The following is a 240123-nucleotide window of genomic DNA, read 5'->3' as shown; positions in this document are numbered from 1 at the left end:
TTTCTGTAACGCCATTATAATATCGTTTTCCTGTGTCTCGGCGGATATAGAATACAGTGGTTCTGTGGGTGAAATCAAACTAGAACACCGAACGAGTGCTTTTGATTCGATGGCTGTTTTCAGGTAAAAATACTGGATAAGGAAATCAAGTGAAGATAAGTTCGCCTCGTTGTTTAGTGGTGGGCATGTTCGCCTACCATTCTTAAGGTCATGGGTTCGATTCCTGGAAAGGTGGACGTGAAACATTGATTTTAAAGGTTTTCTCAAACCGCAATATTTCATTGTTCCAGGACTGGCACCTAAAGCGTAGGACTGATCACATTGCCTTCATGTAGCATCATCATGTAACATGGAGTATATAGTGTCCACGAAGATCCTCCAGGCATCTCTGTCGGCTGCCAGCTCCTGAGCATACTCCAAAGTCAGGTTCGCGTCTCGTAGTTCTATCATCAACTCTAGGTCACAGAGTTTTTGGGAGGAGGAGATGAATATTCCTCGATCTAGTGGAAACGATTTCCTTAGGATGAAGTCCATGAGGAGGAGAACGGGATCATGTAACAGATGGTCAAAATACAACACTGATGATGGATATATTAGTTGTGTTAATATCTAGTGTGTAAAAAATCATCGCTCTAGAGCCATAATCCAGGGAGAAAATCCGGGAATACGTTTGTATGGAGAAAGGTCAGACTAGGCATCCTCTTGAACATTCGAATGGACTATACATTAGTTGCTTTTAAGGGCTCGACTCGCTTGAATTGAACCGCGACCATCTAAACAGTTCGTGTAGATATCTTCGTTGCATTCTTGACGATATCGTTCCTAAACGCTCCCCTTTATGACGGGGGGGTCCGGAGGCTGCGACCCGCACAAAATGGCGGTGGTGGTGAACACCGTGGCGACCAGGAAGGCGGCGAGCAGCGCGCGGTCCAGCACGAGAGCCACTTGCCGCCACTCGAGGGCGGCGCGCTGCCGCCGCTCCGCCGTCACGCGCCGTCGCTCCGCGCGCTCCGCCGCCTCGGCCAGCCGCTGCACACCGTGAGCGCACCACTGGCGGTCGCTGCAATCTGAAATCATCGCTTTAATAAAATAACTCTAATATGCATTAGTTAATTCTGTGTTGAGATAGGGGCTAATAGGTTGAGGAAGCTGAACTAAAACCACCCTGGCTCGAGCAGCAACAGCACAATAAACATTGATACAAGTATTTTCTAAAAAACCTTGTTGATATTCTAATGATTTACTTTTTGAGTAATTAATGGTGTTGGATATTCGTCAACAATATAATATAACAAGAGCAGTGGAAAAAGCCTTTTAATGTCAATGGTACCAATATCCAATACAGGAAATCTATAAAAAATCTAGTAGTACTAATGGATGAACATCAATGCTGGCGAGCTCTTACTAATGAATTAAGCCGAAACATATTTTTTAGTCCACACTCTCTTAGAAGGTTGCAAAATTCCAACCCATTAATACTAAATACTCACTCGTACAAGCATTACTACTGCCCATTCAAGATTAGGCTGATATTTCCATGACTGATTTAAGCTGTGAGCAACTCGATAAACTTGAACGACTTCAGAATACATGCATAAGGTATATTTTTGGTCTTAAGAAATATGACCACATTTCTGATTATCGTAGGCAACTGAAATGGCTCAAAGTTAGACAGCGGAGAAATTATCACTCCATGTCACTTCTGTTTACTATACTTCATAGTTCTAACGCTCCTATATACCTCCATGAAATATTTCAACGCTTATCAGTTCATGGTTTACCACTTCGTTCTAATCCTCAAAGCACCCTCTTAATAGCCATCCACAATTTCTCTTTCTTCTCTAACTCATATAGTGCCCATACTCGACGATGGCTCGACTGTGCAATAATCTCCCATCCACCATCAAAGATGTTACTACAGTATCTCTGTTTAAATCACATCTTTATCTTCTTAATCTCTCCTCCATTCCTCTTTATTCCTTTTTTCCATTGAGTAATAGCATTGATTTAAGGTCATTTATATATAAATGCAGTCAAATCTGTTTTTGCATATGCTTAGCTTTCTTTTATTTTCTGTTGAATATGTAACTTTAATTATAAAAATAAAACTTTTATTTTATTGGTTGGTTGGAAAAAAATTGCAATTTGGCAATAAGCCCGCCAATGTACAATTAACAAAACACAAAAAAAAAATAGCAGTGGCGGCTTGTACTTTCGTGTTAACGAAATTTAAAAAATAAACCAAAAAAATACTTGCCGGTCTTCGTAAGTGATGGGGTATTGACCTAAGTTAGGCTGGCAATGACATAATAATAGTAAGATTTAAAAATATAGACACAATGAGGAAGTTCAGCGGTTTTTTTCAAATTTTTTATTCGTTAATAGACTGTTAAACTAAGTCAAAATTTTTTTTTTTAAATTTTTACACATCGTATTATCGGCCCTACGATTTTTTAAAGTTTTGTATTTCTGAAATAACTCCGCGTGTGACGTCAGAGGTTCATTTCCGCTTATTCCCATTCAGTTCTTCCTATTGGTCCAGAAGCGAGAAGCAGACCGGAAATCTTCCATAGCTCTCAGATCATAGGTTGATTCACATGAACCAGTGACGTCATTTAAAGTAGTGCGTTTTTATCAAAATATTTTTTATTATTTTTTCTGTACATTTTCAAGAAACTTTGCCCTGCAATTTAATGCTCTAATTTTTACCCCGCGTAAAAAAACATTTTTTTGTATCCAATTTCCCGTAGGGCTGAAGTTCCTCATTTATGTACGTACTCTTTCCTTTTTAATTATTAGTATCTGTTTTATTGAATAATTTGCACCACAACAGGCCAGGAGGCCCAATAACAGCAGTGAATTGAATTGGAGTTTACTGTTTACCATATTGATGTGCCATATACATGTTTAAAAAAAATATATATATATACTTTTTACTTTTCTGATCCTACATTTGTGGTGATATATTCATGTGCCTGTGTCAACTAATTGCTCGTCCCATCTCAACACAGGACTTTTAGTCCCATAGAGTTGAGACTTATGTTTTAAATAATATGCAATAAACTTATGCATGCAAATAAATAAATTATATCACAGAATACCCAGGATTGAAAAAAAATATATTTAATATTTATGTTCTCACCGGGAATCGAACCCGGAACCTTCCGTGTGTGAGCTAAGCGTCTTAACCACCACACCACGGAGGCCGTCTATGTTTTTAAAACTATTTTGTAATCAAATAAATAAATACCCCAAATACGAAATCAGAAAATAGGCACCATTTATAAAATATGAGAATAACTTTAAAATTTCACAACAATCATTCCAAAATCGGTTACCTGTAACTTTATTCATCATACAAGGCTTCTTAGTCTTAGTATTTTTAAGGCATTATCGTGAAAAATCGCATTTCGGTAAAATTGGCATAAAGCGAATTTTTATAATGACCGATTAACTTATGTATTCAAAATATTGTATTTAATTAGATACGAATAAAAAAAAAACTGATTTGTAAAAACGATATTTTTAAAGTTTATCACCTGTGAAAAATAATAATATCAATTGTCGCAATTGCCTCAACTGAATTTAATTTGATTTCTCGGGGATAACGGCTACAATCAATTCATCATCATCATTGTTCTACTTTCCACACCCAATGATGCATAGGGCACTTCATTTTCAAAACAAATGCAGCGGTTTCGATCACCTGTTAGTTGAAGCAAGGTAATCAGTCCTACACTTTAGATGTCAGTCCAGAAACAGTGAAATATCGCAGTGTAAAAACATAATAGTATTTTTCAGGTAGGCCTACCATCGTTGTTGACTGAGCCCTGTCTCAGTAGAAACTTAGGAGAAATATCCACCGATGTTGGTATTTCTTCTCCTCTCGTTCCATCACTCTCCAACCGACTACCAGTTCTAGGGTTAACCTAAAATCAGTAAAATCAAATATCTCAATTAAAACCTTTTGCATAAAATATGTCCGTTTTTATCACATAAAATCTTTTTAAAAACGAAAACGGAATGTTGTTTATTTATTTAATTTATTTGATGTAAAATCATATATAAACTCTTGCGAATTAACTTTGCACAATATTTGTCGATTATTTTTAATACGTCGTGCACTAATTTCTTTTACTTGTTAGATGCTATTTTGCTTTGAGCGCAAGAGTTGACTTCTTTAATTATTGCAGTCTATAAAAAAATATCTTCACCAGAAAACTCCTTTAGTAAAATCCACTTTAGTATGAATCCAAGCATCGAATCGATTTTTAAATATTTAACATTAAAAATGAACAAAAAATACATTTCATAATTATGTTTTGAGTTGCATAAAATTTCTATTGTAAAAGAGCTGACCAAACTGATTCGTTTAATGGCCAAGACGTTTGTCTTATGAACGGAGGGTTCCTGGTTCGATTCCTGAGAGCATTACGAAATTGATTGTGATTTTTTTCTGTGTTCTGTGCAAAAATACTTTTGATTTATTTGTAAGTAAGATCAATCAGTGAACGTGCACCAAAATTCGAATAGAACTACTCTAAGAGGAAAAGTGGTCTCGCTTTTCTTCATTCAAACGTATTCGCATATTTTCTCTTTGGATTATGGCACTAGAGCAATGATTTTTTTGCGAACTATGGATATTTACCATTAACGTGTATCAATTGTTTTGTTTTTTTGATAAATAGTTCATTATGTAAACTAGAACCACCCAAAAACCCTTAAAAGCGCCCAGTTTTATCTGCCGCCTTCGGGCGTACGGTATACAAATATGATAACTATTTATGAAAAACGCAGAAAATACCGACACAGAGTTAATGATTATGATAAAATTATAAATAAACTTATCAATTAAACTTCTTGGTTTAGTTTTACTTTTTATAAAAAGTAAAACTAAACCAAGCAGTTTCATTGATAAGTTTATTTATAATTGTACCTTCTACATCCAAAAACCTCTAGTGTGTTTTGTAAAATTAAAGGGATGTCCGACAAAGTATTAATTTGTTTGTTGTTTCACGGATATTTTGTGTTAAAATTGGTGATTGGCCGTTAGATAGTGCTACATATCTGTACGAATATCAGTGTGAGGTGAAATTTTGTATTGGGGAGTGTTTCGTATGTTTTTTGTATTTTTTCGTGAAGAGTTTAGGAGATAAAATCAAAATTCAGAATGAAAATATATGAATAATAACTTCATAGATATTCAACACAAAAATCTGAATGTGCGCTTGCACGGATATCACTGTGAGTCACTGTATACGGCACAACAACCCAGAAAAACATCACAAACATGTTCATGAAATTAGGGCACAAGTATTCCTAAACCAGCATTCATTAAGAAATAAATGCATAGAAACACAATAAAGGGTCACAAATAAGGACATCATAAATAAGAACATATCAAAGATTATTAATATTCGAATAACGTATCCAAAATAAATTAACAACTAGCGTATTTTCCTTTTCAATAATAAATAAACTTAATATGTGTAAGTAGAACAAATGGAAAAAGTATGGATTGTATTAAATAAATATTGAATCAGGCGCCATTTTTAGGATACATTTATACAATATTATCATATCAGCTGAATGGAATTCAATTGGACAATATCTCAAGACAAACAAATAACCAAAGGGTTTAGAACATACGCCATATTTTTTGTGATAAAAGGTTACAATCAAGCTGTTCGATTTTTGTTAATTGCTGCTATTTTATTTTTTAAATTGAATTCATAACTATGTTTGCAAATTATTAGAAAAAAATGTTATACACATATAAAGACTTGATTTCGTAACCAGGACCGGGTAAAAAATCCAATTTTGCTACCTTAGAACAGGGTCATCAACTCGTTAGAACGTTAGCAGTTAGCAATCATAGTTACCTATTCGACATGAGATACTAATAATAATTATTAGTATTACTATTTACAATTTGTTTTCATGTATATTAACACGGAGACGCACGTGCGTACATATGTTTAGATAATACAATAAACATATAAATATCGTAAATACCTGAGTTCTGTTCTTCTCTGGCGACATTCCTTCCACTTTGATGAACATGATTTTGGCCAGTTTTCTGAGCACCAGATCTCTCACGCTTGCTGGGACGGCTGTCCCGCTTACTCCTCTGTGGAGAGACAAGGGTAGAGATAGTGAAAATTCCAATAATATCGCATAACAGGCAGGTCCAGATCGAGGTAAAAAAGACCAAGAGCCTTTTACCGGTAAAGGTCTTGATTCGTTTAAATAAAGCTACTGCCTATGGGAACTTCAAGTAACGGAAACGTTGTTAAATCATGTACAAAATTTCCCTTCAATTCAGCTTATCTCGGGGATGAACATCTTTCTTTAAGATTAACAAATTACAACAGAGATGGACAACATTTTAGAGAAGGGAATATGAAATTCTAAGCGTTAACATAGCTTATGTCCTGTCATTGGCTGGTTTAAATGGCCAAAGTAAAACGAGTTAAAACACATTTAAAAATTGAATTAGACTCACACCTAGTAAGAGTTGGTAAATACGAAAATATTATTAATAATTTTAGACAAAAAACAAATAAAATAAATAAATATTGCTTGTATTAAATTGAATAAACGCGACATGTTTCTAATTTTGTGCTTTGAGTAAAATACGAAAGATTTTTTATAAAAAAAGCCAAAATAAATTGATAAAAACAAAAAAACGAAATGAAAATTATTAAAATTGCTTTATTTTATTCTAGACCTATATACACGGCACATAAATTTCCCAAAAATATTGATACTACTTATAAGAGTGAAAAATAATTAATAACTAACTATTTTGTTAAATTGGCGATCCCTTATTTTAAACAACATTTCAATATATTTTAAGAAAATATGTAAACACTATTCGTACTAAATAAATCGTTTTTACAGATAATAAATTTGAAACACAATATTTAAGAAATAAAATTCATGCAATAATTTCCTCAGATGTATTTTAATAAAAGAAAAACTAAATTTTCATTAAAATCATAAAACAATTTGATATTTTTATTATAATTTAATATTTTCTGAATTGCCTGAACTTCCGAGGCAAAATCCGTCCCAGATTATTCAGCCTTTCATTCGATACCCTTCGGTCACATACGTACGCAGGTACACTTACACCCTACGCATCTTCCCAAGCTTATATTAGCTTTACTTTGATCAAATTCACGCACGATTTCCCGACAGGATACAAGTTAGATTGTTATTGAATAATCGCAGAGGTAAAAATAAATAATTTCGTATTTTGTTTTTTCAAATTTAAATACCTAAAGATTGCTACGTATGTATTCCTAAAGATATTATATAACAAGTAGAAAGTCTTTCGCAGTAGAGAAAAAATAGTGAACAAGCTTCAACTGTGGGATTGAAACAACTAACCAACAAATATTTTGAAAATAATTTAGAATTCCTTTGAAAAGTAAACTTCGATTTGTTTAATTGGCAGGTTTAAGTAATTACTTGACCTTGTTTCATATTTTATGAATTTTGCCCACGTTTTTAATTCTCTTCAAATAAATATTAGCCTTCCAATAATTTACGGAAATATTAAAATTTTGGAGGCCATTTTCAACGAGTTGTTAATAACTCCATATTAGAAAATAGAAATCGAGTTACGGTAGAGCGGGGTTTGAGCCTCTGACCAATGATCCGTAAGACCGCGACACTAGCAAAGGAACCACAACCCGGTTTATTCATTCGCTCAATTGGTTTTTAAAGGGCATATTTGAAAAAAAAAAAAACGTTTTTTTTCAAGATATCATTGATAAATATGCTTTATCAAAGAGTTTAGGTGATAGATTTTTAACACACATTTTCGTCTTATATTTAGTATTTTCCATAATAAAGTCTTATTTTATATCTAATTCCTAATATTTTATATATTTTTGACACTTGTGCAATAATACTTACACACATGTCCACCCTCATTCCACTATAACACCCACTCACCCACCCTCTTACACACTTACACTCACACAAACACACTAACATGTATTATACAAGTATTTCATGTATTTCTGTAGATATCTGTCTTTCGTTTTATTCTCTGAATATTAGATTTGTTATATTTGTTTACATGTATTACTGTTGATATCCCCAATAAACAAAATAAAATATGAAATTAAATAAATTTCTTTCAGGATCAAGCAGGCCTCGATCAAAGGAAAAAAGACCTAGATCTCTGAATTAGAAAGGGTCTTGGTCCTAAGGCCATGATAATATAAATTTTATTGTAGCGTAGAACCACCTTTTAAAAAATGTTTCACGTCCATCCTGCCAGGAATCGAACTTAGAATTTCTACTTGCATGGTAGGCGAATTCGCCAAACACTACACTACGAGGCAGATTTATATCAAGTCTAATTCCTTTTTCAGGATTTTTACCAGAGCGTAGCCTTCGTCGAAAACACTTGTCTAGCATTCTGGTTCTATTTCACGTACAGAACTGTATTTTTCATCCGCCCAGACACAACATATTACAGAGTAATTTATTATTTGCCCAAAAGATGGATTCATCAATAAATATGGCATCAACAAATACGTGAAGATGGACTCTTAAAATGTTGGAATAATCGGCGTGCATGCATAATTGATTGATTATTATATTTTGTTATTGTATAATTACTTAACATATTACAACAGAGATGAAGAACATTTCAGAAAAGGTAATATAGAAGTCTAGGCATCTACAGGGCTTATGACCTGCCATTCACATAAATTCACCTGGTCCGTGAAGAAGTATAAAAATTTAAAAAATAAAATTTTCAGGCGTTTTTTAGTATGTGGATGAAATAATTCAATTAGATGAATCTCAGCCGCATAAATAAAGGTTTCAGCTCATTAACTTCACAAACATCAACAAATGAAAGAATTGAAATAATATAGATGTTCAAAAATGGGCAGAATGATGAATGTTACACATTGTGTGAAGTGGCCACTTAAACCAGCTAATGACAGGTCATAAGCCCTGTAAATGCCTAGACTTCTATATTACCTTTTCAGAAATGTTCTTCATCTCTGTTGTAATATGTTAATGTTATCAGCTTCCCAGGGAGTTGAATCCAGTCATTGTCTACAAAAATTTGGACAAACTCAAAATATTGTTGATTATTATATTTTGTTATTGTATAATTACTTTAAAATATGTATGTATTTCAAATAATTTAAGATATCTATAGTACGAGTATATTAATATATCAAAGTTGATATTTTATATTTTTATTTTTAAGCACTCTTTAAACCACATGTATGTAAATGGCAGAAATGCCGTATATAAAAAAATAATATGAGACGGCGCACAAATATATAAGATATGCCAGTATACATTTAAATATAGTGTGGCATTATATCTTCTCTTTCTACCCCTATCAAAGTTGTTGTATTTGTGATAATATTTAACGTTTTATCCTAACAAATAATCAGAAAGGTTTACTTTCGATATTCGAACCAAAATAATTGCAGAAAATTATATAAACGTAATATTATGTAATGTGGATAACATGATTTGTGACGTTAAGAAATCCGTTTTAGAATATGAATGGAAAATAAACGAAAACAGGTAAAACCTTTTCTACCTTAAGAATTTTGACTTAAACGACATTATCTCATTATTCTGTACCCCTAATCCATAAAGACATAAAGTCCTTTGATCACATATTTATATTTCAAAATATCCATCGGTCTTTTATAAATAAAAACGTTCATTCTTATAAGAACAATGTATTTTAATGTTCTCTTTATTTATATAAAAAAAAATATTATTAACATCATTATCGATTGTTTTAATCAAACACTATTTGTAAAAAAAAGTATTTCTGTATTTTTTGTTGATATATTTTTGTAGGTTTTAGTGTAGATATACATCCTATTATATTTAAAGATTTCAATACAAAAAGCTTTTTAATTTTTACATTTAAACACATGGTACCGTGTAGTTAAATATATGTAGGTTATATAATTTTATATTGAAACACGATTATTCATATAGGAGTTATCGATTGTTTTAACACAACGTTCTCAACAAAGAGATTGATGATATTACATTTAAAATTGGTAAACGGTTTATCGCAAATTTAATAGTCAGTGCAAATTTTACAGTAAGATGAAGAAAGATCCAAAGAGGAGGAGAAACATTACAAATGGTCTGTCAGATCAGGCCGATTTTTTTAGCAGGTACCTAACAGTTTGCCTCCACCGTATATTTATAACAGAGTCCCAAAATGCCACTGTCCATGATTTCTGATTTTGGGAAGACTAATAAAACGCGTAGCGAAAAGACTATTTATTTATAAGTTCAATATGCACATTGATAAGTATGTTCGAGTTCCTTATATTTATATTGAGAATTGGCCATACAGTGTTGGCATCACATCTAAAAAGATGTCAAGTAGTGACCTCTGCTTTATGTGAATGTAAAGAGGAAGATGATAATACAGATCACGTTTTATTTAACTGCAGATTATTAACTTATGACGAATTTTTGATAAAATAATATATACCACGCACTCGTTGCATGAAAATAGTATTTTCGCTGCTGGTTTTGTTGGTCTTCTCAAAAACAATGATCTTGGACAGTAGCGTTTTTGCTTTGCAAGCCCCCTCAACTGTTATACAAAGGTATGTAAGTTACCAAGTTTCATTCTATTATTACGTTTGCAGGCGTTTAACTGTTAAACTAGCGTCGCGCGTCGTAGCTCAAATTCTCGTCAACGCGACATTTTGTAAGCAGATTTGGGAGGGTCGATTTACGGTTTTCTTTCAAGTAAAAGCCCTTTCATAGTTTCCAAAACGATCGTTAATTTTGATCATCTCAATCCTATTTTCTTTCAGCCCACGGGTAAGTACTGTGTCGTCTCTAAGTTCAATTTGAAACGAAACGCGAGGCTTTTTGCAAATTCTGTCAACCCTTGAAGACAGTCATCAATCACCACTTGTATGTTCTCATAAGAGTTCACATTCGTCTATTGTAGAATAAGCAATCCAAGATATTATGTTTACATTTGCATAAAGTTCCTTAAATGAAGCGTAATATAAACTTTCCGTTTATCGTTTGTTTTTAATGTGTAAAATTTGACTTATCTTTTTTGCTTAGCATATATTACATCTCGGATTCGATTCCAGGTAAGGACATCATGAAATATTAACTCGAAATATGTTTTTACAATAATTTCTAGTCCCTGGACTGGCACCGAAAACATCTCTTGTAACAAATAATCAGGACAAATAATCACTGAAGGTGATTACGTTGGTATGAGTAATTCTCTCGCTCTTATTGACTGGGTATCTATACTTAGTAACAAAACTGTCGATTCAGCAGTAAATATCTTCAACGACCACTTAGTCAAAGCTTTAAATCATTATATTATAAATATAGGCGGCCTCCGTGGTGTAGTGGTCAAGACGCTTGACTTACGCACGGAAGGTTCCGGGTTCGATTCCCGGTGAGAACACAAAAATTAAAAAATGTGATTTTTCTCAAGCCTGGTTGTTCTGTAATGTAATTCACCACTGTAATTGGGCCTCCTGGCCTGTTGTGGTGCAAAAAAAAAAAAAAATATTTAAATTTTTTTGGAAGTTTTCAATCGGTTAAAAAAATTATTTACGAGGGTAATTCGTAAAGTAAGGTTCCTTATGGTTTCAATAAAGATAGCGGCGCGTTGAGATAAATCTGGCTGACTTATCAACTCCCCGACTCTCTATCACTGCCGCTCCCGCCACGCTACACCGCTCAGTGCCGGCCAGGCAGCTATCGAAGATGGAGCTTCCTATTGCTGTTTCCACCAGATGTGAAATTTGCGCTGTGATTCGTTCTTTACACGCAAAAGGAACTCTGTCTATTGACATTCATCGTCAGTTAATTGAAGTTTATGGGGAAAGGAGCATATTTGTCCAACATGTTCGCAAATGGTGTAGAGAATTTAGTGAAGGTCGCACGGAAATTAACGATGAAGACTGGAGCGGAAAACCTTCAGTTTCAGACGGAATCGTCGAAAAAGTTGCGAGCATAATGCTCAAGGATCGGAGGATACCATTAACAAAAAAATGAAATGAAATCAAATGAAACAAACTTGCTTTCGTATATATTATACGTATTATATCAGTTATATCTACATTGTCATATTAAAAAGAAATACGTTTTTCTTTTAAATGGTAGAATTGGCTCTGTACTAATAAATTATAATTATTATTATTACCTGTGATAAACGTTGAGTGTGACAACTGACAGAGCTGATGCAAAGGATACCAAGCAGATGCTCACTCCATAATAGACACCTGAAAAAAATCATAAACGCATTATAATAATTGCAGTGATAGATCCCGAGGGGTTAACGGTAATGCGATCAACAAATTACAAGGATTGACTCGCATTTGTAATTATTAGATTCCACTGAAAATAATCCGAAAACTTAAATTAATATTTTCGAAGTAATTAGTAAAAAGTAATTTTATTATTTATTTCAATAAAAACATCATCATAATCAACTGAGTAATTAATACAAAACTGTTAAATGCGCTTGAAAAAAAACATTGCCAAATCAAATGCTTAAAGTGGATAATGTTAATGTTGCATTGAAGCCAAAGTAAATTTTGCTTTTTAAAGTGCATGTTTAATATTGAAGCGAGCGCACTCACAAAAAAATGCAATTAACCAGAAATTTCATTACTTATATTGCCCAGGGTCTTTATTACACTAGGAAGATAAAATGTTTACCGATGTTTGTTGATATAATCAGTTTGAGTTTTCGATACCTACTTTTAAATATTTGTTAAAAATTTCAGCCTTCATTATTGATCGGTTACGTAGTAACAAAATTTATGGCTAACAAAATTTAATTAAAATATCCAATTTGGGAATGTAAAACATCGGTAAATTGGTAAAATCTACAAACAAAGAAAAGTGGATAACACAAAGTATTATTGGTAACTATAGCAAGTAACACGAACTTTGTGATTTTATTTTTTAATATTTTTTGTTTTATTTTAATTGAATTAATTTTACAATAGGTTTACATACCGACCGTGTTCAGGTCAAAGGCATGAAACCACAATTCTGCGGAGATTGGTTTCATTATTTAAAATGTGTTTTAATTGAAATGTATATTGACTGAAATCCATTTTCCAGAATGTGTACCTATAAGACCTATGCAATTGGTTTAAAACAAATTTGTAATAATGAAATCGCCTTTTCCAGAATTGTGGTTTTATTTTCATACGGGTTATTCGTGGAATTTATCAATTATTTATGTTATTTATTTGTTTAACAAAAGTGCCCAAATCTTTGTAGACGAATTCTGAATTTTTCCTTAAGATATTTAAACTGAAATGATGTTTTATGCAAAACCAATGTACGATACCAAACATAGGTAGGTTATTATTTACAAAAATCTTTCGAAAAACGCAATAAGTGAATGTTTACTTTGTTTTCATATGAGTTATACAATATCAGATCAATACTTCGCTCCCGCTTAAATAGAAACCCTTTGGCTCTATTGCAAAGAGCAAAAGCGATTCAAATTTTCAGTTTTTATAGTTTGCGCTTGCAATTCTCAATCTGAGTACCTATGGCCCGTTGTATTGATGCAAACTGTAGCTCACTTCGTAGTTGATGATCATAGAATGGTTTTTGTCCGTATGAGCGACTTTGTTAGCCGGTGGCGTATTATTACTCTAAGGTACCAATCAGGGGCGTGTTGAAAAATATGACTTTTCAACAAAAAAGAAATGGTCATTTTTTTAACTTGAAAAATCAATATTTATGTAGTACTTAGATATTTTTTTTTTCTTATACCAAATAAACATTATATTCTAGATTTTATTTTGTATTCCTACTCCATCACAAAATAATAATTATAATGTTATGTTCAGTACGAAAATACCAAAATCGCATTTGTGCTGTATGACAGCGCTGATGAATGGATGCGTTTAGGGGTTACGTTGCTTTTTAACATTTTTTTATTGGGCGACAGTAAAATTCCTCCGCAATTTATCGCGATTATTAATAAAATTAAATGCAAAACCCACTTTTGGTTTTTTAGGGGTTTTGCATGTTGGTTTAATTGGTCTACTGACGAAGAGACGGGTATGTCTCGAAACCAGTAGACATAAAAAAGTCGGTAAGTGGTTAAATACAAATATTTAATAACATTTAGCAAAATGTTTGACCACAAAGTTAATGCTTTAAATATTAATAATATTTATTAGAATTAAAAAAAAATGTATTCTTCATTTACTTTTTTGTGAAGTTGCACGTTTTTGACAGAACGACGTTTAAAAGTGACAAAAGTGTATGATATCTCTACTTTTTATCAAACTAGAGCTTTTACAGGCCTGCGTAATATACGAGTATAAGTGTGAAAGCACTACAAAATATAACCGTATAACCTAATAAATATTGCATAATCCAGTATCGACCATAAGCATGTATATAGTTAAATAATTCATGTCGGGTAAATGTAAACGGAAAACGGCATATCTAGCTATGTAGCTAGTTTTTAATGAAATCTGTATTTTTCAACGTCTTGGTGTGTTGCATGCTTGTCTCTGCATGTATTTGAATAAAACAGAAAATTGAATAACATGTTTATAAATTAGATTCTCCCCACTTTTCTCTATCTCTTAACTTGAGTCGGAACATGACTACTGCGGGAAGTTTTAAGAGCTAATCTGAGTACAACTTTACAAACTTTTATTCTTCAGTACGTCCTGTCGTTTATTTATTTATTATTTATTTTGGAAAAATTACAACTTATTTTACCTAAAATACAAACAAATATAAAAATAATAGTAACGAACATTGTAAAAAGAGTCTATATATAATAAAGAAAGAAGAAGAAAAAATCTTGGAAAACGAAATAATTATGCATAATAAAAAAATAGTGTATAAATCATTTAAAAACAACGTATATATTATAATAAGTCACAAAATAACAAAAAAAAATTACATATAATGTAATAATGAGCATATAACAAAGTAATAAAATATGAATATAAAATGAATATAGAAACGAGAAAAAGCTTAAATTAAAGAATGAGAAAAAAAAAGTGTTATATACGATTGTATGTTTTAAAAAAAATAGCCACAAAAGCAAAGGTTCGTACAAATAATATTCATAATCACAAACATACACATACACACACTCATCTGTGTCCGAAAAAATGAAGAATACAGTTCTTTTGTGAAATGGAATTAGAATCCCGGACAATGGTTTTTGACTCTTGGTTACTTAAAGAAAAAAATCTTAAAATGGGAAATCAAGTTGAGATTAGTACGCCCCGTAGTTAAACAGAGTTTTTGCCTGCCTTACCTGAAATACCGGGTTTGATTCTCAACAGATGAAGTATGTATGAACAAAAGTAATGTTGTGATTTTCACTGTTGTGTCCCTGGACTGTATCTGAAGCATAGGCCTTCATATATCAAATAATCAATCGGAGTATTCATGGATTGACTTACGCACCACTACAGCGGATAGTTCAATGATGATGACAATAATTTTTCGTTTTCACTCTCATATATACACTAAGACATGTGTTCCGGACGCGTAATAGAGAATAATAAAAATGCAAATTTATAATCAAATAACTAGGTAGAATCCCCGGTATATGTACAAAACTGAGTGCTAGGCTCTCAACAAAGATAAAGTATTCACTTTCGAGCCTGGCCTCAGTATTACCGGGGCAAAATAAAGCTAGAAACATATAAAATGTAATGTAAAATAAAAATTATTTTCATCATGTTGTGCGCGTCGCGGCTGCCGACGAAATAGCTCGTACGGGCGCTAAACGCCAGTATTTACGCCACCTGCGGCCGGCGGCATGTAGCGAGTGGCGGGGGAGAGCTACCCCCACCACTCCCAGGCAGCCGGAGCGGGTGGGACGGCTGACTCACGGGGCCCAACGCGCACCGCTTTATAAGGCGTGTAACCGACCTAATAAATTTAGTTGAGTTCCTAACTCTGGACAGTTCAGACGTGTTTTATTCCGTTCTCCTCCCTGTTCGCCCTCCTGCACTTCGCTCCGCTCTCTGTCTGGGAGGGCGGCTTCCCACTTACGCCGGGAAGCTTGACTGCGGCAGACGCGGGTGACGAACCAACGCACGTGCGCAAATACGTGGTACCGCGTACGTTACTATATATTGTTAATATTATCACTGTCCCCATCAAACCCCTATCCGCATGTGATGGTACCCTATGTACCATTATTCAACCCAATGCAGAGAATCTCGAAAATGTGTTAGGAAAGTGGGTTGATCAGTCTTATGCTCCAGAGACAGAGTAGTATTTTAGTGAAAAATCACATTTAAAAACAAATATTCAACGTCGAATTTCAGTAGCTATGGCGTCGAGAAAGTTGAAACTTGGCGATTTCTGCTCCGTTTTCCAGGCGGAACTGTTTGCGTTCAGAGAAGCCCCTTTGATTGATTGCAAATCTGGCGTCCATGCAATAACTGACCGAAATTCAGTCAACCCTATTGTAATGGACATCAGATCAGATATACAGAAGCTACGATGCAGACACTAGGACGTGTACATCGGCTGGATACAAGGGGACACGGCGGAATCCTTGGCAACGAAAAGGCTCGGGAGGCTACCAAAGGTCTGTGGTTCGAATCCCACGTGAGTGAGTTTTTTACAACTCGTTGAAAATGACCCTCAAAAATGAAATATTTGGGTAAATCATAAGAACGCAAATATTTCTTTTTCTTATAAAGAAAAAAAAAATTTAAAATTTAAAAAAAAAATTCAATAGAAAATGCTGACTTGCTTTTTGGAGTCATGACTGACATGACTTTGTATTTCAGGTGAAATTATTTAGCACGTGTAGGTGTGTCATCAATCATAGATTTTATAGTCATAGGGTTTATACCCCACTGGTATAAACATATGATAACTCAAAAGAAAAAAAAATATGTGCCGACATTGAAAAATTATTTTTGATACTTAAAAAAAAACAAAATCGGTTCAGTTTTTGAGGTGCGGAAAATAGGACAACGAGATCTCAATTTTGTCGATTTGAGTTAGGCATAATCAGTCCGACGCGCAGTTCGCACAATATTCGGGTAGACATCTGTGAGAGAGTGACAGAAAATTTATATTGAAATATCTGTTCTAAAAGTAAATTTTAAATCCGAAATTCCTTGTAATTTTATCTAATGCATAGTGATATTTTAGCGCTTATATACGAACTTACAAAGGTCGTTTGAATTAGAATCACTTCGGTACAAACATAACTTATGTGTACTTGGGGTCGGAGTTAGGGACATAGTCGAACTTAGTTCTTACCTGCTCATAAAGTGAATCCCGCAGAGTAAACATACTTACACTCTGATGGTGCCCTAATCTAGAATCAAGGACACCGAACGGAAATAAAGCAGATGGAAAGTTTAGGGAAGTATAATATACGATGACACAGCATAAGCAGGGGCATCATCAAATAGTAATAATAAATTAAATAATTTGTTTTATGTTTGTCATACATAGATACATATGCGAGAATTTCAATACAAATTGAGAACCCCTCTAAGGACAGAATATGGAAGTGCCTTATTTTATTTGAGTTATCTTTGTGCTGAAAGAAGGTAATCCAGAAGTACATAATCTGTACTTCATTGAATTGAGAAAAGAGGCAAGTGAATTTTTCACCGACTGGGATTAAACTGATTGGACATGATCAATTCGCTGAGATGATTTTATTAAATTTTATTTTTGAAAATGGGAGTTACTTTTTTTTTTACTAAAACTGTAATTACCTCATCGATCCGCGTAGATTAACACATCAAAACGTTACGTCACTAGTAACACATTTTTTTTCCACAACCACGTGGTATGTCAAAAAATGGAATATCTGGAAAACGATGAAAGTTAGCTAGTACTTACCGTGAACTTTTTTGAACGTCTTATAAAAACACAAAACACTGTTATAATATATATATATATTTATATATATTCTGCCCTCAGGGTGGCGTTCTAAAAAATATATATTTTTTTACACAGGAAATAACTTTTTTACTAATAACTTAAAAACTATTGATAACACAAAACAACCACCATTAGAAACGCATAAAAATAACAAAACGAACGATATACGACACATAAAACAAAGCAAATGAAAAAACAGTTTTATCGCTGTTTTAAAAAAAATGACTTGCAGAGCACACAAAACGTGACCTTCCCAAGCAACGATTAAACTGCAACTCCCGCTGAGATGGTTAAAAACTTTTTGAAAGCCTTGAAATTCTTTTTGGAAGCCACCAGACCTGAGTATTCGACAGGACCTATAACAGGGGGGCTACGGATAGTAGCGAGAAGCTCATTTCAGTAATCATAGAGAGGGGGAAAGTGACAAGACCACAGGATGTGTTCAGAAAACGGATTAGGATATCCGCAGCAGCACAAAAGGGAATCAACAATATTAAAAACAAATAATTTGTCATTAAATTGACCATGACCTCAGTGCCCCGATTACAATGGGAAGTATATTTATGACGTCAAATCGAAATTTCTGTACGACAATGTATATCATCATTCCCTTTCCGCACCTAATGGTGCATAGGGCACTGCATTGATACACCAATCTTAGTGTATCTTAATAATTTTTGTTACACGACAGTAAGATGATCAGTCTTACGCTTAAATGTGTTTCATTTCTATAAAAAAATGAAGTATCTTCATTAACAACCTATAATGAGGAAGTTCAGCCCTACAGAAAATTGGATATAAAATTTGTATTCTTACGCACAGTAAGAAATAAAGCATTAAATTGTATGGTGAAGTTTTTAGAAAACGCATGAAAAAAATAATATGTTTAATAAAAACGAAATACTTTGCATGACGTCACTATTTCGTCCGAATCAAGTTGTGATGGATTTCCGGTTTACGGTAAGTCAACTGACTAATCACCAGAACTCATCGTTGAGAAGGGGAGGAGAACATGAGACGTCACACGTGAGGTAATAATAAAAAACAATACTTTAAAAAATCAGAGAGCTGATAATATGACACAAAAAAAAATATTTTTTTTTTGACCAACGTTAATAGTATAAATAAATAAACTAGTAAACTTCCTCATTATTGAAGATACGTCTGTAAACATCCCATTGTAATCGGAGGCGGGGACCGGGCATCAAATACGTGTTATTTACTGGAAGAAAGATAAAAAAGTAGACACAAAATTATAAATTATCAATACATAAGTACAAAAATAAAACATTAACAAAAAGTATTATATAAAAATTACCTAGGTTGTAAAACTTTTGTCTTGAAATCGCCTAACGAGTGTCCGAAAATATCCAACGTTTATAGATTATTCCATCAGCAGGCTTATTCCGTCACAATTTCGTTTCGTAAGTTCGTTCGTTAGTCATTTACGAGTCGTATATCCATCTCATTGAAACGCAATCAAAACTATATTTCATTCTCGTTCCCTCTGATACGATACGAATGAATTTATGAAACAAAGTAGTTACAGCATAAGGCCACAGTTAACGCAAAAAGCCACAATCGCCAGAAAAAATGGACACCATTGTGACATGGATTAGTTTTTTTATGCATAGAGCAGATTTTGAAAGCAGGGACAATGTCTTCAAAAAGTACCGAAATTAACATAGAATTAAGAATAGTCAGGAAACCGAATACGTACATCAAACGGAAGGCGACTAAACTACTCATACACGAGTAGGTCTACGTTTTGACCCATTAGTTTCTTTGTAGACGTCGCTCAGTACGCAACTCCTGATTCGAATTTTAGCATGCCGTGTTGTGTCCTTCTAAAGTGTAGAAATACTACTAGGATCTAAAAGAAACAGGATGCAATCACATTTCATGTGTAATTTGCAAATAAACGTGTAAGTAGCATTACTTAAAAATTAAATTTTTTTTCCATCTGTCAGATTGTCGAAGAAATCAAAATGGACATTTCGTTAGTGTTGCCAGGGTAGTATTTTTTTTTATTCTACTTTGCTCATCTAATGAGAGAACTAATGAAAATTGGACCTCGGATTAAACAACTCTGTGGTGGATATTTGACCGACATTATCTTTAAAACATCAAATATTATTGAACATGATATAAAAATATTCGTTTTATGTCAAATTAAATGTGTTTTATATTCTAAGTTCAAAGTTCATTAATTAAATTACTCTTATTTAATGACCCTTTACTTGTCTACTCTGTTGTGTCGATCAATATTTCGGCGTGCACAATAAAATTTTAGAGAAATTAACAGATTGCTTTTTTTTTTAAACCTTAAATTAGTGTTATGATTATATTTTTCCTATCGTGCAACATTACGCGGCGACATCACGAATGCGCGTGGCGAAAGTGGGGCATAGTGGGGGAATTTTCGGACACTGTCCGATGTATTCAAATATGATTCTACGCTCCTTCTGACCTATTATTAATTCTATGGAAATTAATTATTTAATAATAATGAAATTCAAATAACTTACTGATAAGTGGGGTCTTTTCAGTAGGAGGGAGGGTTTCTCGGATGGTCATTAGGAAAACTGTCATTGAGAGAAGAGCGCTAATTCCGAGAGTCACCTTTTCACCAGATTCCGACGGGACGTAGAAAACTAGCAGAGCTAAAACACAAAAATATTCATCAATATTTCAATGGGATCATTTTATCATACTTTTTTTTAAAGTACACAAATTTACATATATGTACATTATGATAAACTTTTATTTTAGATAGTAAATGTATACATTATTCTGTCTTCTTTTTATATGTGGAGAGAATAATACATTATAATATTTATACGAGTATATATGACGCAATGAGGAAGTTCAGAGGTTTTTAAAACAAACATTTGTTGATAGACTATCAAATTAAGCCAAAAAATTAATTATTCTCTTTTTGCATGTCGTATTTTCATCGTACATTGGGGTTCAAACTGTCAGTAGGGTCGCAATGAGTCACATATTGCTGGAGGGTGTGATTCATAAAACGCTGGGAACGCCCAGTTGCATTCCACCGGCAGCTTTACTGACTAGACAAATTCGCATTCAGTAGCGAACTCTTGGCATTAAATGGAATCATACTATCGATAACGAGAGGATGAAAGGCGAGTTTCTGGGGACTCAAAACCAAATCCACTAGAGAAGGCAACGGGAAACCACTCTGGTCATCTTTTCCTAGGAATCTCTGTGGTGAGTATATATAATAAGCAGTTGTCCTGGCTGCGGAATATGAGAGAAGCGCAGGACCGAGATGCTTTCGCTGTAGTCATCGTCAACGTCGGGGGGACCTGACAAGGCACCGCAAGAAAACGATTATCATGGAAATGATTTGTTAACGTTATGTAATTTTGAAATTGTCGGCCTCGTGGTGTAATGGTCAGCGCGTTTCCCTACCATGCAAGAGGTCTCATTTTAGCCTCGTGGTGAAAATATTTATTCAAAAGGGTAATTTCACACTATAATATTTCATGGATAGTCCTGAGGCGTAAGACTGATCATCTTACTTTCATGTAACAAAATGATCAAGATATTCTGCGATTGGTGTACTAATGCAGTGCCCTATGCACCAGTAGGTGCGAAAAGGAATGAAGATGATGATGAATTTTGAAATAACTCCGCCGTGACCTCACTAGTTAAGTTGTCGTCGGTGATTTGTCATGACATTTAAAAGTGAACCCTGTAATTATGAAAACACGTTAAAAATGGCTTCCTGGAAACCGGAAATATATCAAAACACATAATTGATCGGCTATTCTAAACAGCTGTTCACTAGAGTTTGTGATGTTTTAAAGTAAGCAGTTCATTTTTATATTTTTTTTTACACATTTTCGAGAAACTTCGCTGTACAATTAATTAAACGTAGTTATGCAGAAAGCAGCCAGCCATAGAAAAGTGAAACTTATTGTTAAATCTACACAAAAGTTGGAATGTTTTTGACTTTGACAAATGATTAACAATGAACACATTCTTTTTTTTGGTATTACAAACATGAATCTTATTTTGTGTTTGAACAGTGTAAATGAATTTTAAAGTACCGTAAGATTTTTTTAGTCCCTCGGGTGTTTTCTGCGAATTGAGAAATTCCGTTTTTGTGATCGACACTATTTTCAGAAGGTGATTTTTACAGTTTTTTGTATGAAAGCGGTCCCCTTGTTTTTAGCGGAACATAGAATTGACCTTACTGCACCCGATAACACCAATATATCATTTTTTTTAAATTGTGGACTGGCTGCTTTCTGCATAACTACGTTCAATTGTTTTAATATTTACCGCGTGTAATTCCACATTTTACATATATTTCCGATTTCCAGTAGCACTGAACTCCCTCATTATATCATTGACGGAAATTTAAAATGCTGGAAGGGTAACAATAATTTACAATTTGTCTCTTAAGCTAGGGTTTCCTAGGACAGCGGTGCCCGTATTTTAACGGCCGTAGTGAACAGTGATGCGGTGGATAACCGTCGTAACGGTGACTAGAGTGTGGTTTCCTAGGAAAACGGTGTTATCAACACCATTTAACACCGTTTCCCTAGGAAACCACTCTCTAGTCGACGTTACGACGGCTGTCTACCGCATCACCGTTCACTACGGCCGTTAAAATACGGGCACCGCTGTCCTAGGAAACCCTAGCTTTACTGCATTCAAAATGTCTGCCAACGATATAAACTCGTACGATAAAATATTCTAAAGTTTCGCTAATCTTATTTTTTATGTAAAATTTTTGATGAGTAGTATAAAATTGTATTTTCATATAATTTTTATTGAATATGCATACGTTTTGCAAAATTTCACGAGGTGAAATTCAAAGCTGGCGGTTAAATTTTACATTTATTTTGTTTAAAACAGTACATTATTTTCTTATATTTATACATTCTCAAGTATGCCAGTGAAATGCCCCAGTCGATTCGGCAGGTGAAGATGTGAAGCGTGAGTTCTGGGAAAATGTGAGGGAAGTATGTGCGAGGAAAAAACCGAATGAAAGAATAATTCTAGCCGGTGATCTGAATGGATGGGTGGGTACTCGTTGAGATGGTCTAGAAACAGCCCTTGGAATGTATGGCGATTCTAGGATAAATGGAAATGGAAAAAATTTACTTGAAGTGTGTCTTGAGTGGAACCTTTTTGTTTCGAATACCCTTTTCAATCATAAAGGTATTCACCAATACACATGGGAAAGAGGGAATGAAAGAACGATAATTGATTAGGTGGTTGTTGACTCTAGATTAAGAACAAACACAACCGACACCCGCGTGTTTCGGGGCGCTGAAATGGAATCAGATCATTTTCTTGTTGTAACACGAGTGATTCTATTTCGTGGATGGCGCTCACCAACGAAAACTGTGACATCTTCGTCTAGAGTCAAGGTTGAAAAGTCGAGAATGTAAGAATGAAGTATGAACGGGATTTAAACGAAAGTTTAGGAAAGAATGAAATAGAAGTCAATATCGACCAAACGTGGGAACGATTTAAATCGTGCTTGTGTGAATCGGCAAAGAGTGTATGCAGAATGGCGTCCCGAAGAGGAAAAAAAGGAGATGCATGGTGGGATGATAGTATTAAAGACATTGTAAAGGAAAAAAAGGATGCTTGGATGAAGCTTATAGCAATTAGTGACATCAGTAGCAGCGAGTACGAAAAAGCGAAAAGTAGTTATAAAGTATGCAAGAGATTGGTTAAGAATGGAGTGAAAGAACGCAAAAAACGACTAAACGAAGTGGAAGGTATAAAATTGTCCACTCATTTTCATGAAAATATAAAACTGTTTTGCAAAGAGGTGAAAAAGACAAAGAACTCCTCCGAAAGTGGAAACATAAAAGCGATAAAATCAAAAGATAGCCGAATGCTAACGAATGACGAAGAAGTGAAAGAGAGATGGATGGAATACTTTATGGAAGTATACGAAAGTACTAAAAGTGTCGCTGAGCAACAGCTTGGTTGTGCAGAGGAAGATACGAGTGATAATAGGTCATGTGAGATAAGCATGGTAGAAATAAAGAGTGCGCTGAAAAGTATGAAAAACGGAAAATCCGTTGGGTATGATAAGGTCGCTGTGGAATATCTAAAGAGTGGTGGCCAGATCGTGAGTACATGGCTGCACAGACTTTTCAATCTCTGCCTAAAGGAAGGACATACGCCTTTGGATTGGAGGAGGGCAGTTTTCATGCCTTTATATAAGGGAAAGGGATCTCGTGCGGAATGTGGAAACTATAGGGCCATAAGTATTCTAAGTTCTGTCGGTAAACTGTATGGGAAAATTATAATCGAGAAAGTAAGAAAGGTGACGAAAGACAAAGTGTGAGACGTGCAAGGAGCCTTTATGAGTGGACGTGGATGCACGGATCAAATTTTTGCGCTGCGATGCTAACGGAGAAGTTTTTGGCAAAAAGTCAAAAACTATTCTGCGCATTTGTCGATTTGCAAACAGCGATTGATAAAGTAGATAGAATGAAATTGTGGGGCGTGTTGGAAAAGGATGGAGTAAACAATAAACTTATACGTTTAGTATCGTCTCTCTATGAGGAGAGTTCAGCGTGTATAAGAGTAAATGGGGGATTTACATCTTGGTTTGCGATCTCAAAAGGCGTGAAACAGAGATGTGTAATGTCACCATGGTTGTTTAATCTATACATGGACAACTGTATGAAAGAGATAGAATGTATGGGTATTGGAGCAAAAATGGATAATTTTTCAGTAAGCTGCTTGTTGTATGCTCATGATGGAGTTCTGTTAGCAAGCAGCAAGGCTGATTTGCAGCAAATAGTCTCTAGAATGTATGATGTATGCCTGGAGAGCGAATTGGCGATGAACGAAAGTAAGTCAAAAGTGATGGTATTTGAAAGGGATAGTGAGGTTACTGACTGCATAATAAATGTAAACAACGAATGTTCCGAGCAAGTAGAAGAATTTGTGTATCTGGGAAGCGTGTTTTCAAGAGATGGAAGAGTAGAAAAAGATGTTGAAAGAAGAGTGAGTGCGGGCAACAAAATGAACGGAGCACTAAGCACAGTAATTTCTAATAAAAATATGTCAATCGAAGCTAAACTGGCAGTGCACAACGGAGTTTTAGTCCCAACACTTATGTATGGAAGTGAAACATGGAACTGGCAGAGGAAGGATGAAAGCCGAGTGAACGCGGTTGAAATGCGATCTCTTAATTAACGAATGTGTGGGAAATCAATGTATGACAGGGTTACGAATGATGAAATCAGGCGAGAGTGTAAATCTGAGACAAGTATAATTGATAAGATTAAGAAAGGGTCTCTGAGATGGTTTAGTCACGTAGAACGAATGGACGACGAAAGAATGGTAAAACAAGTATATATGGCGAAAATGAACGGCAACGTTAGACGAGGACGACCAAGGAAGACGTGGCATGATCAGATAAACTTAAATCTTAAGTCTGGTCATGTCAAAAGCAGACAGAACCGAAGGGCATGTATGACAAGATGTATGAATGTGGAAGAGGCTAGGATTGTATGCCAGGATAGACGTGTGTGGCGGTCCATTCTCTCTGCCTACCCCCACGGGGAAATGGCGTGATGGTAGTAGTAGTAGTAGTAGCCAGTGAAATATTAAAACAGTTTCCTAAATAATCTACGGGTATCCTTATGAAGTATTTTATAAAAAATGATTTTTCAGAGCCCATCGACATTCTAACGTAATAACTTTTTTCACCCAGTCACTCCCTCTAGAGCATTTTTGTAGAATTAAGTTTGGCCGGAAGTTAGTTCTTTGAGAAATAAGAGGGTGTTTGTGAAATAAGAACAAAAACTTTTCCATACGAGATATTTTTAAACCCTTTATTAAGTATTTCCTCTCCTGACACTTACTGTTAATTCAATAAAATTGGACAAAGTTTCGAAGTAAGTGAAAACGAAGTACGGGTAATAATTTTGTTTTAAGTGGGTCACATTATAAGCATGAATGTTGGCTTGAATTGAAGAATTTACCATATGAATAAACCTTGATATTGTTAGTAAGACTACATTAATATTTATAATAGTTATTTATTTATTTAATAGATATGCATTCAATTAAAGCGCATAGCGACAGTTGTTATCAACAATTCCTAAAATACTGTTGATCATCCTCAAAATAATAAGATCTCACGATGAACTTCTTGGTATAACTTAAACAGCGGTAGCAATTATGCAAAACATTTATTAGGTGTTAAATATTCTTTAATGAACCAAATAAAGGCGATTATAAGTTTTCCACATATGACTAAATATAATGCAAATAAAATTTAAATCTTTATATATATAATTCCTCTGTACGTGTGAAGTCACCGAACTCCTCCTAAACGGCTTAACCGATTTACGTGCGGTTTTCAGAGAAATATAGATCTTCGCGCTGTGCGTGTTCGTAGATATTAAAATCTTCAATCCAATATGTAAAAATAAAGGAGGAGCATAAAAGTTTTATTCATCGATATACCAGGGTTGCATTCGAGGAGAAAGCATTTACAAAAAAATGGAATAAAGTTTTTTTTATGTATAAAAAGTTTGTTTTTGAATGTTTACAATCAGCATTTGTTTTTTGTGGATCTCAATCAGATTCTTTTCTTAAACTTCTTATGATTTCTACCCATTTTTTTATTTTTACTGGATTTTTGGCAATACTAAAATATTATTAAATTCAATATATTTTAAAAAATCGTATTCCAACATAAGTACGCCCCTCTGTTGGTGAGAAAACCGGAAAAAACAATTTTTGAAAAAACATTCATTTTATGTTTTGGAATTCAACCATAAACAAGTACCTAGGTACTTACTTAAATTCATTTAGGAATTTAATCACAAACAAGTATCTAGGTACCTACTTATCAATGAAAAGTATTTTTCCAAGGTAATAAATAGCAGGCAAGCCAACGTTCGTTTTTTAAAAAATAGAGCATTTAATTGTACGGCAAATTTTTTCGAAAATGTACGAAAAAAATAATAAAAGTACGTTTTAAAAAAATAACTACTATTTACTTTAAAACGCCACAAATTCTAGTTAACAGCCAATAAATTATGTCCTTTGATATATTTTCGGTTTTCGGGAAGCCATGTATAGCGTGTTTTCATACGTACGGGGTTACCTGTTAAATGTCAGGACAACTAAATGACGTCAACTGGTGACGTCACGGGTGGATAAATTTCTAAATTACGAAACTTAAAAAAACATAGCATAAAAAACATTTAAAAAAAATACATTTTTTTGCTTTTGTTCAAAAAAAAGTATTTTCAATAATACACTGAACTTTCTCATTGTATGATGAGTGATGAGACGTCTGAAAGTATGAAGAATGAAAGAAATATTGTTTTTTACTTTACTTATTGTTTTTCCTTTATAATAATTTATATTTTTTTCATATTTTTATTTTTGAAAGTTGTGTACGAAAACATTTTTTCACAATATCCATATTGATTTTGAAAATACGAATACATGTCTAAATCTATTTTACATATTTTTGTCCGTATTTGTAGGATGAAATGTTTGCTATTATGTCATAATTTTTAGTGCTTTCTCACTTATACACAATACAGATAGCGAGACAGGGTTAACCAAGTTGCTCAGTTGTTTGGTCATAGTTGTTCAGTAGTTCTCACCTATTCCGTTGATGAGTATACAGGGGAGGATCAAGTTGAAGACATAGAACAGGGGCCGCCTGCGGAGCTTGATGACGTAGGTGATGTCAGGGTAGGGCTCAGGGCAGCACGAGTAGTACACAACATTCTTCTTGGCGTCGAAACTGACAAGATCAAACTCTCCATTGGCTTGGTAGTTACTCATGTCACCCTCGTCAGACTGCTGAATCAAATCGAGCTGAAATAATCAAAAACATTTTTTATAATTATAAGATACCTATGTTTATGGTGATGTCCGTGTTCGAGATTATGTCCATCTTCATATTCAAGTTTAAGTTCAAGTTGAAGCTCACGTTCACGTTTGGGCCGATGTTTCGTGTTCATATGTACTCGTACATGTCCATGCTCGTAATCATCGTATTAATTAAATTCACGATCACGTTCGCGCTAATTTTTATGTTTATGTTAAGTTCATGTCTGTGTTCACACCCATGTTTACAAATTCGGGTTCGTATTCATATTAATTTTCATGTACATGCTTATGATTATCATTAAAAACAAGTTCACGTTCACGTTCGTGATTTTGTGTATATCGATTGTTGCATGGCATTAATCTTAAGAAAATTGACGTATTTACAAGTGCTGTACATTAGTACAGTATGTACGTACCGTACTGTGAATGAAAGTCGTTGCTTGCTGAAACCGTTTTAGATAATCAGCGATTCGGATAGTCGGAATTCAGATAATTGGAGTTCTACTGTAGTTTTATCAGCATAAAAGAACCGGTTCGAAATACTCTGCAGAAAACGTTATTTTTTCAATCTCCCGGCAGTCATAATAATTTATTCGATTCACCAATACCTAGACTAGGAGTATCCAATGCTTTACTCCGTTCGACCATGGTTTAGTTTTTCAGGTTTTTGTATTAAGAGAGAGGATAGAACATTGTGTTGTTGCCTTGCACTTATCGAGAATAGGTGTCTTCGGCAACGTGCCTGTGTGAAAATGACGATGAGACTAGATCATCTGTTCTTTGACTGTCCCCTCTACGACAGAAGCCTCAATAAACTGTTTTTAATTGTTAAAAATGCTACCATATCTCCTTTATTCGATGTCTGCATCGAAACCCGTTGTGTCAAAATATTTTATTAATAATGTAGCCATTGAACAAGTCCATTCTATTAAAGACCTACAGGTGTTACTTTTGATACTAAGTTAAATTTCTCACATTCCGGGTTTGTAAACAGAAAAACGGTGCAACGTCGCATAAACTAACGGATAGTCATATTTTTTGGTTTGGTAGTTGGAGAACCGGCAATCGATACATGCTACTTTCTGTCACGAAAAAATATGTCATTCCATTAGAAAAAATATTTTACTAACTAATTTATCTCTAATTCCACGTGAGCGTAGCCGAGGGTAAACGCTAGTTGCTAATAAGTGTAAAAGCCCATAGGGAGTATAAATAAATAAATAAATCAAATATTATTTTGTAGAGCGGAAACAATTTGATTCGTAAAATTCGACAAAATAAATCTCTGTATTTTATCTACGTCAATGAAAGAAACGCAACAATGCTTACTAAAAACATACAACTCCATTTGAAACAATCTTCCTTTTCTTTTTGGTATATTCTGCAGTTTGTACAAGTACCTAAGGCGGAATGAATTCTGTCGATGCAATGTTAGACAGTTGCACCTGCTTCCTATTTCTACCCCCCTAGACGGCTCTACTGACGAAATACCTTTTCCGATTTTCAAAAGGATATTATATCGTACACAATAATAAGCAAAAATGCGGAATGAAGACGCTCATGCAATAATAGAACATTGTGTAACTCAGAGAATATATGAGAGACGTCCCCAGGTAATGCATATTCTAACGTTTTCTTTGCTACAAATAAAGTGTTTTGGTAAAAAAAATCTTTGAATAAATCACGGGAGTTGCATTGAACGAAACGTTCTGAAAACAAAATTTTATGATTGTGCGATTTCCAAAATATCAAAATTTTTGAACCCAATGAAACAATTTCATCTTATAAAGAATGTGAAATAATGTTTTTTTGGATAATAGAAGTTTTTATTTTTATACACTTTTTTATTTATTTATTTTTTTTTAAAAATGACGATATCTAGATTCACATATTACAACAGACACAAAGAACATTTAATAGAAGATAATATAGAAGTCTAGGCATCTACAGGGCTTATGACATATCATTGACTTAAACAAATACAAACAAATACCACTTTCAAACAAAGGGATTTTAAGTATTATGCAATTAAAATCTAAAATCTATTTCCACTGTCTATTAAAACAATTAGAAATGAGAAAATGTTCGATAAGACTATAAAAAATAGGATAGTGGAGCTGGGAGAAGTAAAATGTATTGTCTCATTCGCCCAAACCAATATTTTATGTTTTTGTTATTTTATTGTGCGTTTTAAAATATAAATAATATAGGGGTACATAAGTTAAATATAAACTTAAATACGTAGTGTTTAAAACTGTCTGAACATTATCTTTGTATATTAAGTCTTCTTTGTTTATTTTCACATGTAAAAAAAAGAGAATATTGTTAAGTGTCCTTGGCACGGGTTACCCCAGTGAGGTCATATTATTCTTATTATTTATCTTTGTTTATAATGAAAAACAATGAATAAATAAATAAATATTAATTACATCAACCTATTGAGGTTGATTTAAGTGACCACTTTACACACTGTGTAACATTCACCTATATGCCTATATTTGAACTACTATATTCCTTCGATTTTTCCATCTGTTGACGTTTGTGAAGAGCTGAAACCTTTATTGTTGCGAGGAGATTAGATGAGGCCTAGACTTCTACATTCAATTCTGTAAAATATTATTTATGTCTGTTGTAATATGTTAATATTAACAGCTCCCTAGGGGGTTGAATCCAGTCCTTGTATACAAAAATTTGAAAAAACTCAAACTGTTGATAAAAGTACTTATTAAAATAGCGTATACGAGAAAATCACTCTATTTTGCATTAAAACAAACTAGACTATAATTTTTATTCTAATTTAGAAAAAAAACATTTTTACGACGAAAGTAGGCTTCGGTGTTTTACAGATATTATTATTTGAAAGTTTAGCTGATTCCAGCTGATTCACCCACAAATGCTTTTATTATGTTTTTACTTTTATTTCGTTTGAACAAACATTGGTTGGTAAAACTTACTTAAACATGTCCAGCTAATTTTATTACGCGATTAAATTCAAATTACAAACTTTTCCTTTATTTTTTATTTCCTGTTAGCGATCTGGATAGTTTGCAATCCAGATGCCTGGAGTTCGGATAAACGGGGATCTTCTGTATTGGAATATTTTGTATGGTGGATTTACTTTTCGGAAATAGGCTGATTGAATAGCGTTGATAAGGAGTTTCGTTGATGAGGAGTAGTGTTGATAAAGAGTTTTTTGGTCTCTATGTGTTGTTAATGAAGTGCAATAGTGTGTTTGGTGCAATGAAAAATACACTGTGAGGCGGGCCTCACATGTATTTGTACCGGTGTACGCTAAGTCAACAGATTAATTAGACGAACTCACCGAGAAGAAGGAGAATAGAACTTGAGACGTCACACGCGAAGTCATTGTGTTTAGATTGTTTTTTTAATTTTTTTTATTTATATCTTATGAAATTATAAATTATAATATATTTTTAAATTTATTTTTTGTTAATTATTATTGCTTAAAACGGCTACAGCCTAAAAAGCCACTATATGTTGGTGAAAATGTATGCGAATTTAATTTGAAATGAATAAATAAATAACGCAAAACCTTAAAAAATCTGAGTGCTAATAATACGATACGCAAAAAAAACACTATTAGTTTGATAATCTATTAAGAAATAAAAAATTACCACCGAAATTCCGCATTTATATTATTTACAAAAAGTAAAATACAAAAAAATAACAAAAAGTACATACTATATTTAAGAATATACACATTGTGTATGTATTTATTGGTTTTTCTAAAAGTTATACCTAGTTGTAAATACATGAATCTAATTTTGGTTACATTATGAATTAGCAATTATCAATAAAAATCTCCACCAGCAAGCCATAAAAGTTTTTTTAAATGATATCCAATTTACATTCTAATTGTTTAGAGAATTTGCATTTTAAAGTTTATTAAAAATAACATATAAGGCCATGTTTGAATATACGTACTTTATGTTTTTTTGCTCCTTATTAGACCAGTCGATTTGATTAAAGGTTCTATTTGAGGCAATGACATGCGTTCACATTTAAGGGAAGTTATCTGGATCAGCGGTTCCTAAAATATGTTTCGTGGAGCCCTGGAGTTCCGCGGATGCGTCACGGCTGTTATGAGAGTTGAGGCGTATTTTAAATAAAACTAAAAAAAAACAATCCTCGCATTAAATTAAACGAAAATATTTTAAATTAAAAATCTGGTCTTTATTTCTAAGTCGAACGCTAATAATAAAGTGGCATGGGTCTTAAAAATATCATTTTTGCCAATTTGTTTTTTTATTGTCGAGATGAGGTTCCGCCAAAAAAATAAACATAAATAAGGGTTTATAAGCCCAAAGAGAACAAAATACAATCTTTTCTGGACAATATTCAAATCGCTTCATGAAATGGCTCCAAGATACCTATCGGACCTTGGTATTAGGGAAAATACATGTCAAAAAAAATCTACTCGTAAGTCAGCATTTGATTCGGGAAAAGAAAAGCTTGTCGAAATCCGGCGCTCCTCAAACACTAAATTCGTAGATCGTGCTTTTGCCGTTGCCGGCCCCTCTGCCTGGAACCAATTGCCTTCAAACTTACGAATCACCGACAGTTCCAGTCAGTTCAGATCCCGACTAAAATCTCACTTCTTTAGGTTATCATACCCTAGATTTTAAATCAGGAAATATAATATGTCACTTAAGCTTAGTTAGAATGTAAGTTTCAGTATACGATTGTAAAGCGCCCTTGAGGTGATTTTTCACAAAAATTGGGAACTGCTGATCTAGATTAACAGAGATATACAAAACAGAGATAAAATAATTCAGACAGATGAATGTACCCACAATAACAAAAGATTAAGCACTTTAAGTTTATGTTCCTTTAAATATGTTTATTTTATTATGATATCAGAATTTTGAATTGGTCAACTATTATGAAAATCCCTCTCCTCCACTCCTCCGCTCTATTTCCTCATCCCTTAACCTTTTTACGAGCTCTTTTTTATCTCATGTTTTACTGTGTAACATGTTCTCTCATTATATTTATGAAAAACTTTAACTGGATGAATGTACTATTTTTTATATTTTGTATTCTTCTATAACAACTGTTGTTTTTCCTTAATAAATAAAAATAAAATAAAACAAGAGCCAAAAGATGTAAGAAATAAAGTAGAATGGTGCATGTTACACTAATTTAATTGTGATAATTTAAACACGCCAATATTATTTTCCATATATCCAGAATCCAGGAATCCAGCGTTTTTTACACGCATTTGGACGTACTTAAAATATTATTGACTTTAAAAATCGTTCAAGTAATAAAATTTCCTGCTACATTTATTGGATTTTCCCAATTCTCCTAGATACCCTTGACATCTTAAGTCACTCGAAATTTTCATAAATCCACCGAAAATCTCGTCTGACATGCGTTTGAATGATAAGCTCAGCTTTTAAAAGAAAAATTCTGAGTTTGAGTTTATCAAAGGAGAGCTTTGCGAAAAAATTACTTCTCGCGAGATGCGAACGTGAAAGAAATTTATTCAAAATCAAAAGTACTTCCTTTCAACATCCTTCAAATGTGAACTTCCGAAAACTCTGTATTCGTCACTCAATTCAATCACAACTTTGACAAATGTCTTACGTCCGCGTCCGTACAGAAATAAACTCTATACGGGGATTCCAGTCAATGTTACTTTACAAGATGAATTTTTTACCCCATTGCCCTATATTTTTAATCAAAAAATGTATTTTATTCGTTTTTTCATTCGTGTCTGGAAAAGTTAGACTAATATCAACGGATTTATGTTTTGCAGACAGTATTTTATACACTAACCACGTATGATATTTTACAACATTTTTTACATTCATGTCAAAGTTTAGTTAAGCGGCACAAAGCGGCATATTTTTTATTTTTTTATTTTTGCATATATATTCATTAAATTATATTATATTATAATATGTACACATAAACTTTTTATGCTTTTTTTTTCTCGTTTATCTACATACTTTATATTATTATTTATAGTGATTATTTCTACACAATATGTATTTTTTGTAAAGTAAAAGGCACTAAGTGCCGTGTATATTGTTAAATAAATAATAAGACAAAATTAAGTTAAATACATAATAAATAAAACACTTTGTTTTTAGACAACTCGAGTTTACCAACAATATTTTGAGTTTGTCCAAATTTTCGTAGACAAGGACTGGATGTAACTCCCTGTGGAGCTGTTAATATTAACATATTACAACAGAGATGAAGAACATTTTCGAGAAGGTAATATGGAAGTCTAGGCATCTACAGGGCTTATGACATGTAATTGGCTGGATTAAGTGGCCACTTTACACACTGTGTAACATTCACTATTCTGCCCATATTTGAACATCTATATATTCCGCAAGTGCTCCATTATTTAAAAAAAACTTTGTTACCATTCGTGACTGAAATAAAAACTGTTTTTATCCCTGAACAAATATAAGTTTGGGATTACTAGTTTTACAAGTTTAGCCGACGTTATATTGTATTAATTTTTAATTACATTTGTTATTATATGGGCACGTCCATTAAGCACCGCAAACCTGAAACACAGCAATAGTTCTCTTACCACAAGCAATGAAATATTTGTAAGTCCTAACTTACCCGTAATTGAATACATTTAAGAGTACAGAGCAAATAACTAAACTAGGTAATCGGATTATCACGAAAAACGACCTGGATTTTCAGGTTTTAGTGGTTCGTGCAAGTAACACACGTATTTGGATTCTGTATCAAATTTGTCATAAAATTTCGGCACTAAATTATTACAAGTATATTAAGTACGCTTAAATTATGTTGCCTGATCGTTAAAATTTACCCTTTCTCCCCGGACGTTCATTCAAACATTTACAAAACTTGAGAGTAAAACTAGCAGTTCACTTTAGAGTTCTAGTGCCAACTCTAATGTATGGGAGCGAAGTATGGAATTGGAAAAATAATTATGAAAGTAGGTTAAATGCTGTCAAAGTGCGATCCCTCAGGCAAATGTGTAGTAAAAAGATGTATGAGACGTTCACGAATGTCGAGATCCGTGAACTATGTAAGGCTAAGACTTGCATTATGGACCGAATCAATAAAGGGGTGCTGCGTCGGTTTGGACATGCAGAGTGAATGGACAGCGAAAGAACGGCTAAAAGGATCTACGATGCGAATGTTGATGAATGCAGAAATACAGGAAGACCGAGAAAGACATGGCACGACCATATCCAATAAATTATCGGAATAGTCGGCGCGCGTGCATGAGAAGATGTATGAATATAGAGGAAGCAAGGTCTGTTTGCAAAGACAGAGTGATATGGCGTTCTATCCTCTCTGCCTACCCTTACGGAGAAACGGCGTGATGGTTTGTTTGTTTGTTTGTGCATTACACCACGAGGCCGACGTTGTGTTGGTAGTTGGTATTATACAGAAAAGTTAGTTTTTAATTTTTACCCCTGTTCAGTCAGTTTCTGGCTGATTTGTTTTTTTTAAACAAATTTCTGTTGTTCTTTCTAATTGTGTTTGAGGAAAAGTTTAAAGATATTTTACTAAATCAAACTAATTCAACTGAATAAACATACATATATTATATTGTATTGTAAAATAAAAAATAATACATATCTCATAAATTCTGTCGATTAATAATCAATTTTAGACCCATACCCGTATGCAGAGACAAACCTCAAGGTGAGGAAGGTACATTCTATTGTCTTCACCTTCGGGTTATTCTCTGCATTTGAAATTAGTGTTAGTGTTAATTAGTGTGCATTAAAAATAAACGTCAAATAATTTCTTATAGAAGATTTTTTTAAATACCACAAATTGTAATCATTCCGCTTTTCTAAAGTACAAAAGATTTTTTTTAATACCAAAAATTTAATCATTACCTTTTCGACACCCAGTGGTGCAAAGGGCACTGCATTGTTGAACTAAATGGAGCGTATTTAGAGTATCTGTTTCATGAAGTTAAGGTGAACTGTATTTTTCATCTGCCTGGATACGGAATTTTCAAATGATTCAAATATTTTTTTTATTTTTCACAGAAATTAATTTGGGTCTAAAAAGGTTAACAAATTAGTAGTTAATTTAGTAATGTAGCGATTTTAAAACACCCCGATTAGCTTTAAATATACCTAATATTTCACACCGTTTTGTCAGAAATTAAAACACTCTGTTAATAGAACTCGCAATATAGCTAATTACCTAAAAAGAAAATTAAGCGACTATGAGCCATATTTGTGAGCACATAAAAATGGGATTTAAAAGGTGTTGTTGTCACAAAAATGCCTTATATCTTCTATCTCTGTTGCAATTCAGTAATTATATTTGTGTCACTCCCTAAGAGTGAGTTATTTACAACTCGTTAAAAATGACTCCTAAAATAGAAATTTTTGGGTAAATCATATTAATTGCAAATGTTTCTTTTTTAAGAAATAAAAATGTTTTCATGTACTTTCGCGTAACTTCGCCGTATAATTGAATGGTCTCATTTTTACCACGTGTAAGGAAACATTTGTATGACTTATTTCCCGTAGCACTGAACTTTTTCATTGTATTGGTTGGATCTGGGCGTTGTATTGCTGGTTACCTGGTATCCATCGTAAGTCCAGGACGCCCACTTGAGGGAGCACTTCTGAATGTCGAAAGGGAAGAACTCCACGTTGATATCGCATGAAGACCTGTAGATGCCGTGGGTTAACCACACCACTTGCCCGTTGCTGGATACTATAACGTTGGTGTTGATGGTTGAAGATGGGTACTGAGGATCGGCACTGAAACAAAACGAAATAATTTCAAATCTTAGTACCATTCGAGTCCAAGCGAAATGAAGTACCCTTAAAATGTTGAATTAAGTGGTATGAATAGAGTCGCTATTCGTCCCGATATATTGAGGCTGTTATGGCCTATTATGTCCCGATTTAAACTTGCACAATGCAGCAACTATTATTGTTTATTTATTAATTACATTATACATACATTTGTTAAGGACAGAGACACAGTTTATAGCGACACAATCAGGAACGACCTATGGTCTATGAACTTGCTCCGACTCGCTAGAAAATCCATACATTCGCACACACACACACATATACATATATATTCGCACATACATATTTATATTATATTTCATACATACATTTACAAATATATTAAGTTTATACACATCATTGATACTTTATACATTATTACATTTATAAATACATATTAATCATTTACCAGTTAGTCCACATTTGATCGCAGAAATCCATTCCCGTTCGAGCAAACCAGTTACTCAAACCAGATTTGAATTTCGAAAATGACTCAGATTCCTTTGTTACCTGATCTAGTAAATTAAAAATTCTTGGACCTACCACAGAGAAATGTCTCTTAGCCAAAGTTGTTTTACTTTTTGGTACGTAGTAATTTACTTTTGAGGAATATCTTGTTATTATTTCCTGTTGTGTTCTTTGTTTACTACTTGTGGTCCAAAAGTTGATCAGACATGACTTATAATAGATTTGTCTAATTTAAAAGACTTTGGCCTATTTAAACAATAAATACGATGAAAAGGTAGGAGGATATTGAAATATTATTTTTATTGTGGTTTTTTGGGTTATCATGAGCGGTCTGTAGATTGTCTGAACACAACCACCCCATCCTATTATGCCATATGTTGCCACTGATTGAAATAGTGCAAAATACACCGAACAAAGAGTCCTGAGGTATAACACATGTTAATTAAAAAAAATCTTCTACGGCCTTACTGACTGTGAGCGAGTAGATTGCGTGGTAAAATGCATTCAGCAATTTATGTATATAAAAAAACTACGTACAGGTTGAATTTGCCTCGATAGTAGTCGAGTAGATGTCGATAGATTCTGTGGAAGAAAATTGGATTAGGTTAATTTGGTTAATTGGATGATATCGAATTTATTTTCGATTCCTGTCCATAACTCCATAGTGAAAATAGTAATATCAAGATGTCGGCCCAGTGGACCGATGAAAAAAATCGTATGCCAGCAGAGACTGTAGTATCGATATTGAAGTATTGGGTTAATTTTAAGATGATTTGAACGGAATTTTACAGATGTGTGCAAAAACAACTTATCAGAAAAGTATGGTATGAAAGTACCTCTTCGTCAAGAAACATCACATAAAATGAAAGAATACTATTATTAATTTATTTTTAAAATTCAAAACTCAAATCAAATATGGCAACCCTAGATATTAAGAACTATACCAAATTATTCAAAAGTAAATTGAAATAGGCAGCAATTTTTTTTTGTAAAAAAATGGCTTCTTGCTTTGGGTTTCGAGAACTGCCTTTATATGATCACCCCACCAAAGCAGTAGTCTATTGAATATCAAATTATTGTTGCATGTCGTCCATGGTATTTTCAAATACATAATTATAGTATACATATATTTTTTATACTAGAATTGATTAATTGCGTCTGCACACATGAATTTGAGCCTTATTATCGTGGAATCAACGCTAAATAAGGGTCATTTTCGTCTGTCAAAATTTGCTGAATTGCTACACCAGTAATTTAATCCTTTTGAGAGTTTTTTATATTTTTTTATTTATTAAAAAAAACTTGAAATAAGTATACAATTACAAAACGGCTGTTACATACATAATTAATAGTAACGATTCTACCTCTCTAATAGAGTATAAAAACTCATGTTTAGAGAGGGAGTTCGTTTTTTATTTATTTTTATACATTTGTATATTTAGTATCTATACATGTATATTTGATATTTTATTTTAACTATCTAAAACAGATTCCTTAAAATAAGATATTTTAATTTCTAAAATATACACAATTTTTCACTGTATGGAGTTTAGGCTAGGGTGGGTCTCATGTGTTTCTTTAGATTTATGTGTTTTAATATTTGGTATTGATTTTAAGATTTCTGGAAGTTTATCTAAGTTTTTTTTTCCAACATATAAATAATGATTTAAAGATGCAGTTGTGTAAAATTAAATTATTTAAAAATCTAGAGTTTCGAAAATTTTGTAAATTAGGGGGTTTTTTTCTTTGAAAGTTTGTATAATAGATGTATTTTTAAAGATATCATCAATTGATGGTATATCTAATCATTTAAAAATTTAATTTGAAGGGTAAGTTCTAGGCTTTTTTTAATGATACACGATAGTTTTTCTAACATTGATTTTAAACCCATACACCCGTAGTATATATATATATTAAGCCTATTAACAATTATGTCAACGGTCATGAGCGCCCCTGGAATTTTGCGCCCCCCAAGACTTATTTTCTGGAAACAGAAAGAAAAAAGACTGTGGGTCTGTACAGAGCGTTTCCCCGAGGGTTGCGCCCTGGCAGCCGCCCGAATGACCAGTTCCTAGCCAAGACGCTGAAGATTACACAATTTTGTTTCAATAAAAGAAAGCAACGGCTAAAAAGATTTACGATGCGAATGTTGATGGATGCAGAAATACAGGAATACCGAGAAAGACATGGCATCAGCAGAGCATCGGCAGACCAAATCCAACAAGCGCTTGAAGATGATTTTCACAAAAATGGCGCTATGTAAATTATCCAAACATTATTATTATTATGTCAAAAGTCAGAATAATCGGCGCGCGTGCATGAGAAGTCGTATGAACGCAGAGAAAGCGAGATATGTTTGCATAGACAGAGTTATTTTGCGTTCTATCCTCTCTGCCTACCCTTAGGAGGAAACGGCGTGACAGTTTGTTTTGTTTTTTTTCAACAAAATAAACTTAAATATTTTTAATATCTACTTATTTCAGGAAGTGACTTGTACTTTCTTTCTAGTTTATTTTGACGCCTTGACAAAGGATCAGTCGCGTTCCGAAACCATAAATGAAAAACTAATTTATGTTTTTTTTCAACATTAAAGCACACAAAATACTACAACTTTTAAAATATGAGCATTTTTTTAGAACCGTGAAGTAAATTTTATTTAACGATTTATTTATTCGATGTCTTTACTCGACCTTTTCTCTTCGGATATCGACTGCTTCCACGTCTCTGATAGAATATTCAGAGAGGATATATTTTTATGTTTCTTTTTTTTCTCGTCTTATGTATACCTTGAAATTTATATTTTGGAATCATCATACCAAATAAATAAATAAAAATTGAATTTATCCAGAAGAAAAATGTCGATAACTACATTATTATCGTCCATTACTTTGAATAATAATTAATTAAGATTTTTGATGACGATCTTTTCGCCGTCTACTGAATCGAAACTGAACAGGAATCTACGGAGTTTTAAATGGCAATTAATTACATTCCACCCGAGAAAATAAAATATTTCGATTAGTAGATTGGTTAATGAAAATGCTGAATTATTTTACCTACTAAGCAACGCCTGAAAATATTTTTTAATGTTTACAGTGATTTTAGAAAAAAGTCGGGAAGGCGCGCGTGGTAAAGGGTTGGGAACATTGACATAATTTATTCTTAGGGGAGAAATCCAGCCTAATCTACAAACATTTGAACAAAGTCGAAATATTTCTTCTCTTTTGGGCTATAACTGTTTTTCTATTTCTTCAATATTAATTTTATTTATAGGAAACATATTCGAAAACCATATTTGCCGCAACAAATCGGTTTCTTAGAACAGGCATTTGCCCATATAGGATTCGATTGCAATATTAGGCATACTAATATTTCTGGCTTACCGACCCTTCATATACTGAACCTACTCCTAGTACAAGCAGAATTTGCCAGAATGTTTTTTGTGCCATTTTTGTAACAATGTATGTAGAAATTAAAAAATAAATCAACCGTTTCCAATAAATAATAAATTATTTATTTTAAATCTAGGGAAAACGTGTAGAAAATGATCCCTCGAGGTAAAACGATCCTTTGACATTTTAGCGAAACTACTAATGTCATCTATTGTTTTATTCTATAAATATATACATAACAACGTTTTGAACATTTGACAGTTAGTAATGGCGGAAAGACGCGTGCGGTGAGAACGAGTGCGCGTAAAAAAACATAATTTTAACTTGTCTGATCGAATGTAAGTCATTTTTAAACATCACATAAATTTGTAATACAGTTTATTCTTTATACTGCACATACAATATAATAAAATAATATATATCGCCTTCATTATTCATATATTAGTTTATTAATATTTTAGGTGTTTTATTAGTAACAATAACTCCTGAATGATCCTGTGACATGAACCTCAAGGAATCATTTGTACACGCGGTAGGGCAAAATGATCCATTGGTAGGGTTTTGCTAAAATCGGTATAGAAATAATTTGTTGAATAATAACACAATTCGTTGAATTGTGGTAGATAGAAAAATGATTACACTTTTCAAAATTATTAAGAAAATGAAATTTTTTATATATTAAATATCAATTCTCCCTTTGTGGGATTATTTTGGACACGTTTCCCCTACATGTTTAAAATTGAACATTGTACATGTAAACAGTCCTCTTCAGAACAGGCTATTTCAGTAAAGAGAACTCTTAAATTAATTTACCAACGGCGGATGAAGGTCCACCTATCCTACCCATCTTGTGATCTCCCAACTTGCAGTGTTTGTTATTCTCCTCGTCTCTTTGGCCATGGGTAGTTCCGGTCGCTATGGGAACAATTTTCCATACCCATAGCAACCAGCATCAACAATTACACACATTTTGCTCTTCTTGATAATTTCTGCCAACTTCCGCATGTTAGAAAATTATCTGCCCGCATCTGCTCGTCCTATAATCATCTGCCCGCATCTGAACACCTTTACATCATCTGACCGCCGCTCCGCCGCAGTCATCATTATATTTTGCAAATAACTTTAGTGAAAGTGCCGGTTTCATCAAAAAGGAAAATACTACCCAGAAGCCAGGACTTGGAGATAACATCCGGATTCCTGTCTCTGATTCCCTTTCCTGTCTTCTTAAAGGTAGGATTTTTGTCTACTGTTGTTTGTTTGTCCGCATACTGTTCATTTCCGCATTTTCCATCTCCGCGCAACGCATCTCTTATTTCCCCGCAAATTTTTTTTTATTTATTTTTTTATTTAAATCTTAAAGTAGGGCACAAATATCAAACATATTGTTATGTGTGTTCTAATAATAACATTACAAATATATTTAATTTATAAATTGTTTATCACATATGTCTTGACCATTATTTTAAATTTTGATATGTTTTTTTCTTCATAAATATTTTTTTCCATTTCGTAATACTTTTTAATTGCTTTAAATAAAATTGAATTTTGTGACTTTGCCTTTTTCCTAAATGGAAGTCTAATTTTGTTCTTTTCTCTAGTATTGTGATCGTGTTCATGCTGGTTCCGATCAATTTTTTTCAAAAATTCTGTTTTTTTATTAGAGTTTATAATTTTATGAACAAATATCATTGTATTGTAAAATATTCTTTGTTTATATGTTAATAATTTCATTTCATTTACCATCGACTTTAAGCTCGTATATCTGTTTTTTTTTCAAAATGATTCTAAAGGCTTTATTTTGTAATACAGTTAGTTTATCTATGTTTTTTTTGTTTGATAAAAATAAAATGCTACTACAGTAGTTAACGTGTGGTTCAATAATTGCTTTGTAAATAGTTTTGCAGGAGTCCTTATCAATAAATCTTCTGATCCTTCCCAAAATTGTTTTTTTTTTTTGCAATCTTATTTATTACCATTTTAACACAGATCAACGGATTCGGTCAAATAATATCCACACAAAATTATAATCGCCACCCCAATGATAATGATTGCATAATATTTAATACATATTTAATACATATTTATTTGTTTATATATTTATTCATTCAAAATTACCCTAGTTTAAATATTTATGAACTTATTAAGACTTTTTAGGCTATGCCCGTGTCAAGCCACAATAAATAACAATAAAAATACATAGTACAATTAATTAGACCAAATTATAATGACAGAATAACAATCTAGAAAAAAAAGGTAAATGTAATAAATAATCGAATTACAAAGCAAAAAGGATATTCAGAAATAATTTTTAAAATATAAATTATACAAATTAATAATTACACATAATCAAATATACAAAATAGTGGTATCATTAAAATCAACAAAATAATAGTAAAATATAGTAGTATTAAAAAAAACTAAATAAGAGTATCATTTAAATCCGCAGAAAAAGAATATACATATAAAAGCATAATTGAAATGATAATTGAGATATTTGAACTTTTAAAAAAAATATATATTTATAAATATTAATAATTCAATAACACAAAGAATAACAATGTTTTTTTTTAAAATTTAATGCCAATAATCAAATGTATCTTTTGTTTCAGCGAATATTTGAAAATTGAATAAATTAAAAAATTAGCAACTGCAGTGAGCACTCGTTTAAAGCCCTCGAAAACAATATAATATTTATGACATTAATCGGAACCGTTGCGTTGCAAAGGGAAGTGCAAAGTAATTTGAAGCATTTGGTGGTTTATGGGGACATACAAACCAGATGCGGAAAGTGCTATTAAAATGCTAATTTCTATGCAAAAATGCGGTTTCACTTAGTTTACCAAAAGGTCGTTCAAACATTTACCTATTTAAAGTATTGGGTTTGTCTTTCAAATATAAATAAATGCCAAAAGCTTAATATACTGAATTTCTCTTTCGAATATTCAATAAAATTAAGAGAAAAATTGACAAAAATCTTTAAAAGAATCCTTTATACTATAGGCGACTAGGCGAGTGTCTTGTTTTAAAATGAACGCGTATTTATATGCAATAAAATATTCGTAAATATTATTTTTCGCAAACAAATAAATACCTACATAGTTTAAACTTTTGATTAATGGTGTGATAATAATAAACGTACATAATATTCTGGAGATATTCTGAATCACGTAGACGAATTTGTGAAAGGCCGAGAAAGATATTGGAAGGAGGGTGAGTGCCGGGAACAGGGTGAACGGTGCACTAAAATCTACTTTGGCAAACAAATGTTTATCGCAGGAGGCTAAACTAGCAGTTCACAACGGAGTTCTAGTTCCAACTCTAATGTATGGGAGCGAAGTATGGAATTGGAAAAATGATGCTGAAAGTAAGTTGAATGCTGTCGAAATGCGATCCCTCAGGCGAATGTGTGGTAAAACGATGTATGATAGGTGCACAAATTTCGAGATCCGTGAAGTGTGTAAGGCTGAGACATGCATTATTGACAGCATTAAGAAAGGGGTGCTGGGTTGGTTTGGACATGTAGAGCGAATGGACAGCGAAAGAGCGGCTAAAAGGATCTACGATGCAAATGTTGATGGATGCAGAAAACGAGGAAGACCGAGAAAGACATGGCACGATCAAGTCCATCAAATACTTGAAGATGGACATGTCAAAAGCAAAAGCAAACATGCACGCATGAGAAGATGTATGAATGTAGAGGAAGCGAGGTCTGTATGCCAAGATAGAGTGTTATGGCGTTCTATCCTCTCTGCCTACCCCTACGGGAAAACGGCGTGATGGTTTATTTGTACATAATATCATGTACCGTGCATGTTTTATATAATATTGTGTCCATAAAAGACTATGTACACTGCCAATCACGGAAAGGTGAGACAAGGATGTGAAAAGAAAAAGTAAGCGGGGAGAGGGGGATCCGTTAAAACATGACTCGTTCTAGTCAATAAGTTTTCAAATAACTTTCTTCAGAAGTTTGATAGTTCATTGTTAAAGATGTCAAGATGGGTACAATATTCATTGTATTTTGAAAAACCGCTATTTATTGTTCAAATAGTGAGGCGTCCATAAATAAAATAGATCAATATAACGTAGATATTGTAAATAGTAAAATATATTCAATAAATAAATCATCAGGCCATAATAAACTACACATACATTGCTAATAAACTATGGCTAGTATGCACCAATGTCCCGATTGTGTCGCATTGTAAACTCGAGACAAGAGATGGACATTTTTGGTGTAAGTCTTTCTAGATTTAAACAATTACTCAGAAATACCAGATCTTGTCTTGAGGTAGTAATTTATTATTATTTTGGTCCTGGCTTTAATTTTCTTTAGTTGTATTTTATTTTAATTGTACCTGTAAATATTATATCGAAATATATTTACCATTGCTTAAAGGACTTAATACGTCCGTAAATAAATAAATAAGTAAATTATAATATACCAAGTTATATATTTGTGCAACAACTATGGTAAAGGTGTAAAGTGGGTTTCGCTAGTTAGTTTCATTTGTGTCCCGACGAAGAGACATATACCTCTCGAAACCAGTGGACGTAAAAAAGTCGGTAAGCGGTTATACACAAATATATAATAATATTTAGTTACTTATGAAAAATTAGGATACAAACACATGGGTAGCAAATATGTACATAACTCTCAGAGTAATGATTCTCTACGGAAGCCCTTAAGGTTTATTGCAAAGAAGCGTTCTAAATGTTCGGTTTGGTTTTAGTTTGGTTTTTAGTTTAACAACAAACGTGTAATGGACGGTTACGGTTTGCTCTTGCGATTCTCAACTCATGTACCTACGGCCCATAGTATTGCTGTAGTATGTAGCTTACTTCGTGGTCAGTAATCATAGAATGGTTTTTCTCCTTATTGGCGATTCTATTAGGTTATTACTCTTAAGACATAACTAAAATGTTTGGTGATAAATATCTACTTTCAACGATTTAAAGGGAAGTTTTAAAGCTTCCTGGTGAGAATATCTAAATGATAAAAATGTAACAATGTTTGAGTATGTTCAAATACTTGCAGAATGGCTGGATTTTCTCCCTAGGGAGTTGTTCATATTTAAATTTATTTCAACAGAGAGGGAAAACGTTTATGAGAAGGAAATATGATATTGATAATGATATTGTCGAAACATTAAAATATTCAAAAATAAGACTCTTTGCAGACGATGCCTTAATATATATATCGGGAGAAAATTATAAAACAATTATGGACAGACTAAATCATGATCTTAATAGTGTATCACTGTGGCCAAAAATTAATAAATTAATATTAAATGTTAACAAAACTAAATATATGAATATAGGAAACAAAAGAATAGAAATTACACCATCAATTGTAATAGAAAATGAAAAACTTAATGAAGTCACTGAAATTAAATATTTAGGTGTAATGTTGGATTCAAAACTTACATTTCACCAAAACGCTAAGATGGTAATAAATAAGATTGCAAAAAAAATATCAATTTTGGGAAGGATCAGAAGATTTATTGATAAGGACTCCTGCAAAACTATTTACAAAGCAATTATTGAACCACACGTTAACTACTGTAGTAGCATTTTATTTTTATCAAACAAAGAAAACATAGATAAACTAACTGTATTACAAAATAAAGCCTTTAGAATCATTTTGAAAAAAAACAGATATACGAGGGTAAAGTCGATGGTAAATGAAATGAAATTATTAACATATAAACAAAGAATATTTTACAATACAATGATATTTGTTCATAAAATTATAAAATCTAATAAAAAAACGGAATTTTGGAAAAAAATTGATCGGAACCAGCATGAACACGATCACAATACTAGAGAAAAGAACAAAATTAGACTTCCATTTAGGAAAAAGGCAAAGTCACAAAATTCAATATTATTTAAAGCAATTAAAAAGTATTACGAAATGGAAAAAAATATTTATGAAGAAAAAAACATATCAAAATTTAAAATAATGGTCCAGACATATGTGATAAACAATTTATAAATTAAATATATTTGCAATGTTATTATTAGAACACACATAACAATATGTATGATATGTGTGCCCTACTTTAAGATTTAAATTTAAAAAATATGGAAGTCTAGGCATTTACAGGGCTTCTGACCTGTCATTGGCTGGTTTAAGTGGCCACTTTACACACTGTGTAACATTCACCATTCTGCCCATGTTTGAACATCTACATTTCCTCAACTCTTCCATCTGTTGACTTTTGTGAAGTAAAAGAGCTGAAACCTTTATCACGTGGGTGAGATTCATCCGGCTGAACCAAATCACCTACTAGGCAACGCCTGAAAACAATTTTTCAATTGTTATACGTCTTGTAATGGATGTTCAAACATGGGCAGAATGGTGAATGTTACACAGTGTGTAAAATGGACACTTAAACCTGCCAATGACAGGTCATAAGCCCTGTAAATGTCTGGACTTTCATATTCCCTTCTCAAAAACGTTTTCCCTCTCTGTTCAAATAAATTTAAATAAAAATGTATGTTGAACTTGATAAGTTACTATTAAAAAAGTGTTTTTAGCAAAAGGTAGACAGTAATAAAAAATTCGCCTGTTTTGTTGATTTTTAACTTTTTTTTCTTTTTAAAAATGTAATATAAGAGATAAAATATGAGTTTGTCAACCGAAACAACGGGATGGTAAGGGCGCTTCTGATTTAAGAATAGGGTCTATCGATTAATCATTCGATTTGATTTTTCTATCGGAAATTCGGGCCGATTACGGTATTTACTGAAAATCAATGTTTATTGAAAAAAGTGAAGATTAATACTTTGAATTATTAAGATTAATACGTAAATGAAAAACCGTCAAAGTAGCACCACAAATTAATTCCAAGATAAAAAATTGATTTTTCTTTCGCGTGCATACCTAAGTAAAATACTCATTTCTAACAATGGAGACTAATTGATAAAAAGACACTGGGGATGAAATATAATGGTTTCTTTCTGTATAAGAAAATTTCTTCTGTCTAGTGTATTGTGGGAAACTGGCGCCAAGAAAAACTGTTTTACAAACACTAACTTGACATGGACAATGTAATTAGTACTGTCATTGCATCGTAATGTCACTGCAATTATTTTATTATTTTACGGAAGTAAACTGCAATTCGATATTCTATAAAAATTACATCATTTCCGCTTCCGCACCCAGTGGTGCATAGAGCCCTGCGTTAATACTCCAAACGCAGCGTATTTTGATCACCTGTTACATCGGGGTAAGGTAAGGTTAGCAGTCTTACGCTTCAGGTGCCGGTCTAGGAACAATAAAATATAGCAACTTAAACAGCCGTTAAAATCAATATTTCAAGTCCACTCCACTGGGAAGCGAATCCAGGAATTCAAGAATGGTAGGCAAATGCGCCAACTAACTCTATTTCATAACTCAGGATTTTTACCTGCGAGCAACCATCAAGTCCAAAAATAATATAATTTATAAGACGAAAGAGAAGAGCAAGAAGGGACGAGGAAATAGAGTGGAGGAGAGTAAGAGAGGGATTTTCATAACTGAACCTAGTTATGCATAAAGCAGCCAGCCATAGAAAAGTGAAACTGAGATAATAGTATTTTTGTAAAAAGAGTGAATAATCAAATCTACACAACTGTAGGGATGTTTTTGATTTTAACAAATGATAAACTATGCATACATTAGTTTTTTCAATACTACAAACAAGAATCTAATTATGCATTTTACCAGTTTTAGTTGTGTTTAAAGTACCGTGAGATTTTTCTAGCGCTGTGGGTGTTTTCTGCAAATTAAGAAATGGCGTTTTTGTGATCGACACCATTTTCAGAAGGTGATTAATACAGTATTTTTGTATGAAAGCGGTCTGGCTATTTTTAGCAGAACATAGAATTGTCCTTACGTCACCCGATAACATCAATATCTCATTTTTTCAAAATCGTGGACTGGCTGCTTTCTGCAAAACTACGTTCAATTTACCTGAACGATTCAAAATTTTTGTATGATAATAACATGAACATAAACTATTTACACACTGACCCATGTTTCATTTTACAATGTTTCAAAAAAATTTTTTTTTTTAAGTCACAAAATTTTGTATTAAATATATCTGAATGGGGACAAAATTAGTTAAATTTTGAGCAGCTAAGATAAATAAACGAAATTTGAACATAGTTTTTACTGGGCAATGGATTACAAAAAATATTAACTTGTGTTGACTTTACGGTTTATTAAAATACGCTCTAATTTTCGAAATACGCGCTATATCAATCAATATACGTAATTGAGTTAAAGAGTGACGTTTAGGTCAACAATATTTTGAGTTTGTCCAAATTTTTGTAGACAAGGACTGGATTCAACTCCCTGAAAGAATTGAAGGAATATAGATGTTCAAATATGGCAAAATGGTGAATGTTACACAGTGTGTAAAGTGGCCACTTAAACCAGCCAATGACAGGTCATAAGCCCTGTAGATACCTAGACTTCTATATTGCCTTCTCTTAAATGTTCTTCATCTCTGTTGCAATATGTTAATCATGTTTAAGTGTTTTATGGTGGTTTCTTTATAAATTTGTCAATAGTTAGTTAAATACCACTCTTTTTTCTCTTTTTAAGATAAAGAGTTTTTCTCAATTGCCCTACGTTCTTGAGACATATGTTGTCCATTGAAAACACATTATTCCATGATAGTAAAAAATTAATCATCAATCCATGATGATAAAGATCTTCCCATTTCATCCACCTCTTTACCGTATCTTTTGGGAAAAATCTTTGAACATATGTTTCCAGAATTTTGAACGTATTTCTTAATTTTATTCTTGTTTTTCAAAATTGAACATAGCGTAGACTTGTTTATGTCATATGAATAGTCAGTCATTCGAAGCAAATAATTCGCTGCTATCAGAAAGTCTTACCATTTTCACCTTTGTCATAATTTTTGCACAAATCTGTAAACAACATAATTTTTTTAAATGTGCGAAATAGCGAGTTGGGCGAAATTCGAGGGTCACCTGTACTTTTTGTTCATTTTCAGTTACCTACATAAATCCACATTTCAAAATTTTTTATTTGCTCGCTGATACAATGTCAATTCGTTTATGAAAGGTTTCTCCTGATTATTTCCAAAAATTTCCAATATTCAATCAGTGAAAATTATAATCGTAGAAATATCCTCATCAAGCGATTTTCTTTAGTCAAGAGTAAACTGTCACGAGAGTTGATGAATCGACGAAAAGAAATTGCCTCTACATTTCCACCACGTAGTCAATGGAGTTTTAAAATAAAATTGTCCCTAAGCCAATATTAAACAACGACTCTTTGCTCAAAATATAATGAAACATTGTACACAGAGGCGCACAATCTAATAGAGGGAGCGCGCCTCCATTTTTATTCTTGATAAATACGTTTTGTAAGAAACACGTAGAAAACATCATTTTAGTTTACGGGATATAAACTGTCAGTTTTAAGTTGAAACTATATTATTACATATTTATCACTAGTGCACAAAATATTTTTTACCATATCATCATCATAACCAATGATGCATAGGGCATTGCATTGGTTCATCAAATGCAGCGTATCTATAGTATTTATAACATAAACGTAACGTTTTCAGTCTTACGTCTTACGGTTCAAGTGCCAATCCAGGGACTGTGATATATTGCAGTGTAAAGCCACATCCATAGAATTAAGAATAGTCCAGAAGGAGCGTAGAATCATATTTGAATACATCAGACTATGTCCAATAATTCCCCCACCTAGACACACTTTCGCCGCGCGCATACTTTAAGTCTGCGCGTAATATTGCCAGAATTTAACCACAACACAAATGTAAGGTAAAAAAAACTATTTGTTAATTTTTCTAAAAAAAATATTGTCCACTCGGAAACATTGACTGACACAACAGAGTAGATAAGTGAAGGGTCATTTAATAAGAGTAATTGAATTAATGAACTTTGCACTTAAAATATAAAACAAATTTTATTTGACATAAAATGGATATTATTATATCATGTTAAATAATATTTGTTGTTTTAAAGATAATGTCGTTCAAATGTCCCCCACGGCGTTGTTTAATCTGAGGTCTAATTTTCATTAATTATTTTATTAGATTACATTACATTACATTTTTTTGCACCACAACAGGCCAGGAGGCTTAATCACAGTGGTGAATTACATCACAGAGCACCCAGGCTTGAGAAAAATCACATTTTATTTTTTGTGTTCTCACCGGGAATCGAACCCGGAACCTTCCGTGCGTGAGTCAAGCGTCTTGACCACTACACCACGGAAGCCGCTAGATGAGCAAAGTAGGGTAAAAAAAAATTCTACCCTGGCAACACTAACGAAATGTCCATTTTGTTTCTTCGACAATCTGACAGATGGAAAAATAATTAAATTTTTAAGTAATGCATTTGTTATATTCACATTCGTTTGCAAATTACAGATGAAATGTGATTGCATCCTGTTTCTTTAAGATCCTAGCAGTATTTCTAGACTTTAAAAGGACACAACACGGCATAGTTGAATTCAAATCAAGAGTTGTGTACTGAGCGACGTCTACAAAGAAACTAATGGGTCAAAACGTAAACCTACTAATTTATGAGTGGTTGAGTCGTCTTCTGTTTGATGTGCGTATGCGGTTTCTGGACTATTCTTAATTCTATGGCCACATGATTAACAAAATTTTTAAAGCATGGTAGGCAAACGTGCTTGCCACCGAACAACGAGGCAAGCTTATTTTATTTTTCAGGATTTTCACCTAAAGCAGCCATTGCTCGAAATATTTGCAGGTTTTGGTTTAGAAGGAATGCGGTAATGTTTTGTGACGCTTTACGGTTGAGTTTCGATAAAAATTATCTGGTAAATATTTACGAATATACTATATTGCTGAATATCGATGCGCCAATTTTCATCAAAACTCAACCGGGCAGTCTCAAAACACATGCGCATTCCATCAGTACGCCTTGAACGTAGACCGCGTTCGTACATACAGTCTTCATTCGCCCGAACACGGAATAATGTAGAATTATAAATTATAACAAACTTTGAAAGGTATTTCGTAAAAAGAAAAATTCACTGTATTAACCGTAGTAAGTTTTTGAGCATTTTAAATTTATATATCTGTGTCTTGTATCTAAAAAGGGCCAATGTCGTAAACTTAACTTTTGGACGAGAGTTATTTTTTAGTCATTTAAAGCGTAATAATGAACTGTTTGACATATTAATTAAAAACATTAGCACATAATGCTGTAATTCACCACTGTAATTGGATCGCAAGATCTGTTGTGGTGCAAAAGAAAATTATGCAAGTGTACATGAAATAATAAAACAAACATATATTTTTTTTAATATACATTGACCCACTACGAAATGTTGGCAAGAAAAAAATTACATCTGACATTTGCTCTTTTAGACTCAAGACACAGAATATTTCGGCACTGTAAATTTTTATTCGATTTCTTATTTACGGTAAAAAAATTTTTGAGTTCCATTGTTAAGAGATAAATCTGACATAAGTTATAAATCAAAATACATCGTATACATCCACTTACTTGTTTCAATTAGCACTTTCACATACTAACGGACATTAGACATGTCTAATGATGCGAGATATTTGAAAATGTAAATTAGTATCTGATTATAATAATAAAAATACGTATATAGTTTTATTCCACTTCTGTTGATTCATTTTTAACAGTGACCGGGTTTTGTCGTGATCGACATCGCCAGACTGGTGGGAGACTAAACAAATGTCTATGTTATATACAAGTGTAAGTAGGGGATGTAAATCATGATTTTATATTATTATGGAAATAAAAGAGTTTAAATTAAAACAATTTAAGTATTAAGTAATAATTCAAATAAGAGTTCCTAGTTACCTCGATTTTAGATTTTGAAACAATTCACATTGTGTTCATATTCATGAGTTGTAATATAACTTATATTAAATTACTGTCATCAATTATTAATTTCATCTATATCTATTTATACTAATATTATAAATGTGAAAGTGAGTTTGGTGTCCTTCACGTCTCAACGGAGACGGACTTGATTTTTTGCACAGAGATAGCCGGAGAGATGGAAAGTAAAATATGCTAGACATTTTTTATCCCGAAAATTAAGATAGTTGATGGAAAAATAATGAAATATAGTAAGAATAAGCAATATTATTTGAAAATGAGTCGGCAGTATGGTGGGATGTCAAAAATAATCAATTTGAAATAAATTGTTTAAATTTCTATTATTTACTTGCTTTGTCTATGGTTAATTCGGTTTGTTTTTCGTTTTGGTTTCGTAGTAGGATTTTGGATTTGTGAACCGAATAAACATGCTTAGTCACCATTGACTGACGGATCATTGTATTTCTTTCATAGCGATAGTTGGAAGACCAAGCTACTTTCAATCCCATTACATCCGGGAAATTCTTATTGACGAACGACACAACTAATTAATTGCCTACATAATTTTCGTGAGCGAAACCGCCGGTTAAAGTCAATATTTACATAAGCGCTTTCTTACTGAGGAAAATCAATTTTACAGGATACCTATTTTAATGATGATATATTTATTGTTTACAGAAATAAGGCAATTTATATTACTCTTGTGCTTTCTATGTACATGGAAGAAATGTTTGAATAAACACGTATCATATTTTATCTTTCCTTCTTGTAGCTTGTAAGCGCTTCATAACCCGCAACAAGATAATTCGTTTTAAGCACGTTTTCCTCATGTATGTATAATCTTCAGTATTTATTACATTATTCAAATCCACTATCGCTTGGATACAGTTATGAGGTATTTGAGAGACAATCACCGAGTTTATTATTTTTATAATAATTATATCGGAAAAGAAAGCCCGTGGCTTATACGATTATTTAAATTAAAATATATTACAATTGCATGTGACATAGTTTTCTATGGGTACTTTATTTGTCAAGTTAGGTACGTATGAGACTATTTGATGGACTAATAAAACAAATTGTCGAGATAATGCTACGGTTGGTGTACATAAAAGTATCACTTAGTCATTTGAGTACATGTATACTTATTAAAAAATATAAGAATAAAGTGACATTTAAATTTTGATTTAATTTATACACTAGGATATATATTGTACATATCTAGAGTTCAATTGCTTCTCAAAGATCAGATTTTTCAAGTAGGTGGTTGGTAATTTTACATTATATGTACGGTACTTTCAACTTTAATGTAAAGTATAAACGCATTCAAAAAACACTATCACTTTTTCATAAATAAAAAAAAATAAAAACTTAGTCAATTTTACCTGTAAAATTTGTCATGAAATTTTGCAGATAATCATTTTTATTTCGTTCATTGAGGGAGATAGTATAATATTTTATAACTGTAAATTATGTTTTTGGGATTCTTTATTTCAATAATACATTTTTTTATATTTATGAAGGTCAAAGAAACAAAGAAAAACTAAATTAATGAAAAATAACAAACAATTAAGAAATTATACGTATAAATCTAAAGAATAAACATTTAACAAAAAATCGTATCTGTCAGATACAAAACGTATACTAACTTACTAACTTTTAACTACTTACTCTAACTCTTTACTGGCGACATCACCTACAAGTAAAATTGACTAACTGTTACTTGGTCAATTCTTTGGATCTTAAATTTACATATAAAAATGACTATGTGTGTTGGTCAGTTTTACTTGTCAAAAATCTGTGAACTTCTATCAAATGGTCACATATTTTACAAATTAAATTTTTTTGGAGTGTAAGATCGACTTGGCATTTTTACCAGCCAAGGCATTATGATAAAACGATGTCAAAAAGTAAATAATCTCAATTTCGTCATTTTTGCAAATGGTCTGTTTTATTTGTATAACCACGATATGTATATGTACATTATGGTGTCAGATTTGAAAAATTAATTATAAATTACAGAATTTACCAATACTAGACTGTTTATGCTAGAAAAGTTGGTCTTTATGACCTCGTTTAACTCGGTTAATTGGAATATCGGACTCCTGGATATTTTGGCCCCTCGGGGCTCACAATGTATTTTTTATTGCACCAAACACATCATTGCACTTTATTCTTAACTTATAGAGACCAGGAAACTCTTTATCAACACAACTCATCATTAAGAGCCCCCGCTGATTGTGAGAAAAAGTCACGGTGACTTTTTCTCACAGTGTCAAGTACCATGTAGATATATGAGGAGTGCGCTCACTGTGGCGACATGATAATACGATGACAAAAAGTTCCAGTTCCAGCGTGACTGTCACCCGGCCTGTACATTGCTATAGGAGTGCGCTCACTAGGAACTTTTTGTCACTCTGCCGGTAGACGCCTACCGAACGGACGTGTGTTGTGAATTTTTCAGTTATATTTAAGATTAACATATTATGAAAACAGTGGTGAAGAACATTTTAGACAAGATAATATAGAAGTCTAGGCATTCACAGGGCTTATGAGCTGTCATTGACTGGTTTAAGTGGCCACTTTACACACTGTAAAACATTCACCATTCTACCCATATTTGAACATCTATATTCCTTTAATCTGTTGATGTTTGTGAAGTTAAAGAGCTGAAACCTTTATTTATGCGGGCGAGATTTAAGATGGCTGCTTCTCTGCAAGAATATGATATTGATAACGAATTTTTTATAGAAGACAGAGAAAAGGCCAGCATTGTATGCAAAAAAAATAAAGGAATTCTCTGATATTCATTTGAAAAGGAAATTGTGGGACGAGATTTGAATTCAGTTATTTCAAAACTGTTTATTGACATTCGAAAATAAATTTAAAAACTTGAGAAGATATTGACGTAATTCAGAATACAGGGAGTAAAAGTTTCCTTTTAATAATCGGGAAGACGGGAGTGTTGTCAAGTTACGGAAGGTGTTGACCTCGCTCTTTCATGACATTGGTCGTAGGGAGTCAGAAAAGTTGATGCATGCCACGGATTGGAGAACCTTACTGGATGTCAAAAATAAAATATAAAAAATAAGGAATATATAAGGAATATAATAATTTTAAAAATATATATTTATAGATGACAACCATGAAGTTTCGCATAAATAAATTGTCTATGTTTTTATGAATGTATGTATGTGTATGCGCATGGGTGTATGTACGTGTGTGTGTATGTACATGTGTATATATGTGTATATTTATATATACATGTGTGTATATATGTGTATGTCTGTATGTATATGAATCAAAATGTGTATCCGAATAAGTTTATATTTTGTTTGTCTGTGCTCTATATTAATTTGTTAAGTATTATAATATATTAAAATGTAATTGCCTAGCTTGGAACGGGGTATGTACCCTTGTTAGCTGGGCAAAGTGAATATGGAATTGTATTTTGATAAAGAGTGTGAATAAATAAATAAATAAATAATCGTTCATTGTATATGGGATGTACCCAGTACTGTTTCTTTAGTTTAATTTTCGTTCTGCGTTAGTCAAGAGCGTAAATCACTGCCACCTCTTCGAAATCCATCGCTAAATGAACATTTTGTCACCAGTAGTGAGTAGTGAGCGCACCCACAGTGACAACGCGACAGTTACAAAAAGTCACAGTCAGCGGGTGATGTAGTACAACTGCCTACTCATCAACGCAACTCCTCTCTCCGTTACCCCTTGTCCGAAAAGTAAATCCAAAAAACAAAATATTCAAATACAGTAGAACTACGTTTGTCTGAACTCCAGTCATCTGGATTGCCAAATATCCAGATCGTTATCACGCAATAAATAATAGAGAAGTTTAATTTCAATTTGATTGCGCAATCAACTTTGCTAGACATGTTTAAGTAAATTTTTAATGTGATTCCAATTCGTTGTATTATTTCAAAAACAATAAAATCAGGCACTCATTTATCTGGATAATTCTAGTTTTTTTGTACATTAAATATCCATACAACGCAACTCCTCATTAGCACAACTGTTTATCACCACAATCTCTCACTACCGCATTTCCACACCCTTTTTAGTGTGCGATTGTAATATAATATATTTAACTATACAAAGAATGGCCTTTTAAATACGTGTCACCGTTTGTTATATACAACACAGCCTGCGTAAAATACTTTAATTTATAATACCGATACCTTTAGTACTTAATTATTTTAAAAGTGTATTACAAACAAATTAAGCTACTAAATCAAGTATTTAAAATATTATTAGTCTCAAAGAGTTGCTGAGAAACTTTACACATCGAGACTTGGAAAAAAGTATGTGAGCTTAAAACTTTCAGCTAAAATACGAAGCCGTTTAATCGAACCGGTAGCGGACTGAAATTTTATTTAGGTATACCCGAAACTCTATATTATCAAACTAATACAACTTCAAACTGTATTTGTTAGAAACTTACACACTGAAATATACTGTACGTGTTTGTGAAGTAAAATACATACAAGGTTGGGAAATTTAAGGGCCTTGAAAGCAGAAGATAAAGAATCTAAGAGAAAATAAAGATTTGGAACTTTGTTTGATTGAAAAGGGTTCATAAGTAGCATTCTACTTCACTACCTGAGAAAGTTTAAAGGGGAAAAGTAAGCGATGATTCACAACGAACCCTAAGGTTTTTTTGCGAATAAATAACACTGCCTTAGCAGCTGTATTTCTTAAGGATTAACTGGTGATTTGTGCATTTGGCTATCGAGCTCGATTCAACCCAAGTACGATAACCGTAAAGGCAACGCGAAACATTAATTTTATATGTTTTTTAATTGTAAGATTTAAGGGTGGGAAACTTGAAGAAAAATATTGATAATCTTACTTTAATGTTATACGCTGTTCTGTAGTGTGTGTTGTGTACGGATGTATTTGAACTTGTTCTGGAGTTTGTCAGGGATGTATTTTCGTCTTGTCAACCTTACTATTTACTATTTATAAAGAATATGTAATGAGAATAGCATTGGAGAACTCGGACAAGGGCATCTATATTAATGGAAGACGAATATAAAATTTGAGATACGCTGATGACACTACTCTCCTTGCCAATAATGAAAATGCCATAAGTGAACTTTCTTTTTACAAGAAAATACTAATTATAATTTTCTTTTTTAAATCAAAGAAGAAAATTTTGGAGTTTTTGATGTGGGTGTTCGTGTGTTGCTAGATGTCAAATATCTTATAAAAATATTTGAGACGTAATTCTCCATTCTAATACGGAGAATACTCTTGAAATTAAATTCAGTATGCAAATGCGGAGAAGTTCCTATAACGGTCCACAGCCGAAATTCCCTCCCTTTCCTAAATTTTTCTTAGGAAACAAATCCACTTGTGAAATATAAACCTTGTGCATTATAAGCAGGGTCAATAATACTGTATCTCCAATTTTTTTTAAAAAGCAGGGAAAATACAAAAATGCTCCTATAAACTCAAATTGGAAATTGTGAGGTTGTTAATGGATATATTAATCTGGGTTCTATGATAGTAAAAAGAGGAGGGTGTGTTGTTGAAATCGAGAGACGAAATGTCATGGCTCGCTCTGCACTGGAGAAATTGAAAAAAGTTTGGCAATAGCGTAGTATCATCAAGTCTACCAAAATAAAAATGGTCAAAAACCCAAAATGTTCCTTTTTTACGCCGCAGAAACGTGGAAAGATATACGCTTTTGAAATGTGGTGCTGGCGTAGAATACTGCGGATACCATGGACAGCCCACAGGACTAATGCCTCTATAATCTGAGAACTGCTTATTAAACAACGTCTTTCTTCCACTGTACAAATCCGTGATTTTAGGTACTCCGGCCATCTTACGAGACGAACAGACAATATGGAAAGATTAATGGTACAAGGACGAGTAGAGGGAACTCGATCTCGTGAAAGAAGTCCTACCAGATGGGCAGACTTGGCGACAAAAGCGACTGGCATCCCTCTTCAGGAGGCCTCTAGAAGCGCTGTAGATAGAAGCGGATGGAGGCGGATCGTAACGACGTGCTTCCCTCCTGCCAACGTGACAACAACTGCTCTGTCATGAATAACGACTAAGAAGAAGTAGTTGGTGTTCCTACTAATGTTTATTTCAGTAGGGCATTCAGTGTTATAAGCAATTGGTGCAATGTTTAGCTAGTTAATATAATTTCATGGTAAATGAATACACGTTTTAAACTTATTTATTAATAAACAATATTTTTATAAAACTAGTCTATATGAGTGGAGTTTATATTCGTGAAATGAGACAGAAAGGGGCAGGCGATATTTTTCTTTTTATCATTCATCTATTTTTAACTTTTAGGTATAATCTAAAAATTTAATTAAATTTTGTTCAGTTATTCGGTTACAATTGCTGAAATAACTAACCAAATATACAGATTGTATGTTTTAAAAATCTCTATTTTTGTGTTTCATACAGTTTGTAATCAAATTCTTAACAAAGCGAGTATGAGGTTTTAACTAAAAAGGCGTTCGTGTGTGTTTAAAAAAAATGTTTTTTTGCACTACAATGAACTAGGAGGCCCAATTACTGCTTGCCAACCACATACCGCTCATCGCATCTGACGACATAAGTCTACATACTTAGTGGTGCTCACATACACGGAAAAATTGCTCGTTGTCGAACGAGAAAAACCGCCCTAAATAGTTCTCCGTAATCTGGTAGCCTTGGCATCTTTTCGCTGAAAGAAGGTAATCCAGAAGTACATTATATGAACTTCATTGGATTGTGGAAAAGATGTAAGTTAATGCTACACTGACTGGGATTAAATTGATTGGACATTATCAATCACAGCGCAGAACACCTAGGCTTCAAAAAAATATTTTTTTGTGCTCAGCCCGTAACCTTCCGTGTGTGTGTCACGGCGACAATATTGTCCTGGTAAAACAATAGAGAAATATAACTTTTTTAAAACATTTTTAAAGTAAAAAGGGTCTGTGAAATACTGTCCAGTAAAAAAAAGTAGCTACTTATTACCAGCACAAACAATATTTGTAAATTTTGAATTCCCGCAAAAACGGCCATTGCATTGGCCACGCCCCTAATACGTCACGATTCATGTTCATTTTTAACTTTGCTCCAAACTATTCAAAAATTTCATAGAACATGGTCACAAATTTTAACGTCACAACTATCAATGCCAAACATGTCGCGTTTTCTAGTGACATACTTTATTTTATTTTCTTTTATAAAGTGATATATAAAAACGATTCTCCACAATATCCATAGCGATTTTGAAAATAAAATTAACTATTCTTAATCCGTTTCTTGTATTTTTATCGGTATTTGTAGAACGTTTATACTTCACCATTGTGTTAAATTGGTCTCGATTTTTAAGGAACCTTCCTACCAAGAGTAACTGGAAGACGAAGAACGACCGTAAATGTGAAGTGATGCATAACATATGAAAAGTGGAAGATTCATTTAATTGCGTTTTGTTTTTGCTATCGCATTTGAACTAATAGAATTCAATTAAATTATCTATTTAAACCATAAAAAGTGGTTTAAGATTAAATAAATCATCTTTCTCTTTCGGCCTCATTCCTTAAAAAAAAACACCCAACAAAAAGAAACAATGAGAATGAGAAAAAAAAATATCTTACGTAATAAACTAAAACGTAATCTAAGCCACGAAATTAAAATAAAGAAATCAGAAGTTTTATTTAATTACTCTAAACATCATATCAATGTAGGTAAACGGCGAACCGATGTGCATCAAGTTTGATCTGCGTGAAAAATATTTGTACATTGGTTTTTCATATAATATTTTTTTCCTATACGATTTTTTAGTCAGGAAAAAACGGAAATGAGTACAAAAATCCCGGAAATGAAAAACAAAATTAACGTTTCCTCTTACTTGTTATAAAGAATGATGTCTGGTCTCCAGACCCTGAGGTACGGCATTCTGATGACAGTGATTCCTGAGAACTCGGAGGCATTCCACTTGAGATGATGATCGATCCAAGTCTGAGTGATCCAACAGTTGGTCGTGAGGATTTGGTTCTTTTCATCCTGTTGGCAAAATATTATGTAGACATTAATATCTTCGCCCCACAACAGCATGCTAAAATACCCATTTCGCAGTATTAATTACAGCACAAGATAAATACCGCAGAGAAAAAAGCATTTAATAATTATGGATTGAGCCCGTTAGTAAAAATAGCAAGTTGTTACAATGGAATATCAATAAAGTTTTGAGCATTTATTTTGAGTGCAAACTATGCGGATTTCACTATTGATATTAAAAATAAAATTTGTTTTTCAAAAAGTGACTATAATACCAGTTCGTAAATATTTTTTTTAATTTTCTTTTTAAAAAAAATATTTTTTGTTTTTATTTACAATAAACATAAGAGGTAAAACAGAGTATTCAAAAAATAAAGGATAATTACATAGCAATGAAATACATATTACAAGTAAAAATAGTAAACGAAAAATCCCACAAGGCCTGTTCGTGGATATACAAGAAAATGTTAATGAATTTTGGCTTCTATAATAAAAAGACAGCTATAATATTTTTGTGTTACATGAGAAAGAGTAAATAAAATATTCTGTAAAAGATTATATGGTATATTTTTATAGTAATTGAAAAAGGAAATCAATAATAAAAAAAAAACATAAAAATATTTCTTATTATTAAAGGGCAACAAAATATATTATGGAAAAAAAGAGATCATATCTTTAGTTTGAATCCAGGATAGTGCGTGTTTTTTAAACGAAGGAAAATTTTAAAGTTTGGAATCAATGAAATGTTATCAGTAAAAAAAGAAAAAAAATTGGGCCTATAAAATATGCATGTCCCTGTGCGAGCTTCGTTTTACAATCTGGTATTTCTAACACAAGATTCCTTATTTGACTTGATCTATTTGAATTACTTGTAAATAAATTAATTGATTAATTAAGGGCCGTCATTAAGAACTAGAAGAGCTGATCCCAACCTACCAAGGGAATGATTTGGGAAAGTTCCAGGAAGAAAAATAGATCTTTGAGTTATTTCTTTGTACTGTACGTATGTTTCCGAAATAAATAAAAATATTAACCCAGTTCTGGGTAATGTTTCAATTCTAGCTTTATTTCAACTAACTTTTGGAAGCCGTTTTTATGTATTTTAAAGTACATACGCTGAAAATGGTCAAAGTTACCCGTAGGACTGCAAAGGCTCGCAAATTGGTTTCCGCCTGGAGAAATTAGAAAAAAAGGCATTAATTTAAAACGTACGGAGCGGGTCTGCTTCCTGTATAGTTTAATCTGAGTCTCTCTATTGTAACCACAGGCAGAGGTAGGGCAGGTAGGAGTGTTCATTTTGTATGTGGAATGATAATCTGAGTTCATATGATGCACGCTATACGCGGGATAGTACGCGATATGTGCGATACGTGTGCGATAGTGAAATGCATAACCAAAAATTCCAATATTTTGGTTATTTGCAACATTCTCAGATTTGATCATTTCTTCTCGAATACAAATAATATATATAATATTAAAACTGAACTCTTTCAACTAGAATCATTAAAATTTATCCATAAATTAGCCACTAATGTAATTGTAGACGAAGAACTAAAACTTGTAAAAAATGTAGTCAACATGGATTTAATACGATAATATCAGACAAATACCATATACTTCTTTCTAAAACAAGACAAGGACAATCAATACTAATGAACCAGGGACTGAAATTATACAATAAACTACCAGACAAAACTAAACAAAAGACTCAGATAAACTTTTCAAAAAATGTAAAAAATATTATTTTGAACAACATAGTATGAATGAAAAATGTTTATATAATTTTTGTAAAATGAATGTAATAATCCGTAAGGGTTTATAAATAAATTTTCAATTAAAAGAAAAATAATTTAAAAAAAAATAAACAAGATATTACGCGTAATCCTCTTCCACGCAAACGTAGAAAGTAAAATACTTTGAAGTTCATGACGTACAATAATTAGACACGTTAAGTTTAAGTTATTACTTTACACACTGTGTAACGTTCAACATTCTGACTGAAAATACACCTTTCTTCAATACTTCATAAGGAATCCAACATTGTAAACAAACACTTTGACATACTCAAAATATTGTTAAACTGGCGTTATGAACTTGGGTATCAAACGCCCGGCACATTTTTAAGCGCTCACTACTTATAAAATCGACAACATAGCATCCCCTTCCATTCAGTAACAGTAGATCAATCACAAATAACTATCGACGTTCTAATAAGCGTGATAACAATTTCTTACCAGTGTTGTTTATCGTATTCGCGATCACAATAGAACATCCGTAAACACCTAATATTAAATGTCAAAATATTTACGTTTCGCGACGTATAATCCTGCTGCGCAATCACATATTTGAATTTTACCAATGCAAATATGGAAAATATTCCTAAACTGCTATTTTTATTTCTTTATTTATTATTAATCATGCTATTTATTGCATTTAGCCGGCGATTAGCAAGCCAAATGTCAAGAAAACCAGTCGCCGTAGTAATTGTAATTTAATTTTCACTTTTTTTATTTTAGATACTCCTTACTTTTTTGCAAATGCAATATATTGTATTATTTTTTATAGTAAACGCCGATTTTTGCCAGTGAACTGTGTTTATTTATGAGGAAAACAAAAAGCAAACCGACACGAGCATTAATTTAGAGATTATACACGCGTTGACTTATGACTGCGATAGCTTAAGCATGTTCATTATTGTTCATCGTGATCGCTCGAATGCTTAGCATGTTTTTAAGCTCGTCGATAGTTATTTGTGATTGAGCTACAGGAGTAAACAGACTAACGTATCGATAACTTGCTTTGTTTTAGTAGTGCCTTGCGCGTGGGCTGAGGTAAGTGGGTTCAAAGTGCATTCGGGTGACTCACACCCAGGATCATAGTTTATGCAACATTTTTGGGCACATAACATACAAAAAGATAAAATGATTTTTTCTACGCTACGCCCAATTTTTTGTTTATTTTTCAACTGTATCTACGTACCTACATAGTAAATTCTTTCTGAAATACTAGGGTTTTTTTTTAATCTCAGTTTAAATCGATTTTTTTAAAGAGAGTTTTTATTGTTTCTTTTTCATATAGCTTCACGGTTTTTTTAATAAATCTAGAATTAAAACGAAAAACAGTTTGTTTTAAATATTCTAATAAAAAAATATATACTACAGTTTATCCACGCAAGAAATAAAAAATACCGAAATATAAAAGGATAAATAATATATTTATGTAGATAAAGAGTTCATTCACGGCGTAGTGTAAAATAGGTTCAATGATGCTGGGTTACAGAAATAAGTAATAATCAAAAGACATGTTAATGAGAATGAATATGATAGTAGACATATGAATAATTTAGTTGATTATAAGACCGAAGAAAAATTATTTAGTTAAAATATGTGTATTTGTTTTTTTTTGTTGATGTTTCTGTTTTTGTTATTATTGAATGACTATAGTTAAGCTAGCAGTATTGAATAAAATCAGTAGTTATTATATTTTTTTCTCTCTGTCTATAGTTAAACGAGTAAACTTAAATGTCATCAATATTATGTAATTACATACATGTATATACAGTAGTAGCAGTAGTTTATTGTGCGAGCATGTATACCTACATTGAGAAAAAGAAAAAAAAGAGTTCTTACGATTTACCCAAATATTTCGATTTCAGAGCCATTTTCAATGAGTTTTAAATAAATCACTACAAGAATATGGGAATCGAGTTGTGGCAAAAAGGGGTTTAAGCCTCGAGCCTCTGATCCGTGAGTCCGCAACACTAGCTGAACTAGCAAGATGACGGATTAGCCAAATAAATTGGTTAAGCGAATTATTGTAAATGATAATATTTTTGTGTTTTTGTTTATACTGTATTAATTATGATAATTTAAAATTATTAATGAATAAATAAATATTTATTCAAATTATTTATAAACGGTCACCTTTTGAAAATAAAAAACATGAACGAACAGTTAAAACATTTCTTGTTTTAGGAATTGAAAAGGGAAGCCCGGCAGCCATAACAGCTATCAAAACAAACATTTGTAAAGTTTATGGAAATGTGACACCCATACCGTCGCAACTTCATTGCTATGAATAGACAAACAGCATACTTTTAGAAATGTTTTGACAACTTTCAGAGTGGAAATTTTAGCTCCAAATTAGAGCCACAACAACTAAAACTTTGAAAAGAATAACATATAAAATAAAAACAGCACGTTAAAAGTTCCTGACAAAATATTTTATTAAAATGATATATACTATATATGATAGGATAACCACTCATGTATAACCGCACATTAAAAAAAGTTTACGTACAAATTAATGGTACTTTATCTCTTATTAGTGCTAAATTATATACTTAAAATGGAAGCGTATTTCAAATCTAGAATATGTTATATGCAACAACTATGGGGAACAGGAAATCAAAATGACATAAACAGACTACAACGACAGCAAAATAAAATATAGAGGCTAGTATATGACCTCCCTTATCTAACACCATATAAAAACTCTTTAAAATAACTAATCAATTAAATTTTAATGTGCTTTTTCAACTTGAATCTTTAAAATTTATTCATGAGTTGGAAATAGATATGAACATGTAAAGAAATATTTTTTTTTTTAAAGGCTTTATGCCTATTAATTATGTACACAATTCTGTTTTAATTTTGATATACCGGTTTTGTATTTATTTTTTATCTTATAATTGCGATATCGTGTACTTATTTTTTGCTTTTTTTACATTTTTCTGACTATTATTTGAAAACGTATTATATTTATACTTTTTTTCGCTCCTTATATTTAAGTTAGTAGTAATTATTATTTTACAATCATGTAGTGTGATTATTTGTTTTCATGTCAAGGATCTTTACCGACAATCCATATTAATTGGCTTAGGGAGTCTTTAATAAAAAATAAAAAAACTTATTTTAAAAATGTGTTTAACACAAAAAAGAAAATTTAAAATTATACGTAATAAATAAAATAAATAAATATATAAGTTCTTAAGTTAATTGTAGAAAAAGAACTTAATATTGTAAAAAAATGTAAAAAACATGGACATAATACAAGAATATCAGAACAATATCACATACAACATTCTAAAACGAGACAAGGACAATCGAGAATAATAAATCAGGGACTGAAATTATATATACAATAAACTACCAGACAAAACTAAACAAAAGACTCAGACAAACTTTTCAAAAGGTGTTTAAAATATTGTTATCAACAATAGAGTATGAAAAAAGGATATATTACATTTGTAGAGTGAATATCCGTAAGGGTTAATGAATAAAAGTTATAGTTAAATATATACATATATATACATAATTAGTACTATTTTTGCAAACTCGAAATACATGACAAAATACGAGTACATCTCCATGTTGATAAATTTTTCTAGATTTTTTTAAAAATCTGTCTTAAGAAACAGCAAAATTGACACTTAAACCAGCCAATGACAGGTCATAAGCCTTGTAAATGTCAAGCCTTCCATTTTTCCTTCTTTCTCCAAAAACGTTTTCCCTCACGGTTGCAATAAATGAATTAGTATGTTTGTGTTTGTATGTATACTCATATTATATGCACAAGTACGTAGATACTTAATTACATATTTACGTAATTTGATATAATAATTTATCGATTATGTTAGAGCGTTTGGGTGACCGGGTAAAGTACATAAGCTTGGAGCGAAAGGATTATTTAAAATAAGTAAACGTTATGTTAGAATCTACATTTTGTTCCGAATTACCGACGTCAAAAAAATACGCTTAAAACGATACTAAAAAGAAATTATGAATTTTATGATACTAACTCAAAGAGAAACAAGGTTTCGAATCTTTAGATTTTTAAAATCAGTAATAAAGATAATATGATGAATAACTAAATTGGTACTCCGTTTTCGCGGAAATATTGTTTAGTATATATACAAACCATAAAATATTATAATGAACTTCAATTATTTTTGCGTCTAGATCGCGCGTATTTGAATTCAGTTTCTAAAGAAATCGATGAAAACCTCTACTTTACAAGCAACAAAACAAAAGATCCCTACCCTTTCAACTCGCGTACAAAAGAGTTGAGATGTAACAATTTGAAATTCATTTAGATTTATCGTATTTTTCCGTTCTTGTGGTATTTTCCTGAATCCAATTTGTAAGCCTTGGCTCGAGTTACCTTGTTTCTGTTCAGTAATTTGTGTTATAGGTTACATGCACTAAGTAAGAGATCCATTGTTAACCCTTTGTAGAGAGATGGAAGTCAACCGTAACTCTGTCCGCAGGGATTATTTTCAATTCCATTGACGGTTCGAAGTACCAATTCCACAAGTATTTAAAAAATATTACTATGGATATTTACCCATTTTTTATTTCAAATGAATACAATTTAAGATGACGATATAATTAACGCCAATTATTATTTATGAAATTGAAGAACTAGCCAAAAAAATACTAAGTAACGTGGAAAATAAGCGAGCGGATAAATGAGGCAGTTCGGTGGTTATTACTTATATTTTTATTTGTTAATAGATTATCGAACTAAGTTAAAAAAAAAGTTTTTACTTTATGTATCATATTATCATCACGGTTTGACTTTATGCGGAATGAAGTAATAAGAGAACGGACGTAGCAAACTCCGGTGACAATTGAGGACCGTTTTCAAAAAGTAAAATTTCTAAAAAAAAAAATTTAATGCGTTTTTTTATTGGAATTCTTCTGAAGGTTCTTCCATGTGAGTTCTATCGATTGGTGAAATAAAATTTTAGCTAAACGATATATGTGCGAAGTTGTAGCGGTTCAAGTATCGTGAATTTTAACAATAATATATCGTGAATAATATCTACACTTCATAGAGTTTTCACAAAGCGAAATATCTAAATATTTTTTGCGGTGTTAAGTTTTTTAAAATCGAAAAAATTCACAAACAAAACTTAATTTCGGCCAAGAAAAAAGGAGATGTGAAGAAACTTCTGGCCTACTGTATAATAGGCCAGAAGTTTCTTTAGCAAATTTAACTGTTTTTATTAAAATCTTTGAAAAATATTAACATAAACGATTAATAGGTCGTATGAAAAATCTTAACATAACATGCTTATACCAACATGGTTTTCTAGAAAAAAAAGGAACCGGAACCGCCCTAGTAAATTTAATAAATTACATACAAACAAACATGGATGCTGAAATTCTAGATTCTTAGATAGTAATTTTAGATTTTAAAAAAGCCTTTGATACGGTACATGTTGAGACCATGATGATAAAATTAAATGATATTGGAGTAAAATTTCAAGAATATAAACTACTGAAATCAAACTGAACAAATGAAAAAAAAAGACAAATTCAAACACTAATTTTGGAGTACCACAGGGATCTATTTAGGGTCCACTATTACATATTTTATAAGAACATATTAATGACTTATCACTGAAAAATTTTAAAGGAAAAATTATTGTGTATGCCGATGACATTTGACTATCCGATAAAAATCAAACTGACGCATTAACAAACAATTACCTAAATGAAGACCTAACTATTTTGACTAAATGGATAAACACAAACTTAATTCGAAACTCATAAACCAGAGACTGAAATAATACAATAAACTACCACACAAAACTAAACAAAAGACTCAATAATATTATTATTAATAGTAGAATATGAATTTAAAAAGTAAAAATATTATTACTAAGACATTACTAAGTGGGGTCTAAGGGGTACTGTTCAATTGTATGCCGATGATACTGTTATTTTCTACCATAATCGTAACCTCGTAACCCGAAAGAACTCGAAACATAATGGAGACAGATTTCAATAGTCTAGCTGACTGGATGAGATTAAATAAATTAAGTTTGAATGTTAAAAAAACATGTTACATAATTTTTGGGAACAAACATGACTTAAATATCAATATTTCTCTCGGAACTGGCTATATTGAAAAGACCAACGTAACTAAATACTTGGGACTGTTTATTGACTCCAAACTTTCATGGAGCTACCAATTTGAGCATGTAAAATCAAAAATAGTACCCGTAACTGGCGTATTGAATAGACTTCGAGGCTTGCTTCCTCATTCCGTTTTGTTTGCCGTCTACTACGCTTTGATTCATTCCCACCTATCTTATTTATCATGCATATGGGGTTTTGCCCGCAAAAATCAGATCTCGGAAATACAAGTTCTTCAGAACAGAGCTCTAAGAAATATTCTTGAACTTCAACGGGATTCCCATGTCAAGGATATCTACCGACAAACAAAGATACTTCCTTTCAAGGTAATGCCACTGCATGACATAACCAATACTATTTTAAATATCATCAACTTTTCTGCTCATTCAAATTTAAAACACACATTTGGTCATAATATTCATAATTACAATACGCGTTATTCAAGGAATCTTCATGTGTCTAAGTTTCGCTCAACAAAGTTTGACAGTAGGTCCTTGGAAAATATTGGCCATTCCGAATATAATAAACTGCCTGATGAGCTAAGACACGAAAAACTCAATAACAAATCCAGAAGTGTCGCAATCAAAAAATATTTCTTAAATCTTTTTGATATTGATAATTATTAATGTAGTTTACATAAGATGGTGTTTTATGTTTTTTATACAATAATGTTTTCTTTTCGTTTTGGATGTATTAATTTGTATGATGCTATGTATTGTCAAAAAAAATGTTTTTTCTTATTTACGGTCCCAAATGAGTTTCAAATAACTCCTGGGAGTATAATATGTAAATTTTGCATTATATGTTTTATTAATAATAATAATAATAAAAAAATAATAAAAAAATTATGTTAAATGTACGCAACTCGGAAGGGTTTATAAATAAATAAATAAAAAAAAAACATAAGAAATCTTACGTATATATTAAGTGCAAGTAATAGTATCTATCAATCTCTTTTGAACCTTTTCCAAAGGTTTATTGATGTGATGTATTTACACAAAACATTATTCGGGATATTTTATTTATCGTATTCGACTTATTTCATATAAATTACGTGCGTTTAAGAAAAACCTTGGATTATGTATGTGGTGGAAAAATTCAAACATATAAGTACGTGCTCCCATTGAAACAGCTCTAACGTTGAGCTTTATGATATTTTTTCTCAAATTATAGCAATAAAAACACATAATTTTCTCACACAAATAGTTTTAAATTGTATCCATAAGTTGAAATAATACCAAGCGAAGGATAATATTTTATTCCTTTGGAACATTAGTATAAAATAAATAAATAAAATTCCCCTTCGACTAATTTGTAGTCCAGCGGTGTTTTTTCTCTGTTTTCTTTTTTCTACCTCCGTGAGGTAGATTTTTCCTACTTGCTACATCACAACAATGGGATTACATCAGTTTTATAATTCGAGAATGTTCATGAAAAAATGAAATACGTAGGTACATGGCCTGAATACTAACTAAAGTTTTACCTAGTCATGAATTTTATGCATTAGCAAAATATAAAATCAGAAATCTTAAGCAAATAAAAAACAATTTTTGAGTAAGATTGATTAAAGGGATTATAGTTTTCTTATCCTCCATAAATGCTATGCTGCTCCAATGATAATGATTTATTTATTTACGAGAAACGTTCGAATATGAATGCTTGTGTGCTTTTAATTAAGATAATCGAATTAATACATCATACGAGTGTAATTTAAATATATAGATATTTAAATAAAATTAATATTTTATGATATAAATAATAAGCCAAGACTGAGGGGTTCTGGATTCGATTCCCGATGAGATCACAATGACTAAAATTTGATTATTTAAGTCTGTTGTGGTTCAACAATAAATATAGATAGCCGAAAGTAAAAGATGTTTCATTTAAAAAAGAACTCGATTTAATTAGAATAATACAGGCGCTGAATAAAAAAATATAATAAATGAATATTGACTTCAAAAGTCTGATAAAAATAGGATTACTGTTTATTATACGCAGTGTCATATTTTTAAAAGATTTATTAAAACTTATTTATGAAATACATCCGTAAATTATTGTAGCCTATCATTATAAAATATATTATTAATTTTTAAATTAGAATCATACAGATTAAAAATAATAAAAATATGATTTACCCAAAAAAAATAATAGAAGACCATTTAGTCGTAAAAAACGTGTTAGAAAATGGAAATCAAATTGTGATAGACATGGGAGTGAAATATGATTTGCAGTTAAATAAAAAAATATTTAAATAAAAACGGACCACTTTGAACGACGTCACTAGTTCCTATGAATCAACTAATGATAAGAGAGTTGTGGAAGATTTCCGATGTACTTACTGTCAATGGGTCAATCAGAACTAATCGAGAAGAAGCGTAATAGAATTTGAGACGTCACACGCGGATTAATTTCAGAAATACAAAACTTTAAAAAATCATGGTGCTGATAAATTCTTTTTTTAAATTTTTTTCTTAGGTTTATATTGTATTTACACAATATTATTATTATTATTATTATTTTTTTTTGTTTTTTTTTTTTTTGGTATGTATATATATTTACATATTTATACACACACAATTCTGGTTTTTTTTATCCCAAGTGGGAGTAGGTATATTATTATTTATATCACTACAGAGATGGGTAGAATTTTTGTTTCAAGATTATGGATATTCGAGCGTTTACAGGGCTTATGACCTGTCATAGGTTGGGTTCAAGTGGCCACTTTTATGTAGAATTCTACAACATTCCCCATTCCGCTTATTAGCGAATATCCATATGGGTGACATTTTTGGTTTTTAGTATATATGTCATGAAACAGGGAAAGCTTTCGCTAGCGCGTTTGGAGAGTCTTAGCTACATAAATAAAGTAATTTGCTTTAATACTTAAACCTCAATATCAAATACATAGATGGCGCTCCAAACGCGCTAGCGAAAGCTTTCCCTGTTTCATGACATATATACTAAAAACCAAAAATGTCACCGATATGGATATTCGCTGATAAGCGGAATGGGGAATGTTGTAGAATTCTACATAAACGTGGCCACTTGAACCCAACCTATGACAGGTCATAAGCCCTGTAAACGCTCGAATATCCATAAACTTGAAACAAAAATTCTACCCATCTCTGTAGTGATATAAATAATTATATTGTATTGACAAATAATATTTTCAAAAAAACACTGAACTTCCTCATTCTACCATCTTCTCTAACTTATTTAGTGTGCATGCGACTCGAACATACGAACTCGAACTCCCACCCACTAACAAAAATGTTTCACAATAGCTCTGTTTAGATCATGCCTGAAAAAACATCTCCTTTCTCTTCCTTAATCTCTCTTTTTCTGTTTCTTTATTTCCCTTTGTCCATTGAAGTATTGATATTGATTAATGTATTAACACTTATTGCTATTTCTATTTCTTTCTGGTATACATGTTGAATTTAAAATTATATAAAAATAACAGCCTTTATTTTATTGGTTGGATTAAAGAAACTACCATTGGGCAATAAGAGAAACAATGTACAAAGATGCACGTAAAAAAATAATATTAAAACACCGCCACAGGACCACGATATAAATTAGTATTGATAATGATGTAACTATTTTTAATTCTGTGTCAAAATAATTCTTAGAGAGTTTGAGATTTATATATGAATATAAAAGAGATTTGTAATACTTTCTAAGCCGAAATAAGCCTATGGTGAGCTGAAGTTATATTTCTTAGATCGGCTTACTTTTAATGGAGTCGTGGGGCTTCACACTTCAATGGGTACTAGAAGCCTATTTATATTTGGAAATGGAGAATACTCTTCATAATGGAACAGCGACGAGACAGAGAACAAAAATCTTTTCAACAGACTAACAATATACACAAAGATACCATTTATGGGAGTTAAATAATTGCAAAAATCCTTTAAATACATGGATCCTAATTCCAATTTACTAACACTAAAAACACGTACGTCAGAGAAATGTCTCTTTTGTGGCCCTAAGAGTATTCACTGCCCTGGATGAACATATTAAGTTCTTTAAAACGAAGGCTATTTTTAAGAGAAATGTACACATTTGGATTTTGTCTAAGGGAAGAGACCATTGCAGGATACTGCTGTGAGATATTGCATAGATGTATACACTACTAAGCGAGCTGTCCAGATGTTTATTGAAATATGTATGTGTTTAAGTAATCATTTTCAATATTATTATTTCCTTTTGTTTAATAATGTACATGCTTCCACTTTCCATTATGTTGTATCTCAACTCAATACAGGGCTCTTGGCCTCACAGAGTAAGGGATACGTTATTATTTTATTTTTTTGGAAATATGTATGTACTTGTATGAATAAAATAATAAAAGAAATACATGAAAAATCGTTATCACAAGCACTGAATAAAAAATTCAACCCTTTTACGTCACAAATATTAGTAGATTAAAGAAGGTACGAAATTCTAATATCTACACATAGGCAAAATGATCAATACAAGATTTGGAGTTTGTTTGTCAATAAGTATTGTAATAAAAAAAACTAGGCCAAGAAGTTTAAAAATTAGAAGACTGTTTTCAGGCGTTGCCTAGTATGTGAAATTATTCGATCAGATAAATCTCTTCACAATAAAGGTTTCAGGTCTTAACCTCACTAAAATCAACAGATGGAAGAATCTAAGAAATAAAGATGTTTAAATTTTTAAATAAAATGAAATATTTGCGTTCTTATGATTTACCCAAATATTTCATTTTGAGGGACATTTTCAACGAGTTGTAAATAACTCAAGTTGGGTAGAGTGGGATTCGAACCACGGACCTTTGAGCCGTGAGTCTGAGATGCTAGCCACGGGACCACAACCCAATAGAATGTTACAAAGTGTGTAAAGTGGCCACTTAAACCAGCCAATAACAGGCCATAAGCCCTGTAAATGCCTAGACTTCCATATTCCCTTATCTAAAATGTTCTCCATCCCTGTTGTAATTTGTCAATCTTAATGACTCCCTAGGACTCTCTTCAAACATTTGGACAATCTCAAAATATTGTTATTTATTTACAGATGAAAAATAGGTATCGCGCAATATTGCGAATGGACTTTGCAACATTCAATGTCGTTTAATATATATATTTTTTTAAACACATTGTACAAGTGAAATTTTATCAATCAATTTGATAAATGAAATTCAAATTCTTGAGTAATTAATTCCCTTTCATATCTTTATTATCTGAACGACTTTCGTCGTGATTAGATGTGACGCTACGAAGAATAATGCCGCCGCGTATGACGAGAAACTATTCAATTACGCATTCGTAAATACTTCTTCTTCTCTTAGTGCCCTGTCAGGTATTCCCAACGTTGGCAATCACTCTGGCGAAGGTCTTTCTGTCGTGTGCAGCCCGGAAAATCTGCTCCACAGTCCCAGTCTCGTATATTACGCAGCCAAGGCAGCCTTTAGGTGACCCTCAAACCTACTCTTTGAAATTAAACGGTGCAAGTGGTATTTTTCCCCACGCTTTAAATGCCCCAGATACGAAATTGTACGAACTTTAATTATGGTTAGAGTGTTCTATTCGTTCTAACTCTGCGATGTAACCACATATCAAAAGCTTCCAGCCTGTTCATAGTGACTTCAGAGTCCAAGTTTCACAGCCATATAACAATACAGACCACATATAATACTTTAACAATCTTGGTTTATTTTCAAGTTCAGATTATCATTGCAGAAGAGGGATTTCATTTTGTTAAAAGCAGCTCTTGCTGCCTCAATTCTGCATTTAATTTATATATCTGCGTCGAGGGTCTCTGTTAGAATGCTCCATTAGAATTCTGTTAGAATTCGTAAATACAATTCAATTTATGTGATAAGCAGATGGTTAATTACATTTTAAAGAACTTTTTGAATTTTTTTTACAGCTGCCAGCTGTGTCGTATCTGTAATAACGGGTTGCGCAGAAATAAATATGAACAAAGGAAATATGTTTATACCTTTTATGCATGAACTGTTGAGTGCAACCAAATACTTGATATATTGTTTATGTATCTAGTATAGGAATAACGTTATTAAACGTCCCAGGCAAACATTAGATACATTAAAAAAAATTACCTGAAATGGTTTTTTTTTATATTCATATGAAATGTACATGTGTGGCCATAAACTACCAGCGACCATATTTTTTTTTTTTAAAAAGGCAATATGTAGGCACGTAAACAATATATTTAATGTATCCTTTATCCGCCACAAACTACATAATCTTCTTTGCACGGCGTGGAAGATTATTAAGTTTACCCTCTATTTGGATATCGGAGGCTTTGGATCAAATTTATACCCTTGGGGCAAGTGGCTCTTTTGGAGAATCCCTCCGATCTTATCTTGGTAATCAGAAGCGTTATATTATGACCAGGTTAATGAAACAATGTTTACCCTATTAAAACGCATTATTTATGTTATAAAGGACTTAAATTTCAGCAGATAATAAAAATGTATTCGCTGTACTTAATATTTTTACTTGAACCATACGTTTTAACGTCTACTTTTTAAGAGAAAATATTTTTTATTAATTTGGTAATTGGATATGCTCAATCTCTCGATAAAAAAATATTAGCTTAAAAAAAATTGCTTTGCTTATAAAAAACATGTTTGCACAAAATGTTTAGTAAATACATCGTCATTTCCCTACCTGTATATAATGGTGCATAAACGGTGCATTGGTAGACCAACAGTGTCTCAATCTATTTTTTGTTACAAATAGGTAAGATGATTAGTTTTACGTTTCAGGTGCCAGTTCACAGAGACAATATAATATCTAAGTGAACAAGAACGTTTTAAAATAAATATTTTATGTCAACGTGTATTATCTGTTCAGTGATGTCAACCATGTCGATAATTGAACCTGAAACCATTGCGCTGAAAATTAATAATTCAGCTGTCTGAAAAATCTGTTATTTAATTTGGCAAGCATACTTGATACATAAAAAAAAAAACTATAAAAAATGGCATGTAAATGACTTGTGAATAATTCAAACTAGACTTTTCTCTTCTTTTAAACTATTGAATCACGCTATCAAGTTTGCGCCTTTATTTGATTTAATTGATAATTTTGGTGCATATAAATATGATGTGACACATTAAAAATACCCCATATATATTCAAAATAAATTGTAAATCTATTTAATTAAGACAGTTTAAATTCGTTTACAAAATTAATAATAATCTATTAACATAAATAATCATTTTTTTTATTAAATACTAACTCACTAGTTCGTCGGTACTAAATTAAATTCTCACACTTTTTTGAAAAAAAGCATCCAATTTAATTTGCTTTGATTGTTGCTTCCTTTCTTGCAAAATCATATCATAAACTTCAAATATTTTAATATTCTTTTAATTTTAATAATAATAAAATAAAAAATATAATCATACTTTTTTATTTTTCTTAAAAACAAAATGAAAACGAACTCAGAAACAATTTCACACACTCAATAGGCTGCTCACGTACATAGTAATATAATAAAGCAACGTGTAAAAGTGTGTCTACTATTAGAATCGCGGCGCCTACAGTCGTCTGTTGTCGGCTGAACCGGAGAATCTCACGCCGCCGCTGGCACCAACCGGCGTAATTGTAAATCGGCGTAAATCGAACCGGCGCAAAATGACATTTAACTGTAATTAGCATTAACACTATTATGTAATAATAAACGTTATCCTTATAATGTAATTGAGACACGTTTTATATATGCATTTCTACCGACATATTGAAACCATTGTATACATTCTATAATGTGATTTGTTTTTATGAGAAAAATAAAATAAAACAAAAAATAAAATATTCTGGTGACTAGATTTACCATGTCAATGGCATACAATATACTATGGTAAAACATCGAGAAAGTAATCAATTTGTTAACAAACCGCATTTCATGGATATTGATAGAGATATAAAAAAATAATATAAAAGATTCTAGCTTTATATTAGATAAAGAACAATGTACCAACACACCTTAAGACTATAGTGTAATAATTATAAAAGCCTCAAGTACAGAAGCTCTCATATTTTATAGACGAGCGCAAATCTGCATACAAAGGCAAGGCAAAGCTTTGTTATGTAGACGAGGAGAAGAGGATCACCCTGATTTTAACATTTACCGCGTACTTTCATGTTATTCCTCATTTATCACGTTCAAATAAATATTCAAATATGATATCTCAAAATTTTGATGCACGCACAACCTGTCTTATAAAAACTGTACTAATAGTACACATTTAAATGTATTTTGTTGTTTTATTAGTTCATGTTTATTTTTTTATTGTAGATACTTTGCTAAATAAAATAAAAAAGAAATATTGATTTAGGAGTTTTCATTGTAGATTTTTTAAAATTCTCTTTATAGATTTGTGAAATTGATTTTTTCAAATATGTTTTGTCAATTGATGTTATATGATATTATGACTACATTATATGTATTTTTTATGATGTTTTGTTGTACCTAATAGTACTCTATTTGTCCCAATTAAACACAATTCTGTATTCCTATGGAGTTGGGATTACTCGTAATACAAATTACTTAAGAATTTGGAAATACATTAGGTGAAAATGAAAAATTTTAAGATATGCTACTTAGAAAAGTTTTCTAGAAACAATCTTGTAATAAGCGCGAGCTTTTGCAGTCGATTAATTTTATTGTAGGTACGGCGACGTAATTTAAATAAGTGTTCCGAGGAGATAAAGAATGAACTATGTACATAGTCAAAACTAGTTTCATCTTATGTTTAGTTTTAGAGAGTAGCAAATCTCAAAACTCTTTTTTATTTTTGAAATAGTTACCAGCTGTAATAAGAAATGTTTTACCGCTTTTCTTATTGTATCCGATAAATTAATATCATCATCACTTCCCTAGTGTTGCATAAAACACTGCATCGAGTATCTGGATATTTTTTTCTTACATTTCCGTTGGCAAGATTATTGATTCTACGCTTCGGGTACCAGTCTAAGAACTATAAAATACCTCTTGTGCTCAGAGTCGCACATTGCAAAAACGTGAAAGGATACTTCATTTAAAAAAAAAACTTGTTTCTAAAATACAATCAGTTTCGCCGTCACCATCAATTTAATATTCTGATAGGGTATGTTAGTTCACTATTCTTGTTTGTGGACTAGGAGAAACAAATAATACTGCAGTGTAAAATAATATTTTATGTCAACCATGTCGGGAATCGAATCCGAGAACGTTTGCATTATAGGAAAGAACGCTTGCTATTAAATTATTTAAACGGACAAAGGCTAAATTAAAAAACATATTTGGCATATGGCCATAGAATGTGATTTGAGTATGTGAGTTTTCTAGTCACATAATATACAAATTTTGCAAAGAAAAATAAATATTCAATCACTGGTAAAATGGTATAATATTGAATTCGTATAAAATGATAATTAAAATTAGGTTTATATAAGGAGTTCCTAGACATATTATGCCCAAAAAACTTTTTCCTTATTCGTTGAGATATTTCTACGTAGGATTTTTTTTTGTAGATAGCGACTGGATTGAACCTCCTAGAAATTTATTGAAATTAACATATTACAACACAGAGGTAGAGAACATTTAAGCGAAGGGCATATAAAAGTCTAGGCATTTACAGGGTTAATAACCATTCAAAGAAGAAGACGCATAAAATTTTTAAAATATTTTCAAGCGTTGCCTTCTTAGTGGGAGAAAAAATTCAGTCAGATAAATCTCACCAGTATCAATTAAGGTTTCAGCTCTTCAACTACACGAAAATCAACAAATATGGATGTTCAAACGTAGGCATAATGGTAAATGTTACACAGTGTGTAAAGTTATCGTTTCAACGAGACAATCAATACTTCCGTATTCCCTTCTCTGAAATGTTAAAAAATATAAAACAAAGAAAAAACTCCGATTAAGAATAGCATAAAGTATTTCTGGTATTATTATTTTAAATTATAGTAATTCTAATATTACATTTGTGAAGAAAAAAAAAACAAAATTTATTCATTCATACAAAGATACATATGGTGACCTTATGTTGGATCCCTTCGCATATCGGAATTTCTGGAAATGAAAGAGTTGATCACCTAGCAAAGGAGGCATGCCTTCATGGAAGCATCTCTCACTCCTTCAGTCGTCCTACTGATGATTGTGTACCAACTATAATTAATAAAATCAGATCTGAGTGGACAAGTTTCTGGCTGAATTCCTCGACTGGGTTGTTTTATAAGAGTATTCAATGCTCCATCCCCATTACACCATGGTTTGAAATCGAAAAGCAATCAAAATTGAACATCTCTTTAATATCAAGAATGAGAATAGGACATTGTCTCGTTGCCTCGCATTTATCGAGAATAGGCGTCCTTACTTCGGCAATGTGACTCTGTGAAAAGGACGATGAGACATTAGATCATCTGTTTTTTTACTGTCCCCTCTACGAAAGAAGCGAATTCCTTCAAAATATTTGTGAAGAATATAATACGTTCCCTCTTAACGTAAAATTTTTACTCGCCCAGAATGATTTGGATACTTATTTACTTCTGACTAAATTCTTAAGGACAAATAATAAAAATATTTAAATTTGTTAAATATTATTTGCCAAATTTAAATAATAAGTCTAATTGAATGTCTCTCTTTACTTTTGGCCCAAAATTTCATGTTATGTTTACGTTTAATTAAGACGGTAATAATGTTTTATTGTCACATTTTTCATACTGATTTTAACTACCTCACATTATATTATATTTTTTCGTGGGTATGGGTTTTTTGTCGTTCACTGAAGCGTATATTCTTTAAATTTCTTATTCTTGTTTCTAAGAGCCAAAATCACTCGCAAATGAGTGGAGGCGTAAAAAAAAAAAAGGAATACCTAACTCTATGAGGCCAAAAGCCCTGTATTGCAAATTCAAACTTATGGTTAAGTCAGCAGATTATATTATATAACTATTCAGTGGTTAAGACATAAGCTAGTGTTTAACAATTTATAAATAAAACAAATATACAATTATATTATCGGAGGACACAGTATTTAAGATTCAAAATAAATAAAAAGAAAATAAACATTGGTACTTTTTGTTTCAGTTAGTTTTACTCACGAGTTTAGTGTACTTTGATCCAATTGTTTCTTACTTATATTTTTATTGTAAAAAAGAAAAAAGCGTGTTTTTTATATAAACACAAAAAATACATTCAAAATAAAAGAGCTTATGAAGAGATAGAGGTTTTGTTTTTTATTGTTATTTTGACGTTGAAATACAGGATAAGAAATGGACGTAAACTATGCGAGAAAACTTTTCGTTTTGAATTTTTTTTGATGTGGGTATGACAATGTTATTTGATACATTGAAGTAATTAATCTTTTTTATATTCCAGAAGCAAGCGGAAATAAACTTTTTAACCCTTTTCGCGTTGTAGAAACACTATTGAATGAGCTTCATGCTATCATTTTTGTTAACCGATATACTCGCAGATATGCAGGACTTGGGGATCGGGGTAACAAACTCAAATTTAGAATATAAAATTCTGTACAGGCTTCTCGAAAGAATAAACCTATTTTTACCGGTCAAAACGTGAGCTTTCGGATCCCACGTATTTCCATGATGGATTCTGGGTCGCGGTCAAGATTGAGTTTTCGTAAAAAACACAAGGCAGGGAAAATGTTATCCTAAAATAGGTTTGGATGAATAATTGTCAATTCCGACAACTTTCCGTCGCTCGGTCAATGACCACTGACAATCTTTGCACCCTTCACGTAACTAGGGGTCGTTTAACTATCAAATACTTCAAATGAAAAGATGCCGTTAAAAATGGGCTTTAATTGCATTTACTAAAATATGTATGTGGAAGCAAGTTTCATGCTACTACTTATTCGTTCATATATATTTTTGTTTTAAAATTATTTTTTCATGTGCTTTTTTTTGTTAACATTTGTATTATTTCACAGATGTTTATTTTTTCTTTTGAAAGACGTGTAGATTTTTACTGTGTAAAAATAATATTTATTTAAAAAAATACTGGCCTACACACAGACAGTTAGTCTTCGTCGGTATTTTTCCGTATTTTGATGGTAATTAAATCAGATTTGTGTTATAAAAAAAATGCACATTTAGAAAATGTATCAAGTGTATTATCCTTTTTTTATTTTCAGTTTTATTAAAAAATTAGCAAAAAGTATTAGAAAAATACAATGTTAAATTGCACGTCGCTACGACTTACCGCTAAAAAATACCGCAATAAGAAAAAAATCTGAAAAAACTTGTCTCTAAAACAGCGCGGTTGATACGGAAATGGCATTTTACACATTGATTCTAAATTTCTTGTCTCTACGACTGACCGTTACAAGTTCGATTCAGTACGGAAGAAAGCTGAGAAAATTTTTGCTTGCAAGTAGCATCGTTGACTTGAAAATCGCATCTAGATGACGCATCCAACTTTCACGGACAAACTTACAAACAATCACACACATGTGTGTTTTCTCAGTTTTCAAAAATAGGTAATATAAAAAAAATATAAAACAAAACAATTTTCACTTTGAAAAGGGTGCTTTGTTTAATAAATACAATACAAAATGGCGTAAAAATTAAATTCATGTTTCCCTGCTTTAAGAAAATTTCATGATTCCGCTCTTTTGTAATGATTGTAATTTTAAATTAATACTGAACTTCCCAAAAAAACACCAGAGTACATTTTATTATTAAATGAAAGAGGTTTATTCCGAATAAATAGCAGTAAAACTGGTTATATTAACGGCTATTCTAATAAATGTGTCACCGAATAGGTAATATTTATTGAAAATTCTTCTTTACTGCGGGAATAAACTGTCAGGAAGTATTTTATTGAACCTTTTTACCCAGAACCGGGTAAATAATGATATATTGTAATACTTTAAAAATCGTTAACTTTATCGGATGTGTAAGTTCTAGAAATTAGTTATATGTAAGTAATCTTTAAAAATGATGCATCCCAAAATAAATATTTGTAATATGTCCTTCATCTGTTTTATTTTTTTATTTTTTTTGGTTTTTATTATTCAAATAACTGTTTATAAATAAACTCGTTTTTTTTTGTTATTTTTCATTTTCAAATTGACTTGCTCAAATTCACAAACTTATTATGGATTCTTAGTTTGTGCCTGTGATAAGCAGGAATAAATAAATTAATAACACAAGGAAAAAAAATAGTTAACTTAAATAAATATATACATATTATATAAAAACTAAATTGAGAATTATTTTTTTATGTATAAAGCGGAATGTAAGACTTTATAAATAAATATTTAATATTTTAGACTCCCCAAAACAGGAATCCAGGCAACTCAGAACAATCAGTATCATAAAGGTCTTAAAAGGAAATAAAGCAAAATGAGGAACTACAGCTTTTCTGGTTATACTACAATAATACTAACTGACATTCAATACATTTTTGAAAATCGCATTCCTGAATAGATTGCACCCCTGTTGATGAGAAGAGCGGAGTTTGACATTTGTAAAAATAATTCAATATTTGAATATGAATTATTTTTAGATTTGGAATTCAATCATAAACAAGTACCACGGTTCCTACTTATCAATGAAAAATTGACTATTTTGCATAGCATCGGGGATGCATCTTCAAGACTGTAACAGGAAAACAATGTACAAATATTGTACCTATTTATCAAAATTATCTGTCACCACATATCCTCATTATTTATGTTAACCGAAATAAAAAAATCGTGTTTATGTACGTATCTTATTTTGGCTAAATATAATAATTGATATCAAACTTTCGATTGTGTTTATTTAATTAAATGAAACTAGTATGTACTCAAATCTATGAAACGAGTATGTACTCAAATCTATGAAACGAGTATGTACTCAAATCTAGCAATAGCAAAGCATTGCCGGGTTCAGCTCGTAATAAATAAAATAAAACTTGTTTTTCAAACGAACTAATCTTTTTTTAGTAATTCAATGACGATGAAGTTCAAAAAAATATATGATGAAGGTGTAAACACCCTATTGTGTGATTTGCTTGTTAGTGTGTATTAAAAGTATGTAAATGTTAAGGCTGTAATATGGTAAAACGCAGGCAAAATGAGGAAATCATACGAATCTGCCATTTTAAAACGAATGTTTTTGTTAATTGTGTAATAATAAAAACATAAATTTGATAAAAACAATATTTTTTTAAAGGTATTTCTGTTAAAAATATAATCAAAAGTTTTATGTAACTAAAATATAATTACTTTTAGACGGGCAGATTACGCTATTTCAAATTTAGACTAAACTTAGGTATCTGGGATCTCAATAAAGGCTAATACCCATATGCAGAGACAAAACTTAAGGTGAGGAAAGTACATTCTAATTTCAAATTCAGAGAATAACCCGAAGGTGAAGACAATAGAATGTACTCTCCTTACCATAAGGTTTGTCTCTGCAACTTATGTTTTTTGTTTTTTTATTATTGCGCGATTTAAAAAAAAAAAATCGTCTGATTTCCTCATTTTGCCTGCGTTTTACCAGACTACAGCCATAATAGATAAGTGTTTTCTTTTAACCACAAGAAACTTTCTATGTTAAGTGAGGTTTTATTATGTTTATTGTTTTAAAATTATTATTATTATTTTACTTTTACCATGTTATTTTATCATAAATAAGCTACTTCAATAGAAATATCAATAAATGGTTTATCGCGCTTTTAAAAACGTTTTTTTTAAAGGAGTTCAAATCTGTTAAATATATTGACATTCAAATGGAAAATTTTTACTTCATTCATATGGTATTTATACTAAATCTGTTAGAAAATTTTCAGATTATCGCAAAGTTTTCGGGAAAAGCGGGAATAATAAACCCTTTGAACTTTTTGAATTTGTAATCTTTAACGTGAAATGTTTTCTTACTATTCAAATCGACTTTTTCAGGGCAAATTGGTAGACTAGAAACAACCTCAATAACCAAATATTTCAAAGATTATTTTACTTCATCATTCTGATATATTTTGGGAAATACTAAATTATTTTGAAAAAAACTTTAACAGTCAGTAAAAAACGTGTTTTTTCCAAACTTAATTTTTTGTTAAAAATAAATAAAATTATTAAGACTACAACTGCTACTACCATCGCGCCATTTTCCCGTGCCCTTACCCCTGTAAGCAGAGATAATGGAACGCCACACACATCTATCATGACATACATTTATAGCTTCTTCCGCGTGCATACATCTTGTCATACATGCTCTTCTTTCGTGTCTGCTTTTTAAACTTAAGATTTTGGTTGATCTGATAATGTTTCGTTTTTCTTAGTCATCCTCATCCTACGTTTACCATTTATTCTCGCCATATATACATCTGTTTAACCATTCTTTCTTCATCCGTGATGATTTTTATGTTTTTAATACTGAATACTGTAACTCTGTTATTTATAGCAGGAAGTCGTAAATAATTTTGCTGACTAAATTTTTATTTACGGATGTTATATTTTGCATATTCAAAGTATAATACGAAGTTCACAGTTCACATATTTGACAAAATTAGACTAAAACCAAAGCGGCAGGATTAAGACATTATTAATTAAGAATTTCAACAAACGTAATTACACGGATAGCCAGAATTCTAAAATGTAAGCATTTATAATCCTCAATTACTTTTGTCTAAAATTTGCCAAAAGTTTTTTGAAAAGATAATAATTTGCTGGCATCCCATTTCGTGCTAACTTTTTGTACACGTAAATCATACAATATCACATCGTATAGGCCTATACTCTTAAAATCGTAATAATTTTTACTAATTTAAAATTTTAATAAAGAAACATTTGCGTTCTTTTTATTTACCCCGATATTTTGATTTTTGAGGCCATTTTCAACAAGTTGTAAATAACTCACTATTAAAAAATGGAAATCTAGTTGGGGTAGAGTGGGATTCGAACTTCGAACCTCAGACCTCTTATCCGTGAGTCCGTCCCACTAGCCACGGGACCAAAACTCGATTAAATTATAATATTAAACGGTTTTTGTGAAATTAACTCAATGATTTTTTTCTTTATTAAATTGATAGATAACCGACATCCAGTATCATTGTCAACACTCTTTATGGTATAAAACACCAGATTTAGCGCTGTTTAATTAGGACACTGAAATAATCATTTGGGCTTAGCCAAAGCCAAGTCTAAATTGTAATACCACCTCGACAGAATGGGATTACGGAAGCTTTTCATCTGACTCATTTAGTTAATCCAGCTTACGTTTAAACTAAGAGCAGTATGCACATAAATATAGATATTCAATGAACCTTCGTAGTAACATAAAGTAAATGGTATTTTGATTATTATTTAACAACTTGAAATAAGATCAGTACTAATAATGGAAAATAATAATTATCAGATAAAATAAATAAACGGACGCGATACGGATGGCTGGGCCATATACTGTGGATGGCTCTAAAGAGCCTTAACCACGCTCGCCTACTTTACAAGGTATCAGGTTTTTTAACATGGACACCGTGTGTTCTAACTAGGCGGTGAATAAAGACTGATGATGATACATTTATATATAACGTTGGTAAATTTTTTTTCTATTTTTTTGCCGGAATTCCGTAAAAATGATAAAGTTATCACCATTAGCTCTCAGCACCGGGTGGACCTTGGCTGAATCCAGGAGTCTCTTCCGCTCTTGCCGATTTGACGCCCTTCCTCGCCAATTTCTCATTTCCAACATTGTCGTATCTGCACTGATGCAGTTCACCCATCGCATTTTAGGCCTTCCTGTTCTTCGTCGTCCTTGTAGCATGTAGAGGCTTAGGCGTTCTATCATGGGGTTTTCATCGTCCATTCTAATTATATGGCCAGCTCACCTCAAGCACCCCACTTTGATGGAGTTGATGACATCGGGCGCTATTGTGGCGACGACGCCAACGACGACGCCAATGGCTGTTTTCTCTCACACAGCCATAGACAACTCTGAGGATTCTTCTTTCGAAAGCTGCAATGGTTCCCTTAATATTATTTGTCATGACTCAGGTTTCGGAGGCATATGTCGGAATTGGTTTGATGATAGTTTTGTAGGGCTGAAGAAAGTGCTGACCTCGCTCTTTCATGGCATTGGTCGTGAGGAGTCGGAGAGGTTGAAGCATACAGTGGATCGGAAAAACTTACGCCTGGTGAAATTAAAACTAAAAAACATAAAGATAAAAAATGTTACAAATGCATAGTTAATTTTTCTTACTGATTGATTACTTTGTAAAGAACACTTAAATGTTATAATTAATCATCATCATCATCATTCCCGTTTCACACCTAATGGTGCATAGGGTGCACTGCATTAGTACACCAATCGACGTGTATCTTTTGATAATTTCTGTTACACTGTTCTGTTATAATAACAATAATAAATCATTGAAACAAAATTTTACTAATCACCGTTAAGAGTTTTTAATTGCGATTTGAAATGAATTATTAATTAATTAGAAAGTCGAAATTTTAAGAAAAATTTGCTTGTTGTAATCGCTAATTCGCTTTAATTTTTATTTTATGGAATATGAAAATACATTAAAAGTTTATATCTCTTGAAAAAGTGTCATTATTGTGAATAGGATAATGGAGTTTCAAACGTAATTTTCATGGATATAAGACGAGAATATTAACTTAATTACGCGTGGAAAATGCCTGTTATATAAGAAACTAGACATTGTGTAAATATCACAGGGATTATCGTTTTATTATACGCGTAAACTACGCTAAGAAAAAGTCTAAAAACTGAAGATTTTCCATTTGTGCGGTCTTAAACTGCGTACTTGCTTCAAGCTTAAATTGAATTCTAGACGGGAGAAATTTCCCTTGAAATATTCAAGAGGGCGCAGCGCTGGGCGCGGGCACGGCATCGCAATCAGGGGCGATTTTTGCATAGATGTTCTTTAGTGCAGTGCCAAGTAGAAATATAGTAAAATATTGGCCACATTTTAACTCTGATAAACATACATCCTATTTGTAAATAGTTTAACACATGCGTCTTAACTCTAATTCTGAATTTTGATATGATTAAATGAACCTTTGCCTACTTATTTTTTTTCGAATGCATAATGGTTTATCTAGTTTTTTTATTAAGCATTTGTTATTTTACATTATGTTTTGATTTTATTTCCTTTTAAATGAAAACTAACAAAAAGGACAAAAAACAATTGAAGTGGATAATATTTATGATAAAAATAACAGATTCTTAAAAAATACATTTACTGTCTTAAAACGCGAAGCTATCCCTAGTTATACAGTTTAGATGTATCACCAGCAAAAACCAAAAAATATGTATGACCGATTGTTTGGTTTGTTTTAGAAAGAGGATCAGTATGAAATTTGCTGTGTCGGTACCTTTTGCGTTCTTCAAAAATAGTTATCATATTTGTATGCTGTATGTTCAAAAACAGCAAATAAATCTGGGCGCTTTTAAAGATTTTTGGAAGGTTCTAGTTTCCATAAGAAACAGTTTTTCAACAAAAAAAAAACAAGAAAGATGGACACGCAGGTGCTGGGATGTACGAAGTTAGACCCGCAAAAAGGTTCTCCACTATCCTAAGGCTCCATCCCACTGTCTTCCAAACGGAACTCCATGCCATCTATGCCTACGCGCATGAAAGACGCGCAGAGAATTCAAAAACAAACGATAGGGACACGCCAATGGTATCCATAGTGTAGTAAAATATCTATTGTGTGTAAAAAAATCATTGTTTTGGTGCCACAATCAAGAGGAAAAATACGAAAATACGTTTGTAAGAAGAAAACGAGCTCTTAAAGGTAGGTGCTAAAAGTCCGTGTCCTGGCGGATGAAGATTCCAGTTCTGTTTTTTTCAGTGTTTTCGACTCGATGGCTACTCTCGGGTAAAAATCCTGAAAAGGAAATAGAGTGGAAATAAGTCTGCCTCATAGTGTAGTGCTAATAGGAAATGACCATAAGTGCCGAAACCGAGGAATAAAGGGAGATTAGACAGAGTAGGCATGTTTTAGAAAAGTAAATCATGCATTTGAGGAAAATAATGATTATACATATATGTTAGTTATCATCAGTCGCGTGCACAGAGTTTTTAATTGGGGTAGGCAGTAGAAAAAAAAACTACGTTTTTTATATTATAAGTAATAAATCTTACAAAACAGTTTCCTTTATTTATTTTTAATATAGGATTAACCCGCTAAGCCTCTATTTAGAGGCTTTTCAGCAGGTAGGAAAGAGGGGATATGGAAGGAGGTTATGAAAAATACACCATTAACTTCACTCGTCACATTAGTTAGAATCACTATATTGTGTATGTACACACCCAGTTAGCCAGTTTTACCCTTCACAATATTTAACACTGAATTTACGTGTAACAGTTTTTTTTAAATTAAATCGAATTTAGGAGTGCACCTTACTTTGCTAATAGTGTTTCGTCCATAAAGGATAACCGACAAAACGCATTCTTTCTTAAAACAGTTAAATATCACAAGTTTCACAGAACTCTATTTCAATTTTGTATTGACAAATGGACCATATTCTCGGTTGTGTGAAAGAATCGGTTTGAGGCGTTTGAGGTTATTTATTTGACATTTGATATTTGACCGTCTTTTATAATAATTGAAAAGAACGCAAGATGTCCGTGATGTATTTGTTCTTTCTTTCTAAAACAATGCACCAAAGTTCATGGAAAGCACTGCCTACAAGCTTACCCATACACGTGTAATTAAAACTGAAAAAACCCACACACACAGGTTTCGCTCATGTGAACAACAGCTGCAATATGAGCAAAATAAGCATTTGTGCCTTAGTCGACCCTGGCCGATGGCGGCGCGGCGCACCGATCGGTATGATATCGTACTTAACCGAATTATATCTGGCGTATTTTTCAAATTTTCCAAATAGTTACTCGCATATTTTATATTCTTTTTTGTTTTTGTTTTAATTAAATTTTAGTAGGGTGGGCACTGTTTATGTGCCTACATAAAACGCACGCCACTGCTCATCATCATAACAACTCCATATGTGCACCTAGTAGTGTATAGGGCGCCGCATCGGCTCTCCAATTGCAGCGTATCTAAATCATTTTTGTTACATATAAGGTAAGGTTATCCGCCCTACGCTTCAGGTGCCAGTTCAGGATCATTGAAATACTGTAGTGTAAAACCACCTTCAAAATGAATATTTCATAATGTTTTGAGTATGCTTGCAGACTGGCCGGATTTTCTCCCTAAAGAGTTTTTCATATTTACTAGACTCCCATATTACCTTCTCAAAAATGTTTTTTTTGCAACAAAAAATGTTTTTCTCCTTCTCAAAAATGTTTTTTCTTTCTGTTGAAACAAATTTAAATATGAATATTTTACGTTCACCTTACCAGTAATTTAACTCAAGACCTCAAAAATGGTAAGCGAACGCGCCAACCACTACACAACGTGGAGGACTTATCTCCACTCGATTTAATTTTTTAGGATTTTAACATGAGAGTAGCCATCGAGTCGAAAATGCTCGTCCGGGGTTCTGGTTCGTTTTCACACTCAGAACTGTATGTTTTTTCGCAAGGACACAAAGGCAAATATTACAAGAAACGCAATTAAGTGTCACTGGTCACATAACTTTAGAAAGTTAACTAAAATCTTATGAGGCACGCGACAAAAATAATATTAAACTTTTTTTAATAACTAAGAACTTTATAGTCAAATAATGTCATAAACAATAACAATTTAACATATTACAACAGAGATTAAGAACATTTTAAAGAGGGCAATATAGAAGCCTAGGCATTTACAGGGCTTATGACCTGTCATTGGCTGGTTTGAGTGGCCACATTACACATTGTGTAAAATTCACCATTTTGCCCATATTTGAACATCTATATTAAATCAACTCTTTCATCTGTTGATGATTGTGAAGTTAAAGACCTGAAACCTTTATTTATGCGAATGAGATTCATCTAATTGAATTATTTCACCTACATACTAGGCAACATCCAGAACTTGACTACAAAAATTTGGACAAACTCAAAATATTGTTAATCACAATTTAATTATTTGAACATACGATTAGTTAGTAAAACACATTTTCATTTCAGCCTGGAGCCGCCTTTGATCGCAATGGATTTTTATAGCTATAACAATCCGAGACTGAACCACTGTGGATCCCCCCTCCCTTTCCCCTTTATGTGCACCTTCCACATTATCTCTTCAGGATATTATTTTCTAAGAATATGGAAATTGGTGAAGACTAAAATGGGGCTAAAGCTAAAACTCAAAGTGAGAACTCGCAACGAACGAACTAAACGTTTCGTACAGGCCGAGCGTTTACTTTGCAAATCACAGTTTATTTTGATGATTTATTATACTGCACGAGGGCCTTTTACAATATAATAATAGCAGTAATACAATGTGTACACATGACTCACACATGGAAGGTTTTGGATTCAATTCCCGATGAGAACACAAAAAAAAACAGATTTTTCTTAAGACTGGGTGTACTTACTGTAATTCACCGCTGTAATTAGGCCTCGAGGCCTGTTGAGGTGCAAAAATGTAAAAATGAAATATTGTTGTTGTTGTTGTTAAAAACCCATAGCATATTTTATGAAAAATAAATACCGAGAAATTATCTGTTTTTTACGTGTCGTCATAACAAATAGTATAGAATTAAGTTCAGTAAAAAATCTGCATAAAAACACGAATATATTTACCAAGAAAAAGAAGAAAAAAACGTGTGAGAAAATTTAGGTATGGTATATAGTAAAAGTAGGTAAATAAAATACGTCACAAGTGCATTTTACAAATTATTAATATGGTACATAGATAAATATAATTATTTTTGAATTTGACAGACAGGCACAGCTACATGGATTTCTTAACCAGTTACTATAGGGCTTTTTGCCCGTTTCTACGTATTGGTATGTTAATATTGATTAAATCCGGGAGTTTGAAACAATTGAATTAAGAATGAATGATTTTATATAAAAACTTTAAAGCTGTTATCATGCGATTTTCCAAGGTAAATTCAGCTATTTTAACAAATATTGTAGCTAATTTGTTTTATGGGAATATAATGTAATTTGATGTTTATAAATCTTAAATATTTTATATAAAGTTTATATTTGAAGCACTAACTTTGTGGTTATTCATTATAATAAAATAACGTTACGTAAACCTTGACAAAGAAGCTTGTTTGCTTTGAAACCGGTCGGTGAAAAATAAAAATTAGTGGTTAAAAACAAAGTTGTTTTATTTATTTTATTTTACTTAATATTTTCTTTGGACTACATTAATATTTTTTATGTGGACTTAGTAAAAAGGAGACGATCAAGGATATACAGAAGAGTTTCATTACTTCAACTGGTATTGAATCAGTTAAAGTAATGAAACTCCCGTATACCTGTATAGATTTAAGAATAAAACACAAAGTTTTTATACTTTTAGAAGTGATGTGATTGATATGGCTTTTTACAGCCAAGTCTCTCGTCAAATATATCAGCGTGATCTTGAATCTCTGTAACTCTCCAGTTCAATATTATTTATTGTTTAGGGAAGCAGAATTTGAGATTTATTTCTACAAAAAAACAATAGCTTACTCTAACTTATCAAAATTTACAAATAAGTTATTAGAGATTCTGTTATTTAATGTATGTAAATTTGATTAAAGTTTAAAACAATCATTCTCTTCTATTAATTTCTTATAGATCTTATAATTATTAGCGTAAAGTAAAAATTCAACACCAATAAAACATTTGACAACATCATTGATAAAAATTTGGAATAACGCAGGCCCAAGGTTGCTTCCCTGTGACAGACCACTAGTATCTAGCGAGAATAGCGCAAGATGTATATGGTTTTTTTTCACAAATAATTATCTCAATATTTCTATAGAGATCTTAAAATGTTCTCCATCTCTGTTGTAATTTGTTAAACAATTATCTTTTATTTTTATTTGAATTAGTTAAGGCAACCCATTCTAACAAGGGTGATGTGTGCCATATGGTGTGCTTTAAGCGTTTAAAAATAAATACAAATATATTTCAGTTAAAAATTTATATCATTCAAAACAATAAATTTTGATACGTTCAAAACTACTTCTGGGGATAAAACTGATTATCTGTTGGCCAAATAACTTGCAAACCATTTGTGCAATGGGTCATTTATACCTAGAGAGTGAAGTTTCTAAAGAGGTTATGTGCTAATGATATTTACTAGCAGTTTATTTTTATCTTTTGATTTACCCTAATATTTAATTTTGAGGGACTATTTTCAACGAGTTGTAAATAACTCACATTAGAAAATGGAAATCAATTAGGGTAGAGTAGGATTCGAACCACGGACCTTTGGTCCGTAAGTCTGAGACACTAGCCACAGGACCACAACCTGATTCAAATAATTATTTTGAAAAACACGAAGTTGTAAGGGATTGTATTTTTTTATTGTTGATAAATATCATATGAATTCAAATGAATCCATAAACCGATTTGATTATAATGCACAAGATATTTTTCTTGAGAATTTATCATTAAGAGTGAAAAAAAAATCTAAACCAAAAGGGCTTTGAGAAACGGAAAGTTTTCAGATATAAGAAAAAAATGTATTATTAGAAAATAATCTTCTATTACATTAAGGGCTCACTGAGCCACGCCTAGGTTAGGTAGATAGATATTCAGTGGTGCGTGATATCATTTTATGAATGGACAGCGTGCCTATTTTTCTCCGATAAATTAGGATTGCGTTTATATAAAACAGTACATTAGATCATCCTCATTAGGATGAATTACGTTATCCCGGATTTTTCTTAATCCATGTCTGTTTCCTGGGTGGAGCTTATGGTATCCACAAAATTTCTCCAGACCTCTCTGTCTCGTAAGACGTGAACTGCCGACAAACTGGCAACCGAGGACATCCAAGACCAAGAGAATCTAATGCCTTGTAAAGTAGGCAAGCACTTTAAAAGCTTTCGGGAGGCGTCCGCAGTATCTGACCTAACCTGCCGTATCTCTCCCGCTTGATGACAGTTGTTACCGGAGATCCTGCGTCCGATGTCTTATTCAACATTCCTTACAAAGTCAAGCCACCGCTCACCTAGAATTCTACTGAGGCACTTATTCTCAAAATTCAATAGTTCGCTGTTTAAGGTTCTGGTAATCTACCACAATCCGTGTGCATAGAAGAGAATAAGTGGAACTACAAAGGTGGAATTGAGGTTTTATCGAGTAAACACGTCTGATTTCTAGACAGCTTTCATACTTATACCAAACACAATTATTTTATTCTACTATAAAACAAATGAATGTCATAAAAATAAAACCCTTTGTACTGTGTAAAACTTCGTGCCTTGATGCTCAAAATTCTTGACTTTGTCAAACCAAATCATCGAAAGAGCCGAGAGTTTCAAATACTTAAAGGTATATGTTACAGAAGATGGCAGCTTTCAAAATAACTAGGAGTGCGGTTAGGAGTAACAGGCGCCACATTCAATAGTATAAAGGCTGTCTGGAGATCGAATATTTATTCAGTGAAAATCAAATGTCGTCTATATAACGCCTGCATAATACCTATTATCCTCTACGGTATCAGAAGAATCTTGGGTGTGCGGTAGTTTGACTTTGTGAGAAATTAAGTAATAAGAGAACGGATGCAGCAAACTCCGGTGACAACTGTTGTCAAGCAGAGGCGATACGGTTGGCTGGCCATATACTGCGGATGCTTCCTAAGAGCCCTAACCACGCTTGCCTACTTAATAAGGCATCAGGTTCTCGACGTCCTGGACGTCCACTGCTGATTGTTCGTCGGCAGTCGCAGTCGCCAAATTTCGGGACGAGAACCTGACTTGGGAAGAGGCAAAGGAGTTGGCAGCCGATAGAGATGCATGGAGGCTCATTGTAGATTCCATATGATCCAACTAGGGAGTGGACATGGAATAATGATGAAAATAAACTCATAAAAATATAACCCGAAGTTACCTACATTATCAGAAAATATTTTAGTATGTTAGAAATCCGAATTGGAATTATTCTCGTAATTTATTTCATAAAAACACGCGATCTTTTTTCTTAAAAAATACTAAAATATATATTTTTAGATAACTAAACAAAGCCTTCTAAATTTGAGTTGTAGATTTTTAAAGGACTGAATTTTCCTGGTGCATGTATTTATTGCTTTAAAACCACTATTTATTAGCTTATAGATTGCATGAAAGGCAAGTAATAACAATATTATAGAAGCTAATAAATCGTATTTAGGTATATCGATGGGTGTTTTCTCATATACAACGCCAATAATGTTTAGATTTAAAGAACATAAATATAATTTAATTTAATTGCAAGCGGATTTGTATAATCTTTTATTTTTAAAAAATACAATTACAATCGCGAAGCACATTTTATTCGTAAATTGAATGCATTAAGAACATTAAAATGAATAAATATTCACTTTATATCTTTTATAAACAAAATTTTGAATTCCCCCGAGGGAAATCGAGGGTATCCTATATTGGAATTTTTCAGATTTTCAAGAAATTTCTAGACGGTAGGAATATTATTGAATCTTCCTATATGACAAAACAAAATTGAAAAGGGGTAACCGTTATTCTTTTAGATTATTTGGTTTATTTTATTGAATTATTTGTTTTATTTAAAACGAATCGTGGAGTCATATTTGTAGATATAAAAAAAAAACTAAATTTAATTTGATGTTGGTAATTACTACTACTTGAAGTTTAATTAATTACCACGACTAATTTCGAGAGCACAAAATTTATTCATTTATTTTATGGAAAAATAGAGTCAATAATGATTATAATATACATATAAGAATATTTGAGTTTGTCCAAATGTTCGTAGATAAAAGACTGGATTTCATCCCCTCGGGAGTCATTAAGATTAACAAATTACAACAGGGATGGAGAATACCTTCAATAAGGGAATATGGAAGTCAAGGCATTTACAGGGCTTATGACCTGTCATTGGCAGGTTTAAGTGGCCACTTTACACACTTAATAACATTCACCATTTTGCCTATGTTTGAACATCCATATTTCTTCAATTCTTCCATTTGTTGATTATAGTGAAGTTAAAGAGCTGAAACCTTTATTGTTGTAAAGAGATTCATATGACCTTCCCTTATTTAAAGTATTCTCCATCCCTGTTGTAATTTGTTAATTAAATTATATTATAATTGTAATGTTGAAAGACAGACCAGCGTAGTTTCTAAATAATAATCATACATATTACATTATGGTACATTATTAAATATTTGTTTGAAGAGGGTGTATTTGTTTGTATTTGTATGAGAGTAAGTGTTCAGGTATGTGTAAGCGTGTGCTTTATTAAAATGCAAGTGCGAACGTATCGCAGCCAGATAGAATGAGTCGTTATTTAATTTTAAATAAATTAAAGGGCATGTTAAATATATCAATAGACGAAAAAAATAATCATAATTTGAACAATAGCGATAGAGGAAAGAGTGTTGTGCACGGTTAGTGCTACAGACTGGCAGATGAAATAAATATTTATTTCATATTGCCAAGTTATGTATTAACTAATGTAAAAAAAAAAGGACATCTTTCGTTGAATAGATTTAATTTTATGAACAGATTATATTATGAATTTTATAACCTCACGCGTATTGTCATACCTACATTGTTTATTGATTATTGTTGACAATGCGTCGTATGCACTGCATTTTGTGGTTACCTACCGTATTATATGGGACTCGTTGCACATTATTCATTTAATATGTACGTATTTAATTTTTAATTCAAATGGTTTTTCATAATAGGGTTTTGAAACATACAATACTTTTTAAAAATACAATGAAAACATTATAACAAAAAAGTCTCGAAAGTAGGTATAAACTTTTTTTTAGGTTTTCTTTATAGTCACACCTCTTACCAAGTTCTCTTCAATACCCTTTTCGGTATAAATACACGTTTTATATTTCTTTATTTTCACCCAAACACACGCACCCTCACCCATTCATTCACACACATTCATATACACAAGCACATAATTTTGTAAACTCTTTTCTTATATATATATTATGAATTATCAAATTAACAGTGGATTTTTTAATTGCTTCTATTAATTTTAATATATTTCTATTTATTTTATTATGTAATGCTGTAAAAATTCCAAATAAATAAAATAAATAAATATTATGCAAACGCAGCCGCTTTTTCGTTCCTAAAAAATATCTCCTCCATCTTTGGTTTCGTAAAAATGAATGGAAAAGTTTAGAAGGTAACTTAGTAAATTTGTGATTATTTTTCAACTGAACTAGTTCTCTGCCAAATGACAAAAGAATGCGACAATCAAAAACATTGTTATTGTTAAGAGAATGGGTCTCTGATAGAGCAATTATCTACTCGAAAAGGATGAATTGAAAAATGATTTTACGGCGAACAGATTATTACATCGTGTTAAGTTCAGTTATCAGATTATCGAATATTAATGACCCCCTTTCTTTCAAACATTGGTGATGTGATGTTGATTAAGTGAACTATAGAAATAATGTATTTATTATGAAGGTTCATCGTTTCCTCACGCTATGTTATATTGAAAATTATGAAAAATGACAGTAAAGTAAATCTATACTATTAAAATTAAAAAAATGACGTTATTTTGAACTTACAGCTCAATATATATATATCAATTCACCACGAAATAACCGAAAAGTTGATATTCTGACTCATTATCAAAAATCCACCAACATCCCTGATTAAAAAAAATCGTATCATTAACTGAAATAAATACTTTTGCGGAGAAATCGAGTAAAAAAAAAATGACAACTTATGAGATATAAATTAATAATACGTTGATTTGGTACATTAATACAAGAAAATACAAAATCGCAAGGCCAGTATTTAGTTTTACTTTCACGAGAGGAGAATTTACCGGTAAAATATAATTTATCAATAAAGTTATTGGAAGTTTAAAAAAAAATTATTTCATATTAGACATTCAAATCCCATTTATTTAATAAAAGACCCAATATAATGACAATATTGAAATTAAAAAAAATTACGCTCTATTGAAATTTTCTAAAAAATGTTTTTATTTATCGATATTTCTGTACACAAAAAACATAATATTTTAATCCAAAAATCCCGAAAAAATCACAGAAAAGCTGGGCCTTTTCATTTTATGTGTTTCGTTGGTTGTGTAATAAATTTTTTTAAGACCTCGGAGTAATAATTCTCTGGAGAAGCCCTTAAGCTCTATTGCATAGAACAAAAGCGTTCTACATTTTTGGTTTGGTTTTTAGTTTAACAACAAACGAGTAACGGACGGTTTCGGTTTGCGCTCGCAATTCCCAACCCAAGAACCTACAGCCCGTTGTATTGCTGAAATATGTAGCTAACTTCGTGGTCAATAATCATATAGTGGTTTTTCTCCGTATTGGCGACTCTATTAGGGTATTACTGTGAGGTTTAGAAACATTTTTGAGTTTTTGTATTAACCTAAATATTTCAGATTTTTGCCAATTTTTTTATCAACCCAATAACCGTGATTATAAAAATTGCCAGTAGACACATTTACTCAAGTTGGATCTGATTCATAATTTCAATAAAATGACACAAGAAGTTACCACATCTATGATGTGATGCAGGGAGACTCCGAAGGTAACTGGCAAAGGCTGTGCGTGGTCCAAGGCTGGACGGACTCCAGCATCATAGGCCGCCTGCAGCTTCTTCATCAGGCGGTACTCCTGAACATCACATGACACCACTGAAAAATAAACAGCGTGATTTTTAATCATACCAATTAAATATACATACATATATCCTGCATTGGAGAAGAATCATATAAACATTTTATCTTCTCCAATAAAGGATAATATAATCCTCTATCCTGCGTATGTAGACGGTATAACAAGGCACTGGGGAAACATTGATATATTTTAATATTCGTTAATATTTTTTGGGGGAGGGTTTTCTAATTATTGATATCCTAGATCGTTTTTGTATATACCTGTCATTTGCTTTGTTTTGTTGATATCGTAATTATTTTTTTCCAAAATTCAATTCCTTATGATTTTTGTAACTCTAATGCTGTGGACAGTTTCTAAAGGATTACTGGCCCGGTAAATTTTTTAAATGTGTCTACGTGAATTTTGCTAGTAATATGTTACTGTTTCAAAAATAAATATGCCCATGAACAAAAAAAATCATTTGGTGAGTACAACGAAAACATTATCTTTCCCCAAACTGTTCATAAAGACTAGTGTCTTTTTTTCAGTTTTGCATATTCACTATTAATTTTTTAAAAATAATTTAGTTTACATTTTACGTTCCTTTACAATCAACTCGCAAAAATAACAAAACGTAGAAACTAACAAAGTTTTTATTATATCCCTTACTGCAGTATTGTCAATTTGTGATCAATCAAATACACATGGTTAGAACATTCAAGTTATTTTATTTTACATGTTTGACAGTGAAGAAATACAGTGTTGGCTCCAAGTTGGGACCGCGGCCATACTTCCCTAATCCTGCTTCTAAAGGAAAAAGAACGTAGTAATACAAACAAAATAAAAAACGACACAAAATCCCTATACATTTAGGTTGGTGGGAGTAGTAGGTAAAAGATGAGTTAATAAAGCATAGTCATTATTCTATATTTGTTAACATTTGTCTACGTATATTTGCCTAATTATAAGAAGCCATTTTCCATTAGTCGTAAATAACCATGTTTAAAAGAGGGGAAATTAGTGGTAGAGTGGAGTTGAAATAATGAACCTCCGATTCCAAAGTCCATGAGACTACCACAACATTAGCATGGAACCACAATCCGTATCAAAATTAATTCAACAACTAGGGCAATTAAGTTATTAATTCAGTTACGCAACAATCAAATAGCAAAAAAGAAAACCCCGAATGAATCATAAAGATAATTAATATATCAGAGTAATACTTAACACAATGTGTAAAGTATTACTCTGATAAATTCTTATTATATACCTGCATCTGCATACTACTGACAAAGTGCAATAAGTGTTACATAAGCAGCCTAAAATATACATCTCATCATCATCTACAAACAAACGAAACGATTTTAAAGTGAGTAAACAATTTCTATACAGTCTACAAAATTCCTGCTGTTAACGTGTACAAAGCCTGAAAGTTGATGAGCTGACCAAACATTCCTTTTCTATTATAAAATAATAATATTCAAGTGGTAGGTGCGTGCAAAGCTTAGCTAACTAATTATAATTTCAATTAAAAACATTAAAAATAAAAAATTACCTTAAAAACGAAACCAATGCATTGTATGAATATGTTAATAAATACATTGGAAAAACAAAGCGAAAACAACTCAAATCTATATAGAAATGAGGAAGCAGGAGCTTGAGTGCTTGTCGAGTGATATAAAATTTCCACTTAACAATTTCGGATGAAGGATGATAAATTATTTGATTTACCACTAAAACGTTGGGATAGATAATCATGAAGTGGACACTTCGATAATGGCTCATCAAAAGTTTTAGTCAAATTAAATTAATTTATTTTCAAAGTTGTTATTACACTACCCTACTTGACCCACCACCCATTCGAAATTTAAACTTTGAATCTTTTTATCGGTAATAAAATGTTACTGACGAAAATCGCCTTACAAATTATTATTCGTATGGTATTAGACTGTAGATGCTACATGCCACATATTATAAGGCTTTTAATGAGGGCTATTCGAGATTTATAGTTAAACTTTTAGTAAACGTTGATCCTTTTACAAAACTTTATTTGGGGATACTCCACTCTACGTAGGATATATCTATATGGCCATTAAGAATTCGCAATATGACATATGCCCAGTACGTTCAACTTACTTTACAACGAAGAAGACATGGCATGACCAAATCCAAAAAATATTTAAAGGTGGACATGTAAAAGTCGGAAAAATCAGCGTGCGTGCAAGAGAAAATATATCAGTAATGTAATAATTAGACCACACATAAGAATATATTTATGTGTGCCCTACTTGAAGATTAAAAAAAAAAATAAGAATAATAACATAGAGGAAGTGCGGTATGTATGCAAAAACGGAGTTATGTGGCGCTCTATCCTATTTGCCTGTCCTTACGGGAAACCGCATGACGGTATGTTGTTTTATCTTCATTGTTCTTCTTGTCGTTTCTCTCCCCGGTGGAGGTTGGATATCATCGTATCAATTCTCACTTTGTTGGCATCTGCCCCGAACAAGGACTGAGTACTGCGATGGAACCAGTCACGCAAGTTCTTTAACGGAGAGATGCGCCTTCTACCCGCACTGCGTCTTCCTTCAACCCTTCCCTCTAGAATGTCTTGTAAAATGTTATATTTTTTGCCTCTCATCATATGCCCAAAGTACTCAAGTTTTCTTTTCTTTATGGTCTTTAGTACCTCTTTATCTTTTTCCATCCGTCGGAGAACGTCATCGTTTCGGACTCTGTCCACCCAGGAGATTTTTAACATCCTCCTGTAGCACCACATTTTAAAGGCTTCGATCTTTTTTGAAGTGCTTTGGGTGAGTGTCCATGTTTCGACGCCGTAAAAAAGTACTGAGGAAACGTAACATCGTACGATGCGCATTCGGAGGTCTAAATAAAAGTCTTTACTGCAAAGAAGGTCACGCATCCTGAAAAAGCAGTCTCGTTCTACCTCTATTCTGACGTTGATATTTTGTGAGTGATCCCGTTTATCATTCAGCCAGCTTCCCAAATATTTATATTGGTGGATTTGCTCAATAACCTGCGCTCCAAGTTTTAAAGTAATTGGGAAAGTTTGAACTTTTCTGAATAACCATACATTTAGTCTTGGAAATATTCATTTCTAGCCCTTCATTCAAACTAGCCGTGTGAACTTTGTCTCGTAGCGGCAGACTTTCCATACTATCTGCTAGAAGGACAGTATCAACCGCGTATCGGATTTTGTTTATAATTTGTCCATTTATGATAATGCCGTCTGTTAGTAAATTTAGCGCATCTCTAAAAATAGCTCAGAGTACAAGTTATTGTTGGAAAATGTAAACTAAAGTGATTTTCACCACGCTGGAAATTCAACCCGGAACCCAAAATCTAGTACAGGGCTTTTGACATGAATTTGTAGTTAACTTTTTATATTTTCGTTTGTCGATCTATATCGACCAGATTGGAAAAAAACAGTTTTGAATTCTGCGGCATTAAATAGTATTTAAAAATATCCGACATGTTTTTTTTATTTTATTACCTACATTGTACACTTAGTTCTTTACAAAATTTCAAATAAAAATTTAAAAAAATGCTAATCCGATTCAGACTTTTTCAGCTCAACAAATTTATGAATTATTCATATTTTATTTGATCAAATAGGCACCTACCTAATAACACAATGTTTAGGTTTTATTTTAAAAGATGCGTACAAATATCAAAGACTTGTATTTTTGATAGAATATTTACTTAAAAGCTTCAAAACAAAAAAAAAACATTCATTCTCCTTACGAATGAAACTAGGGTGAGTACTTTCGTAATTGGACATGCTAAACCTAATAGTAAAAATTAAATAAATTGAATGCGTTCATTTTAGTAAAGAACACAAAAAAGTGTATATTAAGAATTTATTCTTACGTTTACTTATTTTTGACCATTAGATTAAGTGTCCAATTACTATAGGTAGCATGTCCGATTACTATAGCACTCACCCTTTGTAAAAAATAAAGAATATCAGTTTATCCCGACAAATTGAAAAAATCAACTTAACGCATGAATCATGTTTATATATTTCCTCAAGTACACGCATATAATTTTTTGAGATACCATCATATATATATAAAATATATATATATATATATATATAAACCATCATATATATATAATATATATATATATATATTTATTATATATACTTTATATATATATATATATATATATTTTATATATATATGATGGTATATTCAAAATCAGATAAAAAAAACAAATTTAGGCAATGTGTGAAATCGATTCTATATTATTTTATTACCCCATTTTTGCGACAAAGCCACAAAAATATTTGTTAGCTGAACAAATAAAACAAAATTTCTTTTTGCAATGTAGTATTTCACTACACACTATATTACTTAAAAATATTAATTCAAATAGGCAATGTAATTTTTGTTTCCAAAAAAAATACAATCAAAATTATTCTAACCAATAAAGTCAATATGGTCTCACAGTTATTCATTTGATAAAGTTTTAAAATAAAACAGCAACGCAAAATAAATTTTATAAAATATTTATTGAAAATAAAAATTCATTCTTGTTTTAATCATTGGTGATTCTAAGAATAACATTATTTTCAACCTCAAAGAATAGTTCAACCCATTCAGTAATAGTTAGAATTGTAAAAATACGTAATAATACAGTTAAATCATTTCACATCGAGCGCTTGTCTCATTAAAGGGGATAAAAATGATATAATCATTTCAAATATTAAGATAGTTATACTAATTTTAAAAATAATTTGGTTTTACCTTTGATTAAAATATGTAACGTCAAAAGGGAGGGGAACCATGATTTTGAAGCTATGTTTTTTCGCGAAACGACTCTGAACAGAAACATCGAATTACATCGAATCCCGGGCGCGCAGAAATGTGCGGCGGTAACCGGCGACCGCGAGAGACGAAGTTTCGGACAGCTTTGGGGGAACAGGGAAAGCGCGCCAAACGGGAAGCTGGAAAACTCCAGAAACCTCTCATTGCATGTGTCAGTGTCAGATATACTAATACACCCGTATTTTGTTATAGCGACCGCGGGTACGACAAGTTTTTCGCTGAAGTGAACAAAAGGCCGCAACTATTCAAGCTCCGTCCATTTTGTGATTGTTTTAGATGTTCGTATTAGTGTGGTCACAATGACGTCTAAAAGAGGGGGGGGGGGTCGAACCCCCCTTATCACATTCCCCCCCCCCCCATCGAAAAGTATTTTACACTAGATATCATGAATTTTGAAAACTCCATGGGTACCCATAGTAAATTGTTGACATTTACATGGTGTATTATTTGTTTAAAACAGCAACACCAGATCTGATGAGAAGAATAGTATTAATGATGATACTTAAAAATCAATCATTATTCCATGTCCGCTCCCTAGTTAAAGTATACGGTGTCCACAAAAAGCCTCTAGGTATTTCTGTCGGCTGCCAGCTCCTGTGTATCCCCCTAAATCAGGTCCGCGTTCTGTAGTTCCGACACGAACTGTCGATGAACAGTTAGCAGCGAACGTCCAGGGCTGGTATTCTAAACGCATTTGTAGCGCGGTATAGCGTGTATTTAGTAAGTAAAAATGCGCTGTAAATGCGTTCGGAATACCAGCCTAGGACGTCGTGAACATGATGCTTTGTAGAGTGTAGAGTGGGTGATCGTAAAGTGATCAGTCTTTCAACCATTATTATAAAAACCATTATTAAACCATCTTTAAATCCAATATATCACGTCAAACTTGCTAGGAATCGAACCCGGGACTTTTGGCATGTTAGGCGAGTACGCGAGCCCACTACACCATGGAACCGACCTATCCCCGCTCAATTTTCTTCTTCAGGATTTTTAATTTGATTTCAATTTTGAATCTTTTTTTTGAAGATTTTTATTTTTTTAATGTAACGACACTTTTTTTCATATAATGGCCACACTGATGATAAAACTGCTTCAAAAACGAAAATAAAACTATTACGGTTTGGTCAATTTAACCTAATAAAGTGTTTTAGGTAATGTTTAAGGTCACAAAAATGTTCTAAATAAAACTCTTCATGTTTGATTTCATGTGTTCATATATTTTGACGTTTAATCATCAGTGTGGCCATATATGAAGTAAAAATTAGTCGCATGAAAAAAATAAATATCCCCAAATTAGGATCGATTGTAAATCTTTTCTATCCCGCTCTAGGGAATTCATAACTTCACCCCTGCCTGCGGTGCTATTCTGAACCGCTCTCGCGCCCGTAGAAAACACTTTTATCTCGCGTGTTTTGTATGTTAATACGCGAGATAAAAGCTTTTTCTACGGCCGCGAGAACGTGTGGAATATCATCCCTGGACAGCGTTAAGAGACAAGAGCTTTACAACTATAGTAAAAAAAATATTATTATTTTGTGCATTTACCCCAAGTTGTTATTTTTTCATAATGCGGATAGCGGATTTAGTAAGTACATTATTATATAATAAAAATGTTGAGTAATTACAATATTTATAATAAAAATACATAATATACGAGTCGACGGATTGTATTCTTGTATGGAGTTCTCAGTGAGCGTTTGTTATTTATTCTTCATAAAAAATAATTTGAAAATTATATTAACAACACATAGACAATAAAATGCATAAAAAATAGAAAAAAATAAACATAGAATCTAAAATTAAATAAATGATTACATCTTTATATGGACTATTGCCTCTTGGATTTTTAACATAAACGCATGTTATAGTAACAGTATATTACGAAGTGCAAAAAATAAAATTATCGGATAGTTGTTGACTGATCATATTCATTGAAACGGGGTATGATCCCGCTGTAGTGTCACGGACTCACGAATCAGAGATCCGAGGCTCGAACCACGCTCTACCACAACTTGAATACCGTTTCTATCAATAAGCTCATTACAACTAATTAATAATCTCCCTAAAATAAAAATATTTTGGTTAATTATAAAAATGGAAATACCTATATTAAAAAATCTTATCTACGACGAATGGAATAGATATGTACTTTTTATTTACGTTTTATATATTTTTAAAATTGGTTATTGATAACATGTAATTTAAGTTAAATCAAATATTATACATAGAGAACAGAGATTTACCTTAATCAATAATAAGTACAAGTCAACATAATATTTCAGTGTAAACTATTCGTGTGAACGATGAAGATATGCTATCACTCGGGGTCAACGTGATAAAAAAACAATTAAAATATATAGGTACAATGATAACGTTGTAACAATCACAAATATATATTGCATTATTATTACCCATAACTTACCCTTTAGTTTACATGTCACATTTTATTTTTGGGTAATTTTACCATTCCCATTATATAATACGGTTACGAAAATTCACGTAGGACGCTTTGAGTTCATTTTTTTTTTTATTACATTTTTGAGTATTCATCGACACGCTTTAAAAATTACAAACATACTCAACGAGGTGAATTTATCTCCACTAAATTTTCATTTCCCGGATTTTTACGTGAAAGTAGCCATCACAATAGTCGAAATCACTCGTTCGGTGTTCTGGTTCTATTTCTCTCACAGAACTGTATTTTTCATCCGCCCGAATACAAAAATACTAGATTCTATCCCTAAGAGATTTTTAAATAAAAATCATGATTGATGTATTATAAAGTTAACTTAAGGAAATAATGAGCAAAGGAAATTGTTTGAAAAGTTTCTAACTGAACTATGCTTGGAACTAATCAATGTATCCTACCTAACTTCAAATTTACTGTGAGTGAAACACTTTAGAAAAAAGCAACAGGGTAATTTTTACTTGGCTACAGGTCAAGTATCTCACGGAATTGAAAATCAGGTTTTTCAAAGACTCTTGAAATACGTAAGCCATTTTTTCCCCTGTAGTTCTTTACATTTAATAATTTTTACAGTCAAAAGATTAAAGGAGAGAAGAATAATAAATTATGAGACTGTTTTCTCACTCTCTTGATTTCCTTAGATTCAAATTCAGCTATCGAAATTTAGCGATGAACAAAAGAAAACTGTATAAAATGAGTACTTACATTGGTAGTCGATTTGAATTTCTCATTAAAGAAAAATTAGTTATTTTTGTCCGAAATTTCATATTATTTCGTATTAAAAAAACTTAAAGTATCTTTTTACAAGACGCTTTCATTATAATTTTGAACGTGAAAACATCCCGTGTACACCAATAAAAAAAATAAAAAAAACATCAAGTCATATCAAATTTTAAAAACGAAAATCAAAATAATAATGTGAAATTTTGATATAGGTAACGTAGAATTCCGTTTCTCCGAACTCCTGTCATCCGGATTGCCAAATATCCGCATCGCTATCAGGAAAAAAAACCTCGAAATAAGGACCCCGCTGCTCGTAAACGAGTAATCATTTAAAGTAATTAACTTTGCTGGATATGTTTAAGTAAGTTTTAAATCTGATTCCAATTTGCTGTATTATTTCAAAAGCAATAGAAAAGTGATCGTAGAGTAAATGTTGCGTCTTCTTTCAAACTATTGCCTCAATTTAATGGTAAATCCAATTATTCGGATTTCTGCATATCGGTATAACGTCTGGCACTCATTAATCCGGATAGTTTAAGTTTTAATGTATCGCTGAAAGTATTGTCAACTAAATAATCTTACACGAAATTCCCAATTTACTTTTAGGAAAATCGACTATCTATGTATTTGTTTCTGACCATTCAAATTTGTTAAGAACATTGTCACGAATCTTGACGTCACAACTATCAAGGTCCATGTCGCGTTTTTCTAGAGACTTATTAAAAAAAATATATATTTATTTTTTTTAAATTCTACACAATACCCGCATTGATTTTGAAAATACAATAAATTATTCTAAATCCATTTCATATATTTTTATCAGTATTCGTAGTATGTGATATTTCCCTATTATTGTTACTTGGAATGGCTAGGAAATAGGAAGTGGGACGGATATGAATACGTATAAATATGGTCGAGAGTTGGTCCGAACATTTTTTTGCGATTTTAAAAAATATTTTGATGTCATGTTAGGTGTATTTGAGAAATAAATCAAGTTATAAAAAAAAGTAAACAAGTTGTTTTTTTTTTATCCCGGATTGATTTTTTTACAAAGAAACCTTTCCAGTACTGTTCTTTTTTAGTATAGGTACTTTTTATTACACGGTACTAGTGAAAAGTATCCCCCGTGTAAAAAGAGGTTTCTTTGTATATTCATAGTTGCTTTTTGTTTGATGCCGCACGCTCTCAAATTATCGTATCAAATTTCGAATGACAACATGATAATATATGAACGCGTACTTATTTGTGTGTATTTGTGGGACAAATTAATCTGAACGCGTACTACATACTAATAAAACATCCATTCGTTTTGATTTGCATACATACTGTATTACCTACTGTGTTCGTATTATTGGCCAGTCATGTGCCCACATTATGTAGGTACATCATTGTAGTGATGACACTCTATACTAATCCGAGCTAAAAAGTCGTCCCTAAAGGAAAGGGAATGACCAGCGGAGGGAGCAAGTGTCGTCACATCATATCACTTTGACTTTGGCAAGCAAAACACGTAGTATAGTAAAAATCACGGACTGTTTACATCGGTCTACTGTAAGTTCAGTATGTCACTCCCTTCCGCATACGCGTCATCTTTCTTTATCGTTTCACTATACACCCGACTAACTGAGCAGGACAGAGACAGGAGATAACTCACGAATAACAAGTACAGGTAAAATATTCATTAGAAGTTTTTGGACATTATAATAGCTATTTTAAACGAGTATTGAGTAAGATAATAACATAACTTACCGGTGAAAGGTTGAACCATCGCTTTTCTAGATCGATTTGTGCAGTATCTTAGCATACATATGGGCATTTTAGTAATTGCGAGGAAATGAAAGTTAAAAAGTGGACGGGGACTGCTCGCAGCAGACTAAAGTCTGTTCTATTAAACATATGCCAATTAGCCGCAGGTTGAGGGACCATATTTCGAACGCCTCAATGAGGTACATACATTATATTATTATGAAGTAGTTACATAAGTTACCGGATATATTATATTTGTATACTTATTTGACACCACAACAGACCAGAAGTCCCAATTACAATTCTTGAGAAAAAAAAAACTATTTTATTTTCGTGTCTCACCGAGAATCGAACCTGGAACCTTCCGTGGGTGAATCAAGCGTCTTAACCATTACACTATGGGGTCGCCGTTAACCTTTATTAGATCAGTCATTTGCATCTCAACAGGTCATTCCACATCTTGTTTAAAGAGATAAAAGTCTATACTGGCGATTGTTTGTCTGGTAAACACGCCATCTTTGTAGAACCCGCGCATAAAGGAACATTTCAAATCAGAATTATGATTTAAACGACTAAATGATTTATTCTTCTTTTTTGCTCGAGTTGTCACAAAATGGCAAATTGTCGGCGCTCACGCGGGAACCAGTAACTAGTATTCACTGCACTGAAACATGTATATTTTTCAGTTTCAGAGTTAGTGCGCTGGCGTCTCAACGTTTTGTAGGTAGTAAAAATATCGCCTCCATTATGTGGAAACTGTTTGTGGTATTATTGTTATGTATTTATTATATCACTTGCGACGAAGATCTCAGAATACCGGAAAAGAGACATTACAAGATTTTACAATTTGAAGTTCCGTTAGACCATTTCAGCTTTGCATCAAATGGGACGTTTAAAATTCGCTATTTGTATAATGATTCGTTCTGGGATGAACAAAATGGACCGATATTCTTTTATACAGGAAACGAAGTAAGCATACGAGTAATTTTATTGTATTTATTGAAAATCAGCATTTTGTTAAAATAATTGCACTCGGAAGTAAAACTACATTGTACCTATAAATTGCTATTTTTTTTTTCGCATTGTATAAGAAAAAGAAAAGAAAAAAACGTATGGAAAAAACAAGCTTTGCATATTTTAAAGAAAAAATACCTATGAGTTCGTCAAATTATTACCTAATATCATTATGTATTTCATTGCTATGTCCTTTATTTTTATCCTTAATTTTTTTAATACTCTGTTTTACCTCTTCTGTATATTGTAAAAAGAACAAAAAAAATTTGTAGAAAAAAATAACATCGAAAATTTATGCGTAATTATATTTTTTTTAAACATTTAATATAATGTATGAAAAATATGAAAAAAAACCCTTTTTAAAATGAATCGGAACCAAAAAAATATTTGAATTTGTATCAAATTTATAGTTTGATCAATAAAATATTTGAATATGCAAATAATATTGAATCTGAAACCTTTTTTTTCGGCCGACTTCAGCATTCAAATTTCTCACAATTTTATGTATCCGTAGATATTACTTATAAATCTGGTATAAGTTACGCCTAGGCGTAGTGATATAATAAAGGTGGGAATAACATCCTTATTCTAGTGGTAGAATAAGAATGGTACTCCCATCCGTATTCTACCAGTATGCCTAGGCGTAACTTTATACCAAGTTTATGAGTAAGGCCTTGATTTTTTTCTTTCAAAACGGAATACACCATACACCGGTACATAATAATTATACTCTTATATGTACGCATATTTTATTCCTAGGAGTTATACAACAAATTTTGGGACAAAAATCATTTCAACATGAAGACACAAAACGTACTCGTATATTAAATTAATGTGATATATTTTCAGGGATCAATTGAATTATTCGCGGAATACAGTGGATTTGTTTGGGAAATAGCGTCAGAATTCAAAGCCCTTATTGTTTTTGCAGAACATAGGTAAGAATTCATGAAACATAGTATGTGTCAGTATGAAAAATATTAATGTCAAGTTAATCTAAAATGAATAAGGTACTTCTTTTCATCTCAGTTGCGAGATCGTTAGTCTGGGAAGTAGGTGTACAAACTTTTCTTAAAAGGTATGGTTTATTTATAGTTACGTGGAAAATATAATTTATGGTAGTTGTACACAAGTGTATTGTTTAAACATTTTATTTTTTTTTAAATTATATAAATATATTATTGTTGATAAATTAATAAATTTTAGGAGACTTACTTATATTGCTCTCTGATCCAAAAACATATATTTAAAAAATATGAGGTTTGGTGCATGAAGTAGTTAACTATATTCTGAGTATGTCCAAATATTTGCTTACACGTTTAGTACTGCAGATCAGCCCTCTCCGAAGTTTATTCAGATTTATAGATATTTCAAGAGACATGAAAAACCTTTGTGAAAAACGAATTGGGAAGTCAAGGCATACATAAGCAGAAAGCCCTATACCTACCAACTATGTTGGCATATCAATAAATCGTGTATGTATAGTAATCATAACAATAAGGAAATATAACATACTACGAATACCAAAAAAATATATGAAATGGATTTGGAAAAAATAATTGTATTTTCATAATCAATATGGAGATTTCGGAAAAAATGAATTATGCAAAAATATGCCCCTACAAAAAAGCGACATGTTTGGCTTGATAATTCTGACGCCAAGATTTGTGACGATGTTCTATTTTAATTTAAATAAGAAATAAGTATTTGTTCCATCTGCCAGTCTGTAGCACTAACTATGCACAACACTATTTCCTCTATCTTTCTGACTCTAACTATAATGCTTTTTTTTCATCTATTGATATATTTCACATGCCCCTTAATTTATTTAAAAATAAATTAAGACTCATTATTTCTGGCTGCGAGACGATTTCACTTACTATTTAATGATGCTCATATTTACACACACCTGAACACTTACTCCTACACTAATACACGTAAACACACATCTACACTTACTCTCATACAAATACACATAAACACACCCTTTTGTTGTAACACAATTTAATAATATGTATGATTCTTAATTAGAAACTTTGCTAGTCTGTCTTCAAACTGTATTTTTTTAAATCTTACTTTATCATTGTCGACTGTTTGTTTCTTTAAATTAAATAAACGGTCACAAAAAAGTTCGAAATTTACACGAATCGTGAAGTTTTAGGGGCGCGGCCAATACAATGAACTGTTTTCGTGGGAATCCAAAATTATAAATTAAACAATATTTTTTGTGCTACTGAGAAATAGCAAAAAGAAATTTTTTACTCGACAATATTTCATAGACCCTTATTAATTTAAATGTGTAAAAAATGCGATATTTCCCTATTTACATGTGTAGTTACTAATAAAATGCTATATTCGCCTATGTAACACAATTCCTAGTGTCTTAGGAACGTTTTCTTAAAACTATGTCATCGTTTCCGACAAAATGATTGGTATACTCTGCTGCAGAGATCGTCTTTCAAGAATTTGTTTAGAAAGATTGGCTCGCATAACAATTATTGTATTTTTGACAGATATTACGGAGAATCCATGCCTTTCGGCAATAAGTCGTTTTCTACTCCTGAACACACTGGCTACCTGACATCGACTCAAGCTTTGGCAGATTACGCAGACCTTGTTTATCATTTACAAAGAGATAATACGAAAAATAATGCTGTCATCGCCTTTGGAGGTAATTTTATAGGAAAGTGAACTAAGTACGGTGAACGGCAATACGTCTAAATGGGCAATGTTTTGCTTCGATCACTTCCAAATAAAACATATAAACCGATAATTTTTTTAATGCTATTATTTTTGTTAAAATGACAAAAAACCGAAAATAAAGGCGAAAGCAAATACTTTATAATGTTTCTCAGGTTATTAAGCGGTATGTTGTTTATCACAGTATCTGAAAGACACTGAAAATCTAAAATCACTAGAATATTTTTAGCTTTGCGTCAATTCATTTATTTTATATTTCCTTACATTTTACCTGCATTTTATTTTCTGTTTTTTTATTATTTTGTTTTTTCCCACAAAGCTAACATAATTTACACTGGAGCATACAGAATTTCGGTTATGCATTTTAAATAACTTCACAAATATAAAACAGCATCTTTAGGTTCTGTGAAGCACTGAAAGTAAATAAAAAATAGAAATGTAAAGGATACAACTAGCGTAAGTTTTCAGGATCTTACGGCGGGATGCTGGCGGCTTACTTCAGAATGAAGTATCCTCACATAGTAGCCGGAGCCATTGCAGCATCAGCTCCCATTCTCCAGTTTAAAGGAATGGTACCGTGTGATGCATTCTATAGAATAGCGTCAAATGCTTTTGCCTCCGAGGATGCAAAATGTGCCAAAAATATTGCGAAATCATGGAAAGCTCTCAGGTAAACCATAAGATTATATAGGTTGAAAGAATACCTACGAATAAAAGAGTTACTGAAAATTTCATGTTTTCATAACGAGAATCTTAGTTTTTTTTTAAATTTATAACTTTAACAAAACAATAAAAGTCATTTTGTTTGTTTTGAAAAGGTTCTAAATTTTACATATTATTTAGAATTTTCACTTTACCGAGGCTTTTAAAATGATATTTCTAATAACGACACATTACCCCATAATTGAAAAAATAAATATGAATTGTATTCTTTAATTACGGGGTTATGTTTATTATTTGAGGCTTGAAAGTCACTTCACTACACACATTACACAAGTTGTCAGAACTATTCACACCATCGAGAGACATTGTAACATTAAAGAATTGTACATAGTTTGAGTGGGTTGGCAAATCGGTTAGTTAAAGTGTAATACTGTATGAGTAAATATTTATGTATAAGTATTTTAGGTACTAACAAAAATATTAGGGGTCAGCTTTTTAATTTAATCAAGTCCAGTGTAATTATTATTGATCCACATGTAAAACTGATATGTAATTCATTATATTTTGAATGATTTTGTAGGAATATTGCAAAGGATTCCGAAGGTAGGTCTTGGTTCTCTAAGGAGTGGAAGTTATGTAAAGAAATGAAGGCAGACAATGAAACCCAAGGTCTGGTGGATTACATGAGCTCACTTTACACGACTTTAGCCATGGTCAACTATCCTTACGCCAGTAGCTTTATGGCGCCCCTTCCTGCACACCCCGTGAAGGAGTTCTGCCGTCATATAAGTAACGAAAGCCTCACTGGAAAACCGTTGCTAAAAGTAAGTCATATTTCAAATTGTAAAATTGCTCTTGATTGCTCGATCAAAACAAAATACGGTTGTCCTAGTTGTAAACTTGATGATCCACAAATAGCACCTATAAATATTTTGTATAAGGTAACTATATATCTACGAAAGTATTTAAGTATATCATTGTTACTGTATATTTTTTAAAATCTAATAAAAACATAACAGTTCAGCAAACATGAAAAGGTCTTTTATAAAATAGAATCATACGTTTAAAATATTGAATTCATGTGATCCTTGTTATATCACGTCGGTACTTTCGCAGGGTAATATTTTTTAATGTGGTACCTTCACGAGGACGACTTTTTAAAGCACTTCTTTTATTTCTATCGTAGTTTGTAAATACATGCGTTTAAATAATATATGTTATTCATTTAAATATCTCGAAAAAAAAATTTATTTAATAAATGAAATATTACTATTTAAAATCTAAAGAATACTGTCCGCCTCGTGTTGCAATGGCCTCTGGCTGTCATGCAGAGGTCCCAGGATTAATCAAGGCGACTAGGTTGACATAGTAAATTAAAGGTAAAAAACTTTAAATGGGTGTACGAACTACTTTTTATACCTACTTATTAAAAAAAAAATCTAATTTTTCACAAAAACATATTCTGATTCTTCGTATATCATCCCATACAAATATTTTGGTGATTTTTTAGATGTATGTTTTCAAATTAACTATAAATTCCAGGCCCTGTTCACGGCTGTAAATGTGTACACAAATTATACTGGAAAAAACAAATGTATTGATGTTGCTGATAGTACCTATAATCCTGATTTAGGAGACCAAGGTTGGGATTACCAAGTAAGTAAGATGACGAATTTTTTACCCATCTCCAGGAATCCAATATCCAAAAAAAAAATTAGTAAATAAAAAAATCTTATTTACCATTAATTTGTTAACATAATACACTCCAGTACTAGGTACGTTTTTGGCGCAGTGTGTATTTTTTTAAATCTAGACATTTTAACTTTACTTTTCAGTCTTGTACCGAAATGGTGATGCCCATGTGTACAACGGGGATAAACGACATTTTCGAACCTGCTCCATGGGATGAAGAGTTGTTCACTAAGAAGTGTGAAAAGAGATGGGGTGTTACACCCAAGTACTCCCTGGCAGAACAGCAATATGGAGGGCATAAAATAGAGTTCGCTTCAAACATAGTTTTCAGTAACGGCTTACTAGACCCATGGACCAGTGGAGGAATATTAAAAAATTACAGTGAAACTACACCGGCAATTATTATCCCAGAAGGTGCTCACCATTTGGATTTGATGTCAGCAAATATTAAGGATCCTTATTCCGTTAAATTCGCACGAAATTACCACAAAGCATCTATAACCGAATGGATTAAATCCCACCAAGATAAATGCTCCACGCAGTGATCTAATTGTTAAAATCTATCAAATATGCATTTTAAATTATTATCACTTGTGCATTTCAGAACATTGTTATTACAATATTGCAAGTTTAGGTACTAAAAATTAATGACTGTTTTTCATTAAAATAAAATACCTGCTTTATGCATTAAAAATGATTTTACATTCGTATTTGTTTCACATTACACAAGGGCAAGAGGCACAATTCCAGTGATGATTTATTTGTTTTATTTTAATGTACAACACAGCATGACTATATGATTAGGTATTTACAAAAACATGTTTTTAAAAAAAATGCATGATATATTATTAAGGCACGGCATAATATATTATAGTCCATAAAAACATTAGTAAACAAAGACGAATAAGTCAATATATACATTATGATAAATTGTATGAAAGGAAGAGTCTAAAACTGGTAATCCCAGAATGGTAAAGATCCACCTCTCTCGGTAGGCTGTTCAACAGACCAATCATCTTCCCCACAGGCGGTTATCATCACATCAGCGGTAAATTTGTCCTGCATTCGGGTAAAAAAAATGGTCTGTTTTGTCTAGCTTTTAAATAGTTGTTCGGTACATGTAATTTTATACGCTCCAAAATGTTGGAATTATAAATAAACCCGTTCAGAAGTGTAAAGGCCACTGATATTTCCTTTATTTTTATTGCATTTCATCGTGCCATGGCTTTCTCGGTCTTCCTCGTTTTCTGCACCCATCAAAATTCGCATCGTAAATATTTTTAGCCGTTCTTCCGCTGTCCATTCGTTCTAGATGTCCAAACCAACGAAGCGCTCCTTTCCTGATTTTGTCAATAATGCTAGTCTCAGCCTTACATAATGCACGGATCTCGAAATTTGTGAACCTATCATACATCGTTTTACCACACATTCGCTTAAGATATTGCATTTCGACATAGTTCAGCGTACTTTCATCATTGTTTTTCCAATTCTATGATTTGCTCCCACACAATGGTCGGTACCATAACTCCATTGTGAACTGCTAGTTATGCCTCCTGCGACAAACTTTTTTTTGCCAAGGTAGATTAAATATTTGTTGGATTAAGAAAAATTCTCTCTCCAAAAAATATATAAACTGTGTACTACGCAATCATACAGTCTATTCTGCAATATAGAATCATAGGCTGGGGAAGAGCTTACAAGACAAATTTACGTCCACTTTTGGTTGCCCAAAAAATCATCGCTAACATTATATTAAAGAAGCCTAGAACTTACTCTTCAAATTTATTTTTTAAAGAACTAGATATACCCTCAATCGATGACATCTTAAAAAAGTATCTATTCTACAAAATTTTAGAAAAAAAAACACTAATTTACAAAAGTTTTGAAACTCTAGATCTCCACAAAATTCAACGTTATACAAATTAAATACAACTGCAGTTTTAAATCATTATTTCTGAGTTGGAAAAAAAAACATTAATAATCTTCTAGAAATCTTTAGATCGAAAGAAAATATTAAAACATCAAAGTCTAAATTTAAAAAACACACGAGATTCTATCCTGAACTACATACAGTAGAAAGTTGTGTATCTTTTAGAATATTAGATCTAATTTTAAGGAATCTGTTTTAGGTAGTAAAAATGAAATGTAAATAAAGTATAATACATATATCTATACATAAATAAAAATAAATGTAAAACGAACTCCCTTCCCTCTCTAAACACGTGTTTTTACTCTATTAGAGAAGTAGAAACATTATTATTAATTATGAATGCACAAAATATTTGTAATGTTATTATTTATTTTGTCATCCATTTTTTACATTAATAAAAATAAAACAAAAAAGTGCACCATTCACCCTGTTCCTAGTACTCACCCTCCTTTAAATATCATTCTTAGTCTTTTCCCTTGTAAACATACTTCCCAGATACAAAAATTCTTCTAACTGATTCAGAATATCCCCGTTCATACTGATTTCACATTTACTTGTACTTTCATCGTTTTCAAAAATCATCACTTTCGATTTATCAACATTCATTAGAAAATATTTTTTTTTATAATCGTACACTTGGTCACCAAGAATAGTAGTGGTGGTATTCTAAATCTTCTCTTCCCCCTAGAGAGTGATTAATTGACGACACTTTGTTTCATATAATTTTCAGTTTCAAAGATGGAAATAAAAATAATACGGTTTAGTAAATTCAACCTAATAAATTGTTCTGGGTAATGCTTAAGGTCGCAATAATGTTCTGAATGAAAATCATCATGCTTGATTTCACGTGTGAAGATTCATAATTGCATTCCAGCGGTGAATTATTCTGAACTGCTCTCGCGACCGTAGAAAACACTTTTAGTATTTACATATAAAATACGCGATATTAAAGTATTTTCTATAGCCGCGAGAGCGTTTGGAATATCACCCCAGGAGTGCCGTTTTTAAAGCAGTTTAAAAAGCAAAGTGTTGTCACATTCAAAAATAAAAAAACTTCAAATTAATCACTCTCTAGGGGGTAGAAAAGATTCAGAATACAACCACCGGTCTTCATTGTTTATAGCAATAAACACGGCATTATAAGCATACACTCTTCAATTGACATCACCTATTTTTGCTTACATTTTTAAATCTTTCAGTTCTTTCTTACAGTTATTGATATTGATATTGACATCATACGTTGCACAATCATTCATCCCGACTGGGATGACTGATGACTATCCGGGTTGCCAAATATCCGCATCGTTATCAGGAAATAAAAAATAAAAGGGATGTTATAACAACAAACAAAAAGAGCACTGGTGGTGCGCCAGCTAGCAGCTCTTTTTAATCAATTTTTAATGTGATTCCAATTCGTTGTATTATTTCAAAAGCAATAAAAAAGTCGTCTTAGAATAAGTTTTGTATTTTATTCCAAAACATTACCTTAATTTAATGGTCAAACCAATTTTCTGGATATTTTAATATCACGATAACGTCTGTTGTCGGAATATTAAAATTGGTGTTTTACTGTACCTGCTCTTATATCCAAGATCAAACATTTAAATATAAAGAAAGTAAGAAATAGGGAAATACATCATTTATATTTTCTTTTTTGATTTCTCAGAAAAATAACAATATCATCTGTAATATAATTGTTTCATTTGAACGTTATTAAAAAAAACAAAAACTTCATATCGCTGGGAGTTATAAATTACAATGGTGCAAAATCGTGTGAGAATTAAAATAGCTGATATATACAAGTATAGTTAATTGATGAAAAAAAAACTTAAGCTTTTACACAAAAAAAATTGTAGGCTTAAATTTTTATAAAAATTGTGTTATTATTGCCAATAAACAATAATAAAATTTATTATGGCAAGTTTTTTTACGCTGTTAGAGTGGTGAACTTGGCTTCATTTTTCATTTCTATTGTTGGTAATCGTCAGCATTTTTGACAGCGCGGGTCGTGGGTTTTAACGCGGTAACCAAGAATATAGTTTGTACGGTAACCTATGCAAATGTTTTTAAATAATTGATGTTATAATTTAATGTTGGAAAGATATTTTCGTACAGAAATGTCTCCTGATATACAAGGAACTTTCGTCTCCGAGAAAGTTAACCGAGTAAGATGGATACCGGAAGAATATACTGAGTCAAATTCATTCTTGACCGGCAGTTGGGATAATGACATAAATTATATAAAGTTATGGTCTTTCGAGTCTAATTTTGAAGAGGAAAGTGCAGAGTATCCAAAAGTTGTCAACAAATTCGAATTCGAAGGTGATGTTACGGAACTTAAGTTTATTGATAAGTTAAACATTGTGACATCGTCTTCAAATGGGTTTGTGAAATTACTTACCCTCAGCAATTATGAGAAGTCTGCACCATTCAAGGAAACTATAACATGGGATAACTTGCACCATTTTGAGTAAGTCCTTTTTTAAAAATACCTTGTTATACCTTTAACAGGTTGTCCCTCTTTTTGGAAAAATAAATATTTTTGTGATTTTTTTTATGCTCACCCCCTAAATATTTTCCATTGGGTCTGATTTACTCAAAAACAAATTTTGACGAGACGGAAAAAATAACAATTTCCAGTCCAATTTTTGTTCAAATAAGACATGCTCCATTAAAACGTAGTGTTTGATGCAGTTGTGCATAGCAGATAATTTGTACTTTTTCCTCAATACTCCAATATGCATTCCGAACACCATTCACTTGCTCTTTGGCAGAAGAATTCTGTAATTTTGGAACCACGATGAGCTGCTCACTGTCCCCAAATGTAACAACAAAAAGTAGTCTTTCTTCTTTTGGGTCCCTAACATTTAATGCAAGCAATAGTTTACCATTCCAATGAACAGAAAGAATTGCAGGCGTATAATTATTGTAAGCAGATTTAATCATTTCATAACCTTTCTTCTCCTATTAAAAATATGCGTTTCCTAACACTGCGTAATTGATGTGACATAAATAAGACTTAGTGCTGGGTGGCAAGTCCAGACTTGTTCTTCAGGCGAGTTCGTGCTCAAGTCGGCACGGGTTAGAATGCTCCAATCTCAACAAAATTTTGTATAGGCATGTTTTAGAGTCATTCTAACAAAATTGGAGAGTGAGCGTTCCAAAATTTCAAAGTCGGAAAATAAGGGACATCCCCTAACCTTTAAGTTTGTTTTTAACCTCTGCTTAAAAGCTTAGAAGTAGATATCCCTTAACAATGAACTTAACTATTTGCACAGTGATGGATCACCGAGTTCGTGTGCTGCTTTGGCTGTAATGGACGGTGATGTGGTGAGTGTTGGGGAAGACGGAAGAATGAACTTTCTGACTTCGCACCAGTCTCAAGTGGTTAGAACTATTGACAATGCTGATAGCTGTTCCCTGCACTGCGTTTGCTTTCTTAAGCATAATGAGGTTTGTAAAACATTAGTTTTATTTAAAGCATTACATTTAATTCATGCACATTTTTTAAATGTCAACATCTTAAAACCAAATTAAGCTGTTCATATTTGTAAATTGATAAATTTGTTTTTAGAGTTATCAAATTGTGATACAATAACAATGTTTAAATGACATTCTACTATGGTAATTTTTACTCCCAAATAAATATTTGCTTGCAAGCAATTCCTGGTGTGTCAACAATTTTTCTATGACTAGTTAGATTAAATTGTCCATGGGAAGTGACTTTTTGTTTATTGTGGATTTAAAGTAATGAAATGAATGTCACTTTTTAAATTTTCTAGTGTTTTTGGAAACGTCTGTACAATTGAAATAATTTGAAGGTATATAAAATCACATTTAATTCTAATGGACCAATGAAGTTTCCATTTTATATTGCACACTTTAGTACATAGTGATTAATTAACTATGTTTTATTTATTGTTTAGAGAAACCTGCTAAGGTTTATTTTATTTATAAACATATATTGTGCATAAGTAAATAACGTGGTATCAGAAAGTTTGAAAGTTAAGTTCGTGGGCATTCATTGTGCATTTTCATTCCTTTGTTCAGCAGTCGAGATTTTCCTATTTTTTTTTTGCTATCTGCTATATTAAAAGATGCGAAATTAAAGTAAGTAGTGACTGGCCAGTAAAACAAGTTTCGGACAAAATTGGCTCAGCTGAAACCTGCGGTCAGGATATGTCGGATTACGTTCATACTCAGGTGCATATTTGGCTAGTGAGCTTAAGTTTGTTTCAGCATTCGGCTGGTGAGTGATGTTAGTTCCATAACAATGAACCAAAACCATTAAAAATAAACAAATTTTCACATTACATTTATGCCTTTTATTTAACACTTATTTTAATGGACTCATAAGGTTAAACAACGCCTGATTTTGGGCGTTTTGAAGTTACTTTTAACTTCTTTAAATAAGTTAAGCCGAAACTAGAAAAGAAGCCAAAATACAGTTTCAATTTTGGCTAAAAATCTTGTTTCGGCCAAACAATTTAAAAACTAATAAAGAATATTTAAAAAAACAATATCATAAAGTAAAATTTAATGTGAATATGCAAGAGAAAATGGTTTAGTACTACACAATATTACTACAATAACACAAGAGACGTATGAGAAAAAGTATGAAAGTATTTACTAACATTTGAAATTTAGATTTTATTGGAAACTAAAATTTGTTTAAATATAACAGATACTTAAAATATACAGCTGGGATTAATATGTAGACAATACTGCAAATGAATTTAGCCGCTCACAATAGCTTGGCTTTCAGAACGCAATTGAATGTCTGTAATGACGCTGTTAGCACGTCAGTGCAAGCAAACAGCAAGCAAGCAAACAGCGGTGATTAGGAGAGGTCTATTCGTCTGGTTGACGGATGCCGGTCGTGTTAGGCATTTGTTTGCGTGGGCAGTCTGTCATTTTCAACTTGGCTGTTTGCGGCCAGGTGGTCTCAAAGTCTTTTCGCTATTGGTTTTCCCAAAAACAGTGATCATGAACAGTGGTGTATTCTCTTTTAACCCCTTCAATCCACTCCTTTAAAGGTTTTGACAGGAAATCTGAGGGGACAAATGAAGATATGGGACTTAAGATCTCCCAGTAACAGCCCAGCCAGCACCTTCCTCTTGAGTGGCGACCAAGTAGCGGCAACAAGCATGGTACACCATCCCACACAGCGCCACCTAGTGCTGGCGGGAAGTGAGAATGGGGCCTTGGCAGTATGGGACCTGCGAGTCAACACGTACCCCGCTTCGCTGCTCAATGCCCACTCTGCCGCTGTCTCCGAGATACAGTTCCACCCCGACCAACCCCAGCGGCTCTTCACCTGCTCGGCCAGTGGAGAAATTTGGCACTGGAACACCTCTACCATGTCGAAACAGATCACCACGACAATGAACGCCACAGTCTCTTTGAACGAATCGACCATCAACCCCTGGTTAATGAGCGATGACGACCGCGCTAACTTGGAGGTTACTTCTCTGATGTCCGACCTCCACAAACCGATCAACTCTATTGACTGTAATAAAAATAAAGTTCTGTGCGGGTGTGATAATGAAGCAGTCTATATTATAAAGAATGTTTTTACTTGATTGCGTTACATAGTCATAATAATTTAGCATACGAAGTTGTTAATAAATAAATATATTTTTAATACGCAGCTGGTGAAATTATTTTATATTTATAAATAAGTAATGATATGAATAAACTTTTAAAAATCTTTTATATAAAAATCATAAAATATTTTCTAAAATAAATTGTCTGGTCTCAAGTACGCTATTTACTATTTTAAAAGCAAATATTAAAATACACATATTTAAGTATAGTAAAAAAGTTGATTGAAAAGATTGCAAATGAAGAATTTTCTCAATTTATTTTTTGGCTAGTAGTCTGGGATAGGTGTGATTTCGAATGTAAGGTACTATTTTTACACTGCTAGTTTAGTTTTTTTAAAGAAAACTATTTAGCTTAAAGTTCATGTTTTGCAATATTTAAAAAAAAGTTTGACCTCTCGTGGTCAAAAAAAAATGTATAGCCACCCATTTTAACGATAGATAAAATTAGTTAAGCCACTTTGTTGAAACGATTGTTCGATTTTTAGCTAGGATGTCTTATGTCATGCCATTAAAGTTACAGTAATGGCCGTGCGGCCCCTTTCCCAGGTAGAGAACAATAATTCTCGGAATCCGAGTACCTGCCTGCTGCGCCAGCGACAATAAGCTAATGGCAAGGACTGTAAATCTCTCCTACTCTCATGCAATGAGTGACGCACCCTAGTGATTGTGACGGACGGTGTTATATGGTATGTGGGCTAAGGGCTTTCTCGCGTCAGTGTGCTATAATACTACACCCGTGCGAATTTGGACTCTTTAACATCGATTTTGTGCTGTGATCTCGGACTTGATTTTACCTAACGATTTGGACCCTCTAATTTGGTATAACGATATTGTGCTGTGACCTCGGACTTGATTTGCCTAGTGATTTGGATTTACTGACCTAGTATTGCCCATTGACTGCAATGCCGCAGTTGTACACTCCGGCGGAGTATGCTCAAATGCATTTTATTTACGGTGAGTGCAGCAGTCTATCGGGAAAGATTCCCCAACATTCGTCATTCTGATTATCGAGTTTTCATTTGAGTGCATAATGCATACATCGAAGGCCGAATTTCTGGAACTGATGTCTAGAACGGGAACCGAAAGGCCACAAAGACACGAAGAAGTTGTACTTGAAGAAATCGAAGCTGATCCGACCACGTCAGTGCGAGTCATAGCAAGACGCACAGGGATATCGACACGAACAGTGCACAGGATTTAAAAAAAAAAAAACCTTTATCTTTATCACTACCAATGTGTTCAGTACTTGCTGCCACGAGACCACCCTGCAAGAGTCATTTTGTGAAAGAATGTTAAGGAAAATGATTGAAGATCCCGATTTTTTAAATAAAATCTTGTGGAGTGACGAATCAACATGCAAAAAGGATGAATATTTTAATATGCAAAGTTGGCAACTGACAAACCCTCACGTGGTGAGAGAAGATGGATCCCAGTATCAATTTAAAATAAATCTATGGACTGGTATCCTGAACGGCAACACTATCGTCCCATTCGAGTTACCGGCCACGCTGACAGGCAAGTTACTTGAATTTTTCGAGAAAGGATCTCCCTACTTAGCTGGAAAACGTTTCCTTAGAAGACAGAAGAAGAATGTGGTTGCAGCACGACGGTTGCCCCGCCCATTACGCCCGCAACGTTCGAGAATACCTGGACACTACTTATCCTCGAAGATGAATCGGGCGATTGCGGACAATTTTGGGGCCACTACGGCCACCTGACCTCAACTCGCTTGACTTTTTCTACTAGGGGTGTCTCAAAGAGAAGGTCTACAAAGAGCCCATCGCCACTGTGGAGCAGTTACGAGAGCGTCTCCAAAGGGTTGCGTGGAAAATAACCGAAAATACTATCCAAAAAACAAATTGAGAAAATTTCTTTGTTTGCAATCTCGGCACCAAAAAGAGTGACACAGGGTGTCATTTTCTTACAATTTCTAAAAATGTCGATTAACTCGAAAACTGTGAAACTTTTACTAGGCATATTTTTTTATTTTCTGAACCATCATGGTGTCACCTATCCATAGGTATAAGGTTATCTATTCATTGCGCCACACCTGTATATCAATACCCGAGTTCAAGAGGGCAAAATTGACTAAAACCTAGTTCAGTGAAATAGACGTTTTTTTTTTTTTTTTTTCACACTATAATGTGTTTCATGATTACTTCCAATATGTTAAGTATTATTAGACTACAATCTATTTAGCTTTAACAAACCCTAGCTTTAATGAACCCTTTTTAAACTTTTTTACATCCTTAACTCCAAACTGTAAAAAATCGATTTGTTGCCCTCTAGAACTCTGGTATCGATATACATATATATTATCACACACAAGTAAGGTATTAAAACACAACTAGTTTTAGATATTCTGAATTCCCTATCATATCAACTAAAAGGGTATAATTATACAGAATAGTACTTAGGTGCGATAGGGGGGGGGAGGGGGGGTGAGGCAGGGTGGATTCTCCTATTTATGGGGAATATTGAAAGCAGGGCTGAAAAATTTTGGAATACAATATTATTTATTAATGTCAGAATTTAAATTTTTATTTAGATTTCTAAATTTTTTAAAATTATTATTTATCATATACTTAGATATTCCCTTCTCTAAAATGTTCTCCATCTCCGTTGTAACATGTTTATCATAAAATACGTAATGAAGTGCAAAGCACATTATTTTTTATAATTATACAAATTGAATTCAGCGTTTCATGCATAGTAACCAAATGTAAATGTAGTAACCATTACACCATGAGTTAACTTGTTCAATCAGCTTATAATAAAATGGCATTAAATGAATGTAACTTTAAATTATAAGTAGGGTAAAAAAGAAAACAATAATCAAATTAATTATAGTAGTTTTTATTAAGTTTTATGTTATTACACAAACATGTTCATATGTAGAGTAATTTTATGTTATAATGTACATACAAAAGGAAATGTTCATAATGACCTTAGAGTAATAACCTAATAGTGTCGCCCATACAAAGAAAACCATTCTATGATTATCGACCACAAAGTTAGCCACAGATTACAGCAGTGAGAATTACGAGCGCAAACCGAAACCGTTCATTACACATTTGTTGTTAAACTAAAACCAAACCAAAAATTTGGAATGCTTTTGTTCTATGCAATAGAGCTTAAGGGCTTATCTAGAGAATTATTACTCTGAGATAATAACTATATCAAATAATAAAATATTGATTACTACTAAAATCAAAACAAATAAAACAAACTTAAATGCTTTAAAAAATAATAAATAAACATCCAATTTTCAACATTAATTTGCAGACTGAAATTCTGTTCATATTGACATAAACCAGGTTCCAAACATAATATAAATTGCACAAACATTACTAGTTTTTACCCAAAGTTTCACTCGCGTGCTATTAGGGAGAAATTAGTAAGGTTATTGATTAGTTTTGTCATTTAGCAATCAGAATTTTCCTGATAGAATGACGTATTTTTTCAGGATAGAAAGTAGCTTTTATTGATTGCCAGTCCTCCAACTATCGCTATGAAAAAAACATGACAATCTGTTAGTATATGGCGACGTAGCATCATTATTCTGTTTACAAATTCAAAATTCTACTACAAAACCAAAACAAAAAGCAAACAAAACTAACTAAGATAAGGTAAGTAAATTACAGAAATTAAAATAATTAATTTCAAATTGATTCTTTTTGAGGTGAAGGAAACACAAACAAATCGACAAACCACAGGTACTTTACAGAAATTAAAATAATTAATTTCAAATTGATTCTTTTTGAGGTGAAGGAAACACAAACAAATCGACAAACCACAGGTATAATGAAATAGAAATGATAGGTTCAAATTGTGATCTAAAAATAAGCGTTGTCGCATCATGCCGCGTCAACATTTCCACGCAAAATGCGTAGTAGAGTAAAAAGACTGTCTATGCTAGTTTACTGTGAGTTCAAAGCTGTATGTCACACCCTTTTACGCTGCTTCACATTCACTGACCGCCGTGTGTAGAAAACTATTTCCCACCAAATACAAGATAAGTTCCGAAACCTCAGTTGAATGGAACACAAGATCAGTGCCGCATCGAGTGTATACATATATACCAATGAGACAAACACACTTTCGCATTTATCATATTAGTATGGATGTAGTTATTTGCGCTTTTAATAAAATCTTACAGTTTCATAATCTAAATTTGTTGCAATAGAGAGGGAAAACATTTTCGAGAAAGGAATATGGAAGTTTAGGCATTTATAGGGCTTATGATCTGTCATTAGCCAGTGTGTGGCCACTTAAATCACCCAATGACAGATCGTCCTAGACGTCCATATTTCCTCCTCAATTTTTTTTTCCTTGTTGCAACAAACTTAGGTCTAAATAACTTCCAAGGAAGGAAATCCATCCTGTCTACATATATTTAAACATACTCAAAACACTGTTGATCAGTTTTATAATGGTGACAGTAATTAAAAAAACTTGTCAATTTGTAAAAAAAGTATTAATAAATTATGTTTTTGCGTGTCATTTTATTCTGACTATTGAGATAAAAATGCTTCCAATATCCCCTCAATATTTCCTTCATAGATTTCAACAAGAGGCAAAATTTTAGCATCTTTGGTATCGAAGCCCATTTCCTCGAGAATACTGAGAGCAGCTGCAATGTGAGGAACTGAAATATTTAAAACGAGTACATTCAAAATTAAGACACAACTCTAAGCAACAAGAAGCAATAATTAAACTGGTCAAAGGTTATTTCAAATTTGTAGATGTGATGTGAATTTTAATTCTATCACCCATCTTTTAATTTTTTAGTTTTAAACTTTAATTTTAAGAAATTGTAAAAAGCACTTTTGTCAATGTTATAGATGGGATGCATCCATCATCTGGGCTAATGGCGTTAAAGATTTTTTAAACTAGTGTTAAACTACATCAGCTCAAATGACTCTGTAATGCTGGCCAAAATGTTAGATAGAAGTGATTTTAATAAACAACATAGCACAATCAGTATCTGAAAGGTTAAAATAATCAATCATGTTTCATAACTAAAAACTAGTAAATCAATGTCAATAGGCTGTGGAAATTTGATCTGGTCATTTTTACGGATTTAACAAGTGAATACAATGTAAATAACAAATACGTATTCTTAAAATGAACAAGTCTACTCAACATGAATCATTTCAGTACTTAAATACATCTCCACGTGCTTGTGTTTTTTATATACCTAAAATACTTTGTTTACGAGCCAAGGGGTATTATCTAAAAAATAATCTTTGTTAACCTCTTAATGAATAAGTACTAATGAAAAATCGTTTTCTGCAGAAAAAAACATGTATTTGCCAAAATGCCTATTTTGTGAAATGTCAAAATTATTGTTTTATTCTGACTCCGTCAGTATTATAAAAAACTAGGGTATCAATTATTTTTCTGTATAGTATCTATCATCTGTAGATGTAATTTTCGGTCCAAACTTATATCATAATCTGGGAATAAAGGTGAATTCAACACCGCATCTCAACTATGCAGCCAATACGCTATTTAACCGGAATTTTATAGTCCCACGGTTAATAATAATAATTATGGATAACTTATATAGCGCCATTTTCGTAATATAATACCTCAAGGACGCTTTACAAAGTGATTTTATAAAGATATAAATTTGATTTTAGCTTTTTCATTTAGGAAAAATAATGTACTTTTTTATATTACTTTTCCACCACATGCTAAGAATTTATTTGACGGTTGGAGGGATATTAGAAGTTAAATAATGCAGTCCAATTATTTTGAAACATGTTATTATTTTTTGCATGGCATTTCAAATATGTAATTTCTTCATAATGTTTGATTATTTTTTAACACTTATTTGTTGTAGAACCCTCAATAAAACATGACAAGATCACAGAACTATGGAAACACTACATTAGAAAACTAATCAACAAATTTATCCCTACTTACAAATGGCTCGCCTTTCCAGGTTTAGGGATTTTTGGGATGTCTCATTATCTACTTCCGTTGAAGTCAATAAGTTAACTTGTAATTTCAAATCATCGGTAATTGGATACACAATACTCTTATTGATAGAAGTACAATTCGAGTTGTCGGACTGTCCATTTTGTGATTGAAAATCTAATTCCTCCATAATTTGAGCTTCAGAGTCAGACGATGTCTCCATTTGCTCTACGAAAGAAAAAAAAGTAAAACAAACATCACAGCTGTGCAATATTCACAGAAATTTGGTATATATTTTTATTATTTACTATTTAAGTTTATTACTCACCTATTTCTTGACCATTTTTTAAAAGTAAAGTCCATCTTTCTTCCAAGTTCTCAGATGTTTCTGAAAGAGTCTTAACACTCGAACAATTGTCACAGCTGTAAACAGTTTCATCAACGTTTGCCAAGAGTGTAGGATTTGCTGGGAATTCTAAATTTATATCATAATCTTGAATATCGTATCCGCAAGCTTTTTCTGATGTTTCAATTTTTACACACAAATCATTTCGAGTTTCTTCTAGACTTTCAGTATTCACCGCTTGACTATGGAAATTATTTTTCAGAAGATGCATTTGTGTACCACATCTTTTAATGTAGAAATACTTGTATCAAATATATCATTCGACTCTATGTTTACTTTATCTGTGTTTGTGTTGTTCTGACTGGGTAAGTTAAAACTTTTCATGATAAGAGCCAATTCACCAACTACTGCAGATAAGCTCTCGAGTTTTTCGCATTGTACATCATCTTTGATACCACTGTTACGGTTAATCCAATGCTCAGCAGCAGAGTTTCTTTGGCGGCTTTTTTCATTTTGTAACGATGCCGTTTCGTCGGGATTGAAACTAAACAAAGAAAGAAGAATATCACTGGCAAATTTAGGGCTAGTATCAGCAGTTGTATATTATTCTGTCGTTTCATTATTACAGCAATAATTACAAGTAAGCTACGAGCAAGTCTGGATGATCTGGTTGGTAGAGTTAATAACAAAAGAAGGGAAATTCATGGACATTAACATAAATGAAAGAATGAAAGGTTTACCTGGAAGATGCTCCTGAAGCTGACGTATCATTAAGTATGGTTGTCTTATTTTTCAGAATATTCTTGTTTAAAGCACTGCATAAAATCTGAAAATTATGTAAATATACTCAAGCATAATATTTTTTATTTTGTTTTATTAAAATAAACGGCAAATCTGCCTTTTACAAACATTTATAATATTAACAAATTTGGCTTAATACTTTTTTCCTTTTTTTTCAAAAACATGAATTTTAAAAACAAGATTTATAAAAAAAAAACAAACCAAGGAAAGTAATTAACCGTTTCATTGTGAAACTGCATGAATAAATTAATATTTGTATTTTTGTGGCGCACTTATTCTGGTAAAATAAATTTTAGGCCGTGGTATTAGATTAATCGAGGAATTGAATACTTGGCCAAGATTTGGAAATCATACATGTTTTTTATTACATAATGGAACCACAAATAAAAAATATTAGATATACCTAGGTAATTAGTTTGGTAAGAATTACGTAAATTGATAGACTGTTTTGACATAGATAAAAGTTAGGGTACTAAAGTAAAATAAACGTGTTAGAATATGTATAATGTAAATACATTAGTTTACATATTATAATTTATAATGTCAAACTGATTTTTTTTACTAATGTTAGTAAATATTAGTATATAACCACTTACCAACTTTTTATGTGTAACAGTTTCGAGACGTACCCGTCTCTTTGTCAGGACACTCACTACACCAACATGCAAATACTAAAATACACATTCACCTTTGCCATCGCCGGAGTATGCATAGTATTTTTAAAAAATTACATAAATTACACGTAGAGCTAAAGGGGATGCAAACACCACCGTGTCTAAACATGCACTAAAAATTAGGTTAATAATATTCAGTAGTATGTTGGAGAATGGGTGGGGGTGGGGATTTGGGAATGGGAGGGGCTAGGAGGGTGAAAGTTACACTATTGGTTAGTTTATTTTTTAAAAGTAAGCTATATTGAAACAATAAGGGGAATATTATTCTTCAAAGCTTCAAAGTCTTTTTTTAGTATTTGAATATAAATTTTGTATTCTTGTACAAAACACTTGTATTATTATTAAAATCGTGATTTGAATTTATGATAAGATTGGTAAACTCGAAAAATGATTATTATTTAAACATCGAATGTGTTCTTTAATGTGAATATTAAAGCTGTGGGACATTCTCCCAATATACTTTGATGGACATGTGTTACATTGTAGTTTGATACACCCCTGAGTTTTCAAATGTATCACTTTTATCTTTACATTTTTTGAGTAATTTTCCAGTATTATTTTTAGTGTAAAAAGCAGGTTTTATATTTTATGGCAAGAATTTTTAAATTTTAGTTGAGTTATTATTTACATATAGAATTCTTCTCCATTCACAAGTATTATCTTATCGAACAGACGGGTACGTCTCGGAACTAGTATACATAAAAAGTCGGTAAGTGGTTTTACACTAATATTTACTAACATTAGTTAAAATGTTTGGCCACAAAATTAACGCTTCAAACATTTTTTTAAAATGTTATGCATCAGACATATGCTCCAACTAGGGAGTGGACATGGAATGATGATGATATATCGTTTACCCTTAGTAACACAAAAACGTATCTCGACTTTTATCAATTTTGGGTTAAGGCTGTAGTCGGGAAAAACGAACGCAAAATTAGGAAATCATACGATTTTGCCATTTTAAAACGAATGTTTTTTTTTTAATCGGGCAATAATAAAAAAACATAAATTAGATAAAAACAATATGTTTTACAGGTACAGCTTGTCAATTTAGAGTTGAAAATATTAAAAGTGGAACTACGAAATTTGTAGACTGGCAACACCAATATTTAATTGTCAAAAGTATCAAACACATTTTGTTAAACGTCGGCGTACGAGTTTTCATGTGATATTGATATTTAAATTGGCTAAAAATTTCACTAATTATAAAAACTATTATCAACATGAACAAAACAATAAAAAGTGGCACTAGGGAGGTAATTTTTAACGTTGTTTGGAAGAATGTAAAGCCGAAAAAATCTCAATGGATATAACGGACGTTTATGGGCGAACTTCCAAGATGACTGGTATGTATTGAAGTTTTTGCTATTTATTTTTAATTCTGTAACACTTTGAAATGATATATTGAGCACTGTTGCTTGAAAACACTTGAAAATTACTTTTTATTTGAGATTATGTTTACACGCTGTTTTGACAGTTCTCTTTAAGCATAATGACACTGTAAATGCAGAATACTGTAAATAATATACAAAAAAATATTTTTAGTAAAAATAGTTTCAGTTTTAATTGAATAATAACAATTTGAATGCATTTTATTTCAATTTTTCAAACATGTTTTATTCTTTTATTTTATTTACATATATATTCAATATTGTTGGCTCTCATAGTTATATTTTTTTTATAAATCTTTTTGCAGGTAAATCAGAAAGTACCATCAGGCGAATTGTCAAGGAGAGTGAAACAAGTGGGGGTAAATTCCAAACTCCAGGCACAATAAGAAAGGGTCGCCCTCCGAAAGCTTTAGATAATTTTGATATCAGTGCTATTCGTCAGAAGGTTCCTTTTTTTTTATACAGTTCGAAAGGAAGTTCCCACGTTGAGAAGTTCGTTAGCTGTATTAAAAAAAGACATGGAATTTGATGGTAGTCACGAATATTTAAGAAAAACCTTAATGTCGATTGGTTTTGCATATAAAAAATGCAAGACAAAGCGTGAAATTCTTTTAGAAAAAACAAATGTTGCAGCGAAGAGAGAAGCGTATTTAAAAGTTATTATGGATAATAGAATGTTGCCGGAAGAGCTGAGAAAAGACATTGTTTATTTAGATGAAAGTTATATACATTCTTCATATAAACTGAAAAAATGTTGGCAATCGGTGAATGTGAGTGGAGTGCGGAATGAAATTTCAAAAGGTGAAAGATGGATGTAAGTGCAAGCTTGAAGCGAAAAAGGGTTTCGTGCCTAATGCGCTCTTGATTTTCAGTGGAAATAACACAAAGGAAGACTATCACTCTGAAATGAATGGGCATAATTTCAGAAAATGGGTGGTGGAAAGACTTATTCCAAATTTATCAGAACCATATATTATTGTTATGGATAACGCACCTTATCATTCCATAATTGTTAACAGAGCACCAACATCGGCAACAAAAATTAATGATATCAAATATTGGCTGTTAGAAAATAACATCCCCTTTGATCCATCATTAAGGAAACCTTCATTGTTAATATTGGTTAGACAACACAAGCCAGAGCCCATATATGAAATAGATGAATTACTAGGAGAACATGGTCACACCGTGGTAAGGCTTCCACCTTATCACTGTGACTTGAATCCCATAGAATTAATATGGGCTTTGGCAAAACGAAAAGTTGCTCAAAGAAATAGGAAATGGAAACAATATAAAGGAACTGACTGAAAATGCATTTCATGACATAAGCTCCGAAAACTGGAGAAATTGTTGCCAACATGTAGAAAAAATTGAAAAAAAGTATAATGTGGATGGAAACACATTGTATGGAAATATTGATGCCTTGATAATTCAAGTAAATAACGGTGACAGCGACACCTGCGACACGGAAGATGAAGCTGAACTCAGTTTTATAGAAGAAGATCCATTTTTGGGTATTGAGTTTTTAGATTCTGAATCTGATTCTCAATGAGATTTGAATATGTTTTTTATCTATATATATTATAAAGAAGAGTGTCAGTCGGTCTGTCCGTTTGTATTCTATACAAATCTTTAAAACACGAGGAATGTCACCGTCTACATGAAACCACCTTATATCATATTTAAAGTTGTAACTTGTATGTTATTATTTTTTTTCTACCAATTTGTGTTAAAAAAACGTCTATCTTTACTGTATGTTTCGATAATAAAAATATTTTACTATTAAGTTATGTTTGTATGTTATCTATCGTATTTAATTTAATTTTGAGATCAGTGGGTACCTATCTATACTGCAATGAAAAAATATTTTTGTGTAATTAATATTTTACAAAATTGTAGGATACACAATTTTACATTTCCAGCATGTGTTCTACTTTTAGTATTGCCATTTAAACAACAGTGGCGCCCTCCCTTGTTTTCTACTCTTTATTGACAGACGTATTTCTGTTCAAAAAAATTTTTCTTGTACAAATTGTTTATTGATCAATTCTGTTTATATTTTTTTAAGTTCAAACTGTTCCCTATTACGATTTGTCATAATTGTGTCATTGAAATAATTATGTTTAAATTAATTCTTTATTTTTTTACAATAAATTTATCTTACATTTTTAGGTTTATGTAAAATATTTTGTCATTACTTCCGGCGTTTAATTTTTAATTTTAATAGTTATAATTTATCATTAATATAAGATTATGTTTGATAATATTTTGATTATTTTGTTGTAATTTTTCTAGTCATAAAGTTCTATCTTCCTTCTAATTTTACTGTAAGTTTCTATTTTCTGTTAAATAGGAACTATCAGGTTTTGGTGGGTTTTTCTGTTAGTGCCTATTTCAATTTATGTTGAAGTTTTTGTTGGTTTGGATATGTGTTTATTATTACAATTGATATTTTGATGTTATTTTTGTGCTTATATTTTTCTTGTCTTTTGTTTGTATCTATATTGTTATTCCTTTCTGTTTATGTTTTTCTTATGTTTATAAATGTAACTTGTTTTTGGCTGATGTTATCAAATTTCGGTAGTAGGCCCTAATAAAGAAAAAAAAAGTAACTAATTTATGTTTTTTTGTTTTTTTATTATTGCCTGATTAAAAAAAAGATTCGTTTTAAAATGGCAAAATCGTATGATGTCCTAATTTTGCGTTCGTTTTTCCCGACTACAGCCTTAAGTATATACAACCTTTCTCAAAATAACAGGTTCTATTTAGTCACAAAGACACGTATCTCGATGGCACTTTATTTGAAGCTTTAAAAGTAATAGCTTTGATTAATTGTATTCTCATTTTTGTATTGTGTCGAAAAAGCACTGTCTAGTATTATCATAGGTAAAAATATATTTCTGATAATTTGTAAACCTCTTTATTGCTCCTTGAAGGAAATCCTTTTACACACTTTGATATGTTGCCCAGAGTTGGATCAATTTTATTTTCAATAGCAGTAGTGGAATTTTCTGAAAAAAGGTTGTAAAAATTGACCCTTTATAAGAAATTCTTAATATTTCAAAACTAGTAGCTGCCATATTTGGAATATGTATAATAAACTAAGCGAATTATTACATGATACCGAGTTAAAATATTATTTTTTTACAAACTCCATTTTCAAATAGTTGTAAATAAGTGATATAAAAAAAAAAACAATTTGTGGTGGTTGTGAGTGTGATTCGAACTCCAGACCTCTAATCCTTTCAGACAGATTTCACACATAGTTTTAGAGAAAAGTAGAGTGCAAGGTTAAACATGTTTTGATTTATTCAACCATGTTGTTAACTATGTTTTGACACTGTCCACAGTGTGCAAGATAAATAATAATTGATTTAATATGAATTATTTATAGAATGAGTAATTTCTCTATAAGTATGTTAATATTTATGTAATTCAAAAGTATTTTATGCTGTAAAATAATTTCGTTCAAATTCCAGCAATAGCTTACTTGATTTTTCTTTTACGGAGGTCGAAGATTGTGCAAGGTAACATTCAGAATTTACCTCAATGAAAAACTTTTTGGTTTCATCTTGCATACAAGAAAGAGATAATATTAATTCCTGATCACTGGAAATCCTCACTAGATCATCATTATCTGCAATAAAAATAACAATAGGTTCACAATAAGTAAATAAATAGAATCACGGTATAAAGTTCAATAGAGGTTAAAAAACTTCATTTAAATGTTCGAAAAACTAATTTAGATCACTTACCGTTCCAAAACAGATTGAAATTTTTAGCTTTTAGCTGTGGAAATGAAGTAATTATTCTAGAAACAAAGAATTCATAGTTGTCAAGGAATTCTTTTCTGAGAAGTAAGCGCCGTACTTCTATCTTTTCGTTTTGCCGTAAAAATATTTTGAAATTGACACATCCAGTAGCCATTTCATCTAGATAAAAGTTTTCTCAATCAAATATAAACAAATAAAAAAATAGTGAAATCAATTGAAATAACAAAAAATCATATTTAATATTAGATACCTACAATAAATTGAGAAAAATACTCACCAAAGATAAAGAAGACGGAAAATAAATGAATATGGCGCTTTTTGTGGAAATAACGCAAAAAATTTCGAATTTGTGATGTGCAATTTACTAAATTGACAAAAGTTATTGAGTTTTTACTTTTCCTAGGCGTAAGTATAGCCTGTGAGCTCGCCAATACATGACAGATGACATTAACATAACCATAGAAAAACATAGCAGTTGAGCTCTCAGAAGTAAAGCAACGTGAATGCAGCAATGCTTGAACTACATGTCAATAATATTCTAATAATAAATAATATTATTTGGCCATACGGAGCTTTAAAGCACACCTTGGTTTAATTATTAATAGTATTTTATCGGTTAGGTAGGTGTATTTAAAAAAAATGTTGCGTACCTGAAAAAAGCACAAATAATTATGTTTTTGTAAATGATGTCAGTAGCGACAGTCAGAGAGTGGCTTTGTGACGTTTTGACATTTTTTATAAGAAATTCATGGCGTAGCCGAAATACTGTTATAAAAACGAGGATGTTTTTGTTGATTGACGTTAGCAGGCGCTACCCAGGGGCGACTTTGTGACGTGAGAAATTATTTAAAAAAAAGAGATTCATGGCGTAGCCGAAATATTGTAATTAAAACGAGGATGTTTTTGTTGATTGACGTTAGCAGGCGCTACCCAGGGGCGACTTTGTGACGTGGGAAATTATTTAAAAAAAGAGATTCATGGCGTAGCCGAAATATTGTAATTAAAACGAGGATGTTTTTGTTGATTGACGTTAGCAGGCGCTACCCAGGGGCGGCTTTGTGACGTGAGAAATTATTTAAAAAAAGAGATTTATGGCGTAGCCGAAATATTGTAATTAAAACGAGAATGTTTATGTTGATTGACGTTATCAGGCGCTACCCAGGGGCGACTTCATGACGTGATGAAATTATTAATTTAAATATATTTTTTCATTTTACATAGCGTAGCCGAGATAAAAAATTGCGTGGTGTTTCGAAATTTAACCGTGTAGGTAGCCGCCTAGTTACAATATTATTTTTGTATTTGTATAACTCCTGTTTTATAATGTTTATGTATTTATCGCTATAAGAATTAAACTAAAGATAGTTTTTACTTTTAATCGCCATCCGTTTTTTAAATTATGTTTGTAACACTCAGTAATATTTATTTTTCAAGTATTCAATGTTATTTTTGCATTTTAATAATTATTGATAATAAAAAGCGTATTTTTATTTATTCGAATTTACTAGACTGTTTTTATTACAAAAAATAAAAATGCATATTTCTCTATGTATTTTTCTGTTATAAACAACCTATTAAAATAATACGCATCAAATTTCCATTGTCTGTTGATTTTATTTGCAATCTTCTTTTTTTTCGATGGTTAAAACTCTAGGAAATTCAAAGACAATAAAATTTTTACTGTCATATATTGGCGAGCTCACACGCTATACATAGCCCTTTTCCTATTTTCTCTTTGATTTCCTTCCTTTTGCACAATAGATTTTCCTAAATCGTAATAGATTGGAAAATAGGGTCGCGTTCAAACGTCATCCAACAACTAATGGGGAAGTTCATGGGTTTTTAATTTGTTTTATTTGTTAATAGACTTTTAAACTAAGCTAAATAAAATATTTAAAAAAATATTATGTATCGTATTATCAGGGCTTTGATTTTTTTAAAGTTTTGTATTTCTGAAATAACTCCGCGAGTGACGTATTAATTTTTTTCCGCTTCTTCTCGGTCAGTACCTATTTATCTTTAGTCGATGCTACTCGGTCATTTCTGCCGATTGGTTCTTTGTCTTACCATAAACTGGAAATATTTTCCAACTCGTTTGAACTAGTGACGTCGTTCAAAGTAGTTCGTTTTTATTAAAATGTTTTTCATTGTTTTTTTCGTACATTTTCAAAAAAAATTGCGTTGCAATTTAATACTCTTATTTTTACCAAGCGTGAGATTTTTTTGCATCCAATTTCTCGTAGGACTGAAGTTTGCTATTGTGACTAATAATGAAATGACCAAACTCGGGCTATGGTTTTTATATCAATGGATTAATTATACTTTTCAAATTACTTTTGTAATTTTGTTTATAAAATCGTATTGTCATGTAAAACGGATTAAATCAGTGAACCAACGATTGACCTAAGAATACCTACGCACAGGCCATGCATCACCTGCTAGATCCAGTCGGGGTCGGGCTAAGGATAAAGCCTGCGTGGGTTTTTTTTCTTATAATTTTGTGCTATAGTTATTTTCGTGCATTAATTGTCTATGATAACTTTTAATCGATTTTCTATGGTGTGTGACTCCATGCGGCTGTCAGTGTCAAGTGTCAAGAAGTAAATAAAGTAAATCGTTTGTATCTGTAGTCCACATAATAGTAAACCGCTGACAGATTTGTCAAAATTCTCAATACTTAGTATTTGAAAAGACAATGTTTTTTGTGAATAATCGATTACAAGATTGATTGTTTTAATAAATTATGAATAAATGCAAATATTGTGGAATTCTTGAAAATAAACAGTATTCACCATGCTTAGAGTGTATTGTGTGTCATAATCATGTACATTTAAATTGTCTTCTCAGTAAAGAGCCGCCAGGAAATTTTCCGGGCGATGTATTTTTTATATTCACATGCGCAGATTGCTCCGAAAATGAAGAAGAAATATTCGACCGCGGTAAAATGTCTTGGTAATATTTGTTTATTAAAATTACAAGCTATTTTCATATATTTGTATGCTAATGTCTTTAAAAATAATTAAGCTAATAACCTAGCCATGCCCAAAATTCATTGACACGTGCGATCTACACTTTGAATTTTAGCAGAACTTAAAAATATTTAGTTCCTGTCGGTATTGAAAAAAAACGTTAGGTCTGCGTTTTTTTAACTAAGACTCTTGCCTCATTCATGGAGGGTTCCAGGTTCGATTCCCGGTGGGATCACGAAAATTAAATATGATGTTTCTCAAGCCTGGGTGTTCTACGCTTTAAATTCACTAATACCTCCTGGCCACATGTGGTAAACATTAAGTAAACAATTTATCTTATTATTTGAAAACTTGTTTTCATTTTTGTTTTATTTCTAGGTTTAATTGCTTAGTTCTTGTTCTTCACGACCTATCTTCAAAATGCATAGCTATTAGCAATCAAGGATATTTTCACTGGCGAACACACATTGGTTCTTTTGTGAATCGAAATTGGCATCTTCTTTTTCATCCGCATTTGTAAGAAATGTAACTTTTTCTAAAACCCCTTTATTTTTGGTTTGAAAATCCATTGACTTTCTATATATGAGGGGCTTAAATGCAAAACCGCCACTGTGCATGATCACTATTTATGGGAAAATCAACTAAACCAGTAGCTTAATGACTATTTCTGTGAAGTTCAATGTGCACAAAATGAATAGTCTTTTGTTACCTGTTATACCACGCACAAGTTGCACATTTAACTTAAAAGAAATAGTCTTTTTGCTGCTGGTTTAGTTAGTCTTCCCAAAAACAGTGATCATGCACAGTGGCAGTTTTTCATTACACCCCCTGACATATAAAAATATTAGTACATTTGATTACTTATGAAGCAAACCTTAAACATAATTATTTGAATTATTCTAGTAAGCGCCGCAAAAATTGGCCTGGAACTGTATCAGGAATTCTTTCTTCATTTAGTCCTACATTTTTCCAGTCTGGTTTAAGTGTCTTAAATGAGCAAGGATGGTGGAAATTATCCCATGGGTTTTCTCCTGCCCTAATAAAATATTTAAGTAAGTAAAAATCTTTACATAAATACAAATAACTGGATTTTTTGACACTCACTGGACAGGTTGACACTCCATTTATTTTGATACACGATAATCAGTTTCATCCCTCTCGCGACATTGTCATATTTTCATCATCAGTGAAGGTGTTTTTCTTAATCTGTTTTAGGAAATCATTATTTTGATTTAAGGGTTTTGTTAAATTTTATTACAAGATTTTTCAAATGAGTCAGAATTTTAGTGTAGTACACCCCCGTCAACGTAAATAGCCGAACCCGTAAAAATTAGAACTTAGATTTTTTTTTCCGTTCCGTTCTAACACATTTTCCAATTTTATGCTTATACGTATACCTATATGTATACTTTACATCAATGAAACACTAATTTTGGTATTAAAACATAAGTTTTGAGAGTTTTTCCATTCAAGACAAAAAACATTTAAAACAATTAAAAGCAAACTTTTTCAATTGTTATGCTTTAAACTGAAATATTCAATTTTAAAAACATTTATTTAGTAAATAAAGCATCTTTCAAAAATATTTATTATTTAATTAGAACATAAATATTTTGAATGACCTCCTTTGGCCTTTATCACACTATTAATTCGTCTTGGCATGGATTTGTACAGCTTACTCAAAAATTCTGCTGAAATTTCTTCATACCATACTTGTTCTATTACATTTTTTAACTCCTGTACCGTTTTCGGAGATTTCTTTTTTTTTCTATTATGTTCAAATCTGGGCTATTTCCTGGCCATGAAAGGGAATTAATTACCAATGATTCTTTTAGCTGCGATACCTGATAAAGAAAAACACCAAAATTAATCTCAAATCTGTTAAACACAATAAGGTAAACCATCAATACGCATTCAAAAAAATTGCTCACTCACAGAGCGAGCCCGATGGCAAGGCGCAGAATCATCCTGAAATACAGGGTCTTTATATTTTTCAGCATTCACTGATCCTTCTAGCATTATTAAAATATTAACACCCCATTTTGTGATGCATCCCCACACCATGAAATAAGGCAAATGTTTAACTGTGGGTGCAAGACATTTGTCACTATATCATTCCTCATCTTGGCGGCGAACTGTCTGTAAACCGTCTGGACCAATCAAATTAAATTTTGATTCATCAGAAAATACAACTCTTTCCCAATCATTCTCTGTTAAAAAATTTTTTCATTTCGCCCATTTCAAACGTTTTTTTTTCATTTTCTGATTCAATAGAGGTTTTTTGCAGGTCTTCTGGCCAGTAATCCAAATTCTAGCAGTCTATTTGAGACTGTGCCTAAACTAACACTGACACCGGTGGTTTTCTGTAGTTGTCCTCTTAGTTCTGGAGCTGATGCGAACCGATTTCTTAGTGATAATTTATTTAGAACATATTTTGAAGTGCAGCGTTTTTATCCTGTGCCCACTTTTCGATTTAGTGTCCCACTTTCTTTGATTTTTTGAAAAATCTCACAGTTGAATTATTGCGCTGTATTTGCCTTGCTATATAACGATTAGAAAAGAGTTTTTTAGATAACACAGCAATAACTGATCTTTTTCTAATGAAAGTTTAAGTTTCGTATACATTTTGCTTTAATATAATAAGGACACTCCAAGAAAACGACTCATCACCGCCAAATCAGTTGTATAACTGAAGAAATTTAGGGCTTTCCAGGTTCGTAAGTAGCTATTAGTTGTTCCTAGAAGTGATAACTCATGGCTCAAACCTAGGTTCAATTACTTTGAACACCTAACTGGATTTTTTTTTAAATTAGTCATTCGGCTATTTATGTTACCGGGGGTGTATGTCATAATGTACAGTGTTCTGTGTTGTAATTCATGACTGTAATTGGCCCTCCTGGCCTGTTTGGGTGTAAAAAAAGTATTAATTAAATCAAAGTGTAATATTTATTACGTTTACATAAATTTCACAACCTATACATAGTTTAAAATTCTTAAAAAACATACAAGTCTGACAATGTCGCGAGAGCAATGAAACCGGTTATTAGTTTATTAAACTCACTGGATTGAAGTGTCAATTTGTCATTAATTTAAAAAAATATTTTACTACTCTCAATAAACTTCCAACAAGAAACTTTACTAACTTATTTAAATACTGTGGATTATTTTTACAAAAACTTATTTTATTTTTTAGATTCAGAAATTATGGTAAAAAAACAAAAAGAGCGTCCTAACAAATCTCAAAACACTTATTTCAATGACAAAGATTTTGAAGCAACAGTCCTGAGGCAGCTAGTTCTTGAAATGGGTAAAATATTTAACATTCCCTGTGGTTTTTAGTAAAATCTATAACATTTTCAGTTGCAATATTATAGCTTAACTGGACAGTAACCATCGATTGTATCATTAGTAGTGGTTTCAAGCGAGGGTACATTTATCAATTTTGTGTGACCTATTTATTCTTATGATTTTTCAGGTTATACAGATTTACTATCAAAAAACCAACATAAAGTTGAAAAATTAAGTATGCTAGAAAAAAATGATGTCACTGATGAAATTCCCCGTAAAAAACAAAAACTAGATCCTGGAACTCAATTTTCATCTATCAAAGATAATTCCTTTAGTATCAATTCTACTTTTAAGTAAGTTTTTTTTACTAATAACAAGAGATCAAATAAGTTTATTTTTATAGGAAGTGGTCTACCATTGAAATTTAGATTTCCATTTAACTATTATAATTTTGACATTGTATTAAGTTTGTTCGATCATGCATAAATGTAGGCAGTCATACAATAATTGTAAATTTATTACTAATGTAAAAGTAGCTATCAGTGGTGATGGAAATTGTTTATTTTGCCAGGAAAATGTTTTTATACAGGGTTCGGCATTGCTATCTCCTAAGTTTGAAAAGGCCTTTGTGACGCGGGGATTAGTCGTGGAAGGGTTCAAATGGTGTCGATATGTGCAGGCAGCTGGGAAGTTTTTATGTCAATACCGTCAATGGGGAAGTTCAGAGCTGCGGGAAATCGAATATAAAAAATGTCTTCTTATGTGCGGTAAAAATCAGAGCATTTAACTGTTCGGTAAAGTTTCTCGGAAATGTATGAAATAAAATAATAAAAAGGGAACTATTTTGAACGACTTCAATAGTTCTCTGAAATCAACCAATAACAAAGCGTTGAGATAGGTTTCCGGTTTCCGTTTAGCCAACTGACCAATCGGCAGAACTGAGAGATGAGGACTTAATACATCACAGGCGGAGTATTTTTAAAATTGCAAAACTTTAAAAAATCATTACTCTGATAATACAATCCATAATTTTTTTATTTGGCTTAGTTTGAAAGTATTAACAAATAAAAAATATAAAAAAAGCACTGAAATTCCTCATTGCAAACATGGTGTAGATGTATGGGACATCGAATGGGATCATCGAGCCTTACTTTTTTGAAGAGGGAAATCAGGCTACGACAGTCAACTCTGAACAACATGGCCTCATACGATTTATTCTGTGGGGTTATCTTAAAGCTGAAGTTTATAAACATTGCCCAAGGAACTTACAAAACCTGAAGGAGGTAATCCGCACGGAAATTCGACATATACTTTCGACATATAATTCGAGATATAAGAAATGCTTTAGAGAGTTGTGTGGCACTTCAGAGATCTCTTGCAGGAGTTTTTAGACAATACCGGGCAACACTTGTCTAACGTGCTTTTCTAAACAACATAAGATAAAATTTCTCGAATTGTAGTTTTCAGAAATTAAATTAATTTGTTGTACCCCAAATAGATATTTATTTATCCACCTATCAAACTAGGAAGGTAGCAATGCTGCACGCTTTATCATAGGTTTGATTTTTAATTCAATTAAAAAAATAAAATAAATATTTGCTTTCTTATGATTTAAGCAAATGTTTAATTTTGAGGGCCATTTTTAAAGAGGTGTAAATAACTCAATTCTAGAAAATGGAAATCAAGTTGGGGTAGAGTGGGATTCGAACCACGGACCTTTGAGCCATGAGTCCGAAAAACTAGTCACAGATTATGAATTTTTTCAAAATTATTTTTTAGAAATGAATCCTACCTTGGAAATTATTTTTTGGAGGGTGATGAATCTCTGTCGGATTTTGATGGTTTTCTACCTGACTTTGAGGAGTTATCGGAAGCTAGCAGTGGAATTCTATTACAGGTAACTCTTTCCTATATGTATACTTAATTTGATATTCAATGCGCATTAGATTGAATTTAAACAAGTGTAAATGTTTGATTTAAATTATTTACTGACAATTATAGATGGAATTCCATTGTAATGATATTTACAAATAACAAATAAGTTACTAATTAAGAATACTTGGTACACTTCCACTTATTTTTTCGACTTTTCTTTCAACTTATTTTTTTAAATGTACTTAAACTTAAGACAATATTTAGTTTTATATCAATTATCCTTACACTGTATAATTTTTAACAGTCTAAGGATGCCCATTAGAGAATGAAAGCGCTAATTGGGCGAAAAAATAAGTGGAAGTGTACCAAGTATTTTTAATTAGTAACTTATATGTAAATATAAGTTATTACATCAAGTGTAAATGTATTTCCGCATTACAATGTTTCAGAATGATTTGTTGAATACTGAAGATTATTTCTGTAACAATCCATCATCTGGAGAAAATGGTGATTCTGATTATGTTATCAATTCACCACACTCACAACTACGTACTGGCTGTAGTACATTTTCCGAGGAGAGTAATGAAGATCATCCAAATCAATTGACTCGTAATTGGAATACAACTATTGAAAATGTGCCTCCACCAATCGTCCGTGGATTATTTAATATTGACAAAAATGAAAAAGATACGGATTTACCATGGAATAAAAATACTTTATTTAATAACACGAAACGTGAGTCCCTTATCCCTGTTACAGAGTATGAAGAGACTAAGATGCTTAATCATCTTAACAACATCTGTCGAAAGGCACAGTATGAAGATATAGATAAAAAAATGATCAGATTGCGAGCAAAGCTTTCAGTTAGAAAATCCAAGAGAAGTAAACATAGAGTAATTTGGAATTTAGATAGGTAATTCTCAACTTAATTTATGAATCTGTAAAAATTAATGCACCCACAAAATCCTGATATATTTTTTTGTGTTTCACAGGTTGGTTTGTAAGTTAGCTAATTTTCCAGTCCAAGATGTTTTGTCGCAATACACTCAGCAGTACATCAGAGTGTTGGATCGTTTTCAGGTAAGTTAGTGGAGTTCAGTGGAATACAAACATCTAATTTAGTTATTTATTCTGAGATTTCTGAGGCATGATGCTTATTTACATCCCATACCCTGCCTGCCCCCTGTCTTTCCTTCTGTATTTTTATTTGAGAATCGCTAATCTATTCATGTGAAAATACTGTTAATGTCAAGAGTGAAGGTACTTGAGATTGTCAAATACATATTTTTATTTTGAATTTCAAGTTTATTACAAAACTTAAAAAGCCTTAAATATATTTCTTAAAATATTTCCATTGTTGCTCATTTCAAATCATAAACAGCATTTATTGTTGATCTGCATTAAATTTGAACTTAGGTTTGCTGGGGTTTTAAGTATTCTTTTACGTATTGGATTTTCAAAATTCCCATTAAAAATGTATTTCCAATTCAAAATATTATTAGTAAATAGTTGAATTTTTAGTTATAAAGGAGACCAGTAATGTGGCATATTAAATTAATGTTATGTTATACGTACACTTCAGTTGTTTAGACTCTGTTGCTGTTTACAATCGGGTTGTGGTGCCGTGGCTAGTGTTGCGGACTCACGGATCAGAGGTCTGAGGTTCGAACCCCACTTTACCCCAATTTAATTTCCATTTTCTAATAGTGAGATTTTTACAACTTGTTAAAATGGCCACCAAAATTGAAATATTTGGGTAAATTATAAGAATGCTAATATTTATTTATTTAAAAAAAAACATGTAATAAGAACCTACATGTCCACATAGTTTTAGGACTGTTTGGCGTAGTATTCACATAGAGAAACGAGAGTTTATGTATTGTTTAGTATTTAGCTCCATTGAAATGATATTGTTTATCTGAATACATGAAGCTTTCCTTATAGTAATGAGTAGAAACAATTATTATTACATATTTATTCCAGCATGTTACGGATACATTGAGCGGTTCAATAATGCCGTGTCAAGTAGATTTTGCCACAAGACTCGCAGGAAGCGCCGAGGTGAATACATTCTTGTCCCCATATAGTGGAAGATTGCTCAAGCCATATATCAGAAGGGATATTGAAACTAAACCCTTATGGTTAAAGTTAATGGATGAGTTAAGACGCAAAGTTAACAAAGATGTTACCATTCAATATGAAGCTGCCCCATTAGACTACTGTTATGTTCGACCACAGCATATTGCTCCTATTAACAGTCTTTGTGCTCAATATTTTTGGCCAGGTATAGATTGTAAGTATTTTGATTATTACTTTTAATATTTTTTAAAAATGTAAAATAATAAGCACTCATTTATGAGTAGTTTAGTCGCCTTCTGTTTGATGCTCGTATGCGGTTTCTGGACTATTCTTAATTCTATGATTACAATATTTCAAATTTTGTTAATATAACTATTTCATTGTCTTTTTCTTTTAGTAACAGAAGCACTTCAATATCCAGATTTTAGCTGTGTTGTTCTATATAAAAAATTAGTTGTTGCATTCGCCTTTCTGGTACCTGATGTTGGATCCAATGAAAGTTATATATCCTTTATTTTCACACGTCCTGAATGGAGGCAATTTGGAATTGCCAATTTTATGCTATATCATTTAATTCAGGTAAAAGAGATATTGTTTTTTAAAATATTGAATCAGTATATAGTTGCTTACCGCCATTTCACAATTTCAACAAGTAAATCATAAAATTTAAAAAAAAAATGTAGAAAAAATTCAAATAATTGTGATTTTGTATGTTTTCATTTTGAGAAGTTGAACTTTTCATTTACATCACACAATAGCATATGCGTAGCTTTAATAGAAATAAATAATATGTAGAAAACATATTTTTTCAATACGCAGTGTTATAAATTCATCACCATTCCTTTTCTAAATCTAATGGTGCATAGGGCACTGCATAAGTACACTAACTGCAGCATATCTTGATAGTTTTGTAACGTGAGGGTAAGATGATCAGTCTTATGCTTCAGGTGCCAGTCCGGAGACTGTTATTATAACCGAGGATCTATAGCAGTCATTACCAAAGTGGTCCATATCGACCCTCAGGGGTCGACTCTGACCTGCAAAGTGTCCATGTTAGTGAAATAAATAATTGGGGGTGCATGATATGTAAATCGGGTTCTACGAGAGTGGATCCCATTTAGGCAGGTCGCAACCAAAATTTTTGCTTCGATGATAGACATAAATTTCTTAATTACATGCATATTTAGTAAAATGGTGTAAGTAGGCTATTGGCGTTATGGTCGCAGTACAACTTTGCACATTTGATACCAGTAGCGACGTATTGGATTTAATAAAAGCCTCTACCATTAATGATCTGTGTCAGGTTTTATATAAAAAGCATAGATTTTTTTGTGTATTTTTAAAGTAAAAATGTTACTACTTTTGCATCCTGTGTCGTTTTCCTTTACAAAAATGCATAACTATAAAACTTAACCTAATTTTTTATTTTTAAATTTTCCGCTCTACATACACTAAACCCTATAAAAGTGTGTATCTCTGTTTTTCGAAAAAAACACTTGTTGATTAATTTGTACGAAAACAATATTAGGAAAGAAGGGGGTTTTTTTCTTAAATTTTCTTAGTAAAGATATTTACTTCAAATGTGAAACATGACCATTTTAATGAATATTAAATAAAAAAATTCAAATGCGATTAATGTCCCTTTCTTCAACTTTTAAACTTAGGTTAGGGATTTTAGTTATAAAATTAGTCAACTGCCACATAAGGCTGGTCAAGCTATAGCTTTCGCCTTGTTTGGGGGAGGTCACAGTCATGAGCAATGTAAAAGTTAAGGTCCTGGGGGTTAAGATCTGACACTACCCCTTCCCCCGTGTCTCCCCCCAGGATACAAGTTTTTCATCCCTCTTTTGCCTTACTTGGCCCGCGATCTGCAGGCTGATAAACACTAGTTTAGAGAACTTTATACATATTTATAAATTCGGATCACCAACAACAGTAACAAGCATAATGGCATAACTCCGTAAATTGTATTTCTATTGTTATACCGTTGTGCCATATTATGTAGGTACTTTTCTTTGAACTATAATATCTAGTTTTTACAATGTTCAGTGATATTGATGTTTTTGTTTCAGACATGTATTGGTAAAGATATTACACTTCATGTTTCACCAACAAATTCAGCCGTATTTCTATATCAAAAATTTGGTTTTAAAGTGAGTATCAATGTTGGAATCATTGCAAGTATTTTAATAATAGATGAAAAAAGTTTGTTACAGTATTTAGTTAACATATTTCAATAATATTTTACTAATAAAAAATTGGAGATGCATTATTAATAGTAATAAAACAAAATTTATCAAAATTTGTTTATTAAACCCATTTTGATTTTTTTTTTTAAATACATGTTATGTGCTTGCTGCTACACCATTATGTATAAAAAATATATTATAAAAGATTACTAAAAATAAAATATTAATGGTTAGAAAAATATACATGCAATATTTTATCGTTTATATAACACTGCTAGCTTATAAACATTGTTTTATGCTAGTTTATGAATAAATCCTTCGCATAAAAGATAGTCATACAGTTTCCGTGTTTTGTTTACATCTATTTTTATCAGTCTCCTTGCATCGAGCAAACGTAGAGATCCATTTTTGTTATTTTCAGCAATAAGAGTGTCTCTAAATGAGATGAAATTACTAGGAATCAATCTCAGGGATGAACAAAGTACTTTTTCCTTTTCACTCAACTGCTCGTATCCAGGAAGACCGATTACTTCCAATGGTGCTGTTTCTCTTTTTGACTGCCCTTTCTTAAAATTAAATTCCTTTGTTAGAGGGTTGAAAAGTAAATTTACATCTTTAGATCCAAATGCGGAAGTTGACGGTTTTGGCGAAAGAGATTTCCAGTCCAATTCAAGGGATGTTAAATAATTTTTTAAGTCTTTAGAATAAATGTCTTCCTTTCTTTTTAGATGACGATATAGTTGGCATCCTTTAAATGACGTGATGCCATTTTTTCGATATTCATATAATCTATGTAAATATAAAACAAGTTCCTTTTCTATACTGAGGTTTTCTATAAACGCGTCAAATTGCATTCCTTTTAAGAGCTGCATAAATACGACTAGACGTTCGCATGTTTGATGACCGAGCGTTTCTTCAAATTGTTGAATCCATTTGTAAAATTTTCTTAGTACAATAAGACCGTGTTGCCTTAGAATGTTATATCGCCTCTTTCTTTCTCGGAGTCTGTTATTGTATGCCAGTACTGAAGCGCATTGCAGGCTTTTGGTTAGCTCATCGTTTTCATCGTCTTCCAATAAATGTAAAGCAGTTTCTGCATTGTTGTCGAAGTTCATTTCAAAATCAGATCTGTAAGGATTGTAACCGGCTACTTGTTGGGAGAAAGAAGTAGCAACCTGTCTCAGCGGATCATCACTGTTACTCTCGTGGAACATGAATGGGTGTATATTTCCCTTACTGGTGTGATCATCTCTCATGCACAGTGAAGGGATTTCTTTGTATTGAACATTATCAATGTAAAACTTTTTGTAGTGTTGTTGACACTCTAATTTAGAGTGCGTTTGCATCGATTTCGCTATTTCCTCCCAATTTCCGTATCCGTGCTCGGAAACATATTTCAATAAACAGTATTCATCTTTAGCCATCCAATTACAATTCTCAAATAAAGGAAAATTGTTTTTTCGGACCGAGTATTTGTGATAATTTTTATGTTGCAAAAATTCGATTCCTTTAGAAAAACACAAACAACATAAAGACACTTCTTCGCATTCCACACATTCAATATATGGTTCAAATACTTGAACTGAACAAGATTTGCAAAGTGGTTGTAGAAAGTCTGTAAATCCATCCATTTTTTTAAAAAATATATTGTTTTTTCTTTCAGACCGAAGAACTGATCCAAGAATTTTATGAAAAATACTTCCCCGCAGATTCAACTGACTGTAAACATGCTCTGTTTCTTAGGCTATGTAGGTAGATTAAAAAAATATTATTCACGACATTTAAGTACCTTTGTTGTATAAAATAATAATATCGTATTTATTTTTATGTAAGTCGACGTTTTTATATTATGAATTTCTTGACGAACAACATTTTTTAAAAAAGAAAACAATTAAAGAAATCTGACTTGACTGACCAAAACATAATCACGGCGCGACTTTTAACGCTGTCAATTTGACATTTATTACCGGTAAAGAATTGCCAGATGCTAAAAAATAAAACTGTTGTAACATCAATCTGTGTTTTGTGAACGCTATGCTCATACGCACCTTAGACGCGACGTATGAAAATGTAATTTTTTATTACAGGCATAAAAAAGAATATATTAAAAATTACTGATTTCTTAAGAAAATCATTTAGGACTACGGTAATAACGTTAATTTTAGGACTTGGAAATGCAGTTATTAGCATGTACGGTCGATGTGAATTATAGTAGATATTTTATACTAATTTATTGATACGAATACTTTCAGTTAGTCATTGTTTTTTGCTAACAAATTAATGTGTAAATTAGAATAACCTAAATAAATCATATGTAATAAATAAAATAAAAACATCGTTTACCGTGTTTTATTTTCAACTCAGTCATATTGTAAAAATTTCGTATTCACAAATAAGAATGATATTCATTTATAATAACAAAAAAGGATGGCGTACATAAAAAAATTTGGTATTCAAAATTTTTGTTTTCTCAAGAAAGATTATGCAATGACAAACACCATTGAAATTGAAATGTTAAAAAAGGTTCATGCAGAGGCATCGATGTACAATTGTGTAACCTACAATTAATGAAATAATTTGATGTAGGTACATGCAAATATATTAACATTAATCAATTACAGAAAATATTCGAGTGAAAAGAAAGCTAACAATTATCGTGGTTAAATCTCTCGTCATCCAAATAAAGCCAAAAATGCAAAAAATATTTGTGAATATAATAAACGCGGACTAGTAGGTATTGATTTAATATTACTACATTAATTAATTATGAACAGCAAAATTATCGCCATATTATACTATATTCATCATATTTTTAATTTTATCTTTCAATTATTTTTTAATACGAGCACACGAGCAGATTTTTCTTGAGTGCAGCACGTAGACAAGAACCGGATTGACGCATCTCGGTTTTGAACGAAGGTCCTAGAATATTCTGGAAGGTTTTATCTATATATTCTCGAGCGCCACCTCTCGCGCGTTTAGTTCATGAAATATTACCGGGTTGTGATTGTGTGTCGTTGTTTTGGGATTGTTTTTCAATAAAATAAGGTAAGACTCCTATACTATTTGTTTTTTCGAATGCTTATTTGCAATATATTATTGTGGAATTTAATATTAACTCTTTCATAATAGCACATGTAAATTGAAGCTCTAAATTGCTAAAACTATACAATTTCGTTTTATGTACGTTGGCCATATCTTTGATTACGTGCTTCACCGTATATTTTTAGTAAATGCGTAGTATTTCGGTATTGGCTTTTCACCAATTTTCCACCAACGTAGAAATTACGCCTACGTTACTTTAGTTTTACTCGTACATTTGCATCGCGTACTTCGCGAATTAAATCTCTCGATTCTCATCGGAATTTATTTTGTTCACAGCCATGGGGAAAGATTATTACAAAATTCTGGGTATCAGCCGGGACGCTTCTGACGATGATATCAAAAAAGCGTATAGGAAGTTAGCCCTGAAATATCATCCGGATAAAAACAAAGCCGCCGGCGCGGAAGAGCGCTTCAAGGAAGTCGCGGAGGCTTACGAGATCCTGTCCAACAAGAAGAAGAGGGAAATCTATGACGCCCAGGGAGAGGAAGGCCTCAAGGGCAACTTCACGGGGGGCAGCGGCGGAGGAGGCGGACCCAACTTCTCCTACTCTTTCCACGGAGACCCTCACGCCACCTTCGCCCAGTTCTTCGGCAGCGGCAGTCCATTCCAAGCTTTCTTCAATATGAACGGGGCGGGAGGGAACCGAATATTCAGCGGATTCGACGACGAGATGGACGTGGACATGGATCCCTTCGCCACCATGGGCATGGGTACTGCGAGACCCGGAGGGGCCTTCCGTTCTCACTCCTTCAACGTCAACGGCCTGTCCAACCGCAAGGACAAGTCTCAGGATCCTCCCATCGAGCACGATCTGTACGTCTCTTTAGAAGATATCACCAAAGGTTGCGTGAAGAAGATGAAGATATCCCGCAGAGTGGTCCAACCCGACGGAACGGCTAAAAAGGAAGACAAAGTGTTGACGATCCACGTGAAGCCCGGCTGGAAGGCGGGAACTAAGATCACTTTCCAGAAGGAGGGAGACCAGGGACGGAACAAGATCCCCGCCGACATCGTCTTTATCATACGAGACAAGCCGCACCCTCTGTTCAAACGGGAAGGAAGTGACATCCGCTACACCGCCAAGATTCCCCTCAAACAGGTAAACATTTATTTTTACACATTTTTACTTTAATCATATCATAACTCAAATTTCTGACGATTCAAAATGTTGTCACGCTCAAAATTGTGTGAACAACCAACTAAGTTTGCCGTCGTTCATTGTTTTTAATGTTGACTATAATATAAATATTATGAATAAGAATAAACGAACATTTTAAAATTATCTAATTCATTCGGTAGATAACTCATTTTTCGACTATATTATAGATGTTTAAATTTATAAAAAACTGCTAGTTGATGGAATCCGTCGTGATGAAATCAAGAATAAGTTATAATTGATAAAATAATATTGATGAAGAAACTTTGACCAATTAGTGCATGAAATTATGCCATGTTATACAAATCAAAGCCTAAAATATATTCTTCAGATGGTTCAAATTATTATAAAATAGGTTAAAAGCGATACACGAGTATATTAGTACAAAAGAGGAGCACGATGTTGTGAAATAGTACTAAGTACTGACCCATATCATTTTCAAGGTTAAAGGCTTTATTAATTTTTTCTGTGCCACTTGGTATTGGCAGTTCCCAGCAGGCTGCAAAATTTTAAGTAATTTTTAGAAACTCGCATGATCCGCTGTCATGTTGATAATTTCAATAATTGAAGACACGAGTGGATGGAAGGCGTTTTGTCGCAAATTTTGAAAAATGACCCTTTTTTATACCGAAATGAAGATTTTATGCGCAGCTCTGTCACATAAAGCGAACTACACCATAAAAAAGTAACAGAAAACCGAGCGAATGAAGGTGTTCTTTTGTCAACAATTTTATTGCTTTTAAAAACTTAATCCCGGATATCTCTGCATTTTGTTTTTGTCACATAACATCTTTATCCACTCATGTCTTTAACTCTTCGTGTCCTAGTGTTTCATCATGCTTCTAACAAGTGTGTACGAAATTTTAAATCGTTCTGAATACTTGACCTCGGCATGTAAAGCGCGTACAAAGGCACACGTCTTTATGTGCTATTTTTGTATGGCAGGCCCCACGAGCACTGAAACGAAGAGCGCGTTAACGCGCTTATGGGATGTAACTGGTTAATTATGAAAGTTGTACTACTTAATGTTTTATTTATAATTGTACCCTAAATATCGCCTATGAGGTGTTTTTCCTAGTTTTCCATGTACAACTTACGTTTTTTTTTCATTACTCTTTAGACAAACAATCCTCGTAATGTTCCATTTTTTTTTGTATAAAAGTCTCTGAATTGAATTATTGTATGAAATTTGTGAAAGAATAACAAAAATCCGTATATTTGCTTGAAACACATTTTATTCTATTATGGTATTGACATATGGTTACATTTGACCAAATAGGGAGCCTACTATTCATATTTCATACATCGTGTCGAGCCATATTTGTCATTGTTATTGAAAACATTCGCGTATGGACATTTGGTAAATTTATCTAGGAATGTCATGTAAAGTTAGTAATGTTTACGTTTGTTTTGTTACAGGCTCTCTGCGGTACGGTGCTGTCAGTACCAACTATGGGAGGAGAGAAGTTATCCGTGAACCTCACTAATGAAGTGGTCAAACCCAACACCGTCAAGAGGTTCAATGGGTACGGACTTCCTTTCCCCAAGGAACCCTCGAGAAAAGGAGACCTATTGGTGGCCTTCGACATACAGTTCCCCGTTATGCTGACGCAGAGTGCTAAAGAAATCTTAATGGACACGTTACCGAACTGAAAGTTCCTGACTGATAAGTGTTAGTGCTAATTGAATAAGAGATGTGTTTTCTGAAACCGAAATTGATCTTGGTTTTGTGGTGAGCGTCTCAGCTTGACGGTTCTCTTTGTACGTTTTAGTACAATGTCTTATTATTATTATGTTATGTTTGTGAAGAGTGAGTGATTTCACTGGAGCAGGTAAACTCGGACTTCATTCCTGACATATTTCATCTTGTGTAAATATTATTTTTGTGTGAATGTGTTAGTGCGCTGGCGACTACGAGACTTTAGTAATTTAATTTTTTATTGCTTTATTAAAAATGTTTATCCATGTTGTATATATTAAGCACAAGGCTATTATAAAATGTCTGCAGAACTAATTAAATTAATTTTATTTAAATTATAGTGTTTTATTGAAAGTAACCATCGCTATATTTTTCTTCCCCTTTTCTATAATTGGGAAATTGCACTCTTATCTACTTTTTACTAAAATCATTTTTGAATAATAAGTATTTATTTGATTAACCTTAGCTGTGAAAGATAATGTATCGATAAAAATAATGCGACATATTTCTTTCCTTTCATCTAAGAAAACTAAATCTTTATAATTTAGTCATTGGATAGAATAAAACAAACATAAAAATTTAGAATTGGGATGGTTCCAAAGCCGAGAGAAAATAAATATTGTCCTCCATTTGGCGCACTCAGACGTCGAGTCTGGAAAGGTCGGGTTGGGTGTTGGTTCTTAATGAAAAGTAGAAATACATTTGCCCCATTTTATTTCCGATTACCAATGTCAAACAATATTTTTGGAAGTGCGCTTTATTTGACGGTCGAATCGAGAATCTCGCCGGAGAAGGTGGGAGGCTGACGTCACGCCGTCCGCAAATGCAGTTCGTCTCTCTCCGCGGCAGTCTGGCGCCGCTGGAGGAAGAGAGATGGGGATAGTGTGTTCGGTACCTATTTTAGGAGTTGTTCGCCGCCATGCCTACTCCAGACATTGTTCAACTGTCAGAATTCAGAATGTGAAAGTTGTCACATAGTAATCAAGGTTTGTTACACTGTGATCAGTGATCGGTAATCACATTCACGAAGGTTGCGAGGATCGCCAATTATTTAACTAATTTTGTAAACAAAAAATATAAAATTCGCAACGAGATGAGTTGAAAAAAAAAGTTTTCGCGGGTATTTCAAATAATCCGATTGAAAACTCGGAACTGTCGATTTATTCTTCGTTTGAATTTGGCGGTCAGCCGAAAATTATCGATTTAGTACAAAAATAACGCAAAATATTTTATGGAAGTAGATTTTTTTAATGAAAAATTTCTAAAGGCGTTGATATAATTTTTATGCTTGGTAAATAATTCAAAGCGATATTTTTTCTCGGAATCTTTCACAGACAACGGGTTCTTATTGAAAAATCTTACGCTGCCCTTATGGGCCATCGTAATTCGATGTACTATTATTTTTTGAGTATTAATATTAGCAAATACTTATATTTTTCGAAAAAACAATTATCACTATTCCATGTCCGCTCCTTGGTTGGAGCATATGGCGTCCGCAAAGAAAAAATAAAAACAGTGAATTTTATACCAATATTCATAATCACTAGTTCCATTCCTGACAGGTATTGTTCTGAATCAGTATAAATATTATTAGTTTATTTCATAATGTACCCTCTTTACTACTCACGCGCATCTTAAAATAGTCATCTACCAATATAATTTTTGTTTTTAAAAAATCCTTAAAAGTTGATAAAAGCACAAGTTATTGAATTTGCTATGATTCACGATACTAACTTTACTGTCCCAGATAGTAGTGAGGTTTGAGGTCGTCAACGTGAACATAATGTAGATGCTTATGAATAAAACAGAACATCACACGATACTATTGCTGAGAGCTACAGCATAAAATAATATATCTTGTCTCCGTTTATAATGGCCCGTTCATACGATGGTAAAAATCCACACGGCACGATAAAACTACACGGTGGATCGATTTTTATTGTTTCATTAGGTGTTAACATGAGTTGTGTCCGTTTTTTCCAAATTTAAAATGCGCACCAAAAGTAAAACAAAACGGTTAAGGCCGTAGTCTGGTAAAACGAACGCAAAATTAGGAAATCATACGAATTTGCCATCGTAAAACGAATGTTTTTTTTAATCTCGCAATAATAAAAAAATGAAAAAACATAAATTAGATAAAAACAATATTTTTAAAGGTATTCCTGTTTAAAAATATACTTAAAATGTAACTAAAATATAATTACTTTCAGACCGGCCGATTTCAAATTTAGATAATAAATTGAACATGAAAGCGGCCAAATCCAAATTTTAATTTTTTGATTTTGAAAAGATATACAAGCATTTGAAATCACATACATTTTGTGACATTTTCCTTTATTTCTACCTAAAATTATGCCTTAGGTAATACTTAAAAAAAATATTTTTTTGTAATATATTAGCTGAAACTTTTTTTTATAGAATTGTATTCTCTTTTTTTTAAAAGGAGATAATTCTGGTTGTAATATTTAATTTAAAACAACATCTTATTTACGTTTTTATGAACTTCATACCTGCCCTTACCGTAAACGGTCTTTTAACAGAAACACCTTTAAAAAATATTTTTTTTATCTAATTTATGTTTAATTATTTTTTTTATTATTGCGCGATTAAAAAAAAATCGTTTAAAAATGGAAAAATCGAATGATTTCCTAATTTTACGTTCGTTTTACCAGACTACAGCCTAAAGCTAGGGTTTCCTAGGACAGCGGGGCCCGTATTTTAACGGCCGTAATGAACGGTGATGCGGTGGACATCCGTCGTAACGTCGACTAGAAAGTGGTTTCTTAGGGAAACGGTGTTGATAATACCGTTTTCCTAGGAAACCACACTCTAGTCACCGTTCACTACGGCCGTTAAGATGCGGGCACCGCTGTCCTAGGAAACCCTAGCTTTAAGGTATATACGTCATTCGAAAGAAGATTTTCTGCTCTACAAGATATTGTGTTTGTTTTACGTTAGGTATATAATATTATTATATTTGATAACTAGCCTTCAAAATAGAATGTCAAGTGAACGGAAGTGAACATTTTCGACACCTCATTCGCGTTCAATCGAGGTAATAATGCTGCCAAAGCTACTCGCGATATTTGCGCAGTTTACGGTGAAGAGGCTATGAATTATTGATTAATTTGTTGTAAAATAACGAAATGTCTAATTTGTTGTTTTTTTTTGTGGTATCCTTTTGTTCTCTTTATATGGAAAAAAAACGCATAAAACTTACGAGTATGTTAACATCCAAAATAGTTGTTTTTACTTTAATGGCAGATAAATGTACTTCATTTACAGAATTTTTACCTAAAAGAAGCCACTAAATAGATTAAAATATAATATGTCAATCTCCCCTAATTTACCGTGTCTTGTAGATTTGGACGATACGTGTGAAGTGGGCCATGCCGCCGTGCAATCCCTAAACCGCAGTAACTCGAAAAATACACTTTCGAGAAAAACGAGTACGATACTCAATGATATTTACAAAAACTTTTTTTTAATGTTGTCATACGGTTATAATGATAACCATTAATTGTGAGAAAAAAACGTGTCATTTAAGTAATTAAAAAAAAGTATTTCAAATTCCCATCAACGCAGACAAAAAGTTGCCCAAAACTAGTTAAAATGCAGTATCAAAACTTGCTACAGCAAAAAAACAACTTTTGGTGATTTTTAGCAATTGTTACAGTCTAAAATGCAGTATTTCATAATGTTTAAAAAAACAACTATTTCCGCCAAAAACACCACGCCTTCTTCAGGGTTTGAATTAAAAGTAATATTAATTTAAAAAATAACAGAATTTATTGATCAAATTATGATGTAAAATTTAAAAAAAAAACACGTTACGTTTATTTTTAGAAATAAAAATGATCAGCATAATGAAGCAAAAAATATTTCTTTATAACCGCACTTAAGTAAGTTTTTTATCATTATGGGCTACTTTATGTTGCTGCATGCGGAGATATTGAATTTACAACTTTCCAGTTGTAGCGAAAAAATTCTTGGATAGGTACTTAAAGCTAATAAAATGCCGATTACAAATCAATAAATAGGTAACTCAAAAGTGACAAAATGTGAGTTGCGGCGTTTTATCCTCTGCACGGAAGTATGACAGTGTGATGTTTCATTAAAAAACAAAAAAATAAATTTCTTAAAAATATAATAAGTAACTTTTTCGTCAGTAGGTAATATAACAAAAAATTGCATTAATTTAATTAAAATATTTTTGAAATATTTGAGTTATTTTAACGCAAGTAGCTACAGAATAACATATATTAATAATAAATGTTATTTTCACATCCGTGTTGAATGTGCCCTTATAGAAAATGGGAATCACGTTGTGGTAAAGCGGGAATCGAACTTCAGACTCCCGAATTCTAAGTTCAGTTTTGAATTAGGAGATTAATAATTTTATACATATTATATTATAGTAGAATTGTATTCAAAAGAACATTACAGCTAATCGGAAATCAGTTTAGATTATTTACGTAAAAAGACCAACCCAATCCGAACCAATGCAATGTTCTATGGTGCATGAAGCATTGTTTTGATACATTAAATTTAGCGTAGCGATAATTTGTCAGGCAAGATGATTTAACCTAAAATGCTTACCTATACAAATATAACCAGGCAACAACAACACTACCACAGTAAAAAAGCTAAGACAAACGTAGGACAGTCAAGAATACTATACAATGGACTAAAACACTGCAATGACTTACCTTATTACTTGAAAAATTACACTGCACAAAAAATTAAAATCAACCTGAAAAAGCACATGATGACTTCACTAACTAGGCGAGACATAATATGACTAACCCTTATAACATCTCCCCTGACGGGTTTTAAAAAATAATTGATAAATAAAATAAAATTTTAGTCTTACGCTTTGAGGACTGTAAATTTTAAATTGAAGTAAATAAATCATTGGCAATGTGGTGAATGTTACACAGCGTATAAATCATCAAGTTATAAGCCATGTAAATGCCTAGAATTCCATGTTTGCCTAGCAATAAAATTTACGTCTCCGTTGAGAGATCCGTCGATAAGATCCTCCGAGTGTTAAAATAATTCATATGAATTCGTATAAACTTTTAGAAGTACGGCACAATAATTATATTACTATAATTAATTCAAGTTGGCAGGTTCTTCCCCGAAACGTTTCCATCTTTTTTCATCCGTTTTCACACCACAATAAAAATCCACCCGGCCCGATAAAATAACATAAGGTGGATTGACTTTTATCGTATGATATTTTTTTAGTGTTTTATTTATTAATTGGCAGGTATACGCACGAACCAGTACGCCATGCGGCCGTCTAATCTCTACTCGATTTCCTATAGCGAAATTTTCACCCTCGAGTAGGAACTAAAATAAAACGAAAAAATAAAATAATAAATAAGTATCCACTTACTCTAATTTTATCGGGCCCGGTTGATCGGCACGATACGTGTGAAACAAGCCATACTCACTCAAACACATATTTATATTCCTTGTTTTGTAAATTCCACATGGCAGCGACCTTACTCTAGAAACAACTCAACTCAATTAATCACAATTGAAAAAATATATTAGATGAACACACTGCGTCATGTGGTCAGGGGCCTAGGTTTTTTTCTAGGTGTAATTTGTATGTATGTACTATGTACCCATAATTTAATTAAAAAAAAAAAAATTTTCAAAAATATTTACAAAATAGTCTTAAATTAAAGTCCTGCTGAGTTGCATACATACAACTCGTCAGCAGGTTCTTATAAATTGCATCGATTATTCACACTTAACCTACATTAACAATAATTTTACTTGAAAAACATAAAATATTACAATTTCAAAAATGAAAAACTATCACTAATACAAAAAACTTTTTTCTATTAACCATAATTTGAACAAACGTCTCACTCCTGTATTTAACCCAGTATTTTTAATATTGTTTGGTAACATGTTAAATATTTTAGGTATTTTGTATTGCAGTGTCCTTTTGCCATATTTATTGCAATATCTAGGAACAGCTAGCTCAAGTACAGACATACTAGTAAACCTGGTGTTTTAATCATGTACCAACTTGTGTTTATACTCGGAGTGCGACGCATGCTGACAAATTAATTTGTACCAAAGTAGAGCCCTAACAGATAATTTATTTACAGATTTATACATCAATGATATTGAAATATTGTGTCTCTGGCGGTATACATTTTTATGTAGTAGCAATTTGATCATAGAATTTTGCAAAGTTTGAATAACATCAATTTTAGTTTCACTTGATAACCCCCAATTAAATATGTATTTCATATATAATAAATATAAAGATAGATATAATACGCTACGCAGATGATGCTGTCCTAATAGAATACTCCGAAGATGATCTCCTAAGATACAAACTCCACACAGAGCATAGTAGCCTCAAGACAGGCAGTACGACGTAAACTTGCAATAGACATTGCAAGTTTACGTCGTAAAATAGTAAAGCAAGTAAATGCACTTTAAGTACTTGGCTGTTGAGATATCCAGCAGCAACGATCTCTATGAAGAAGTAAGAGAACAAAGCCGCCGTTGTTGCTGGATGCTTAAGAAATGACGTATGGAGAAACAGACATATGCTGAAGGAGAGCAAAGTACGGGTTTATAAAACCCGCATTAGACCCTATCATGACATACGACATTGAAACAAGGGCCGACATCACAAGAACAAAAAGCCTCCTAAGAACGTGTGAAATGAAAGCTCTCTGACCCATTGCGGGAACGACAATCCCAGGGGAAGATCAAGAAGACGTTTCTGGAGAGAGCAGATTCGGAAAGAGTGGTGAATATGGTGGCAGCTGCAATACCAGTTGGCAGCAGACCCCCCGGAAAACATCCGCATCCCAGGAACAGGCTCCGAGCAATAACATGACGCAGTCCCAGAGAAAGTAAAAGAAGAAGAAGTTTTTCATATAATCGTATCCAGTCATACAGTGTTTATCTTTGAATGCATTCTGTTTAAATGGCCGTTTACGTGTGGACAATATAATAGATGTGACAATGTTGTCTTGTCCCTGTTCCGCGAACAGCCTTGACCGCGCAAGCGCAGGACAGAACGTCTGGATAATATAAAAATTCGGCCGCGGTTCACAGGTGAGCGCTGGGAAAATGATACAAATGGCGCGGCGTTTGTTACGAACGAATTCACAAAAAATATCATTCATGTTATACTAAGACGTATTGGAATTATTGTTCAAAGACGAACTAAATACCGCATTTTGGGAGCGCATCGGATCACAAGACGCACCCCCAAAATTTATGTATTAATTTGTAGAAAAAAAAGTTTTGGACGATAAAACGCATCGGGCCATAGGACGCACCTCGATTTTTGGTTTAATTTTCATAGTAAAAAAGTGCGTCTTATGGTCCGAAAAATACGGTAGTAAAAAGGATTTTTTTCTGTCGCCATTTTCCGCAGATTTTTTTTTTCATATACTTGGACCATATGTCATTTACAAGGCTAAGGTACTCGGAAAAAAAATCGTTTTTGTTTATCTTGGAAATGGGATGTTCGATCACTGATTTTGGTTTATTACCATTATGAGTCCAATCACCATTGTTGCAAAGTCCAAGAACAATGGCGCGTGATAACTACTTTTAACGACAGTGTGGATATCTGTTAAAGATATTCCATCTTTTCTGCATTCTGCTTCAAGATTATGGCGTTGTAAACTGCAAAATGGGCACTGAAAAAACAGATGTTCTATACTCTGTGAAGAAATATCATCACATGGACAATAGTCATCATTCCTCAATTCCAACCCATACAGGTAACTTCTCATAGCTCCGTGTCCGGTAAAAATTTGGGTCGTTTCGAAAGTACTTTGGTGATGACGACGGAAGTTTGCTGCATCAGCCAGCGTTGGGAAAAACATTTTAGTGATTTTACCTGTAGAAGAAGTGCGGTAATGATCCTCCCAACGCTGCTGCGTATTTTGTTTTTTACAGCGCTTAGCAAAGCTAAGAGGAAATTCTGAGAAAAAAGGTGCCGTTCTTTTACAAGTTGCGGCTCTTGCTAGTTCACCTCCTCTCTCATTTCCTATGATACCAGCATGTCCTCTTATCCAGCATATTTAAATAATCAGAGTAGTTCAGCCTGAAAAACTGAGCAGAATTTTCTAATTTAAATGTTCTGCCTCGTAATTCTTTATCAACCTCAATAGAAACGAATGCCGCTCCCACTTTGCCGTCGAGCAGGCTACCATCCGTAAAGATTCTTATTTCATTGGGAGCATAAGGAGGTATATCTTTGTCAAGTAAAAGAACACTTTTGGGAATTCTTTCACACGGGTGAGGTAAATCAAAATAGTTTGCAGTTCCTTGATACTTGCGATCATCTGGAATGGAATACAGCTGAAGGTGAAAGTACATTCCTCCACATACCCAAAACATTTTCTAAGACCGTGGGTCTTCCTATCGGTTTCACTCACAACAAGCAATGTTTTTTTTTGTCAATAAACGAGTTACTATTTTGAAATATTCAATTTCATATATCGCGATTTAAATTGAATTTAATTCTACTACTTGCACTGTGTGTTTTTTGCAAATTATACGGAGGGCCTATGTCGGTTTTTGTCATTCATCCTCATGACTTTATTGCAAAACATGAATGTTGGAAAAACTGTATTTACTTGTATCACAATAGCGTATGTCCATTGAAGTAATTAGAAAAAATAAAGTTAGATAAGATTGTATAATTATTGTTATTTTAAAATTTATTAACTCCGACGCCCTTCATATAAGTCACCAAAAGATAAATCCCCTAATCATGCATGTGGCATAGCTTATTTAAAGGTCATTAACTACGCCAATTTAATCAAGTCTCAGTGAAAGGATTGTTAGTAGGTAAGTATTATGTTTGACAATTTCAACACCAACAAAAACTTTCCTTTAGTGTATTATATCCACTTGAGATATTTTAATAATACATCTACAATACAATGATTATTTAGATCTGTTTTTAACCTCGCCATTAAGTACTAATCAATGCAAGTATTATAAAAATAGAATCGATCGGGATGTAAAGTAATACGTCATGTTTTTCTCTTCTATTTTGTATTTACATTATTTTGTAAATATATTATTTGTGTATGTTATTATATATTCGTCTGTATATTTATTTGTTAAACTTTTTGCGCATAATGTTATTTGTTCATTGGCGGGCTTATTGCCAAATGGCAATTTCTTCCAACCAACCAATAAAATAAAAGTTTTATTATTATAATTCAAGTTACAGAACATATTCAATAGAAAATAAAGATAAAAAAGCTAAATATATTTAAAAATAAAAATAAACGTATTTATATTTATAAATTTTCTTAAATGAAAACTATTACTCAATGGGAAAAAGGAAAATAGAGGAAAAAGGAAAAGAGGAGAGATTAAGGAAGGGAAAGGAGATGTTTTCTCAGACGTGATTTAAACAGAGATAATGTAGTAACATCTTTGATGGTGGATGGGAGATGATTCCACAGTCGAGCCGCATGGACACTATATGAGTTAGAGAAGAAACAGGGATTGTGGATGGGTAATAAGAGAGTGCCTTGAGTATTAGAACGAAGAGGTAAACCGTGAGCTGATAAGCGCTGAAAGTTTTCACGCTGGTATAATAGCCCAGCGGGTGGTTATGAATAAATAAATATAAAAAAAGTATATTAACAAATAATTTTCAGTAGAACCATTGACCAATTTGATGAGTAGAACCTATACCTCTAGTCAGTTCTGCTTGGTGTTCATTTAACGTGACTCGGCCCATAAAAGAATGTTTAAAATACAACAAAAAAATTTTTTTTTTCTTAAATCAAGAGAGAAGAAAGCATCATTACACTTCACACATGGTTTTAAAATAACCAACGAGAATGTTCAGGCGGAAAATATTTATAGCAATTTGACAGTAATGTTCAGAAAGGTTGGTAACCTACATTACCTACCTACATAATTATATCTCGTTAGAAAATTAATAAAATGGTAGCTTATGTCCTCACCATGCCAATTTCCCAGCTGAACTTTTTACTATAAAATTTTTATGACGATGTAAGTAGTATTCACGCAAGCGTTGAAGAAAGGTCTGGATTTCTTGGAAAAATGTTTTCATGTGTTTTTAATTACGCGAAAAATTTAATTGCTTTTTAAAGCTTGATGTTATAATGTAGGTCGATTTTTATTCTGCTATTGGTATCTCACAAGAATCCGCTTCTGCGAGGAAACGGCTAACAGCTGTGCTAAGGTAGGCATTTCATTGCACAAGATTTTTGTGTATCTTTCAAAACTTCTTTATATACGAAAATAGCGGTGTGATAACACTCAACATACATACGTATAATCGTACCTACCTACATTGCACGGTGTAAGGTAATTATTTATCTGAGAAGTTAACATATTTATTAACTATAGGCAAACACTAAATTATAATATGAAATACCCGTTTTGATAGTCTATTAACAGTATTTTAAATATATCCAAATGTTTGCAGTCATATTTGGATTGGACTTCCATGTTTTCTTGTCATCTTTAAGATATCTTTAGCACTGCTTACATAAATTGTAATAAATATGATCACAGCAAACATTATTATATTACAAATCAATATACGGAAAATCACATTGACAACAGGTATTAATTACAGAAACTGCTGTCTTCGCAAGGATTCGAACCCGTGTGAAAGCCAGGCAGTGCTTTATCCACTATTCTAAGTAAGTAATGTAAACATTTATTTTGTGTGAAATTTTTTCTCAGCTTGTAATTCTGCGATGTTAAAAATTTGATAATACGGACGTTTTTAGGTATTTTCAGGCGTTGCCTAGTAATTAGGTGAAATCTTATCAACATCAATAAGGTTTCAGCTTATACTTTTCTTACGTAGATAAACAGGAATGTAAAAATGCTTTTAATTATTTAAAAAAAACAAATTTAAGTTTTTTCTTTTATAATTTATCTGTTTAATTTATTATCTTTATATTTTTAGAACAAATTTTAATAAAACTGTCTTTTATATGCGTACCAATGTACCTAAATTAAGTATAAATTTCAAGAGGAGTTATCTACCAGTCGAAAAGTAATTATCTATATTTTTCTTTTAAGTGTATTTTTTAACAGAAATACCTTGGGTATAAAATGATGGTATGTACTTTATTATTTTAACGGCTCAATTTCGAAAGAACGGCGTTTTAAAATGACAAAATCCTATGATTACTTACTTTTTATTAGACTACAGCCTTAAATCATTACAAATCATTAGCTTAAATATCTACCTTATTACCCTTTCAAAAAGGTTCTCCAGCTGTTGGAAATATTTGCAAATTAATACACGTCGGCTTTAAAAAAAGGAAATTGAATGCAATAATATTTAGCGTGATACAACATAGCGTAACTGATAATGTGCATTTAATAAATAAAGGTTAACGATCCGATGCGCGATGAGCTCATTTTAGTGCAACGAAAACCTTGGGTCCTCGTCACAATGAGCAATAAACAGAAACAAAACATACATTATATTTTCAAATAAAGGGCAACAGTTAATAATTACGGGTTTTTTATTGTTATCTAGATGAACTTGAAAAATTCATGGCCAGTCATTCATCTCGGCTGAATAAATCAAAATTAAAAGCTACTTTATTCAGATCTAAAATTGTTAAAATTTGTGTTGTTAAAACCCACAACTTAAAAGTGATACGTGAGTCATTTGCGTTATTTCAGATGACGACTAAATTATCGCTAATTGGCGTAATCAAAGATTCAAATAATAGCCTCTTTTCAGATCGGTTTTTGATATTGGAAAGGTTCAATGGCGAATCAAACGATCCGGAAATTATTGTATCGACGCGTAGGAAGCTTAGAAATTACGTTCGTCGAGTATCCTTTTAGAAGTTGCGGATACCTAGTATGGAGAGGAGCCCGCAGACCCACACTACACCTTCCATAGTAGACGCTAGTAGTGTTAGTACCTCTACCTACCTACAGACGCCAAATACTGTTATACAATGGTTGGATCGTTTGCAAAAAATGCATTATATCATGTTCTAATTTTAAATTCAAAGGCATGCGGACAGAGACCGCGCCGACATTTTGTGTCAGTAACAAAAATTAAACTTGACTTGGAATATAACGATAATTTTATATCCATTGTTTGTCCCTTTTTTGAAGGATAACGGTTATCTTAAATCATCGTACCTACAGCGAAACTTTAATACTTACAGAAAGGAGGACCTCAGTTTGTGCTTAATAACAGGTCGAATAGAAAAATAAATAGTTTACATAGTTTCTCAACGATGTGATTTTGGTTTTAACATAAAAGTAATAGTGTTTTTTCTGTGTACATTTTTATGGTTTTTATAAAAAATTACCACAAACACAAAAATACGATATCTTATCACGTGAAACTGAAAACATTAATTTTTGTATTATTTATTTAAACGGATCGGAACGGACGGAGCGTTTGGGGTGGTTTATTTAAGTTTTTTTTTAATGCAAATCATATTTCGTGCCATTGGATTTTACCTTTTAGATGATATTTTCAGATGTTTTTCTCTCTGTTAAAATACTTTTATTTTAATAAACTTCTATCAGTTATTTAGTAGTAAATAGTCCATAAATTTATTAAAATGATAGATACGTAATATCAGAAATGTGTTTTATCAATAAGGAATAACCCGATAAATATACATTTTAGAGATTTGTCAGCGGGTGTGAAAGAGAGGATATTGATAAAAGCTATGACAAATACATCACCTCCGTCTATAAATTGCTATCTGTATTAATTTTGTCACACAGAGTGAGATCAAGATCCGTACCTGGTTTATTTTTAGCTCGGCGTTTGACCGTGATAGTTCATTATTCATTCTCATAAAAATGATAATTAATTTCAAAACTTGTTTTTCACTAGCCGCTATTTTTCTACCGATGACAATACATTAATTGCGAGCTGAAGTGTTTTTAAAGAAAATTTTAAGTTCAGTAATTTGACTGTCATGTAAATTATATATTTTTGTAAAAATATGTTTGAAAAAGCGTTTATCACGTCAATAATAATCATACACTCAAAATAAATATTTGCGGTCTTACAATTAACATAAATATTCCTATTTCATGTCATTTTCAGTATTCGGAAATAACTATTCTTAAAAACGGGGATAAAGTTGTGGAATCAAACTTCGGACTTCTGATCCGTAAGTCCGCGGCACTACTGCGGGACTCCTTGGCACACACTTTTGTGTTTTTAAGGAAAACTAAATAGGTATCTATCGTGAAGTCGTAACATCATGTTATAATTATTGTTTTTTTAAGTTTTAATTTTTAAACTGAGATAAATCTTGTGCTCCTAATTCGGCGTGATTTATATGCTTATCATTTATGGCTTTGAAAAATACACGGTGTTCGAGACAAGACTGTTAAAAAGAAAAACCAGGGTGAAATTCCTTGTGGTAATTTAAGAAAAACACTTTCCATTTTCCGAAGAAATCCTCCAAAAATAAATGAAGAAGAATTTCAAAATAAAAATAATAATATTGGGAAACGAATATCACAGTGAAGATTCTTGAATTAAAAAAAAAAAAAATGTCTTTAAACACCATGTTAAATGTTAAATGTTTTCTTAAGAAAGGTTAAGTCTTCAACAGATCTAAATTTATTATAGTTTTATTGTAAAAAAAGACAAACAAACTACACAATGTTAAAAAGATTCTACCAAATTGATTGAACCTTATTATATTTTATTGTTTGTAGGTACGTGTTAATTATTCTGCATACCGATAAACATATTACTATGATGTTAATTACACCTATTGAAAAAATACTTAACTTATAATCACATTCCTCTCCGCAACTTTTTATATTGTATTTTGTTTTTGAAGTTGGACCATTGCAATAAAAAAAATCAAAAAGAGATATTATTGCCAATAAACAATTTAATTGATAAACAAAAAATGAAAGCAGATGTTTTAATTGAATTAATGGTTTTCAATGAAATTTAATTGATGTAGGTCCTTGGACGACGCAGTTTTGTCCCCTTTAAATCGTGTTTTTTTGGCTCTGTAATTTTTGCGTAATGTACCTATGTATTCATTTTTTTTGTATTCAAGATGGTGCTAATTCCGTTTAATTAATTTCATATGTGTAATTGAAACGAGTTAGTTACGCTAGGTGCCTATGGATAGTGCTAGAACTGGATTGCCAAGGTGATTGGTATTAAATTGTTGAAACCTAATATGTACATAATAATATGACAATGCAATGTCGATAAACAGTGGTTTTAAACCATAAACGCGAACCTACACAGATGGAGTACTAAGGACATATCAAAATATAAGTTTTTCTATTTCTATTTTTATGTTTTGAAATTTAAAAACTAAATAATTCCCTGTCTTTCCTGGATCCCCACCATATAATGTGAAGGTAAATTAGAAGTTTTATTATTAATAAGTTTATATGGACGTATGAGCTTTATCTGCTCACTTAAAATCGGCTGTAATTCGAAAATAATTATTTGCAATTGTACTTATTTATTATTTCAAGTACAAATTTTGTCATGTAAAACGATATTAATGTTTTACAAATTATCTGTTAAAAACAGTTTTAAAAAAATCCTATCGTTCGGTGCTCGATGGTACATACGTGAATGATCCCTGATCCCTATTTCCTTCGTTTGTAAAAAAACATAGGTATCTACCCGAAAAAAATCGAGAACCGCTGTCATGAAGTTCTATCCCCCATAAATATCTCAATTGGAAAGTTATCGAAAACTTACAAAGAAAATGCAGAATAAAAAATACGTACGTTTAAAATATTGTTTATGAACCCTTTCGGGCCTAAGAGGGTATCTAGCTAGGGTCCCCCAGACAGCATATTCTTTCGATAACTTTTTTGTTAATAATCACATTGATTTAATTTATTCCATACTCCTACCACATAAGGTTAAGAATGTATCAAAATTATTAAAATATTATTCTGTCGAATTCTCTCAATAATAATTCACATTTGTCTTTGCTTTCCTCCCGTGCGAACAGCAAACATTCATCGCTCTACAGCTGGCCATCACATACCGCACACCGCATCTGAGGACATAAGTCTCCTTGGCGGTGCCCACATTCACGGAAAATTTGCTCGTTGTCAAACAAGAAAAGCTGCCCGAAAGAGTTCTCTGAAATCTGGTAGCCTTAGCATCTTTGTGCTGAAAGAAAGTTATCCAGAAGTACATTATATGTACTGCATTGGATTGAGAAGAGAGGGAAGTGAATTTTTTACTGACTGGGATTAAATTGATTGGAAATGATCAATTCGCCGAAATAATTGCAAAACTTTTTAAAAGCCTTGAAATTCTTTTTGGAAGCCACCAGATATGTATATCCGACAGGACCTATAACATGAACACTTATAGTAGCGAGAAGCTACATTCGATAATCATAGAGAAGGAGAAAGAGACAAGACCACAGGATGTGTTCAGAAGATTGGTTAGGATATCCACAGCAGCACGAAGGGGAGTCAACAATATTAAAAATAAATAATTTTTTATTATTCATCGCTCTACAGTTTAAAATTCTTTGAAATGTTTCTCAGTTTGCACGTGTGCTTTTTGCTATTTGGTGGCTTTTCCCAGCCTTAACAACAAAAAACCGGATCTCGTGCTTTAAATTTTACATGTATCCCCTGCTAACTCCCTGGAGTACCTCCCCGCCAATGGGTGACGCGACATTAAATCAGTCCTGTTCAACACGTCATGGTGAAAGCATCATGACGTTATATAGCATTCTCTCGCGACAATATTTTTATGAAAAAATATACGAATTTCACAGTTAACTTAAAATATTACGAAACAGTTTTATAAACACTCCATGACAATCATAACATTATAATTTGATTTATGTAAGTCGTATTTAGTCGCTGGAGTATTCCTGGTACCCCCTCCAGAAACTCAGGAGTTTTTTCTCCTACGGGCTCGGAAAAGTTAAAGTGAATGAAATGTCATCTTCTTCTTCTATATATATAAAAGGCAATGTTCGAATGGTTCTCCTCGATGGACTCGATAACTACCGAACCGATTTACGCGCGGTTTTCAGATAAATGTACATCTTTGCCACGAGAATGTTTATAGCTCATAAAATATTCGATTTATTGAGTACAACATAAGTTAGAAGCGTAAATGTTTTTTTTATCCATCACCAGGGTTGCATTCGCCGATAATGCGGATACAAAAAAATGGACGGAGGTTATTTTTTTTGTATAAAAAAGCTGGTTTTTAAATGTTTACAAACAAAATTCGTTTTTTTATGTATCTCAGTCAGATTATTTCATTGAATTCTTTATAATTTCTACCTATTTATTTCTTTTTACTTGATTTTATGTTATACTAAATTGATATCAACTAACATTCGATACATTTTTAAAAATCGCATTCCTGACTTAAGTGCATCCCTGAGCAGAGTTTGACATTCGCTAAAAGAATTCTTTATTTGAAAATAATGAATTAAATATGTTTTGGAATTCAAACATAAACAAGTACTTAGGTACCTACTTAAATTGAATATCTATTATTTTTAGATTTGGAATACAATAATAAACGAGTAACTACTTACCAATGAAAAGATACAATATCTTTTTTACGTTTATCCGAACGGTTTTTACTCAAAAAAATTTAACAAAGTTTTGAAAGTATACTTAATTATGTTTAATCTTAAGAGGAAACGCGGTCCGACCTTTCTTCATACAAACGTATTCACGTATTTTCTTTCTGAATTATGGCATTAGAGAGCTGTTTTTTTTCTTCAATAACAACAACAACAACAAACTATCATACCGTTTCCCGTAAACGTAGGCAGAGAGGATAGAATGCCACATCACCTCTATCTTTGCATTCAAATCTCGTTTCCTCTACATTCATAGATCTTCTCATGCACGCGCGCCGATTATTCCGACTTTTACCATGTCCTTTTTCAAGTATTTGTTGGATTTGGTCGTGCCATGTCTTTCACGGTCTTGCTCTATTTCTGCATCCATGTACATTTGCATTGTATATATTTTAACCGTCCTTTTATTGTCCATTCGGTCTACATGTCCAAACCAGCGCAGAACTCTTTTTTAGACATTAAAGATATTTACAATTGGCGTGTCCCTATATTGTTTCGTTTTTAAAAAAATGCGCACACCTGTTTATGAAAATTCTCTGTCCTCACAATTTATCTAAACCGAAACACAAAAATTATAATGTGTAGGTACATATCTAATTTGGACTGAATACAATTATTGACGTCAAACTTTCGATTGTGTTCGTTTAATCTATTTAGTAAGAACTCAAATCTAGCAATAGCAAAGCATTGCCGAGTTCAGCTCGTTAACAATAAAACTGACAATAAATTCTAGAAAAATACATATTACCCAAAATTATCTTCTCGAATCCTTTGCTCAATACCAATGGGTATTAGGTATTATACTAATGTTTGGATTCGAATGATATAATATGTAAAGGTATTTAATTAGAGTGCTATTAAATGGTTTATTTTATAATACATCGGGCAGATTTTATTTACTCATTTGAAATAGATTAATACATGTACCAATATCCTTTAATTTTATGATCATTTAGCAGAAACAGACAAAAAATCTTTTTTTGACACTTTAGAAAAATCATGTTTTTTAAAAGCCAACAGATCTTTTTATTTATGTCAAAGATGTGTATTCTTAACTGGCTAACATATAAGTAAATGACATTTTTATTTTAGAATTTATGAAAATCACGTCACGTTACAAACAACGTAGGTCGAGAATCTAAACATTAAAACAGTCCGACCTTTTGCACAGAAAACACATTTCCCGACGGATTTACTGCTTTTATTGGACTCAAGGTAGTTCACCATTTGATAGTTCTATAAATATAACGAAATGCTTTCCCCGGAATCTATATTTTAACAAGATATCTCTTATTCGCGATGATTAATTTAATCGTATTTGCTTACGACTAGAAAAAACCGATAAAAGTTCTCTGAATTAATTGTCTCAAAAACCAGAAACAAGCGCATTTCAAATTATAAACATGTCTGAGTATTTCAGGCCTCAAATTAATAATCGAGATCTGCCATGCATTCGCTATTTTCTTATAGCGCCTTGATCTATAAAGAGAACGGGGTTGTAAAATAACTTCTTTAAATACTTAGTCTTGGTTTGCATCAATGAAATTCTTGGAATATGTGATGGGATCGTCCTAGTGAAATATTTTACAGCAGTATTCTGTATTGAAATAGCTTTCTTTGTAACCCATCCTAAAAAGAAAGCGGGAGCTGGTAATCCTTGTAATTGTGACAAACATCTGATAAAGTTGATATTTTTTAAAGATAATAAATCATTTCTACGCATTTTGTGTAGGTGTAAGTAATGTGGAATGCGTGGTAAAATGTTTAATGCAGATTTAAAAAAAAATAGTTAAGAGTGGAGATATTTAACCAGTTGACAAAATAAATGCACGATTTATATATATTAAAAATAATAAAACATATATTTATTTCTTAAAATAGTTTTTTACTACTCGCAGTCAATGTTTTTATGTAAAAGTATTCTTCATTATCTGAGAGTACTTAAAAAATATTTTGTGTTACTTTTATTTATAAAATTTTCTTATACAAGTCAAACCTTTGTTACCATTTTTGTATACCGTATGTCAGAAGACAGCATATAAAATTAAACGCTTTTTAGGGTTTTTGGATGGTTCTATAAACAATTTGTTACAAAAACAACGAAAGGGACATGCCAATAATACATATCTATAGTTTTAAAAAAAACCTTGTTCTAGTGCCATAATTTAAGGAGGAAATAAGTTAATACGTTTGTATAAAGAAAATAGAGACCGCTTTTCCTCTGGATAATTTTTTAGTTTTTTGATCTTGAAATGGTTTTATTTTAAGTGATTGGTGGTAAATAAGACGATTTAAATTCCAGACTACAGTCTTTTAGTAAGTACTACAATTAATAGTCATTAATTATTTATGTAATCCATTTGGTGATTTTTATTTTTTAAATGATTTTTTATAAATTCTTTGATATAAAATCCTACGTTGTTCGTAAAGCATGAAATTGGATTATCAATCCTGTACTTAATAATTTACATCCTATATTACAACAGAGATCGAGAATATTTTTGAAAAGAAAATATAGAAGTATATTAATTTATAAGACACATATATTTATTTATTTAACTTTTTGTACATAATGTTATTTATACATTGGCGGGCTTATTGCCAAATGGCAATTTCTTCCAACCAACCAATAAAATAAAAGTTTTATTTTTATAATTCAAGTTACAGAACATATTCAATAGAAAAAAAAGATTAAAAAGTTAAAAATATATAAAAATAGAAATAAACGTATTTGTTTATAAATTACCTTATATCAAAACTATTACTCAATGGGAAAAAGGAAAAAAGAGGAAAGAGGAAAAAGGAAAGGAGGAGAGATTAAGGAAGAGAAAGGAGATGTTTCTTCAGACGTGATTCAAACAGAGATAGTAACATTTTTGATAGTGGATGGGAGATGATTCCACAGTCGAGCCGCATGGACACTATATGAGTTAGAGAAGAAAGAGGAATTGTGGATGGGTATTAAGAGAGTGCCTTGAGAATTAGAACGAAGAGGTAAACCATGAACTGATAAGCGTTGAAATTTTTCACGCAGGTATATAGGAGCGTTAGGATTATGAAGTACATTGAACATAAGTGAGAGGGAGTGATAGTATCTCCGCTGTCTAATTTTGAGCCATTTCAGTTGCCTACGATAATCAGAAATGTGGTCATATTTCCTAAGACCAAAAAATGTACCTTATGCATGTATCCTGAAGTCGTTCAAGTTTATCGAGTTGCTCACAGCGAGTATTTCATCAATTTGTTATTTTTTATGAAACCTTTATTGATGTGGGTAAGGTTTATTTGACTAAATGAAACCAGCCAATGACAGGTCATTCCTCATCTGTGTTGTAACGAGTTATATTTGGATATATTTATAGTTGGTTATTGGTTATATTTGTTTTTTTTTAAAAAGGAATAACCCGCTAAGCCTCTATTTGAAAGGCTTGTCAGCCGGTAGGAAAGAGGGGATATGGAAGAAAGCAATGATAAAATACACCACAACACCCAGACAAATTAAGAAAAAAAATCTTTCTTGGATTTCTTTCTTGCAACTGGCGGGAATCTAACCCGCGACGCCAGTCTCACAGTTAGCCGTCTAACCAACTACGCCGCGCCTGTCGTTACGGTCATATTTTTTATTTTTGGTTATATTTGGATAATTTACATAGCGCCAATATTGTAAAAATCACCCCAAGGGCGCTGTACAGTAAACAAATCATCCCAGTACGTCTTGCAGCTACAGAGCGCATGGACAGTAAGAAATCTAGCCCCCATTTGCATGATTATTAATCTTGATAACTTCATACGAGGTGAAATCCAGTTCTTATCTATAAACATTAGGACAAACCCAAAATACTGTATCGATCCTTATCATCATCATCATAAGTCCTCTCGTGTCCAATGGTGAACATAGGCCTCCCTCTTAGGTCTGCACATCTTCCTATCCTGAGCGAACCGCATCTGACAACTTCCTGCAACCCGTCTTATATCATCAGACCGTCTAGCCCGAGGCCTGCCGACACTTCTTCGACCTTTCATGGGTCGCCAATTTATAACTTTCTTTAGTCCTAGAGTCATTCGTTCTGGTTAGCTCCATTTTTGGTTGGCAACCGTGTGAACCAGATCGGTGACCTTGTTGATCCTATTATTGTTTTTTTAATTTCAACATCGATATAAAAAACATCGTAGGATTTTTAAAAGGTAACTGTATAGACAAAACAAACTAACGCCGTTGTAAAAAACGATAAATCCCGAGATGACCAAGTAATATAAATACTCTCATATTATTCTCATGTTATGATGAAGAAGTCCGCATATACATATTATCATATTAAACATGTTTCAGACTGAATTCCGAATGGTGAAAATCTATTCCTGGATCGACTATGCCATCCACTTCCACTAATTCTCATTCACGTCCAAAATTAAAATCTTTTTACGGAGGGACTAACACAAACATTTGATATAAATATGCACCGAGAATATCTGTGCTTTCATAAATCCTTTCCAATCGAATTGTTAACATTATTGGAGTCTTTATTATCAGTAAATGTTTATTTATTTCAAATTAATATTTGAAGCTATAACTTTGATTTCAATGTAAAATAAAGTCATTTTTAATGTTAAATATGCGATAAATGCGCAAATGTCCAGATCAGTAAATAATTTTATTTTATTTTTTAACTTTTTGTACATAATCTTAATTGTACATTATCTATAGAAAAAAAGCTGAAGATATACAAAAATATAAATAATTGTATTTGAATACAAATTACCTTAAATCAATACTATTATTTAATGGGAAAAAGGAATAAAGAGGAAATGAGGATATATTAAGGAAGACAAAGAAGATGTTTCATCAGACGTGATTTAAACAGAGATACTTTAGTAACATCTCTGATATTGGATGATCCGTTATTATTCGTTCTTTTTGAGAATCTAATCTTTTTAAAAAACAGTCGTTTTGAGAATCCAATATTTTCGTATAAGTGATTCGATCATTCAATATTCGTAAATGATAGAATCATAATGATTCGATCGATCACGAATTACACAAGCCTAGTCCAATAGTTACGCACGTGTTTTGTGAACAACAAAAAGTTAATTTAGCGATTTTTACAATGTTTGATTTTGTTGAGCAAAGAAGTTGCATTAATCTTTGCGGAATTAAATTTCTGTTGGCCTTCGGCCAACCTGTTAACAAGGAATATTATTTGAGCTTTATGCAACGTTTACGTGAAGCTATTCGCGAAAAAAGAGACCAGAATTAAGGGCAGACGATTCTTTGTTTTTCCCCACGATAATGCACCATCCCAAACTTCATTGGCGCTTCGAGAACATTTCGCCAAAAATTAAACTCATCCACAACCATCGTATTCACCTAATTTAGCACAGTATGATTTCTGGCTATTCCCGAAGCTTAAGGTACCGCCCCGGGGACACCGTTTTGACACGATCGAAGAAATAAAAACCGAATCGCTGCGCTATTTAAAAGGCATTCCAAAAACCTTCTTCAACAATTGTGAAGATTGTAAAAAAAATGTTGGCTTAAGTGTATTGTATCTGGAGGGGTGTACTTTGAAGGCTATAAATTAGATTTAGAAATAGATTTGGAAACAATTTCCTCTTATTTTTTTATCACAGCAGTATTACCTTTATGGAATCCGTAGTATGATCTTGTGACGGCTGAAATGTTCGAGGAAACATTCAGAGAAAACCCTAATTATTTTCGACGAAACCCTAATAGATTTCCTTTGCCGTCCAGTGTATTTCCGGACATCGTTTTGTACTATATATTGGCATAATACGAGTAAATACTAAAGTAACCGATGTAGCATTACTGAGATCAGTTGTTATAACACGTGGTGTAAGACGTGTTATGATGGTAACTTAAGACAGGGAAGCGCTCTTGACTATTGAGTGATTGCCAATTAGGTTAGATACTTCACTAATTAGGTTATGCAATTATGCGTAGGTTTATTTGTATCATATATAAACATTACAGCATTATTCATTCATATATTCCCGGACTCAATCAGTTCATCTAATTATAATAAAATACATTATTCGAACTGTCATATTTGTATTGATTTATTATTAATATTTTTAAAAATATACGAACATTATTTCATGGTTACAGACAAATCCACGCTGTTGGTGAAAGTGATTCGGAATGGGTTCAATGTACAAGAGAGTGGCTTTTATACTAAATCATTTAGTTCAAATCACCGAGAGATCATAGCAATGTAAAAATATCACGCTTGTTTATTTTATTTGACTTAGGACTGGGTATTCCGTGATGTAATAACAATAATTGGAATGTTCAATTGATTAATAAAAATGTTTTTTGAGACATTTCAATTAATAATATATAATTTTGTATTGTATCAATAAATTTATATGATATATTTGTTTAGATAAAAAATAAATTTTATATTTGAAGCACATAAATTGTGGTTATTTATTAAAATAAGAATAAAAATAAAACCGCTTTGTTTTTAACAACTTATTTTATATTATATTACCGACCGGTTTCGAAGCTACACGAGCTTCCTTATTAAGGTATACTTTACTTAATTACTTTTTTTTTTAAAAGGGGGAACTTATTTAGCTTCTAAACTTGTCAGTAGTAAAATGTACATTAAGTGGTTCAAAACAGACTTGTTTTAGTTAAATGAGTTTTTTTTGTTTTACTTTACTTTATGTCAAAATATAACTACGAAGATTAATAATTTTTTTTATGTTGTTAGCCTTGAAATATTTTATTACCTTAATTTATCTAAATGCTGTATTATTTATATAAATTAATTTATTCTCACGGGATAGTTAGATTTACGATTACTTCGACATTTGATTTTATTAGTAAGTAGGCAGATTACATAGATTTTTGTGCTAAAACAGATAATTAAACAATAAAGAGATAATTTAAGATCCCAACCTTTTATGTTGCGTTACAAAATCACATTGATTTCTTTTTAAATTGACTAGTTTATACTAGGTACATATTTCTTATATTCATACATATTATGTTGAAAGAAAGCTCTTTTTCCAGTATTACGAGTGATAAAAATGATGCTTCAATAAAATTACTGCCGTGCAATCCCTAAACCGCCGTAACTCGAAAAATGCAAAAAAACGTTTCAAACAAGGAAGTCGCAATAATATTGATAAAAACATATAGCTAAATGATGAAAATTAATTGTGAGAAAAAAGTGTGTCATGAGTCATTTAATTATTTTTTTTGAATTCGCATCAGTTACTACAGACAAAAAGTTTCCCAAAACTAGTTGAAATGCAGTATTAAAACTTGATACTGCAAAAAAGTACTTTTGGTTATTATAGCCTAAAATGCAACAATTTTTTTATTTTTAAAATGCAGTATTGCACAAGGTTTGCTGCGTTTTCGTTGGTTTTTTGGGAAAACTGATAGCAGATACTTCTTTTGAGTATAAGTAGTTTATTCAACAATATTTTGAGTATGTCAAATGCTTGCAGACTGGTTGGATTTTCTCCCTAGGGTGTTGTTCATATTTAAATTTGTTGCAACAGAGAGGGAACAATAAAAAGAAATTCAAAAATTCTCTTCTCAAAAAGGTTTTCCCTGTCTGTTGCAACAAATTAAAAATAATTAACATATTACAACAGAGATGAAAAACATTTAAGAGAAGCTAATATAGAAGTCGAGGCATCTACAGGGCTTATGATCTGTCAATGGCTCGTTTAAGTGGCCACTTTACACACTGTGTAACATTCACTATTCTGCCCATATTTGAACATCTATATTCTTTGAATTCTTTCATCTGCTGATGTTTGTGAAGTTAAAGAGCTGAAACCTTTATTTATGCGGGTGAGATTCATCTAATTGAATTGTTTCACCTGCATACTAGGCAACGACTGAAAATGTTATTTTTTTAATTTCTATTCTTCTTCATGGACTAGGTGGATTTATCAACAATGTTTTGAGTTTGTCCAAATTTTTGTAGACAAGGACTGGATTCAACTCCCCGGGGAGCTGTTTTTATTAACATATTACAACAGAGATGAATAACAATTAAGAGAAGGTAATATAGAAGTCTAGGCATCTACAGACCTGTCAATTGCTGGTTTTAGTGGCCACTTTTTAAATAAGTAGTTTAAATTAAAACAAGCATTTTTTTTTTAAACCCAGTTTGTTCATTAAATTAAAATTTATTTTTATTTTCAAACACGTGGCGTTTATTTTTACAAATAAAAATGTTAAACATAATCAATGAAGTTTTAGTGCCGATTCTTATGCATAGGAGGGAATTAAAAAAATAATTATGAACGCACAAATGTCGAGATCTGTGCATAATGTGAAGCTGAGACTAGCATTATCGACAAAATCAAGATAGGAGTGCGGTGTTGATTTGGATATGTAGAGCGAATGGATAGTCAACGAACGGCTCAAAGGATTTACTTAGTTGATGGACGCAGAAAACGAGGAAGACTGAAAAAGACATGGTACGACCAAATCCAATAAATACTTAAAGATGGACATGTTAAAGGTCGGAATAATCGGCGTGCGTGCATGCGAAGATGTATGAATGTAGAGGAAGCGAGGTATGTATTCAAAGACAGACTTATACGGCGTTCTATCCTGTGAGGGTTTGTTTGTTTGCGTTACATATTTAAAACTTTTGCTTCGGTAGACGACAGTAGACAGTATCTACTATCTGCGCAGTAAAGCTAGAAAAATATGGGCAGTGAAAGGAATATTATGTAATTTTCACAACGAGCAACGTTTAAATTACCAAACTGTACGGTCCATAATGGTAGTTATAATATTTATTAATATGCATAAAGTAAATGTAGGTATACATATACATTTAAAGTCTACGTGTTTTAAATCAAAGGAGAGACTTGGGATCCAATAGCAGCTATCTTCATAGATAATTTAAAAAAATTTCAGCTTAAAAAAATGTAATACAAGATTAAGAAAATTAATTTTCGAAATAAAGATTTGTATTTAAAACTGAAGAACAAACTTCGTCTATAAACACATTCATCTGGTTCCCAATGAAATAACATAAATGTTAACATATTACAACATAAATATAGAACATTTTAGAAAAGGTAATATAGAAGTCTAGGCATCTACAAGGCTTATGACCTGTCATTGGCTGGTTTAAGTGGCCACTTTACACACTGTGTAACATTCACCATTCTGCCCATATTTGAACATCTCTATTCTTTAAATCTTTCATCTGTTGATGTTTGTAGAGTTAAAGAGCTGAAACCTTTATTTATGCGGGTGAGATTTAATTAATTGAATTATTTCACCTACCTACTAGGCAACGTCTGAAAATTTTAATTTAATTTAATAAACCAGCCAATGACAGGTCATAAGCCCTGTAGATGCCTAGACTTCTATATTACCTTCTTTAAAATGTTCTATATTTCTGTTATAATATGTTAATGTTAACAGCTCCCCAGGGAGTTAAATCCAGTCCTTGTCTACAAAAATTTGGACAAACTCAAAATACAAATAACAACAGGGATGGAGAATACCTTCAAGAAGGGAATCTTAATGACTCCCGAGGGGGTGAAATCCAGTCTTTTGTCTATTAACATTTGGACAAACTCAAATATTGTAATAAATGTGTAAATAACATATCTGTGTATAAAATATATGTAAAGTTATTACTTTACATAAAATTTAAAAATTTAAAAAATTGAAATTTAAAAATAAATAAATAAATGTAAAAAATCTTTTCGTGGCACAGTTGTGACTTGATTTGTTTGAGTTTAATTTTTGTTACTGTTATTGTTACACGTATATTTGCAGTTACTTTTAAATTTGTAAAACTAAAAAGAGTTTTTAATATGAATATTTTAAACACGATTTTATTTTGTCGGCCTCGTGGTGCAGTGGTCAGCGCGTTTGCCTACCATGTGAGAGGTTTCGGGTTCGATTCCCGACATGTTTTACATGAAATATTTATTCAAATAGTTGTTTTTACCCTAAAATATTTCACAGTCCCCTTTTCAGTCATCTGAAGCTTAAGACTGATTATATTATCTTCATGTAACAAAAATGATCAATATACGCTGCAATTAGTGTACCAATGCAGTACCCTATGCACCATTGAGTGCGGAAAGGGGTAAGATGATGATTATAAAACAAATTGAGTTTAATTCAATTTTTACTACATTTTTATTATACTGACGTCTTTTAAATGGTTAGGTATTATTCTTTTAGAAAACGCGCTAAGGAGGAATATTATCGGATCTTTACAACAACAAACCATCACGCCGATTCCCCGTAGGAGTAGGCAGATTGGATAGAACGCTATATCACTCTGTCTTTGCATACATACCTCGCTTCATCAACATTCATACATCTTCTCATGCACGTACGGCGATTATTCCTACTCTTGACAAGTATTTGATGGACTTGATCGTGCCATGTCTTTCTCGTTCTTCCTCGTTTTCTGCATCCATCAACATTCGCATCGTAGATCCTTTTCGCTGTCCATTCGCTCTACATGTCCAAACCTGGACATTCTTTTCTAAAGCAAAAAACGATTACAATTTGTAAAAAATATTCTTCAAATGCTCTTATACTGTTTATTTACATGAAAATTACTATTGAATATAACCAAATCATGTTTATTTTTATATCAATGAAATACTCAAATTAAATAATTCTAAAACAAATTAATGTAGGAAAAAGTGAACGTAAAAATAATTCGAATAATTTATAAATAAGCGTGAAATGGACAGAAATACGATACCACGATATAAATAAGTATGTGTTTTTATTTTTATATAATAGTCATTTTGTTAATGGGGTAACTTTAGCTAATTTGATTTAGCAAATTAGCGATTTATTGTGATTTTAAACCGTTTTCGATAAAATTATTCGCAAGCAATTATATAATACGAGATAGTTGGGTAAGATTTAGTAAACCTCAAATAGCATAAGGTCAAATACTTTTTGACCCAGATATAACATAGAGTAAGAATCAGATTACTACCTCCTTCAATGTTTGATACCTAACTGACAAAGTAATTTGTTGTAGAGCAATCTGTTGTTTAACTTTCAAAGGTGTAAAGGTATAATTAATTGTTTTCTTATGTAAGAATATTAATGCAGAGCTGTGGCTATTTAGATGATCAAATCCCATAACTTCACTGGCGAATCGCAAGTCTGCCGTCACGCCATTTCCCCATAGGGGTAGGCAGAGAGGATAGACTGCCACACAGGTCTATTCTGGTATACGTTCCTAGCTACTTTCACATTCATACATCTTTTAATACTCCCCCTTTGGTTCTGGCTGCTTTTGATATGACTAGACTTAAGATTTTGATTTATCTGATCATGCCACGTTTTCTTTGGTCGTCCTCGGTCTACGTTACCGTTCATTCTCGCCATATATCTGTTTTACGATTCCTTCTGCATCCATTCCTTCTACATTACCATACCATCTCAGAGACCCTTTTTTAATCTTATCAATTATACTTGTATCAGATGTGCACTCTCGCCTGATTTCATCATTTGTAATATCAAAAAGCCAAAATTGAAAATAATAACATAAATGAGTTTCTCTACTTTAATTTACTGACGAAACAACATTGTAATGATAATAAAAAATACTTTATTTCGTTTAGTACACTTTTATTATAGGTATATTTATATTTGTGCGAAAATGCTTGTTGGTACATCTATATAGGTACATATTTAAAAGGCAATGTTCGAACGTGTGTTCTCGATAGACTGAATAACTACTGGACCGATTTATGTGCGGCTTTCAGCGAAATGTAGATCTTTACCATGAGCGCACTTATAGCTGTTAAAATCTCAAACTTATTAAGTAAAAAAAAAAATAGGAGTGTAAATGTTTTTTCCATTACTCACTATGGCTGTATTCGCCAAGAATGCATATTCAAAAAAATTTCAAATATATTTTTTTTGTGCATGAAAAAAGTTTGTTTTTGAATGTTAACATTCGTTTTTTTATGGATCTCAATCAGATTATTTCGTTTAATTCATTATAATTTTTACCCATTTATTTCTTTTCACTGGATTTTTGGTAATACTAAAATAATATTAACTGACATTCAATACATTTAAAAAAATAGCATTTTAAAAGAGTGTACCCCTGTTGGTGAGAAGAGCAGAGTTTGACATTTGTAACCATATTTAATAATGTTTAATCTCAAAAGGAAACGCGGTCCTACTTTTCTTCATTCAAACGTATTCACGTATTTTCTCTCTGGATTATTGCACTAGAGCAGTGATTTTGACAATACAAATATTTACCATTGGCCTATTGTGCCTATTGTTTTTTTTTAAAATTGATTATTGTGGAAACTAGAACCATCCAAATACCTGTAAAAAACCTCAGTTTTATCTGCTGTAATTCGGGTGGAAGGTATCCAAATAAATATTTTTTTGAAAAACGGAAAACGTACCAATACAGAAAATTTTATTCTGATTCAGTCTAAAAAAAAAATAGTAAAATCGGTTCAGTTTGGAGGTGCGGAAAACGGGACAACCAAACGTCAATTTTGTCTATTCTAACAAAAGGTCTGACATGCAGTTATCTTTTTCGCACAATATCGGGGAGGCATCTGCAAGACAGTGACAGGAAAACAATGGTCAAATACCTATTTATCAAAATTATCTGTCCTCACAATTTATGTAAACCGAAATACAAAAATAATAATGTATACGTACATATTTAATTTGGACTAAATACAATAACTGATACCAAACTTTTGAATATGTTAATTTAATTTATGCATATACGTATATGCACTCAATCTAGCAATAGCAAAGCATTGCTGGGTTCAGCTCGTAAAATATATAAGATGCACGCAAAAACTAAAATACAATTACACCGAGATAAAAACTAGGTTTTAAGTAAACCTTCAACACAAAAATATAAAGTAAATTATAATGTTTCTATGTCCATGTGGATAAAGAATACAGTTCTATTTGTGAAATAGAACCCGTACCCTGGGCGGGGTCTAAGATAAAAATCCTGAAAAAGGAAATCGAACGGAGATAACTAGCTTGTAGTGTAGTGGTTGGCGCATTCGCCTACCGTGCTTTAGGTCCTGCGTTCGATTCCTGGCAGGGCGGACATGGAACGTTGATTTTAAATTCAAATTCAAATTCAAATGTATTTATTCACAAAGTAACATAACAAATAACAAAGGATTTAAGACGTTAAATTGGAACTTTATATCAAACCAAGAACCTTTGAGCAATGGTTCGACATTATTAAGGTATAATACTCTCTTATTGCAAGAGTATTTGCCTCTTAAACATAGTTTCACTAACGTGAAAGATGTCGATCTCCAAAGTGATAATGTTCAGCTGCTTGACTGCTCTTGCAATCGGCATGACCAGAGGCAGGTTGGTTCTGGAAACCGGGAGGTAAAACAGTCTGTGCTGACGCTGTCGGAGATAGCCATCAGGAACATAAAAATTGATACTCTCTAAAATGGGCGAGTTATCGATGAAACCCCTAACAGTCTGAAAAAATGGGTCAGTGTAGACCCATCCCTTCTAAGTTGCAAACTATTGGTCCCAAGCATACCCAAGAGGAACCCAGTGGGATAGAGCCACGGATAACTACCTAAATCTAGTTTTACACTGCAGTATTACGCTAAGATTGATCACCTTAAAACAAAAAATATCAAGAAAGGCTTTAATTGGAGTACCAAGTGGTGCAATTCAGTCCGCACCTAGTGGTGCAACGTAGTGCCCTATGCACCACTGGGTGCGGACAGTGAAATGACGATATTGATTAAAATACCACCCAACCTACCATTCCCTTTCCGCACCTAATGGTGCATAGGGCGCTGCATTGGTACACCAATTGCAGCGTATCTTAATCATTTTTTTTTACATGAAGGTAAGATGATCAGTCTTACGCTTCAGATACCAGTCCAAGGATTATGAAATATTCTAGTGTAAAAATACCCCTTTAAATAAATATTTCATATCATCCATGTCGGGAATCGAACCCGAACCCTCTTGCATGGTAGGCAAATGCGCTGACCATTACACCACGAGGCCGACTCGAGACGACGAGACGACGATTAAAATACCTATGAAAATTATTATGTTTCCACGAGAACTAGACTTTATTACTAGGATTTTAGGATTTGCATTATTTTTTTAACTGAGTATTTAGTATTCAACGCAAATTACACATCTAAAATAGTTAAAAAGGCAAATCAACTAACGATCTACTAGTTCCAGTGAGTCATTCAGAAATTAGGATGCAAATTTATTGTAATTACTGACATTATGATCAAAGCACATTTCAAATTGAATTTTTAGCACACGTGGCGTGGGAGAGGAAATGATTGACACTCGACATAAAATAATACCCAACACAAGAAACTGTTTTCCGCGGTCATAATATATTGGTCAAGGAAACCTTTATTTATAGAAATAAGAGTCCTTAAGAATAACTCTCTATAATATAAACAGGATTTCTGCAAGTCTGACATACATTTTCTTGTTTTAATTTTATTATTTTTACGACTTGACATATCACTTTTTCTTCTTAAATACGTTTGCACGAAGTTAACCCTTTGAGGCAGTATGTATGTTCGAACTTAAAAGTCACAAAATTCTATATTATATAATGCATTAAAAAAATATTATTATATGGGAAAAAACATTTATTAACCAAAAAATCTTATAATTAAATGTATGTACGAGTACATTATTAAAGCAAATTTTTTTTTTTTTTCAATATTTAAAATTAAAATTAAATAAAATAATTCGCTCCCGCTTAAACAGAAGTCGTTTAGCTCTACGAGTATTGTATAGAACAAAAGTGTTTTTGTTTCAGTTTTTAGTTTAACAACAAACGTGTAAAGGAAGGTTTCGGTTTGCGCTTGAAATTCTTACCCTGAATACCTACGGCCTATTGTATTGCTGTAAACTGTGACTAACTTAGTTTACCTAATAGCCCGATTACGGATCTGGGCTTGGAGGGGGAGATTTAGGAAAATGTAAACTTTCGCTTTCCACACAATAGTCAGGTTCTTCATGGACCTGGAATTGGAGGGCGAGAACTATTCACGGGGATCAGTCACAATAGATCTTCACAGGTCGCAGTGACGTCAGGAACTTGCATAGCACTGACCCCCACCACTAAGAATAAGAATAAGAACTTAGTTCGTAGTTAATATTCAAATAACGATTTTTGTCCGTATAGGCTACTCTGTTTTCCAGTGGCGGATTATTACTCTCAGATTCAAACAAACATTAATTTTGTAATTTTTTTTTTCTACTACCAATGAATCAAATAATAATGTCAGGTTTTCGTTTTCCAATTCTTGGCAATCTTCTCTATGGCGTCTATTTTCGTCGGCTGGGTTGCAACACGTAATCTCGCCTAAAATAGCATTCATAATTGACAGTTCGACTCTCGTTAAAGCGGCTGATTTCTCCAGTTATTATTTGCATTATTTAAGGTCAATTTACAACAGACTTGTGACCTAATATGTTCAAATTTATGTGTTTTAGAAAAATGTTTGCATTACAAATGTTATTTAATAAAATGGATTTGAGCAACGGTTTTTATTTCCCAAACTGATAAAAAAAAAACATTATTTAAAACCAAATTTATGTTCAAACTAAAACAGCAATAATTTCTAACATATGAGAGAAAAAAAAAACAATAACTTTTGATTAATTATCTTAAATCATTTTTTTTTTCCAACTGCCAGATTTTATTTTGGTTTCAGAGGGTTAAACGTCACTGCTTCAGCTATTCTCACTAAGAAAACTACAAAACGAATATTTTTATCACTATTACTACTATCACGTCGTTTCACCGTGGGGGTAGGCAGAGAGGATGGACCGTCACTCACGTCTATTCTGATGAACATTCCTAGCGTATTCCACCTTCATACATCTTGTTATACATGCCCTTCGGCTGTGTCTGCTTTTGACATGACCAGACTTGAGATTTTGGTTTATTGAAAAAAAAAAAAAAAACAAGTTTAAACTTAAATTTTTATTTTACAAATTCATTCACCTTTAAATATCCATATTTCTTGACTCTTCTATTTGTTTTGTGAAGTTAAAGAGCTGAAACCTTAATAAATGTGGGTGAGATTTATCTGGGTGTTTTTTTTTTTACTAACTAGGCAACGCCAACGCCTGAAAATACTTAACGGTTTTCATACTTCTTTTTATACGAGTTTTTGTAAATACACGCTATATCGGGCTATAATCGCGTTTATAATACCAGCCCAGGGCCCGTATTACAATAGGAAGTTAAAATGTATCTTAAGTTTTATGTTCAGCCTAAAATTAAGATTAAATAATTAATTAAGTAAAAATAAATATATAATTTTTATTCTAAACATGTTTAATTACAGGTTACTGACGAAGATACTTTAAATTTTCATACAAATATACACATTACACATACATAAATACCGATTTCACTTTATACCGTCTCGATATGTACGTAAGCGTTTGTAATCGCTGCCCAGTTAGTTTAATCAATAATATTCTGAGTATGTTCAAATGCTTGTAGACAGGCTAAGTTTCAAGGCTGGAAATTCAGCCAGTCTACAAATGTTTGGACATACTCAAAATATTATTGATCAAAGTTTTCAATAAAGTTTTTCTTATTTTACTTTGAGAATTTTAAGGTGTTTTGCCATATTTTATAATGATGTTGAGATTATACTAAAACAGGTAGAGGAATTTGTGTATCTGGAAAGGACGTTTACTAGGGATGGAATGACTGCGAAAGATATTGAAAGGAGGGTGAGTGTTGGGAACAGAGTGAACACAAATAAAAAAATAAATGTTTGTCGCAAGATACAAAATTAGTAGTTCACAATTGGAGTCCTGGTCCCGATTCTGATGTACGAGAGCGAAGTATGGACTTGGAAAAACAGGGATGAAAGTAGGCTGAATGCTGTCGAAATGCGATCTCTAAGGCGAATGTGTGGTAAAACTATGCACGATAGATGCACACATGTAGAGATCCGTGCATTATTACGGAATTAGAAACTAAAAAAGCGAATGGCGATCAGAACCATATCAAAAAGTATATTAGCTATTTCCCAAAGATTGTCAATACCCTTCCAAAAAACTATACAAAAACACTACAATAAATCTATATCATCAAAATGTTCGATCCATAAAAACTAAATTGGATTTGCCAGCGACCACGATTCCTACATTGATCTATGATATAACGTAGCAATTCTTACAGAAACGTGGCTTGATAGAAACATAAAGTCATCAGAACTTAGCTTCCAAAACTATAATATGTATCGCCTTGATCGTAGTATTAACTCAAGTAAGAAGTCTAGAGGAGGAGGCTTATTAATTTGTGTAACCAAAGATATGAAATCCTCTATTGTTCCCTGTAAAAATGTAAGTGTTGAAAAATTATTTGTTGAAGTTGAAATTCAGGGTGTCAAGTTGATTATTTGACGTGTATACCCACATAAATCCCCCTTATTCTGATTCCTACTTCAAAAAATATGACAATTTTGTTTTTGAGATTTTACCTGAATCAAATCACACCTAAGGCAAGCATTTTTGCTACTACGCCACGGTTGCCTCTAATAAAAAAATCAGTATTTTTATATTCCTACCACTTACCGTTCAAATAAATGATCTATTTTTAAGAAAAAATATATCCACTGAGATGTGAATAAATAATTTAGTTCATTATTAATCTATCCATGTTTAAGGCGGAAAGCGGAGGTGCAAAAATAAAAATTTGATCCTCAAAATGATTTATGTGGTTTTAAGTTCTTGATAATTGCACTCTATAAAAAGTATCGTTATAAAATTAGCATAATGAATGCAAAACACAACACTCTTGTTTTATTTTTATGATTTATGTACAAGCATTTCAACATTTTTATTACGAGTGGCAAATTTTGTGAACCTTCTTGCATTTTTTGTGCATTTTTTTCGTTGACGAAAGTTGTAAAAGTAAAAACATGTGTTTTTAGATTTTGTCGAATTATTTGTCCGCCTCGTGGTCTCGTTTAGTGCGTTTTTCTTCCATGCCTGAGGTTCCTGGATTAATTCCCCGCAAGAATTTGCCTATCAATCAATCTAACTTTATTTATTCCTCTAATGATTAAGAATAATATAATGCTTCTTAATTCTCTAGATTTCTTCAATTACTTTTCTTTTCTCATCAACTAAACTTACTTATATTAATAAGTGATTTATTAACAATGCTTTGAGTTTGTCAAAATTTTTGTAGACAAGGACTGGATTCAACACCCCAGGAAGCCGTTAATATTAACATGATCGGGTTGTGGTCCCGTGGCTAGTGTCTCGGACTCACGGACCAAAGGTCCGTGGTTCGAATCCCACTCTACCCCAACTTGATTCCATTTTCTAATAGTGAGTTATAATTTTTTGAGTTAGCAATTTTCAACGAGTTGTTTACAACTCGTTGGAATGGAATATAGAAGTCCAGGCATCCACAGGGCTTATAACCTGTCATTAGCTGGTTTAAGTGGTCACTTTACACACTGTAACATTCACAATTCTGTCTATATTTGAACATCCATATTCCTTTGATTCTTCCACCTGTTGACGTTTGTGAAGTTAAAGAGCTGAAACCTTTATTGTTTCGGGTGAGATTCATTTTCAGGTTCTGTAACCTTTATATTTCTGTAAATGACGAATTTGCATGTGTAAAAATCTATTGGATGTTGTGTCCGTTTTTAAATACCTAAATTTTTATATGAATACTTTGTGTCCTATTTTTTCCCAAATTTAAAAACGGGCCCAAAAAAAACGGTGAAGTTTATACGTCATTGGAAAGAAAATATTCTGCTCTTCAAGAAATTGTATTTGCTTTTACGTTACATACATTTTATTATTTGATTTCAAGCCTTTAAAATGGAATGTTAAGCAGACGAATGTAAGCATTTTCGACACTTCTTTCTGTTCGCGTTCGATCGAGGAAATAAAGCTGCCAAAGCTGCTTCCGATATTTGCGCAGTGTACGGTGAAAATTATGAATTATCGACTGATTTTTACCATTTTTTTGTAACACAACAAAGGACACCCTCTTGTCCTCTTCATTTGGAAAAAAAACAAAACTTATGTGAACACCTGATATTTAAAAGCAAAGATTGATAATTTATAATCTTCCATGTATTGTGATTTGTGATGTGTTTCTTGTAAAACCAATTCGGAAATGCGTACATTGGACTGCGTGTTGGAATATTGACTCATCATATCCTTATGAGTTTTTTCCAGTTACTCGGGTCCAGTTTTTAAATACCCACTTACAAACTAAAAAAATAAATTTGAAAAACTTTATATAATACATTAAAAAATAAATTGCTACAAAAGTTTACGAACAGAAATAATAATGAACTAAAGCAATATATATTTACATCTTTTTCAATCATGAATGTTTATATGTGTATAGTGATTTGCTATATTTATATTATCTTTATCTAAGATGTACCTAGTAAAGGAATAACGTATCTGTTTATTGTGCATCAGTGAATATACGAATTTAAAAAAATTAAAATAAATATTCTTATAAAAAATATTTTATCAGACATTTTGAGAGCAAAATTTGTAAACGTCAGTTTTCTCATATCTTATTATTTTCTTCTTTTTCCAAATACTTTTTTCTATTCTCTCTTTTCTTCCCTATTTTCCTTGCAATTTCTTATTTTCTTTGTGAACTATGTTATGTTTTAGGTGTGAAACTCGGAACGAGGATGTTCAGAGCAAGGGGTAATTAGATGTCTTGCGCGCGGTAAAAATTGGAGAATGGTCTACCAAAGTTTCTTGAAAATTATTTTTTTTTAAAAATCTAAAAATGTTCTACTTTCTTGAATTTTCTATTATTTTATATATATTTGTTCGGACCCCTGTATTTAGAAGCCTTACCTGTCATGCGCAAGGCTAAAGTACTCGGAAAATTTTGTTTTTTTTATCTCGGAAATAGGATATTTGATAAATTATTTTGGTTTATTACCTTAACAAGTCCAATCGCCATTGTAGCAAAGTCTAAGAACAATGTTTTACTTTGAACGACGTCACTAGTTATCTATAATCAACCAATGAGTGTTTTTGAATTTCAAAATCACAAAACTTTGAAAAAGCATTGCGCTGATAATACGAATTTGGCTTAGTTTGATAAAAAAATACCACTGAACTTCCTTGTTAGTCTTGTTATTTGTTGTTACTTTGTACGTGTTTAATTTTGTATCACTGTGTTGGTTTCAATAAATAAATACTATAACTTGGTAAAAAATATTAGATATATTTTAATTTTAGTTCCATTCCTAGTTTAAATGGGTAACAAGTTTACGCAGGGAAACCTCAGACCTTCGATCCGGAGTCAACGACATCCTCAGAAAATCGTCAGACCTCTGATCTGGGATGGCCAGATAACAACCTTATAAAAATAAAATATAAAAAATGGCATAAACGTATAAATACTAAAATGATACTTACCCCAACGTTTTCAAAAGGATGTTTGATATAAAAAATTTAAACGGTTTTTTTATATTTATTTATTCATAAAATACTTACATTAAAATAATTCGTTGCTAAAATCCATAAGGGAACATTTCATCTACTTATGACTCGCATTCTTTATATTCCGTACGAGGACGAAAACAATTATTGTTTTAACGCCATCTTCAGATTTTTGATTTTTGCAATACTAAAATATTATCTTCTTTCTCGTCTCGTTCTCCATCACGTGTCGCCGCGCACGGCGTGGACGCCCGCCGCCTGTGACGTCAGCCGGACCCTGGGAGGTTCCTCAGCCCACGGGGTGAGGTCGGGGTCCGCTATGGAGGAGCACCTGACGAGGGGATTGTCCGGCGCGACACTGCGCATCACGTACTTCTGCGCAGTAGACAGCGAGTCAGAGTTCTGACAGATGATCCCGGCCAGGGTTGTTTTGCGGATCTCAGTCAGTTGACCTGTAAATACGGTTAAATTTATTTATTTTTAGTACTGCAAAATATATTATTAATAATAATAAAAAATATCCTCACGGGTGTTTTGCGTGGAGGACATATCACATATCAGTTTTTTTTTTTACTATTTACAAGGAGAAATTTTACACAGAACAAGAGTAACTAAGAAAAACATTAGTATTTACGTGTACAAAAATATTAATTTAATTCGCAGCAATATAAAAAAAAATCATAAACAATTAAATACATATTTTTTTCTCTCATAAAGCACAGAAATTTAAATTAGTTTGGTCAAATTGATAACACATTTCATTTTACTTTTATCCGCCTTCATAAATCCATTATTTATTAGGGTTTTTTAAACTTACTGTCCTAATATACAATGGAAGCAAGCTGTAGGTTTTAATTAATCAATAATTTACTATGTGAGGGCACGTCAATCACTTTTACACTGCAAGAGTCAGTTCAAGAACCATGAAATACCGTAGTGCGTAGTGCTTAAAAACAAGAAAAAATAAAATTTCATCAAAACTTTTCTAGGAATCGAAACACGTCTATTTTTAGACCAGGGCCCCGATTACAATGGGAAGTTAACGTTTATCTTCAATTTTATCTAGGTACTAAGTAAAATTAAGTTTTCTCTATGAAAAGCAAAATATGCATACATTTTTTTCATTAAACATGTTCAATTATAGGTTACCGAAGACACTTTCAATGTTCATGCAAATATACTCATTTTTGCACACAACTGTCGATATTTCTTTATAGACAGTCGAAGATAACTTTTTTAACTTCCAATCGTAATCGGGGCCCTAAACGCAATTTTTTTTCCCTAAATTTTTATTTTGAAATCGAAATCATTCGTCTAAAATTTTGATTCTTTTTCACACCCAGAACTGTATTTATTTAGCCTAGACATGGGAAGTAAATGAAATCAATTTTCAAAAATGCCGCAAGTATTTAAATTTTGTTAACATTTCTAATCCTACACTGACTAATTAACTAAAAATAATTAAAATGTTAAGTGTTCCATTAAATTGATAGTATTTTTTGTCAATATCAAATATAACAAATAAACCACACATGAAAATAAAGAAAAATATATCCTTAATTTTCCGCTCTCATATTTTATAAAATTTTATAAAATTTCTTTAAAATGCATATCAATAGTTTTGCAAGCGGAATTTTAAGACCTACTTACGTAATTTTGAATATTTATTACAATTATAATGAGAAACTTCAGCCCTACGGGAAATTAGATACAAAAAATGTTTTCTTGCGCGCGGTAAAAATTAAAGCATTAAATTGTACTATAAAATTTCTGAAAAATGTACGTAATTTTTTTTAAAAAATAAAAACGCACTACTTTGAATGACGTCACTGGTTCATATGAACCATCCAATGAAATGAGAGCTTTGAAGGATATCCGGTTTAGTCACCGTTATGAACCAATCGGAAGAACTGTCATAGATCAACCTCTGACGTCACACGCGGAGTACTTTCAGAAATACAAAACTTTAAAAAATCATAGCGCTTATAATACGATAAATAAAAATTTAAAAAAAATGGCCTACTTTAATATTCTATTAAGAAAAATTAAAAATGACACTGAACTTCCTCATTCTAATTAGAAAACAAACAAATAAATTAATATTATGTTAGTATTCTTGAAATCAGGTTAATTTGATTATGTGCGTTAATAATTAATCAAGAATCAATAACATTATAATGGTCCGCTGGCTAAAAATAACTTTTGTTTGGTGTGAGAATATTTCGTAAATTAAAATAATGGACGACTTTTTTGAAAAATATGATTATTCCATAAAAATGTGAATTTCAATGAAACTATTTTTGAAGATTTCGGTATATGCATTGACATATTAATACATTTAGACATGCCCTGAGCACTCAAAAATGATGACACTTAACTCATGCCCAAACGATCAGTCATGCCCAACGCGTATTTAGGCGTTCTTGGACACCCAGTCAGACGTGACTTTTAGAATCGCAACCAAAAAACCTGCTCGTGTCACGAAAGCGGGTAAAAACCTTTTGGACAAACATTGTAAAAGGATTGTGTTACTTTTCATTGGTACATATTTGTTCATGAGTTTAAACGAAGCTTAAAATAATAAATATTCAAATGTTAATATTATTTTTTGTAAACGTGAAACTACGCCTAGCGGCGCAATTGGGAAGCTCTTCTAAGTTACAGGGATGCACTTATAGGAATATATTTTCAAAATATAATAAATGTGAGTTAATATTATTTTTGCATTTCCTAAATGGGTCAAAATTTAAGGAAATAATCTGATTGGGATCCACCAAAAACAAATGTTGATTTTTATCGTTAAAATACAAAGTTTTTTATGTACCAAAAATGAGTATCCTCCAACTTTTGGTAGAATATGCATGGTCGTTGAATGCAGCCCTGGTATCAATAATCAAACTTATCGACTAAAGGTACGTTTTCGTGTCACTACTTTTTAAAAATATTTTACTCTATAGGAACCGTCTATGTATTAATATGTCATTGGGTATATGTTTTCATATATTTTTAAGAAGTTCTTATTCAGTTTTGACAGCACTTTGGCTGGTACCCAAAGGCGCACCCAAACGATAAGATTATCTACGTGCTTGCCGTAAAAATAATACATATAAGTAACAAAATATAAAAAGCTTTTTTTATGCACACATAAGGTCTGTTATATTCAATAATCTAGTTAAAAAATATGTAAAATACGTCATAGTACTCCCTCTTGCTGTATTTCTTTAAATGTATTTTTTTTTTCTTTCTAAAAACACCCAATATAGGTTTCAGCTGTTTAATTTCACAGATATCAACAGATTGGAATAAATATAAATGTTCAAACAAAGGCAGAATGATGAATGTTACATAGTGTGTAAAGTGACAACTCAAACCAGCTAATGACAGGTATACACCCTGTAAATGCATAGACTTCCACATTCTCTTCTTTGAAATGTTCTGTATCCTGTTGTAATAAGCTAATAGTTTAATGATTAGAAGTATTGTACGTTTATCAGAGTTGATTATTCGGAGTTTTTGGCGTCTCTAACTTGCCGCGGATTCAAAAACTGTGATAAATGAATCACAGTTGGTTTTGACATAACATACGCTCAACTTTTTGCCGTTTGATTATTATTAAATTTTACGTGGGAAGTTGTAGTCCTACACAATCATCTTGCAGACCAATTTATGGGTGGAGATTGAAACTATAACACGAATTCAACGAGGCAAAAATCATCCGGGAGTGCTTAAAATCAAATCAAATTTAAAACAATGAAAATACGACCATTCCAAAATGAATGGTACGTTGATAGTTATTTAATTTAATTTTGATAACAACTCGAAGAATGTCGAGATTTCGGTCCCCTAAAGATATCATTTTTCTAGCCATCTAGAACTATAGTTACCTATCAAGAACAATACATCGACGGTTATAGTGCAATATTACACTACCCACAAAAAATACGAAAATAACTTAAGTGTGCAGAAGAGCTTAAAAATGTATTCTTTATGTACTGGCAATATGTCGTGGCCACAAAAACTATTTAACCTAAAAGTAATTTGTAATCCGATCAGTGTTCCAAATATTAGGACACAATACAAGGTACCTATATCCAATCCCACTTGAAAACAATATGTAAAACGGTATTGGTAAAAACTATTTTTTCATTAACTATTTAAACAACGCTAACATCAATGTTAACAAGAAATAAATTAAGGTAATTTACTCATTAAAATAAGAGAAATACAATACTGAATAAGATACTGGATATGAGCGTCCTTCACAATATATTGACTGGACTTCTAGATAGCCCAAACTCTAGTCTCAAAATGAGCCTTTAAAACACCTGGATACCGTAATTGTTATACATCTGTTTATTCCATGTACCATCCATTCGTACAAACTACGCCTAGAACTCTCCACTTGTGCGCTTCGCTAGAGAGTATAATTCTAACTTTCATTCTATTGACCCTTTTGATTGTAATAAAATGACTTTCCAGATGTGAGCTCTAAAATTAATACTTAATTTTAGTCTTTAAGTCTTTGGTGATATTTTATGACCTCACATATGCCTCCGAAATCTGACAAAGAATATTGAGGGAACCATTGCAGCTTTCGTAAGATGAATCCTGAGATTTATCTATGGCCCTGTGAGAGAAAACTACCATTGGCGTCATCGCTACAATAGGGAGCCAGACGATGTCAACCGAGCGCCCGATGTTATCAGCTCCATCAAGGTAGGACGCTTGAGGTGGCCTGGCCATAAAATTAGAATGGACAAGGAAAACCCCATGAAGCGCCTAAATCCCTCTGTCACACAAGGACGACGAGGATCAGGAAGGCCTAACATGCGATGAACTGCATCAGCGCAGATATGACAATGTTGGAAGTGAGGAACTGGAGAGAAAGGGCAGCAGACCGGCAAAAGTGGAGGAGACTCCTGGATTCAGCCATGGCCCACCCAGGGCTGTCGAGCTTATGATGACGATGATGATATTTCACGTCCTCTACACTATTTAACAATTATTCGTACAATGTCTTAATTTCGCAACTTTATAACGTTGACTAACTTATGCACTCTTCAATACAAAATTGATACTTATTCACATATACACACATCCTCGCCCTCGCCCTCACACCCTGATACATACTCTCATACACCAGTGGCGAATGGTGATTTTATTTACAGGTAAGCTATAAAAAGTTTAATATATATTTGTACCTACATAGGAGGTACATAATATAATGTAAGTAAAATATACTATAAATTGATATTTTTCTGTGGTTCTGTGTGATACAACAACTCTCAATGCAATTGCACAATTGATACAATCGTAGGTTTAATAACTAGGCAACTTCTACAATATAAAAAAAACGGGATTTTTGAGTTAACTTTTACATGAATGCTACAAATAGACAAGTCGTGCATTCAAATCACAAGTCGTCTTTTTGTAGAATTCATGGATGAAGATACGAATACTTGATTTAGTGGTTAACTCATAAATCCTGATTTTGAAGTTACTAAGTTGAAGTAATTACCCCACGAAATGATGTGCAAATCGTCGTGATCGTAGAACAACGAATGATGTGCGAAAAATGCGACACTGACTTTCTTTCATATTTGACCTTGAAAATATACAGGCTTTATATTCCAGATTTGAAAAAAAAAATATATTTAAAACTAACCCAAGTATCAAATGATATATTTTTGTACTAATCAAGTTGTGACATTTATGTTTTTCGTAATTTTTTTGACACTGTAGTGTCAAAAAAAATTAAGCCACACTTTTGTAAATTTTAAAGAAAATCACGTGTCGTTATTCTACGATCATGACGAAATGTTTATGAAAAAACCAACTATCGTCCTAAATTAAAGCCTAAACACACAACGCTAGTCAAGTTAATCAGAAATCATGTTTTCACCGTTTGTGTTTTCTTTTTACGTAATATTTTAGATGTCTAAACAATTATTTATTTAAGAATAGTGCTACATTAAACTGATATAAAAATGTTATCTTACACGCTGTAAAATTAGAGCATTTAATTGCACGGCGAAGTTTCTCGAAAATGTGTGAAAAACTAAATCAAAATAGTTTTAGAACTGCTCTGAAACGTCCAATCAATTATGGCGTGTTTTTATAGATTTTAGGTTTCCAGGTAGCCATCATCATCAACGTTTAGTGTATTTTGACAGCTAAGGGGTTCAACTTTTAAATGGCGGTATAACTCATCGATGAAAACTCGTAACGTCACGGGCGGAGTAATTTCAAAGTAACAAAACTTAAAAACATCATAGCGATGAAAATACAATGCATAATTTATTTTTATTGGTTCAGTTTAATAGTCTATAAACAACTAATAAAATGAAAACACTGATTACCGCATTGGAATGGAATATGTATGCAATATGTGATTGTAGTTGAGACGAGATTAATCTTGTTTTACGTAATCTGCAAATAAAACACCTCATTCACAAAATGGAGCTAATATAAGATGCAATCAAGATTGGGAGTAGTACTTGGCATCAGTTGGGACATAATAAAAAGTGAGAATCGGAAAATTTGGCAAAACACCAAGATGTTCTCTTCGAAATATCTTTTTGGAGATTTATTATGTATTTATGTTAAAAGAAAGTGGCAGGTAGGTGTAGTGAAGGGTATCTGTTTTAATCCGCTTGGCATTTTAGTTATCGAATTGAGCTTTGATCGCGTGTTTGAAGGATTATATATTATTGAAATTAAGATATGGAAAAGTTTTATAAATAACACGAGAAGCGTACGGTATTGCAAAAATATTTAAGAACTGTGAGTTATAATAAGTATACGTTTTGCAGTTTTGACCACTTTAAATTTATAATTTTTCACCTGTGACCCAGTGAGCAGGTTTCGTTGTGATCGACATCATCAGACTTATTGTTAACTAAATCTTATTTTTAATGATTTTATTTTGTTGATGAAACATACAGTGCAATTTTCATAATTTTAAAGGAAGTATACAAAATTAAAATTAATTCTGATATACCGGTAAAGTTTCCATATTTTATAACATGCTGAGATTAAACTAACTATAGTTCTTGTTTCATTCCCTTTCCACCCCTAATTGTGCAAAGGGCACTGCAATAATACACCAATCGCAGAGTATCTTGATCAATTTTGTAATTATTTTTTTATTAAAGGATAACCCGTTAAGCCTTTATTGTAGAGGCTTATCAGCAGTTAGGAAAGAAAGGACATGGAAAGAATTTACGATTTATACACCACAGCACACAGACCAATTGAGAAGAATCTTATTTGGATTTTTCCTTTTGCAACTGTCGAGAATCGAACCCGCGACCCACACCCACATTTGGCCGTCTTACCAACTGCGCCACGGCACCTGCCTATTACATGAAGGTAAGATGATCAGTCTTACGCTTAAGGTACCAGTCCAGGGACTATAAAATATTCTAGTATGAAAACACATTTTTTCAAATAAATATTTCATGTTAACACTGTCGGGAATCGAATCCGAGGCCTCTCGCATCGTAGGCAAACGCGTCGATCATTGAAATAAATTAAAAACACGCTCAAAGTCATTACAAAAAGAGTACTTAAAGTTATTTTTAAAACAGCATATTTATTACAACAACTTATGTTATTTACCAGTGAAAACAGGAGTAGATTACTCTTGCGTGGCTATGTCACAGGAGTCAACAAAGGAAGCGAGTTTTTTAAAACCTTTTAAAGCCAGTCAACAGACTTATGAAAGCCCTAATAGATTAGCATGAAAGATAATATAATACAATGAATTAACTTAACTGAATCAATTTAAATGATCTAGGCAGACCATCAAGTCATCTGAAGTCGGGAGTGATAACCGCTTGCTTCTTGAATGCTTAACTTTGCTGTAGGAACACATCGACCGACTTGATATATTACGTCGTATTTTTTGTCATAAAAAATAAATTGTATGATTACTTTGATCAATAACGGAAAAAATATTATTAAACAGTGTACCTTCATGTTTCTTTTTATATCTGTGTTTTAAATTATCTCGTCCTTTGATTAATGTAACTCAAGCACTAGTACTGTTTCAAAAAAGTATTTTAAAAGTTAATCATGATTTCAAGGTTTCATATTATTATTGGAATAATTAAAAATAATAATGATTAAAGTGTTATTTATTAATAATCATTAAAGTGTTGCGTTATAATAATCATGATCTTAATATTTTGAATTAAATGTAGCCAAAACAAAAAAAAAACGCAACTTGTTTATAATTTCAATGCAACTCTATCAACTGCATAGAAAAACTCAATATTTGTTAAAGGTTAAATTTTCGCAAGTAAATTTTAAAAACTTTACTAGTATTTAAAAATCTTATTGAGCCCATAACCATAAGATATTTTTATTTTTTTATTCAGAATACATACAGCATACATAATAATAAAAAAATCAACGATTTTCTAACATAAAAAACCAATTTAGTTTTCATAAATTATGCAAAAGATGTAAACATTAAATGTGACAAAAAAAATTAAATAAGAAACTCAAGTGAGAAAATAATAATTGTTACCATTTGCGTTTTCCACGGAGGTTATCATTGGTAATAAATAAAAATACCGAATGCACACTCCGAGCCATCCATGCACACACACATGAAGGCACATATAAAAATACACAAACATATACATTACATGCGGCACATATCTTCTTCGCAGTCTCAATCCTGGGGATTGGTTTGCAGCAAAGTCCTGCATCTCGTCCTCCATTGGCCTCTATTTTCTGCAGCCCTCTTCAGCTCGACATATGAGGCGCAGTTTAAATCTTCGCACACTTGCTCCAAAAATTCCCGTCGGGGGCGCCCTTTATAATTTGTCCCCTCAGCCATTCCCTCTATGATGTCGTGCAGGAAACCCTCATGGCGCATAATGTCGCCGATCCATCGGGCTCGCCTCTCTGAGATGGTTTTGATTAGGTTACCTACCTTCTTCGATTCTGTTGAGAACCTCGTCATTAGTGATGTGGTCTCTCCAGCAAATTCCTAATATTTTTCTGTAGCGCCACATCTCGAAGGCCTCTAGTTTTTTTTATCTCTTTCGGTAAGGCACCATGTCTCACAACCGTACATCAATATGATCCATACATATGTCTTGGCAAGTTGCTTGCGGAGTTTTAGATTGATATTATTTGACTCAAAAATCTTTGATTTTTTGTTAAACGAAAGCCTTGTTTGGTGTATGCGGCAGTCGACTTCTCTTTTTGTTATCCCATCCCAAGTGATCCTGCTTCCAAGGTACACAAAATCTTTCGCACATATACATAGCACAAACCACTCAAGATATACATTCAGCAACTATCCCAAATAATCAAATCTATGAAGAAATTTTCTGTATAAATGCAACGCGCAGTTAAAAATGTCTACATCCAATACTAAGTCCATTATATTTTTTTTCAAAATAATTATTATATATTTATAATAATTATGTTAATATTATCACTTTTTTTACAATTTTAAACAAGGGTCTATGAAATACTGTCAAGTAAAGGAAAAAATTAAGCATAAAAAATATCTTAAAATTTATACTTTTGAATTCCCGTGAAAACGGTCAATTGCATCGTTCCTAATACGTCACGATTCGGGTAATTTTTGAACTGTGTTTGAGACCGCTTAAATTTAAATAGAACATCGTCCCGAATCTTGACGTCACAATTATCAAGGCAAAAAATGTTGCGTTTTTGTAGGGACATGTTTCTTAATAATTTATTCTTTAAAGTTATGTATAAAAACATTTGTTCACAAAATCCATATTGATTTAGAACATACAATTAATTTTTCTAAACCAATTTCATATATTTTTGTCGGTATTCGTACTATGTAACATTTCTTAGTTTTAATTACATTACCCACATAGTTTTAATTTTGTTTTAAAGTAACATTTTTTTAAGCTAATGATCCTCGTTATCCAGTTTTTAGTTAGTTAAGTAAATTAAAAGAAAAAAACCTTACTTTTGGTGAAGGCTTGCGGTTGGTCGGGAGTTTCGTACCAGAAGCGGTCCGCCCTCTTGAGGCGCAGAAACTGGTCCGCAAGGAGGCACGTGACTGTAGCCCCCAGGACTCTGCCTTGGAGGGGCACCTCGCTCAGGGCTGCTGTGTACAGGTCCACGTCACCCACGCTCCTGCACATCAATTGGTAAGGGATTTTATAATATCTATGTACATACATACTTGTCAGCGGTTTGAACACACGTTTGGGTGAGATTCACCAGACTGAATTATTTCACCTACTAGGCAAAGCCTGAATAAATTATTATATTTCTTCTTGAACCAGTTGGAAAAATCAGCTATATTTTGAATTTCTCCAAACGTTTCATCCCCTTGAGAGTTTTAAGATTAACAGAAAAGTAAGGCAAAATGGTAAATGTTAGTTGCAGTATGTAAATGACAGGCCATAAGTCATGTATATTCTCAGACTTCCATATTTCCTCATTTAGAATGTTCTTCACCTCTGTTGTAAAATGTTAAAAAGGTGTTTTTACACTAAAATATTTCATAATCCCTGGACTGGCAATTGAAGCGTAAGACTGATCATCTTACCCTTATGTAACGAAAATGACCAATATACGCTGCGGTTGATGTAAACAGCACCATAGCAGTGGCCTATGCACTATTAGGTGCCGAAAAGGAATAATGATGATGATTGAGATAATTCTTTACTTAAATATGGTGGATATCCTCTGCAGCGAGTCCGCGTCCATGAGGCCTTGGAGGTCCTCGAAGGACTTAGGGACGGTGAGGCCGCAGTGTGCGCGCCAGGCGGGGTAGGGGGGCAGGCCGTGGTCGCGCCCCCGCTGGATGTTCAGGGACACGAGGTCCAGGCCGCACAGCGCGGGGGGCGTAGCCTTAGAAGGGCCGCTGTCACCTTCGGGCTGGTCACTTTTGAAGAGGTGGCTCGTTAACTGTGTGAAAATAAATTATGAATCACGAAATACAGAAATTGACTAATGTCGAAAAATATGGGTTAACTAGCGGACCCGTCAGACGTTGTCCTGCCCGAACGTTGGCTTGCCTGCTATTAGCTTGGCAAATGACTTTTCATTGATAAGCAAGTACCTAGGCCCTTGTTTGTGATTAAATTCCAAAACTAAAAATTGATAATATTCAAATAATTCATTTAAGTAGGTACCTATGTACATGTTTATGGTTGAATTCCAAAACATAAAATAAATCTTTTTTTCAAATATGGCATTCTCTTTGCAAACGTCAAACTCCGGTCGTCTCACCAACAAAGGGGTGTACTTATGTAGGAATACGATTTTTTTAAATGTATTGAATTTAATATTATTTTAGTGTTACCTAAAATTCAATAAAAAGAAATAAATGGGTAAAAATTATAAGGAATTTAAGGAAAGGAATCTGATTGAGATCCATAAAAAACAAATTCTGTTTGTAAACATTCAAAAACAAACTTTTTTTATACCCAAAAAAACAACATCTTTTTATTTTTTTTGTAAATGCATTCTCCTTGGATGCAATCCTAGTAGATCGATGAATAAAACATTTATGCTTCTTACTTTGAAAAAAATATAAGATCGAAGATTTTAATATCTACGAACAAGCCCAGCGCAAAGATCTATATTTCTCTGAAAACCGCACGTGAATCGGTTAAGCCGTTTAGGAGGAGTACGGTGACATCACACGTACAGAGGAATTATATATAAAGATAAAACAACATATTAATAGTTTTTTTTTTAAATACCTACATAGGCCCCAATACAATGGGAAGAATCTTTTACACTTGTTTGACAAAAATCGACTTTAAAAGTAAAAAAAAAAAATGTGTAAAAAAAAACAACAGAAGTTTGAGTGAAACGTAACTGAAAGAATATGGATATCTTAATAATTTATCTTATATGTACACTTATAAAGGTGAGTTTCATTACCTCTGGCGTGAAGAATGGGTCCACCTTCTGCATGTCCGTCTGCATGGCTCCCCTGATGGCGTCATCCACCCCCCCCACAGAGTAGAGTGAGTAAGGGTTGAACAGCATCTTGTGAAGGTGTACGTACTCCGGGGAGCTGCTGTGGCTGTTCGCCACCTTCATCAGGGTCTGCGAGACATTCAACACCTGAATTAGTTTCTTAAACATTGATGTCAGTCATGCTGACAAATACTGGGTAAATAAAATTAAAAAATTTAGTGTTTTTTTATGTTCGTACAAAGTAAAGGCTTCGTATTATTTTGACGCCATTACATAAATTTTTATATACACATTAACAAAAAAACGGGTAATACGAGATTTTGGATTCGATTCTTGAGATGGTTGACATATAATATTTATTTAAAAAATAATTTTTACACTGCAATATTTCATGGTCCCAGACTGCTCATCTCACATTAATGTAACAAAAATGATTAAGATACGCTGCAGTTGGAGTACCAATGAAGTGCCATATGCACCATTAGGTGTGGAAAGAGAATAATGAATTAATTTTTTTTTTTAAATCCCCCTTTTTAATTTTTTCTTGTGACGTCACGGAAAATCTTCAATTAGATAGAATGAAAAATATGAGACTATTTTAGTCTATTTTATTTAGCCAAAGCATAAAAAAATGTTATCTATTTTGACGCCACTGAGATTTTTAACTGATAAGATTAGAAAGACTTAGGAGATTAGTAAGACAAATGCCTCAGAAGAGCCTTAATCCAAGTTTCTTCCCGCTGTCCTGGAAGGCCGTCGATGATGATCTTTCAGCTTTATTATAAAGGACGCGGGAGGAGGCGATAATGCAGGCTAACTATAAAATCTCATAGGAATCTGTTCTGTTTTTCTAGTATAAACAAACGGGCGTTTATGATTAGCACTGTCATTTTTGATATCTACGTGTGTGTGAACTATTTTATTGTTTTTTATGTTTAAAAACAATCTTATTATCTTATTATGATGATAAAAAATACCGGTAGAAGAGTATGAGCAAATCGAAAGGCTGCAGCAGCAAAATGATTGGCAATATTTGGTTCAAGCGTCGAGTTGTATCCGTAGTAATATCCTTCTTCTTTAGGCGAGAGTTCTAACTTTCTCGTCAATTCTTCTCCTGGAAAGAAAATTTTAAAAAAATTGAAATTTTAAACAATTACATTTAAGTTACGTATTTTATATTTTTTTACACAGCACATAGTTTACTCTGAGGTTGGGTCCTGCAACGGTAGCTTAAACGTCGGAACATGTCCAAGCCACATGGGATCGTTCAAAAAAGACCATACGGCATACATAAGATTAAAATAATATGTCGTATCGACAAAATGAAAACACTTGATAGTTTTTTTTTATTGAGTAAAATCATCACATTTATCTTTATGGAAAAAAATACGAAAATATTTTAATTTACATTACTCACTTTGGTACCAATTTACATGGCCTGCCGGTGTTTAAAAAAACACACATATGTAATGACACTTAATTTTATGAAATAATTAACTAATTTATTTGAATTCGCAACTTTGTATTACGGTGGCAACAACAAAGGAGCTTTGAATAATGAAGTCTTACATTTGAATTATAAAAAAAGCTCACATAATACATATAAAAATAATCAGCATGGTATAAAAAAGGTACGAAAAAAATATATATGAAGCGTGCTTACCAAAGAGTACTGGCAAGAACTCGTTGTACGTAATGTGCTGCATCTGTGCCCCAACTATCCTCCTGCTCTCTTGGTACAGCACCTCGTCCTCCCAGTGGGGGTTGACCCTCCTCAGGGTTCGCGCCAACCTGTTGTGCTGTCGCGCCCACAGCAAGTGCATGGTCGTCAGGTGAAGATTCTCGTTGGCTCTGATATCACCTACCAACAATTATATCAATTTTATCGGCAATTTTGGCCTATCAAGAACTAATTAAGTAACGTTAATGTTACGAATAAAACGCATCTTTTCAGCTTTGACCATTTTTTTTCGCAAGAAAAAAAAATAGAAATCCCACCCGAAAAATCAAATATCTGCGTCATTTATACCAATCTGACAAGAGGCAATCATATTCTACATGGTTATTTTTAATATGGAAAAACTTAAATAAAGGAAATAATTTTTTTGGCTTTCTGGTTTTGGAAAATAAAATGAAAATTAACTCCTCCTCTGTTTAGTAATCAGAAAACTGAAAAATAATAGTTTTCTTGACTGTTTTGCATTAACATACATCCAAACAATAAAATTAAAATAATAACGGCATTTTGCTCATTGAAAACTAAAACATGAAAATTGAAATGACAGTTGATAGCGTTTAAATTTTTAAAATTATTTTCCTCGGCAGGTTATCAAGAGCAACTAACAATTTTTTAATTTTTTTTGAAAAAATAAATTAATATTCGAGCAATCGATTCTTACCTGACAAAAAGCAGTATTTTCCTTGGCTATTCAAAGCTTTCTCATTACAACCGTCATTGACGTCTTTAGATGCTGGAAGTAACTCTCTTCCATCTTCTGTCATCATCATCACAAGTTCTCCCCCTTTGAATGCACGCAGTGAGTTAGCCAGCTCCTCATAAGGTCCGTATACAGTTGAGCCGTCTATGAAGGCAGACGCTTGATTCAACTGCTCTCTAGGACCTAAAATGTCATAAAAAAGCAAAAAAGCAAAGCTGTTTAAATCTTAATTTTCAATAGAACAAATAAGTAAAACTTTACAATTACAAAAAAAAAATACCCAAGAAACACGATGGAGCAGGAGCTGACCTTACAAATTCCATACACGTTATATTGTATTTGTGATAATTAGGGTCTCCTGGACCTATAGGAACTGGGAAGCATTCTGGATGAGCAATAAGTCCTGATGTATAATATGCTTGGCAACACGATATTGAAGAACCATTTGCTCCTAAAAAAGAAACAACAAATAATTCAAAGTGGTAAGGTGTAATTTACCAGTTGGCTACTGGAAACTTTCTAATACCTTGGCTCAGAGCAGTGGCAGTAATGTCATGATCCAAGAATTGACCCCATACTGCAAGTACGACGGTAAAGTCTGGATCCGATCGGTACACTGGTCTGTGAACCTGGATGCTCACTTGCCGAGCTGATGGAAGGGGACTGCCATTGTGAGAGACTCTTGGACTTGATACACCTTTAAAACATGTTTTACATTTTAATCAAAATATTAGAAAATCCTGTAAGTCAACAGAACTGTATTTACTCGTATAAGGTGTCCAAATAAAACTATTTACTGTCTTGTTTGTTGTGCGAAAGCGTTTTTTTTATTTATTTTCATTTCATATCATTTATTCATTCAAGAAAAGCATCAATATTTTTTCAGACATTTATAATTTACGTTAATACAAAGCTTTAGAAAAATTTGTATTTAGTTATCAATCAGTAAAAACGCAAGGTACTATCTAGCACCTTACCCTTCGGTAAAATAAATAAAATGACGTCGGCGTCGCGTCGGTCTTGTCACGAAAAACCTGGGTTGTGAATTTGAAAATCTAATAAAGTTGCGAGAGCTAAAAAGCTAGAAATAGTATGAAGCAATAATATAAAAAATGCGCAAAAACACTTACAGCATCAGTGCGCAGTGGATAAATTTGTGGTTTCCCCTACGGATTATGATATTTTTAATGAGAACTTAGAATGTGCATACCATCTGCATAATCTGGCGGGAGAGCTCTTCTGAATGGGGTGAAGGAAACTCCCCAATCGGAGGGGTGTTCCAGGTTATTACAGGTTCCATTAACCGCTCTGTATTTGTTTCTCGTGCAAGAGGTGATTGGAGGCTCTTTGCATACTGGAAGACTCCAGGGGGCATCTATTGTGGGGCCTCTTCCTATACACCAGTTAGCCTCATATGTTTTGCTGTAACAATATAATATCTGGGTTGTTATTCTGAACCACGCACGCGTTTTTCTCTTGTATTTTATATGTAAATACACGAGATGATACGGTCGCGAGAACGTTTGGAATACCAGCCCTGGTAAGTAAGTTTAAATTTTATTTTTAGTAACGAATACGCATATTGTTGTGTAAGAATAAGTCGAGATAACGAGATAAATTGTGACAGGGTATGTACGTGTACAGTTGTTCATTTAAAGTATAAGATTTTAACACAATCCTATCGAGGCTAACATTTCATTCAATGCTATCTGTGATAATATAATCTTATATTGCGGTTTAATATACCGTTTTGTGGTTAATTGTAGAGGTGTCAGAACACTATGCTTTTTGGTGAAAGTTTAATTTAATATACAGTAAAACAACATGGTATAACGTATAACATAATGTACCACTTTCAGGTTATATCGAAGTATGTGCAAAGGAAACATTCATTATTTTTCAGTATTCGTAAGACGATTCATAATACGGAGTAAAAAATAGCGTATTTTTTTTTTAAATACAGTTTAAAAATTCACGCATATTTCCGATCTTCATTAAGTGATTCTTCAATAAATTATTATGAAAATAAAACTTTGTTATCAGTGTTACACAATTTTATTCTTTTACAAGAACACAACTATAGTTTCGGGAGAGCACTCCTCCCGTCGACGGGTTGTTTCCCAAAACTGAGTTTTATATCACCCGTCGATGAGAGGAGTGCTCTCCCGAAACTATAGTTGTGTTCTTGTAAAATAATAAAAATGTGTAACGCTGATAACAAAGTTTTATTTTCATAATAATTTATAATGAAGTGTTACGAAGTGAATGCCGATTCAATTAAAAAAGATTCTTCAATAAATCAGCAAATCACTATGCGAATTCGGACAGACTGCGGTTGTTCTCGTGGTAAATGTAATGGCTACTGTTCCGAGTGATTTATTTCGATGTTTTTAAAAATATTATTTTGTGTATAATAAAATATAATATGTCTGTGTCTGCGCGGATGAAGAATAAAATTCTGTAAGTGAAATAAAAACATAATAAACATAAAAAAGTCATCGAGTGCGCTTGGTTTTGTTATCCGTAGCTCTACGTCGTTCACCATGAGAAAGACACTCAAAATCCTTAACTGAATATGCATCACAAATATGGAGCCCTATGTACAATGCGCAGTTATCACGCATTGAACGTATTTAAAAGAATTTCGTCAAGTACATGTGTTTGAGGTTAAAACTTGAGTTTAAATCCGATCAATATATTCAGATATGTAAAAAACATCACCCATTTATTACATCTGCAAAAAACGTCGTGAAATAGCTGATATAATTGATCAATTAAAAATTGTATCTGGTTCAACTGACTGTCCTGAACTACTATGCAAACTATATTAACGTTCCTTCCAAAGTTTTAGGGAATAACCTTTTTCTTCATTTTCTTCTTGTTTAATCTAATTTATTTATTTATTTATACATTTTATCATAAATACAATGTTATGTTCACTTTGCCCAGCTAACAAGGGTACATACCTCGTTCCAAGCTAGGCAATTACATTTTAATACATGATAATGGTTTACAAGTTAATTATAGGCAAAGTTCATATTTTTGGCGAAATTTTAATAAATCTAATGTAATAAAAATATCATTAAACATACATTTATTTACGAATAATCATAATGACGTGCGGCGTTTGCTTTCGAGATAATTCGTGATGTTTTTTCTATTTTTTTGGATTTCCATTAGATTACTATTAATTTTATGTTCCAGAATATTTTTTAATTTTTACTGTGACGCTACTTGTGAATACCTATAATTGGCTTATTTGTAATTTGTTTCGTTTTATAAATAAGAAATATAATATAGCTGTTGATTATCCGAATAAAGAATAAAAAAATAAATAAAAATAATCCTGGATGAGTATTATTGACTTGATAGTTACTCTCAAAAATCAATATGGTAATCTAGAAAAATGAAATCGAGTGGAGAAAAGTCCACCTCGTAGTGTAGTAGTTGGCGCTTTCGCCTACTATGCTTGAGGTCCCGGGTCGATTCCCGGGAAGGTCAACATGAAATATTGACTACACTGCAATATTTCATGTTTCAGGACTGGCACCTAGAGGGTAAGGATGATCCTTTACCTTCCTATAATAAATGATCGAGATAGACTACATTTGATTTAACGATGCAGTGCCTTGTGCACCACCAGGTATGGCTAAATGTTTCATGATGATGAAAGTATCCGGTTACGCTGACATTTTTCATCTCTCCTCTACTAAATATAAAAGATTTCTCAGGGGCGTTGATGGTACGCCTGTCTAGTTATACGACTCGAGGTATGTCAGTAAATGAGTTCATTATTATATTTTATACTTTCAACAATCTTTTTATAACATTAATTTTTCTAATTTATTTAATAAATTGTCTATGTTTTTATGAATGTATGTATGTGTATGCGCATGGGTGTATGTACGTGTGTGTGTATGTACATGTGTATATATGTGTATATTTATATATACATGTGTGTATATATGTGTATGTCTGTATGTATATGAATCAAAATGTGTATCCGAATAAGTTTATATTTTGTTTGTCTGTGCTCTATATTAATTTGTTAAGTATTATAATATATTAAAATGTAATTGCCTAGCTTGGAACGGGGTATGTACCCTTGTTAGCTGGGCAAAGTGAATATGGAATTGTATTTTGATAAAGAGTGTGAATAAATAAATAAATAAATAAAATAAAATAAAATATTCTTTGAATAAATGTATACCAACATTTTTTTGTATATTTTTTTGCAATTTCTTAATTTCGAATATTTCTAAATTGTTTAAATTATTCAATTTTATTACTAAGTATTTATTTGTTTTATTTTGAGAAAACGGCAGCGTTACAAAAAAAAACAGAAATGTTAAATAATAATTTTATATAGCATTTATAATTTATTTGTATGCATATTACATTAAATTATAATATATTTGTATGCATATTACATTTTTTTCCAGACATAGGGAATTTTACGTTAGGGATTTTACCAAAATAATTTAAAGTAAACTGAAAAAATAGGTATGGTTTGCATACTTGCATTGAATTGGATACATACGAGTACATATATTTTTTGGTGAGTAAAATATAATTATGTTATGGAATACGTTACCTTACAAAAATATTAGAAAATTAAACAACAATATATGTTAAAATATATTTAACAAAATATATAAAACTAAACTTTACGATTTTCAAAGGAGGTTCTAGCAGTGCGCCATGCATTTATATTTAAGCAAAATAAGCCAACACTGGCAAAGACTTGATTAAAAAAGTGTAGCATTCTCGGGATCAGCGTTCTGATTATTTCTCGTACTAGATGTCTCAATGTAAAATAGTTGGTTCAATCTTGTTGCGCGTTGAGGGACTCGAAAGTAAATCCAGGTATGCATGATCATAACTTAATTAATTGATAACTTATATCATTAGGGTGAAATCGATTTTTTCCAAATAAATTACATTAACAAAAAAGGTAATATTATGTACCTATTAGGTGCGAACGAAATTCTGTTGGAATCCTTACTTTTTGACGAAGAACTTGGTGGCATAGTCCTTGGCGTAGCCGGCGGCCGCCATGGGGCCCGCGGGGGGCGCAGCTGCCATGGCGCGCTGGGCGCGGTGCGCGGCCGAGCGCGGGGAAAGTCCCCCCGCAGTCGCGGCCTCGTACCGGAGCCGGGCCTGCAGGGCGCGGGCCCCCTCGACCCCCGCCGCCGCCAGTTCGTCGGACATGGGGGCGCTGCTCCAGTTGCTGGAGGGGCCGTCTAAAATTCATACAATTAAATACCTTTTCACCCATGGTTAACTAACAGCCTATTTATCTTTTTAGGAGTAGAATTACATTAATACGTCAATAAACCTGGGTGGGAGACACTCGGCACATTTTTAAACGCTCACTACTTATAGAATTGATAATGCCGCCATTCCCTCCCATTCAGTAGCTGGAGTAAGAATACTGAAGTATCGATAGCTTGATTTGTTTTAGTAGTGCCTTGCGCGCGGGCTGAGATAGGTGGGTTTAAAGTGCGTTCGGGTGCCTTACACCCGAGTTTATAGTTTGTGTAACATTTTCGGGCACATACCATACGGAAAGATATCCCTAAATCTATGAAAAAAAAATCTATGCTGTGCCTAAAATTTTGATTATATTTCAATTGTATGTAAAGTATATTCTTTATGAAAAATTACGTTTTTATTTGAATATCAGTTTATTTCGATTTTTGAAAATTGTTTTTCGAAGAAAGTTTTTTTTTCTTTTTCACATAGTTTCACAATTATTTGAATACATGTCTAATGGAAAATAAATAGCAGTATTTAAAAAATATATATTCTCATAATAAAATGTATATTGTAGTTTATCCATGCAAGAAAAAAATATATAGAAATATAATATTGACGCTGCGCCGGTTTTAAGTGACGTTTTTATTTTGCTAAATTGATAGCTATTGAAACATTACAAATTGAAAGTGTAGGTACGTGTTTATGTAATTTTGTCTTAAAAAAGCCTGCTATCCAATTAGAATATAAATAGGTTGATAGGTTGGTAGACCTAAGTACTAAGGTACTTAGGTCTACCAACAGATATCCAAGTTTTGGCTTATTTGATAACAAGTCGTCTTAATCAAATTCAAATATACCCATCTCTTTTTCTTTTTTTTTCAATTTTCTGTACCGGTATCTTTTGCGTTTTTCAAAAATAGGTATGATATTTGTAAACCGTACGTCCAAAGAAGATAGACAGGTTTTTAATTAAGGTTTTTTTGGATTGTTCTAGTTCCCATAATAAACCATTTATGCAAAAAAACAATACTATAGAGACACGCCAATGGTATATCTACAGCTTGTCACAAAATCACAGCTCTAGTGCATAACCCGGAGAGAAAATATGGGAATACGTTTGTATGAAGAAAAGTCTGACCGCGTTTCCTCTTAACCACAGATTGATTTTTTTTAAAGATAAAGAAATGGGATATTTGCATTCTTATTATATTATTGAGCCTATTTTATTAAAAGTCGTATAATATAGCTGTGATAGAAAATATGAATAAAATTGTGGTTGGGGTCGAACCTTGTACCTTTGATCCGTGAGTCCGCGACATTACCACAAGACCACGACATAAATAAGTTTTATAATATTATAATGAAACAGGACGAGAAGCCTTATACTATGTGTTTGGTGCAGAGAAAAGAATTGCATTCCAAAAGAAATATTTCGAGAACCTATATGGACAAATGTCCGAATTATATTCATAAATAATTCATCTTCCAAGGATTTTGGCTGTTGATGTATTGAATATTAAGTGTTAATTAATTATCAATCAAATACGCACTTAAATTACTATCGCAAATAAACAGTTAAATATTTTTTGACCATTTTATTTCTCTTATTCGGACATAATAATACATAGAGCACTGATTTTGACGATTTCATAGTTTATTTGAGAAATAATACAATATTGCTATATATGATAACTGATTTAAATATTACTTTAATGATGGTGGATTCCATGTAATATATCTAAATGTGGTTATGCGCGTTTCACGATGATTAAATTAAATAACTGGTTTGGTGTATTTAAATTCTTTGCAGATGCAAATATTATGGCCGTTCGTTTCTTAAATGATATTTACCGTTTCTAGGCCATGTGAGGAGGAGAAGAGTTGTCATGGCCAGGCTTCCATTTGTCAGGTTTCCCGAGGAGTTGTCTACCAGATCAGGGTGTTCGATGGTGTAGGAAATAGTTATCACCAGGGCAAGGGTAAACGTTAATCTGAAATCAAATTAATGAATAAAAACATAATTATACTTTGTGCAATTGGTTGGTTTGAGTGATTGTTTTACACAGTAACGAAACTATTTTTTCATTTTCTTCAGTAATTGAAAACAAACATTTCAGCACTAGACTCCGCCATTTAGTTCTAATTAAAAAAATATTAATTACTCATTTTATAATACTTTGGACCAGGTTCAAAGAAACATTTGGTCTGCAATGATGTTAAGTCAAGACTTTTTATTCTGAATTGTATTGTTTTTTTGAAATATTTGTTTCTAAAATGTCCACATGTTTAATGAATCTATAATATTAATAGTCTTAAAATGATTGAGTCTGTCATGAACAGGCCTGTTCACACGCATCGCGCAAATTCACTCGGTCCGGTAAAAGTAGGGGGTGACACATATTTATTATTTTCCTTTTTGGTTTCACTTAATTAGTTTCTACTCGCGGGTGAAAATTTTGCTAAAAGAAATCGAGTGGAGAGTAGTTAACCTCATGGTGTACTGATTCGTGTTTTTACCTGCCTATTAACAAATTAAATATTTTTTAAAAAATGTTTAATGAATCTACCCAATGCTCTTTCGTCGTTCTTGACAATGTTCATCACGTCAGCAGTAGCAGAAGACAAACGTTGTTTGGAAAGGAATACACATGCGTCCTTAATTGTTTTGTAAGTCCAAATGCTGTCTCTCTCGCTGTCATGTCAAACGTTTTCAAACGTTTTTAGGTTAGTTACCGGTGAAGATACTTTAATGTATATAAATATTAATTTTACTTTATACCGTATCGATATAATATATTGAAGTTTACATTACTCTGTGTTAGTTTGTTCATGACGAAAAATGCTGAAATTAAGGTATGTTACTCAGAGTAATAATAAACCTTGCATATTATAAGCAAGGTAAATAATAAAGCAACTCCCATATATAAATTTATTTAAAAAAAAAAACTCAGAGTAATAATGCGTACCTAGAGGGAAGCCCCAACACTATGTTTCATCGAACGCAAGCGATATTGATCTGTTGGCTAGCAACCAATTGGTGGCCATTTTGTTTTATTTGACAGCATAAACATAACGGTTCGATCAGATACTTTTGTGGCTGTGCTTGGCTTTGTTTGTAAATAACTTGGATATTTACGTTATAATAAATAAAAATTGACTATGGTGAATTGCAGTATGTTTGGTTGCAGCAGTAGTCAAAGGAGTCAGTTTTCACAGGTAATTGATTCCGAATATTTTCCCATGATTTACAATGATTTTTGGTATTTATTGTCCCGACACGTGTATTATGTTGCTTAAAAACTTTCCTTATATCAACATATTTAATCCAGATACTATTTTTTCTCAATTTAGGGGATAAATTTGTGAATTAAAGTATGTTTACTGTTGATAATGACAGTTTATTATGGGCAATATGTCAAGGCCACACTAGGCATCCATATAAAGTTCGAGCTTTTATCGAGTATAAGTTGATTAAAATTTCACTCGAAAATAGCAACGTTAGCTTTGAAATCGCATCTAAAATGACGTGTCCAAATTTCAGGCCGTCACGACTCGCTATTTCGGAGATGTGACGGACAAACAAACAAACTCTACACAGAAATTTGGTTCAATGGAGTTGGGATTTATATGTATCAATAAATATAACATAAATATATTGTGAATAAAATGAGTAAATAAATAAAAAAATAAACATAAACATGTATTTTCAGTTTTACAAAATAAATATAGGCGAATTATAAAAAAATAGATTGGAATAACCCTGCAATGATAAATACACAGGTACATATTTAAAAGTATTTACAATGCAAATGAATATCCATTTGGCAATTCTCGACCTGAGTACGGTCCATTGTTTTGCTGCGAACTGTAGACAGATTATTTTTTTAGAATTAATTTTTTAAAATAAATATTTGTGTTCTTATGATTTACCCAAACTATTTATTATTAAATGAAAACCAAGTTGCGGTAAAGCAGGGTGCTAAGTTTGGGCCTCTGATCCCTGGGTCCGCGACACAAGCCACGGGACCACACCCCGGTTCATTATTATATTTAGATTGCTCCTAACAGCAAAAAAAAAATTGTGAGGCTCAAAGGGGTGAAATTTCACAGTGCCCGAGATTCAAATTAATCAACTGAGGCCCGCAGGGCCGATAAAGCGAGGCCCGAATCTTCTAGCATGTAACAGTCGGCGATAACTGACTGTTGCTTGCTAGTTTATGTATTATTATTTCCTGAATTTTTTTAGTTGAAAGGCGTACCGAATATTTATTATTTAGTAGGCAACGAAGTATAATGAAATGAAAACATCATTAAGGACAATTAATTAATTTTCTTTAGTTACTTAATATATCATTAATGCGTAATCGATGGGACTTCAATTTGTATGTAGTTGCCTGCCTTGAATTTTTTTTTCACTTAAATAATTGTTTTATTTTATTTGATACATTATACAGAGTTCGTTTTCAAAATACATACAAAGTTTGCAAATAATAATGCTGGTGGGTAGTTTAATAATATTAGTTTATTATTGTATTAGACTATTTGACGTTTTCTGATCTGGAAATTTGATCATGAAACCATTCTGCGGTTAGCGTTTCTAGTGAGAGGAGAATACGTCAGAATGTCGTTTTTCATATTTACACACCATGTTAATGGTAATCAAACACCAGTCACATGGAAACTGAATCCTGTAGAAAATACCACGACTTCGTGGGTACAATGATGGTCCAATAGACTCGTATTGCGCGTCACCACTCAACCGATTAGTCTGACTTGAAATCTCCTAGAAAAAATAGCAAAATAAATCACTGAGATATAATTCAATAGAGACGATGCTTCATAGGGAGATAGGTTCAAATGATGTTCTAAAAATGAGCGTTGTCGCGTCATGTCTCATCAACATTGCCGTTCACAACGCGTAGTAGAGTAAAACAGGCTAACTATATACCTATGCCAGTTTACTGTGAATTCAAAGCTGTGTGTCGCACCTTTTACGCTGCTTCACATTTACTGACCGCTGCGCGTAAAATACTATATCCCACTAAATAAAAAATAAGTAGTTCCGAAGCCTCATTTGAATGGAACACAAGACGGGTGCTTGGTGCCGCATTTAGTGTATACATATATATATATATATATATATATATATATATATATATATATATATGTATACACTAAATGCGGCACCAAGCACCCGTCTTGTGTTCCATTCAAATGAGGCTTCGGAACTACTTATTTTTTTTATATATATATATATACATATATATATAAATGTAAAAAAATATATCATTTAAATTGAAAAAAAAAACAACCAATTTTTCAATAAATTTTCGAACATTTATTCTAAAAAGAAAAAAATAATGTTAAATCTAATTATTTTATTAAAATTGCGAAATACCTTGCGTAAAAAAGAGTCACTTGCATCGAACAAAGTTAAATATCAATTAGTTTTATTTTGTCAAAATAAGCATAAGTTATGTGAGCAAATAAATTTTTTTTAAGGAAAATATTTTTTTTAGTCTTTTTTGATGCAAATAATCAAATACCTACATTTACAGCGACGGTTAGTAACCTAGCTATTTGCCAAATTAAAATTAACATGATAGAAATAAACAGAAGACATTTAATAATATTTTTATGATTTACCATTTTAAAAATTACAATAAACGGCGGGGTTCTTATGATTTGTTTCAATATTACTGTATGTATTTACGTAGTGTACGTGCATGCATAGTTCTTAGAAGAAATTCGATACTCCAAAATGTCAACTGAAATAATTCGACGCAATATTTCCGGCATCCGTTCGACACTACTACGACTTCTTTAGTGTTGGATAATTAGGATTGAATTTCACAGCCTAGGTAATACAATTGCAAGTTTTATCATTTAAAACTGTTTATAGACATTTAATCAATAAATTAGGTTATTACTAAAAAAACCTAGAATGTATCCATCTAATTTAATATGTTTGTATAAATACACAGTAGAAGAAATTTTAAAAAATGTACACAATATAAGTTTTTAAAGAGAAAAGATCCACATTTTAAGAGATTTCGTAAAAACAAGATTTCCCTTTGATTTAAGCTTGCAAAGATGCAACCACAAAGATATGAAATCCAGATGGAACGCTAGTGCATCGCAAAATCATTATTCCTTCGCGAGAAATAATTTTAATAAATTATCTTCCGAAATAAAAAGTATTTAAATTGCAAAAGTATTCAAAGCCAACCTAAAAAGTCGTATGAATCCCACTCCATCAAAACTACCATGCTGTAGGTATTTATAATATTCAACAATGTTTGAGTATGTCCAAATGCTTGCAGACTGGCTGGATTTCCTTCCTAGGGAGTTATTCATAATTAAATTTATTTCAACAGAGAGGACATTTTTGAGATAGGAATATGGAAGTCTAAGCATTTACAGGTCATTGGCTGGTTTGAGTGGCCACTTTACACACTGTGTAACATTCACCATTTCGACCACGTTTGAACATCCACATTTCCTCAACTCTTCCATCTGTTGACTTTTGTGAAGTAAAAAAGCTGAAACCTTTATCACGTGGGTGAGATTCATCCGGCTGAACCAAATCACCTACTAGGATGATACACTTAAACCAGCCAATGACATGTCATAAGCCCTGTAAATGACTCTACTTCCTTATTTCTTTCTCAAAAATGTTTTCCCTCTCTGTTGAAATAAATTTAATTATTTATAAAAATAATTGATAAGTCTTAGTGTCAGAAGATTACAATTTCCACTGTCACTTTGTAAAACATTCAAATCAATAAATAAATAATTATCATCATACCCCCCTATCCGCAATTTATGGCACATATGATACTGCATTAGAACACCAGAAAAAGCGTATCAAGTAAAAGATGACTTGATCATCTTTTACATGATGGTGAAGTGTACAAATGTATATAAAAATGCTTCAGGTGCCAGTCCAAGGGATATGAAATACTGCTGAGTAAAACTACCTTACAAACAAATATTTCATGTCGACCCTCCTAGTAATCGAACTCAGGACTTTAAAAACGGTAGGCGAACATACCAATCGCTGCACTACGAGGTGGATTTATCTCCACTCGATTTCCCTTTTCTGGATTTTTTCAGGAAAAACTCAAAATATTGGTGTGCATCCCTTATAACTACATCATCGATCGTGAACTCGTGAACTCGTAAACAACACAATCTATAAATCGCTTTCCGTTCCAAAACGGTTCAAAAAGCTTTTACAAACTAACAAATATGAGTAGTGTTCAATGTGGAAGGTATTTGTGCATAGTGTTGTAGCTATGGTTTCCTAGGACAGCGGTACCGTCAGGGAGCGACCGTCACGGGCGGCAGATGACGTAATTAAAACGCTGACTGTGTAAATCAATGGCGCTGGTTTCCTAGAGAGCGTTGACTATGAGCGTAACGTCAAAGCAACGGTGCCTCCATTTGCAGGACGGCCGTCACAGCGGTGCGAACTGTATTGGAACGGTTTTTCTCACGAAACGGTGAACTTTTTAGCTGACAAAATGAGTGCAAACGCAGTGTGGACTAGTGAAATTGACGAAATGTTGATTGATTTTGTAAGAAATCGTGAAGATTTATGTCATGGAAGGGCAAAGACTGTAAAAAAGTCCAGTTAAAACAAAATTTGTGAAGAAATATCGGGACAACGCGAGAAATACAATGTATGTAAATAACAATAGAATTATATAAAAATAATAAGGAAAATGTTTACCAGTTACAAGAAAAAAGCTAAGCATCTATAAAAATATTATTTTCTATTTCAAAACATTTATTATAATATTATTTCTACGTAATGAATTTCTCAGGAATCCTAACCTATTTATTATGTCTGCAAATAATTGGTAGAAATTTGGTAAGGTATCCAAAATAAAATACTTTTATTGGATTTAATAAAACTTTTATTATTTATATTTACTAGAGTGTAAAATGTGACACGTTTTGTCTTGTAAGAACATTATCAAGCTTTTTATTTGGTTACCTTACCAAATCGTAACCTATTTTGAAGTTGACATTTTATGAAATAACAACACACTATATTACAGATTAAAAATCACATGAGTGTGATTTAAAATAAGGAATTCTCCATGAATATTAATATTAACATAAGATACTTGGAACATAATCTTAACATAGTAAGTTTGATGCATTTTAAATAAAATATGTCCTTTGAACATGAAAGGCCGAATGATTTATTTTTTATTTTTTAAGAAAAAAAATTTCTTGTGTTCTTATCATTTACTGAAATATTAAACCTTTAGACCATTTCCTAAAAGTCGTACATAACTTGTGTTGGAAAAATGGTAATACTAGTGTTACACAGCAATATTTCGCACCCCCAGGGCTGGTAATATGAACGTTCTCGCGGCATTTACATACTAAATACGCGTTATAAAAGTGTTTTTTTGGTTTTTTTTTTTAAAGCGAGAGCGTTCGTAATAGCAGCGCAGAAGTAGACTGTCGGAAGTCTAAATTTGGCTGTTTAACTGGATGTATTTTTTTCTTAGCAGAACGCTTGCGTATTTCTACATTTTTTAAAGCAAGATATACCACAATTTTTAGTATTCTTTGAAATAAATTGAGTAAAATATTGAGAAATACTCTGAAATAATTTCGATGCTTCAGTGTTATTTTCGAATTTTAACAGTCGAATGAGCAAATACTACAGTAAATACTGGGCATTATAATGTCAATACACATTAAGTTACGAGAATTAATCAATTTTAAAAAGTTTGTTTTTGCTTTCCTGCGAAATGTAAGATCAGACATACCACAGTGTACTTCTGGGGGTGCGACAACATGATTTTAGTAAAATATAACTTACAGCAAGGTAGAACAGATACAGCACTGGAGCTTTCGGAGTCTTTCTCTTCTGTAGCGGGCTGATGTGGCCGTGAAGACGTAAGCGGGGGCAGTTGGAGCCCCTACAAGGGGCGTACGCTCGGACGTAGAAGGTTGATCCATCGCTGTGCAATGGGCTTAGTTTCCCGATAACATATTCCTGCCCTAAACACGACCGCCCGTAAACATTCAGGTGAAAATTTTGTGGACGCTACTGGGTACGTAAGCAATGTGCCCGTTGGAATATGGATTTACGCAAGTAAATTCAGCAAAAATTAAATTAGGTAAAATAATTAAAACAAGGCATAACTTTCATGTACCAATAAAAATTTCTTTTGCATTTTTCAAATGTCTATTATAACAATAAAATATTCCTGAAGTCGCTACTTTATATTATTCCGAAAACTAATGACACAGTATTTTTTGTCTGAAAACTTATTTATTTTGATAAAAACATTACAAATAATAATAAAATCACAATTCTTCGAATGCTTTTTCTTTAAAATTTTCTCCACAAATCATTTCAAAATAATTTTATTCACACTCAGGAAAGTTAGCCAGCAAATTGGATATAAAAAATGATTTCTTATATCACTAGTTCATATGAATCAACCAATGATAAGAGAGATGTGAAAGGTTTCCGGTTTACGGTAAGTCAATGGACCAATCGGCAGAACTGACCAAGAAGCGGAAGAGAACTTAATCACACGCAAATCACACGCAGAGTAATTTCAAAATGAAACTTTAAAAAATCATAGCGCTGATAAAACGATGTGTTAAAACGAAATATTTTTTTCAAAAAAAAATTCTCTTCGTTGTTTCAATAAAACACTAAAGTAGCTTTTAACATTCATTGGTTCAATTATACTCGTATGTAACTTAAAAATTATAATGTAATATTTACCAATATGCTCTAATCCTTTGAAAACTCTGAAAATTTTAGTGTTCACTGTTTTTTCACTCTGAGCAATGGTGAATTACAAATGAGGTTCTAACTTGATGTATATGGTGTTATCGTAATAAAGGTTTACTGCGGACTAAGCCTACCAAGGTAATAAAATAAATAAAGAAGCCCCGCGATATCTTGTCTCAGTATGATAAGTAGTACCTAAATAACAGGGTGAACTTGCTGAAAAATTTTATGGAAATATTAATATTACCATAATAATTTATTATCAATCTAGCCAATCGGAATAATAAATCAAGGGAAAAATAAACAGGTTCCCAGGCACATTTTGATAAAAGCGCATAAAAAAAGATAGGTATCTAATTAATAAATTAATATCTTTATATGTATAATTCCTCTGTACGTGTGATGTCACCGAACTCCTCCTAAACGGCTTAACCGATTTATGTGCAGTTTTCAGAGAAATATAGAGCTTTGCGCTGTGCGTGTTCGCAGATACTAAAACCTTCAATCTAATATGTAAAAAGAAGTAAGGAGTATGAATGTTTTATTCATAAATCTACCAAGGTTACATTTGAGGAGAATGCGTTTACAAAAAATTGGAAAAATGTTGTTTTTTTGTGTATAAAAAAAGTTTGATTTTGAATGTTTACAAATAGCATTTGTTTTTTATGGATCTTAATCAAATTTTTCCCTAAAGGAATTTAAATTCCTTATAATTTCTACCCATTTATTTCATTTTACTGGGATTTTGGTAATACTAAAATAATATTAAATTCAATACGTTTTTAAAAATCGTATTCGTACATAAGTACACCCCTCTGTTGGTGAAAAGACCGGAGTTTGACGTTTACAAAAAGCATGCCATATTTGAAAAAATATTTATATTATGTTTTGGAATTCAAGCATAAACAAGTACAAAAGTACCTACATAAATTCAATATTAACAATTTTTGTTTTGGAATTCAATCATAAACAAGTATCTAGGTATCAAATTATCAATAAATGAATGTCTTTTCTAAGGTAATAGCAAGCAAAGCAACGTTCGGGCAGGACAACGTCTGTCGGGTCCGCTGGTGTAATATACAGGGTGTTTTTTTAACCCTGTCACATCCGAAACCACGATGATCAGTATGGGCAAGAAGACATATTAGCATATTTGAAAAAATATTTAGAACAAAGTTTTTTTTCAAAATAAAATATTTAAAAAACATATGGTTGTTTACTTCTGCAGGGGAGAAGTGAGGGGAGCGTGGCACAGTATCAGACTCCCCCCTTCCCCCTCCTCGTTTCACCCCTGCAGAAGTAAACCATTTGCTTTTTTTTAAAAATTTTATTTTTTTAAACCTTATTCATTCTAAAAAAATACTTTAATGTGCCAATATGTCTTCTTGCTCATACTGATCATCGTGGTTTAGGATGTGACTGGGTTCAATGAACACCCTGTATAATACGTATAGGTTCTATAAAACAAACCTTTTGAACTTCTCAGGTGAATAGTAATTTAACCTCTAGTATAATTAAAATATTTAAGAAACAGTGCTTTATGATTTTTTTGTTTTATTAATCCACACTAATCCATTAAATTTTTTTATTATTTAATTTGATTTTTACATTAAAAAAATAATGTTTTAAACTTTTACTGAATGTGTTATATGATTTTTAGGTGTAATTTTTGTTTCTAAATCTTGGGTAAAAAGTATTGTTTGTCATATTATAATTTTTGTAAAAGGCATTTTTTCCATATATGTAAATAAAATAAAATAAAATGAAATGCTGTGTAAACCTCAGAGTGAAGACGTTATAGAACCGCTCATAAAGACAATACTCGTTCTTAGATTATCATTCATGAAGTTAACTATAATATACAGCAAAATAATGTTACTCGTCTTTTGTTAAACTAAAAGCCAAACAAAAAAATTGCAAGGCTTTTGTTTTATGCAATAGAGCAAAATGACGTCTCTACATCTTTACAGTCGTAGCGCATTATGACTCAGAGGTGTAAATTGATTAGATTTAGGTCACCATCATATATTTTATTGATACCAAAGATTGGGAAAAACATGTAATTTGGTTCTTGGGGAACATTACAATTTTTTGTATATGGATATGGAAAATAAACAACTTTACAAATATTTTTCGAATACCCACCGCCTATATTCGAGTTAGAATGCAAGATGGACTACTTTATGTGTCACATTGTACGTTTGTACGCTCTTGTTTCTAGTCGTAAACCTCTTTCTCTTACTAGTCACTTGTAAGCTGTCAAACTTTGCTTTCGTGGCGCTGGTGGTGTATGTTTCACTGCTTTTGACATTTCTCTAAATTTGTTTTCAAAATTGTTTTAAAGTATTTTATTTTTATTAATATCCGTTTTTATTATTATTCCATTTTATAGAAAAAATTGCAACATGGCGTCGGTGCAAGAGTTACTCGTTAAAATAGAAGAATTGGAAAAACAAATATCTGAATTAAAGCCGAAAAAAGGACCCGTTCGCGAGAAAATTACCGAAATATCATCAGAAGTCGTTGATTCAAACCCATATAGGTAATGTATCAATATGAAACCCCTGTTTCTATGAAGATTTGATAAGAAGTATCAAAGTGATTATTTTGTAATTAAAACATATGTTTGCTTTTAGTCGTCTTATGGCATTAAAACGTATGGGAATTGTTACCAATTATGAGACAATCAGGAATTATACAGTTGTTATTGTAGGAGTTGGCGGTGTAGGAAGCGTTACTGCTGAAATGTTGACAAGATGTGGCATTGGGAAGGTATTTCACAGCTAAATTTATAATAAAAATAATCCAGCTAACAATTCAAGATTTATATAACATATTGGGCCCTTAGCTTTTTAACAACCTTTTATAAAAAAATGGTTTAAAATTAAAATACTTTGACATTATAATATCACGAAATGCAATGATTCTTTTAGATAAGTATACAAAAATTGTAATATTTTTAATCTTTCAGCTAATATTGTTTGATTATGACAAAGTGGAATTAGCGAACATGAATAGATTGTTCTTTCAACCCCATCAAGCTGGGCAAAGTAAAGTCGAAGCAGCTGCAAGTACACTCCGGGATATTAATCCCGATGTTGTTGTTGAACCTTACAATAATGACATAACAACAGTTAACAGCTTTGATCTACTTTTTGATACAATAAGGTACATAATTACTAATCAAGCAGTATTTAAATGGCACACACTATCTTATTCACTCCTTATTCTTGTTTATTTTACAATATTCCTATACTTTTTCAGGAAAGGGAGTTTGCTCGGTGGTGCTGTCGACTTAGTGCTGAGTTGCGTAGACAACTTTGAAGCAAGAATGGCTATTAATGCTGCTTGTCTTGAACTCGGCCAAAACTGGTTTGAATCTGGTGTGTCGGAGAATGCTGTTTCCGGACATATACAATTTATTATTCCCGGGGAAACTGCATGTTTTGCCGTAGGTTCTGCATCAATATAAGTTTACTTATTTTTTTACATAAATGCTCTCGATAATATTTAAAATGTTGGTTTTAGTGTGCTCCACCATTAATTGTGGCATCGAATATTGATGAAAAAACATTAAAACGAGATGGGGTATGTGCAGCAAGTTTACCTACAACCATCGGAATAGTGGCTGGATTTTTAGGTGTGTTATTTATTTTTCTTATTCAAAATGCTTATTAAAATATGCAGGTAGATATAACATACTTGTAAAAATTATTGTCTTAAGGTACTTGTATAAAAAATATTTTTTCACCTTTGAACCTTTTTTCACGTTAACGCTGAAAACGAAATGATGCTTAAGAAACGGATAATAAGCTGACAAATTCAACACTAATGTTTGTTTTTTTTATTTTAGTACAAAACACATTAAAGTATTTGCTTAAATTTGGAAACGTGTCCTATTATTTGGGTTATAGTGCTTTGACAGACTTCTTTCCGACAATGACGTTAAGGGTAAATATTATTTTAAAATCCACTTCATATAAAGTAGTATTATTTGATTAAGGTAAATATTATTTTATATTTTTAGCCAAATCCAAGTTGCGATGAAGTGTTTTGTTGTGTACGCCAAGAAAAATTCAAAGCTAAACCCATAGAAATTATTATAAAGGAGGCTGATGTGGATGAAGGACCTTTACATGAGGAAAATGATTGGGGTAATAATTGTGATAATTAAATAAATACACCCATACATTTACTCAATAAAAATAAATATGTAATTTCTTCGATTTTTACTGCCACTATGCACATTGAGTTTTTCTAAGGTATTGGGCCATTCACACTCGAAAAAAAGTGCGAACAACACACGGTACAATAACCCAAAAAAACTTTTCCAAAATAAAAATATTTGATATTGATAAAATCCATGTGAATTTTTTAGGCATTTCCCTGATAGATGAAACAAAAGAAACCGTACAAGATAAACCTACAATCAAATTGACTGAAGGAATAGAAGTATGTACTTAATAAATATTTTAATATTTTAAAACTATAGTATACAATTAACATTATATAATGACAAAAAATATGTTTATACATCACATCAGTAAATAATAATAATTATTACAATATTTAATAATACATATATTTAAACAATTTTTCTTTCTCAGGTCGCTTATACACTACCAATTGATGTATCTCCAGAAAGTAGCACAACAGGAGCTGTGGCAGCATCAGAATTGTCATTAGATGAGTTGATGGCACAAATGAAATCAATATAAAAAAGAAATTGAAATCTTAGTCGTAATAATATACTTTTTTATACATTTTTATATTTATCAGCATTCCTTATATTATTTATCTTACTTAATAAAAATTATTGTGTAAATAAATTGTTGCACGCATATTATATTTTATCAACCAAATTTTTTGTAATGCTTTCTTCAATTAGGATTGCTTGTACATTTTTTATAATTTGTTTTTGTTTCTTGTATTTGGTCATTGATTCATCAGGTATGAGAACATTGCTCTAAAATAAAGTAAAGAATGCAATAAGAACATTTCAAATATGCCATGAAAAAAAATTGTGAAAAATACTGAATAACTTATTTGATTTACCTTTAAACATTCAGAAATTAATTTAGCCCTTTTTATAATAGAACTGTCTATTCCCACACATTCAGCTACTTGGAGAGCGAGGCTACTGTTTGCTATTCCTTCCTTTATTTTGTAAAGGAAAACTAATTCCGTATCATGAACTGTGTGTTCTAAGGTCTGAAATAAATTAAAAGCTCATTTGTTTATGAAACACCAACTTTACGAAAGTTTCATTTATTATTTTGAATTAAAACAATTTAGGTAACAATTCATTGCTCCATTCTAAGACATGTCAACTTGTAGACATTTTATGTAGGTAGTTTATGAGTAACCCTGACAGCAATGCGTTCTTGCAGAAACAGCTTAATTCAACTAAATAAATTAAGGAGTTTAAAAACCTATAGTTTAAAAAAATACTTGCAGACAATTACTCACTATGCATAAAGTATATACATATTATAATTATGTACCTATGTATATATATAAATATTAAACCTTAATTAAAAATAAAAAATAACTTTTCATGAGACCACACTTATGAGTTTACTAAAAAAATATATGCAATATGTTTTGGATTCGCAGGAGTATCCATTATCAGTGGTGGTATTCTGAATCTTCTCTATCCCCTAGACCCTAAATAGTGGTTAATTTGGGGAGTTTTATATTTTGCTAGCAACTAAACTTTGCTTCATTTATGGTCACACTGATGATTAAACATCAAAAAATTATGAACATGTGAAACTAAATATGATAATTTTCATAAAAATTATAATTGCGACCTATTACCCAAATATTAGCGATTACCCAAAATACTAAATTAGTTTTAATTGACCAAATCATATTTGTTTTGTTTTCGTTTTTTTAACAATTTTATCTGTTATTTGATGTTTAATCATCAGTGTGGCCATTTTATGAAGTTAAGTGTCATCGCATTCAAAAAATAAAAATCCCCAAAGTAACCACTCTCTAGGGGGCAGAGAAGATTCAGAATACCAACCCAGGTGTAATTATAAACTTGAGATCTTAATTGGTGTTAATTTTTTACTAATTTTATCATGTTATCCCACAAAGTAAACACTGAAATGATGATAAACAGTATATTAAATCATACCTGAAATTTCAAGTAAGGTGAGGGTTTGTAGGTGGTAATCAAATATTGAGCAATGTTTTGAAAGTGACTTGATACCCAAACGTGTGGAGCTTTGTCTTCACGATATAGGAAGTTATTAATACACGCTGCAAGAAGTGCCAATCCATCAATTTCTGATGTTCCTTTTCCAAATTCATCAATAATTATTAGAGAATTACAAGTGGATTCTTGGATAGCCAGTGACATCTGTTGGGAATTTTTACAAATACATAATTTAAAAACGGTAAATGTAAAAGTAGTTTTACCTAATATAATATTTTTTTAAAGCCTCAACTTTACTAAGGTGATTATCTTACATTATTGTGTTTTTATGTTCTTGTAAAAACAATAGTTACAATCTCACTCAAACAATGCAAGATTTATGTAATCAAATACTTGACCTGTCGTAAATCAATGAGGAAAGCTGACATTCTATTGGATATATCTTCGACGGTTTGAACTCTAGTATAAATGTGATCAATCGGTCCAATAGTAGCTGCTTCAGCCGGCACAAAACATCCAATGTGAGTCATATAAACTATTAATGCCACTTGTTTTAGGTAGATAGATTTTCCGCTTGCATTGGGTCCAGTTAGGATAGTAACCAAATTACTGTCCACAGATGATTTTGTGGAATTTGGTACAAAGTTATTAATGCATAGTTCTTGAAGTGGGTGTCGGCCATTGGTAATGTCAATAACTTTTTCTGTTGATATTATGGGTCGCTTGTAATCATTATCTTTGCATGTCTTTGCAATAGCTATCAAACTAAAAAAAACAACATTATTTTTATATTCTACATGTCAATATCAAAAGTAGTGGTGGCTTTCCCTTATATCCATTGGGTCAATGGCCCCCTCAAAATTTGCCACCAATTAAAATAATTTACTTAAAACACATTATAAAGAAACCATATAATATAATGCGATTCGGTTTTATAATATTTAAAAAAAAAAACATTCATTCAAAACTACAAGGACCTTTTAATCTTCATGTTTTTATAAATGTTATTTAAAATACTATTTAGCATGTGCGCCGTCAAATATTCATGTTGCGTCGAATGCGCGGGTCATTTCTATACTTGTCTCAAAGCTAATGTCTTATCTCTAGATTTTCTCATGAGAAAGAAAGAGATGAAATGTCCCATGCGTACATGAACATTAAAAAATTTCGCCCAAAATTAATTCGAACGCGGGCATTGTTCCGGTAGAGATAAAAATATGAAACAAGGAAGATAAGAATAAGATTTATAATAATATTATATTGGCATTGGTCTAGACTGGAAGAGATACAATGATAAATTAATTTCTATGTATTTTACATAACTAAATTAAAAAAGGACGAATCCTTAATGGAAAGGATTGACATAAGTTTAAATTTTCTCGTCCCTTTTTACAAGATTGAAATCAGCTTTCTGAATCAATATTATTATAAAATATTGTTTCTTGCACGTGTCCTAGTATTAGTTAGGGTCCTGTTTCGTTTCGTATGCACTAAACTCATTGACTTGTCAAATTTCAATCCCGTACATTTTAAGTAATTTGTTTGTGTTTTAAAAGTTAATTTACTAGTAATTTTTATTTGTGGAATTACGATGATGAAAGTTTACTGTGAAAGATATTTTTCGATGCTAAAGCGAATTACGACATTTTTACGAAACTCTATGAGCTTAGATAAAGTGCACTCGCTATGTTAGGTATTTTGTAAATTTGTGTAACATATTAGAAAAATCTAAAAGATGCATTTATTTTTTTTACAAAAAAAGAATTGTGTGAAAATTATTGTGAAATACACATGTACCTATTTAGTAAAAAAATGACCCCCCCATTTTAAACTCCTTCAGCTGCCACTGATAAAAAGTATAACATAAAATAATTTTATATTGTAAACAACACATATTTTAAAAACATTGTACCAATCAAGTTCAGCGCACAGTTTTATTACTGATGCCAATGTTTGAAGATGCTGTAATATAAATTTAGTCAGCCTCATCATTATTCTCATTTCGTGTGCCAGCATTTCTGGGTGAGTGTCCCCTATAAGTTGGTCTAGTTCTAAAAATTTAAAAAAATTTGGCATTTGATAAGTACATATTAAAATTATTAATCTAATTTACTGATTTAATGATTGTTTATAATGTAAAAAAAATATGCAATAGTGTAAAATACCTTCACATCCTTTGCTTTTGTAATGAATGTAGTCATGGTTCTGAAACTGAAGTAGGAATTATGCATATAACAAATTATTTATATTAAAGAACTAGGTACGTCGGTAACATGAAGTTAATTGAAATATAACCATAAATTTCAGATTTGGTAGTTCTTTAGCTTCTCTGCTTAAATTTGATTGCCAAGACTTAACACCGAGGAGGTATCCGAGGTTAGGAAGATAAACCATTGTGCACTCTTCAATAAACTGAGGTAGTTTTTCTAATTCATATTTTGCTGTAGAAGACATCAACCCATGTAGTCCCATCATCTTTTGCTTCTCTAAAATAAAAATACTTAATTTCTAGATTTACTTAATACCTACCTAATATCATACTCTATGAAGATATAAAAACGACTTACTATGATCCAATTCAGGATCAATGCCAAGTTTCACTGTGAACTTTCCTTGGACCTTTGATATGTCGAAATCAATAACTCGATTCATGTGGTGTGCAACCTAGAAATATGTAACATTTATAGACTCGTATTAATGCTGAGATGTAAGCTTTTAAAAACCGGCTTACTTGAAATGAATCTGAATTGTTTCTTGATCCAAGGGCATCAATTAGAGGGGAATTTCCTTGGTATTTCTCACAAAATTGGCAAATCAATACACTATTGTATAATGTCTGAAATAAACCCAGGTAACATTTTAATATGATAAGAAAATTCATGCTTTCTTGGATGGTTCTCCAGTGTTCATTTGGAAAAAAAAAGGTTAACAATGTTAAAATCTGAAGGTATCGTACCCCTGCAATGAATGATAAAGTCCTATTAGTGGTTCTCGAGAAACCAATAAAAAAATATTTTTATGGTTTTAATGTGCTTTAAAAACATATTATAATGTTTTTATTTAAAATACAAATAAGTATATAAGTCTATTTATTAGTGTTCTTTTAATTAACCCAAATATTTCAATTTTAGTGGCCATTTTCAACGAGCTCTAAATAACTCACTATTAGAAAATGGAAATCCGGTTGGGGTAGAGTAGGGTTCGAACCCCAGACCTCTGATCCCTGAGTCCGCAACACTAACCATGGGACCACAACCTGATTAAAATATTTAAAGCTTTTAAATATAACAGTATCTGATTTTAGAGTTGATAGACAGATTTTAAGTAGATGAAATATTTTGTATGTATATTTACATTGAAAAGCGATTTCCACTCATATGGGGAAGCTCGTAGTCCTTTTATTCTTGTCATAAGACCCTAAAAAATTGTTTTATAAAGTTACCGTAAAACTAGTAAATGAATTATTTTAGTTAATGCATCGGAAGCAGCTTACATTGACATTTTTAATATGTCTCAAAGAAGTACATAAATTTTTTACGATTTCTTCACTTCCTGGTTTATTCAAAAATGTGATTGTATCAAGTCTTCCTTCCAGTACTTTCTTATCATTAGTTGGTTGTTGCAGTAATACTCTAAAAAAGTAAACATACATTTCATCGTTTCTAATTTTGATGCTCATAATATATGAATAGCTACATAATAAATGAAAAATAAATAGCAAATGAACTGAACTTGAGATATTGCATGCCAATTTTAGAGTTACAGTGATTAAAAATTCCAAACAGACTGAGCCCTTCCTTAGCGCTATGGGCTGTTCCTTTCTTAAAGTTACTTGGATGTGATAATCTATTAAACACTTGTAAAGCTCTATAGCTTTCATCATCAATGGTGACAATATTGGATCTGTAATTGCATAAAAAAAATATATATTCTAACACACATTAAACAATTTATTAATAAAACGTTTAGAGTGCAGATCATTTCAGCCTACAACAACGGTTTGTTTATTAAGGTAAAAGGAAATACCTACCCATTATTTATGATGCCTAAGGTTAAAGAGAAAATAAATTATGTTTTATTAAATAGTAGGTATTCATCGACCAATCAATACACAATAAACTTGCTAAGTTTTTGTATCTATATTTAAATTTCGATATTTGAATGGAATTCTTTATGCATTATTTCTAAATTTGAATATTTTGTTTGTTTTAAGTACTATCCTCCTTTACTTATTCCGTAGAATTGGAACGTTTTTGATTTTCATTTCATTACATAACAAAGTACCAACGACTTTTTAATTTAATTTAAAAACGAACAATAATTTATAGGTTTATTATTATTTTATAGATAAGAATACTAGTGTTTATATCTATGATATTTCAATCTTCCCCTGACTTTTTAGAAATCTTTTATAAATTGATATTATTAAACTGCCAATACTAACAAAGACAGTGAGTGGACTGCAAGGAAACTCGGTGTTGTATTGTCATCAATATTGAGACGGCACCAATTTTTATCAAGATACTTCAGTAAAGCTCCCAGGGCATGCACTGTTTGTACATAGTGAAAATTTATGATGGAATGTAAAAATATCAGGTGGTCTTTATCAGAGGAATCGTCAGGCTCATTTGGGAGTCTTAGCAAATAAATTCTGCGTTTACATGACTCAAAATCTGAAAAATAAATATATTATAAAGAAAAAATTCAATTCATAATTAAATATTATGGCGATAAAGTAATTTGATTATAAAATTGGAAAATTTAAATGCTTTGAAGTACAAATTAGTAAGAAGAGTGATAAACTTAAAAAGGTTCTATGTATTCAGCACTTTTAAGGCCCCTGATGAAAGATGCCAAATGTATTTCATAATATTTTGCTTTTTTCTGTAGGTCTTGTTTAGTGCACACTACCAAATTTGAGATATTATGGACTACCTATACAAATATCACTCTGTCAGCACTGAAATTGGCACTTGAAATTTGTTATGCAACTTGACCTACTACAATCCTAAATAATGTAAATTTTTTTAACTTTCCCCCCCCCTTCCTTAAACTCCATCCGATTGCCTACTCTTACATTATTTTCAAATGTATTTTTTCCATTGAATCATTATGTTAATTCTCGGTACAGTCTGTAACTTCTAGAGAGCGCGTTCCCAAGGTGGCGGATAGGGGAATGCCCGTCAGCTTGCTGAAGGGTAGGAGGGAAATAAAATTCCTCCCGCGGACCAACGAACCGGGAAGACAGGTCCCGTAAGCCTAGAAAGGCAGCGTGTCTAGGAGAAGGAAACTCTTAATTAAGTTCAATTTGAGGGTAAAAGGTCAACCGCCTTCAAAGTAGAATGTGGAGTGAGACAAGGATGTGTGCTGGCCCTCACTCTTTTTGGTATTTGTTTTTCAGTGCTGCTTCACTCAGCATTTAAAGATTGTGAAACCGGGGTGTACTTCCACACTAGATCAGATGAAAGGCTATACAACATCGCAAGGCTTAAAGTCATCACTAAAAGAAGACAGATACTCATCAAAGATTTGCTATTTGCGGATGATGCTGCTTTTATTGCGCACTCTGATGAAGATCTACAATTTTTGATGGATCTGTTTACAACAACATTAAAAAAAAATTGAATTCAAATAAGCTTGAAAAAAACTGTTGTTTTACGACAAGACACAGATCAGAGGCCAGAAATTAAAGTTGATGGTCAAATACTACAGGTCTGTTCAAAGTTTTGTTACCTCGGTTCAACAGTGTCTGGAGACTATTCATTAGACCAGGAGATTAACTGTAGAATAGGAAAAGCAGCTGCCACATTTGGAAAGCTCCAAGACAGAGTTTGGAAAAATGATAAATTACCATATTTACCAAAATACAAGTTCAATAAGACTGTGTACTCAGCGCGCTTCTATACAGCGGTGAAACCTGGCCCACTTACGGACACCAAGAAAGAAAAATGAACGCGTTTCATTTGCGATGTTTGCGGCGTATTCTTGGCGTGACGTGGCAGAACAAAGTGATAAATGCAGATATACTAACCCGTACTCAGATGTCTTCGGCGATGGCGATCTTAAAAGAAAGACGCCTGCGATGACTCGGTCACGTGAGTCAAATGGAGGATGGCCGAATACCAAAAGGTATTATGTATGAAGAGCTTTGTGATGCTAATCGAACCCATGGTGGTCAGCAATTGCGATTTAAAGATGTCTGTAAATGCGACATGAAGACTTTTTGCATTGACGCTGATCATTGAGAAGATCTGGCCAGGGATAGAGATGTGTGGAGAGGAGCAGTAAAGGAGGAAAAAGCGGCACACGACGACCTCTGGCTGGAAAGTCTGAGGCTTAAAAGACTGTGAGGAAGGCAGCTACCTACTGGGACCCCCCCCCACAACCTGCAAATGTGAGAAATGTGGCCGACTGTGCTGGTCCCGTATAGGACTATACAGTCACCGGAAAAGCTGTCTTTCCTAGTCTTCCAATTAAGTGTACATCACCATTGTCTTTCGAAGACGGACGGTTGCCAGATATATATATGTGTAATATATAAATATGTGTTACATTTCTTTACTAAAATTGTTCAATTTGTAGAAGCATACTATTGGTTCTGAACCCATGCAATATATCTTAAATGTTTATTATAAATATGTAGAACTATTGGTTTTCCAAATAAAAAAAATATATATATTCTGATAGAACTATTAAAAAAATATGGTACTTACTGTATTCTTCGTTAGGGAGATAGTAAAGTTTGCTAATAATCTTAGTGTTTTCATTACTATCGGAGTCTGAGGTGGTTTCAGATCCTGTTTCGGCAATGAGACTCTTGAGACACTTGGCGAAGGTCTCCTGAGTCCTGGTCTCCGTAATAACTACAGAAGGTTGTACTTGCTGGTACAGGTTCCTTAGCATGACATGTTCTGGTTTCGAGTCCACTATTTCGTTCAAAGCGTACAACTAACAAAACAAGATATTTTTAATTGTCAAATTTTAAAAAGCATTTGTTATGTTATGATAACATAATACCGAATAATATCATATTGAAAATGAATATTATTTAATATTGTTATTGGTTTAAAAACAGGATAAGTATCACTTTCAATCAATCTAGCAGTGGTCTAGCAATTGATACGGGCTACTTTTTATCCTGAAAAAGAAGTCGTCATTGGAAAAATTCTTATTGCTAACTAACAAAATTTCTCCCTAATACCATGTGAGTGAAGGCGGGGGGGTAAAAGCTGTAATCACATAAAATAGAATCGATAACATTATGCACATAACATTTTGGAAATAGGATACAATGAAATAACAAAGATAAAGTCCATTCAAATTTTGGTTTTTCAAATAAAATAATTTAGTGTGCCTGCCAACAAAAACGAAATTTGTATAATTATTTGGTTCTCCGACAGCCAATAACAATAACAATAACACATTATAATAGGCTTATTAAAAATTCGAACCCACTGAATATATATTTTTTCTTTTTTTATACTTGCGTTCTTATGATTTACCCACACATTTTAATTTTGAGGGCCATTTTCAACGAGTTGTAAATAACTCACTATTAGAAAATGGGACTCGAGTTGGGTTAGAGTGGGATTCGAACCACGGACCATTGATCCGTGAGTCCGAGACACTAGCCACAGGACCACAACCCAATATATTTAATAATATATTTATTTAATAGTATATTTTTATGAAACTGTGGTCCACAAAGTTATTTATTTACTAGGTATTTTAAATTGAAACAAGATGGATGTTTCACAATTTTAATATTATCGGGTCGTGGTCCCATGGTTAGTGTCTCGGACTCCCGGATCAAAGGTCTGTGGTTCGAATCTCACTCTCCCCCAACCCATTTTCTCATAGTGTGTTATTTACAACTCATTGAAAATGGGCCGCAAAATTAAATATTTGGGTAAATTAAAAAAACACAAATATTATAATTTTTTAAAAATAATTCACATTCAAATAATCACCTTTATTAGTCTTATAATGTAAACTTATTTACATTGCCACAAACCACGATCTTCATCTTGTATTAATTTGCAGGAAGTTCTAGGTTTGATTCTTTATTGAACGTTTAAAAGAACTGACTGATTAAAAAATCGTTAAAACCTACCTCTGATGTTATTGTATTATAATAAGTGGCTCCTAATTTTCCGTTTCTCCAATAAACTGACATTATCATCTGAGACAAAGAAAAGACCGGTAAGTACATTGAGGTATTTAAAAGTAATTAATTAAGCGAGTCTTTGAATATTGGTATGAAAAATAAGATTGGAATACTTCTTCGTTGTCAGAGTCAACCATGTCCAAGGCTTGGCCATTGTGGAATGATTGTTTATAAATATTATTGGTTTCAATCATAACTTCCGGGTATAAAGACACATTTTGCTTCAAATATTTATTTTTAATTGCCAGTTGGATACTTTCATTAGCTTGAGATGGATCTAGGAACAACATGCGAGGTGTATAAACAATCTAATAAGTAAAACATATTTTTAAAAACATTTGATTTAATTTGTTTTTGCTATTACTTGTAATCTTACCTTTTGTGAGTTGAAAAGTTTCTTGACTTGTACTTGAAGTTGATGCAGTAGCAGAATTTTCATTTGGATGTAATGGACTTATACACATTCTTTTATGTGGAGTGATGGTAGAAGTTGAATATCTGTTTGAAGTAGATTGGCTAGATGATGCCATTTTATGATAATCAAGATTAAAACTTACTTTATGTTTTTTACTACAAATTGAGCAGTTGACATATGTGACAGTAAATAAAAAAAACAAATATGAAACAAAAGACATGCCACTAAATTATTTTCAAAAAAAGAACATTTTATGATTTTGGAAAAAATTGTTTAAAAATAAAATATGATGATTGTTTTTTGTTCAAAAGTACTTACCGAGGTTCTTACCCAAGACTCAATATTTTTTTGGTGATATTGAAAATAATTACCAATTAACTATTAGTATTTTTTTCAACATTACAAAAAAAAAACTCTCAAATTGACTGAAAAAATAAAAATGAAAATATTATTATAACAGGTAGAATACCTATCAAACAAAAAATATTATTTTTGGTAAAATAGGTACCTACAACAATACTTAATTCTATTTTATATGTTGATTGTTGATCGTGTTTATGGATCGCTTACCATTATTTTATAGCTCTTGTTTGTCTTTGCTACATAGTTTTATGTTCTTTTTGTTCAGTTTATTATATATATGTTTATATATAATTTTGTACGAGAATCATATTGCTAGTGCACTTCATAAGATGCACCAGGTCGACGCTATACAGGTGTTCTTTAAACCCTGTCACATCCGAAACCACGATGATCAGTTTGGGCAAGAAGACATATTAGCATATTTAAAACAATATTTAGAACAAAGAAATTTTTTGAAAATAAAATATTTAAAAAAACAAATGGTTGCTTACTTCTGCAGGGGAGAGGGGAGGGGAGGGCGGCGCAGTATCAGACTCCCCCCCTCCCACCTTCTCTTTTCACCCCTGCAGAAGTAAGCAACCAGTTCCTTTTTTTGATGTTTTATTTTTTTAAATTTTATTCGTTCTAAAAAAATATTTTAATGTGCCAATATGTCTTCTTGCTCATACTGATCATCGTCATTTCGGATGTGACAGGGTTTAAAGAACACCTGTATACACCGACTTCAGTAAGGCCTTTGACAAGGTTTGCCACTCTAACTTGTTGCAGAAACTTGTACATATGCTATAAACTTTTTAATAATTAAAAAAAAAAATGGCCAACGCTCAGACGCTGTAGTCGTTGTGGGTATTTTTTCCAATTCATGTTATGGCTTAATTATAAGATGTGCTTTTCTAAAGTGTATTTTTGTAATTATATTTCTATGAAAATAACATATGTATTGAAAAAAAATAAGGATACTTCACACACGAAGGAAACCGCGCGGTTTGCAACCGCCGTGTTTCCTCCGTGTTTCTTAATAACTCGTAACCGGCTTCTTAATAACTCGTAACCGTTTCCGGCACGCCTGAACAGAGTATATTTTTCGAGTGTTGGTTGAGCCGATAATTTGTTTCGATGCATTTTAGCCAGAAAAATCAAACGGAAGTAGACAGCTGTGGCTAATTTTGGTTTTGTGAGGTTTCTACGCCTGACGGGACATTTTTGGTTTGGCTACTCTTATTGGCTCGCGCGCGCTTCTCTGCGCCCTTTCGACTGTTTATGTACGCACGCTTTTTGCATTGTAAAAATTATTGTCCACTATTTTACTGTTTAAGTTTTGACTTCGTCTTAACTCGCACAACGCGCAACGCCGCAAATTTATCATGATACATATCCGTTCTTCATCATCTGCCGCCTCCAGAAGAAATTGTGTGTCTGCAGTGTTCCTGAACACCAATTTCCCTGACAGCGTGAGCTGATCGCCGACAAGAAAGAGGACTCAACACCAGGTTAGTCAGTGTTATTACATGTTGATTTTATCTGGTCTGAGTACATTTGTAATAGATTGTTGGCTGCATCCACTAGCTCACATTGTCAGTTTGGAGAATTAATTTACTGTCCGCTTTCACAAATTTATTTTCTAACGCAAAGGTGAATTCTATTTACACGAATCACCACGTATAGTATCTGAAAATGCGTATCTATACTCATTTGTAAATAGAACCTGCAATATGTGTAATCGTCAATTTAATCATATTCTAATAATATAAATTTATAAAACAAATTCAAGTTATGATGATGTGCCTTGAATCCGGAGCCTATATACATATGTGTTGTACTGTATGTAGGCACGTAATAAAAGTACACTGTATGCTCAGCTATATTAGTAATAGGTACGTATGTATTATAATGAGCAACTGTACGAACGATATTCAAGTGTAGATTTGTTAAGATTTATATTTATAAACAATATAAATTACTTGTGCATATAAGTATAGGATTGCTCCGGGAATAAATTTACAGTATCGATGCTGTCTTCCTTATTACCGTTATATGTATAATATCATCTTTGAATAAACTTATAAATAACTTAAATAGTGATGCTCAATAATTTGTAAATATGTATTTTAACTTTTGCTAATTGAAACATAAAATTATTTATTAATCCGTTTATTAAATTATATATTGTACGGTATTATTTTTATTTTGAGTATGAAAATTAATAACTAAACTGAATTATAAAATAATTAAATGAATGTATTAAAATTTAAGATACATGATCTTAACTTTGTTACACTATTTATTATTATATAACTTACCTGTTTTGTATTTCTTGAGATGTATATTTTTTTTATTATGTATTTTGTATGTTGATGTGTCATAATACATATTTACAAATGTATTTATTTTAGTATAGAAGAATCCTGACTTTACACAGAATTTTCTAATAAGCCGGGACATAAAAACAATTTAAATTGTGCTATAATAAATTTGTGTATTAAATGAAAAAAATACTACTTCACCAATAAGCCATTAAAAGTCGCTTGGTAGGGTTTTAATTACTATATAAATGTAAAAATGATTTTTTTTTAAAAAAGTTCAATTAGTTGTTTTAGATTAAGTGACAATTATAAACTTTACCAATATTAAGAGAAAGTCTTTAATTTGACAAGAGAAGGAAGTTCAACAAGGATACATAAAATACATACATTTTTTAAGTAAGCATTACTAACATTCTTTATATATATCCTCAATTATAGAACTCCAACATCATTCATAAATTTTATAAAATAAGTGTGTAAAATCAATATAAGTAAAAATAAAGATTAAGTTTAGTGAAAGATAAGAATAAAGATTGAGTTTAAGAAATAAAATTAAGTTAAACATAAGAAACTACTTTTTTTATTTTTTTAAGAAAAGAAAAGAGAAAATAAAAACATATAAGATGTAATAAAATAGACTAACATTAATTTGCATACACAAAAATAAGGATTAGGCATTTGATTTAAGACACATAGAATTAATTAAAAAATATATATATTTATACAAATGTCTTTGGCTTCCTAATAAAATAACATGAAATAAAACTTAGCTTTAAACTTTACCGATATTCTCCTGGTACCAAACAGTCGCTGATATAGATATGATAATATGGTTTGATACAGATATATCTGATATCGCGATATATATAAGGTGTTTTGATAGGTATATAAATATCATGATATTTTCGAACCCTGATACTAATAGATTGTCACTAAAGTTTAGTACCTAAAATAAGAAGCTACTTTGGTTAAAAGTCTGTTACGAGCCAAGCGTATTAAAAGAAAACACTAGTTACACACCCGGTTGTGATCCCGTGGCTCATCCCGTGGCTCATGTATCGAAGTTCCGAGGTTAAAACCCCGCTATATCACAGCCTTAGTCCAATTTTCTACGAGGAAGTTCAGCGGTTTTTTATTATTCTTTTATTTGTTAATAGACCATTAAACTAAGCCAATTTTTTTGAAATTTTTTATATATTGTATTATCAGCGCTACGATTTTTTAAAGTTTTGTATTTCTGAAATAACGTCATGTATGACGTCAGAGGTGATTTTCCTCTTATTTTAGATCAGATCTTCCGATTGGTCTATCCACGGCAAGCAAACCGGACATCTCCCCCTTCCATAACTCTCATATTATAGGTTGATTCATATGAGCTAGTGACGTCATTCAAAGTAGTTCGATTTTATGAAAATATTTTATTACATTTTTTCGTACATTTTCAGGAAACTCTGCCGTAAAATTTAATGCTCCAATTTTTACCCTGCGTAAGAAAACATGCATTGTATTTAATTTCCCGTAGGGCTGAAGTTCTTTATTGTGGTTTATTTATGTTTTGTTGAAAATGAACCCAATGTTTTAAAATTGAATTTTTATTTTAAAGGAATAACCCGCTAAGCCCTCTATCTTGAGGCTTTTCAGCAGGTGGGATAGAGGGAATATGGAAAGAGGTAATGAAAAATACACCATAACACCCAGACCAATTGAGAAAAAAACCTTTCTTGGATTTTTTCCTTGCAACTGGTGGGAATCGAACCGGTGACGCCAGTTTCACTGTTGGCCGTCTAACCAACTGCGCCACGGTGCCTGTCTTGAATTGAACGATCAAATAAATATTTATAAGAATAAAAATATTAATTTTAAAAAATATTTTTTAATTCTGTTACTAAATCGTGCTCAATATTTTGTAACGAAAATTAATTTCGTTACATATGTAATTATTATTCTATTTAATGCTGGTTCTGTTGTTGTCTACAATGGAGACACGCATTCAAAAAGTGCATTTTTTAAATGTTTTTTTCTAGTTTTAGCTTTTATTTCTTTACTCCGCCGCGCCGCTTACTTACCTACTGCTCCGGGATTTGACGCTTATAATATTGAGGATAATTATATAAAACTATGAAGTTCTAAAATATGACCCGAAGAGCCGAACTTCCTAGCAATATAACAGTCACATGCCAGTGTAATTACTTTGTATAATTCCCTACGCCAAAATTTAAAGTTTATTAACATCTAAAATATTTATAGGTATTCTGTTTGCAAATTTTTTCACCATGTGAATTATAAATAGTTACCCGTGATAACATTACGTATCTAATTTAGGTAGGTACTAGCATTAATAATATTTGCATTATTTTGCATAAAAATATTTTTATTACGATTCGAATATGTATGTAAATTAATGCGTTACGTGTTTTTGTAAATGTAAATGTAACTTAACAGTTTTAGCGAGAAACAAAAATGCTAATTGCAACCTTTAATTTTAGAAAATTCAACCCTTGCGGCCATTGTTCGGTTAATAAACAAAACATTTCAAATAAATCAACATAATTTTTGGGTAGGTAGGAAAAAATTGCTTTAAGGCAATAAATGTGCCCGCCCGTATATGTATAAATATTGTTTATTTACATAAAGTATTAAAAAAATAAATAATTTTTGTAGACGTTTACAATTTCCACGATCAATATTTTTGCCAACTTACGTAGTATTATTGCCAAAATGGCGCTATATAGGTTATCCATACTAGTAGATAATATACACTCGTTCTTTTTTCTCCTCTCGGCAGTTATGAAGTACATAATTACATAATCTTTTACGTAATTGAATAGTGTTTTCGACTCGCCTGCTATTTTAGGTTAAAATCTTAAAAAATGAAATGGACTGGAGATAAAATACAATGAAATACTGATTTTGAAAATATTTTTACTTGCAATATTTCACTGTTCCTGGACTGGTACCTGAAGCCTAAGGCTGATCACCTTAGCTTTCACGTAACAAAAATGATTCAGATACGCAACCGTTATACTAAAATGCAGTGCCCTATGCACCACTGAGTGCGGATAGAGAAATTACCATGACGATAGTTGAAATAAATACAATCTTGCTTGTGGTTTGACTGATAGTTTACGTTTAGATAATCCAGCCGTGTTGGTATGATTGATCGATATGGAAATAATCGTTACCATAAAATAAGTAAATTATTTTTAAAAACTTTTTTTTTTTTTTTGTTTAAAAAAAAAAAAAAAGAAATATTTGCGTTCTTATGATTTACCCAAATATTTAATTTTGAGGGCCATTTTCAACGAGTTGGAAATAACTCACTATTAGAAAATGGAATCAAGTTGGGGTAGAGTGGGATTCGAACCACGGACCTTTGGTCCGTGAGTCCGAGACACTAGCCACGGGACCACAACCCGATCTTGAATATACAAACCTCAGGGTAAAAATACGCCACCAGCTTGTAGAGTCGCCCATACGGACAAAATCCATTCTGTGATTATTAATCACGAAGTTAGCTACAGTTTACAGCAACACAACGAGCCGTAGGTACTCAGGTCGAAAATTACAAGCGCAAACCGAAATCGAAATTTGGAACGCTATGTTCTATGCAATAAAGAGAAATAACATTTCTATATGCGGGTAGCGAATTATTACTTGAAGACACAAACAATACATAAAACTCTCATTTTGAATGTCAAACATCTCAATCTGTGCTGGCTTTTTGTAGCGGTGGAAATAACTTTATTTTATTATGTTACACACATTTTCATTTTATGTTCACTTTTAATGATAATTTTATTTATTACTGGATATTAAAAAAAATATTTGGCAAAATAAATAAAATATTTATTTTCCTGTTGCACGTTTTTAAAAAAATAATACCCATATTCTGTTAACGTCAAATTATGTTGACTCGAATTTTGAATGGAAATCTAAAATAAAATGCTGATTTTATTACATCGTTTGAGGATAATTGTTCAAGATTATGGGAGGTTGTTTTATACTTATATAAAATATATGGTAACTAGTAAACGCAAACGATAAATAAATATTGCCTAACAAAGTACAAAAATGAGTATTATTGCAAATGATAAATACTATTGCAAATGAGTGCACGATGCTAACCGGCTTGTCGCATTCTGCCTGAAATGGAAGAGGGGCAGCTTTCTAGATTTGACCCTTTTCGTGGGAGAGGGTGGAATAATGCATAGTAAAAAGGGCGAATACCTATTAAGTAAATAAAAAAACATACTTTGGATCAATAAATCTTAATTGTGTTTGTTTTTTCATCACAGCACAGCAAAAGCCACTACAGTGGTGAAACATATGCACAGAACACCCAGACTTGAGAAAAATCTCATTAAATTATCGTGGAATCGAACTCAGAACTTTTCAGACGTGAGGCAAGGGTCTTAACTTTTTTACTGCGGAAGTAGACAGTTAACAAGGATTAGATAAAAAAAATTCTTGTCGGAAGGAGGAGGTTCTCCTTCCTCCCCCTGGAAAGGCCCTTGGCATAAAAAAAAAAAATTGTATATTAAATTTATTAAAAATTATCAGACACTTTAACATTGTTTCCATAAGTTAATATCGCCCTTAGCGTTTTTTT

At 32.2% G+C, this 240123-nt stretch overlaps 10 protein-coding genes and 1 long non-coding RNA gene across 15 annotated transcripts; 6 read left to right on the top strand and 5 right to left on the bottom strand.

Moving 5' to 3' along the window:
• Positions 1-697: 697 nt before the first annotated feature.
• On the bottom strand, positions 698-96943 carry LOC148279415 (neuronal acetylcholine receptor subunit alpha-10-like). Its single transcript, XM_088230026.1, has 9 exons — positions 96821-96943; positions 60219-60373; positions 36374-36557; positions 27570-27786; positions 20460-20594; positions 12209-12287; positions 6016-6130; positions 3812-3929; positions 698-1067 (listed from the first exon to the last, which is right to left on the bottom strand). Exons 1-9 carry the CDS (start codon positions 96926-96928, stop codon positions 823-825), a joined length of 1356 nt encoding a protein of 451 aa, XP_088086152.1. The 5' UTR covers positions 96929-96943; the 3' UTR covers positions 698-822.
• Positions 96944-106301: 9358 nt separating this feature from the next.
• On the top strand, positions 106302-113474 carry LOC148279414 (lysosomal Pro-X carboxypeptidase). Of its 3 annotated transcripts, XM_088229965.1 has the most exons (8): positions 106364-106634; positions 107398-107680; positions 108575-108663; positions 110239-110396; positions 110894-111095; positions 111669-111912; positions 112631-112744; positions 112924-113474. In XM_088229965.1, the coding sequence occupies exons 2-8, from the start codon at positions 107459-107461 to the stop codon at positions 113323-113325; spliced, it is 1431 nt and encodes a 476-aa protein (XP_088086091.1). In that variant the 5' UTR covers positions 106364-106634; positions 107398-107458; the 3' UTR covers positions 113326-113474. The 3 variants fall into 3 exon arrangements, with proteins under 3 accessions (XP_088086092.1, XP_088086091.1, XP_088086090.1); XM_088229966.1 differs by lacking the exon at positions 107398-107680 and having other exon boundaries at positions 106302-106634; XM_088229964.1 differs by lacking the exon at positions 106364-106634 and having other exon boundaries at positions 107396-107680.
• A 3206-nt stretch (positions 113475-116680) lies between these two features.
• Nup43 (nucleoporin 43) lies at positions 116681-120360 on the top strand. The gene is made up of 3 exons (XM_088229967.1): positions 116681-117180; positions 117989-118163; positions 119747-120360. The coding sequence occupies exons 1-3, from the start codon at positions 116801-116803 to the stop codon at positions 120290-120292; spliced, it is 1101 nt and encodes a 366-aa protein (XP_088086093.1). The 5' UTR covers positions 116681-116800; the 3' UTR covers positions 120293-120360.
• Positions 120361-123159: 2799 nt separating this feature from the next.
• On the bottom strand, positions 123160-133625 carry LOC148279411 (uncharacterized). Its single transcript, XM_088230032.1, has 8 exons — positions 133504-133625; positions 133209-133385; positions 132944-133090; positions 132370-132464; positions 127328-127413; positions 126570-127131; positions 126248-126469; positions 123160-124964 (listed from the first exon to the last, which is right to left on the bottom strand). The coding sequence occupies exons 6-8, from the start codon at positions 126856-126858 to the stop codon at positions 124831-124833; spliced, it is 645 nt and encodes a 214-aa protein (XP_088086158.1). The 5' UTR covers positions 126859-127131; positions 127328-127413; positions 132370-132464; positions 132944-133090; positions 133209-133385; positions 133504-133625; the 3' UTR covers positions 123160-124830.
• Positions 127429-132790, top strand: LOC148279412 (uncharacterized). The gene is made up of 2 exons (XR_015822893.1): positions 127429-129408; positions 129759-132790. It is a non-coding gene; the product is annotated as an uncharacterized LOC148279412 (long non-coding RNA).
• Positions 133626-135774: 2149 nt separating the features above from the next.
• Positions 135775-147576, top strand: Atac2 (Ada2a-containing complex component 2). Its single transcript, XM_088230021.1, has 12 exons — positions 135775-136178; positions 136574-136711; positions 137099-137247; positions 139389-139502; positions 139671-139836; positions 141263-141380; positions 141808-142271; positions 142351-142438; positions 143342-143651; positions 143835-144016; positions 145510-145590; positions 147290-147576. The coding sequence occupies exons 1-12, from the start codon at positions 135970-135972 to the stop codon at positions 147380-147382; spliced, it is 2112 nt and encodes a 703-aa protein (XP_088086147.1). The 5' UTR covers positions 135775-135969; the 3' UTR covers positions 147383-147576.
• Positions 145730-147396, bottom strand: Ada2a (Transcriptional adapter 2A). Its single transcript, XM_088230022.1, has one exon. The coding sequence runs from the start codon at positions 147255-147257 to the stop codon at positions 145920-145922; it is 1338 nt and encodes a 445-aa protein (XP_088086148.1). The 5' UTR covers positions 147258-147396; the 3' UTR covers positions 145730-145919.
• Positions 147577-148602: 1026 nt separating the features above from the next.
• On the top strand, positions 148603-151922 carry LOC148279408 (dnaJ protein homolog 1). Its single transcript, XM_088230039.1, has 3 exons — positions 148603-148674; positions 149008-149831; positions 151308-151922. Exons 2-3 carry the CDS (start codon positions 149010-149012, stop codon positions 151539-151541), a joined length of 1056 nt encoding a protein of 351 aa, XP_088086165.1. The 5' UTR covers positions 148603-148674; positions 149008-149009; the 3' UTR covers positions 151542-151922.
• A 36786-nt stretch (positions 151923-188708) lies between these two features.
• cd (peroxidasin homolog cardinal) lies at positions 188709-218250 on the bottom strand. Its single transcript, XM_088230034.1, has 14 exons — positions 218092-218250; positions 217171-217352; positions 210177-210316; positions 208072-208309; positions 204277-204488; positions 203593-203763; positions 203347-203517; positions 203028-203249; positions 202292-202489; positions 201606-201742; positions 200590-200757; positions 199364-199605; positions 198656-198825; positions 188709-189140 (listed from the first exon to the last, which is right to left on the bottom strand). The coding sequence occupies exons 2-14, from the start codon at positions 217308-217310 to the stop codon at positions 188911-188913; spliced, it is 2439 nt and encodes an 812-aa protein (XP_088086160.1). The 5' UTR covers positions 217311-217352; positions 218092-218250; the 3' UTR covers positions 188709-188910.
• On the top strand, positions 198704-222962 carry Uba5 (Ubiquitin-like activating enzyme 5). Of its 3 annotated transcripts, none has more exons than XM_088230038.1 (10): positions 198704-198839; positions 220493-220642; positions 220737-220872; positions 221072-221268; positions 221365-221551; positions 221629-221740; positions 221954-222051; positions 222128-222254; positions 222479-222552; positions 222708-222962. In XM_088230038.1, the coding sequence occupies exons 2-10, from the start codon at positions 220506-220508 to the stop codon at positions 222816-222818; spliced, it is 1179 nt and encodes a 392-aa protein (XP_088086164.1). In that variant the 5' UTR covers positions 198704-198839; positions 220493-220505; the 3' UTR covers positions 222819-222962. The 3 variants fall into 3 exon arrangements, with proteins under 3 accessions (XP_088086164.1, XP_088086163.1, XP_088086161.1); XM_088230037.1 differs by lacking the exon at positions 198704-198839 and adding an exon at positions 220317-220388; XM_088230035.1 differs by lacking the exon at positions 198704-198839 and having other exon boundaries at positions 220361-220642.
• On the bottom strand, positions 222935-233057 carry LOC148279405 (mutS protein homolog 5-like). The gene is made up of 17 exons (XM_088230033.1): positions 232810-233057; positions 232547-232710; positions 232380-232448; positions 230980-231214; positions 228711-228939; positions 227999-228169; positions 227760-227898; positions 227621-227683; positions 226998-227102; positions 226834-226930; positions 226562-226752; positions 226432-226477; positions 226179-226317; positions 224665-225031; positions 224246-224470; positions 223156-223311; positions 222935-223066 (listed from the first exon to the last, which is right to left on the bottom strand). The coding sequence occupies exons 1-17, from the start codon at positions 232961-232963 to the stop codon at positions 222944-222946; spliced, it is 2673 nt and encodes an 890-aa protein (XP_088086159.1). The 5' UTR covers positions 232964-233057; the 3' UTR covers positions 222935-222943.
• Between the last annotated feature and the right edge of the window lie 7066 nt (positions 233058-240123).

Source organism: Micrasema longulum, unplaced genomic scaffold (genome assembly GCF_059751315.1).
Source record: "Micrasema longulum isolate JH-2025_06_02 unplaced genomic scaffold, ASM5975131v1 h1tg000725l, whole genome shotgun sequence".
NCBI lineage: Eukaryota > Metazoa > Arthropoda > Insecta > Trichoptera > Brachycentridae > Micrasema > Micrasema longulum.
Note: the sequence above shows the minus strand (reverse complement) of the source record. Positions and strands in the feature narration are given on the sequence as shown.

What these genes read in the sequence shown, in the direction of transcription:
- LOC148279415 (XM_088230026.1), bottom strand. Translation starts at nt 96,928, where the DNA reads ATGAAGAAGCTGCAGGCGGCCTATGATGCTGGAGTCCGTCCAGCCTTG. An exon ending in TGCATCACATCATAGATGTG is followed by an intron (nt 60,374 to 96,820) that starts GTAACTTCTTGT and finishes TTTTGCCAACAG; the next exon opens with GATGAAAAGAACCAAATCCT. An exon ending in CAGAGAAGAACAGAACTCAG is followed by an intron (nt 3,930 to 6,015) that starts GTATTTACGATA and finishes TACTGATTTTAG; the next exon opens with GTTAACCCTAGAACTGGTAG.
- LOC148279414 (XM_088229965.1), top strand. Translation starts at nt 107,459, where the DNA reads ATGTGGAAACTGTTTGTGGTATTATTGTTATGTATTTATTATATCACT. An exon ending in TGCTGTCATCGCCTTTGGAG is followed by an intron (nt 110,397 to 110,893) that starts GTAATTTTATAG and finishes GTAAGTTTTCAG; the next exon opens with GATCTTACGGCGGGATGCTG. An exon ending in ACCAAGGTTGGGATTACCAA is followed by an intron (nt 112,745 to 112,923) that starts GTAAGTAAGATG and finishes TTTACTTTTCAG; the next exon opens with TCTTGTACCGAAATGGTGAT.
- Nup43 (XM_088229967.1), top strand. Translation starts at nt 116,801, where the DNA reads ATGTTGGAAAGATATTTTCGTACAGAAATGTCTCCTGATATACAAGGA. An exon ending in GATAACTTGCACCATTTTGA is followed by an intron (nt 117,181 to 117,988) that starts GTAAGTCCTTTT and finishes CTATTTGCACAG; the next exon opens with TGATGGATCACCGAGTTCGT. An exon ending in GCTTTCTTAAGCATAATGAG is followed by an intron (nt 118,164 to 119,746) that starts GTTTGTAAAACA and finishes ACTCCTTTAAAG; the next exon opens with GTTTTGACAGGAAATCTGAG.
- LOC148279411 (XM_088230032.1), bottom strand. Translation starts at nt 126,858, where the DNA reads ATGCATCTTCTGAAAAATAATTTCCATAGTCAAGCGGTGAATACTGAA. An exon ending in AAAAAATGGTCAAGAAATAG is followed by an intron (nt 126,470 to 126,569) that starts GTGAGTAATAAA and finishes TTTCTTTCGTAG; the next exon opens with AGCAAATGGAGACATCGTCT. An exon ending in CCTGGAAAGGCGAGCCATTT is followed by an intron (nt 124,965 to 126,247) that starts GTAAGTAGGGAT and finishes TAAATATTTCAG; the next exon opens with TTCCTCACATTGCAGCTGCT.
- Atac2 (XM_088230021.1), top strand. Translation starts at nt 135,970, where the DNA reads ATGAATAAATGCAAATATTGTGGAATTCTTGAAAATAAACAGTATTCA. An exon ending in GACCGCGGTAAAATGTCTTG is followed by an intron (nt 136,179 to 136,573) that starts GTAATATTTGTT and finishes TTTTATTTCTAG; the next exon opens with GTTTAATTGCTTAGTTCTTG. An exon ending in GCAGTGGAATTCTATTACAG is followed by an intron (nt 141,381 to 141,807) that starts GTAACTCTTTCC and finishes ACAATGTTTCAG; the next exon opens with AATGATTTGTTGAATACTGA.
- Ada2a (XM_088230022.1), bottom strand. Translation starts at nt 147,257, where the DNA reads ATGGATGGATTTACAGACTTTCTACAACCACTTTGCAAATCTTGTTCA.
- LOC148279408 (XM_088230039.1), top strand. Translation starts at nt 149,010, where the DNA reads ATGGGGAAAGATTATTACAAAATTCTGGGTATCAGCCGGGACGCTTCT. An exon ending in CCAAGATTCCCCTCAAACAG is followed by an intron (nt 149,832 to 151,307) that starts GTAAACATTTAT and finishes GTTTTGTTACAG; the next exon opens with GCTCTCTGCGGTACGGTGCT.
- cd (XM_088230034.1), bottom strand. Translation starts at nt 217,310, where the DNA reads ATGGATCAACCTTCTACGTCCGAGCGTACGCCCCTTGTAGGGGCTCCA. An exon ending in CCTCACATGGCCTAGAAACG is followed by an intron (nt 208,310 to 210,176) that starts GTAAATATCATT and finishes TATGAATTTTAG; the next exon opens with ACGGCCCCTCCAGCAACTGG. An exon ending in ACCGCAAGCCTTCACCAAAA is followed by an intron (nt 189,141 to 198,655) that starts GTAAGGTTTTTT and finishes CCGTATTTACAG; the next exon opens with GTCAACTGACTGAGATCCGC.
- Uba5 (XM_088230038.1), top strand. Translation starts at nt 220,506, where the DNA reads ATGGCGTCGGTGCAAGAGTTACTCGTTAAAATAGAAGAATTGGAAAAA. An exon ending in GTTGATTCAAACCCATATAG is followed by an intron (nt 220,643 to 220,736) that starts GTAATGTATCAA and finishes GTTTGCTTTTAG; the next exon opens with TCGTCTTATGGCATTAAAAC. An exon ending in ACATGAGGAAAATGATTGGG is followed by an intron (nt 222,255 to 222,478) that starts GTAATAATTGTG and finishes TGAATTTTTTAG; the next exon opens with GCATTTCCCTGATAGATGAA.
- LOC148279405 (XM_088230033.1), bottom strand. Translation starts at nt 232,963, where the DNA reads ATGGCATCATCTAGCCAATCTACTTCAAACAGATATTCAACTTCTACC. An exon ending in AACTTTTCAACTCACAAAAG is followed by an intron (nt 232,711 to 232,809) that starts GTAAGATTACAA and finishes TGTTGTTCCTAG; the next exon opens with ATCCATCTCAAGCTAATGAA. An exon ending in TACCAAATCTGAAATTTATG is followed by an intron (nt 226,478 to 226,561) that starts GTTATATTTCAA and finishes TTCCTACTTCAG; the next exon opens with TTTCAGAACCATGACTACAT.